General features: G+C 38.1%; 14 protein-coding genes and 7 pseudogenes across 18 annotated transcripts in view; 2 read left to right on the top strand and 19 right to left on the bottom strand.

Annotated features, from left to right (window-relative positions):
- Window positions 1-794: 794 nt before the first annotated feature.
- On the bottom strand, window positions 795-7,599 carry LOC146481081 (uncharacterized). The gene is made up of 3 exons (XM_085108581.1): window positions 7,024-7,599; window positions 6,371-6,511; window positions 795-1,341 (listed from the first exon to the last, which is right to left on the bottom strand). The coding sequence occupies exons 1-3, from the start codon at window positions 7,352-7,354 to the stop codon at window positions 860-862; spliced, it is 954 nt and encodes a 317-aa protein (XP_084964707.1). The 5' UTR covers window positions 7,355-7,599; the 3' UTR covers window positions 795-859.
- Window positions 7,600-20,421: 12,822 nt separating this feature from the next.
- LOC146481082 (beta-1,3-galactosyltransferase 1-like) lies at window positions 20,422-26,414 on the bottom strand. The gene is made up of 2 exons (XM_085108765.1): window positions 26,279-26,414; window positions 20,422-21,645 (listed from the first exon to the last, which is right to left on the bottom strand). Exon 2 carries the CDS (start codon window positions 21,605-21,607, stop codon window positions 20,537-20,539), a length of 1,071 nt encoding a protein of 356 aa, XP_084964891.1. The 5' UTR covers window positions 21,608-21,645; window positions 26,279-26,414; the 3' UTR covers window positions 20,422-20,536.
- A 2,102-nt stretch (window positions 26,415-28,516) lies between these two features.
- Window positions 28,517-31,626, bottom strand: LOC146481083 (uncharacterized; annotated as a pseudogene).
- A 4,064-nt stretch (window positions 31,627-35,690) lies between these two features.
- LOC146481084 (beta-1,3-galactosyltransferase 5-like) lies at window positions 35,691-36,785 on the bottom strand (annotated as a pseudogene).
- Window positions 36,786-45,524: 8,739 nt separating this feature from the next.
- LOC146481085 (uncharacterized) lies at window positions 45,525-53,771 on the bottom strand. The gene is made up of 4 exons (XM_085108766.1): window positions 53,716-53,771; window positions 50,254-50,592; window positions 47,941-48,075; window positions 45,525-46,052 (listed from the first exon to the last, which is right to left on the bottom strand). Exons 2-4 carry the CDS (start codon window positions 50,582-50,584, stop codon window positions 45,577-45,579), a joined length of 942 nt encoding a protein of 313 aa, XP_084964892.1. The 5' UTR covers window positions 50,585-50,592; window positions 53,716-53,771; the 3' UTR covers window positions 45,525-45,576.
- Window positions 53,772-58,626: 4,855 nt separating this feature from the next.
- On the bottom strand, window positions 58,627-65,404 carry LOC146481086 (beta-1,3-galactosyltransferase 1-like). Its single transcript, XM_085108582.1, has 2 exons — window positions 65,274-65,404; window positions 58,627-60,471 (listed from the first exon to the last, which is right to left on the bottom strand). The coding sequence occupies exon 2, from the start codon at window positions 60,431-60,433 to the stop codon at window positions 59,360-59,362; it is 1,074 nt and encodes a 357-aa protein (XP_084964708.1). The 5' UTR covers window positions 60,434-60,471; window positions 65,274-65,404; the 3' UTR covers window positions 58,627-59,359.
- A 3,042-nt stretch (window positions 65,405-68,446) lies between these two features.
- Window positions 68,447-69,189, bottom strand: LOC146481087 (beta-1,3-galactosyltransferase 5-like; annotated as a pseudogene).
- Window positions 69,190-73,017: 3,828 nt separating this feature from the next.
- Window positions 73,018-118,103, bottom strand: LOC146481088 (uncharacterized; annotated as a pseudogene).
- Window positions 92,199-103,212, bottom strand: LOC146481089 (beta-1,3-galactosyltransferase 1-like). Its single transcript, XM_085108583.1, has 2 exons — window positions 103,078-103,212; window positions 92,199-93,868 (listed from the first exon to the last, which is right to left on the bottom strand). The coding sequence occupies exon 2, from the start codon at window positions 93,828-93,830 to the stop codon at window positions 92,757-92,759; it is 1,074 nt and encodes a 357-aa protein (XP_084964709.1). The 5' UTR covers window positions 93,831-93,868; window positions 103,078-103,212; the 3' UTR covers window positions 92,199-92,756.
- Window positions 108,297-112,321, bottom strand: LOC146481090 (uncharacterized). The gene is made up of 3 exons (XM_085108584.1): window positions 112,009-112,321; window positions 111,358-111,498; window positions 108,297-109,126 (listed from the first exon to the last, which is right to left on the bottom strand). The coding sequence occupies exons 1-3, from the start codon at window positions 112,319-112,321 to the stop codon at window positions 108,645-108,647; spliced, it is 936 nt and encodes a 311-aa protein (XP_084964710.1). The 3' UTR covers window positions 108,297-108,644.
- Window positions 118,104-122,106: 4,003 nt separating the features above from the next.
- Window positions 122,107-124,303, top strand: LOC146481091 (uncharacterized; annotated as a pseudogene). The gene is made up of 3 exons (XR_014864487.1): window positions 122,107-122,166; window positions 122,721-123,080; window positions 123,695-124,303. The product of XR_014864487.1 is annotated as an uncharacterized LOC146481091 (transcript).
- A 2,751-nt stretch (window positions 124,304-127,054) lies between these two features.
- Window positions 127,055-130,258, bottom strand: LOC146481092 (uncharacterized; annotated as a pseudogene). The gene is made up of 3 exons (XR_014864488.1): window positions 129,946-130,258; window positions 129,297-129,437; window positions 127,055-127,578 (listed from the first exon to the last, which is right to left on the bottom strand). The product of XR_014864488.1 is annotated as an uncharacterized LOC146481092 (transcript).
- Window positions 130,259-136,121: 5,863 nt separating this feature from the next.
- Window positions 136,122-159,238, bottom strand: LOC146481093 (flagellum-associated coiled-coil domain-containing protein 1-like). 3 transcript variants are annotated; one of them, XM_085108768.1, is made up of 21 exons: window positions 158,751-159,238; window positions 157,296-157,346; window positions 156,437-156,500; window positions 154,758-154,862; window positions 154,153-154,169; window positions 152,473-152,493; window positions 151,824-151,917; window positions 150,245-150,306; window positions 149,935-149,995; window positions 149,245-149,281; window positions 148,254-148,306; window positions 146,353-146,397; window positions 145,128-145,182; window positions 143,863-143,966; window positions 143,126-143,197; window positions 142,659-142,748; window positions 141,693-141,734; window positions 140,610-140,677; window positions 139,118-139,181; window positions 138,202-138,237; window positions 136,122-137,989 (listed from the first exon to the last, which is right to left on the bottom strand). In XM_085108768.1, exons 1-21 carry the CDS (start codon window positions 158,918-158,920, stop codon window positions 137,603-137,605), a joined length of 1,698 nt encoding a protein of 565 aa, XP_084964894.1. In that variant the 5' UTR covers window positions 158,921-159,238; the 3' UTR covers window positions 136,122-137,602. The 3 variants fall into 3 exon arrangements, with proteins under 3 accessions (XP_084964894.1, XP_084964893.1, XP_084964895.1); XM_085108767.1 differs by having other exon boundaries at window positions 156,437-156,503; XM_085108769.1 differs by lacking the exons at window positions 154,153-154,169; window positions 154,758-154,862; window positions 156,437-156,500; window positions 157,296-157,346; window positions 158,751-159,238 and adding an exon at window positions 152,758-152,832.
- A 2,112-nt stretch (window positions 159,239-161,350) lies between these two features.
- LOC146481094 (uncharacterized) lies at window positions 161,351-207,253 on the bottom strand. Its single transcript, XM_085108796.1, has 28 exons — window positions 207,017-207,253; window positions 205,975-206,139; window positions 205,004-205,167; window positions 203,266-203,434; window positions 201,715-201,768; window positions 191,333-191,394; window positions 189,955-190,173; window positions 189,230-189,362; window positions 186,300-186,433; window positions 184,740-184,949; window positions 183,671-183,818; window positions 182,548-182,583; window positions 180,706-180,900; window positions 179,656-179,807; window positions 178,096-178,237; window positions 176,782-176,820; window positions 175,503-175,662; window positions 174,117-174,313; window positions 172,981-173,049; window positions 172,406-172,537; window positions 171,335-171,613; window positions 169,803-170,141; window positions 168,646-168,933; window positions 167,551-167,715; window positions 166,154-166,291; window positions 164,919-165,028; window positions 162,781-163,000; window positions 161,351-161,606 (listed from the first exon to the last, which is right to left on the bottom strand). Exons 1-28 carry the CDS (start codon window positions 207,111-207,113, stop codon window positions 161,431-161,433), a joined length of 4,392 nt encoding a protein of 1,463 aa, XP_084964922.1. The 5' UTR covers window positions 207,114-207,253; the 3' UTR covers window positions 161,351-161,430.
- Window positions 207,254-208,804: 1,551 nt separating this feature from the next.
- LOC146481095 (protein Dr1-like) lies at window positions 208,805-216,551 on the bottom strand. The gene is made up of 7 exons (XM_085108829.1): window positions 216,485-216,551; window positions 214,593-214,679; window positions 213,063-213,157; window positions 212,038-212,106; window positions 211,244-211,279; window positions 210,524-210,595; window positions 208,805-210,156 (listed from the first exon to the last, which is right to left on the bottom strand). Exons 1-7 carry the CDS (start codon window positions 216,525-216,527, stop codon window positions 210,013-210,015), a joined length of 546 nt encoding a protein of 181 aa, XP_084964955.1. The 5' UTR covers window positions 216,528-216,551; the 3' UTR covers window positions 208,805-210,012.
- Window positions 216,552-221,513: 4,962 nt separating this feature from the next.
- Window positions 221,514-229,016, bottom strand: LOC146481096 (pancreatic secretory granule membrane major glycoprotein GP2-like). The gene is made up of 6 exons (XM_085108585.1): window positions 228,775-229,016; window positions 228,632-228,703; window positions 226,678-226,794; window positions 225,511-225,540; window positions 224,539-224,559; window positions 221,514-222,119 (listed from the first exon to the last, which is right to left on the bottom strand). The coding sequence occupies exons 3-6, from the start codon at window positions 226,769-226,771 to the stop codon at window positions 221,713-221,715; spliced, it is 552 nt and encodes a 183-aa protein (XP_084964711.1). The 5' UTR covers window positions 226,772-226,794; window positions 228,632-228,703; window positions 228,775-229,016; the 3' UTR covers window positions 221,514-221,712.
- Window positions 229,017-247,552: 18,536 nt separating this feature from the next.
- On the bottom strand, window positions 247,553-266,561 carry LOC146481097 (inactive tyrosine-protein kinase transmembrane receptor ROR1-like). The gene is made up of 12 exons (XM_085109010.1): window positions 266,260-266,561; window positions 265,756-265,853; window positions 263,611-263,650; window positions 262,620-263,077; window positions 261,503-261,523; window positions 260,520-260,771; window positions 259,370-259,748; window positions 252,256-252,291; window positions 251,119-251,159; window positions 249,967-250,063; window positions 249,153-249,252; window positions 247,553-249,021 (listed from the first exon to the last, which is right to left on the bottom strand). The coding sequence occupies exons 2-12, from the start codon at window positions 265,820-265,822 to the stop codon at window positions 248,980-248,982; spliced, it is 1,533 nt and encodes a 510-aa protein (XP_084965136.1). The 5' UTR covers window positions 265,823-265,853; window positions 266,260-266,561; the 3' UTR covers window positions 247,553-248,979.
- Window positions 266,562-272,713: 6,152 nt separating this feature from the next.
- LOC146481098 (uncharacterized) lies at window positions 272,714-273,420 on the top strand (annotated as a pseudogene).
- A 3,240-nt stretch (window positions 273,421-276,660) lies between these two features.
- On the bottom strand, window positions 276,661-277,161 carry LOC146481099 (uncharacterized). The gene has a single exon (XM_085109011.1). It carries the CDS (start codon window positions 277,159-277,161, stop codon window positions 276,661-276,663), a length of 501 nt encoding a protein of 166 aa, XP_084965137.1.
- Window positions 277,162-281,680: 4,519 nt separating this feature from the next.
- The window catches only part of LOC146481100 (uncharacterized), a 44,000-nt gene continuing 37,322 nt past the window's right edge, over window positions 281,681-288,358 (bottom strand). The window contains exons 20-21 of the mRNA XM_085108835.1: window positions 283,739-283,838; window positions 281,681-283,591 (exon numbers count right to left, since the gene is read on the bottom strand). Coding sequence (XP_084964961.1) covers window positions 283,550-283,591; window positions 283,739-283,838 — 142 coding nt within the window. The 3' untranslated portion in view covers window positions 281,681-283,549. The remainder of the gene's footprint in view (window positions 283,592-283,738; window positions 283,839-288,358) is intronic.
- LOC146481101 (zinc finger protein 862-like) overlaps window positions 285,291-288,358 on the bottom strand; it is a 4,652-nt gene continuing 1,584 nt past the window's right edge. The window contains exon 1 of the mRNA XM_085108807.1: window positions 285,291-288,358. This exon is cut by the window's right edge and continues 1,584 nt beyond it. Coding sequence (XP_084964933.1) covers window positions 285,362-288,328 — 2,967 coding nt within the window. The 5' untranslated portion in view covers window positions 288,329-288,358 and the 3' untranslated portion in view covers window positions 285,291-285,361.

The raw sequence follows: 288,358 nt of genomic DNA on the forward strand, positions 1-288,358 counted from the left end.
TGAGAGCCAGGGGTGGGTACCGGGTAGGAAGAAGCACCACTATATAGAGGGTTACACTGAGGGTAAGGTTGGGGAGGGGGGGTGGTCATATATAATACAGACCTGTTTTTAAAAAATGTTGGAACGTGAAAGGGTAAGGGATTGAAGCTTCCGCTGTGTGTAATTATAATTGAGAAAGATTAAACATGGTCAAGAATGCGGCTACGATCTACTTCCTTTTATGAATGCTTTCCTTACATATTTAACAATTATTCCACGAGCGCGCATTGGATATGAGATGATAGATAGCCAACGAGGCGCATAGCGCCAAGTTGGCTATAATCATCACATATCCAACAAGCGCAAGTGGAATAATTGTTTTATTGAAAACAATCAAGAAATATTGCTAGATCTTACTGATTTCGCTGTGCAAGAACAACCAGAAGGCAATTTTAATAGTCGCCATTTCTCGGCCATGGTATAATGGCTCATATACCATGGCCGCTAAGCCAATCAAATCCTTCGAATTGCATTATACAATGACTCAGTTTTTAATAAATCGGGTTACACCTGAATACGTCAAGCGTTGCCATGCAAAGTACACAGCACCGTCTCTTAGTTTTTACCAACCATGCCATCCAACTGTGTCGATTAATTTAAATATCAGGTTTAACTTTACATGTAATCCACTTTACCATTCATTTTCTTTGTAAGCTTATAATACCTGTTAATATAACAAAACTTGAGTGATGCTCAAACTGAACTACAAAAATTAACGAGAGTGAGGAATGTAATTTAAAGCGGAAAAAAAAAGAGAACAGTTTGGTTGTTTTGTATTGTTAACTATCCATGCAGCTTCGTTGTTCTAGTCTGCTGCTGTTTATATGTACCAAGCATACACATCAACGCAAGTGGTACCAGTGTTGAATGCGTCCCAACAGTTTACCAAGTCCTGCCCATACCAGACCTGCAACTCCTGGCCACGTGACAAAAACAATGGGTTTGAAAGATTGTGAAAGACCAACTGTGGGGATTTGATGCCAATCCCTTCAAGACTGTAAAAGTGCGGCTTCTGGCAAATAGCACGTTCACCGTAATTAGGAAATCCTTCCAAGTCTTCTGTCGGTGGCAAAAGGACTTCTTTGCGGGCGTTTGCTATCATTGTCATCAGCTTGTTAGAATAATCTGAATGCGTGCAGGTCCAATAGGAATCACCATCAATCGGGTTGCAGTGTATCGACCCATTTTTATGAACAAGCTTCATGGTATTGACATGGCCAGTCTTGGTGATGTAGAAAGCACCGTAAGAATCATTTCTGCTTCCAAAGCAAACAGGATCTGCGTTGATTTTCTGCCAGTTGTCTAAAAGTGAAAATACTACATCAACCTCTATTTCCAAAAGCGAATAGGTATACCTTAGTTTTTCATTGTACAGGTATGAGTCGTGTTTTATTTGCTCATTCATTGCTATTTTATACTTTGAAAAAAGCTGAAAAGCAAGCACCACCATAACAAAGTTCTGCTTAAAACGTTTTATTTCAAACAGCAAATCTTATTATCATTCGATGCATTTTTTCTCCGTTTTCATTGGCCGAGAGCTAATCAAGCGGCCTACAAATAATTGCTTATAAATAATGGTTTGCTCATGTGCAATACTCTCTAACAGTGAGGACCTGCTAGGGGAGTCTGAATAATCCATTATCCTGGGTAACTTTTGGAAATAATCCGTACCCCAATTTTGTAAAAAGAAAAATATACCTCTAAAATAAAAATCTAACACAATCTATATATAATAATCCCAAATTAAAAAAATTATGTTACATGAATAGCCTTACAATCAAGTACAAAACGTCTTGGGACAAATGTTACAAAGTCCTGCTAATTTTAGTGTGGCTGACCAATGAAGCATATAATCTAAAAAAAGAGCAAGGCTGATTTCACGGTCAGGGAAGTATATTTTCCAATATTTCGAAAGACCGTTTTAACGAACACCGTAGACCAGTCGACAAACAAACAAACAAACAAACAAACAGTTCCAAACAGTTCCACGGTTTCAGAACATTTTCTTTCTAACGACCATAACGCTTCTGACATGCTACTAATTCCCCTCGAACTCATCAAATCTAATCGTGACAGTGTACGCAAAGCTAGAGAGGCATACCTCATCGACAGAGGTCAAACTATTGAACCCTTAGGTCTTAATAGGAGAGATGAGACATGAACATTTTTCCCGTCTTTCATCTTCCTAAGTTATGTAATTAACTCATTGTTACGTATTTTGTTTTTGTCTACCACGTTGTAACGTTAGCTTATACCTATTTACCAGTTGTATTTTCAAATTTCAAATTGTAACGTTTTTGTTTATGTAACTTTAGCCTTTTTTCAGGTATCTATTGTAACTGTTTAAATTGTAACGTATCTTGCCACAGGGTCAGTCTCAAACATACCCTGAAGAAGAAAGGCCGTGCCTTTCGAAATATTGGAAAATATACTTCCCTGACCGTGAAATCAGCCTTGCTCTTTTTTTAGATTATATGCTTTACAATTTTTTTGCTGATTAGATCCTTCACTACAGGATCCGGTACTTTTATTTTGTCACGGTGGTCCTTGCAAACACAGTTTATCACTGGTTTTTACTGACCAATGAAGCCATGTTTTTCGTTTAAAGCCCATCTTACTAATCCCACCCCTCCCCAGGAGACAATGTTGAAATCCACAAGCCATTTTATTACACAGGCTCACCATTGTAAAAGGGTGGTGTTCTGTGGCGTGCCTAGGGAAACATCGTAAGTGCAAATTTGTCCCAACCCTTTTGTAGTTGATTGTAGGTTCTGTGTGTCAGTTATTCAAAGGGTTGCATTTTCATACCCCTGATGAAACGTAGGGGGTGGTTACTTAGGCGGTGACCTTTCAATGCGTGTGTTCATGGAAGTGTTATGACCTATAATATACAGGCATCGCGGGCTCGGAATTTTGACCAAGAGACCTCACTGGAGATAAGCTTGTGTCTTTCTTTTTATAGCTTTTATGACCTTTTAGTAATAAAATTTTAAGTAAAAAAAGTCGATTCGATAATGACCGATAATAATCCATAATTTTAAAATGCAACACAAATAATCCATAATCTTTAAATTAAGTAGCCAATAATCCGTAATCCTAAAACCCTAACAGGGCCTCAACAATGTTTTGCTGCAAATTATATTCTGCGCATGCGTAATTGTAACCACGCTCTTGTGTGAAAATGGCAGATCGCTTCCCTGAGTTAGGTAGAACACAGGTCACCAAAGCGTATGTGACAAAGGTTACCATGCAAGCGTGATTTAAGAGTTTGTATGGCGTTAAAATTAATCGAAATTTAGACAACAATATTCCCACAAAACCCATAAAAAATATAATAAAGTCTGAAAAAGCTTACCCGGTGTGTTTTGCTGTGTTTTCAATGCTTCTCAGTACTTCCAAACGCTGTTTTGAGCAGTTTATCTCTCAGCAGCTGGTCCACGTGCATTACTGTCCTATGTTAATGGAAAGGTGGGAAACTGCAAATCGAATTTGAATGAAATTTGGTCTGTCATTTAAGAAGAGCACTTCAAAAACCTCGCTAAAATTTGCTTGAAACGTAAGCTCTCGCTTACCTGCCTCACCATATGGCAAGAAGGATGATGTGCAGTCCTTCCTGGGTAGCTCATTTTCGGAGGAGTTCATTTATTGAGACACAGGCCTTCGTTGAAAACAAAGTTCATTTCAAATCGGGTGCCATTTTTGCCGCCGACCGAGCCGTGTCCCTGGAATGTTGTTACAAACTCACGGTCAAGCCTAGGCACGAGTACTAAAATGTGCCCAGCAGGGGAAGTCCACGGGAAACCTTTGGCACGCAACAAACCACACACACACTCCCTGCTGGCTAAGTGCAGTTCTGTACCAGCCAGCCGTGCCTGGCGTGACAGCAAGAAACGTCTCTTCAGAATATGAATTGACTTTTGTATTTGTTGTTTTTTTTTTTATACGGAATTGACTTCGCGATTTTACAACTCGTAATTTACGAGTTGGCTTTTATTGAATAAAAGCTGACTGAAAGAAACTGAAAATTTGTCTTTGTATTCACGTTCTCCAAAAAAACCTTGAATTTGGTCAAGTCGTTGTTTTGCCGAGAACTGCAACATTTGTTACGCACGTGTAAGGTCATTATTTTGCTCATTAAACCTTTGGTATTTCGAGGTTCTCATTACCGGCACGGCGCGTCACTGCTGGCTGGTACAGAACTGCACTTAGCCGGCAGGGAGTGTGTGTGGTTTGCTGCGTTTCCAAGGCTTCCCGTGGATTTCCTTAGTTGGGCACATTTTAGTACTCGTGCCTAGGCTTGACCGTGAGTTTGTAACAACATTCCAGGGACACGGCTCGGTCGGCGGCAAAAATGGCACCCGATTTGAAATGAACTTCGTTTTCAACGAAGGCCTGTGTCTCAATAAATGAACTCCTCCGAAAATGAGCTACCCAGGAAGGACCGCACATCATCCTTCTTGCCATATGGTGAGGCAGGTAAGCGAGAGCTTACGTTTCAAGCAAATTTTACCGAGGTTTTCGAAGTGCTCTCCTTAAAAGCTCTTAAATGACAGGCCAAATTTCATTCAAATTCGCATTGTAGTTTCCCACCTTCCATTAACATAATACAGTGATGCACGTGGACCAGCTGCTGAGAGATAAACCGCTCAAAACAGCGTTTGGAAGTACTGAGAAGCATTTAAAACACAGCAAAACACACCGGGTAAGCTTTTTCAGACTTAAGGACGGTGCCTACTAATACCGAGGTATTTTTGTGCGGTTTATGACTATGCGGGAAAAGCAGATCTTAGCAAGGCCTATTAGAATCCAAAAAGAAAATTGGGGGTAACAACGCATTTTTCAGAGATAATTTAGCAACAATATCTCTAAAAAGTGCCAAAATATAAAGCAATGTATGGGATTTTTTCCTAAATTGAAGCTTAATTTTCTCTGAAAAATGCATGGTTACCCCCAATTTTCTTTTGAGATACCAAAAGCATTTGGTAAATTCTGCTTTCTCCGAATAGTTTTAAACCGTGCAAAAATATTCCTGTGTTAGTAGGCACCACCCATAGGAAACCCGAGTATCTCGCGATGCGCAGAACGTATGCGCAGTAACAATAGTAGGCACCGTCCTTAATTATATTTTTTGTGGGTTTTGTGGGAATATTGTTGCCTAAATTTCGATTCAATTTTAAAGGGGAAATATCATGGGGTTTTTGATATCTTTTGTTAAAATGATGAAAAAGACCTTCAATCACCTGCCAAATAATTCTAGAATAACGAGAGGAAAGAAATCAACTTAATGCATGAAAGAAACAACTTGTGATCTGTTCTAGCGCATTTTGGAAAGAAATATGCGAGAACTTGAAAAACATTAGCCTAATATTTTTCAAGTTTCAATCCAAACCGACCAACCCTGTCTCTGGCCAGAGGCGCTTATCGACAGTTTTATTGCACTGGGGTGATAATTTTTAACAAACTTGACAATTATTTCGTTGTTTCTGCTGACAGTCAAACATTCTTGGGGTTTGAAATGACAGCAAATTTTCGTGATACTTCCCCTTTAACGCCATACAAACTCTTAAATCACGCTTGCATGGTAACCTGCGTCACATACGCTTTGGTGACCTGTGGGTAGAACAGTGAGAATACTAAAAAAGCAGCAAAAGTTGCCTAGCTCACTCGTGTCATCGAAAGACAAGTTGGCAATTCTCCTGAGGAAATTTTACGCTGAAGCCAGAAAAAAAAAACTCGTTGGTCGAATGATAAAACAATGATTAAACTCGGTTATCGAAAAATATCGTGATTTGTTAGCGTCTAGAAGATCAGTTATTTTACTCAGCCTTCGGCTTCGGCAAATAACTGATCTGCTCGCTACTAAAAAACAACGATACTTTGCTCAACCTCGTCCAATAATTGTTAAATATTTTAATCTGCCTACCAAGTGGGCAGAAATACACTGTTTAAGGTTGGCGGACAAATAAGAACCTGACTTTGGAAAAAGTACGGTAAACTATGCCTGGTCAAACTTGAATAAATAGTGGGGCTAGGGCTTGGAATTATTCTCCTAAGATTTCCATTTTTCTCTCCGATATACCATATGTGACTAAAGCTTGACATTTATAGGCAACTGAAGCTGTTTCTGCAAAATGACCTGTTGTCTGTATCGAGCAGATATAGGTAGCTTATCCCGAGTACAAAGCTATGTTAATTTCCCGCAAGCAGTCTTCTTGTGCATCTTTGGTTTGAAGATGATGGGTACCAAAGGCAAGCTCCCAAGGCACTCCTTGAGAAAACGGGTCAAAACATTCGAGATTCAGGGTCGGTAAACTTTTGAAAAATGCCGTACCTTCACATTTAGCCAGGATTACCTGACCGCCATTTCCCTCTGAGTAAATCCAGTGCTCGTTTTTAGCCATTTCGTCTCCTTCACTTGCCATAATTTCACTACATGATTCCGCAGCAAGGTCTTTAATGGAGCCTAACGGTGCTGCACGATAAGAGAAGAAAATGATCAAAATCATTATCTTCAATAACAACAGGATGGACTCAGCAAGTTGAAAAATTTCTTTACGGCGTACTATGGAAGTATAGTTATTGAACTATCCAGCACATAGCAAAAAGATAGGTTTTTTAAACTAGATGCACAGGTACTTTTAAGTAACTTTTAAAAATATACCGTGGTCTACAGCCAAAACGCCATAATCGCAACATTATTTGACCATAGCTCGCGATCTACCCTTGAAAAGCATAATTTTAAGCATAAGATATTTTCAGCTCAGTAAGTGGGAGCTAAACAAATCCTATTGTGATATTCTCGCGACCAAATAGTAGCTTATACTGCATACTCTGGAGCTGATAATCTATAAAACTGTTGCTTGATGGAGACTACAGATTAATTATCAATCATCTCACGCCTACCATAAGAGCACGGTGCCTTTATATACATTTAAGGAATCACCTGCAAACTCATTGAAAGTTACTTGGAATCTAGAAAATTACCTCGGTCAAATGCACGCCTCATGTAGAATCTGTGCCGATCAGGCATGAAGTCTTCTGGTCTGGCTTCTTTTGTTCTGGAGTTCAGCTCGCAGATATTTCTGCCAATGATGACGTTATAGCTCTGGCATCTTATCTCTTGCTCGCATCTGAGATAACACTCAGCTGGAAATCCAGCCTGAACCGTTTTAAACGTGTGGCCTTTAAGGAACATTCCATACACGGAGTATTCTTTTTCATGGCATTGGTCAGCGGCTACATCAGGAACAATCCCGGATATAAGCAACGAAACTGACAACCAAATTCGTGGATTCATCATCATCATCTTCATCATTTATTTGCCTCATTAAAAAAAAAATTATTCAATTTAGAAAGTCAGGGTTATGGCGAAGAGACCTCAAGAAACCACCAGGCTTATAAGAGAGGCCACCTGGACTGTCATTAATAAATAGAAAATATAATGCTGCATAAGTGGTCAATTCATGATTTTACAGATAAAAACTGCAACATTTTTTCCTTAAAGGTGAAAAAACTAGATGAAGAAGTAATTGATATTGGGAGAAAGTTCCAGATTTTGGTACCTTCAGTTGCTTGTAAATGTCAGCCTAAGAAAATATCATGATAATATTGTCAAAACATACAAATATTTTGTTGTATAAAAGCTTCTATCTATTTTCCCAACTTGTAAAGTGTAATAATAATAATAATAATAAAAAAAAACATGTTAAGTGTAATTAGAGATTAAGAGACTTAACCATGTTGTTATGAACTTCTATGGGACTTTTTTGTGCCGTCAAGTTCATTTCTTATTTTTATTGAGAGGCCAAGACAAAGTTGTGAGGGCTGCTGTGATTAATCAATGAAAATGGTGGCTTAACAGTGTTAGACTCTGAAACTTTAGTGAGATCTCTTCGCTTATCATGGCTTAAGAAGTTGTATAGTGGTGAGGCCGCCGGTAGGAAGAGTTATTTTGAACATCTATTAAAACCGTACGGGGGTGTCTTTCTTTTCCATCGTGATTATGATTCTAAAGATTATTTTTTTTCTAACAACTTTTATGCTAAGTTGATTCGTTTTTGGGAAGATTTTAGGAATGCTTTTTCTGAAAAGGATAGTAGAGGTTCAATTATTTGCAACAATAAAGACGTTAGCATAGATGGGAAATCGGTTTTTTACAAAATACATATTTTTTTAAATGTGATTTCAATAAGGTAACTTGGTTTATCTCAGAGTAATTTAGAGTCCCTAGATACTACTACAAAAGTTACGAGTTTAAAATGCAAATTTTCTCCAGTGGGATAGTCTAAGGTCAGCTACTGCAGAGTTCTTAAGGTATAAGGAAGATGATGTCAGCAATCTTCAGAAGTTGGGATTCTATCACAACAGAGTGTAAAGTATAAATGAGTCAAATGAGTCAATGAGTCAATGAGTCAGGTCTAAAAAAAAAATTCTGTCGAAACAATAAAATTATGCGTAAAGTTTACTTATTTTGTCTAGTTGTTTTATTGCTGTCTGCACAAGGCAGCTAGTTTCCTTTTAAATCTCGACCCGGGCTGTTTGCTTGCAGTTCCCAGGCCCTGCCGCGTAGCACCCGATCAAGCAGAAGCGAAAAATATGGCGGCCAAAATATAAATGTTGTGACTGCTAAAGAAGAAAGTCTTTAATTCCCTTTGAACACAGCGCTTAAAGTTAATTGAGTTAAACCTCAGTGTGAAGTTTCCCAGTGCTCAAAGACTCAAATCTGTGAATAGTCGTTCTTTGACATTCGGTGTATCGATGATCATGATTAGGCCGGGTTTGAAGTAGAAAATCGATCGCGAGTGCCAAGGAAAGTTCTTTTAAATATGTATCGGTAAATAAACTGACTAGTTTGTCACGATGGTATAAATTGGAAAGGGGAAACCCTAACCGTAAGTCACTTGTTTTCACCCTTTCCACTTGTCCCCCTCGCCACTGCTTTGCCGTATCCAGTTTTACTAGTTTTATATACTTTTGCCCTTCATTGACCGAGATTTCTCATTATCAGGAAGAAAAATGACTTGGTATTCATTATCCATTTGTTTTTTTATGAAAAACCGCTGATCCGACCAGTTGACTCATTGACTCATTGACTCATGACTCATTGACTCATTTGACTCATAAAACAACCGTTCTCATCACAACAATACTTTCTTTGATGCAAGTGAAGCTAGAAGCAAACATTACTATCTATTACTTGCTTATTCAATTAAAAGCTACCTTGCCAAATGGTGCAAAGAGGTTACAGGATAAATTTTCCTTTCTCGAAAGGACTTATCTGAGATTTATCTTCTCCCAACTAATGTCTGTATGGAAACGTATCTGCGAGATTTTGAAAATAAGGTACCCAATTATATAATTTGCACGAATATTCTGCTAAAGAAACTAGGAAAAGTGGATTCCGATGTCTGCTCCTTTTGCAACTTTTTAACAGATTTAGAAAACCTGTTATTTGTTTGCCCTTTATCAAAAGTGTTCTGGAATGATTTCATGCTTTTTTGGTACGACGTTATGAAAGAAGATATTACTTTATCTTTGAAAGATGTAATTGTGGGCGTTAGTGGAAAATATTGAAATAATATTGTATTGTTGAACTACTGTATTTTACTAGGAAAATCAGTAATTTATTACTGCAGGAGAAATAATACTGTTTTTCCTCAAGCCGAGCCAGACGTCTTTGGAACCGCCTAATGCGTCTTCATTTGAAAGCGAACATGTCTTTCTATCGTATTCGTCCAAAGTGGAGTTTAGAAAATCCTTTTAAACTGGAGAATGTTAAAAACGCATCTTTTTCTGCGGGATATGAGTAATAAGAGAATTAGGAAAGCGTTAATGACTTTGAGAATTTTCAAATAAAAACGAAAGGCGAGTATTTGTCAGAAAAAGGTAGGCATTTGCTAGTGTCATCGTAGACGATATGTGAATCTCCGTAGGATGGCAATATCCTGGATATTACAGACAATAAAAGTTTTTGGAAACGATTTTGTGATTAAAATATTCTATGCTCTGTTTTGTATGGATAAGGTAATACTATTACTTAATGCCGGATCACTTTCTCTGACGTTCATATTAAAAAAACACTCGCAGCTGCTTAAATTGCGTTCGTGCACTCTGCCATGGTCTCTCATGTATAAATAATTTACATGTTTGGCAAATCTACCAGAAGAAGCCGGCTTATTAAGTTGTACGTGTTTTGAAACCTTGGTAAAACACAATAACAAATCCCTTCTACTGTTTTTTATTTTTTTTATTCTCAGCAACTGTTGAAAACATCCCTTTTTTTCAGGCTAATCCGCTTTTGGTCAGTCTGTTAGCTTGAACGTTTATCATCTAATGTTCAATTAAAGGTCCATACAACGAACGAAGTGGATAGCGACCAAACGTCTTGTGATTTCTTTTGTGAATTATTTTGAACTCATAGTTTAACGAAAGACGATACAAGTCTTCCATCGCTTTTTGATAATAAACATCATAACAGTTGAACACACATCTTTGCTGATTCTACGAAAAAAGAAACAAGGTGTCTTCTCTAGAGCTTGGATAAAATTCTGTCACATTGTTTATTGACTACCAAACGCCCAACGCACGTATGTAAATAGTACACATTTTTGACTTCTTAACAAAGGGAACTTAACAACGAGGACGGCGACGACAACGACAGCGATGCAACACAATAGGATTTATTAGGAAAAACTCGCACTCCGGACAGTTTTAAACGAGTTAACATAATCACGAAGTAACCCAAGTAAAATGAAGGTATATTTGTTTAGTGTCGTTCCCTTTGTCGTTGCTGTCGTCGCCACCAAAGTTCCTTGCATGTAATGCCCAAAATTTCGAAATTTGAAGGAGAACGTGGGATCAAGGTGATTAATTTTTTTTCTCACTTTCTGGACTTGAATTACTTTGTCGTTGAATGTTCCTGTTTAATTCCTTCATATTTTGCAAGTTAAACGGTTTAAGAAAAAGTAGATCACATAAGGTTAATACTTATTTTAAAGAGACGTTTTCGTTGGCGTTACCGTCGTGCTTTCGTTTCTTGGACATCATTAAAAGTAACAAACATTTCGTAACAAATCTGATCATGATGCTACAAGAATATATAGATTACTTCATGGAAAGTGCGTGCATGAAGGTGTGCTTTCTTGTTGCTGAGTTTGCATTAGGTTACTGATTTACTGTGTTTATGGAAATGTTTAAGTGTCCTCCATGAAAGATTGCTCCACTAAATACACTTGCTCCATGCGTGTGAATAGTAATTGTTGGTTTATATATTGCAGTTTCATTCATGTGGGCCTCCTCCTGATTGTTTTCAAGTTGACTTCTAATGTTTTAATACTTTTTATTGTTATCCGTCCTTCGATCATCACCTTCCCACAATATTTGTTGTAAATATCAAAAATCCCACGACAGATAGGAAATTTCAGATCTCATTTTATTTCACCTGAATGTCCGCTTTAGTAAACTATTTTCAAAAATCACAATTAAAAGTTCCACCGCTCTTTCGTTTTCCTAACAATTAGGAAAGTTGGATTTACGGCCTTACGCCCGATTCAGCCGCCCGGAAAAATCGGAAAATCTTGCATCTTTAGTAGGCTCGCACATAGCAACGAGACCTACTACCGTCTTTCTGTCTCGGCTGCAAGTAAATCTTTCTATTATCTCTCGTTAAGTGTAAAAATAAAGTCGTGAGTCCTAATTGTAATGTGCTAATTTACTAGTTGAAAATAGCGACCTTCGAGGATCAGATTTCGAATTGAAATTAGGGCCGATTTTAGACTCCTATTTCTGTCCTAGCATATGTTTTCAGGAGCAAAACTATAGGTGAAGTCTAACCTTAATCCTACCTTTTCACTCCCTCAAAGCGCCTCTTTTGGCCTGCTAAAAGCGAAGAATCCAGAACTAAAAATTTGCAAGGTATTTTGGCTAATTCAATGGCTCGCTGTCAAGATTACCATCACGCGAATCACATAACTAAAACAACCCACTCATCTAAAGTTAATGTTTTCTTTTGTTCTCAACGACAAATCTCCAAGGCAGGTATTTAATATTTCAGTTCCTTTACAATACCACGTCATTATTTCAAATTTTGAAAGTAACAAGATGCCTATTCTGACATTTACGCGTCAGACGGCTGTGCCTGATTTATTTCCATTGTACGCTTCGCAGATTTTTAAACCTATCCTTCCTTCGCTATTGAAATGTGCATCTTTCAATTATTAACTCGTTTTACATGTAGCAAATTCAGTTTTCTCCTAGAGGGGATATCCTCGTTATTTCTCTCTTGAACAGAAAAGGCTTTTTTAGTGACGTGGCCATATTGGGTTAACGTTTTAGTTGAAAGAAAATTAACCCTAGCTTTTGAAGCAGTAAATCGAAAGGATAAGTTCTAAGAAGTACTCGACGGTTTAAATGATGGAAAATGGACTACCACCGTCCAGGATGGTGATAATAGGGAGTTTAAGAAACGAGGGCGGAGAGAACACCACAAAACAATAGGCTCAATGAGCAAAAACAATCGCTTTGCACGTGCGTTTTACATTTTGGTACATTTCTTTGCCGTCCTCTGCAAAACAACAACGTGAAATGACCAAATTTTAGGTTTTCTCGAGAACGGGAGAGTATGACGCAAAATCTTCTTTATTTTTCGTTACTTTGACGTCGTTCATACTGATTTAGTTCCTGGAGAGTTCGCCAGCATTTTCCAAGTTAAACAAATTTAAATGATTGTGAGAAAACTACAAAAACGAGAAGTTATATTTTTAAATGACGTTCTCGTTACCGTTGCCGTCCTCGTTTCTTAAACTTCCTAGTATCGTCCACGTAGCGCTGCCAGATCTTAGGTTTGCAGGGCGCGGATTCTATTGCTTTCTCTTCCAAGAACTCCATGTAGAGATTAGCAATAACTGCGGAAACCGGGCTCCCCATTGCTACGTCTTCTCGTTGTTCGTAAATCGATCCATTATTCTGAAAGTATGTAGATCTCAATACGAAGTCTAGAGGTCCGCAATTTGAGCACGAGTTAACGTCGTGCGGTCAGCTTCCGTAGCCGGCTTGTACGGCATCCCCGATAGGAACGTGGCTAAACAGCAATCTTCTCACTGCTGATGACAGATGCGAAGTGAGCTGAGTTGGTCGCCGTGAAATCCGAGTTACCTGTTTGGGGAGACAAACTGCTAGCCAAGAAAGCAGACAAATCATATGTAAAGGAAGCGCTACGTGGACGATACTATCACCATCCTGGCCCGAGACAGAGTTGACAGCTTTCTACAACACCTTAACAGTCAGCAACCGACCATCCGTTTCACCATGGAAACAGGGCATGACGGCAAGATTGCCTTTCACGACGCGTCAGTTTCAAGAGAACCAGACGGCTGCCTAACCACCAGCGTCTATAGGAAGCCAACTCACACTGATCAATACTTAGCGTAAGATCCACACCACCCTCAATCAGTAAAACGCGGTATTGTGAAGAGTCTGTACGACCGGGCGAAACTTCTCGTGACCAAACCATCAGTCATCTTCTGAGGAGAAGAAGCATCTGTCATCTGTACAGGTCGCTAACGGATATCCTTCTTCCTTTGTGCAGAAGATCACCAAGGCAAGAACAGCCCCAAGGAAAGAGCCCGCGGCAGAGTTCAAATCCACCGCCGTTTTACCCTACGTACAGGGTTTATCGGAGCCTCTTCGCCGCTGCCTTTTTAAAACAAGGCATTCGCATCACATTTGGTGCGACCTAAGGCCACCGTCGATCCGGCTAATCAAGATGGCCTGGTTTACAAGATTCCCTGTGAATGCGGTAAAGTCTACATCGGGGAAACAGGGAGATCTATGTACGAGAGAATCAAAGAGCACGACAGGGATATATGACTCGCCCGTACCCAGACTTCCGCCGTCTCTGAGCACGCCCACGAGACCGGCCATTATCCGCTTTGAAACGAGGGAAACTTTATTGATGGAGACTCTCACTGGTACACCCGTAGGGTCAAGGAAGCTATCCACATACGACTTCACCCTAATAACGTCAACAGCCTGATGAAGGCTAGCAGTAAGCAGTCGAAACGTCGCGATATACATCTCAAAGTGACTAAATCGTGTGACAGACAATAATACACTTATGTGATAACATTTTAGGTGGCATTTTGTGTTTAAAATCTTGTAGTTGTTTTGGTTCATTAACAGAATATCTACCATTTGGTCTGAACTGGAGATATTTGCTTTAAGAAAATAAGGAAAAAAATATTTCGGCGATGTTTTATAGAATCGATGTGCCAAAGTATAAGGTTCTGAGTAGCCCTTACAATCGCACACTAATCAGGCCACTGTTTAAGGTTCATCAGATTGTTATTCAGTTACGTAGTTTGGTAATAGACAGCATTTGACGATGTGGGTAACTGAAACTTTTTGCTTTAAGACACTGTAGCAACAAATGCCTTGGGCGATGCTCTATGGATTGAACCGATGTTATGAATTGTAATCAGGTAAAAGCTAGATCTACAGAGAAAGTGAAATTGAAATTAATTTGTGTCATTATTTTTAGACACTGGAAAAAAAAAAGTATTTTTCTGTAACCCTTCTCCTCAATGCCCCGTTATATGATTTAAAAATAACTCCTGGTTAAGGCAGATATAACCCAGTGAGTCTACCTTGGGAAAAAAATCTTTAGGTCCCTGCCAGTTAACAAATATCGCATATATATGTTCCACAACAACGCAAGCCCCAATATGTTAACTGTGAAGATAAAAGTTCCATTCAAATATTATCCATTTTGTAATATTCAATTTTGCACGAAGAACGTTATTGAAACTTGAAACGCAAAACTGTCACAATTTGCATTGCTCAGTGTTACACTGGCTGGTTTTAGTTTTTAATTTTGAGATGCCACAGAGTCTGATTTTGCCAAGCAACTCTTGTGTTGAACTGAACCCATCAAAACTGTTTCAACAATGGTAACCAAACTAGCAAGCCGGCGTGAACTGAACCGAATAACAAACTAACGCCGACCAACCCTGGGGTACAGTACAGTCTCCCCAGGTTGCCTTCGTCGTTATAAACCAAGATCGCGGGAGTTCGATCGAAGCGTACGAGTCTCGAAAATCCCATGGAAAAATAGGGGACTGTTAACAGTCTAGGCTCTTCCTGGAGGTTCACGAACCCAACTGTGAACGAAAAGTACCCCTTCAACATGCATATAAAGAAAAAACTATCAAATTTCTCACAGTAATGTCAAAGATTAAACCTATTGTTTCGCGGCGTTATGGTTGCCGTCATCGTCATCATTGCTTAGTTCCCTAAAAAAAAAAAGCGCCACACCAATACCGAGTGAATAGCAGTCATTGTGTTGGCGCGCCCTATAATAAGTTATATAAACACATGGTTACCTTTTATTTGTTTGAAAGAAAAGAGTAATTTTGTTTTATTTTGAGACTCATTTTATTTTAAGAAACTCGACAATGTGTTATAACAATTTACGACAGCTCCGAATAATGCAAAATACACCAAAGTATTAATATTACTACAATTTCAGTACGGATGGCTTTGTTATAATTCATAATCCTTACGAGGCATGAGAAGTCTAGAAATTTAATGATATAAAAAATCTGTTGCAACTCTTGTAAATGTTATGTGTCTAAGTCTTTTACATGTATGTATCTGCCTTATCCTTAAGATGGACAACTTTATTGTATATGTTTTTACCACAAAACCAATAGAACCAAGGGTGATCTCCCCTGAAAAGCTCTTACAAGCTTGCTGAGATCATCCTGCTACTAAATAAGTACCTGTAGATTCAATTGATGGAAGTAAGAAAAGTGGCAAAAGTAAATAAAGTGAAGTGAAGTGAAAATGGCAGTTATCACAAATCACGACAGCTGTTGTTAAAATTCTTGATAGTTATTAAAATTCACTACATTATTACAATTCGCGGCCGTATACATTGGTTTAAAAAGATCAACGTCTTCTCAGTGTTCACAGTAGCAAGCAAAGCCTCCCTAAAAGATGCCGCTCAGCATGCTCAGGATTTTGACACAACTTCTTTCACCAGTGAGAAGTGGAACGCGGAGAAAGTTTATGATCAGCGTTTTGCTCCTAAGCGGAGTTACCTTTATGATCATATTTACAGTATTACTGAACAAGGACCGGTTTCTGAGACGTATTAATTAAGCAGGCTGCCCAGGATACGCAAAACGACGAAACCTCGCAGAAGGGATTGCTCAGCAAGAACGGCCAACTACTTGCTTTAAAAATGCTGGCTGTACTGACTCCGTCGCTGACTAAAGAAGAAACTTTTTCACATAAGCAAATTTGAATTTTATTCCAAAAATTTTCTTTTTTGATTTTATCTGGTCTTTGCTGTGGCGAAACACAGGATCACTTAGAACCTTAACCATCTGTTTTTTTTTTCCCGGCCAGATAATAGTAAGCCGCTGCTTTTCTGGTCTTTGCTGTGGCGAAACACAGGATCACTTAGAACCTTAACCATCTGTTTTTTTTTTCCCGGCCAGATAATAGTAAGCCGCTGCTTTCTTTATGATGGCTATATGAGTAGCTGTATGTCCTTGCTCCATGCACATTCAACGCATGCGTGTTTGGCCATGTCGTGTAGTAGAATGACGTGTCGTTAGTTTTGGAAATGAGTCATCGACATTGTTCAGCGGGTAAGCATTAACCGCGAAATAACCTTAATTGAAAGATTCTAAACATTCAGGGTCTTTTAGAGTTATACATTTCAGAGAGGACTTGTTCCATTTTTTGGTTTATTATTATTATTATTATTATTATTATTATTATTATTATTATCATTATTATTGTTATTATTATGTGCAGTTAAAAAACGTATGGATGCTAAAATAGAACCACATAGGGCGCGAGGCGTAACCTATGCGATCTTAAGGAACTGTAAAAGAAAACTGTTGAGTTAAGAAAAAATAGCGATAAAATGTAAAAATCTCATAAAATATAAAAGTTCTCTAATACCAAAACTATATTGAGCTCTACGCTATTCGCTAAGGGAAAGTCAATGGACGGTAGCTATGAAAGTTCTCACTATTTTGACAGTACTCGAGATGGTAGCCCTCTGCACCCTTCTCAATACGTCATAACCCCTGCTGCCAAAGAACTTCCTCATCGTCTACATCCCTTGACCATCCCCCAAGCACGTCAATGATGATGTTACATTGTTCAACGTCATAGCCAGGATACCACTTCTTCAGCTCGAAGCGCAGTGGCCCGTACTTGACCGTCTTCTTTTCGGACTTCTTTTCCCGATGCTCCATTCACGGACAGGACATCTCCACAGCCCACACCTTCTTATTCTTGTGGTCCACAAATCGAGCGTCCACTCTGTTAGCCTTGACGATGGTATGTTCAGCATAAACTGGAACATCCCAAAACACTAATGCCTCAGATGACTCATAGACTGGTTTCGGCACTGCACACGAGTACCAGGAAGGGACTGAATCAATTAACCTCAGGTCCCTCGCCATCTTGAAAAAGAGAACTTTCAATGCTGCGCTGTGTCTTTCTAGGTACTTAGACTGGGCCAGAGCAGAGCAACCTGCTAGCACATTCGCAAGCGTCTCAGGAGATTTTCCACACAGTCTACACGTGACGTCGCCCTGTTCTGCACCTGTTTTGTGGACTGTGTACACCTTAGTGGACGTAAGCTGCTCGTACAACTCCACTTCCCCAGCGATGGTATGGGAAGGAACACGCAACCACTCTGATTTAGCTCGCTATACTGCCACCTAGCCCGCAAAAACCGTCCATGCCACTTCTCCTCTTTGATCTTCTCCTTCAGCGTCTCCATATCTGCGTTTTTGAGATGTTCTTTCACCTTTGGCCCCTGAATCTCCGTCTCAGGATCGCTCACAGACCAGCACGACGGTTGATGGTACTCCAAAGACAGGCTCATGCGCAGTTCCTCGGCAAACTTATGCGCTTCCTTCATCAGTGAAGTGTGTCCCTTCTCTACCGCCCTCCCTTCGAACTGTTGCACTGCCCTCATAGAGGGATCCATGTTCTGACAGAGCTTTATTGCTGCCTTGATCTTGGTCAACTTGTATTCGCGCTCAACCGAGCGCAAGCCACGCCCTCCTTTCTCTCTTGCCAAATACATTATCGCCGTCGAGCTTAAGGGATGCTTCCCACCGTTTTCACAGATGATCTTTCTGGCCTCTCTGTCGATAACTTGCAGTTTATTATTATTATTATTATTATTATTATTATTATTATTATTATTATTATTATTATTATTATTATTATTATTATTATTATTATTATTATTACTGAATCTGGCGGCGGAAAAAGGATCATCGGCGTGGCTTACAGTCCTCCCTCTGAAAGATCTGGGTTTTAACCTCAATAAAAGGCAGTTCCGCGATGCTGTTAAATTACGCTATGACTGGCCAATAGATGACATCCTTTCCGCATGTGCCTGTTGGGAAGTTTTTACAGTTGAGCACTCCATGATCTATAAACTAGGAGGTTTCGTCATTCAGCGTCACAATGAGCTCAGAGATCTGGATGCTGAACTCCTGAGTACAGTCTGCAGTGACGTTGAGACTGAGCCAGTTCTCCTAGACATCTCTGGAGAACAGTTAAGAAGAGGATCCAACAAAGCACAAGATGCGAGATTGGATATCCATGCACGTGGGTTCTGGGAGCAACGACGATCGGCAATTTTTTGATGTAAGGGTTTGCCACCCCAATGCAGAATCGTATAAGGACCTGGAGCCGCAACAGATCTATCGTACGCATGAGAATGAGAAAAAGCGTCTGTACTCAAGGAAGCATCAGCATGGAACATTTACACCTTTGGTCTTCACTACAACCGGCGGAATGGGCAATGAATGCTTGGGATACCATAGTCGATTAGCGGAGCTGATTACTATCAAGAAAGGGGAGCAATATGCCAAAACAATGTCATGGATCAGAAGCCGAATTTCATTCGCACTGTTAAGATCTGCACTCGTTCTAGGATGGTGCACTCTAAGTTCTAGGACATTACGAAGAATTCAACGTGACATCAAGAACGCGGACATTGACATTGAAATTGCAGAAGGGGCTATTTGAGAGATGCGTATTTTGTTTATTTTATTTTTCTTTTCTTTTTATCAAGTGGAACTGATTTTAAAATGCCGAATTTCATTTTTTTTAAAACTTCATGACATTTGTTTTTTTCTTTTTCTTTACAAAAACATTAGTGCTTGAAAATATTATCTTTTTTAAATCGAAATGAAATGTGAATAGGTTTTTAATAGTTTTTTTTTATATTTTTAACTTGTAAATAGCAATTTGTGTGGAATATTTTAATAAAGAATTATTATTATTATTATTATTATTATTATTATTATTATTATTATTATTATTATTATTATTATTATTATTATTATTATTACTGAAGAGCCAATTATTTTAACTTCCATCTTATAAATTGTTTATGGTCGCGGCCTACTCACGGCCTGCACGCAGTTCTTAAATACTGTGACACGAAACACCGCTATGTTCATGTTTGTAATTTTGTTTAAATACAAGAAAGATCCTCGCAGTTAGTACGCAACTGAAGCAGCTTAAGCGATTAGAATGTCAATGTGCGGCATATGCGCAGTGAAATTGTGCATATGCCACACATCCGCGCTCGGATTTCCTTTTCCCGAGTATGCCTGTGTCACTCACCGAACAATACATCATCCTCGTGGATATTAGATTGTTGTAAGTTGACAATCAAAATAAAGTCCCGTAAAGAGATTAAAATGTTGATGATTTTAAGCCTAGCGTGAAAAACGCGAAACTTCAGGGTGACCAATTTAAATTTTCAAATCAGTTGATAAAACCATTTTTCTGCCTACCCTGCTAATGGCCATGGTTCCACTGATTGTATATTAGTAAATCTATAAAAAAGATAACTTATTGACAACACAATACATTACTAACTATGCTTTATTTTTTCCACATGGCACTTACAGTAAAACCTAACATCCTACGTTCAAATGTGACGGGCTCATTTTTAAGAATGTACAACTGAACAATGAGAGCTTTCAAGATAAACAAACGAAGTAAGAAACGAAGAATAATGTCGATTTCTTCGACTAATACCAGGCGTGGTTACCCTTGAACATAACCTGGGTGTTATATTCACTAACCAGGTCTCTTGTTCATAAAGGGAGGAAAACGTAAGGGGAACGGTGTTTGGTGATCTCACATAATGCGTCCGAGTTTTTCTTCAGGTTCGCGTCTTAATATTTGCATGAATTTTCTTTCGTAGTTTGTCATATATTCCCTTCATTGTGTTTTCTTTACTTTATTCAGCTCCTTCAGCAGTAAAGCTTGAAGGAATGGTTGTTGGTGTTTTTCCCCAACTCCCCCCCCCCCCCCCCCTACAAAAATAATAATCTCGAGACGATTATACCTGTACAAGAAATAAGAAGGCTACAGACGGGTTAACCCGTCAATCTTTGAAGGTGAAACGAGAAATCCACATTTCGATTCATTTACTATTTATCTAATGCTTAGTGTCATTGCTAGTTTTTGTGAGTTCGTACTCAAGTCTTTCTTTAATCGCGAGGTTGTGAAGTTTCTCTAAGCATTGTACCGAGGCTCTATGTTGAGAAAAAGTATTTGGATGAAGTTTGCATTCCCCTGAGGAACGAAATGAGTAGTGGCGAAAGCATTTCACACCACCCATTTTTTCCACCAGCAGGCCAATATAAACATCTTCCAGTTTGAAAGGCTTCTTGCCGATATCAAACATTTCCACCAACTTGTGGACCATGTCTGATGATAACACATATGCTGGACCAGTGCAGAAGCCCGGATATGAAATTCTGTTGTACTCTTCCACTGATACTCCATACTTTCCTCTTCGAAAAGGTCGGCCGTACCGGCACCTTCCCGTGTAAAGTTTTGTTTTAGGTGTATCAGGCTTTCGTAGATATTCCATCAGCAAATAAGGATTAATAAATACATCATCATCCGCCTTGAGTAGGTACTGAAAATCGCAGTATTTTGATGCCCATTCCAGACCCATCTGCGTCTTTAAGGTTAGATTATTATAATGCTCTTTTTGAGCTCCTCGTATTAGATCTCTGTGCATCATTCCCTCAGCTTCCAAGTATTCATTCTGTACGCTGTCATGTGGGGTCTGACCGAGAAGAAACACTGTCTTCCATCTCGTCTTCATGGATGGATCTGGTGCCCATGTTTTGCGAATGACTGATCTTCTATCAAATGAAGAAGGTCTGGTAAACACCATAATCAATAGAAATACCTTTTGTGTGCATCGTTCTCGTGATATTAAATATGTCTTATGTGAAAGCGTTTGTTCTTTGTTTGTTGACGGAGTCAGGGCTTCCACTTTTAAAGCCACGGAATTATTGTTTTTGTTGAGCAATCCCTTCTGTAAGACTTTCTGGTCTTGAAGATGCTTGACAGCTGTCAGATAAGGGTCCTTGCTCACCAATACTTTCAAAATGATGGTAAACAAAATTCCGCTTAACAGCAAAAGACTGATGAACTTTCTCCGCTTTATAATCCTCATTGGTGTGATAAATTGTGTCAGACTCCTTAAGGACATCTTTGAGGGAGGTTTTGATAGATTGACTTTCAGAAGAGCTGGAAAGAAAGTCACGAAAGGATAAGTTAATTTCATTGTATTAAATTCCTGTTGCCGCAGATATGAAAGTATACTATTTTAAAGAACTAACATACTTCTCAGAGTAATCACCTCCGTAAATACCGACACCTAGAAAGTAAAGATGAACTTTAATGCTTCAGGATTTAATAATTATAATAATTACTATAATAATAGTAATAATAATAATAATAATAATAATAATAATAATAATAATTACATTTATATAGCGCAAACCTCTATATGGATCTAGTATATACTCAGCTCCGACTATTGCATTTCTAGCTCTAAAATTGGCTCGAAAACTCCGACCATGAGCCATTAGTCGGAGTTTTACCTAATATGGAAAATAGTGCGCCAAGTTTAAAAATTTTCTGCACGAAGTTTTTAACTTCAGCTCTCCATAATGACCGATACTGGCAGGTTTCAGGAGCTGTCTCCCACTAAACTTCAAGAGATACTAGACAATGCTGTTCCAGAAAAAACGAAGAAAGCAACAAAGTTTGGTATGAACATATTTAATGGTACGTATCTGGAAGTTTTACTCTTACTCTTTACTACTTGGGCCGGCCGACAGTCAAAATCCAGCCCAACTGCAGAGAACGGCATGGTTTTATCTCACTCTTTTCTTGGGACGACGAGGAAGAGAAAATCAGCGGTAGTTGAACCCTGGAATGCTCTCCCTAAGAACAACGCCACAAGGTGTCGAGTATTTTGAGTTAAACAGACGACAACCTGGTTCACTGCTCAGCACAAAAAAATCATCAAGGCGGCCTTGGAGACTCTGAGGACGAATCCGACGCGAAGATTTTTGCCGTTGCTGTTTCTCAGAGGTGCCCGGTGAAAACAATCAAAAACTACCTAGATCACCTGAACCCGAGTCCCGACGCTCTTTTCCAAAAATCAAGAGACGGCCAATGTCAGAAATTCAGTCAAACAGATGACAAAATCTGGTATTGCAACTCGCCGTATGGCTCGAGCACGCTGGACAACATGTTGAAAATATGAGCAGGCGAGCTGGCATAGAGCCCCATCTAACCAACCACTGCCTCAGGGCGACAGCAGTTACAGTTCTGTCTGACCACAACTGTGAAACCAGACACAGAAAATCTGTTACGGGACACAGATCAGACCAGTACAATGATCGCCCATCCATAGAACAGCAGAAGCTAAGATGTCACACGTTCTCAGTGATTTTCTCTCAGCCGGAGCCTCTGAAGTTTCCCCATGCACCAGTATTTCTGCAGACGAGAAAGAAAACGAATGCCATGGCCAGCAAGAACGGCAGCCTCAAAGTGAAGGGACAGTTTTAGTCCAAAATCAGTTTGTAAATGCCGAGGTTCGGCAGAGCGAGCGAAGAAGCTTTCCGCAGCCGGGTTTTTTTCAACTGCAATGTCAAGTTCACAACTATTACGGAGGCGGAGAATCAGAAAAATCTTCCGGAACTTTGAACACTATTTAACCACTTGAAAGCTTCCGAAGCCGTCTTTTTTCCTTGCATTTGAACGGTTGAATATTTCAAGGTTGATTTTCGTTAACAGTTGACCACAGTTTGTCGTTTGTGTAGCTGTCAAATTTCATTCAGCTCATCCAGTGATGTAATAATCAGGTGATCGCGGCGCGCATGTGACCGGAAGTTGTATGCTCTTTTGACCACTTTGTAAAATTGTTGAAATAAAAATCGGCGGCAAAAACCCGATTTGAGAATATACTAAAATAATTATTCCATTCGACCTTGTTGGATATGAAGTGATCATAACCAACTCGCGCTACGCGCTCGCTGGTTATTTATCACTTCATATACAACGCGGTCTCATGGCATAATTGCTATATATATTCAGTTGCGCTTCACAATATTGTTAAAATACAATTATGTTTAGAGCAACTGAGAACACAAGAAACTATTAAAAACTACAAGCACATACAATCAAAGGCAGCGATTACTTAGTCAATAAACTAGTTAAAAGACAAGACATGGATAAAAATCTAAACGAGGGCCTCAACACGACTATTTAACTATTTCAAAGTTACTCTACTCCCTACTAGTGGTATAGCAAGCTGTGTACTGGTACGAGACAAATTTTAAAAAAAAAGCAAGCTTTGCTCAGTATTGTGGAAAGCGTGTGTCAAAATATACAGGCTAATAAATCTTTATACTAACGATCGTAAAAGGGTAACCAACCTACCATTCGTGGACATTTCTAACGTTTGTAACGCCCAGAACACTGAAATCACAACACGCTAGAAAAAAAAATCCAGAACAGAGTAGCTCTTATCCGATATTCCCTTTGATGTTTACACAAAAGAGGGAAGCCCAAACAAGCAAACAAGTACGTATTGCAAGTAGACTTTCTCAAAGTCCGTTTTCGTTGAGTCCATGCAATCATGACAAAAACACGTCCCCTCGCGCGTGCTCTCATTCTGCGCCTTAAGAAGTCGGCAAGTCGTATATTTCAACTAACGATGAACGGCCGTACGTATACAGAAGTATTGTAGTAGATTAGAGAGCCATACTATTCTCCTTCGGAAAATTACCCGTCAGTCTTACTTACTTTGCTACAAACTGAACTAAAAGTCCGTTTGAAATCAGCCTGGTTTACAAACAAACTTTGAGCAAATTGCACCGATACGGAATTTAAATATTTCAGGATTTGATTCATTATACAAAAAAGTAATGGAGAATGTGACAGCACATAATATCAATAAAATTTTGAGTGGTGCGAATCTTTTTATTTATTTATTGTTAATATTCGAGATTTCGCTGGTTTCGGAGGAAATTCAAAAAATGTGGCTACGTCGATTGATGTTTTTTGAAATTTGATCGGCGTTCGTGCAAAAGTACTGCTAGATCCTAAAGATTTAAAATCTTAAACCTAAAAATCAATGACTGAACTGTCTTTTGTTTAAATATCAGAGGATTTGAGCCACTACCAGTCAGCGTTTTTCCTCGCTGAGTTTGGAATATTTTAGACTTTTGCGTGATTTAGAAGAAGTGCGGTCTACTTCATCCGTGTTCAGTTCGCTCACAAACGAGCAGAGATGAAAATAATTGCTCTGTTTTGACTTAGGAAGAATCCGAGTGTATTCAATTATCCTTAAGAAAGATTCACTGCTATGTAAACGTCTGTGGAGCGAGAAGCTGAAAAGCGTAAAATTTCGAGTTCTCGCGAGGTGAAATCCGAGCTTCCGGTAGGGTAACCGTTTTTCGTGGTTTTCTGCCGTTATATGGAATATTTCAAAACAACTAACTTTATATCCTTCAGTTACTTACGTAGGCCTTCAAACTGACAAAGTATGAGCGAAATTGATTTTTTGACCGCGACTACGATTTCTTTGATTTTTACTGACAATCACTCTTAACCAGTTCGAGTTTCAATTTTGGCAGTGAGAGTTGAGTAAGTACAAAAAGGTAATGTAAAATGTGACAAGACAATATACTATACATAATAATATTTTGAGTGACGTAGTTTATTCAAAATGCTTGGATTTCACTAAGACAGCCCCATTTAGTTTTAAAATACAAATTTAATAAGTTGGCAACCATGGTTACGGACGTAATCCCTTATGACCGTCCCTTGTGTAATTTCATAACAAAAGAATAATATATCTCATTTGCCTGTCAGTGATGGTACAGGGTTATCGTGTTTGTTATAAAGCCACAGTTTGCACTGAGAATTTAAGCTGGAAAATCTGTTATTTGACCTAAAACACCTCAAGAAATATATGATCCAGTAAATCCACTTTGCACTCCATTTCTTGGTTTCTTTTTTAATAAATGTAACAACGTAATCAAAACGCAAATAGATTTACATTCAAGTCGTCAAACATTATTACAATTTGCGTCAAAAGGTATTACACATGACTTTGTTGTGTACTAAAAGTTTATTCAAAAATCCAACAAGAAAAAAGAAGGAAAGGACCCAGGTATCGAGAGCTTATCTAGGCGGGCTAGACTTACAACAAGGTTGTCCTCGCTGCTGTGGCGTCACTGCGAGGCATCAACAGCAGACTTAGAAGTCAAAGACAAACGTGGCTTCGTTTGTCTTGTGTTTATGCTTAGTATTATGTCACGTTTCCCCCTAGCGAGGATGTCATCAGAAGAATCATTCTTTTTGGGTGTTTTTTAGTACCTATGGTCATGCTTTGTCATTACCGTTTGTGGTGACCGATTTCAGACCAAACAAATGTGCTTGCTAGTCCGGCACTGGAAAACTGATCGTTGAAGAGTTTGTGATCTTCATATCTCTACTAACCAGTGGCTGGCGAAAGCGCCTTTTAATCCATGGCGCCATATATTTAGAATTTTCAACAATTCAATTTTCTTTGGGGCTCCTAATGGAGAACGCAGTTTAGTTTAGACCTACGCTAATCTCAAACCGCGCCATAACTCTTTTCTAACTGAAGTACAATAATTGGCTTTGATTGATTCTGAAACATTCAGATGCACAAGTTTAGGACATCCAGGAATAACATCAAGCGAATTTGTGCTAAAAGCACCCCCTCTACCCACATTCATAAAAAAAAAAAACAGATATGAAAAGTACGTATATTGCAGCCAAAAGGAAGACAGCCAGGGCTCTGCAGTGTAACGTTTTAGGTTGAGTGAGGACTTACCACTTGTGTGCTTTGAGGTAAATGGCCGACTCTGTTGAATGAATGAAACGATTTATCAAGCCCGATAGTGGCTATACAAAACCACACATAAGACAGTCCGTTCCTACGTGGTTTGCCGTGTTCAACTGCTGTCTATCTGTTTTCTTTTTAGAATATTCAAATGAGGGGCCTCAAGACATCCTGTCATTCTCCCTTACCACGGTAATTTAAAATTTTTATGTAGGCCCGGTAACGCAAACTAATTGAAACTTCTGGAAAAAGAAGCTTAAAATTGGTAAAAAGGCCAACTATGAAAGTCTTGTCTTTTGATAAAATAGCGAATGTATAATTCTGTTAAGTCTCGAAATTTTATAAATCTTTTTAATGGTTTTCCCGTGTCCATGCAAACTTCCCGCAAAAATTTGTGAATTTTACAGCACTTTATCTGCGCTATTTCAAAAGACAAGACTAGCTATCAAACTTGGTCTGTTTACTAATTTTAAGCTGCTCTTTTCCGCAGTGTCAATTGTTTGGAGATATCTGGCCTACATAATTTTGTTTTAAAATTACCGTTTACGTATCGTGTATAAATTTACATGTGCCTGTGACATCGGGGAAACATCCCGACACCACTCGGTACGCGTGCGCGAGCATTTGTAAAGGGATAGGACCTCTCATGTCTTCCAGTATTTGACCCAATCTAAGGAATGTCGAAGACATTGTTCCGAGACTTGCTTTTCAGTGCTGGATACGACACCCAATCGCTATCAGTTGTTAGAATAAATCTACTAGTGTTCTATTACGAATGCCGTTTTCTGATTGGCTACTCTACCCGCTATCTATTCTGTGATAGATAGTGAGTAGCGGTAGTCAACAAAATTCAGCCCGCTTCCACGCGTTTTCTGGCGAAAGTGTCAGTGAAGAGGGTTTGGATCATTTACTTGTTAAGTTTTGAACGACTAGTAGATTTTATTAAAACAATTAGATTATTCGCTCTCGATTTCTGCGCGTGATAGCTGATTCGGGCTGCGCCCTCATCAGCTATCACGCGATAGAAATCTCGAGCTCATAATATGATTGTTAATTATTATTATTATTAAAAGAAGCTGCTCATATCCGCCTTTAAAATACTAGTCTAAATAAGCAGTTAAAACACGCTTAACTGACACTAATGTTTTAGTTTGATTTTTAATTTTATTTTTAAAAAAACAGGGAAACAGGAACCATGGTTACCATGCGTGTATGCCTTCCTACACAACAGTATGGATCCACATGAAACTGTTCTTTATGGCCCTTCAACATCAAACCAGGTATGCTATTATTCTGTGTCAGCATATATTTTACAGTGCAGCTGATAGCGGAGGTGGACAAAGGTAGTCAGCTGTTTCGTTTGAGTCTTCATACAATCAAGTAACCACATTCTGAGCCGAGTAGGAAACCATGCTAAGTCAGTGACAATCTGTCTTTGTTGGCACTCACAAGAAGGTACTTGATCAAACGTCCCAAAGAGAGGATAGATCTAGATTTTCCTGTAAAATCGACTTCTCACCCCACCACGTAATTTACATTGACAGATGCATTCTTGAGGTTATATTGACGGCCAGTTTGTATCTTTGTTCCAAAAAATATTTTGGGAGTTAGCATCATCTGTGCGAAGACTCTTCAAAAACAAAGAAAAGGAATATTTCTACGCCTTCTGATAATGGTATATTAGTTTCATTTTAACTTGGAATAAACATTTACTCAGAGAAATTCTAAACTTTGTAAAGACCAGTGTACCGACAAAGTTCAAAGGTTTAATTCAAACATCTGAGAGCTTCTGCGGACAAAACAGAGGGCATAATATTACGTCCGTTTAGATAGATAGATAGATAGATAGATAGATAGATAGATAGATAGATAGATAGATAGATAGATAGATAGATAGATAGATAGATAGATAGATAGTTTAATAATCAATACATGGCAGCCCGAAGGCTGAATTGCGTATTTACAATTAATAAAATCGATAAAAAGTACGTATAAAACTAGGTACAATAAATAAAGATATTAAAAATATGATAAAAAGGGAAACTAAGAATCTATATATATACATTATCAATACAGGATCTAATAACAAAACTATTTCTAAAACGATCTGTCTTGCATTTGGGTACGGTAAAACGCCTGTTGCACCTTAGAGTGTAACGTGACGGTCCACTAAATGGTATTAACCAGTTCAGACGGTGTTCTGGGTCCTTAATAATGGTGTCAACAGCATTAGTGCATAGCCCCGTGATGAAATCTGCAATGGGGACAATGTTCACTAGTTTCGATGGCCTCCCGGTAGGGTAGTCCTGAGCATATTATAGACATGGCCCGCTTTTCGACACGCACCAACTCGTCTTTTAGGTACTTTGGCAGGGCGTAAAAAAAGACAGGCGCTGTGTACGTAAGAACAGAGCGTATACAAGCAGTGTAAAAGGTGGACATGTCCTGCCGAGGAACTCTTGATCTCTTTAACTGCACTAAGAAATACAAACGCTTTGACGCTTTCTTTATGACGTCACTAACATGTTCGTTCCACGTAAGGTTGCTCGATATGGTCAAACCCAGTAGTTTAGCACTAGTCACCCTCTCTAGTTCTTTACCATCTACTACGATAGACGCAAACTGGGGCTCATCTTTTGCAAAAGATATCCTGAGCTCCTTACACTTGTCGCTATTGAGTTTGACTCTGTTCTGCGTAGACCACTCGGCAACCTTGTCCGCAATCTCCTGGGCATGACTTCGGTTGCCCTTGGCAACGACTTCTGATGCGGTCGTATCGTCGACATATTTCCATACATTAGCTAAATTATCAACATCTAAATCATTTATGAGTACAAGGAATAGCCACGGGCCTAGTTTTGTTCCCTGAGGAACCCCAGAGGGCACTGAACCCCACTCGGAGTAACAGCCCTCAGATAGTTTGATCCTTTGGGAACGATTAGAAAGGAAATCTATGATCCAATTGATAATTCTTGTGGGAAGATTTAACCTACACAATTTCTCTACAAGTATTCTATGATCTATAAAGTCAAACGCTTTTTTATAATCAAAGAGAATAGTTCTAACTGTAGCGCCGTTGCCATCAGTTTCCTTGGACCAGTTGTGAAGCATGTGTATCAGTGCCTGAGTAGTTGAGGAATTGGGAACAGCTCCATATTGGCTTGGGTCGAGCACATCTAGAACTGCAGGTTTTACGTAATCGTGAACCACGCACTCTTCTGCGACCTTCGACAGACATGGAGTAAGGGAGATAGGTCTGAGCTGTTTCTTCAGGTCTTCAACCGGCTTCACCTTAGGTAGAGGAGATACGTCCGCGAATTTCCAGATCTTCGGAAGAGACTGCTCTTTTAAGGAGAGATTGATGATTCTGCTGATTGGGAAGGACAAAAGTTCAGCATACTCCTTGAGCATCCAGTTTGGTATCTTGTCTGGACCACACGCCTTAGAGGGGTTTAACGCAGCTAATAACTTAAAAATACGCATTTCCGAAACCTCCGGAAGCTCAGGCGAGTCCTCGTCAATGCGAAGTTTGGTCAGCGGTTGGGGCAAGCGATATTCTTCAAGAGGTTCAAGAAAGGCCTCGTTGATTGCGTTTGCAAGATCCTGGTCACTAAGATTTTCAATTCCTTCAATATGGATTTGACTAGAAACGTTCCCCGGGTTTGAGTTGAAACCGCACAAACGTTTGACTTCCTTCCACCAAACCTTAGGATTCTCCTCCTTCATACTCTCAACGTTAGACTTGTAAAACGAGGCCTTGCACGATTTCCTTTCACGATTAACAGCATTTCTGTAGAACTTGTACAGCATTGATTCCGTGCCGCCATCGTGAAAGGCTTTTTGTCGTTTGAGAATGAGTGATTTAAGGTGATCGTTCATCCACGGGGCATCAGATATGCTGACGCGAACTCTTCCTGATGGGCATCAGAAGGTCGAGCCCTGTGTGTAGCGCTTTATTGAATATGTCAAGCATATCCTGGCAACAACTTGCAGAGGAGAATAGCATTGTCCAATCAATTGCACACAGGTATCTACCAAGCTCAGCTCTCCTACTTTCCCGCTTGTCACGCTTGAACACAAATCTAGATTGTTGACGACAGTTGTCTCTTACTTTGGCTTCCACAGTAATGGTATTATGGTCAGACAAGCCAAAGGGTGGGAAGCCCTGAGGGGCATCGTAAAAGCGGTGCAGGTTGGTGAGGACACGGTCTAAGATTGCGTCCCTTCTGGTTGGAATTTTCACTATTTGTTTGAGCCGGAAGTGCCTTTCAATTGGCTTCGTGTCAAGACGATTAAAGTCTCCTGCCACAACAAGAGCGCAATCAGGGAAGCGTGACTCGACAAGTTGCAGCGACTGGAATAAGTGTTCTTGCATGAACTCGTTCTCAGCGGCGGACCAATGTGGATGATAGACGACAGCTACTATCAGGGAAGAGAATCCTCGCGGCAGGCGTTTGGGGCGTAGCTGAACCCATAATACCTCGTGATCGGAGCAGCACGAAAGATCGTCTAGTCGTTTGTATCGAATTACTGCGTTGATGTAGAGACAAACACCACCATGATGATCGGACGAACGGTCCCTACGTAGGACTGAGTAGCCCGGAATATCGATGACTGAAGAAGCGATTGAAGACTGGAGCCATGTTTCAGTGATAAAAGCGAGGCTGACATTGTTGCGCAACACGAATTCACACACTTCACTCATCTTGGGTACAATTGACATGACATTTGTAACCATCATTTTAGGAACATAAAATGAATTACTGTGAGTGAGTTCTTCACGAGATCCCGTGTCCCGCGCGCAGTCCAGCACAGAGTTAGTTGTTTGACGGTTGTCCCATGTATTTCTTTCGGAATCCCGCGGGTTGTTTGGATCATATGGAATGCCAGCAGAGGTGTTAAATTGAATATTTAATGAGTCCCTTGAAGTGTTATGCAAAAGAGCTTCGCCTTCGAAATTTCCAGTTGACCCAGTAGATATGTTGAAGATAGACAAATTGGATGGATTAAGACGGCACGAGGAGGTATCAGGCTGCTGGTCTTGACTAAATCTGTGACTGATTCCAATTCGTTTGCATTGACCTCCACGGCAACCTCTACGCGTTGGTTTCACTCTTGAGATGCCATGATCAGTCAGGCGTCGCCACAGGTCCAAGGAACATCGCGTTGAAATACTCGATGAAATAGATTTCAGAAATGATCTAGAGTAGACCAGAGCCATAAGGATGTATTTAACTGTCTATTCCCCAATATGGCAGGCGAAAACGAAAGATCTTGAGGCAATGAATTGGATATCTTATCAGAAGCAATTGCAAGTGCTGCCAGCTAGGCGCTCATGCAAATTATTCCACAAAAAGAGCTTGTCATCTTAATGTTTGCGAGGTTGAAAAGTTTCCCCATGCATTTTGCTGAGGTTAAATATTGAGCAAAAACGTTCGGGAAAAGTTTGCAATAGGGAGCTTAAGCAACCACGACGACGACCGGGAGGACGACGACCGGAAGTAGGGTGAGCGTTACTGCGCAGGTGCGGCCTAATAAGGTCGTCGTCCTGATCACGTCGACGACTTTAGAAGTAGTAGTTTCACGTCGTCACAGCTCACTAAAAGGTACGAATTTACTATCATTTGTCACAGTTTGTAACTGATTGGAGTTTTAATTCTCTTGTGCGTTTGCTTCAAGCTCCTTTGTTCGGGTTGATGAAGAGAACCAATTTATTTGAATCATTGCTTTTCCTTCACACAGATGACAAGTGACTCGAGCCAGGGGGAGAAAGCTGCATAAGTTTATTTTCAAGTTATTTGATGGAAGAGTACTGATTTTCACTTTTCTTGAATAAAGATATCTAACACTTAAATGTTTGATTGCAAATTGAAAATTGTCGGAAGTAACTTACAGATTAACCTTTCAAGCGGCGAGTGATTTTATCAGATTGTTTGTTTATGCTATTTGCGGGCTAGTGCATTCTTGCCTTACCTTCGTGAAAAATGTGCTTTAATAAATTGAATTGAATTGAATTGAACAGTACGAGATTTTAGCATCGCGCTTACGGCAAAAAAACATAAGCCAGGCTGAAATTTTCTGTTTGATGAAAAACAATGAAGCTTTTTTTGGTTTAAGTTTATCTCCACCCAGTAGGCGACAGCTTTCGAGCAAACACGAAAAAGAGAGAAGTGATTAAGGTGGGGCTCTACCTGAATTTGAGTGAAATTTGAAGAGTTTTAAGAATGGATAGAAGAAAGAAAATGATTTTTGGAACACTAACAGACAGTCGATAACCACGCAAGAGCCCCCCAGGTTGCTAGTGAACTAACTTGGTATCCGTCTATTAATTATTAACTACAAATTCTAATTTTAAAACTTCACTAAATCTGCAACATTCCTTATTTCTTTTAATTTTACCAATCCTTCAAGAAAAATTATTTCCTTCCAAATATACCTAAAAATCACCCAAAAATTCATAAAACACCCCAAATCATTAATTTGTGCTATGAATGGAGGGTTTTTGTATTGCTTGAAATGCAAACAAGATATTTTCATTTGACCGATTTTAAGCGGCGTGAAAATGGCTTTTAGGTGAACCCCCACCTTAAGACGAACATTTTCAAGAAAATCCTTGATGTAATCGACATCAACCTAAAAGATGTCAAGAAATCTACGCGTTCAAGACTTCTGTCAGAGTTGTGAACGAGAAAAGTGATTTTATGACGTTATAGGACGAAAACAAGCTTCGCACCAAAACGAGGCCGTGCCTCGTGCACGTCTAAGAAAATGTGTCCCACATGGGAGGGAAAGACGCTGTCGCGTCCTATATATAATGTTTTCAGCATCATCAGGTTTTCGGAGCTCCCTCGGCGGGTGGACCGGTGAGGGTGGGACTCTGCAGAGACTCTGCGCCCAGTAACTCTACCCCAATGAGGGGGTAGGGGGGAGCAGAGACGGGGGAGCATTTTGCTCAAATTATTTTTAATTTTTTTCATTGTTATATTAACATGTTAAAAGGCGCGTTTTAACTTGTATCTACTTCAGATGGATATATTTGCCACTGTAAATTCGATTTAAACGTTAAGAAAGGTATGTTCTTGTCCCCCTTTAAGGTGGGGCTCTACCTGAATTTGAGTGAAATTTGAAGAGTTTTAAGAATGGATAGAAGAAAGAAAATGATTTTTGGAACACTAACAGACAGTCGATAACCACGCAAGAGCCCCCCAGGTTGCTAGTGAACTAACTTGGTATCCGTCTATTAATTATTAACTACAAATTCTAATTTTAAAACTTCACTAAATCTGCAACATTCCTTATTTCTTTTAATTTTACCAATCCTTCAAGAAAAATTATTTCCTTCCAAATATACCTAAAAATCACCCAAAAATTCATAAAACACCCCAAATCATTAATTTGTGCTATGAATGGAGGGTTTTTGTATTGCTTGAAATGCAAACAAGATATTTTCATTTGACCGATTTTAAGCGGCGTGAAAATGGCTTTTAGGTGAACCCCCACCTTAAGACGAACATTTTCAAGAAAATCCTTGATGTAATCGACATCAACCTAAAAGATGTCAAGAAATCTACGCGTTCAAGACTTCTGTCAGAGTTGTGAACGAGAAAAGTGATTTTATGACGTTATAGGACGAAAACAAGCTTCGCACCAAAACGAGGCCGTGCCTCGTGCACGTCTAAGAAAATGTGTCCCACATGGGAGGGAAAGACGCTGTCGCGTCCTATATATAATGTTTTCAGCATCATCAGGTTTTCGGAGCTCCCTCGGCGGGTGGACCGGTGAGGGTGGGACTCTGCAGAGACTCTGCGCCCAGTAACTCTACCCCAATGAGGGGGTAGGGGGGAGCAGAGACGGGGGAGCATTTTGCTCAAATTATTTTTAATTTTTTTCATTGTTATATTAACATGTTAAAAGGCGCGTTTTAACTTGTATCTACTTCAGATGGATATATTTGCCACTGTAAATTCGATTTAAACGTTAAGAAAGGTATGTTCTTGTCCCCCTTTAAGGTGGGGCTCTACCTGAATTTGAGTGAAATTTGAAGAGTTTTAAGAATGGATAGAAGAAAGAAAATGATTTTTGGAACACTAACAGACAGTCGATAACCACGCAAGAGCCCCCCAGGTTGCTAGTGGACTAACTTGGTATCCGTCTATTAATTATTAACTACAAATTCTAATTTTAAAACTTCACTAAATCTGCAACATTCCTTATTTCTTTTAATTTTACCAATCCTTCAAGAAAAATTATTTCCTTCCAAATATACCTAAAAATCACCCAAAAATTCATAAAACACCCCAAATCATTAATTTGTGCTATGAATGGAGGGTTTTTGTATTGCTTGAAATGCAAACAAGATATTTTCATTTGACCGATTTTAAGCGGCGTGAAAATGGCTTTTAGGTGAACCCCCACCTTAAGAGAAACACAATTTTATGCATTTTAGAACAAACAGCGGCTTGACGTTTCCCGTTTGGCGTTAGCCGTAAACGCCAAGCTAAATGTCTCTAGTACCTAGGGTTAAGGCTGTCGAGTTTTGCAAATTGGTTTACGAACTATTCATTGTACAACTAAAACGTCTTTTAAAACTCGATTTCAAGGGGGAAAGCGTGAGACCGCTCATTGCTAGAACTACTCGATGTCTGTTGTTGTCATTTAACTTGCCAAATAAAGCTAAACTTACATTAAATAAAATAGACAAAAATAAATAAACCTGTATCATTCTGAAAATCAGACAAACATGGCACAAAATCAGTGACATCCCAGAAGTTTCAAATGTCAAATAATCTCCGTACAACACATTTTTTTTTTTTGGTGTTTAAATGCAATTAAGGCGCTACACGTTTAGCAAAGAACTCGCAGATGAAATTTCAGCATGTACAAATGAAGATATGCCTGAAATTGAGTAACTTGTGTTCGATCTTCATATTTAGCGGTAAATTTGACAGCAAAATTTCATATGCTTTTACAGCCAAATATATGAATAAGGTTTTAAAAAAAGTGGATTAATTTATTTCTAGCAAACCTCACATGACTTTCTGCTAGACTCAATCAAAACATTTTTTTATTTACTTTGGTAGGAATCCAAACTTTGTGTGGAGTAATGAACACGATATTGTAATGTGCCGGGAGGTTCTTATTGTTGAACCTTACCGATTTAAGATCAGAAGCCTAAGTCTCTAAACGATGTCATTTCTTGTAAAGAAGCGAAACTGAACGAAGGTTTCAAACGTCGTCGTCCTTGAAAACTTCACTGCTTAAGTTTCTTTTTCCCGCCTAAAACGACGTTCTCGTTCCAGTCCCTCTGCGTTTACTTGCCGTCGTCGTCCTCCCGGTCGTCGTGGTTGCTTAAGTTCCCTATTGTCTGTTGTGACGAAACGATCCGTGATCCTTGGCCTTTACATCACCCATTTTTTTCAATCACCATACCAATGCAAACATCTTCCATTTTGAAAGGCTCCTTCTTGACATCAAACATTTCCACTAACTTGTGGACTAGGTCTAATGATAGCAGATGTGCTCCGAGGCAGTAGTCTGGATACCTTGTGCTGATGTATTCTTCCCGGGATACTTCATACTTCCCTTTGCGACAAGGAATCCCGTCATGCTGACACTTTCCCGTGTAAAGTTTTATTTTAGGTGTGATAGGCTTTCGTAGATTAAGGCCCTGTTCAGACTAAGTGCCCGTACCAGGGCACTGTGCCGGAGTACTGAAAAGGACAATGTTCAGACTCCTTGGTGCCCAAGGAGCAATCTTGTTCTCCTTCGTCAATTTCGCGCCCGCCACTTTGTTTGCTGTATCGTAAAGAGGCATGCGGAAAAAACGTGCGAACTGACAAAATCCTGTTCACACCAGTGTCCGTGACCAGGAACGGTGCCCGAGTACCAGCCTTGGAGGCAGTGTCCGTGCCCGGGCACGATGCCCAGATTCTTACTCTGGCACCGACAAAAAGCTCTGTTCAGACTAGCGCCCGTGCCCAAGAACCGGGAACGGGCACCTAGCCTGAACGGGGCCTAAGTCCGTCAACAAATACGGATTAACAAACACATCATCATCAGCCTTGAGTAGGTACTGAAAATCGCAGTATTTTGACCCCCATTCCAGTTCCATCTGCGTCTTCAAGGTAAGTTTATAATAATGCTCTTATTGAGCTCCTCGTATTAGATCTCGGTGAATCATTCCCTCAGCTTCCAAGTGTTCATCATTCTGGACGCTGTTACCTGAGACTTGACCGAGAAGAAACACTGTCCTCCATCTTGTCTTCATTGATGGATCAGTTCTCCATGTTTTGCGAATAACTGAACTTCTATCAAATGAAGCAGGGTGCGTTGGTATCATAATTAAAAGAGATACCTTTTGGGTGCATCGTTCTCGAGATGTTAATTATGTCTTATGTGGAAGGGCTTGTTCTTTGCTTGATGACACTGTCAAAGCTTTCATTTTTAAAGCCAGGGAATTGTTGTTTTTGTTGAGTATTCCCTTCTGTGAGGCTTTCATGGTCTTGCAGATCCTTGACAGTGAGGGTTGTCCAATACACCCAATCTGACTCGATTCGTCTGGGATTATGGCGATTCGACTCGAATCGATTGATTCGTTTGCCCTTGTAGTCGATCCGTCTAACCGGAAGTCGATTGGCTAGACACTTAGTAAAAACACAGTAGGCTTGCCTTGAGGGAGGGTATAAAATGTCGACGATTCGACTCGAATCGATCGATTCATTTGCCCTTGTAGTCGATCCGTCTTACCGGAAGTCGATTGGCTAGACACTTGGTAAAAACACGGTAAGCCAGCCTTGAGGAAGGGTAGAAAATGTCGACGATTCGACTCGAATCGACTCGGATCGATCGATTCGTTTGCCTTACAGTCGACCCGTCTTACCGGAAGTCGATTGGCTAGACACTTAGCGAAAACACGGTAAGCCAGCCTTGAGGGAGGGTAGAAAATGTCGACGATTCGACTCGATTCGACTCGAATCGATCGATTCGTTTGCCCTACAGTCAACCCGTCTAACCGGAAGTCGATTTGCTAGACACTTAACGAAAACACGGTAAGCCAGCCTTGAGGGAGGGTAGAAAATGTCGACGATTCGACTCGATTCGACTCGAATCGATCGATTCGTTTTCCCTACAGTCAACCCGTCTAACCGGAAGTCGATTGGCTAGACACTTAGTAAAAACACGGCTAGCCAGCCTTGAGGGAGGGTAGAAAATGTCGACGATTCGACTCGATTCAACTCGAATCGATCGATTCGTTTGCCTTACAGTCGACCCGTCTAACCAGAAGTCGATTTGCTAGACACTTAGTTAAAATACGGCAAGCCAGCCTTGAGGGAGGGTAGAAAATGTCTACGATTCGACTCGAATCGATCGATTCGTTTGCCCTTGTAGTCGACCCGTCTAACCGGAAGTCGATTTGCTAGACAATTAGTTAAAACACGGTAAGCCGGCCTTGAGGGAGGGTAGAAAATGTCTACGATTCGACTCGAATCGATCGATTCGTTTACCCTTGTAGTCGATCCGTCTAACCGGAAGTCGATTGGCTAGACACTTAGTAAAAACACGGCAAGCCAGCCTTGGGGGAGGGTAGAAAATGTCGACGATTCGACTCGATTCGACTCAAATCGATCGATTCGTTTGCCTTACAGTCGACCCGTCTAACCGGAAGTCGATTTGCTAGACGCTTAGTTAAGACACGGCAAGCCAGCCTTGAGGGAGGGTAGAAAATGTCTACGATCCGACTCGAATCGATCGATTCGTTTGCCCTTGTAGTCGACCCGTCTAACTGGAAGTCGATTTGCTAGACACTTTGTTAAAACACGGTAAGCCGGCCTTGAGGGAGGGTAGAAAATGTCTACGATTCGACTCGAATCAATCGATTCGTTTACCCTTGTAGTCGACCCGCCTAACTGGAAGTCGATTGGCTAGACACTTAGTAAAAACACGGCAAGCCAGCCTTGGGGGAGGGTAGAAAATGTCGACGATTCGACTCGATGCGACTCGAATCGATCGATTCGTTTGCCCTTGTAGTCGATCCGTCTAACCGGAAGTCGATTGGCTATACACTAAGTAAAAACACGGCAAGCCAGCCTTGGGGGGAGGGTAGAAAATGTCGACGATTCGACTCGATTCGACTCGAATCGATCGATTCGTTTGCCCTTGTAGTCGATCCGTCTTCCCGGAAGTCGATTGGCTAAACACTTGGTAAAAACACGGCAAGCCAGCCTTGAGGGAGGGTAGAAAATGTCGACGATTCAACTCGATTTGACTCGAATCGATCGATTCGTTTGCCCTTGTAGTCGATCCGTCTTACCGGAAGTCGATTGGCTAGATACTTAGTAAAAACACGGCAAGCCAGCCTTGAGGGAGGGTAGAAAATGTCGACGATTCGACTTGAATCGATCGATTTGTTTGCTCTACAATCGACCCGTCTAACCGGAAGTCGATTGGGTCAACCTATGCGTCATGCTGTAAAAAAACGATACAAGAAGCAGAGACCGATACAACGTAGAAATACTGTTTAAAGGTTACTATATTTCGGCTGGCCAAACCGAGCCTTCTTCAGGTACAATGGAAATTTACATTGGGGCATACGCTTATATAGCTGACAACTGAATATTTGCGCAATAGCGGAACTACGTTAGACTAAATTGATTGACAGTATAAAATATGAAGCAAATGAAATAATAAACCGCGCGCGGTGAGTAAATCTGTCACGCGTGTAAGGTACGTTTACGCGTCAGATTTGCAGATTGTTTTGAGGATATTCTCTCTTTACTTGAAGTAAAGGCCCGGATCTGTTTGAAACAGGCTTGAAAAATTGTAGTTTACTGAGACAACCTCTGTTTAAAGAAAAATTCTCTGGCTACGCTTGGAGAAGGGTGGGTTTTCAGGCCTGGAAGCTTACGTATGCGCGCGCGTGCAAATTTATTTACGCGCGGCCTTTCATACATCGACTCTAATTTTATTTACCATGTTTACGCCCGTAAAGCCAGTCATGAAATTCACGCCCGTACGCACTTTAAATTTACGCGACAGTGGAAATCGACCTTTAAGCGCAGCAAGCGGAAAGGCTATGGCTACTTGCCGTTAGGAAACGGTGTAGGAATTAGATTATGAGCACTTCTGGCGAAAAATCTTAATTCAAAATCACTGCTCAAACTTTCGCGCAGGCGTTCTTTCAACCGGAAGGCGGATTGTTGCTGGAAATAGGGTAATATGGTAATAAGAGTGAGTAGAGTCTAATTTGTTCTGTGATTGTTATTCACGAGTATGATGACAGACAGAATTGGATGACAGAAAGTCCTATTCCCAAATAATCACAACTAGAACAAAATTTGAAAAAACAGTAACTGCTGGTTAACTGTTTTGATGAATAAAAATGATCAGTTGGATACAAATAAAAAAGGCTCTCCGATTCACCAACAAAGATCTCGTCGCCATCCAAATTCTTTCGCTTCCCACTGACAGTGACCTCTTTTTCTCCACACACATACCTCTTAGCAACTGATGTCAACGCAGATAATTTAAAAAAACTTCTTCTCACAAAATTAAGATCAGAAGAAAACCGAAATAACCGCTTGTGGTCTTTCAAAAAGCCAGTCATAGTTCACATGCACGCGTCCTTTGCTGAAAATCGCAGCCTCGTCCCCAGGCCCTCAGGAACTCAAGGAAGGTTTTATGTAAATTTCGTTGCACGGTCTAACAGGTTTTAAGAACGAGGAATATTCATGTATATTTCCTTTCTCAAGGGAGGTTCATCTATATTCGCTCTCTCCGGGATGTTCATATATATATTTCCTTTTTCGCGCAAACGCTTTAAGAACGAGGAAGGTTGATGTATATTACCTTTCTCGTGCCCACGCTCTTTCTCGCGCAAACGCTTTAAGAACGAGGAAGGTTGATGTATATTTCCTTTCTCGTGTCCACGCTCTTTCTCGCGCAAACGCTTTAAGAACGAGGAAGGTTGATGTATATTTCCTTTCTCGTGTACATGCTCTTTCCTGCGCAAACGCTTTAAGAACGAGCATATACACGCTTTTCTACCTGCCTTCTTTGTTACCTTCCCGGTAAGACGGGTCGACTACAAGGGCAAACGAATCGATCAATTCGAGCGATTCGAGTCGAATCGAGTCGAATCGTCGACATTTCCTGCCCTCCCTCATAGCCCGCAAGCGAATCGACTTCCGGTAAGACGGGTCGACTGCAAGGGCAAACGAATCGATCGATTCGAGTCGAATCGTCAACATTTTCTGCCCTCCTTCATAGCCCGCAAGCGAATCGACTTCCAGCAAGACGGGTCGACTGCAAGGGCAAACGAATCGAGTCGAATCGTCAACATTTTCTGCCCTCCTTCATAGCCCGCAAGCGAATCGACTTCCGGCAAGACGGGTCGACCGCAAGGGCAAACGAATCGATTGATAGCGGCCTTACGAAGCATTTATTCACGACCTGACTTCCGGTGAGTCGAATCGTCTTTGTCGACTACAAGGGCAAACGAATTGATCAATTCGAGTGAATCGAGTCGAATCGTCGACATTTTCTGCCCTCCCTCATAGCCCGCAAGCGAATCGACTTCCGGTAAGACGGGTCGACTGCAAGGTCAAACGAATCGATCGATTCCCGCAAGCGAATCGACTTCCGGCAAGACGGGTCGACTGCAAGGGCAAACGAATCGATCGATAGCGGCCTTGGGAAGCATTGATTCACGACCTGACTTCTGGTGAGTCGAATTGTCTTCGCTTACTGACGATTCGACTAAGATTGGGTGTATTGGACATGAGTGTTGACAGTTGTCAGATACGGGTCCTTGCTCACCAATACTTTCAAAAATGATGGTAAACAAAACCCCGCTTAGAAGCAAAAGATTGATAATGAACTTTCTCCGCTTTACAGTCCTCGTTGGTGTGCGGATAAGTTCTGTCAGACTCCTTAAGGACAGTCTTTGAGGGAGGCTTTGATAGGTTGTCTTTCAGAAGAGCTGGAAAGAGAGTCACGAAAGAATAACTTGGTTTTCATTGTATTTCATTCCTGTTGGCAGATATTAAAGTATACTTATTTAAAATAATTAACCAACATATCGTTTACTTCTCAGAGTAATCACCTCCCGAAAATTAAATAGCGACAGTAATGATAGCATTTAATTGTTCAGGATGTGAAAAGAGCTCGAACTGAGTATTAACTGCTTGCATTTCTACTTGTGGTTGAAATAGCAAGTTGTCAGCTGTTAAGAGACGACAAAAAAGCAAAAACAAAACCAACCAAACTTTGTTCAGTATTGTGGAAAGTGCTTTTTCAAAATATGCCGGCTAATAAAATCTTGATATGAACGTATTTTAAAGGATCGTAAAAAGGACACTATAATTCAGAAGTAAACGGGAACTAAAGCTGTGATTACGAATATGTGAAAGTCGTTGTCATTGGTTCCGTCAAAGGCTGTTCTCGTCAAGGCTGGGTTGCGAACGATCACCCCGAAATTATTTGCGAGAGTTGCCTTTAAAATGGCCAGTTCCGTCAAATCGTAATAAGGCTCTTAACCTGGCTCGCATTGAATCTTAAATTTGTTTAAGGTAAAAAGTATTTATCCAAAATTAGCTCAAGATATAGCACTGGTGTACCTGTGTTGTAATGAAGTTAAGGTTAATGTTGCGTCACAAATAAAAGAGGTGTTGGAATAAGAGTATGGCAGCGCTTGTCACTGCAAAGGCATTTTTCTAGGAAAGGCCCTCTTTTTTTAACTTTCATGATACATCAAAAAACGCGGTGTCTTCAACGATTCTTTTATTTTATTCCTTAACGAGACTTCGATGATTACTCAGAAAACCAGTGTTAACTTTTAAAAAAAACATTCATGATGAGATCATGATTAGAGAGCTCTCCTCTCTCGACGAAACAAAGTCAAATAAATTTCGTTAATTGATTTCATTAACTGTTAAGAATTTAACCGCGGTCCAAAACAATAATTGTGAAACAGTTGAATCAGCGTCTGCTCTTATGCTGGAAATATGCCAGAGAAATGAAAAGGCGACCTTTCTAATAGGAGTGAAGGAAAGACAAGTCATCAAAGCAGTGAATAATAGAAAGTTATCGTAAGAATTTTTTCAAACTTCTCTGTGATTGGTTATTACTAACTCTTATTTAAAAAAAAAAGCAGTAAAAAGTATAGGTCACGGTGCCCGCGAAAGAGGTACGATCCACTCAAGAAACCTTAACCAGTTCTTGCCATGTCCCGTGGCAACAAAAATAAAGCATAACTTAGAAAAACTTTTAAGATGGAAGGTATGACATATAAGGAACAATTATGATAAATTTTATTACAGGAAAGCTCAATATGAAGCAGAATTGACCCAAAACGTTACGTGCGTGCGTGTTCTCAGTTCCATTATTTTATGCCTGTGGGTGGTGAGCAAGCTCGTATTTCTCGCTACAACTAATTTTCTGTCGTAAATTTTTCTAAATAGAACACGATAATGGCTAAGTTTTTGATAACGACTTAAAAAAGATAGGTTACGGTGTCGTTTAGGAGAAATTAAAATATCTATTTAGAAAATTATTATAGGAAACTATTATATTTTATTTGATAGTATTTCCTCGTTATGTTTAAAGATTTGTTTTTTTAAGAAGTTACCAGAAATGTGAGCTTGCCCACCACTCGTGGGTATAAAACAGTGATACTGAAAACACGGACACAAGAAACGTTTTGGGTCAAATTCATCTCTAATTGCTTCTTGTGCTTCATTCATTCTATGTATACTGTATACTGGTTTTGTTTCCCAAGTTCTACTCTAACTAAGTAATTTCTGTTACCACCAAACATGGCAGAATGGACTTCTATTTGAAGGAGAATATTGCAAGCAATTATGGGGTAACTTGAATGACATAGCTCTTTCACGGAAACGGTGGCCCATCTTTTTTATTACATTGTTTGAAAAAAATACTGATGTATTTTGTAGTAAAAAAAATCACAGAAATTTTGAGACAAATTTCACGACCACTTTTATTTCGCCGGAACCACCATCAAGTGTCCCAAACCCCTAAATTTTTCTTCTAAATTTCACCCTATATTCAAGGAGTATTGGAACTACTCCGCCTATCGAATCCGACACGACACTTGGATCACACTAAGTGAGACCAAAGGACACGGCCGTCAATCCGGCTAAACACTGTAGCCGATCGAGATCGTACAGCGGAATGCTTCTGGAGATGCCCAAGCTGCAGCTGTTAACCTGGTGGAGGACTGGTCAAACGATCAAAATATGTAGCTAAATGGCAATAACTGCAAAGTCGTGGTTATCGACTTGAAGCACAAAAAGCACGTGTTCGGTCCTCTAAAAGTAGATGGTAAAGAACTAAGAACTGTGGAAAGTGCAAGGTTTTAGTTCTCACTCTCTCTAGTGACCTTAAGTTTAATTAACACATTACTGAGTCAATTGAGAAAGTAAATAAGTGCTTATACTTCCTCGTCCCTTTAAGGAGGGCTGGTGTGCCATTTGAGGATGTTATTAACTTTTATTGTGTAACTATAAGACCAGTTTTTTAATACAGTGTGCAAGTTTTCTACTATTCATTACCAAAATACCTTAACGAGGATATCAAGAGGGTAAAAAAGAGAGCTATGTCCATAATCTTTCCTAGCCTGCCATACCGTGACTGCCTAGCTAGATTTGGTCTGTCCACTCTGCATGATAGGCGTCAAGAACTATGTAGCAAGCTTTTTAATAGTATCTTTAGCCTGCTAAATAGTTTACAGAGCATGTTACCTCCTAAGCATGAAGCCAAATACAACCCGAGCAGGAAGTGCATTTATAACCAATCACACATGTGCACAGATCGTTTTAAGCGCACATTTATTTTTGCGATGTGCATCCGTGCTAACAATGCCCTGGAAAAAGGATAAATTACTTGTACATAATGGTTTTCTTATTTTTAGCAACATAAGATATATTATATATTTCATATTATTATCAATACCCTTAGATTTCATTACTATTATTGTGTATATCACCTTGATAATTTGTAAATTTGAGCGTAGTTTGTAATAATTTCAGCCAATTGCACGTTTGCGCAATTCAGCCACTTAGCTGCAATGTAAATTGAACTGATAAACCTATCTATCTAAACAAGATGGCGTGGTCTACAGGTTTACCTGCCAATGCGCAAAGTCTGCATTGAGGAAATAGGGAGTTCTATGCAGGAGGGGATCAACGAGCACAACAGGGATATACGACTCACCCGTACCCAGAACTCCGCCGTTTCTGAACACGCTCAAAGGAGACCGGCCATTATCCGATTTGGAACGAGGTTAAGTTTCTTGATCGAGACCCTGCTCGGCAATAACCACAACTATCAATATTATCATCATCATCATCATCATCATCATCATCATCATCATCATCATCATCATCATCTTTATTTATGCAGGAAACCATATCACTGCATGAAATAATCTTCCCTGGAGCCGTGTGAAAAAAAGTACACTGTTTAGACACAGATAAAATACCTTGGGGCCAGTTGCTTTAAAATGACTATGTTCGTAATTATAACTGACGAGAAAATATTGTGATTTTTTGTTTGGATCCTTCACCTGACATCAACGTCTAAATGCTATGAACCTTGCCTCAAGGTGACCAGTAAAGTTAAGATCCTAACTTTTAATTTTCACACACAAAAAATAGAAAAAAATAGAAAGCAATGGAACCTGAGAGCCAGGGGTGGGGGTACCGGGTGGGGAGAATAAACACTATACAGCGGGTTACACTGAGGGTAAGGGGAGGGAGGGGGGGCTCATATATAGTACAGACTTGTTTTTTAAAAAAGTTGGAATGTGAAAGGGTAATGGATTTAACTTCCCAGCGAACCTTCCGCTGTGTTTAGTTGAGTTTCTCTCCCAAAAAGAAAGATTAAACATGGTCAAACCTGCGGCTACGATCTATTTCCTTTTTATTGAATGCTTTCCTAATATACATCGGGTTACACCTGAATACGTAAAGCGTTGCGATGCAAAGTACACAGCACTGTCTCTTAGTTTTCACCAACCATGCCATCCAACTGTGTCGATTAATTTAAATATCAGGTCCAACTTTACATATAATCCATCTTAACAATTATTTTCTTTGCAAGCTTGTAATACCTGTTAATATAACAAAATAGAAAATCTAACTCGAGTGATGCGCAAACTAAACTACAAAAATTAACGAGAGTGAGAAATGCCATTTAAAGCCAAAAAAAGAACAGCTTGGAAGTTTTGTATAGTTAAATATCCATGCAGCTTCGTTGTACTAGTCTGTTGTTGTTTATATGTACCAAGCATACACATCAACGCAAGTGGTACCAGTGTTGTCATTTTCTGCACACTTTACCAAGTCCTGCCCATACCAGATCTGCAACTCTTGGCCACGTGACAAAAACAAGGGGTTTGAAAGATTGCGAAAGACCAGCTGTGGGGATTTGATGCCAATCCCTCCAAGACTGTAAAAGTGCGGCTTCTGGCAACTAGCATCACTATTACTCAATCCTTCCAAGTCTTTCGTCGGTGGCAAAAGGACTTCTTTGCTGGTGTTTGTAATTATTGTCATCAGCTTATTGGAATAACCTGACCACGTGCAGGTCCAATAGGAATCGCCATCTTTCGGGTTGCAGTGTATCGACCCATTTTTATGAACAAGCTTCATGGTATTGACATGGCCAGTCTTGGTGATGTAGAAAGCACCGTAAGTATCATTTCTGCCTCCAAAGCAAACAGGATCTGCGTTGACTTTCTGCCAGTTGTCTAAAAGTGAAAATACTACATCAACCTCTATTACCACAAGCGGACAGATATACCTTAGTTTTGCATTGTACAGGTATGAGTCGCGTTTTATTTGCTCATTCATTGCTATTTTATGCTTAAAAAAAAACTGAAAAGCAAGCACCACCATAACAGAGTTCTGCTAAAAACGTTTTATTTCAAACAGCAAATGTTATTATCATTCGATGTATTTTTTTTCATTTTCATTGGCCGAGAGCTAATCACGCGGCCTACGAATAACTGCTTACAAATAATGGCTTGCTCATGCGCAATACTGTCCAACAGTGAGGCCCTGTTAGGGGGGTCTGAATAATCTATAATCCTGGGTAACTTTTGGAAATAATCCGTTCCCCAATTTTGTAAAATAAAAAAATACCTCTAAAATAAAAATCTAACACAATCTATATTATAATTCCAAATTGCAAACTTATGTCACATGAATAGACTTACAATCAAGGACAAAACGTCTTGAGACAAATGTTACAAAGTCCTGCTAATTAAGTGTGGCTGACCAATGAAGCCATGTTTTTCGTTTAAAGCCCATTTTACTAACCCCACCCTTCCCCACGAGACAATGTTGAGATCCAATAGACATTTTATTACACAGGTTCACCATTGTAAGTGGGTGGGGTCGGGAAAGGGACACTTAGCGTTTCCGCTTACCGTGTTCTGTGGCGTGCCTAGGGAAACATCGTAAATGCAAATTTGTCCCAACCCTTTTGTAGTTGATTGTAGGTACTGTGTGTCAGTTATTCAAAGGGTTGCATTTTCGTACCCCTGATGAAACGTAGGGGGCTATGACCTTTCAACGCGTGTGTTCATGAAAGTGTTATGACCTATAATATACAGGCATCGCGGGCTCGGAATTTTGACCAAGAGACCTCACTGGAGATAAGCATGTGTCTTTCTTTTTATAGCTTTTATGACCTTTTAATACAATTTTATGTAAAAATAGTCGATGCGATAATGACCGATAATAATCCATAATTTTGAAATGCAACACAAATATTCCATTATCTTTCAATTTAGTGGCCAATAATCCGTAATCCTAAAACCCTAACAGGGCATCAACAATGTTTTGCTGCAAAAAATATTCTGCGCATCCGTAATTGAAACCACGCTCTTGTGTGAAAATGGCAGATCTCTTCCCTGAGTTATGTCAAACAGTGAGAATTAATAAAAAGCAGCAAAAGTTGCCCTCACTCGTGTCATCAAAAGACAAGTTGGCAACTGTTCTGAGGAAATTTTACGCTGAAGCCAGAAAAAAAAATCGTTGATTGTATGATAAAACAATGATTAAACTCCGTTATCGCAAAGTATCGTGGTTTACCAGTGTCTAGCAGATCAGTTATTTAACTCAGCCTTCGGCTTCGGTAAATAACTGATCTGCTCGCAACTGACAAATCACGATGCTTTGCTCAACAATCTCGTCCAATAATTGTTAAATATTTAGATCTGCCGACCAAATGGGCAGAAATACACTGTTTAAGGTTGGCGAACAAATAGGAACCTGTCTTCGGAAAAAGTACAGTAAACTATGACTGGTCAAACTTGAATAAATAGTGGGGCTAGGGCTTGGAATTATTCTCCTAAGATTTCCATTTTTCTCCCTCATATACCATATGTGACGACAGCTTGACATTTATAGGCAACTGAAGCTGTTTCTGCAAAATGACCTGTTGTGTGTATCGAGCAGATATAGGTAGCTTATCCCGAGTACAAAGCCATGTTAATTTCCTGCCAGCAGTCTCCTTGTGCATCTTTGGTTAGAAGATGATGGGTACCAAAGGCAAGCTCCAAGGCACTCCTTGAGAAAACGGGTCAAAACAATCGAGATTCAGGGTCGGTAAACGTTTGAAAAATGCCGTACCTTCACATTTAGCCAGGATTACCTGACCGCCATCTGAGTAAATCCAGTGCTCGTGTTTAGCCATTTCGTCTCCTTCACTTGCCATAATTTCACTACATGATTCGGCAGCAAGGTCTTTAATGGAGCCTAACGGTGCTGCACGATAAGAGAAGAAAACGATCAAAATCATTATCTTCAATAACAACAGGTTGGACTTAGCAAGTTGAAAAATTTCTTTACGGCGTACTGTGGAATTATAGTTATTGAACTATCCAGCACATATCAAAAAGATAGGTTTTTTAAACTAGATGTATAGGTACTTTTAAGTGCTTTTTAAAAATATACCGTGGTCTACAGCCAAAACGCCATAATTGCAACATTATTTGGCCATAGCTCGCGATCTACCCTTGAAAAACATAATTTTAAGGTGACTCGACCCAGTTATTTTTTGGTGGTACCACCCTACTTTGAAGCTCTCTGGTATCCCCACCTTTACTTTTATCATAAGTGTAACACATAGAATGGATAACATATAGATCAATCTACAATATAGCAAAAAAAAATTTGGCGATCGGAGTAAATGTCACGTGGTTATAGTGCCATGCCCCTTTGAGGTCTGAGTCGAAATTCTGCTGTTGCCGGCTTTTTTTTTTCGTAAAAATCTCTCGGCGACACAAAGTGCGCATTAGTGCCTTACGCTGAACAGAGTTTCAACAAAATCCCAAAGACCCAATTCGAGAAATTTAGCGCTTTCCAAATTTAGGTCATAATTCTGTAAAAATGATAAGCAAACTTTAAACGATTATATCTAATAAACTATGAGATTTATTCCTTTATTTTGGGGATCTTTATAACAGGTGGGCCCTTGCAAGTCAGCAGAAAGCTTTAGGGTCTTGTAAATGCGCCCGAATTCGAGCAAAGCAAACATATAGAAATTATAGTTTTATCTATTTGTTGACGCTTGTCAACGTTTCAGAGTCCTCCTCACAAAAAAAGCATTTTCTTAAAAATTCGTATTTTTTTTTTCCTTCAAAAATTTTCAGCGCTACAATTGATTAACTAACTACCCAGATTCTGAATTTCATGGTCATTGAAAAACTGTGACATTATCTTCTATAAGCCCAAACTTGAGTAAACATTGAAGATTTTCAGCGTTTTGGCTGAGATTGTGCTTTGAGAGTTTTCTATTCTTTCGAGTCTGTCATGATACAGCATTCTTGTTCAGCACGCGTGTAATGACCACGCTTGCCTGACTTCCGAATGCACTCATTGGACATTGAATGCGTGCTGAAAAAGAATGCTGTATCATGACAGACTCGAAACAATGGAAAACTCCCAAAGCACAAACTCAGCCAAAACGCTAAAAATCTTCAATGTTTACTCAAGTTCGGGTTTATAGAAGATAATGTCACAGTTTTTCAATGACCATGGAATTCAGAATCCGGGTAGTTAGTCAATCAATTGTGGCCCTGAAAAAATTTGTAGGAAAAAAAAACTACGAATTTTTAAGAAAATGCTTTTTTTGTGAGAAGGACTCTGAAACGTTGACAAGCGTCAACATATAGCTAAAACTATAATTTCTATATGTTTGCATCGGTTGAAATCGCGCACATTTACAAGGCCCTAAACCTTTTTCCTGATTTGCAAGGACCCACCTGTTATGAAGATCCCCAAAATAAAGGAATAAATCCCATTGTTTATTAGATATAATCGTGTAAAGTTTGCTTACCATTTTTACATAAATTATGACCTAAATTTGGAAAGCGCTAAATTTCTCGAATTGGGTTTTTGGGGTTTTGTTGAAACTTTGTTCAGCGCAAGGCACTAATGCACACTATGTGTAGCCGAGAGATTTTCACGATAAAAGGCCGGCAACAGCAGAATTTCCACTCAGACCTCAAAGGGGCGTGGCACTATAACCACGTGACATTTACTCCGATCGCCAAAATCTTTTTGCTATATTGTAGATTGATCTATGTGTTATCCATTCTGTGTGTTAACCTTACGATAAAAGCAAAGGTGGGGATACCAGAGAGCTTCAAAGTAGGGTGGTACCGCCAAAAAATAACTGGGTCGAGTCACCTTAAACATAAGATATTTTCAGCTCAGTAAATTGGAGCTAAACAAATCCTATTGTGATATTCTCGCGACAGAATAGTGGCTTATACTGCATACCGACTCTGGAGCTGATAATCTATAAAACTGTTGCTTGATGGAGACTACAGATTAATTATTAATCATCTCACGCCTTCCATAAGAGCACGGTGCCTTCATATACTTTCAAGGAATCACCTGCAAACCCATTGATAAGTTACTTGGAATCTAGAAAATTACCTCGGTCAAATGCACGCCTCATGTAGAATCTGTGCCTATCAGGCATGAAGTCTTCTGGTCTGGCTTCTTTTGTTCTGGAGTTCAGCTCGCAGATATTTCTACCAATGATGACGTTATAGCTCTGGCATCTTATCTCTTGCTCGCATCTGAGATAACACTCAGCCGGAATTCCAGCCTGAACCGTTTTAAACGTGTGGTCTTTAAGGAACATTCCATACACGGAGTATTCTTTTTCATGGCATTGGTCAGCGGCTACATCAGGAACAATCCCGGACATAAGCAACGAAAATGACAACCAAATTCGTGGATTTATCATCATCATCTTCATCATTTATTTGCCTTATTAATAAAAAGAAATTTATTCAATTTAGAAAGTGAGGGTTATGGTGAGGAGACCTCAAGAAACCGCCAGGCTTATCAGAGAGACCACCTGGACTGTCAGTAATAAATAGAAAATACAATGCTGCGTAAATGGTCAATTTCTGATTTTACAGATAAAAACTGCAACATTTTTTCATTAAAGGTGAAAAAAACTAGATGAAGAAGTTATTAATATTGGGAGAGAGTTCTAGATTTTGGTACCTTCAGTTGTCTGTAAATGTCAGCCCAAGAAAATATCATGCGAATACCATCAAAACATACAAATATTTCGTTGTATAAAAACTTCTATCTATTTTCCTAACTTGTAAAGTGTAATTAGAGATTAAGAGACTTAACCATGTTGTTATGAACTTCTATGAGACTTTTTTGTGCAGTCAAGTTCATTTCCGATTTTTATTCAGAGGCCAAGACAGAGTTGTGAGGACTGCTGTGATTAATCAATGAAAATGGTGGCTTAAGAGTGTTAGACTTTGAAACTTTAGTGAGATCTCTTCGATTATCATGGCTTAAGAGGTTGTATAGTGGTAAGGCCGCCGGTAGGGAGTGTTATTTGGAACATCTGTTAAAACCGTACGGGGGTGTCTTTCTTTTCCATCGTGATTATGATTCTAAAGATTATTATTTTTCTAACAGCTTTTATGCTGAGTTGACTCGTTTTTGGGAAGATTTTAGGAATGCTTTTTCTGAAAAGGATAGTAGGGTTCAATTATTTGGCACAATAAAGACGTTAGGATAGATGGACGATCTTTTTTTTACAAAATATATTTCTTTAAAATGTGATTTCAATTAGGTAACTTGGTTTATCTCAGAGTAATTTAGAGTCCCTAGATACTATTACAAAAGTTACGAGTTTAAAATGTAATTTTCTCCAGTGGGATAGTCTAAGGTCAGCTATTTCAGATTTCTTAAGGTATAAGGAAGATGATGTCAGCAATCTTCAGAAGTTGGGATTCTATCACAATAACACTTTCCTTGATGCATGTGAAGCTAGAAGCAAACATTACTATCTATTACTTGCTTACTTAATTAAAAGCTACCTTACCAAATAGTGCAAAGAGGTCACAGGATAAATTTTCCTTTCTCGAGAGGAATTATTTGAGATTTATCTTCTGCCAATTAATGTCTGTATGGAAACGTATCTGCGAGATTTTCAAGATAAGGTACTCAATTATATAATTTGCACGAATATTCTGCTAAAAAAAACTTGGAAAAGTGGATTCCGATGTCTGCTCCTTTTGCAACTTTTCAACAGAAGATTTAGAATACCTGTTATTTGTTTGCCCTTTATCAAAAGTGTTCTGGGATGATTTCAGGCTTTTTTGGTACGACGTTAGGAAAGAAGATATTACTTTATCTTTGAAAGATGTAATTGTGGGCGCTAGTGGAAATATTGAAATAATATTGATTGTTGAACTACTGTATTTTACTAGGAATTAAATGAGTGTTGAAGCCGAGCCAGACCTCTTTGGAACCGTCTTATGCGTCTTCATTTGAAAGCGAACATGTCTTTCTATCGTATTCGTCCAAAGTGGAGTTTAGAAAATATTTTTAAACTGGAGAATGTTGAAAACGCATCTTTTTCTGCGCGATATATGTAATTAGAAAATTAGAAAAACGTTTATGACTTTGAGAATTTTCAAATAAAAACGAAAGGCGAGTATTTGTCAGAAAAAGGTAGGCATTTATTATAATTTCATCGTAGACGATATGTGAATCGCCGTATGATGGCAATATCCTGGATATTATAGAAAACAATAGTGTTTGGAAACGATGTTGTGATTAAAGCATTTTATGCTCTATTTTGTATGGATAAGGTAATACTCCTACTTAATGCTGGATCACTTACTCTGACGTTCATATTAAAATAACATTCGCAGCTGCTTAAATTGTGTTCGTGCACTCAGCGATGGTCTATCACGTATAAATAATTTACATTTTTGGCAAATCTATCAGAATAAGCCGGCTTATCAAGTTGTACGTGTTTTGAAACCTTGGTAAAACACAATAAAAAATCCCTTCTACTGTTTTTTTTTTTTTTTATTATAATTCTCAGCAACTGTTGAGAGCATCCCTTTTTTCATGTTCATTCGCTTTTGGTCAGTCTGTTAGCTTGAACGTTTATCATCTAATGTTCAATTAAAGGTCCATACAACGAACGAAGTGGATAGCGACCAAACGTCTTGTGATTTCTTTTGTGAATTATGTTGAACTCATAGTTTAAGGAAAGAGAGTACAAGTCTTCCATCGCTTTTCGATAATAAACATCATAACAGTTGAACACACATCTTTCCTGAATCTACGAAAAAAGAAACAAGGTGTCTTCTCTAGAGTTTGGATAAAATTCTGTCACATTGTTTATTGACTACCAAACGCCCAACGCGCGTATGTAAATAGTACATATTTCTGACTTCTTAACAAAGGGAACTTAGGCAACGAGGCAACGACAGCGATGCAACACAATAGGATTTATTAGGAAAAACTGGCACTCCGGACAGTTTTAAACGAGTAAACAAAATCACAAAGTAACGCAAGTAAAATGAAGTTATATATTTTTTTTAGTGTCGTTCCCGTTGTCGTTGCCGTCGTCGCTACCTAAGTTCCTTGGCATGCCCAAAATTTCGAAATTTGAAGGAGAACGTGGGATCAAGACGATGAAATTTTGTTTCTCTTTCTGGACCTGAATGCCGTTGCTACTAATCATGTTCCTGTATAATTCGTTCAAGTTGTAAAAGTCGAACGGATTGGAATATTCGCAAAATAGATTACACAACATAATGAATATTCATTTCTAATGTTTTCGTTGGCGTTACGGTCGTGCTTTCGTTTCTTCCCTCTTTGCTCGACATCACGAAAAGTAACAGAAGTTTCGTAACAATTCTGATCCTACAAGAATAAAACCTCTCTTTCCAAATACGTTATGAATCCTATAACAGTTGTCATGTAAACGGGATGAAAACACTGTTTTCAAACAGGTTATGAATCTTTTAACAGTCCTTATACCTTCAAAATGAGAACATTCTCACTAAATAGACGATGACCCCTTTTATAGTTGTAAAGCTACAGAAATGAAAACATTCTTACCAAATACGTTAGAAGGCCCTTAACGTTTCAGGTTGTTGAAGGGTCTTGAGTTGTAGTGACAGAGAAATTATCATTAAATGCTGGAGATATTAAACACAACGGAACATATACAGTGAACAGAAAGTTATGCCTGCACCTGCACCGTGTTTTGACGTATAAAATGTTTTAAACATGGTATATTTGCAGTTCATCGGCGTCAAAGCCAACAGAGGCACTCTTATAGTTCCCCCAAGTCCGACTGTAAAGAGTTCTTCAATGTGTTTATTAATTAAAACTCGCTCACTTGTTTAGTAAAGTGACAAATAAGAAAAATTCCACGAAAGACTTTTAAAAGAAATTGAAGAGACTGACTTTTATGTAAGACGTGGCATGCATTTGTTCTCTTATTTTACCTCTCAGCTTATATTATCCCACGTCATAAATGACGGATCAGATAATTAACTCTGCAGTGTATGTTTAAATGCTACTGGACGTTACCCTATCAAGCAGTTATTTGTACTGAGCGGCACAATAGTTGTAACTTGATTTACGTTTTACAGATTCAGCTATGTGGCTTGTTCTGTTTGTGTCAATTTGACTTCCTTTGTTTTAATTTCACCAGCCCACATGCCTGCAATGATAAATGAACTGTCTTTCCTTAATTTTCTTAAATGAGTGTTGAAGCCGAGCCAGACCTCTTTGGAACCGTCTAATGCGTCTTCATTTGAAAGCAAACATGTTTTTCTATCGTATTCGTCCAAAGGGGATTTTAGATAGGAAGACGTTAATGACTTTGAGAATTTTAGGCATTTGCTATAGTTTCACTGAGACGATATGTCAATCTCCGTTGGATGGCATTATCCTGGATATTATAGAAAACAAAAGTGTTTGGAAATGATGTTGTGATTAAAACATTCTATGCTCTATTTTGTATGGATAAGGTGATACTATTACTTAATGCCGGATCACTTTCTCTGACGTTCATATTAAAATAACATTCGCAGCTGCTTAAATTGCGTTTGTGCACTCTGCGATGGTCTCTCATGTATAAATAATTTACAGTTTTGGCAAATCTACCAGAAGAAGCCGGCTTATTAAGTTGTACGTGTTTTGAAACCTTGGTAAAACACAATAAAAAATCCCTTCTACTGTTTTTTTATTTTTTTATTCTCAGCAACTGTTGAGAACATCCCTTTTTTTTTCAGGCTAATCCGCTTTTGGTCAATCTGTTAGCTTGAACGTTTATCATGTAATGTTCAGTTAAAGGTCCATACAACGAACGAAGTGGATAGCGACCAAACGTCTTGTGATTTCTTTTGTGAATTATTTTGAACTCATAGTTTAACGAAAGACAGTACAAGTCTTCCATCGCTTTACGATAATAAACATCATAACAGTTGAACACACATCTTTGCTGACTCTACAAAAAAAGAAACAAGGTTTTTTCTCTAGAGTTTGGATAAAATTCTCTCACATTGTTTATTGACTACCAAACGCCCAACGCACGTATGTAAATAGTACATATTTCTGACTTCCTAACAAAGGGAACTTAAGCAACGAGGACGGCGACGGCAACGACAGCGATGCAACACAATAGGATTTATTAGGAAAAACTAGCACTCCGGACAGTTTTAAACGAGTAATGATAATCACGAAATAACCCAAGTAAAATGAAGTCAGTTATATTTGTTTAGTGTCGTTACCTTTGTCGTTGCCGTCGTCGCCACCAAAGTTCCTTGCATGAAATGCCCAAAATTTCGAAATTTTTAGGAGAACGTGGGATCAAGGTGATTAATTTTTTTTCTCACTTTCTAGACTTGAATTACTTTGCTGCTGAATGTTCCTGTTTAATTCCTTCATATTTTGCAAGTTAAACGGTTTAAGAAAAAGTAGATCACATAAGGTGAATACTTATTTGAAAGAGACGTTTTCGTTGGCGTTACCGTCGTGCTTTCGTTTCTTCGACATCATTAAAAGTAACAAACATTTCGTAACAATTCTGATCATGATGCTACAAGAATATATAGATTACTTCATGGAAAGTGCGCGCATGAAAGTGTGCTTTCTTGTTGCTGAGTTTGCATTAGGTTAATGATTTACTGTGTTTATGGAAATGTTTAAGTGTCCTCCATGAAAGATTGCTCCGCTAAATACACTTGCTCCATGCGTGTAATAGTAACTGTTGGTTTATATATTGCAGTTACATTCATGTGGGCCTCCTCCTGATTGTTTTCAAGTTGACTTCTAATTTTTTAATACTTTTTATTGTTATCCGTCCTTCGATCATCACCTTCCCACAATATTTGAAGTGTTAAGAGCTACTGACTGTAATATCAAAAATCCCACGACAGATAGGAAATTTCAGATTTCATATTATTTCAGCTAAATGTCCCCTTTGGTGAACTATTTTCAAAAATCACAATTAAAAGTTCCACCGCTCTTTCGTTTTTCTAACAATTAGAAAAGTTGAATTTACGGCCGTACGCCCGATTCAGCACCCCGGAAAAATGGGAAAATCGTGCACCTTTCGTAGGCTCACACACAGCAACGAGAACTACTACCGTCTTTCTGTCTCTGCTGCAAGTAAATCTTTCTATTGTCTCTCGTTAAGTGTAAAAATGAAGTCGCAAGTCTGATTTTTAATGTGGTAATTCACTAGTTGAAAATAGCGACCTTCGAGGATCAGATTTCGAATTGAAATAGGGCCGATTTTAGAGGCCTATATCTGTCCTAGCATTTGTTTTCTGGAGCAAAACTTTAGGTGAAGTCTTACCTTAATCCTACCTTTTCACTCCCTCACAGCGGCTTTTTTGACCCACTAAAAGCTAAGCATCGAGAACTAAAAATTTGCAGGGTATTTTGACTAGTTCAATGGCTCGCTGTCACGATTACCACCCCGCAAATCACATAACTAAAACAATCCACTCATCAAAAGTTAACGTTTTTTTTTGTTCTCAACGACAAATCTCCAAGGCAGGTATTTAATATTTTAGGTCCTTTACAATACCACGTCATTATTTCAAATTTTGAAAGTAACAAGATGCCTATTCTAGCATTTACGCGTCAGATGCTGTGCCTTATTTATTTCCATTGTACGCTTCGCATATTTTAAAAGCTATCCTCCTTTGTGCATCTTTCGATTATTATCTCGTTTTACATGTATCAAATTCAGTTTTCTCCTAGAGGGGATATCCTCGTTATTTCTCTGTTGAACCGAAAAGGCTTTTTTAAAATAGGGGACTGTTAACAGTCTAGGGTCTTCCTGTAGGTCCACGAACCCAACTGTGAACGAAAAAGTACCCCTTTAACAAACATATAAAGAAAAAACTATCAATTTCTCCTTGTAATATCAAATATTAAACCTATTGTTTCGCGGCGTTGTGGTTGCCGTCATCGTCATCGTCATCGTTGCCTAGTTTCCTAAAAAAAAGTGCCACACCAATACTGAGTGAATAGCAGCCATTGTGTTGGCGAGCCCTATAATAAGTCATATAAACACATGGTTACCTTTCATTTGTTTTAAAGAAAAGAATAATTTTGTTTTATTTTGAGACTCATTTTATTTTAAGAAACTCGACAATATTACAATCTACGACTGCTCCGAATATTACAAAATACACTAAAGTGTTAGTATTACTACAATTTCAAGACGAATGGCTTTGTTATAATTCATGACAGTTATCACAAATCACGACAGTTGTTGTTAAAACTTCTGGACAGTTATTAAAATTCACTACATTATTACAATTCGCGGCCGTATACAATGGTTTAAAAAAATCAACGTATTCTCAGTGGTGAACAGAAGTTCTCCTGACGGTCACAATTTAAACAGTTGCGAAATCTCGTTCGAATCTCGTTCAACCCTGAATTTTTTCAGGCTTTCCTTTCCCAACTGCTTAAGTTGCGTACTAACTGCGAGGATCTTTCTTCTATTTGATCTTTCCTCCGCAGTTCAAATATATGTTTCATATATTTACATTCAATTTTTTTTAAAATGGGATTGGACGAGATACTGGTGGTAACTAGGACACGGACCTCCATGCAATACCTGCTGTTGCCTTGAGTAACTATGCCTGAAGATTTTTACCGCGGACTGCTTGGCCTGTCTGTTATATAACAGACCAAGGCAGGATGTCTTCAGGGCCATCACTTGAATATTCCAAAATTAAAACAGTTAGACAACCTGTGTACCGTTATCTCTAACTAAATGTGACCCTCTTTGGGAAAACGTCGCGCTTGATAAATCGTGTTCTCATCTCCCACTGTCCAGACGGAGTCGGTCGCCAGTTCAAATCACACCGAAGTAAGTCTTCAAATTGACTAAAACATTTTACTGCAGATCTAGACCCCTCACTTGTATTTCTTTTCTTTCGGGAGTAATATGGGGTGAAATGTTCGGTCACATATTGATATTACATTACGCAATGAAATAAATGTGATGGAATATTTTAAGCCTGGTGAATAAATGAAAATGATGTATTATTCAGTATATGACACAACCATACTCGGAAAAAGGAAATCCGAGTGCTCCTATCAGGAGTTAGCCTCCCACGCAGTCGTTTTTAGGGGACTCGTATTACCTCCTCCCCAGGAGGTAATACGAGTCACTGCGTGGAAGTCGAACCGTAAGACCTTACGATTGGAATGTCAATGTGTGGCATACGTGCAGTGAGATTACGCATATGCCACACATCCGCACTCGGATTTCCTTTTCCCGAGTATGCCTGTGTCATTCACTGAACAATACATCATTCTCTTTAATATGATTTTAGATTGTTGTAAGTTGACAAACGAAATTAAATACCGTAAAGAGATTAAAATGTTGATGATTTTAAGCTAGATTGTTGTAAGTTGACAAATAAAACTAAGTCCATTAAAGAGATTAAAATGTTGATGATTTTAAACCTAGCGTGAGAAACGCCAAACTTCAGGGTGACCAATTTAAATTTTCAAATCAGTTGATTAAACCATTTTTTCGCTTACCCTGCTAATGGCCAAGGTTCCACGGATAATATATTGGTAAATCTTTAGAAAAGATAACTTATTGACAACACAATACATTACTCACTATCCTTTATTTTTTCCACATGTCACTTACAGTAATATCTAACATCCTACGTTCAAATGTGATCGCTCAATTTTTAAGAATGTACAACTGTGCAATGAGAGATTTCAAGATAAACAAACGAAGTAAGAAACGAAGAATAATGTCGATTTCTTCGACTAATACCAGGCGTGGTTACCCTTGAACATAACCTGGGTTTTATATTGACTAACCAGGCCTCTTGTTTATAAAGGGAGGAAAACGTAAGGGGAACGGTGTTTGGTGATCGCACATAATGCGTCCGAATTTTTCGTCAGGTTCGCGTCTTAGTATTTGCATGAATTTTCTTTCGTAGTTTGTGACATATTCCCTTCATTGTGTTTGCTGTACTTGATTCAGCTCCTTCAGCAGTAAAGCTTGGAGGAATAATTGTGGTTTTTCCCCAACTCCCCCCCCCCCCCAAAAAAAAATGAATAAATAGATAAAATAAAATAAAATAAAATAAAAAAAAGCTTGAGGGGATTATACCTGTACAAGAAATGAGAAGGCTACAGACGGGTTAACCCGTCAATCTTCTAAGGTGAAACAACAAATCCACATTTCGATTCATTTACTATTTATCTAATGCTTAGTGTCATTGCTAGTTTTTGCAAGTTCGTACTCAAGTCTTTCTTTAATCGCGAGGTTGTGAAGTTTCTCCAAGCATTCTACCGAGGCTCTATGCTGAGAAAAAGTATTTGGGTAAAGTGTGCATTGCCCTGAGTAACGAAATGAGTAGTGACGCACAGGTTTCACGCCACCCATTTTTTCTACCAGCAGGCCAATGTAAACATCTTCCAGTTTGAAAGGCTTCTTGCTGATATCAAACATTTCCACTAACTTGTGGACCATGTCTGATGATAACACATACGCTGGACCATTGCAGAAGCCCGGATATGTAGTTCTGTTGTACTCTTCCACAGATACTCCATACTTTCCTCTTCGAAAAGGTCGGCCGTACCGGCACGCTCCCGTGTAAAGTTTTGTTTTAGGTGTATCAGGCTTTCGTAGATATTCCATCAGCAAATAAGGATTAATAAATACATCATCATCCGCCTTGAGTAGGTACTGAAAATCGCAGTATTTTGATGCCCATTCCAGACCCATCTGCGTCTTTAAGGTAAGATTATTATAATGCTCTTTTTGAGCTCCTCGTATTAGATCTCTGTGCATCATTCCCTCAGCTTCCAAGTATTCATTCTGTACGCTGTCATGTGGGGTCTGACCGAGAAGAAACACTGTCTTCCATCTCGTCTTCATGGATGGATCTGGTGCCCATGTTTTGCGAATGACTAATCTTCTATCAAATGAAGCAGGCCTGGTAAACACCATAATCAATAGAAATACCTTTTTTGTGCATCGTTCTCGTGATATTAAATATGTCTTATGTGGAAGAGCTTGTTTTTTGTTTGTTGACGGAGTCAGGGCTTCCACTTTTAAATCCAGGGAATTATTGTTTTTGTTGAGCAATCCCTTCTCTGAGGCTTTCTGGTTTTTCAGATCCTTGACAGCTCTCAGATACGGGTCCTTGCTCACCAATGCTTTCAAAATGATGGTAAACAAAACCCCGCTTAGCAGCAAAAGACTGATAATAAACTTTCTCCGCTTTACAGCCCTTATTGGTGTGATAAATTGTGCCAGACTCCTTAAGGACATCTTTGAGGGAGGCTTTGATAGGTTCACTTTCAGAAGAGCTGAAAAGAGAGTAACGAAAGAATAAGTTGATTTCATTGTATTAAATTCCTGTTTCCGGCAGATATTAAAGTATATTATTTTAAAGAACTAACATACTTCTCAGAGTAATCACCTCCGAAAATACCGACACCTAGAAAGTAAAGATGACATTTAATGCTTCAGGATTTAATAATTATAATAATTACTATAATAATAAAAATAATAATAATAATAATAATAATAATAATAATAATAATAATTACAAACCTCTATATCGATATATTCGGTAGCGCTTCACAATATTGTTAAAATAAAATTATGTTTAGAGCAACTAAGAACGCAAGAAACTATTAACACGACAAGCCCATTCAATCAAAGGCAGCGATTATCTAGTCAATAAACATTTTAAAAGACAACACATGACTAAAAATCTATTTAAAGGCTAAATTAAACGAGGGCCTCAAACACGACCATTTAACTATTTCAAAGTTACTCCACTCCCTACTAGTGGTATAGCGAGCTGTGTACTGGTACGAGACAAATTAAAAAAAAGCAAGCTTTGCTCAGTATTGTGGAAAGCGTGTGTCAAAATATACAGGCTAAGAAATCTTTATACTAACGATCGTAAAAGGGTAACCAACGTGCCAGTCGTGAACATTTCTAACGTTTGTAACACCCAGAACACTGAAATCACAACATGCTAAAAAAAAAATCCCAAACAGAGTAGCTCTTATCCGATATTTCATTTGATATTTACACAAAAGAGCGAAGCCCAAACAAGCAAACAAGTACGTATTGCAAGTAGACTTTCTCAAAGTCCGTTTTCGTTGAGTCCATGTAGTCAGGAGAAAAACACGTCCCCTCGCGCGTGCTCTCACAGTTCTTCACCTTAAGAAGTCGACTTGTGGGAAGTCGTATATTTCAACTAACGATGTACGGCCGTCATCGCCCACAATGCCGCGACATATCCGGGACTTTTGTTACGCTCGCTGGCGCTAAATTTGAAATCTCATCACACAAAGCGCACAAAACAATAAAGAAAGTTGGCAGAAAATACGAAGTAGCGCTTCTAAATTCTTCTTTTATGAGCGTTCTGTTCCGTTTACCAGTTACTATTCATATGGCTTTTGTAGAAGAGATGTTAATAAAGCAAATGTGACCTTCGATATATTTGTAGCTGCTTTAGAAGTATTATTATTTCGTGCTTCAAAAGTAGCTATTTCGGCATTCCGTTTGTATGGGACTAACACTTTTGGACGAAATTTTTGAAGAAATAAGGGGTAAGCACGAAACTATTCATATGGTTATTTTTGTTTGACATGTGAAGATTCCACAGCTGAGTTTTCTCAGGAATCCGACGGTTAGAAGTATTATTTTTTCCTGTTTTTCCGAGACCTACCCCCACAATTCTGAACTTGCTTGCGAGTTCAACCTTTTCGGTACTCCCACAGGAGTCGAGCTATCGTTTTAAACTTACCGCGAAAGTTCTAATAAATTCATAGCTCCGCCTCCACAAACAATAGTGGGCAAGTCATTGTAATTAAGCATTGAAATGGCGTGTGCCTCGCATGAAAGTCACTGAAATAGAACTTTAATTACGTAATAACCGGTCACCTGCGCTGCATGCTACTAAATTTCATGACATTTCCTTGATTACTGCAATCACTATGACCCTTCAGTAGTCATATTGACCACGTGCTGACTAGCTTGAGAGTACAACTCTCTTTAATAAATACGATCGCCTTTACAATGCAAAAAAAAAAAAAAACTTTCAAAGGCTTTGTTCAAACAAAAGCATTATTTAAATAAGAATACACTGACGCGGGGTACTTTAAATGTTTACCGCTTCAATAGAGTCTATACAGAAGTATTGTAGTAGATTAGAGAGCCATACTATTCTCCTTCGGAAAATTACCCGTCAGTCTTACTTAGGGCCGGGTCGCACTAGAGCCAATTTCGTTTACTTAAGTGATACTCTTTCAACACGTACTGCAAAATAAGTGCGACCTCACGTTTCCAAAACTCTCCAATTTTTCGCGGATTGCAAAAATTTCGCCAATCTTCAAAGACGCCGAAGTGCTGCCTCGGAGGCGACCAAATTTTGGCAAAGTGGCCAATTTTGTTTGTATAGCAATTAAGCTGCCATTCACTGTAGCGAAACGAGTGCTAGCAGCACTCCTGACCCAGTAGAGCGGAGCAAGAAAGGCAAAAAAGGAAAGTACGACACCTGGTCCCAAGCTAAGCAACGACTGCTTGTTCAGTTGTGGGCCGAAAACCACGAGTGGCAAGAGAACAGAGAGTCACGAACGGCGTGGATTAAAATCTGCGACGATTTAAACGCTCGCATGAAATTAAGTGTATGAAGAAAATCAAGTATTTAATAGAACGTTACAAAGAAGCAAAGGAATGGAACAGTAAGCAGACTGGAGGGTTGAAGAAGAAAAGCATGTTTTACGACGAAATTGATGCAGTCCTGGGTTGCCGAGACATTGTCACGTTAACCAATGTGTCCATTCTCTTGCACGAAAATGTTTTGTTTTTCCTAATGTAACAGGAGAAGAAGGGTCACTTTCCCCAGCGGGTTATGACTGATGTTGCTGTCAATCAAAGACGTTTTGGAACTGCAAATTTCCGTAGTGGGGTCCGTAGTGCGACCAAGACTAAAAATTGGAAGTTCAAAAATGTCTGCCAAAAAATTTGACCGCCAAAAATTAGAAGATACAAAAATTCGCTTAGTGCGACCCGGCCCTTACTTTGCTACAAACTGAACTAAAAGTCCGTTTGAAATCAGCCTGGTTTACAAACAAACTTTGAGCAAATTGCACCCATACGGAATTTAAATATTTCAGGATTTGATTCATTGTACAAAAAAGTAATGGAGAAAGTGAAAGCACATAATATCAATAATAATTATATAATTTCGAGTGATGCGAATCTTTTTATTTATTTATTTATTGTTAATATTCGAGATTTCGCCGGCTCTACTTATTTTTAAGAGTGAATGTCAAAATTCAATAAACATCAATTGATGTTTATTGAAATTTGATCGGCGTTCGTGGCAAAGTGCTGCTAGATCCTTAAGATTTAAAACCTTAAACCTAAAAATCAATGACTGAACTGTCTTTTGTTTAAATATTAGAGGATTTGAGCCACTACCGGTAAGCTTTTTTCCTCGCTGAGTTGGGATTATTTTAGTCTTTTGCGTGATTTAGAAAAGTTAGATATATTTCATCCGTGCTCAGTTCGCTCATAAACGAGCAGAGATGAAAATAATTGCTCTGTTTTGACCGAGGAAGAAGCCGAGTGTATTCAACTATCCTTGGAAAGATTCACAGCTATGTAAATGTCTGTGTAGCGAGAAGCTGAAAAGTGTAAAATTTCGAGTTCTCGCGAGGTGAAATCCGAGCTTCCGGTAGGGTGACCGTTTTTCGTGGTTTTCTGCCGTTATATGGAATATTTCGAACTCTATATCCTTCAGTTACTTACCTAGGCCTTCAAACTGACAAAGTATGAGCAAAATTTATTTTTTGACCGTGACTACGATTTCTTTGATTTTTACTGACAATCACTCTTAAACAGTTCAAGTTTCAATTTTGGCAGTGAGAGTCGAGCGAGAACAAAAAGGTAATGTGAAATGTGACAGGACAATTTATTATACATAAGTAATAATAATATTTTGAGTGACGTATTTTATTAAAATTGCTTGGATTTCACTAAGACAACTCCATTTAATTTAATAAGTTCGCAACCATGGTTACGGAGATAATCCCTTGTGACTGTCCCTTGTGTACGTTGATAACAAAAGAATAATATATCTCAGTTGCCTCTCAGTAATGGTACAAGATTATCCTATTAGTTATTAAGGCACAGTTTGCACTGAGAATTTACACTGAAAAATCTGTTTTTTGACCTAAAACACCTCAAGAAATATATGATCCAGTAAATCCACTTTGCACTGCATTTCTTGGTTCACGGCTTTTTTAATAAATGTAACAACGCAATCAAAACGCAAATAGATTTACATTCAAGTCGTCGAACATTATTAGAATTTTCTTCAAAAGGTATTACATATGATTTTCTTGTGTACTAAAAGTTTATTCAAAAATCTAACAAGAAAAAAGAAACAAAAGAGACAGGTATCGAGAGCTTATCTAGGCGGGCCAGACTTACCACAAGGTTTTCCTCGCTCCTGTGGCGTCACTGCGAGGCATCATTAGCAGACTTAGAAGTCAAAGACAACCGTGGCTTCTTTTGTCTTGTGTTTATGCTTAGTATTATGTCACGTTTCCCCCTAGCGAGGATGTCATCAGAAGAATCATTCTTTTCCGGTGTTCATAGTACCTATGGTCATGCTATGTCATTATCGTTTGTGGTTAACGATTTCAGACCAAACAAATGTGCTTAGTAGTCCGGCACTGGAAAACTGATCGTTGAAGAGCTTGTGATCTTCATATCTCTACTAACCAGTGGCTGGCGAAAGCGCCTTTTAATCCATGGCGCCATATATTTAGAATTTTCAACAATTCAATTTTCTTTGGGGCTCCTAATGGAGAACGCAGTTTAGTTTAGGCGCACGCTAATCTCAAACCGCGCCATAACTCTTTTCTAACTGAAGTACAATAATTGGCTTTGATTGATTCTGAAACATTCAGATGCACAAGTTTAGGACATCCAGGAATAACATTAAGCGAATCTATGTTAAAAACATCCCCTCTACCCACATTCATAAAAAAAAACAGATATGAAAAGTACTTATATCGCAGCCAAAAGGAAGACAGCCAGGGCTCTGCAATCTAACGTTTTAGGTTAAGTGAGGACTTACCACTTGTATGCTTTAAGGTAAATGGCCGACTCTGTTGAATGAATGAAACGATTTATCAAGCCCGATAGTGGCTATACAAAACCACACATAAGACAGTTCGTTCCTACGTGGTTTGCCGTCTTCAACTGCTGTCTATCTGTTTTCTTTTTAGAATATTCAAATGAGGGGCCTCAAGACATCCTGTCATTCTCCCTTACCACGGTAATTTAAAATTTTTATGTAGGCCCGGTAACGTAAACTAATTGAAACTTCTGGAAATAGCACCTTAAAATTGGTAAAAAGGCCAACTATGAAAGTCTTGTCTGTTAATAAAATAGCGAATATATAATTCTTTGTAATGGTTTGCCCGTGTTCATACAAACGTCCCGCAAATAAATGTGAATTTACAGCACTATTTCTTCGCTATTTCAAAAGACAAGACTATCAAACTTGGCCGGTTTACTAATTTTAAGCTGCATTTTTCAGCAGTGTCAATTGTTTGAGGTTATCTGGCCTACATAATTTGTTTTTTTTTTAAATTACCATTCACGTGTCGTCTATAAATTTACATGTGCAGGTTTTAATACCTGTAACATCGGGGAAACATCCCGACACTTCTCGGTACGCGTGCGCGAGCATTTGAAAAGAGATAGGACCTCTCATGTCTTCCAGTATTTGACCCAATCTAAGGAATGTCGTAGACATTGTTCCGAGACTTGCTTTTCAGTGCTGGATACGACACCCAATCGCTATCAGTTGTTAGTATAAAGCTACTAGCGTTCTATTACGAATGCCGTTCTCTGATTGGCTTGAACGCTACTCGCTATCTATTCTGTGATGGATAGTGAGTAGCGGTTGTCAACAAAATTCAGCCCGCTTTTTCGCGTTTTCGAGGCGTCTGTGAGGAGAGTTTGGATGATTTACTTCTTAAATTTTGGACAACTTGTAGATTTTTACTAAAGCAATTAGATTATTCGCTCTCGATTTCTATGCGTGATAGCTGATTCGAGCTGCGCTCTCATCTATTACGCGATAGAAATCTTGAGCTCATAATATAATTGTTAATTATTATTAAAAGAAGCTGCTCATATCCGCCTGGAAAATCCTAGTCTAAATAAGCAGTTAAAACACGCCGAACTGACACTAATGTTTTAGTTTGATTTTGATTTTGATTTCATTTCTTTTTGTATTTTTTTCCTTAGTTTTATTCTTGGTTTTACTTATTCGGTGTTTGTTTATGCTGCAGGCGCGCGTGCTGACCTAGATATCAAAATGTAACGATCAAATTTGCTCTTACTTACAATCTACAATCTCCACCATCAGTTTTATAAATTCTGCTTCCACCCATTTTTGTAACTGCACAGGGGTAGTGGCCAACACAAAAGCCTTGCTCCTTTGGCCACTACGCACCGAGTCTTCCCTAGAAGGTAAAACCTCTTAAATATAATGCTCTGCGTGTTTATTTTCTTACCATAAAATTATATTGTATTTCGAATAAGTGTGAATAAAAATTGAATTTAATTTAATTTAATTACTGACGACATTGTAGCATTTACGTATTTCAAACTTGTAACTTAAACATTACTTTAAATTTAAATTCACATTGTAAGGAACACATCGATGGTCGATCAAAACATGTCTTGCAAACTCAGAAACGTTGTCAATTTTCTCCGTGATAAAGGCTCTATTGTCCATTATATAGCACTGCCAGGCATAGAAAAAAAAACAACAGTTACTGCATAGAATTCATCCTCGAAGACCCAGTGGCAGTTAGTCGGGTGAAAGGGATTTTCATAGGCGAATATACAACTTTCGCCCACAAAAATCCTTTCCACTCGACTAACTGCCCCTGGGTCTCCGACGAACAAAACTGATTGCAGGGCTGACACTACGACAAAGGGCTTATTTGTTTGGGCCTGGTTTATTTAACATAAAGTGACGTCTGGCACGTGCATTACTACTACAAGAGATCCAGCAACGAAACGTATTCAGAAACAGTTTATTTTCCGTCGTGTGGTCCCCTGCATCCAAACGTAAAACACGCCTATATGAAACAGTACTAGGTAAAGGCACTAAAACAGGGACCATGGTTACCATGCGTGTATGCTTTCCTACACAACAGTATGGATCCACATGAAACTGTTCTCTATGGCCCTTCAACATCAAACCAGGTATGCTATTATTCTGTTTGAAATACATGGACCTTTACTATTGTGGAGAATGCTGCAAACAGCCTTTCCTGCCTTACCTAGTCTTACCTGTATCTGGGGGCATGCACCTTGTGAAGGTCATAAAGCCCCCTCCACCTTTCCCTTAAAAAATTGTGTCTACACCCCTGTGAGTAAAATATAAAATGAGACCAAGCGGTAATTTTAATTCAAATATCTTTTTTAGATTGAGATATGGTGGAAGGAGTTGCATGAGAGAATGGAAAAATATTTTAAAGTTCATATGAGTTGGCTGAAAGACCAACGCCATTACAAACAACGCGTATCATTGTTAAACATTAAAGATCAAACATTGTAACCTTAGCTTGCAACTAGTTGCCTTTTAAAAACCTGATTACAGAGCATATATTTTACAGTGCTGCTGATAGCGTAAGTAGACACAGGTGGTCCAAATTTATCAAACTGTTCCGGTTGAGTCTTTATAGAATCAAGTAACTACATTCTGAGCCGAGTAGGGAACCATGCTAAGTCAGTGACAATCTCTCTTTGTTGGCACTTTCAAGAAGGTACTTGATCAAACGTCCCAAGGAGAGGATAGATCTAGGTTTTCCTGTAAAATCGACTTCTCACCCCATCACGTAGTTTACATTGACGGATGCGTTCTTGAGATTATATTGACGGCCAGTTTGTATCTTTGTTCCAAAAAATATTATGGGAGTTAGCATCATCTGTACTAAAACTCTTCAAGGACATGTTAATCAATCTTGAAAGAGAATATTTCTTCCCCTTCTGAAAATGGTATATTACTTTCATTTTAACTTGGAATAAACCTTTACTAAGAGAAATTCTAAAATTTGTAGAGACCAGTGTACCGACGAAGTTCAAAGGTTTAATTCAAACATCTGAGAGCTTCGGCGGACAAAACAGAGAGCATAAGTGTTACGTCCGTTTGTTTGTCATCTTAATGTTTGGTATTATTTCCTCCAGTTTTCATCGCATCCCCATGCATTTTGCTGAGGTTAAATGTTAAGCAAAAGCGTTCGGGAAAAGTTTCCAACGTCTGTTGTGACGAAACGATCCGCGATCCTTGGCCTTTACATCACCCATTTTTTCAATCCCCATACCAATGAAAACATCTTCCATTTTGAAAGGCTCCTTCTTGACATCAAACATTTCCACTAACTTGTGGACTAGGTCTGGTGATAACAGATATGCTCCGAGACAGTAATCTGGATAACTTGTTTTGGATACTTCATACTTCCCTTTGCGACGAGGAATCCCGTCATGCTGACACTTTCCCGTGTAAAGTTTTGTTTTAGGTGTGACAGACTTTTGTAGATTAAGTCCGTCAACAAATACAGATTAACAAACACATCATCAGCAGCCTTGAGTAAGTACTGAAAATCGCAGTATTTTGATGCCCATTCCAGTCCCATCTGCGTCTTCAAGGTAAGATTATAATAATGCTCCCTTTGAGCTCCTCGTATTAGATCTCTGTGCATCATTCTCTCAGCTTCCAAGTGCTCATCATTCTGGACGCTGTTACCTGTGACTTGACCGAGAAGAAATACTGTCTTCCATCTTGTGTCATCTTGTCTTCATTGATGGATCAGTTCCCCATGTTTTGCGAATAACTGATCTTCTATCAAATGAAGCTTTGGTACCATAATCAAAATAAATACCTTTTGGGTGCATCGTTCTCGAGATGTTAAATATGTCTTATGTAGAAGGGCCTGTTCTTTTCTTGGTGACGCTGTCAAAGCTTTCATTTTTTAAAGCCAGAGAATTGTTGTTTTTGTTGAATAATCCCTTCTGTAAGACTTTCTGGTCTTGCAAATCCTTGACAGCTGTCATATACGGGTCCTTACTCACCAATACTTTAAAAAATGATGGTAAAAAAAACCCCGCTTAGCAGCAACAGACTGATAATGAACTTTCTCCGCTTTACAGTCCTCATTGGTGTGTGGATAAGTTGTGCCAGACTCCTTAAGGACATCTTTGAGGAAGGCTTTAATAGGTTGTCTTTCAAAAGAGCTGGAAGAAGAGTGACGAAAAAATAAGTTGGTTTCAGTTTAATTACTGTTGGCAGATATTAAAGTATACTTATTTAAAATAACCGACATACTGTTTACTTCTCAGAGTAATCACCTCCAGAAAATTAAATAGCGACAGTCGTAAAGTAATGATAGCATTCTGGTTCAGGATGTGAAAAGAGTTCGAACTGAGTATTAACTGCTTGCATTTCTACTTGTGGTTGAAATAGCAAGTTGTCAGCTGTTAAGAGACGACAAAAAAAGCAAAATCAAAACCAACCAAACTTAATTCAGTATTGTGCAAAGCGTTTTTCAAAGCATGCGGGCTAATAAAATCTTGATATTAAGGTATTTTAAACGATCGTAAATGGCCACCATAATTCAGAAGTAAACGGGAACTAAAGCTGTGATAACGAATATGTGAAAGTCGTTGTCATTGGTTCCGTCAAAGGCTGTTCTCGACAAGGCTGGGTTGCGAACGATTACCCAGAAATTTTTTGCAAGAGGTGCCTTTAAAATGGCCAGTTCCGTCAAATCGTAATAAGGCTCTTAACCTGGCTCGCATTAAATGTAAAATTTGTTTAAGGAAAAAAGTATTTATCCAAAATTAGCTCAAGATATAGCTCAAGATATAGTACTGGTGTACCTGTGTTGTAAGTTAAGGTAAATGTCGAGTCGCAAATAAAAGAGGTGTTGGAATTAGAGTATGGCAGCGCTAGTGCTTGTCTTTGTGTTTGCATTTTTCTAGGAAAGGCGCTTTCTTAGCTATAGGAAGAACTTTCATGATACATCAAAAAAAACGAGGCGTCTTTAATAATTCTTACATTTTATTCCTTACCAAAACTACAATGATTACTCAGAAGTCCAGTGTTAATTTTAAAACGTTCATGATGAGATCATGATTAGAGAGCTCTCTTCTCTCGACGAAACGAAGTCAAATAAATTTAATCAATTTATTTCATGCACGGTTAAGAATTTAACCGCCGTCCACAACAATAATTGTGAAACAGTTGAATCAACGTATGCTCTTATGCTGGAAATATGCTAGAGAAATGAAAAGGCGACCTTTCTAATAGGGGTAAAGGAAGGACAAGTCATCAAAACAGTGAATAATTGAAAGTTATCGTTAGAAGTTTTTCAAACTTCTCTGTGATTGTTTATTAGTAAGTCTTATTTCATAAAAAGCAGTACAAAGTATAGGTCACGGTGCCCGGGAAAGAGGTACGATCCACTCAAGAAACCTTAACCAGTTCTTGCCATGTCCGGTGGCAACAAAAATAAAGCACAACTTAGAAAAACTTTTAAGATGGAAGGTATGACATATAAGGAGCAATTATGAAAATTTTTTTATTACAGGAAAGCTCAATATGAAGCAGAATTGACCCAAAACGTTACATGCGTGCGTGTTCAGTCAGTTCCATTATTTTATGCATGTGGGTGGTGAGCAAGCTTGTATTTCTCGCTACAACTAATTTTCTGTCGTCAATTTTCTAAATTGAACACAATAATGGCTAAGTTAGAATAACGACTTAAAAAAGATGGTTTACGGTGTCGTTTAGGAAAAATTAAAATATCTATTTAGAAAATTATTGTAGGAAAATATTATATTTTATTTGATAGTATTGTCCTCGTTATGTTTAAAGATTTTTTTTAAGAATCTGCCAGAAATGTGAGCTTACCCACCACACGTGGGCATAAAATAGTGATACTGATAACACGCGCGTAAGAAACGTTTGGGTCAACACTACTTCATGCTGTGCTTCCTCAAGAAATTCATCTTAAATTGCAGCTTGTGCGTCATACATTCTATGTATATTGTTTTTCCAAGTTCTACTTTAACTGTGTAATTTCTGTTGCCACCAAACATGGCAGAATGGACTTATATTTGAAAGAGAATATTGCAAGCAATTATGGGGTAACTTAAGTGATCATAGCTCTTTCACGGGCACGGTGACCCATTTTTTTTTTATTACATTTAAAAAACAAACAAACATGTATTTTGTTGTAAAAACAATAACAGATAGTTTGAGACAAATTTTACAATCAATTTTATTTCGTGGCAACCACCTTTAACGTGCCCCAAACCCCTAAAGTTTTCTTCTAAATATCACCCTATATCCAGGGAGTATCGGAGCCTCGCCAGTTGCTTTAAAATGACTCTGTTTGTAACTGACGATAAAATATTGTGATTTTGGCGAGAAAGAGGTTATTGTTAATCATCGTGGTAGATACAATAACAATAAGTGTATTATCGTTTGTCTCACGATGTAGTCACTTTTGAGATGTAAATCGCGACGTTTCGACTTCTTACTGCTAGCCTTCATCAGCGATGAGGTCGACTGGTCACGCGGCACCATTTATATCGCGATGGTCAGCTGTGGTTGGTGCTTGAGGGAGCAACTTCTCGCCGGAACAGTGAGGATCGAAATGCACCAACCACAGCCAACCATCTTGATATAAATGGTTCAGTCGAAACGTCGCGACTTACATCTCAAAAGTGACTACATCGTGAGACAAAAGATATACACTTATTTTTATTGTGATTTTGTTTGGATCCTTCATCTGACATCAACGTCTAAATGCTATGAACCTTGCCTCGAGATGACCAGTAAAGTTGAGATCCTAACTTTGAATTTTCATACACAAAAATAGAAAAAAACATAGAAAGCAATGAAACTGAGAGCCAGGGGTGGGTACCGGGTGGGAAGAAGCACCACTTTATAGAGGGTTACACTGAGGGTAAGGTTGGGGAGGGGGGGTGGTCATATATAATACAGACCTGTTTTTAAAAAATGTTGGAACGTGAAAGGGTAAGGGATTGAACCTTCCGCTGTGTGTAATTATAATTGTGTTTCTCACCCAAAAAGAAAGATTAAACATGGTCAAGAATGCGGCTACGATCTACTTCCTTTTATGAATGCTTTCCTTACATATTTAACAATTATTCCACGAGCGCGCATTGGATATGAGATGATAGATAGCCAACGAGGCGCATAGCGCCAAGTTGGCTATAATCATCACATATCCAACAAGCGCAAGTGGAATAATTGTTTCATTGAAAACAATCAAGAAATATTGCTAGATCTTACTGATTTCGCTCTGCAAGAACAACCAGAAGGCAATTTTAATAGTCGCCATTTCTCGGCCATGGTATAATGGCTCATATACCATGGCCGCTAAGCCAATCAAATCCTTCAAATTGCATTATACAATGACTCAGTTTTTAATAAATCGGGTTACACCTGAATACGTCAAGCGTTGCCATGCAAAGTACACAGCACCGTCTCTTAGTTTTTACCAACCATGCCATCCAACTGTGTCGATTAATTTAAATATCAGGTTTAACTTTACATGTAATCCACTTTACCATTCATTTTCTTTGTAAGCTTATAATACCTGTTAATTTAACAAAATAGAAAATCTAACTTGAGTGATGCTCAAACTGAACTACAAAAATTAACGAGAGTGAGGAACGTAATTTAAAGCGAAAAAAAAAAGAAAACAGTTTGGTTGTTTTGTATTGTTAACTATCCATGCAGCTTCGTTGTTCTAGTCTGCTGCTGTTTATATGTACCAAGCATACACATCAACGCAAGTGGTACCAGTGTTGAATGCGTCCCAACAAGTCCTGCCCATACCAGACCTCCAACTCCTGGCCACGTGACAAAAACAATGGGTTTGAAAGATTGTGAAAGACCAATTGTGGGGATTTGATGCCAATCCCTTCAAAACTGTAAAAGTGCGGCTTCTGGCAAATAGCACGTTCACCGTAATTAGGAAATCCTTCCAAGTCTTGTGTCGGTGGCAAAAGGACTTCTTTGCGGGCGTTTGCTATCATTGTCATCAGCTTGTTAGAATAATCTGAATGCGTGCAGGTCCAATAGGAATCACCATCAATCGGGTTGCAGTGTATCGACCAATCTCGTCCCCAGAGCCCGCGCACGTTTTAGGCCAGCGGTGGCCACACGTCCACGAGCTCTGGGCTAATCAGAAACCGGAAGCAAGGATCCTGCTTCCGGTTTAAAGGGGGATACTGCTGACCGAATTGAAGACAGCCTCTGGTGAAGAGCATCGAAGGCCAAAAAAACGAGTGAAAAAGGTGACAACCTCCATCCCTCCCGTTTGCCAGTGATTGTCATTCATGTGAGATTTCCTTGAAAACAAAACAACCGAAACAAAGGCTGCGTAAAATCTGGGTTTGGTTTAAGGATTTTCGATGATTTGCCTCTCTCAACCACGACAAATGACAAATTCATTTTGCACATTTTAAGGTCGTAAAAACCCAAACATTTTCCATAGACAGGGGCAAAAAAAAAAACAACACATATATAGGCTATGGCAATTAGAAACCATTTGTTGTACTATACTCATTTGGAATTAAATTAAGGGGGGGGGGGGGGGTCTACCTGAAAGCCGTTTTCACGCCGCTTAAAATCGGTTCAACGGAAATATCTCGTTCGCGTTTCAAGCCGATACAAAAACCCTATGCTCATTACACAAATCAATGTTTTGGGGTGTTTTGTAAATTTGTGGGTGATTTTTAGGTATATTTGGGAGGTGATAGTTTTTCTCAAAAGAGTAGTAAAATTAAGAGAAATAAGAAATATTGAAGATTTAGTGAAGTTTTAAAATTAGAATTTGTAGTTATAGACGGATATCAAGTAAGTCCACTAGGAACCCGGGGTGCTCTTGCGTGGGTATCAACTGTCTGTTAGTGTTCCAAAAATCATTTTCTTTCTTCTATCCATTCTCAAAACCTCTTCAAATTTCACTCAAATTCGGGTGTACCCACGCCTTAAGCTTGTTTTCGCCTGTAAATGTAGTTTTTAAAACTTTAAAATGGGGGTGAATATACGCAGTCTACGCAGTATCAGATAGCCAAGTTTTTTCATGACACCGTGGTAAAGTTTATAGCCAAACGAAAATAGAGCCTGTTCGGAGGTTATATAAGCCTTAACCCGAACTAACTAAAACAGGGTAAAGATTTTCAAACAACATTCGAGAAACTTCAGCAAGATACCGTTCCTAACCTGATTGCCGTCGACGACAAATATCAGCAATTGTTTACAAATGTAAGCTTATTTTTTTCCGCCGTGAAATTTACAAAAGATAGGTTTCACAAGATCAGTTTTTGCTTACCCAGATACCATGATCCCAGAATAAATACAATAAAATGGCAGAAGTACATTTAATAACAGGACACAACTCTGTAAACGTTAAACCGAAATAACCAGCAACTTGAAAATCTAAGCTTACCAGAAAGATCGCAATTTTTTTTTCAATTCACACACTCAGTGTATTAAAGCTTAAGATACTCATGCACCCGGAAAAAAAATATATTTTACCTGCACTCGATGTGGTTTATCAGTCCTATAAGCTGCAAACTTACAAAGCTCAAAAATGAACTGTTGTGTAAAGAGTGACAACGATCGCTATTCCGGCAAGCATTAATATTTTTGTCTTTCTGTCCGTCCGCTTTCTGAACCACTTTTTGCGCCAAGCATTCTTGAACACTCAGCTTTTAACGCAGTGGTGACAAAGGCCGTTGGTTTTCCCTGTATGTTTCTGCTGGGCTACTGAAAGAATGTCTGTTCCTGTTCAACCAAGTAATCTTCAATAAATTCTGCTCCAGTCAGATCAACTCGCAGACTCCGCGGTGCGAATGGATTACAAGTTTGCTTCTTTCAGTTCCTTCAACAGCACGAGAAAGGCTGTTAAACTCTTATCCGCTTTAAACAATGTTAAGAACGATTTTAAACGGTCATCATTGACTATGAACCACATTTCAGAGTCGATAATTAGAGGAGTTTTTCCGAAAATTGTCAGGTCCATCGCTAACTCGACCGTCGCAAGTGTCAACTGTCATTCAGCTTTGTCAAACGCTGCAACATATCGCAGAGGTTTTCGCGCCTTTTCCGTCTAGTCATGTGATTTGACTTGCTATCTTTTTCGTGCTTACTCACGGCAAAAAAAAATGGCGTGTGAAAATTTAGTTGCATTTCGATTCTATGGCGGTTTTTGCTTCGATATCTTTGACAGTCTATTTCATTTCTTGTTTTGAAACCTCCGATTCAAAGACACTTCCGGTAAAATGTATTAGCCAATCAGATTTCGATTTGCTGGATTTTGACATTGATTAGCCCAGAGGTCTTGCTTCCTTGGTGCTGACCAAAAGGAACGCAGCCTCTGGGAACGAGATTGTGTATCGACCCATTTTTATGAACAAGCTTCATGGTATTGACATGGCCAGTCTTGGTGACGTAGAAAGCACCGTAAGAATCATTTTTGCCTCCAAAGCAAACAGGATCTGCGTTGATTTTCTGCCAGTTGTCTAAAAGTGAAAATACTACATCAACCTCTATTTCCAAAAGCGAATAGGTATACCTTAGTTTTCCATTGTACAGGTATGAGTCGTGTTTTATTTGCTCATTCATTGCTATTTTATACTTTGAAAAAAGCTGAAAAGCAAGCATCACCATAACAAAGTTCTGCTTAAAACTTTTTATTTCAAACAGCAAATCTTATTATCATTCGATGCATTGTTTCTCCGTTTTCATTGGCCGAGAGCTCATCAAGCGGCCTACAAATAATTGCTTATAAATAATGGTTTGCTCATGTGCAATACTCTCTAACAGTGAGGACCTGCTAGGGGGGTCTGAATAATCCATTATCCTGGGTAACTTTTGGAAATAATCCGTACCCCAATTTTGTAAAAAGAAAAATATACCTCTAAAATAAAAATCTAACACAATCTATATATAATAATCCCAAATTAAAAAAAATTATGTTACATGAATAGCCTTACAATCAAGTACAAAACGTCTTGGGACAAATGTTACAAAGTCCTGCTAATTTTTAGTGTGGCTGACCAATGAAGCCATGTTTTTCGTTTAAAGCCCATCTTACTTATCCCACCCCTCCCCAGGAGACAATGTTGAAATACACAAGCCATTTTATTACACAGGCTCACCATTGTAAAAGGGTGGTGTTCTGTGGCGTGCCTAGGGAAACATCGTAAGTGCAAATTTATCCCAACCCTTTTGTAGTTGATTGTAGGTACTGTGTGTCAGGAATTCAAAAGATTGCATTTCCATACCCCTGATGAAACGTAGGGGGTGGTTACTTAGGCGGTGACCTTTCAACGCGTGTGTTCATGAAAGTGTTATGACCTATAATATACAGGCATCGCGGGCTCGGAATTTTGACCAAGAGACCTCACTGGAGATAAGCATGTGTCTTTCTTTTTATAGCTTTTATAACCTTTTAAGGACGGTGCCTACTAATACCGAAGTATTTTTGTGCGGCTTATGACTATGCGGGAAAAGCAGATCTTAGCAAGGCCTCTTGGAATCCAAAAAGAAAATTGGGGGTAACCACGCATTTTTTAGAGATAATTAAGCCATAATTTCTTTAAAAAGCGCCAAAATATAAAGGAATGTATGGGATTTTTTTCCTAAATTGAAGCTTAGTTATCTCTGAAAAATGCATGGTTACCCCCAATTTTCTTTTGAGATACCAAAAGCACTTGCTAAGTTCTACTTTCTCCGTATAGTTTTAAACCGCGCAAAATTATCCCTGTATTAGTGAGCACCACCCATAGGAAACCCGAGTATCTCGAGATGCGCAGAACGTATGCGCAGTAACAATAGTAGGCACCGTCCTTAATACAATTTTATGTAAAAATAGTCGATTCGATAATGACCGATAATAATCCATAATTTTGAAATGCAACACAAATAATCCATAATCTTTAAATTAGGTAGCCAATAATCCGTAATCCTAAAACCCTAACAGGGCCTCAACAATGTTTTGCTGCAAATTATATTCTGCGCATGCGTAATTGTAACCACGCTCTTGTGTGAAAATGGCAGATCGCTTCCCTGAGTTATGTAGAACACAGGTCACCAAAGCGTATGTGACAAAGGTTACCATGCAAGCGTGATTTAAGAGTTTGTATGGCGTTAAAATTAAATCGAAATTTAGACAACAATATTCCCACAAAACCCACAAACAATATAATAAAGTTTGAAAAAGCTTACCCGTTTTTTGAAGTGCTCTCCTTAAAAGCTCTTAAATGACAGGCCAAATTTCATTCAAATTCGACTTGTAGTTTCCCACCTTTCCATTAACATAATACAGTGATGCACGTGGACCAGCTGCTGAGAGATAAACCGCTCAAAACAGCGTTTGGAAGTACTGAGAAGCATTTAAAACACAGCAAAACACACCGGGTAAGCTTTTTCAGACTTATGAACGGTGCCTACTAATACCGAAGTATTTTTGTGCGGCTTATGACTATGCGGGAAAAGCAGATCTAAGCAAGGCCTATTGGAATCTAAAAAGAAAATTGGGGGTAACAACGCATTTTTCAGAGATAATTAAGCAACAATATCTCTAAAAAGTGCCAAAATATAAAGCGATGTATGGGATTTTTTCCTAAATTGAAGCTTAATTTTCTCTGAAAAATGCATGGTTACCCCCAATTTTCTTTTGAGATACCAAAAGCATTTGGTAAGTTCTGCTTCCTCCGAATAGTTTTAAACCGTGCAAAAATATTCCTGTATTAGTAGGCACCACCCATAGGAAACCCGAGTATCTCGCGATACGCAGAACGTATGCGCAGTAACAATAGTAGGCACCGTCCTTAATTATATTTTTTGTGGGTTTTGTGGCAATATTGTTGCCTAAATTTCGATTCAATTTTAAAGGGGAAATATCATGGGGTTTTTGATATCTTTTGTTAAAATGATGAAAAAAGACCTTCAATCACCTGCCAAATAATTCTAGAATAACGAGAGGAAAGGAATCAACTTAATTCATGAAAGAAACAACTTGTGATCTGTTCTAGCGCATTTTGGAAAGAAAAATGCGAGAACTTGAAAAACATTAGCCTAATATTTTTCAAGTTTCAATCCAAACCGGCCAACCCTGTCTCTGGCCAGAGGCGCTAATTGACAGTTTTATTGCACTGGGGTGATAATTTTTAACAAACTTGACAATTATTTCGTTGTTTCTGCTGACAGTCAAACATTTTTGGGGTTTGAAATGACAGCAAATTTTCGTGATACTTCCCCTTTAACGCCATACAAACTCTTATATCACGCTTGCATAGTAACCTGCGTCACATACGCTTTGGTGACCTGTGGGTAGAACAGTGAGAATACTAAAAAAGCAGGAAAAGTTGCCTAGCTCACTCGTGTCATCGAAAGACAAGTTGGCAATTCTCCTGAGGAAATTTTACGCTGAAGCCAGAAAAAAAACTCGTTGGTCGAATGATAAAACAATGATTAAACTCGGTTATCGAAAAATATCGTGATTTGTTAGTGTCTAGAAGATCACTTATTTTACTCAGCCTTCGGCTTCGGCAAATAACTGATCTTCTCGCTACTAACAAACAACGATACTTTGCTCAACCTCGTCCAATAATTGTTAAATATTTTAATCTGGCTACCAAGTGGGCAGAAATACACTGTTTAAGGTTGGCGGACAAATAAGAACCTGACTTTGGAAAAAGTACGGTAAACTATGCCTGGTCAAACTTGAATAAATAGTGGGGCTAGGGCTTGGAATTATTCTCCTAAGATTTCCATTTTTCTCTCCGATATACCATATGTGACTAAAGCTTGACATTTATAGGCAACTGAAGCTGTTTCTGCAAAATGACCTGTTGTCTGTATCGAGCAGATATAGGTAGCTTATCCCGAGTACAAAGCTATGTTAATTTCCCGCAAGCAGTCTTCTTGTGCATCTTTGGTTTGAAGATGATGGGTACCAAAGGCAAGCTCCCAAGGCACTCCTTGAGAAAACGGGTCAACACATTCGAGATTCAGGGTCGGTAAACTTTTGAAAAATGCCGTACCTTCACATTTAGCCAGGATTACCTGACCGCCATTTCCATCTGAGTAAATCCAGTGCTCGTTTTTAGCCATTTCGTCGCCTTCACTTGCCATAATTTCACTACATGATTCCACAGCAAGGTCTTTAATGGAGCCTAACGGTGCTGCACGATAAGAGAAGAAAACGATCAAAATCATTATCTTCAATAACAACAGGATGGACTCAGCAAGTTGAAAAATTTCTTTACGGCGTACTGTGGAAGTATAGTTATTGAACTATCCAGCACATAGCAAAAAGATAGGTTTTTTAAACTAGATGCATAGGTACTTTTAAGTACCTTTTAAAAAATATACCGTGGTCTACAGCCAAAACGCCATAATTGCAACATTATTTGACCATAGCTCGCGATCTACCCTTGAAAAGCATAATTTTAAGCATAAGATATTTTCAGCTCAGTATGTCGGAGCTAAAGAAATCCTATTGTGATATTCTCGCGACTAAATAGTAGCTTATACTGCATACTCTGGAGCTGATAATCTATAAAACTGTTGCTTGATGGAGACTACAGATTAATTATTAATCATCCCACGCCTTCCATAAGAGCACGGTGCCTTTATATACATTTAAGGAATCACCTGCAAACTCATTGAAAGATACTTGGAATCTAGAAAATTACCTCGGTCAAATGCACGCCTCATGTAGAATCTGTGCCGATCAGGCATGAAGTCTTCTGGTCTGGCTTCTTTTGTTCTGGAGTTCAGCTCGCAGATATTTCTGCCAATGATGACGTTATAGCTCTGGCATCTAATCTCTTGCTCGCATCTGAGATAACACTCAGCTGGAAATCCAGCCTGAACCGTTTTAAACGTGTGGCCTTTAAAGAACATTCCATACACGGAATATTCTTTTTCATGGCATTGGTCAGCGGCTACATCAGGAACAATCCCGGACATAAGCAACGAAACTGACAACCAAATTCGTGGATTCACCATCATCATCTTCATCATTTATTTGCCTTATTGAAAAAAAAAATTATTCAATTTAGAAAGTCAGGGTTATGGCGAAGAGACTTCAAGAAACCACCAGGCTTATAAGAGAGGCCACCTGGACTGTCATTAATAAATAGAAAATATAATGCTGCGTAAGTGTCAATTCCTGATTTTACAGATAAAAACTGCAACATTTTTTCCTTAAGGGTGAATAAAAAACTAGATGAGGAAGTAATTGATATTGGGAGAGAGTTCCAGATTTTGGTACCTTCAGTTGCCTGTAAATGTCAGCCTAAGAAAATATCACACGAATACCGTCAAAACATACAAATATTTCGTTGTATAAAAGCTTCTATCTATTTTCCTAACTTGTAAAGTGTAATTAGAGATTAAGAGACTTAACTTTGAGAAGATTTTAGGAATGCTTTTTCTGAAAAGGATAGTAGAGGTTCAATTATTTGGAACAATAAAGACGTTAGGATAGATGGAGAATCGGTTTTTTACAAAATATATTTTTTTAAGATGTGATTTCAATTAGGTAACTTGGTTTATCTCAGAGTAATTTAGAGTCCCTAAATACTATTACAAAAGTTACGAGTTTAAAATGTAATTTTCTCCAGTGGGATAGTCTAAGGTCGGCTATTTCAGATTTCTTAAGGTATAAGGAAGATGATGTCAGCAATTTTCAGAAGTTGGGATTCTATCACAACAATACTTTCTTTGATTCAGGTGAAGCTAGAAGCAAACATTACTATCTATTACTTGCTTATTCAATTAAAAGCTACCTTATCAAATAGTCCAAAGAGGTTACAGGATAAATTTTCCTTTCTCGAGAGGAATTATCTGAGATTTATCTTCTGCCAATTAATGTCAGTATGGAAACGTATCTGCGAGATTTTCAAGATAAGGTACCCAATTATATAATTTGCACGAATATTCTGCTAAAGAAACTAGGAAAAGTGGATTCCGATGTCTGCTCCTTTTGCAACTTTTCAACAGAAGATTTAGAACATCTGTTATTTGTTTGCCCGTTATCAAAAGTGTTCTGGAATGATTTCAGGCTTTTTTGGTACGACGTTATGAAAGAAGATATTACTTTATCTTTGAAAGATGTAATTGTGGGCGTTAGTGGAAATATTGAAATAATATTGTAATGTTGAACTAGTGTATTTTACTAGGAAAATCACTAATTTATTACTGCAGGAGAAATAATACTGTTTTTCCTCAATTTCTTAAATGAGTGTTGAAGTCGAGCCAGACCTCTTGGGAACCGTCTTATGCGTCTTCATTTGAAAGCGAACATGTTTTACTATCGTATTCGTCCAAAAGGGGAGTTTAGAAAATCCTTTTAAACTGGAGAAGGTTGAAAACGCATCTTTTTCTGCGAGATATGTGTAATTAGGGAAAACGTTAATAACTTTGAGAATTTTCAAATAAAAACGGAAGGCGAGTATTTGTCAGAAAAAGGTAGGCATTTATTATAATTTCATCGTAGACGATATGTGAATCTCCGTAGGATGGCAATATCCTGGATATTATAGAAAATAACAGTTTTTGGAAACGATGTTGTGATTAAAACATTCTATGCTCTATTTTGTTTCGATAAGGTAATACTATTACTTAATGCTGGATCACTTTCGCTGACCTTCATATTAAAATAACATTCGCCGCTGCTTAAGTTGCGTTCGTGCACTCTACGATGGTCTCTCATGTATAAATAATTTACATTTTAGGCAAATCTACCAGAAGAAGCTAGTTTGTTAAGTTGTACGTATTTTGAAACCTTAATAAAACACAATATCAACCCCCTTCTACTGTTTTTATTATAATTATTATTATTATTATTATTATTATTATTAGTATTATTATTATTATTATTATTATTATTATTATTATTATTATTATTATTATTATTATTATTATTATTATTATTATTATTATTATTATTATTATTATTATTAGCAAATGTTGAGAACATCCCTTTTTTCATGCTCGTTCGCTTTTGGTCAGTCTGTTAGCTTGAACGTTTATCATCTAATGTTCAATTAAAGGTCCATACAACGAACAAAGTGGATAGCGACCAAACGTCTTGTGGTTTCTTTTGTGACTTATTTTGAACTGATAGTTTAACCAAAGACAGTACAAGTCTTCCATCGCTTTTCGATAATAAACATCATAACAGTTGAACACATATCTTTGCTGATTCTACGAAAAAAGAAACAAGGTGTCTTCTCAAGAGCTTGGATAAAATTCTGTCACATTGTTTATTGACTACCAACCGCCCAACGCACGTATGTAAATAGTACATATTTCTGACTTCCTAACAAAGGGAACTTAACAACGAGGACGGCGACGGCAAAGTCAGCGATGCAACACAATAGGATTTATTAGGAAAAACTAGCACTCCGGACAGTTTTAAACGAGTAAACATAATCACGAAGTAACCCAAGTAAAATGAAGTTATATTTTTTTTAGTGTCGTTCCCTTTGTCGTTGCCGTCGTCGCCACCTAAGTTCCTTGGAATGCCAAAAATTTCGAAATTTGAAGGAGAACGTGGGATCAAGACGATGAATTTTTCTTTCACTTTCTGGACTTGAATGCCTTTACCGCTGAATGTTCCTGTTTAATAGGCCATTTTTATGATGGCGTCACTTGACTACAACTACCAGAATTCATTTTGTTTTTCCTTTTCAAATTCAAATTTTGTAATCCCAGTGGAGAGCAAAGAACAATACTCTAATTAGCATGAGAAAACAAAAAACTGAAGGATTCTAATAGTTGTAGACAAATGACGCCATAGCGAAAATGTCCTATTCCTTCATATTTTGCAAGTTAAACGGTTTGGGAAAAAATAGATCATATAAAGTGAATACGTATTTTTAAGAGACGTTTTCGTTGGCGTTACCGTCGTGCTTTCGTTTCTTCCCTCTTTGCTCTACATCACGAAAAGTGACAGAAGGTTTCGTAGCAATTCTGATCCTACAAGAATAAATTAAACCTCTCTTTCCAAATACGTTATGAATTCTATAACAGTTGTCACTAAACGGAATGAAAACACTGTTTTCAAACAGATTATGAATCCTTTAACAGTCCTTATACCTTCAAAATGAGAACATTCTCACTAAATAGACGATGACCCCTTTTATAGTTGTAAAGCTACAGAAAAGAAAACATTCTTACCAAATACGTTAGAAGGCCCTTAACGTGTGAGGTTGTTGTAGAGTCGAGTTGTAGTGACAGAGAAATTATCATTAAATGCTGGAGATATTAAACACGACGGAACATATACAGTGAACAGAATGTTATGCCTGCACCTGCACCGTGTTTTGACGTATAAAATGTTTTAAACATGTTATATTTGCAGTTCATCGGCGTCTAAGCCAACAGAGGCACTCTTATAGTTCCCCCAAGTCCGACTGTAAAGAGTTCTTCAATGTGTTTATTAATTAAAACTCGCTCACTTGTTTAGTAAAGTGACAAATAAGAAAAATTTCACGAAAGACGTTTAAAAGAAATTGAAGAGACCGACTTTTATGTAAGACGTGGCATGCATTTGTTCTCTTATTTTACGTCTCAGCTTATATTATCCCACGTCATAAATGACGGATCAGATAATTAACTCTGCAGTGTATGTTTAAGTGCTACTGGACGTTACCCTATCAAGCAGTTATTTGTACTGAGCGGCACAATAGTTGTAACTTGATTTACGTTTTACAGATTCAGCTATGTGGCTTGTTCTGTTCGTGTCAATTTGACTTCCTTTGTTTTAATTTCACCAGCCCACATGCCTGCAATGATAAATGAACTGTCTTTCCTTAATTTTCTTAAATGAGTGTTGAAGCCGAGCCAGACCTCTTTTGAACCGTCTAAGGCGTCTTCATTTGAAAGCAAACATGTTTTCCTATCGTATTCGTCCAAAGGGGATTTTAGAAAGGAAGACGTTAATGACTTTGAGAATTTTAGGCATTTGCTATAGTTTCATCGTAGACGATATGTCAATCTCCGTAGGATGGCAATATCCTGGATATTATAGAAAACAAAAGTGTTTGGAAACGATGTTGTGATTAAAACATTCGATGCTCTATTTTGTATTGATAAGTTAATACTATTACTTAATGCCGGATCACTTTCTCTGACGTTCATATTAAAATAACATTCGCAGCTGCTTAAATTGCGTTCGTGCACTCTGCGATGGTCTGTTATGTATAAATAATTTACATTTTTGGCAAATCTACCAGAAGAAGCCGGCTTATTAAGTTGTACGTGTTTTGAAACCTTGGTAAAACACAATAAAAAAATCCCTTCTACTGTTTTTTTATTTTTTTATTCTCAGCAACTGTTGAGAACATCCCTTTTTTTTTCAGGCTAATCCGCTTTTGGTCAATCTGTTAGGTTGAACGTTTATCAGCTAATGTTCAGTTAAAGGTTCAGTTCATACAACGAACGAAGTGGATAGCGATCAAACGTCTTGTGATTTCTTTTATGAATTATGTTGAACTCATAGTTTAACGAAAGAGAGTACAAGTCTTCCATCGCTTTACGATAATAAACATCATAACAGTTGAACACACATCTTTGCTGACTCTACGAAAAAAGAAACAAGGTTTTTTCTCTAGAGTTTGGATAAATTCTGTCACATTGTTTATTGACTACCAAACGCCCAACGCACGTATGTAAATAGTACATATTTCTGACTTCTTAACAAAGGGAACTTAAGCAACGAGGACGGCGACGGCAACCGGCGTCAGCGATGCAACACAATAGGATTAATAAGGAAAAACTAGCACTCCGGACAGTTTTAAACGAGTTATGATAATCACGAAGTAACCCAAGTAAAATGAAGTTATATTTGTTTAGTGTCGTTCCCTTTGTCGTTGCCGTCGTCGCCACTAAAGTTCCTTGCATGAAATGCCCAAAATTTCGAAATTTGAAGGAGAACGTGGGATCAAGGTGATTAATTTTTTTTCTCACTTTCTGGACTTGAATTACTTTGCTGTTGAATGTTCCTGTTTAATTCCTTCATATTTTGCAAGTTAAACGGTTTAAGAAAAAGTAGATCACATAAGGTGTATACAGTCGAACCTGTATATAACGGCCACCCTCGGGACTTGAGGAACTGGCCGCTTAATACAGGTGGCCGCTTAATACAGAATCACTAAAAATACTCACTGGGTGTTGTCTAATGTCAATTTTAATGGTGTCTATCATACAAAAACATTTCATGCAAGGAAACAATAGGACAATCAACACTCTTTCAAGCGATCAATACTTTAAACAAAGTTCAGTGCCAACTCGTAACTTAATGGTATAATATACGTAACATTGTGTAAAAGCACTGTGCAATAAATTGTCCTCTACTCTTGTACGGTGTACAGTACTGTATTTCTAACTCACTTACTTACGTGACTCGCAGTTCACAACAAAATATCTCATTCCGTCATTTCATAGTTGTTACGATCGAAGTGGAGTTATAACGGTAATGTTGGTAATTAAAAGTAACACAATATATAACAAAATTCTTCAAGTTAAAATAGGAATATTAATAGGGTAAGAATTACAGCGACTTAAACAAGTGGGACACGTGCGTTTGGCACCTCGGAATTTGAAACTTTTGTTTGTAGAGCAAGTCGTTGACTGCCGGCACTCCCAGCGACAATTCCTGTTATCCATGGTACTGTGTATATGGCTTTCCATTCAAGGGTGGCCGCTTAATACAGGTAAAAATAACAAAGAAAGACAAACATGGGACTGCTACAGGGTGGCCGCGGCCGCTTAATAGAGGTGGCCGCCTAATACAGGTACCAAATACAGCGTTTGTATGCGCGAAAAATCGGGACTTTAAAAAGTGGCCGCTTAATAGAGGGTGGCCGCTTAATACAGGGCCGTTATATACAGGTTTGACTGTACTTATTTTAAAGAGACGTTTTCGTTGGCGTTACCGTCGTGCTTTCGTTTCTTCGACATCATTAAAAGTAACAAACATTTCGTAACAATTCTGATCATGATGCTACAAGAATATATAGATTACTTCATGGAAAGTGCGCGCATGAAGGTGTGCTTTCTTGTTGCTGAGTTTGCATTAGGTTACTGATTTACTGTGTTTATGGAAATGTTTAAGTGTCCTCCATGAAAGATTGCTCCGCTAAATACACTTGCTCCATGCGTGTTAATAGTAACTGTTGGTTTATATATTGCAGTTTCATTCATGTGGGCCTCCTCCTGATTGTTTTCAAGTTGACTTCTAATGTTTTAATACTTTTTATTGTTATCCGTCCTTCGATCATCACCTTCCCACAATATTTGAAGTGTTAAGAGCTACTGACTGTAAATATCAAAAATCCCACGACAGATAGGAAATTTCCGATTTTATTTTATTTCACCTGAATGTCCGCTTTAGTAAACTATTTTCAAAAATCACAATTAAAAGTTCCACCGCTCTTTCGTTTTCCTAACAATTAGAAAAGTTGAATTTACGGCCTTACGCCCGATTCAGCCGCCCGGAAAAATGGGAAAATCGTGCATCTTTAGTAGGCTCGCACACAGCAACGAGAACTAGTCCTGTCTTTCTGTCTCGGCTGCAAGTAGATCTTTCTATTATCTCTCGTTAAGTGTAAAAATAAAGTCGTAAGTCATAATTGTAATGTGCTAATTCACTAGTTGAAAATAGCGACCTTCGAAGATCAGATTTCGAATTGAAATTAGGGCCGATTTTCGACCCCTATTTCTGTCCTAGCATATGTTTTCAGGAGCAAAACTATAGGTGAAGTCTAACCTTAATCCTACTTTTTCACTCCCTCAAAGCGCCTTTTTTGGCCTGCTAAAAACGAAGGATCCAGAACTAAAAATTTGCAAGGTATTTTGACTAATTCAATGGCTCGCTGTCAAGATTACCATCACGCGAATCACATAACTAAAACAATCCACTCATCTAAAGTTAACGTTTTCTTTTGTTCTCAACGACAAATCTCCGAAGCAGGTATTTAATATTTCAGTTCCTTTACAATACCACGTCATTATTTCAAATTTTGAAAGTAACAAGATGCCTATTCTGACTTTTACGCGTCAGATGCTGTGCTTGATTTATTCAATAAATCAGGCACAGCATCTGACAATGGAAGTTCCATTGTACGCGTCGCAGATTTTTAAATCTATCCTTCTTTCGCTATTGAAATGTGCATCTTTCAATTATTAACTTGTTTTACATGTAGCAAATTCAGTTTTCTCCTAGAGGGGATATCCTCGTTATTTCTCTCTTGAACAGAAAAGGCTTTTTTAGTGACGTGGCCATATTGGGTTAACGTTTTAGTTGGAAGAAAATTAACCCTTTTGAAGCAGTAAATCGAAAGGATAAGTTCTAAGAAGTACTCGACAGTTTAAATGATGGAAAATGGACTACCACCGTCCAGGATGGTGATAGTAGGGAGTTTAAGAAACAAGGACGGCAACGATAACGAGAGCGCCACAAAGCAATAGCCTCAATGAGCAAAAAGAAATCGCTTTGCACGTGCGTTTTACATTTTGGTACATTTCTTCGCCGTCTTCCGCAAAACAACAACGTGAAATGACTAAATTTTAGGTTTTCTCGACAACGGGAGCGTATGACGGAAAATCTTCTTTAGTTTTCGTTACTTTGACGTCGTTCATACTAATTTAGTTCCTGGAGAGTTCCCCAGCATTTTCCAAGTTAAACAAATTTAAATGATTGTGAAAGAATTTCAAAAACGAGAAGTTATATTTTTAAATGACGTTCTCGTTACCGTTGCCGTCTTCGTTTCTTAAACTTCCTAGTATCGTCCACGTAGCGCTGCCAGATCTTAGGTTTGCAGGGCGCGGATTCTATTGCTTTCTCTTCCAAGATCTCCATGTAGAGATTAGCAATAACTGCGGAAACCGGGCTCCCCATTGCTACGTCTTCTCGTTGTTCGTAAATCGATCCATTATACGAAGTCTAGAGGTCCGCAATTTGAGCAGGAGTTAACGTCGTGCGGTCAGCTTCCGTAGCCGGCTTGTACGGCATCCCCGATAGAAACGTGGCTAAACAGCAATCTTCTCACTGCTGATGACGGATGCGAAGTGAGCTGAGTTGGTCGCCGTGAAATCCGAGTTACCTGTTTGGGGAGACAAACTGCTAGCCAAGAAAGCAGACAAATCATATGTAAAGGAAGCGCTACGTGGACGATACTATCACCATCCTGGCCCGAGACAGAGTTGACAGCTTTCTACAAAACCTCAACAGTCAGCAACCGACCATCCGTTTCACCATAGAAACCGAGAATGACAGCAAGATCGCCTTTCACGACGCGTCAGCTTCAAGAGAACCAGAAGGCCGCCTTACCACCAGCGTCAATAGGAAGCCAACTCACACTGATCAATACTTAGCGTAAGATTCACACCACCCTCAATCAGTAAAACGCGGTATTGTGAATAGTCTGTACGACCGGGCAAAATTCTCGTGACCAAACCATCAGTCATCTTCTGAGGAGAAGAAGCTTCTGTAATCTGTATTGGTCGCTAACGGATATCCTTCTTCCTTTGTGCAGAAGATCACCAAGGAAAGAGCTCGCGGCAGAGTTCAAATCCACCGCCGTTTTACCCTACGTACAGGGTTTATCGGAGCCTCTTTACCGCTGCTTTTTTAAAACAAGGCTTTCGCATCACATTTGGTGCGACCTAAGGACACCGTCGATCCGGCTAATCAAGATGGCCTGGTTTACAAGATTCCCTGTGAATGCGGTAAAGTCTACATCGGGGAAACAGGGAGATCTATGTACGAGAGAATCAAAGAGCACGACAGGGATAAATGACTCGCCCGTACCCAGACTTCCGACGTCTCTGAACACGCCCACGAGACCGGCCATTATCCGCTTTGGAACGAGGGAAACTTTATTGATGGAGACTCAAACTGGTACACCCGTAGGGTCAAGGAAGCTATCCACATACGACTTCACCCTAATAACGTCAACAGGGGCAGCGGAATTGAAATTCCCGAAGCGTGGATGCCTACGATCAAGAAACTCAACAGGCGGAGAGGTACAACAACGGACTGCTGGGTGAGCAACTTCTCGCCGGAACAGTGAGGATCGAAATGCACCAATCACAGCCGACCATCGTGATATAAACGGTGCCACGTAACCAATCGACCTCATCGCCTGATGAAGGCTAGCAGTAAGCAGTCGAAACGTCGCGATATACATCTCAAAATGACTAAATCGTGTGACAAACAATAATACACTTATGTGATAACATTTTAGGTGACATTTTGTGTTTAAAATCTTGTGGTTGTTTTGGTTCATTAACAGAATATCTACCATTTGGTCTGAACTGGAGATATTTGCTTTAAGAAAATAGGGAAAAAATATTTCGGCGATGTTTTATAGAATCGATGTGCCAAAGTATAAGGTTCTGAGTAGCCCTTACAATCGCACACTAATCAGGCCGCCGTTTAAGGTTCATCAGATTGTTATTCAGTTACGTAGTTTGGTAATAGACAGCATTTGACGATGTGGGTAACTGAAACTTTTTGCTTAGGACACTGTAGGAACAAATGCCTTGGGCGATGCTCTATAGATTGAACCGATGTTATGAATTGTAATCAGGTAAAAACTACATCTACAGAGAAAGTGAAATTGAAATTAATTTGTGTCATTATTTTTAGACACTGGAAAAAAAGAGTATTTTTCTGTAATCCTTCTCCTCACTGCCCCGTTATATGATTTAAAAATAAACTTAAGGCAGATATAACCCAGATTGCCGTCATCGTCATCATTGCTTAGTTCCCTAAAAAAAAAAGCGCCACACCAATACCGAGTAAATAGCAGCCATTGTGTTGGCGAGCCCTATAATAAGTTATATAAAAACATGGTAACCTTTTATTTTTTTGAAAGAAAAGGACAATTTTGTTTTATTTTGAGACTCATTTTATGTTAAGAAACTCGACAATGTGTTATAACAATTTACGACAGCTCCGAATATTGCAAAATACACCAAAGTATTAATATTACTACAATTTCAATACGGATGGCTTTGTTATAATTCATAATCCCTACGAGGCACGAGAAGTCTAGAAATTTAATGATATAAAAAATCTGTTGCAACTCTTGTAAATGTTATGTAATTAGGTCTTTTACATGTATGTATCTGCCTTATCCTTAAGATGGACAACTTTATTGTATATGTTTTTACTACAAAACCAATAGAACCAAGGGTGATCTCCCCTGAAAAGCTCTTACAAGCTTGCTGAGATCATCCTGCTACTAAATAAGTACTTGTAGATTCAATTGATGGAAGTAAGAACAGTGGCAAAAGTAAATAAAGTGAAGTGGAGTGAAAATGGCAGTTATCACAAATCACGACAGCTGTTGTTAAAATTCTTGATAGTTATTAAAATTCACTACATTATTACAATTCGCGGCCGTATATATTGGTTTAAAAAAATCAACGTCTTCTCGGTGGTCACAGTAGCAAGCAAAGCCTCTCTAAAAGAAGCCGCTCAGCACGCTCAGGATTCTGACACAACTTCTTTCACCAGTGAGAAGTTGAACGCGGAGAAAGTTTATGATCAGTGTTTTGCTCCGAAGCGGAGTAACCTTTATGATCATATTTACAGTATTACTGAACAAGGACCGGTTTCTGAAACGTATTAAGCAGGCTGCCCAGGATACGCAAAACGACCAAACCTCGCAGAAGGGATTGCTCAGCAAGAACGGCCAAGAACTTGCTTTAAAAATGCCGGCTGTACTGACTCCGTCGCTACCAAAGAAGAGACTTTTCTACATAAGACAAATTTAAATTTTTTTAAAAAAGTTTTTACTTTTTGTTTTTATCTGGTCTTTGCTGTGGCGAAACGAGGATCACTTAGAACCTAAACCATCTGTTTTTTTTCCCGGCCAGATAATAGTAAGCCGCTGCTTTCTTTGTGATAGCTATATGAGTAGCTGTATGTTCTTGCTCCATGTACATTCAGCGCATGCGTGTTTGGCCATGTCGTATAGAAGAATGACGTGTCGTTAGTTTTTGAAATGAGTCATCGACATTGTTCAGCGGCTAAGCATTAACCGCGAAATAACCTCAATTGAAAGATTCTAAACATTTGGTAGCCTGCGAATACAGCCGCCTCTCATTCGCTCCCGCTACTGCGTGTGAAACGCGAAGAGAGACTCTCTTCGCGTTTCGCACGTAGTAGCGGGAGCAAATGAGAGGCGGCTGTATTCGCAGGCTAAACATTTGGGGTTTTTAGACTTATACATTTCAGAGAGGACTTGTTCCATTTTTTTGGTTTATTATTATTATAATTATTATTATTATTATTATTATTATTATTAATATTATTATTATTATTGTTATTACTGGAGAGCCAATTATTTTAATTTCCATCTTATATATTGTTTATGGTCGCGGCCTACTCGCGGCCTGCTCGCAGCTTTTAAATACTGTGACACGAAACACAGCTATGTTCATGTTTATAATTTTGTTTAAATACAAGAAAGATCCTCGCAGTTAGTACGCAACTAAAGCAGCTTAAGCGATTACAATGTCAATGTGTGGCATATGCGCAGTGAAATTGTGCATATGCCACATATCCGCACTCGGATTTCCTTTTTCCGAGTATGCCTGTGTCACTCACCGAACAATACATCATTCTCTTGGATATTAGATTGTTGTAAGTTGAAAAATAAAATTAAGTCCAGTAAAGAGATTAAAATGTTGATGATTTTTAGCCTAGCGTGAGAAACGCCAAACTTCAGGCTGACCAATTCAAATTTTCAAATCAGTTGATAAAACCATTTTTTCGCTTACCCTGCTAATGGCCATGGTTCCACTGATTGTATATTAGTAAATCTACAGAAAATATAACTTATTGACAACACAATACATTACTAACTATCCTTTATTTTTTCCACATGGCACTTACAGTAATATCTAACATCCTATGTTCAAATGTGACGGGCTCATTTTTAAGAATGTACAACTAAACAATGAGAGAGAATAATATAAACAAATGAAGCAAGAAACGAAGAATAATGTCGATTTCTTCGACTAATACCAGGCGTGGTTACCCTTGAACATAACCAGGGTGTTATATTGACTAACCAGGCCTCTTGTTCATAAAGGGAGGAAAACGTAAGGGGAACGGTGTTTGGTGATCGCACATAATGCGTCCGAATTTTTCGTCAGGTTCGCTTCTTAGTATTTGCATGAATTTTCTTTCGTAGTTTGTGACATATTTCCTTCATTGTGTTTGCTGTACTTGATTCAGCTCCTTCAGCAGTAAAGCTTGAAGGAATGGTTGTGGTTTTTCCCCGAATTCCCCCCCCCCCCCCCCCAAAAAAAAAGTGAATAAATAGATAAAATAAAATAAAAAAAAAAAGCTTGAGGGGATTATACCTGTACAAGAAATGAGAAGGCTACAGACAGGTTAACCCGTCAATCTTCTAAGGTGAAACAACAAATCCACATTTCGATTCATTTACTATTTATCTAATGCTTAGTGTCATTGCTAGTTTTTGTAAGTTCGTACTCAAGTCTTTCTTTAATCGCGAGGTTGTAAAGTTTCTCCAAGCATTCTACCGAGGCTCTATGCTGAGAAAAAGTATTTGGGTAAAGTGTGCATTGCCCTGAGTAACGAAATGAGTAGTGACGCACAGGTTTCACACCACCCATTTTTTCTACCAGCAGGCCAATGTAAACATCTTCCAGTTTGAAAGGCTTCTTGCTGATATCAAACATTTCCACTAACTTGTGGACCATGTCTGATGATAACACATACGCTGGACCATTGCAGAAGCCCGGATACGTAGTTCTGTTGTACTCTTCCACAGATACTCCATACTTTCCTCTTCGAAAAGGTCGGCCGTACCGGCACGCTCCCGTGTAAAGTTTTGTTTTAGGTGTATCAGGCTTTCGTAGATATTCCATCAGCAAATAAGGATTAATAAATACATCATCATCCGCCTTGAGTAGGTACTGAAAATCGCAGTATTTTGATGCCCATTCCAGACCCATCTGCGTCTTTAAGGTAAGATTATGATAATGCTCTTTTTGAGCTCCTCGTATTAGATCTCTGTGCATCATTCCCTCAGCTTCCAAGTATTCATTTTGTACGCTGTCATGTGGAGTCTGACCGAGAAGAAACACTGTCTTCCATCTCGTCTTCATGGATGGATCTGGTGCCCATGTTTTGCGAATGACTGATCTTCTATCAAATGAAGCAGGCCTGGTAAACACCATAATCAATAGAAATACCTTTTGTGTGCATCGTTCTCGTGATATTAAATATGTCTTATGTGGAAGCGCTTGTTCTTTGTTTGTTGACGGAGTCAGGGCTTCCACTTTTAAAGCCAGGGAATTATTGTTTTTGTTGAGCAATCCGTTCTGTGAGACTTTCTGGTCTTGCAGATGCTTGACAGCTGTCAGATACGGGTCCTTGCTCACCAATGCTTTCAAAATGATGGTAAACAAAATCCCGCTTAGCAGCAAAAGACTGATAATAAACTTTCTCCGCTTTACAGTCCTCGTTGGTGTGATAAATTGTGTCAGACTCCTTAAGGACATCTTTGAGGGAGGCTTTGATAGGTTCACTTTCAGAAGAGCTGAAAAGAGAGTAACGAAAGAATAAGTTGATTTCATTGTATTTAATTCCTGTTTCCGGCAGATATTAAAGTATATTATTTTAAAGAACTAACATACTTCTCAGAGTAATCACCTCCGAAAATACCAACACCTAGAAAGTAAGGATGAAATTTAATGCTTCAGGATTAACAATTATAATAATTATAATAACAATAATAATAATAATAATAATAATAATAATTACAAACCTCTATATCGATATATTCGGTAGCGCTTCACAATATTGTTAAAATAGAATTATGTTTAGAGCAACTAAGAACGCAAGAAACTATTAAAAACTACAAGCCCATTCAATCAAAGGCTGCGATTACCTTGTCAATAAACTAGTTAAAAAACAACACATGACTAAAAATCTATTTAAAGGCTAAATTAAACGAGGTCCTCAACACGACCATTTAACGATTTCAAAGTTACTCCATTCCCTACTAGTGGTATAGCAAGCTGTGTACTCGTACGAGACAAATTAATAAAAAGCAATCTTTGCTCAGTATTGTGGAAAGCGTGTGTCAAAATATACAGGCTAATAAATCTTTATACAAATGTAACGATCGTAAAAGGGAAACTAACGTACCAGTCGTAAACATTTGGGACGTTTGTAGCGCCCAGAACACTGAAATTACAACATGCTAAAATAAAAATCCAGAACAGAGTAGCTCTTATCCGATATTCCCTTTGATGTTTACAGAAAAGAGGGAATCCCAAACAAGCAAACAAGTACGTATTGCAAGTAGACTTTCTCAAAGTCCGTTTTCGTTGAGTCCATGCAGTCATAAGAAAAACACCAGTCCCTTCGCGCGTGCTCTCACAGCTCTTCACCTTAAGAAGTCGACTTGTGGCAAGTCGTATATTTCAACTAACGATGTACGGCCGTACGTATACAGAAGTATTGTAGTAGATTAGAGAGCCATACTATTCTCCATTGGAAAATTACCCGTCAGTCTTACTTACTCTGCCACAAACTGAACTAAAAATACGTTTGAAATCAGCCTGGTTTACAAACAAACTCTGAGCACTGATTGCACCGATACGGAATTTAAATATATATATTTTTTTAAATAACCATTTATTTGCAAAAACACATTACTTACATTACTTACATTACGGGCTAAATACATCACTAGACAATACAGTATTCTACGAACAATACAGTGCTCACTGGTTACTTACACTTGTCTACTAACAATACAAGACTCTAATTACAATTCAACACATATCAGACAGTAAAATGGCTTTCGCTCCTTACAATTACGGCTACTTACAATATATACTAACTTACGACTAAATTTAAACTACCTAATTACATCCAATCGTTACTTCACATTATGTACAGCAACATAGCTTACCGCCTACTTACTAATCTTCGTTATTAACTTATTGGATTTTAATTGATCATTTGGGACTGGAGGGCGTTCTTCAATGGGCTCCATTTCTTTTTAAAAGAATTTAGGGTATTATTATCTAAAGCGATTTGCTTTTCAATTTTCATGGAGTTCACGAGCAATTGTTTATATAGTTGCACCTTGGGTATGGTGTTTCTCAGTTTACAGTTGTATATATAATGTCTGGCAATAAGAAGTGAGTGATGTAAAAGTAGATGTGAGACATCGTTAATTAAGCCTAGACAGAGAGTGGGAGAGAGAGAAATGTCTTTCAAATCTTGAAGGTGTTCGGATATCCATTCAAATAAACTTTTCCAGAATGCCTGAGTATGTTTGCAGTGCCAAAACAGGTGAACCAGAGTTTCAGTAGTTTCACCACAAAAGGAACAAGTGTCGACTTGTTTTATACCTATCTTGCAAAGAAAGTCGTTTGTAGTAATTCGTCTATGAAGAAACTTAAACTGGAATACTCTAAGCTTTGTTTCTCTTGTACAGAGGAATGGTAAATAATAAGTTTTTTTCCAGTTAATGATCGAATCTTAAACTATACTCCCTTCAGAAAGCCATTTTTCTTCACTCCGCAAAGGTGTGGAAGCCGTCTATAAAATTCTTTGGAAATATTTGAATGAGACAGAAGAATCGCTATATCATTTGAAAGAGAGTTGTGTAAGACTGGTGAGCATCCGATATTACTTTAAAGTACTCAAGATAATTAGTTTTAATATTATATTTATCTATGAATGCATTATAGCTTAAGAAAGTCTGATCTTTGTTAAGTAGATCTTTAACTTCTTTTACCCCTGCCTTAAACCAGGCTTTGTAAAAGAAAGGTCGGTTCTCTATTCTGATTAGTGAGTTATGCCATAAAAACATAGAGTCAAAATCAAGGTTTTTCTCTCTGTAATTTAAATTGGTCCAGTGTTCGATAATTTCCCTCAAAAAAGGATCCTTTATGTTAAGCTGTAAAACGTCTTGCGGTTTAAGGTTACTTAAAAACACTGCTTTGCCTCCACGCTTCTGGAGGTAGTAATCAACGAAAAGCTTCCATTTCCCCTGATTATCATTATTTAAGTAACCTTGTATCCACTTCATTTTCAGAGATTCGTTAAAACTTTGAACATCCATCATCTTGAGACCCCCTTTATCGTAGTCATTAATCATTTCCACTCTTTTAATTTTATCCCCTTTTTTATCCCAGAGAAAATCATACAACAAAGAATTAATTTCTTTAAGTGCACCTTGATGCGTTGGGAGAGAGGATAGAACATGCACAATTTGCGATACTGCCAGAGATTTAATGATCGTAATTTTACCTAGAAGAGTCAACCTTCTTGCAGACCAGCTATTTAGGATGTTTTTCATTCTCTCGATTTTTTCGGAAAAATTATCGTAAAAAGCGTTTTTCTCTACAGTCGAAAACCAGACTCCCAAGGCGTAAACCTTTCTCTCAGCCCATGTTATAGGTTTGTTAGAGAGTAATGCTGCATTCGAATTTTTCGATGATCCGATCCAGAGGGCCTCCGTTTTATCGTAGTTAACTTTCAAGCCGGATATCAAAGCAAATGCGTCAAGTAAGTATAGAGTTCTAGAAAAGGAGGATTGTGAGCCATCTAAAATCACTGTCGTATCATCTGCGTATTGCGAGAGTTTGCACTCAGTGCCCCGGATCGTGATTCCACGAATTTCATTATCCTTCCTTACTGTGCTACCCAATATTTCTGCACATAAAATATACAAATAAGGGGAAAGAGGGCAGCCCTGTCTCACACCGCGACTTAACGTAAAGAAATCGGAGGACCATCCGTTGTTTTGGATACAACTGCTAATATCAGTGTAAAATAATTTTACCCATGCAATCAAGGATGTTCCAAAGTTATAGTATTTTAGAGTTTTCTCAATAAAGCTCCATTCTACACTATCGAAGGCCTTCTCGAAGTCGACAAATAATAGAAGGCCAGGGATTTGTTCTGTATCTGTAATTTATTATACTATCGAGAAGTCTGATGTTCTCTCCAATAAATCTGTTTTTTAAAAAGCCGGTCTGATCGTTGTTGATTTTCTTTGGTAGGACTTTACGTACTCGATTAGCAATGGATTTGGCTGCTATTTTGCAATCACAATTAAGAAGTGTAATTGGTCTCCAGTTCTTTAAGAAATGAGCAGGTTTGTTCTTTTTTTGGTATGAGGGTGATTAATCCTCTCCTTTGAGTAATTGATAGAAGGCCGTTTGCATATGCACAATTTAGTGCGTTTAGAAGATAATGATGTATGTCTTTCCAGAAAACCTTGTAAAATTCGGCTGGGAGGCCGTCACTTCCAGGGCTTTTGTTTGCTTCCATTGATTTCAGGCTTTCTAAGCATTCAGCTTCGGTCAATAGACCTTCGCATTCTTTTTGTTCGTGCGCCTCTAGCAACAGGGTATTTCCTTCTGGGAAAAAGATGTCCTCAAGCTCTGCAATTAACTTGTGGATTGCAGGAAGAATACAGTGATTGGTAGAAGGATTTTGCCTCTTTTAATATCTCAGTGTCCGTCTTAATGGTACTATTGTCATCTAGCTGAAGGTTTTTAATGGTTTTTTTTTTATTAAAATGTCTTTTTTCCAAATTCAGAAAATATTTTGTGTTTTTTTCTCCTTCATTATACCAGCGAGACTTGGATCTTATAATTGTTCCACGGGTTTTATATTTAGATATTTCTTCTTTCTGGAGAATCTTAATAGCTAATTCGTTAGAAATGTTAGTTTTGTCTGTTTCCGAGAGATTGTTTTCTTCCAGTTTCTTTTGAAGGGATAATATATCGGTTTCTAAGCTTGACTCCTGTGTTTTCATTTTGGTTTTCTTTTTCTTTGCGTAGTGAAGGGCGCTTGATCGAATTTGCATTTTCATAGTGTCCGAAAGGAGAACGGCGTCAACCTCTGTGTCATTTTTGTAATCATTCGCCACATCATTGATTGTTTCCTTGATTAAGTCAATATACTCGCTATCTAACAAGAAGGAGGTATTCAGTTTCCAGAAACCTGGTCCCCTAGGATTTTTCTTATTTGCGAGATGTAGTGTTATTAGAGAATGGTCAGTTTTATAGCCAGGTAGAATGTCCGCTTTTGTAATTTGTACTTAAACTGGAACTGGTCAAAAAGAAGTCTAGACGACAGTGCACATCGGGTTTCCTCCTTCTCCAGGTGAATCGTTTGACATCTGGATTAAGGGCACGCCAGATATCTACTAAATCTAACAGGCTAGCAATGTACCGAGCTTTTCTTAACGAATTTTTATGAGTGGTCGGGTTTCCCCGAGATTTGTCTTTTTCAACTTCCAGGACCAAGTTATAAGGCACCTCCAAGGACTATCTCTTCGCAGTCGAAAGAGAGAAGCTGATTGAGCACACTTTGGCGCATAAACATTTACTAAGGTCAAGGTCTTATCCTCTGTTTTGATGTCTATTATGACAAATCTTCCCTCTGGATCAGAGAATTGTTTCAGAATTTTATGTAATAATAATAATAATAATAATAATAATAATAATAATAACAATAATAATAATAATAATAATAATAATAATAATAATTATAATTTATTATTTATATAGCGCGCGAATCATAAACAGATGCTCTCGCGCGCTTTACAATAACGATATCCTAAATAAATACAATTTAAAATTACAATGGCAAGGTCAATGGCTAAAATACAATTCTCAATAAAGGTCAAAGGCTTGTCGAAATAAATGAGTTTTCAACCTATCCTTAAAAGATTGAACACTTTGAGCGCAGCGAACTGCGTTTGGTAAATTGTTCCAGAGCGCTGGTGCGGCTACGGTAAAGCTACGATCACCCAGCGTACGCAGAGTCTTGATTCTGGGCGGTTGAAGGAGGACTTCGCCGGACGACCTAAGACTATATCTAGATACTGTCTTTAGGGTGATAAGTTCGCTAAGATACGCTGGAGCAAAATTCAAAATTATTATTAAAAAGTATACAAGTTCCGGCACTAGCACTTGAATAGCTGCTAAAAACAGCTGAGAAGCCCCATTCTGAAGTCCACAAGACCTCTTTCTCTTTAGTACAATGAACTTCTTGAAGAAAATAGATTGCGTAGTTTTTTAACTTAAGCCAGCGAAAGGTCTCACGCCTTTTCATGGTATTCGACAGCCCTCGCACATTTAAGGAACAGATCACTAAATCCTCGGCGTAGGTGTTGATTGTAATGAGGTGTGGATGAAGACTATTGGTAAGATTTTCAAAGCGGTAAAGATATGCGTGACCGCTAACACCTTGCATAACGAAGCATTATTTTTGGACGTAACAAGAAAAATGCATTTGGAGAAGCCAAAATAAAATACGTACGTAAACAGAACACGAAAATACACACAACAAACTACATAAAATTCATCCTGGGTTGTGAAGTACACAAAATGCAGTAAATAGGACCGGAAAGACAGACTTACATTAACGTACACGTAAACCAACAAAAAGGCGTTCGCTATTAGACTAAGGTCTTTTGATGATAGAGCCATGTAGCTCGATCACTTCAAAATCAATAGCGCGAGGCCCAATAAAAACTCAACTTTTGCAATGCGCGCCGTTCCTATAAGGCGATCTGGTTTTGGCTGAAAAGCGCGTCACCGCCCGCAAAAACAAATATTACATCTATAATATGGCGTATGTATTATTGGAAAAAGAAAAAGGAATAAATATATATATACGTATATTGTATTAACGGGGAGGAAGTATATCCATTTCTCCAGAAATTATATCAGTTGTACATATTTATGTATATATATTTCCGAAATGATCATAATTACCTCTAAATATCTAGTGTTTTTCCTACTGGCCAAAGCTTACCTCGAATATACAATTTGTCTGGTTGTGCCTTACTAAAGGTAGCAGGGATTCTATTTTCTCTGGCCTTTCTGAATGTGTCCATTTGATTCTTCCTTCTTTGTACGATTTCATGTGGGAGGTCTTGATACATCTTATAAGCTGTCCCCCGGAGTCGTCTTCCTAAAGACAGGATTTTCTCGCAGTCTTTAAATCTTAGGAATCGCGCGAGAATTGGTCTTGACTCATCGGTTTTTTTCCTTCCCAGTCGATGAACTCTTTGTATTTCTACTGTATGGGCGTCTCGGAATCCCAGGTCAGTCTCAAGGAAAGTGCGAAGCCTTTGCTCTGTGTCTTCGTCGTCGTTGTCGTCTTCGCTGATATTTTCAAATTTTATATTTTCGCGTCTTTAGTACGCCTCCACGTAAAGGTTCTTAGTCTCTACATCTTTAATGTTGTTGTCGAGATGGTTGATTTGTCGTTCAAGCTCGTTTAGCTTCTCTTCGAGGTTTTCGCGTTGCCTTTTAAGATCGTCCAGCGATGTTTTGTACTTTTCTTGACTGAAGCTCAGGCTTTCTTTCAAGTCGCTAATGTCGGCTGTAGCTGATTGTTGAAAGCTCTCCAGTGATTGCGTTCTCGCTTCCAGTTTTACGAGGGTATCCTGAATTTTGTTCACCGATTTCTCGATTGAATCGAGTTTTCCAAGTTTTTGGAGTATCACTTGGAGCTTTTGTTGTACATCTTCTACCATACTTGCGGCCGCCATGAATTCGTCGTCACCTTCGTTGACTTGCTGAGTATCAATTGAAGAATTCGGCGAACCTCTAGGCTATTTTGCGTCCGGAGATTCCTCTGCAGATGAGTTAGAGGATCTATTTCTTCGTTTAGTTAAGATGTTTTGGAAGAAATCCCCCATTAAATTTTACATAAAAGGAAAATCTTGGCGGACGGCTCGGCCATGCTGCTTACTCCTCCGCCGCGCGCATTTAAATATTTAAGGATTTGAATCATTATACAAAAAAGTAAATGGTGAATGTGACAGCACATAATATCATAATATCATAATATTTTGAGTGGTGCGAATCTTTTTATTTATTTATTGTTAATATTCGAGATTTCACCGGTTCTACTTATTTTTAAGAGTGAATGTCAGTAAAAATCGGAGAAAATTCAAAAAATGTGGCTACGTCAATTGATGTTTATTCAAATTTGATTGGTGTTCGTGCCAAAGTGCTGCTAGATCCTAAAGATTTAAAACGTTAAGCCTAAAAATCAATGACTGAACTGTCTTTTGTTAAAATATCAGAGGATTTGAGCCACTACCGGTCAGCGTTTTTCCTCGCTGAGTTTGGAATATTTTAGACTTTTGCGTGATTTAGAAGAAGTGCGGTCTACTTCATCCGTGCTCAGTTTGCTCACAAACGAGCAGAGATGAAAATAATTGCTCTGTTTTGACTTACGAAGAATCCGACTGTATTAAATTATCCTTAGGAAAGATTCACTGCTATGTAAACCTCTGTGTAGCGAGAAGCTGAAAAGCCTAAAATTTCGAGTTCTCGCGAGGTGAAATCCGAGCTTCCGGTAGGGTGACCGTTTTTCGTGGTTTTCTGCCGTCATATGGAATATTTAAAAAAATAACTTTATATCCTTCAGTTTCTTACCTAGGCCTTCAAACTGACAAAGCATGAGCGAAATTGATTTTTTGACCGTGACTACGATTTCTTTGATTTTTACTGACAATCACTCTTAAACAGTTCAAGTTTCAATTTTGGCAGTGAGCGTCGAGTAAGTACAAAAAGGTAATGTGAAACGTGACAGGACAATATATTATACATAAGTAATAATAATATTTCGAGTGACGTATTTTATTGAAATTGCTTGGATTTCACTAAGACAACTCCATTTAATTTAATAAGTTCGCAACCATGGCTACGGAGATAATCCCTTATGACTGCCCCTTGTGTACGTTGATAACAAAAGAATAATATATCTCAGTTGCCTCTCAGTAATGGTACAAGATTATTCTATTTGTTATAAAGCCATAGTTTGCACTGAGAATTTAAGCTGAAAAATATGTTACTTGACCTAAAACACCTCAAGAAATATATGATCCAGTAAATTCACTTTGCACTGCATTTCTTGGTTTCTTTTTTAATAAATGTAACAACGTAATCAAAACGCAAATAGATTTACATTCAAGTCGTCAAACAATGTTAGAATTTGCGTCAAAAGGTATTACATATGATTTTGTGGTGTACTAAAAGTTTATTCAAAAATCCAACAAGAAAAAAGAAGCAAAAGAGACAGGTATCGAGAGCTTATCTAGGCAGGCCAGACTTACAACAAGGTTGTCCTCGCTCCTGTGGCGTCACTGCGAGGCATCAACAGCAGACTTAGACGTCAAAGACAAACGTGGCCTCGTTTGTCTTGTGTTTATGCTTAGTATCATGTCACGTTCCCCCTAGCGAGGATGTCATCAGAAGAATCATTCTTTTCTGGTGTTTTTTAGTACCTATGGTCATGCTATGTCATTATCGTTTGTGGTTAGCGATTTCGGACCAAACAAACGTGCTTGCTAGTCCGGCACTGGAAAACTGACTGTTGAAGAGTTTGTGATCTTCATATCTCTACTAACTAGTGGCTGGCGAAAGCGCCTTTTAATCCATGGCGCCATATATTTAGAATTTTCATCAATTCAATTTTCTTTGGGGCTCCTAATGGAGAACGCAGTTTAGTTTAGGCGCGCGCTAATCTCAAACCGCGCCATAACTCTTTTCTAACTGAAGTACAAATATTGACTTTGATTGATTCTGAAACATTCAGATGCACAAGTTTAGGACATCCAGGAACAACATTAAGCGAATCCTCTATCCCACACTGACAAAAAAAACAGATATGAAAAGTACTTATATCGCACTCAAAAGGAATACAGCCAGGGCTCTGCAGTCAAACGTTTTAGGTTAAGTGAGGACTTACCATTGTGTGCGTTGAGGTAAATGGCCGACTCTGTTGAATGAATTAAATGTAACAATTTATCAAGCCCGATAGTGGCTATAGAAAACCACACATAAGAGAATCCGTTCCTGCGTGGTTTGCCGTCTTCAACTGCTGTCTAACTTTTTTCTTTTTAGAATATTCAAATTAGGGGCCTCAAGACATCCTGTCATTCTCCCTTACCACGGTAATTTAAAATTTAATGTAGGCCCGGTCACCAAGCCAAATGAAACTTCTGGAAATAGCACCTTAAAATTGGTAAAAAGGCCAACTATGAAAGTCTTGTCTGTTAATAAAATAGCGAATATATAATTCTTTATAATGGTTTGCCCGTGTTCATACAAACGTCCAGCAAATAATTGTGAATTTACAGCACTATTTCTTCGCTATTTCAAAAGACAAGACTATCAAACTTGGCCGGTTTACTAATTTTAAGCTGCATTTTTCAGCAGTGTCAATTGTTTGGGGTTATCTGGCCTACATAATTTGTTTTTTAAATTACCATTCACGCGTCGTGTATAAATTTACATGTGCAGGTTGTAATGCCGTTTACATCGGGGAAACATCCCGACACTTCTCGGTACTCGTGCGCGAGCGTTTGAAAAGGGATAGGACCACTCATGTCTTCCAGTATATTGACCCAATCTGAGGAATGTCGTAGAAATTGTTCCGAGACTTGCTTTTCAGTGCTGGATACGACACCCAATCGCTATCAGTTGTTAGTATAAATCTACTAGCGTTCTACTACGAATGCCGTTCTCTGATTGGCTACGCTACCCGCTATCTATTCTGTGAAGGATAGTGAGTGGCGGTTGTCATCAAAATTTAGCCCGCTTCTTCGCGTTTTCGAAGCGTCTGTGAGGAGGGTTTGGATAATTTAGTTGTTAAATTTTGAACAACTTGTAGATTTTTACTAAAAAAAATTAGATTATTCGCTCTCGATTTCTATGCGTGATAGCTGATTCGGGCGCTATCACGCGATAGAAATCTCGAGCTCATAATGTAATTGTTAATTATTATTATTATTATTATTATTATTATTATTATTATTATTATTATTATTATATTATTATTATTATTATTATTATTATTATTATTATTATTATTATTATTATTATTATTATTATTATTATTATTAAAAGAAGCTGCTCATATCCGCCTTTAAAGCCCTAGTCTAAATAAGTAGTTAAAACACGCTGAACTGACACTAATGTTTTAGTTTGATTTTGATTATTTTTCATTTCTTTTTGTATTTTTTTTCGTTAGTTTTATTCTTGGTTTTACTTATTCGGTGTTTGTTTATGCTGCAGGCGCGCGTGCTTACCTAGTATTCGAAGTGTAACGATCAAATTTATTCCTACTTACAATCTACAATCTCTACAATCAATTTTATAAATTCTACTTATTCCCATTTTTGTAACTACACAGAAGTAGTGGCCAACACGAAAGCCTTGCTCCTTTGGCCACTATGCACTTCTTTCCTAGAAGGTAAAACCACTTAAATATAATGCTCTGCGTGTTTATTTTCTTACCATAAAAATATATTGTATTTCGAATAAGTGTGAATAAAAATTGAATTGAATTTAATTTAATTACTAACGACATTGTAGCATTTACGTATTTCAAACTTGTAACTTCAACATTATTTTAAATTTAAATTCACATTGTAAAGAACACATCGATGGTCGATCGAAACATGTCTTGCAAACTCAAAAATGTTGTCAATTTTCTCCGTGATAAAGGTCTATTGTCCATTATATAACATTGCCAAGCAAAGAAGAAAACAGCAGTTACCGCATGGAATTCATCCTCGGAGACCCAGGGGCAGTTAGTCGGGTGGTAGGGACGAAAATCCCTTCCACCCGACTAACTACCCCTGGGTCTCCGACGAACAAAACTGATTGCAGGGCTGACACTACGACAAAGGGCTTATTTGTTTGGGCCTGGTTTATTTACACATAAAGTGACGTCTGGCACGTGCACGCTACTACAAGAGATCCAGCAACGAAACGTATTGAGAAACAGTTTATTTTCAGTCGTGTGGTCCCCTGCATTCAAACGTAAAACACGCCTATATGAAACAGTAGGCAAAGGCACTGAAACAGGTACCATGGTTACCATGCGTGTATGCTTTCCTACACAACAGTATGGATCCACATGAAACTGTTCTTTATGGCCCTTCAACATCAAACCAGGTATGCTATTATTCTGTTTCAAATACATGGATCTTTACTATTGTGTAGAATGCTGCAAACAGCCTTTCCTGCCTTACCTAGTCTTACCTGTATCTGGGGGCATGCACCTTGTGAAGGTCATTAACCCCTCCACCTCTCTCTTAAAAAATCGTGTCTACACCCCTGTGAGTAAAATATAAAATGAGATTCAAATATCTTTTTTAGATCGAGAAATGGTGGAAGGAGTTGCATGAGAGAATGGAAAAATATTTTAAAGTTTATTTGAGTTGGCTGAAAGACCAACGCCATTACAAACAACACGTATCATTGTTAAACATTAAACATCAAACACTGTAAGCTTAGCTTGCACCTAGTTGCCTTTTAAAAACCTGATTACAGGGCATATATTTTACAGTGCTGCTGAGCTGATAGCAGAAGTAGACACAGGTAGTCCAAATTTATCAAGCTGTTCCGGTTGAGTCTTCATAGAATCAAGAAACCACATTCTGAGCCGAGTAGGGAACCATGCTAAGTCAGTGACAATCTCTCTTATAATGCGCAACTGGTTCATACCCAGGTTCATCTCGGTTCGTTGTGCAACAGAACAGAATTTAGAACAGCGTCAATTTCTGTTCTACTGCTTCAATTTCTGTCCCGCTGTGCTTTCGATGTTTAAATTCCGTTCTGTTGATTCAATTTCGGTTCTGATTTCCTAAATTCTATTCTGTTTGATCAATTTCTATTCTACTGTCTTCAGAAAAAAAATTGATAAAACGTAATGAAATTGGAAGGTTCTCCATAACAGAATTTGCAACAGAATTTTAACGGAGATGACCCCTCATAAATAAGCACCAGGAACAAAGTGATGTCTCGCGCTCGGATTTCTAGATCACACCATCTCGCGCTCGGATTTCTGAAGCACCACGTTTGAAAAACTAGTTAAAGTCTCGGCCTCGGATTTTAAAGGAGAGTCTCGGCGAGCCTCGAATTTTTCCACTATACCCCCTCTGGAAATATGTCCCTTAGGTCACCCCCCTCCCCACTGAAAACTTACTCAAATTGACTCACCCCCCCCCCCTGGAAAATCAAATCCCTTCCGTGGGGGGGGGGGATATGGATATTTTTTGGAACTACACATTCTGTTTACGGTTATCCAGCCCTTAAAGTAAAATTGCTTATTTTTTTATCTGGTCATATAGGGCAAAGAAATCATTCCACCAGTATTAAAAGTCTTGTATTAGGTGAGGGACTGGGAACATCCACCCCAAACACAAATTTGAAGATAGGAGGCAGCCACAAACAGCTGCATAACATTTGAATCCTCAAAACCAAAAAGGAAATGGTCACGCCTCCCCCAAGGACATACCCCAAGTTTGCCTTCCTTGTTTGATTCCTCCTTTACCCAAATACCTCAAATGTTTGTGAGGCTAACTCAAGTCTAAGTGGAAATGTGTTGCCAAGGCTGTCAAACCCTGACCCTGTTTATGAAAAAAATATTTGCACTTCTCTTACCCTGTTTATGACATGAATTAATTTTTCGAAAAAGAAAAAATTATAAATTTTTTACATTGGTAATCCGCTTTAACAATTTGTTTATAGTCAGAGAAAAATAGTTGCATTCCTTCCCCCCCCCCCCCCCACCACCCACCCTTCATGGGGAACAAACGCGTGAAGAGCCCTAAGAGCGTCTCCGCCATTCACGGCATCATCGTCACTATTACATTTCAAAGACCATTCCAAACTGTTATAAATTAAAGCCACTTTTTAGTTAAACCCATGTCTGATAATTTAAATGTAAAGTATAACTCTCGAACTGTGAGGCGGCTTGAACTCGCGTTGTTTTCCTTTGAAAGAAAATAAACATATGTTTATCTTTGAGTTCTGTTCGCTTATGAATCTCGGTATGTATATAATAAATAAGTTATTTCACGGTTAGTTCGCTTGTACGATTTGTATTCACTCGTTGTGTAAAACAAACTCACTCGCTGCGCTTGTGAATAAAAATCGTGCGCGCTCACCAACCGTAATATAATCTATAAATCTATATCCAGGGAGTAGCCTCTCCGCCTGCCATGTCCGACACGACCCTTGGGTCACACTAATAAAGTGAGACTAGGGCCACCGTCAATCCGGCTGAACAAGATGGCGTGGTCTACAGGATTACCTGCCAATGCGCAAAGTCTACATCGGGGAAATAGGGAGATCTATGCGGGAGGGGATCAAAGAGCACAGCAGGGATATACGACTCACCCGTACCAAGAACTCCGCCGTTTCTGAACACGCTCAAATGAGACCTGTCACTATCCGATTTGGAAAGAGCTAAGGTTTCTTAATCGAGACCCTGCTCGGCAATCCACACAACCATCAACATCATCATCATCCTCATCATCATCATCATCTTTATTTACACAGGAAACCGTATCATTGCATGAAATAATCTTCCCTGGAGCCGTGTGAAAAAAAGTACACTGTTTAGACGCAGATGAAATACTTTGGCGCCAGCTGCTTCAAAATTACTGTTTGTAACTGACGATAAAATATTAGCTAATATTGTGATTTTGTTTGGATCCTTCATCTGATATCAACGTCTAAGTGCTATGAACCTTGTCTTGAGATGACCAGTAAAGTTAAGGTCCTAACCTTTAATTATCACACGCAAAAAAAAAAAAAAAATCGAAAGCAATGAACCTGAGAGCCAGAGGTGAGTACCGGGTGGGGAGAAGCACCACTATATAGGGGGTTACAAACTGAAGGTAAGTGAGGGGGTGGGTCATATATAGTACAGACCTGTTTTTGAAAAAGTTGGAATGTCAAAGGGTAAGGGATTGAACCTCCCAGCGGAGCTTCCTCTGTGTGTAATTGAGTTTCTCTCCCAAAAGAAAGATTAAGCATGGTCAAGCCTGCGGCTACGATCTACTTCCTTTTTACTGAGTGCCTTCCTTACATATATCAGGTTACACCTGAATACGTCAAGCGTTGCCATGCAAACTACACAGCACTGTCTCTTAGTTTTCACCAACCTTTATTGAGTGCCTTCCTTACATATATCAGGTTACACCTGAATACGTCAAGCGTTGCCATGCAAACTACACAGCACTGTTTCTTAGTTTTCACCAACCTTGCCATCCAGCTGTGTCAATTAATTTAAATATCAGGTTCAACTTGACATGTAATCCATTTTAATATTTATTTTCTTTGCAAGCTTGTAATACCTGTTAATATAACAAAATAGAAAATCTAACTTGAGTGATGCTCAAAGTGATCTACAAAAAATAACGAGAGTGAGAAATGCCATTTAAAGCCAAAAAAAGAACAGTTTGGTTGTTTTGTATCGTTAAATATTCATGAAGCTTCGTTGTACTGGTCTGTTGTTGTTTAGATGTACCAAGCATACACATCGACGCAAGTGGTACCAGTGTTGTCATTTTCTGCACAGCCTACCAAGTCCTGCCCATACCAGATCTGCAACTCTTGGCCACGTGACAAAAACAAGGGGTTTGAAAGATTGCGAAAGACCAACTGTGGGGATTTAATGCCAATCCCTCCAAGACTGTAAAAGTGCGGCTTCTGGCAACCAGCAGGTGCACCATTATAACGAAATCCTTCCAAGTCTTCCGTCGGTGGCAAAAGGACTTCTTTGCGGGCGTTTGTAATCATTGTCATCAGCTTACTGGAATAACCTGAATGCGTGCAGGTCCAATAGGAATCGCCATCAATCGGGTTGCAGTGTATCGACCCATTTTTATGAACAAGCTTCATGGTATTGACATGGCCAGTCTTGGTGATGTAGAAAGCACCGTAAGTATCATTTCTGCCTCCAAAGCAAACAGGATCTTCGTTGATCTTCTGCCAGTTGTCTAAAAGTGAAAATACTACATCAACCTCTATTATCCCAAGCGGACAGGTATACCTTAGTTTTGCATTCTACAGGTATGAGTCGTGTTTTATTTGCTCATTCATTGCTATTTTATACTTTGAAAAAAGCTGAAAAGCAAGCACCACCATAACAAAGTTCTGCTAAAAACGTTTTATTTCAAACAGCAAATCTTATTATCATTCGATACATTTTTTCTTCATTTTCATTGGCCGAGAGCTAATCACGCGGCCTACGAATAACTGCTTACAAATAATGCTCTGCTCATGCGCAATACTGTCCAACAATGAGGCCCTGTTAGGGGGGTCTGAATAATCCATAATCCTGGGTAACTTTTGGAAATAATCCGTACCCCAATTTTGTAAAATAAAAATCTAACACAATCTATATATACTTTAAATCCCAAATTGCAAACTTATGTCACATGAATAGCCATACAATCAAGGATAAAACGTCTTGGGACAAATGTTACAAAGTCCTACTAATTTTAGTGTGGCTGACCAATGAAGACATGTTTTTTGTTTAAAGCCCATCTTACTAACTCCACCTCTCCCCTCAATATAATGTTGAAATCTTCAAGACATTTTATTACACAGGCTCACCATTGTGATGAGGTGGGGTCGGGAAAGGGACGCTGTGGCGTGCCTAGGGAAACATCGTAATTGCAAATTTATCCCAACCCTTTTGTAGTTGATTGTAGGTACTGTGTGTCAGGTATTCACAGGGTTGCATTTTCATACCCCTGATGAAACGTAGGGGTGGTTACTTAGGCGGTGACCTTTCAATGCATGTGTTCATGAAAGTGTTATGACCTATAATATACAGGCATCGCGGGCTCGGATTTTTGACCAAGAGACCTCACTGGAGATAAGCATGTGTCTTTCTTTTTATAGCTTTTATGACCTTTTAAGGACGGTGCCTACTATTGTTACTGCGCATACGTTCTGCGCATCTCGAGATACTCGGGTTTCCTATGGGTGGTGCCTGCTAATACAGGAATATTTTTGCGCGGTTTAAAACTATGTGGAGAAAGCAGAACTTAGCAAACGCTTTTGGTATCTCGAAAGAAAATTGGGGGTAACCATGTATTTTTCAGAGATAATTAAGCTTCAATTTAGGAAAAAATCCCATACATTGCTTCATATTTTGGCGCTTTTTAGAGATATTATTGCTTAATTATCTCTGAAAAATGCGTGGTTACCCCCACTTTTCGTTTTGGATTCCAATAGGCCTTCCTAAGATCTGCTTTTCCCGCATAGTCGCAAACCGCGCAAAAATACTTCGATATTAGTAGGCACCGTCCTTAATACAATTTTATGTAAAAATAGTCGCTTCGATAATGACCGATAATATTCCATTATCATTAAATTTAGTGGCCAATAATCCGTAATCTTAACACCCTAACAGGGCTTCAACAATGTTTTGCTGCAAATTATATTCTGCGCATGTGTAATTGAAACCACGCTCTTGTGTGAAAATGGCAGATCGCTTCCCTGAGTTAGGTAGAGCAGTGAGAATACTCAAAAAGCAGAAAAAGTTGCCCCCACTCGTCTCATCGAAAGACAAGTTGGCAATTGTCCAGAGGAAATTTTATGCTGAGGCCAGAAAAAAAAATCGTTGATCGAATGATAAAACAATGATTAAACTTTGTTATCGAAAAATATCGTGGTTTGTCACTGTCTAGAAGATCAGTTACTTTACTCAGCCTTTGGCTTCGGCAAATAACTGATCGGCTTACAACTGACAAACCACGATACTTTGCTCAACCTCGTCCAATAATTGTCAAATATTTTAATCTGCCTACCAAGTGGGCAGAAGTACACTGTTTAAAGTTGGCGGACAAATTGGAACCTGTCTTCGGAAAAAAGTACAGTAAACTATGCCTGGTCAAACTTGAATAAATAGTGGGGCTAGGGCTTGGAATTATTCTCCTAAGATTTCCATCGTTCTCCCCGATATACCATATGTGACTAAAGCTTGACATTTACAGGCAACTGAAGCTGTCTCTGCAAAATGACCTGTCGTGTGTATCGACCAAATATAGGTAGCCTATCCCGAGTACAAAGCCATGTTAATTTCCTGCAAGCAGTCTTCTTGTGCATCTTCAGTTTGAAGATGATGGGTACCAAAGGCAAGCTCCCAAGGCACCCCTTGAGAAAACGGGTTAAAACATTCGAGATTCAGTGTCGGAAAACTTTTGAAAAAATGCTGTACCTTCACATTTAGCCAGGATTACCTGACTGCCATTTCCATCTGAGTAAATCCAGTGCTCGTTTTTAGCCATTTCGTCTCCTTCACTTGCCATAATTTCACTACATGATTCGGCAGCAAGGTCTTTAATAGAGCCTAACGGTGCTGAACGATAAGAGAAGAAAACGATCAAAAATCATTATCTTCAATAACAACAGTGATGGACTCAGGAAGTTGAAATGTATCTTTATCGTACTGCGGAATTATAGTAATTTAACTATCCAGCATATAGAAAAAAAAGGGTTTTTAAGAGAGAGATGTATAGGTACTTAAATATACCGTGGTCTACTGCCAAAACGTCATAATCGAAACACTCACTGACTATAGCTCGCGATCTACCCTTGAAAAGCATAATTTTAAGCATCAGATATTTTCAGCTCAGTAAATTAGAGCTAACAAATCCGATTATGATATTCTTAGAACCTAATGGGGGATTATACTACATACGCTGGAGAAGATAGTCTCGATAGTCTATGAAACTGTTGCTTGATGGAGACTACAGATTAATTATCAATCATCTCACGCTAACCATAAGGGCACGGTGCCCTTATATACCTTTTAATAGGAAATCACTTGCAAACTCATTGACAAGTTACTTGGAATCTAGAAAATTACCTCGGTCAAATGCACGCCTCATGTAGAATCTGTGCCTATCAGGCATGAAGTCTTCTGGTCTGGCTTCTTTTGTTCTGGAATTCAGCTCGCAGATATTTCTGCCAATGATGACGTTATAGCTCTGGCATCTAATCTCTCGCTCGCATCTGAGATAACACTCAGTCGGAAATCCAGCCTGAACCGTTTTAAACGTGTGGCCTTTAAGGAACATTCCATACACGGAGTATTCTTTTTCATGGCATTGGTCAGCGGCTCCATCAGGAACAATCCCAGACATAAGAAACGAAAATGACAACCAAATTCGTGGATTCATGTCAGCCTAATATGAGAAAAAATCATGCCAATACCGTTAAAAAATACAAATATTTCGTTGTATAAAAGCTTTTATTTTCCTAAATTGAAAGGTGTAATTAGAGATTAAGTGACTTAACAATATTGTCATGAACTTCTATGGGACTTTTTTTCTTTTCTTTGCTTTTTCGCATGATTAATAAAAAGGTCATACCACTGGCTCATCATGAATCGTAACTTTTCACTCCCCTCCCCTTGAAGCTGGTGTTTTTCGCGTGCCCACTGCCTCCAACCGTTCCATTAAACGAGCTAACATGCCTAAAAGATAAATGAACTGTGTTTCCTCAATTTTCTTAAATGAGCGTTGAAGCCGAGCCAGACCTCCTGGGAACCGTCTAATGCGTCTTCATTTGGAAGCAAACATGTTTTTCTATCGTATTCGTCCAAAGGGGATTTTTTTTTTTTTTTTTTTTGGAAAAGCCTTCTAAACTGAAGAAGGTTGAAAACGCATCTTTTTCTGCGAGATATGTGTAATTAGAGAATTAGGAAAACGTTTATGACTTTTCAAATAAAAACGAAAGGCGAGTATTTGTCAGAAAAAGGTAGGCATTTGCTAGAGTTTCATCGTAGACGATATGTGAATCTCCGTAGGATGGCATTATCCTGGAAATTATAGAAAATAAAAGTTTTTGGAAACGATGTTGTGATTAAAACATTCTCTGTTCTATTTTGTATGGATAAGGTAATAACAATACTTAAAGCTGGATCACTTTCTCTGACGTTCATATTAAAATAATATTCGAAGCTGCTTAAGTTCCTTTCGTGCACTCTGCGAAAGTCTCTCTTGATAAATAATTTAAAGTTTTGGCAAATCTATCAGGATAATCCAGTTTATTAAGTTGTACGTGTTTTGAAACCTTGGTAAAACACAATATCAAGTCCTTCCTACTGTTTTTCATTCTCAGCAACTGTTTAGGACATCCTTTTTTCATGCTAATTCGCTTTTGGTCAGTCTGTTAGCTTCAAAGTTTATAATCTAACGTTCAATTAAAGGTCCATACAACGAACGAAGTGGATTGCGACCAAATGTCTTGTGGTTTAACGAAAACCAGTGCAAGTCTTCAATTGCTTTTCAATAATAAACATCATAACAGATGAACACACATCTTTGCTTACTCTACGAAAAAAGAAACAAGGTGTCTTCTCTAGGCTTGGATAAAATGCTGTCATATTTTTTATTTTAATTACCAAACGCCCAACGCACGTATGTAAATAGTACATTTTTTTTACTTTCTTACGAAGGGAACTTAAGCAATGAGGGCGGCGACGGTAACGACCAAGCTGCAATACAATAGGATTTATTAGGAAAACTAGCACTCTGGACCGTTTTAAACGAGTAAAAATAATCACGAAGTAACCCAAGTAAAATTAATTATTATTATTATTATTATTATCTTTTTTTTTGTGTGTGTGTCGTTCCAGTTGTCGTTGACGTCGTCGCTATATAGTTCATTGGCATGTCCAAAATTTCGAACTTTGAAGGAGAACGTTAGATCAAGACGATGAATTTATCTTTCACTTTCTGGACTTAAAAACCGTTGCTACTAATTATGTTCCTGTATCAGTTAATTCGTTCCTGTATTTCTTAATTCGCTCAAGTTGTACAAGTTGAACGAATTGAAATATTCGCAAAATAGATAACACAACAAAGTGAATATTTTCTAATGGACTTTTTCGTTGTCGTTACCGACGAGCTTTCGTTTGTTCACTATTTGTTTGACATCACCAAAAGTAACAAATGTTTCGTAACAACTCTGATGCTACAAGAATAAAACCTCTCTTTCCAAAAATGTTATGAACCTTTAACAGCTATCATGTAAAAGGGATCAAAACACTGTTGTCAAACAGATTTTGAATCCTTTAACAGTTCTTATACCTTAAAAATGAGAACATTCTCACTAAATAGATGATGACCCCTTTTATAGTTGTAAGGCTACAGAAAAGAAAACATTCTTACCAAATACGGTAGAAGGCCCTTAACGTTTGAGTTTGTTGTAGATGCTGGAAGAATTATACAGTGAGCAAACTGTAATGCTTACACCTGCACCGTGTTTTGTCTTACAAAATGTTACTTTTAAACATGTTATATTTTCAGTTCATCGGTGTCAAAGCCAACAGTGGCACTCTTATAGTTTCTCCAAGTCCGACTGTAATCAGGTCAATGCTTTTATTTATTAAAATTAGTTTACCAATAAGAAAATTCCACGAAAGACGTTCAAAAGAAATTATATAGACTGACTTTTATGTAAGACGTGGCATGCATTTATTCTGTGAGGTTTTTGTAGAGTCTTGAGTAGTGAAGAGAAATTACCATTAAATACAGGAAGATATACAGTGACCAAAATGTAATGCCTGCACCTACAACGTGTTTTGTATGTTATTTTTAGTTTATCGGCGTCAAAGCAAACAGTGGCACTCTTATAGTTTCTCCAAATCCGACTGTAAACAGTACAATGCTTTTACTGATTAAAATTAGTTCATTAAATATTTGTTACTTAAAGTGATAAAGAAGAAAATTCCACGAAAGACTTTTAAAAGATATTGTAGAGACTGACTTTTATGTAAGACGTGGCAAGCATTCCTTCTCTTATTTTACGTCTTAGCAATATTATCCCACGTCATAACTGACGGATCAGATAATTGACTCTCAGTAAACCCTAGGAATGTCGTACAAAACTTTAGCCCTAGCAACTCAATGTTTGTAGCGGCACAACAGTTGCGGCACATAGCTCTGTTTTTATTTTGTTTGTTTTTTATAGTAACTGTTGGTTTACATGTTACAGTTTCATTCATGTGGGCCTTCTCCTGATCGTCTCAATTCGACTTCTTATGTTTTCATAATTTTTATTATTATCCAGCCTTCGATGGTCACCTTCCCATAATATTTGAAGTGTTACATTTTCCTTATAAAAAAAACAAGAGGTGGGTTGCCGCCCATCCTTTTTTGTGAACCAACTTTGAGGTGTTTACGAAATAGAATGAAACGCTCTTTGGAGTGTTTGATATAGCCTCTCAAATTGCCTTCGATGTTAGGAGGAGGCATCCTAATCGGTTGAAATATTTGCGGTTGCGTGAGCGTCCTCTGTAGCCAAAGGATAAAGTAATTCGGCTGGTTCTGATCCTTGACCAATCGTGTACCATTTTGGCGAAATTATGAATTGTTTTGTACCGCGCACATGCTGGTACTTAGTTTAAACTGTAAACAAAAATATGGCCCACAGTTTATGAATTGTTGGAAGATTTTTTGTTTTAAGAACTTATGAAGCTCCTGTTACGCATAGGTTTATTTTTCCTTGTCTTAACGAGTAGAAATGCGCCCTGGCACAAGCGTACGCCACTCACCAAACTCTTCTTAAAATGATAAGGTCAAAGAATTACCAAGAAAGGAAAACAGCTTTACGTTAAGTGAAAAATGATCGTGAATGTTCCTGTATAATTCCTTCATATTTTCCAAGTTAAACGGCTTGGAAAAAAATAGATCACATGACGTGAATACTTATTTTTAACGGACCTTTTTGATGGCGTTACCGTCGTGCTTTCGTTTCTCCCTATTTGTTCGAGATCATTAAAAGTAACAAACGTTTCTTAACAATTCTTATCCTACAAGAATAAAACCTTTCTTTCCAAATACGTTATGAATCCTTTAACAGTTGTCATGTGAAAGAGATGAAAACACTGTTGTCAAAAAGATTATCAATCCTTCAACAGTTCTTATACCTTAAAAATGAGAACATTTTCACTAAATAGATGATGACCCCTTTGTAGTTGTAAGGCTACAGAAAAGAAAACATTCTTACCAAATACGGTAGAAGGCCCTTAACGTTTGAGTTTGTTGTAGATGCTGGAAGATATACAGTGAGCAAAATGTTATGCTTACACCTGCACCGTGTTTTGTCTTACAAAATGTTTTAAACATGTTATATTTTCAGTTCATCGGCGTCAAAGCCAACAGTGGCACTCTTATAGTTTCTCCAAGTCCGACTGTAAACAGGTCAATGCTTTTATTTATTAAAATTAGTTCACTAATAAGAAAATTCCACGAAAGACGTTCAAAAGGAATTATATAGACTGACTTTTATGTAAGACGTGGCATGCATTTATTCTGTGAGGTTTTTGTAGAGTCTTGAGTAGTGAAGAGAAATTACCATTAAATACAGGAAGATATACAGTGACCAAAATGTAATGCCTGCACCTACAACCTGTTTTGTATGTTGTTTTTAGTTTATCGGCGTCAAAGCCAACAGTGACACTCTTATAGTTTCTCCAAATCCGACTGTAAACAGTACAATGCTTTTACTGATTAAAATTAGTTCATTAAATATTTGTTACTTAAAGTGATAAAGAAGAAAATTCCACGAAAGACTTTTAAAAGATATTGTAGAGACTGACTTTTATGTAAGACGTGGCAAGCATTCCTTCTCTTATTTTACGTCTAAGCAATATTATCCCACGTCATAACTGACGGATCCAGATAATTGACTCTGAGTAAACTCTAGGAATGTTGTACCGAACTTTAGCCCTAGCAACTCAATGTTTTTAGCGGCACAACAGTTACGGCACATAGCTCTGTTTTTTGTTTTGTTTGTTTCGATTTTTTTTAACTTTATCAATAAGCATGTTAATAGTAACTGCTGGTTTATATCTTGCAGTCTCATTCATGTGGGCCTTCTCCTGATCGTCTCAATTCGGCTTTTTATGTTTTCATAATTTTTAATATTATCCAGCCTTTGATGGTCACCTTCCCATAATATTTGAAGGGTTATGTTTTCCTTAAAAAAACCAAGAGGTGGGTTGCGGCCCAGCCTTTTTTGTGAACCAACTTTGAAGTGTTTACAAAGTCGGATGAAACGCTCTTTGGAGTGTTTGATATAGCCTCTCAAATTGCCTTCGATGTTAGGAGGAGGCATCCTAATCGGTTGAAATATTTGCGGTTGCGTGAGCGTCCTCTGTAGCCAAAGGATAAAGTAATTCGGCTGGTTCTGATCCTTGACCGATCGTGTACCATTTCGGCGAAATTTTGAATTGTTTTGTACCGCGCACATGCTGGTACTTAGTTTAAACTGTATATAAAAATATGGCCCACAGTTTATGAATTGTTGGAAGATTTTTTGCTTCAAGAACTCATGAAGCTCCTGTTACGCATAAGTTTATTTTTCCTTGTCTTAACGAGAAGAAATGCGCCCTGGCACAAGCGTACGCCACTCACCAAACTCTTCTTAAAATGATAAGGTCAAAGAATTACCAAGAAAGGAAAACAGCTTTACGTTGGGCGAAAAATGATCGTCGATGTTCTTCAATATAATTCCTTCATATTTTGCAAGTTAAACGGTTTGCAAAAAAATTGATCACAAGACGGGAATACTTATTTCTAACGGACCTTTTTGATGGCGTTACCGTCGTGCTATCGTTTCTCCCTATTTGTTCGAGATCATTAAAAGTAACAAACGTTTCCTAACAATTCTAATGCTGCAAGAATAAAACCTTTCTTTCCAAATACGTTATGAATCCTTTAACAGTTGTTTTGTAAAAAGGGGTGAAAAGACTGTTGTCAAACAGATTATGAATCCTTTAACAGTCTTTATATCTTAAAAATGAGAACATTCTCACTAAAAAGATGATGAACACTTTGTAGTTCTAAGGCTACAGAAAAGAAAACATTCTTACCAAATACCGTAGAAGGCCCTTAACGTGTGAGGTTTTTGTAGAGTCTTGAGTAGTGAAGAGAAATTACCATCAAATACAGGAAGATATACAGTGACCAAAATGTTATGCCTGCACCTGCACCGTGTTTTGTATGTTGTTTTTAGTTTATCGGCGTCAAAGCCAACAGTGGCACTCTTATAGTTTCTCCAAATCCGACTGTAAACAGTACAATGCTTTTACTGATTAAAATTAGTTCATTAAATATTTGTTACTTAAAGTGATAAAGAAGAAAATTCCACGAGAGACTTTTAAAAGAAATTGTAGAGACTGACTTTTATATAAAACGTGGCAAGCATTCCTTCTCTTATTTTATGTCTTAGCAATATTATCCCACGTCATAACTGACGGATCAGATAATTGACTCTGAGTAAACCCTAGGAATGTTGTACCGAACTTTAGCCCTAGCAACTCAATGTTTGTAGCGGCACAACAGTTACGGCACATAGCTCTGTTTTTGTTTTGTTTGTTTTTTATTTTATCAATAAGCATGTTAACAGTAACTATTGGTTTTTTATCTTACAGTTTCATTCATGTGGGCCTTCTCCTGATCGTCTCAATTCGTTTTCTTATGTTTTCATAATATTTATTACTATGCAGCCTTCGAGGGTCACCTTCCCATAATTTTTGAAGTGTTACATTTTCCTTAAAAAAACCAAGAGGTGGGTCGCGGCCCAGCCTTTTTTGTGAACCAACTTTGAGGTGTTTACAAAATCGGATAAAACGCTCTTTGGAGTGTTTGATATAGCCTCTCAAATTGCCTTCGATGTCAGGAGGAGGCATCCCAATCGGTTGAAATTTTTTCGGTTGCGTGAGCGGCCTCTGTAGCCAAAGGGTAAAGTAATTCGGCTGGTTCTGATCCTTGATCAGTCGTGTACCATTTCGGCGAAATTTTGAATTGTTTTGTGCCGCACACATGCTGGTACTTAGTTTAAACTGTAAACAAAAATATGGCCCACAGTTTAGGAATTGTTGGAAGATTTTTTGCTTCAAGAACTCATGAAGCTCATTTTATGCATAGGTTTATTTTCCCTAGTCTTAACGAGTAGAAATGCGCCCTGGCACAAGCGTACGCCACTCACCAAACTCTTCTTAAAATGATAAGGTCAAAGAATTACCAAGAAAGGGAAACAGCTTTACGTTGGGCGAAAAATGATCGTAGATATTCCTCAGTATAATTCCTTCATATTTTGCAAGTTTAACGGTTTGCAAAAAAAATTGATCACATGACAGGAATACTTATTTCTAACGGATCTTTTTGATGGCGTTACCGTCGTGCTATCGTTTCTCCCTATTTGTTCGAGATCATTAAAAGTAACAAACGTTTCTTAATAATTCTAATGCTTCAAGAATACGAAACCTTTCTTTCCAAATACGTTATGAATCCTTTAACAGTTGTCATGTAAAAGGGATGAAAACACTGTTGTCAAAAAGATTATCAATCCTTCAACAGTCCTTATACCTTAAAAGTGAGAACATTTTCACTAAATAGATGATGACCCCTTTGTAGTTGTAAGGCTACAGAAAAGAAAACATTCTTACCAAATACGGTAGAAGGCCCTTAACGTTTGAGTTTGTTGTAGATGCTGGAAGATATACAGTGAGCAAAATGTTATGCTTACACCTGCACCGTGTTTTGTCTTACAAAATGTTTTAAACATGTAATATTTTCAGTTCATCGGTGTCAAAGCCAACAGTGGCACTCTTATAGTTTCTCCAAGTCCGACTGTAATCAGGTCAATGCTTTTATTTATTAAAATTAGTTCACTAATAAGAAAATTCCACAAAAGACGTTTAAAAGAAATTGGTATAGACTGACTTTTATGTAAGACGTGGCATGCATTTATTCTGTGAGGTTTTTGTAGAGTCTTGAGTAGTGAAGAGAAATTACCATCAAATACAGGAAGATATACAGTGACCAAAATGTTATGCCTGCACCTGCAACGTGTTTTGTATGTTGTTTTTAGTTTATCGGCGTCAAAGCCAACAGTGGCACTCTTATAGTTTCTCCAAATCCGACTGTAAACAGTACAATGCTTTTACTGATTAAAATTAGTTTATTAAATATTTGTTACTTAAAGTGATAAAGAAGAAAATTCCACGAAAGACTTTTAAAAGATATTGTAGAGACTGACTTTTATGTAAGACGTGGCAAGCATTCCTTCTCTTATTTTACGTCTAAGCAATATTATCCCACGTCATAACTGACGGATCAGATAATTGACTCTTACCAAACCCTAGGAATGTCGTACAAAACTTTAGCCCTAGCAACTCAATGTTTGTAGCGGCACAACAGTTACGGCACATAGCTCTGTTTTCGTTTTTTAACTTTATCAATAAGCATGTTAATAGTAACTGTTGGTTTACATGTTACAGTTTCATTCATGTGGGCCTTCTCCTGATCGTCTCAATTCGACTTCTTATGTTTTCATAATTTTTATTATTATCCAGCCTTCGATGGTCACCTTCCCATAATATTTGAAGTGTTACATTTTCCTTAAAAAAACCAAGAGGTGGGTTGCGGCCCAGCCTTTTTTGTGTACCAACTTTGAGGTGTTTACGAAATAGGATGAAACGCTCTTTGGAGTGTTTGATATAGCCTCTCAAATTGCCTTCGATGTTAGGAGGAGGCATCCTAATCGGTTGAAATATTTGCGGTTGCGTGAGCGGCCTCTGTAGCCAAAGGATAAAGTAATTCGGCTGGTTCTGATCCTTGACCAATCGTGTACCATTTTGCCGAAATTATGAATTGTTTTGTACCGCGCACATGCTGGTACTTAGTTTAAACTGTAACCAATAGTATGGCACACATTTTGTGAATTGTTGGAAGATTATTTGCTTCAAGAGCTCATGAAGCTTCTGTTTCACATAGGTTTATATTGCCCGGCCTTAACGAGTAGAAATGCGCCCTGGCACAAGCGTACGCAACACACCTCGTCCCCCCCCCCCCCCCCCCCTCCTTAGTCAAAAAAAAATATATTTTCTACTATTAAAACTCAACTGTGTTCAGGCACCAAACTCATCTTAAAGTGGTAAGGTCAGAGAATTACCAAGAAAGGAAAACAGCCTTACGTTGGTTGAAAAATGATAGTAGATGTTCCTGTATAATTCCTTCATATTTTGCAAGTTAAACGATTTGGAAAAAATTGATCACATGACGTGAATACTTATTTCTAACGGACGTTTCCGTTTGCCTTTACGTCGTGCTTTCGTTTCTTCTCTAGTTTTTGAGATCATTAAAAGTGTTAAATGTTTGAGTTAATTGTGACAAAAAAATATTTCTTTGAAAAGGAGATGGGAGTTGTGGCCTTAATGTACATAATGCAGGAGCCCACTTAGTCGATTATGTTGAAGGCTGAGGGCCACTTTGGGCTTGGTCCACATTTGGATTTGAAGACATGAATGGAACCCTTATGGACTTTTGCCATGGCACTGGAAACGTTTGTAGACAGGTTAGTAGCAGTGACACTCATAAATAGAATTTTCCTTGCCTAGAATGATAATGTGTATTTTATGGCTTGATAAAATCTTTGATTTTAGTTTTATTTTTCTTCGTTTTTTGGAATAGTAATGTATGATAATGTGAATGAGTTTATTGAAAACAGAGGAAATTACAATTACACCAAGGATAAAATTGGATTACGACATGCAGATATTTTTCGAACTAATTGAAGATTTTATGAAAGAGGTATAAGCACTTCCTTGATAAAAAATGTTTCTTATTTTTAGCAGGGTAGAACGTTTTGAATTTATATTTTGATAGAAAAAATAATTTTCATTATTTTCGGCACTCTCTTTCTGCAAGGTGATAGACGTTACAAAGTGTATTATATGAAACAAGGTTTCGGATATTTTTTTTTAAATAAATCATTTTGTTGGTGAGCAGATAAGTTGAGAAATCACTGTGGCTTTTATAATTTCACAATTTTATTTGGTCAAAATTGAACAAACCAGGTTTATTTATTTGCTATTATCTTTATCATTTTTACACATTTTTTTAGCTGATATCGATGTTACATGTACAGAGCTGTCTGCAGAATGTGCAGCTTTAATGACACCTGAATCAACCAAGGATTTTGTCACTCGAATGCTCACTACAAAGGGAACGTATAAGTTATGTTCTTTTCTCCAACTTTGATACACGTTTTTAGCCTAATTCATCTGTGGGGAACTGTATAAAACAACTGCATAAAACGGTTAATGGTCAATTTAATGACACAATGGCTACAAAATTGGCCGAGATTAATGAAATTGAAGAAGACTGGAATACATGTAGGCTGCATTTCAGTGTTACTTAAAATCGTAATGCTAGAGAGACATAGTTTTGTTTGTCATAAGGATGTGATTTAGTTGATTAGAAGCAATTCTTCTCGTTTCATAACATGTAAGTGGCAAAAATACAGCTGTAAGCAAAACGGACAAAACTGCTGTGACACCACTCCTTTAACCTGCCCACTGTCATAAGCTGTATTACCTGTTGTTGAGGCAGGCCATTTTCTTCCAACATCTGAGTTCTTGGTACACTAAACATCTAAGTGTTTACAGAGTTCATGTAAAGTACTGTCTGTGTTAATTCATGATTAAAAACCGTACTACCCAGTAAAGAGGTCACAGCAAAAACAATGTGATTTGATGTAAATTATTTTATTGCTGTCCTTCAGTCTGAAGAATCTAAAAGAGGCAAACAAATGCCAGATTGCAGGTGGGACAAAGAAACTGACAGGGTTACCTCGCAGTGTGGCTGATGATGTAGCACAACAGTGTGGGGAAAACATATGCAAAGTGTTTAGGATTGTCATGAAAGGACATGTGTATTTTTTCAAGGAGTACACAAGAATGGTGAAACGCAATGCTTGTGTGGTGTTGCTTTCCAATGGAAAAATAGGGGAAATTAGTTATTTTATATGGGACAAGTAATCAGGAGATGCCTTTTTTGTTTATGAAGAACTAGAACCTGATCTAGAGAGACCATTCTTTTGTGAAAATGCTGGATTTCAGGTGCTGCGAATGAAATCAGAAAGGTAATTATGGGCAACAATCAATTCTTATTAAAAACTGGATCTTTGTATAATGCAATTCCAGGGATTTGATTAGCTAATAGCGGACATGATATATGAGCCATTATACAGGCTGTACCATGCCCAAGAAATAGCGACCATTAAATTGTCTTCTGATTGTTCTTGCAAAGCAAAATTAGTTAGATCTACCAACATTTCTCGATTGCTTTTAATAAAACAATTATTCCACTCACGCTTGTTGGATATGAGATGATTATAGCCAACTCGGCGCTACGCGCCTCGTTTGCTATCTATCATCTTGCATCCAACGCGCGCTCGTGGAATAATTGTGAATTATTATTATTTCACTTTCCTAAGATGGGGAGAAATTAATTTGTCGAAAACCAGGACCTTTTCTTTCTGGTGGTCATGAGTGCCTTCATGATCAAAAACAAGAAAAAACGACTTTTTACTGGATTAACTTGTTAAAATTTTAAATTGTAATTAATCAGCGAGTGCTTTAAAAATGCAGCATACATCTTGAAATCAAATCTGTAGTCCTGCCACTAATAATTATGGTATAGATCTCAAAGGCTCCTTTAATCCTAATCTACTGTTATTTTTAACTTTATTTTCAGAGGTGAACATCGACTGGCGAAAGTTGAGGAAATCAGTGAAAAAGTCTTCTATCTTGAGGGAAATGCTGAAAATCCATGCATTGTACGCTTGCCGAATTTCAATGGAGTCTGTGGATGATTAGCTTCATTCTGGATGGACATTAACTTAAAAATGTAGTTTAGAATTTGCGATTTTGTCTTCACGACACTGGACAGAACTTTTTTTTTAACATTTCGTTTATTACATGTACATTGCATTGCATTTTTCATCAGATCAAGAGCTTTTTTGATTATAAAGTTTAATTTTAAAAGATGAACTGCGGATTCCATAATGAGCATAAAAAGCAATAAAATTAAGGTTCCAATCTCTTATTCTGTCACTAGAACTTGAACATAATAACTGCTGTTAGGTTCTAGTAAATTTAGGGACGGTGCCTAGTTTTGTTACTGCGCATACGTTCTGCGCATCACGAGATCCCCGGGTTTCCTAGGCATGATGCCTACCAATTCAGGGATATTTTTGTACGGTTTAAAACTATGCGGATAAAGCAGAACTTAACGAGTGCTCTTGGATTCCAAAAAGAAAATTTACCATCCATTTTCCAGAGATAATAAAGCTTCAATATGCAGTCATAAACTGCGTAAAACTACGTCAGTATTAGTAGGCAACGTCCTTAAACAAGTGGATAATAATCTTTACTAAACCAAACCATTTAAGTTAAAATAAAAACAGTGGTTTCAAGAATCGCCTACAGTGTATGCTTTGACTGCGTGTTATTCTATTCATCCTCACTGATTGTACTTTTGTATTCAATTGTAGCAGTTAATTTGTTGTGGCTCACGACTGGACATGAAAAGCAACTCATTTTATTTTAAGTTAAATAATCCATTCACGTTAACAATTTACTTTGTTCTCATATATTCCACAGAATTCCCATTCATTGACGCCTCTTATAACAGTTCCCATACATTCTCGTAAATTCCCATAGAAATTCTGTGTCAGTTTAGGAATTGTTAGGAATTCTTAGGAATTCCCGATTAATCCCAATAACATTGTTTGAGATTCCCAATTGTTCGCAGAAATTCATAGCCCTTAGTTTTATACTGACATTTTGAGACAAATTTCACGACCACTTATATTTTGCAGGAACCACCCTCCGAGTGTCCCAAACTCCTAAATTTTTCTTCTAAATTTCACCCTATATCCAAGGAGTATTGGAACTACTCCACCTGGGTCACTTGGGTCACACTAAGTGAGACCAAAGGACACGGCCGTCAATCCGGCTAAACACTGTAGCCGAGATCGTACAGCGGAATGCTTCTGGAGATGACCAAGCTGCTGTTAACTTGGTGGAAGACTGATCAAACGAACAAAATATACAGCTAAATGGCAATAAGTGCAAAGTCGTGGTTATCAATTTGAAGCAGAAAACGCAAGTGTTCGGCCCTCTTAAAGTGGGCGGAAAAGAACTAAGAACTGTGGAAAGTGCTAAGGTTTTAGGTCTCACTCTCTCTAGTGATCTTAAGTCGGAATAAACACATTACTGAGTAAATTGAGAAAGTAAATAAGCGCCTATACGTCCTCGTCCTTTTAAGAAGGGCTGGTGTACCATCTGAGGATGTAATTAACTTTTATTGTGTAACTATAAGACCAGTTTTTGAATACATAGAGCAAGTTTTCCACCATTCATTACCAAGAGTACCTTAGCGAGGATATCGAGAGGGTACAAAAGAGAGCTATGTCCATAATCTGTCCTGGCCTGCTATACCGTGACTGCCTAGCAAGATTTGGTCTGTCCACTCTGCATGAAAGGCGTCAAGAACTATATATGTAGCAAGTTTTTTAATAGTATCTCTAGCCCGTTAAATAGTTTACACAGCATTTTATCCCCTAAGCATGAAGCCAAATACAACACGAGCAGGAAGTGCATTTATAACCTATCACACATTTTCTTTCTATGTTAATGTTGTGTAAATAGTGTGAAATAAATGAACCATGAGCACATGTGCACAGATCATTACAAGCGCACATTCATTCCTGCGATGTGCATCCGTGCTTACAATGCCCTGGAAAAGGAATGAATAACTTGTACATAATGGTTTTCTTATTTTGAACAACGTTAGATATAATATGTATTTCATATTATTATCAATACCCTTAGATTTCATTACTATTATTATGTAAATCCCCTTGATAATTTGTAAATTTTAGCGTACGTTTGAAATAATATCAGCAAATTGTACATTTGCTCAATTCAGCCACTTAGCTGCAATGTAAATTAATCTGATAACCCTATCTATCTAAACAAGATGGCGTGGTCTACAGGATTACCTGCCAATGCGAAAAGTCTGCACCGGGGAAATAGGGAGCTCTATGCAGGAGGGGATCAAAGAGCACGACAGTGATATACAACTCACCCGTACTCAGAACTCCACCGTTTCTGAACATGCTCAAATGAGACCGGCCACTATCCGATTTGGAACAAGCTTATCTTGATCGAGACCCTGCTCGGCAATCACCACAACCATCGACATCATTATCATCATAATCATATTTATTTACACAGGAAACCGTATCATTGCACGAAATAATCTTCCCTGGAGCGGTGTGAAAAAAAGTACACTGTTTAGACACAGATAAAATACTTTGGCGCCAGTTGCTTTAAAACTACTGTTCGTGACTGACAATAAAACATTATGATTTTGTTTGGATCCTTTACCTGACATCAACGTCTACATGCTATGAACCTTGCCTCGAGGTGACCAGTAAAGTTAAGATCCTAACTTTTAATTTTCACACACAAGAAATAGAAAAAAATAGAAAGCAATGAACCTGAGAGGCAGGGATGGATGCCGGGTAGGGAGAAGCACCACTATATAGCGGGTTACACTGAGGGTAAGGGTGGGGGAGATCATATACTGAGTACAGACCTGTTTTTTAAAAAAGTTGGAATGTGAAAGGGTAATGGATTGAACCTCTCAGCGGAGCTTCTGCTGTGTGTAATTGAGTTTCTCTCCCAAAAAGAAAGACTAAACATGGTCAAGCCTGCGGCTACGATCTACTTCCTTTTTATTGAATGCTTTCCTTGTATACATCGGCCTACACCTGAATACGTAAAGCGTTGCCATGTAAAGTACATAGCACTGTCTCTTAGTTTTCACCAACCTTGCTATCCAACTGTGTCGATTAATTTAAATATCAGGTCCAACTAATTACATGTAATCCATTTTAACATTTATTTTCTTTGCAAGCTTGTAATAACTGTACGCATGTTAATATAACAAAATAGAAAATCTAACTCAAGTGATGCTCAAAGTGAACTACAAAAGTTAACGAGAGTGAGTAAAGCCAAAAAAGAACAGTTTGGTAGTTTTGTATTGTTAAATATCCATGCTGCTTCGTTGTACTGGTCTGCTGTTGTTTAGATGTACCAAGCATACACATCAACGCAAGTGGTACCAGTGTTGTCCTCTTCCCAACACTTTACCAAGTCCTGCCCATACCAGATCTGCAACTCCTGGCCACGTGACAAAAACAAGGGGTTTGAAAGATTGCGAAAGACCAACTGTGGGGATATTGATGCCAATCCCTCCGAGACTGTAAAAGTGCGGCTTCTGGCAACTAGCAGGTGCACCATCATAACGATGTCCTTCCAAGTCTTCTGTCGGTGGAAAAAGGACTTCTTTGCGGGCGTTTGTAATCATTGTCATCAGCTTATTGGAATAACCTGAAGACGTGCAGGTCCAATAGGAATCGCCATCAATCGGGTTGCAGTGTATCGACCCATTTTTATGAACAAGCTTCATGGTATTGACATGGCCAGTCTTGGTGATGTAGAAAGCACCGTAAGAATCATTTCTGCTTCCAAAGCAAACAGGATCTGCGTTGATTTTCTGCCAGTTGTCTAAAAGTGAAAAAACTACATCAACCTCTATTATCACAAGCGGACAGGTATACCTTAGTTTTGCATTGTACAGGTATGAGTCGTGTTTTATTTGCTCATTCATTGCTATTTTATACTTTAAAAAAAACTGAAAAGCAAACATCACCAAAACAAAGTTCTGCTAAAAACGTTTTATTTCAATCAGCAAATCTTATTATCATTCGATGCATTTTTTCTTCATTTTCGTTGGCCGAGAGCTAATCGCGCGGCCTACGAATAACTGCTTACAAATAATGGTCTGCTCATGCGCAATACTCTCTAACAGTGAGGACCTACTAGGGGGGTCTGAATAATCCATAATCCTGGGTAACTTTTGGAAATAATCCGTACCCCAATTTTATAAAAAGGAAAAAATTTCCTCTAAAATAAAAATCTAACACAATCTATATACATTAATCCCAAATTGCAATCTTATGTCACATGAATAGACGTACAATCAAGGATAAAACGTCTTGGGACAAATGTTACAAAGTCCTGCTAATTTTAGTGTGGCTGACCAATGAAGCCATGTTTTTCGTTTAAAGCCCATCGTACTGACTCCACCCCTCCCCTCAATATAATGTTGAAATCTTCAAGACATTTTATTACACAGGCTTACCATTGTGAAGGGGTGGGGTCGGGAAAGGGACACTTAGCGTTTGCGCTTACCGTGTTCTGTGGCATGCCTAGGGAAACATCGTAAATGCAAATTTGTCCCAACCATTAATTTTTGTACCTGATTGTAGAGACTGTGTGTCAGGTATTCAAAGGGTTGCGTTCCCATACACCCGATGAAACTTAGATTATAATCCATGATTTTGAAATGCAACACAAATATTCCATTATCGTTAAATTTAGTGGCCAATAATCCGTAATCCTAAAACCCTAACAGGGCCTCAACAATGTTTTGCTGCAAATTATATTCTGCGCATGCGTAATTGAAGGCACGCTCTTGTGTGAAAATGGCAGATCGCTTCCCTGAGTTAGGTAGAACAGTGAGAATACTCAAAAAGCAGAAAAAGTTGCCCTCACTCGTGTCATCGAAAGACAAGTTGGCAATTGTCCAGAGGAAATTTTACGTTGAGGCCAGAAAAAAAAATCGTTGATCGAATGATAAAACAATGATTAAAATTTGTTATCGAAAAATATCGTGGTTTGTCATTGTCTAGAAGATCAGTTACTTTACTCAGCTTTTGGCTTCGGCAAATAACTGATCGGCTTACAACTGACAAACCACGATACTTTGCTCAACCTCGTCCAATAATTGTTAAATATTTTAATCAGCCTACCAAGTGGGCAGAAATACATTGTTTATTTAAGTTGGAGGACAGATAGGAACCTATCTACGGAAAAAGTATAGTAAACTATGCCTGGTCAAACTTGAATAAATAGTAGGGCTAGGGCTTGGAATTATTCTCCTAAGACTTCCATCGTTCTCCCCGATATACCATATGTGACAAAAGCTTGACATTTACAGGCAACTGAAGCTGTTTCTGCAAAATGACCTGTCGTGTGTATCGAACAGATATAGATAGCTTATCCCGAGTACAAAGCCATGTAAAATTCCTGCAAGCAGTCTTCTTCTGCATTTTTGGTTTGAAGATAATGGGCAGCAAAAACAAGGTCCCAAGGCACCCCTTGAGACAACGCGTTAAAAAATCCGCGATTCAGTGTCGGTTAACTTTTCAAAAATACCGTACCTTCACATTTAGCCAAGATTGCCTGCTTGCCATTTCCATCTGAGTAAATCCAGTACTCGTTTTTTGCCATTTCGTCTCCTTCACTCGCCATAATTTCACTACATGATTCCGCAGCAAGGTCTTTGATGGAGCCTAACGGTGCTGAACGATAAGAGAAGAAAACGATCAAAAATCATTATCTTCAATAACAACAGTGATGGACTCAGGAAGTTGAAATGTATCTTTATCGTACTGTGGAATTATAGTAATTGAACTATCCAGCATATAGAAAAAAAAGGGTTTTTAAGATAGATGTATAGGTACTTAAATATACCGTGGTCTACTGCCAAAACGCCATAATCGAAACACTCACTGACTATAGCTCGCGATCTACCCTTGAAAAGCATAATTTTAAGCATCAGATATTTTCAGCTCAGTAAATTAGAGCTAACAGATCCGATTGTGATATTCTTCGAACCTAATGGGGGATTATACTACATACGCTGGAGGTGATAGTCTCGATAGTCTATGAAACTGTTGCTTGATGGAGACTACAGATTAATTATCAATCATCTCACGCTAACCATAAGGGCACGGTGCCCTTATATACCTTTTAATAGGAAATCACTTGCAAACTCATTGACAAGTTACTTGGAATCTAGAAAATTACCTCGGTCAAATGCACGTCTCATGTAGAATCTGTGCCTATCAGGCATGAAGTCTTCTGGTCTGGCTTCTTTTGTTCTGGAGTTCAGCTCGCAGATATTTCTGCCAATGATGACGTTATAGCTCTGGCATCTAATCTCTTGCTCGCATCTGAGATAACACTCAGTCGGAAATCCAGCCTGAACCGTTTTAAACGTGTGGCCTCAAAGGAACATTCCATACACGGAGTATTCTTTTGAATGGCATTGGTCAGCGGCTCCATCAGGAACAATCCCAGACATAAACAACGAAAATGACAACCAAATTCGTGGATTCATGTCAGCCTAATATGAGAAAAAATCATGCCAATACCGTTAAAAAATACAAATATTTCGTTGTATAAAAGCTTTTATTTCCCTAAATTGTAATGTGTAATTAGAGATTAAGTGACTTAACCATATTGTCATGAATTTCTATGGGACTTTTTTTCTTTTCTTTGCTTTTTCGCATGATTAATAAAAAGGTCATACCACTGGCTCATCATGAATCGTAACTTTTCACTCCCCTCCCCTTGAAGCTGATGTTTTTCGCGTGCCCGCTGCCCCCAACCGTTCCATTAAACGAGCTAACATGCCTAAAAGATAAATAAACTGTGTTTCCTCAATTTTCTTAAATGAGAGTTGAAGCCGAGCCAGACCTCTTTGGAACCGTCTAATGCGTCTTCATTTGGAGGCAAACATGTTTTTCTATCGTATCCGTCCAAGGGGGATTTTTTTTTTTTTTTTTTTTTTTTGGAAAAGCCTTCTAAACTGAAGAAGGTTGAAAACGCATCTTTTTCTGCGAGATATGTGTAATTAGAGAATTAGGAAAACGTTTATGACTTTAAGAATTTTCAAATAAAAACGAAAGGCGAGTATTTGACAGAAAAGGTAGGCATTTGCTAGAGTTTCATCGTAGACGATATGTGAATCTCCGTAGGATGGCATTATCCTGGAAATTATAGAAAATAAAAGTTTTTGGAAACGATGTTGTGATTAAAACATTCTCTGCTCTATTTTTTATGGATAATGTAATACCAATACTTAAAGCTGGACCACTTTCTCTGACGTTCATATTAAAATAATATTCGAAGCTGCGTAAGTTCCGTTCGTGCACTCTGCGAAGGTCTTTCTTGATAAATAATTTAAAGTTTTGGCAAATCTATCAGGATAATCCAGTTTATTAAGTTGTACGTGTTTTGAAACCTTGGTAAAACACAATATCAAGTCCTTTCTACTGTTTTTCATTCTCAGCAACTGTTTAGGACATCCTTTTTTCATGCTGATTCGCTTTTGGTCAGTCTGTTAGCTTCAAAGTTTATAATCTAACGTTCAATTAAAGGTCCATACAACGAACGAAGTGGATTGCGACCAAATGTCTTGTGGTTTAACGAAAACCAGTGCAAGTCTTCAATCGCTTTTCAATAATAAACATCATAACAGATGAACACACATCTTTGCTTACTCTACGAAAAAAGAAACAAGGTGTCTTCTCTAGGCTTGGATAAAATGCTGTCATATTGTTTATTTTAATTACCAAACGCCTAACGCACGTATGTAAATAGTACATTTTTTTTTACTTTCTTACGAAGGGAACTTAAGCAATGAGGGCGGCGACGGTAACGACCAAGCTGCAATACAATAGGATTTATTAGGAAAACTAGCACTCTGGACCGTTTTAAACGAGTAAAAATAATCACGAAGTAACCCAAGTAAAATTCATTATTATTATTATTATTATTATTATTATTATTATTATTATTATTATTATTATTATTATTATTATTATTATTATTATTATTATCTTTTTTTTTTTTGGTCTCGTTCCAGTTGTCGTTGACGTCGTCGCTATATATAGTTCCTTGGAATGCCCAAAATTTCGAAATTTGAAGAGAACGTTGGATCAAGACGATGAATTTATCTTTCACTTTCTGCACTTGAATACCGTTGCTACTAATTATGTTCCTGTATTCGTTAATTCGTTCCTGTATTCCTTAATTCGGTCAAGTTGTACAAGTTGAACGAATTGAAATATTCGCAAAATAGGTAACACAACAAAGTGAATATTTTCTGATGGACTTTTTCGTTGTCGTTACCGACGAGCTTTCGTTTGTTCACTATTTGTTCGACATCGCCAAAAGTAACAAATGTTTCGTAACAACTCTGATGCTACGAGAATAAAACCTCTCTTTCCAAAAATGTTATGAATCCTTTAACAGCTATCATGTAAAAGGGATCAAAACACTGTTGTCAAACAGATTTTGAATCCTTTAACAGTTCTTATACCTTAAAAATGAGAACATCCTCACTAAATAGATGATGAGCCCTTTGTAGTTGTAAGGCTACAGAAAAGAAAACATTCTTACCAAATACGGTAGAAGGCCCTTAACGTTTGAGTTTGATGTAGATGCTGGAAGAATTATACAGTGAGCAAAATGTTATGCTTACACCTGCACCGTGTTTTGTCTTACAAAAAGTTACTTTTAAACATGTTATATTTTCAGTTCATCGGTGTCAAAGCCAACAGTGGCACTCTTATAGTTTCTCCAAGTCCGACTGTAATCAGGTAAATGCTTTTATTTATTAAAATTAGTTTACTAATAAGAAAATTCCACGAAAGACGTTCAAAAGAAATTATATAAACTGACTTTTATGTAAGACGTGGCATGCATTTATTCTGTGAGGTTTTTGTAGAGTCTTGAGTAGTGAAGAGAAATTACCATTAAATACAGGAAGATATGCAGTGATCAAAATGTTATGCCTGCACCTGCACCGTGTTTTGTATGTTGTTTTTTGTTCATCGGCGTCAAAGCCAACAGTGACACTCTTATAGTTTCTCCAAATCCGACTGTAAACAGTACAATGCTTTTACTGGTTAAAATTAGTTCATTAAATATTTGTTACTTAAAGTGATAAAGAAGAAAATTCCACGAAAGACTTTTAAAAGAAATTGTAGAGACTAACTTTTATGTAAGACGTGGCAAGCATTCCTTCTCTTATTTTACGTCTTAGCAATATTATTAAAAACTGAATCATTAATTGTATAATGCAATTCGACGGATTTGATTGGCTTAGCGGCCATGGTATATGAGCAATTATACCATGGCCGAGAAATAGCGACCATTAAATTGTCTGCTGGTTATTCTAGCACAGCGAAATCAGTAAGATCTAGCAATATTTCTTGATTGTTTTTAATAAAACAATTATTCCATTTGCGCTTGTTGGATATGAGATGATTATAGCCAACTCGGCGCTACGCGCCTCGTTAGCTATCTATCATCTCATATCCAACGCGCGCTCGTGGAATAATTGTTAATTATCCCACGTCATAACTGACGGATCAGATAATTGACTCTGAGTAAACCCTAGGAATGTCGTACAAAACTTTAGCCCTAGCAACTCAATGTTTGTAGCGGCACAACAGTTGCGGCACATAGCTCTGTTTTTATTTTGTTTGTTTTTTATTTAATCAATAAGCATGTTAATAGTAACTGTTGGTTTATATGTTACAGTCTCATTCATGTGGGCCTTCTCCTGATCGTCTCAATTCGACTTCTTATGTTTTCATAATTTTTATTATTATCCAGCCTTCGATGGTCACCTTCCCATAATATTTGAAGTGTTACATTTTCCTTAAAAAAACCAAGAGGTGGGTTGCGGCCCAGCCTTTTTTGTGAACCAGTTTTGAGGTTTTTACCAAATGGGATGAAACGTTCTTTGGAGTGTTTGACATAGCCTCTCAAATTGCGGTCGATGTTATGAGGAGGCATCCCAATCGGTTGAAATATTTGCGGTTGCGTGAGCGGCCTCTGTAGCCAAAGCCTAAAGTAAATCGGCTGGTTCTGATCCTTGACCAATCGTGTACCATTTTGGCGACATTTTGAATTGTTTTGTACCGCACACATGCTGGTACTTAGTTTAAACTGTAAACAAAAATATGGCCCACAGTTTAGGAATTGTTGGAAGATTTTTTGCTTCAAGAACTCATAAAGCTCCTTTTACGCATAGGTTTATTTTTCCTTGTCTTAACGAGTAGAAATGCGCCCTGGCACAAGCGTACGCCACTCACCAAACTCTTCTTAAAATGATAAGGTTAAAGATTTACCAAGAAAGGAAAACAGCTTTACGTTAGGTGAAAAATGATCGTAGCTGTTCCTGTATAATTCCTTCATATTTTGCAAGTTAAACAGTTTGGAAAAAAATAGACCACATAACGTGAATACTTATTTCTAATGGACCTTTTTGATGGCGTTACCGTCGTGCGTTCGTTTCTCCTTATTTGTTCGAGATCATTAAAAGTAGCAAACGTTTCATAACAATTCTAATGCTACAAGAATAAAACCTTTCTTTCCAAATACGTTATGAATCCTTTAACAGTTGTCATGTAAAAGGGATGAAAGCACTGTTGTCAAACAGATTATGAATCCTTTAACAGTCCTTATACCTTAAAAATGAAAACATTTTCACTAAATAGATGATGAACCCTTTGTAGTTGTAAGGCTACAAAAAAGAAAACATTCTTACCAAATACGGTAGAAGGCCCAGTTAACGTGTGAGGTTTTTGTGGAGTCTTGAGTAGTGAAGAGAAATTACCTTTAAATGCTGGAAGATATACAGTGACCAAAATGTCATGCCTGCACCTGCACCGTGTTTTGTATGTTGTTTTTAGTTCATCGGCGTCAAAGCCAACAGTGACACTCTTATAGTTTCTCCAAATCCGACTGTAAACAGTACAATGCTTTTACTGATTAGAATTAGTTCATTAAATATTTGTTACTTAAAGTGATAAAGAAGAAAATTCCACGAAAGACTTTTAAATGAAATGGTAGAGACTGACTTTTATGTAAGACGTGGCATGCATTCCTTCTCTTATTTTACGTCTTAGCAATATTATCCCACGTAATAACGGACGGATCAGATAATTGACTCTGAGTAAACCCTAGGAATGTCGTACCGAACTTTAGCCCTAGCAACTCAATGTTTGTAGCGGCACAAAAGTTACGGCACATAGCTCTGTTTTTGTTTTGTTTGTTTTTTATTTTAACTTTATCAATAAGAATGTTAATAGTAACTGTTGGTTTATATCTTACAGTTTCATTCACGTGGGCCTTCTCCTGATCGTCTCAATTCGACTTCTTATGTTTTCATAATTTTTATTATTATCCAGCCTTCGATGGTCACCTTCCCATAATATTTGAAGTGTTACATTTTCCTTAGAAAAACCAAGAGGTGAGTTGCGGCCCAGCCTTTTTTGTGAACCAACTTTGAGGTGTTTACGAAATCGGATGAAACGCTCTTTGGAGTGTTTGATATAGCCTTTCAAATTGCGTTCGATGTTATGAGGAGACATCCCAGGAAGGAAAAAATTTAGCGACTTTATGCTAAGTTTTGTTTAGGAAAGAAAACGTGTCTGAAGCATTTTTAAAATATACTGCGTACGCGTGACATAGCATATCATCAAAGTCGGCAAGGAACACTCTTTTTAGGATGACATTTTGTGGTCACACGCTTAAAGAACAACATATAGTCATACTTGTATTGTCGCTCTCGTACACCTCGTTGTTGCGGACACTTGGCGTAACCGTAGATGAATCATTCGATAGAATTTGTCACAAATTGCAAAACGAAAACGCTGATGAAATTGCGCAATGACTGGGAAAGTGTAAGATGTGAAGGCCATGTTGAAGGCAGAATTAAAAACAAAAATTAATACTTTACATGTGCCTATGCTCTTGCGAACTGTCTATGAGCGTTTGTTTGTACGCCTGGCTCAAGTTCAAGAACTCGAATGCAAAACAATAATCTCAAACATATTTTCCTACTTTCAATTGCAGGGAAGCATTGAGAAACCTTTAGACTCTGGTTCACGTCTATCAAGTGACCGTGGGATGATAAAAATTCTCGCATTGAAAATCGCGATAGCGCCAAAGTTCACTTATTGCAAAACGATTAAAAAACAGAAAAGGTCAGAATCATATGTTGGTCTTTCCATGTTTCACTCACTCCACGTTCGCAATCACATGAAGCAGTCAAGAAATGTCTACTGTCCGGTTTTGTTGCATTGCCCCTTCGTGCACAAGACCTCAGCCATGTCAGTATGGCAAGGTTAGTAAAATACATTCTTAATTCAAGAGAAAACAAAGGAAATCACAGTACCGTGAAGGAGGGTTTGGAAATGTGGTCTTTATTAACATAAAACTGAGTTGGTGAACTATTGCTTTGAATTTCTCCAAGAATTATAAGTAGTTTCAGAAGATATGTAAAAATCTCGAAAGATATTTTTATCGCCTCGAAGTTGCCTAAAAAATATTGGCGGCGTTTCGTTTTTCAAGCCACTTCTCGATGTTTGGAAAACGGATGAAACAATCTTCCTCGTACTTGATTTGTTACTTCCGAATAGGTCACTACGTTCTGGTGCCCGGGGGGGGGCTCTCATATGAAAGGGGCGGGGATGCTCGTCGGATTTTTTGAATTAAACCCCTAAAGGAGACCAATCTGGGCGTGGCTCAAGCTCTTTCTGACCCCCAAAAGAGACCATTTTCAAACAAAGACAAACAAAAAATACAGTCACTTTCTGCAAGAAACGAGACCTTCACGACTAAATTTAATGTCGTTTTGCCCATGACATCCTAAGTGAGACCAAAATTTACACCCCTAGAATCCCCGCCCCTGTCATATAAGAGTCCTCCCCCCCCTCCGGTTCTGGTGATCCACCCGACAACGCTTTGTGTCGCATGAGGAGACACAAAAACAATTAAAAATCATCGAGAGATAATGATGACCTCTTGAATCATCATGCAATGCTTCTTCAAATGTATATGTACAGATTAAATTTCTATGTACATTTTGACACAATTTGATACTCCATGATACACTATTCAACATTTGTTCAACACTAATTAATTGATTACATTACATACATTACATACTAGGCTCAATTTCCGCCGCTCCCTCGGATCGAGCGGCTGGTAATCGAGCCTAATTACATACTTAATAATCCTGGGCCGGGTTGTTCGAAAGCTGATTAAGGCTAAACCGCGATTAAAAGTTAATCCAGGTTTTCATCTCGCTCATTAAAAATGATTTTAAAGGCTCATTTTAAGCTTATGGTAAAGAAAAGTCTAAGGCAAAACTTAGGGACAAAAATCTTTTGGACGAATTCTTATGGATTAGTAAACATACTCGAATCAAAGTTCACGTTAACCCAGGATTAGCTTAATTGGGCTTTGAACAACTGGGCCCTGGATTAACGTTGAGCCGTGTGTCATTACATCAATAACACAACATTGCTTTACATTTACACATGGAGGCGTGAAGTCACGACCGTGGAAAAGACGTTCGTATTTTTTTCAAAATTAAATAAAGGTGAGTTGTTGCAATTCTCGGTTAGCAAACACCCACAGAAATGGCTGTTTTTATACCAGAGGACGCATTATCCATCTGAACGAACTTGGGAAAACATTTGTAGTTCGTCTGGTTGTACGTCTCTAGTATAAAGACGGGCACAAGACGCATTATGCGCCTGGACGAACTAAAGACGAACAAAGGTAGATAGTTCCTCCAGAAGTATAATGCGTCCTCTAGTATAAACCCGGCAAATAAATATAATAAATAAACCGGCACTTCGTCGACAGCTTTCAAATTTCAACTTAAAAATTCCCTTTGAGCTCGAAGATTTTCTATTCCTTGATTTGAAATGTTCACAGGTGTAGGCACCAGGCTCTCTCGAGCTCCAGAGCGCGCGCTAGTGTTTAGAGCCCTGGGACTATACACGTTGCCGTGATGAGAAGTGTGTGGTCTTGGCTTGTCAGATTCCGACTTGGCCCCAGGAGTTATTGGTTTTATCGTTGGTGCTTCGTCATCGCTGACGGTAGCTGTTAATTTTTCAGCCGTGGAAACCTCGTTCCTTGTTGATGGAGCACTCAGTGGTCGCCTTTTGCGCACGCTCAGTTCTGAATTCAGAACATCCGTGTTTTGGTTTCGGAGGGCTGTTAGACTGACGTCACACCTCGTTCGGGCAAGAATAACGGCCTGACGAAGAAAGGAAAGACAGTCAATTAAAAGTAGATCAACAAATTCACATCAAGAATCAAGCCTACTGTAATCGAATTAAAGAATTTGAGTGCTATTCTCAGATGACATCAAAAACGTAGCTAGTTTGGTCAAATTCTACCAGTTAATTAAGAAGAAAGAGAGACATTAATTACACTTTATTCGATTAAAGTTAATGGCGGTATCTTTACCTGTAAAGTGCTTTTGGCTGTGCGAACGGAACTTTCCTATTGTAAGAAAAACAAGGAAAAAAAGAACACTTTCTTTTTAGATATAGTAAGGGTAAAGTACTTTTCCAATGTTACCTATCAAACAGCAAGGTGGCTCATTGATACTTAATGTAAGAATGATGTCATTCCCCCCTCCTACACAGGTGACAATGATGACACGAAAATGTTTTCTTAGGAACGTCAGTTCCGCTGTCACTTATTACATTTCTCTAAAATTAACTACCGCATGCCGCTAAACTCATGAACTTATTTGGAAGTAATTTTGAATTTTTCCTTTCAGAGGGTACAGTATCCCTTGACTCATAAATAAAATAACCGTTTGTCTCACGATGTAGTCACTCAAGTTCTATATGGCGACATTTCCACTGTGCCCGCCAATCACAGCTGACCTTCGTGACAATGCAATTTCGGTTTTACGGCAATGCCTTAAGGTTGGTTCTCATATAATCGCTACGATCGTTAGGATGGTTATGATCGCTGCAAAATGCGACTAGCGATCCAAGCGATCATATGAGAATCGCTCTGTTCGGCGATCATAGCGATCTTAATGATCGTAGCGATCACAGCGATCATATGAGAATCGCTCTGTTCGGCGATCATAGCGATCTTAATGATCGTAGCGATCATATGAGAATCGCTCTGTTAGGTGATCATAGCGATCTTAATGATCGTAGCGATCACGATCGCTGACTTAGAAAAATTCGATCGATCGTAGCGATTATATGAGAACCAGCCTTAAGAGCGCTATTCAGCCTTCCTGTTACTTATGAAGCGAGAGGATGATCATTCAACTTCGATAAATGTTATATTCCCCTCTCGGCAAATCAGTAACTGCGTCAGATGGCAGCAATCATCAGACTTTATAAAGAAATCGTACCTGCTCTAGATCTTGTTCTGTTTTCAGTTGGAACAGTTGTTCACATTTCTTGATATAGTGACGCCTGAAAAGAGGATATTAACAGTCAAACATAACTTCTGCGAAAACTATGAAAAAGTTCCAGCAGCAGTGAGGCGACACAAAAATACATCCTCGGAGAGGCGTGGGCAGATAACCGGATTAGGATGAGGAATTTTGCGGGAGAAATTGAGCAAAATATTATCAAATGGGAGTTAAGGAATCTTCGCTCCATCCCGAGTCATCATGCTCCTGAGTCTCGGAGGATGTATGAAAAAGTACCAATTATGGAGTTCATCCGGTAAACCTTGGTGGATACAATGTGACTGGTATACAGTGATACGAATTAAAATGTGTTTTTTGGCAGAAAAATAACCGAAAGCGCATTACCATTAATTACATTAAAAGTCATGCTCATACCGACTGTTAAAAATACAAGTTTGAAATTACATAAAAATGCGCGCAGCCCGCCAGAGAGTGCAGCAAAGCGGTTTCATTTGATGCTCTATGTTTCAATAATTTGGAATCTGAGATCAGATTTGAATCCAGTTTTGAAAGCATTTAGCCTGCGACACACTAGATGATTCTATTCTCCGATCGCGGCGAATTTGATCGACAGCGAAAATCGCTCGCCACCGATTAATGCTGACACACTTGGCGATTTTTTCGCCGATCGCGGCGATGTGGCACTTCAACCTAGTTCCCAGGCTCCATCGAAGAGCGTTTTGAAAACTCGTGTGATAAATTCGCCCAACCTGGGACCAGTTGTTCAAACGCTGGATAACTTTATCCTGTGGATAAGTCACTATCCGACAGTTTCAATCTGTGTAAAAATTTCAGTATTTCCTCTTGTACAAGCGAATATGCACACCCTAACCACAGTTAAGTTTGGGAGTGTACGAAAACCTTGGACAACGTTTAACGTGAAGTATATTTTAGACCCTGAATAGTGCCTTATCCAGCGGATTAAGTTATCCGGCCTTTGAACAACTGGGGCCTGATTGGTTGACTTTACTGGCGATTCGCAGCGATGAGCGAAGAAAATCGCGGGAACGGGCACTCTGGGCGAGTACCGGCGAATTTAATCGCCAATATCTGAAATGCCAAATATCGACGATTTTATACGCCGATCACGGCGATCGGCGATAATCGTAATCGCTGCAGCTAGCGGGCACCCCTGGCGATTTTCGCGGATCGCGGCGATCGGCGTATAAAATCGCGTAGTGTCACCGACTTTACGGAGACAGAAACTAGTAGCTACTAGCCACAGACTATAAAAAGTACACAGTTACGTAAGTCGTGTACACTAAAAGCCAGCCTGGTTAGATCCTCCTAAAAGACAAAACAACACTAGCCAAATGATGGCATAGAAAGCAATTGTACGGAACAGGCTCCAAAGAGCAAACTAATTAAAGTAAAGCATTTTGAGTTCTTTTCAAACAACGGTTTGTGAGTATGACTTAGCTTGTCTTACCTCAAGTCAGTATTGTCTGACATCAGACCCTGCATTCTCATAGAATATCTATTGTCCACTTCCTCCACCTGAAAAAATTAAATAATGAGGGACAAAATTTATTTCTAGCGTTTTTAACGTCCATGGCCAACTTGATACACGTAAAGGAAAGGTAAACTAGCCAATAACTTTCGCTTTTTTTGAAACGAACACGAATAGAAAGCTTTTACGCTAAACCATCTGGCCATAATAAAAGATCACTTATGATGTAAAAATGTCAGGGCCAAAAATTTAGCACCAAAACACGAGCTTTCTGTACTATTTTGGTGCCTTTCTTAAGCGAATACGAAAGAATTTCTGTCACGTGAGCATAATGGTCGTTTAATCGTGACAAACGGTTCTGATAAATCACTGAAGTTCTTATTTGATTCTTATCCACAGTCTTTGCTAAGGAAGCCGGGGTTTTGCAAAGAATATTTTTATGTCATCACGGATTAACAACGACTATGGGTACAGACTTCCATAATTTTATAAGAATATTCTGTAGAGTGATGAGCAAACTGGGAACATCAATTTATGTGAGAGAAATCCATCGTAACTCACTCGAGAAAGGCACCGAAATAGTGCCGTGAGAGCTCGTCTTTGGAGCTACATTTCACCTCCAATAGGTATCAATTTCGTATCTTCTTAGAATAAGGGAGCAAATTTTTTTCTTATCTTATTATTATATGATGGGTGGAGACAGTTTGTGCCGAAGCAAACGATTTGCTGTTTTCCGTTTGGCTGACGTTTTTCACAGGTCATTAGCAAAATACTTCAAAAGCAGTGAATGAAACTCTTGCGGTGTTGTTATGCGCCTCCAAATGGAAAGTCAAATCAGGTTTGGATGTTTTGTTAAATGCAGTGGGCGTTAGCACTTCAACAGCATCACACCATTTGTAAGGTGATTTTCTTACTCTTTTTTCCAAAACCAATTTCATCTAGAGACCACTGTTTTACAGATGTGAAAGACCTTGTAACATACTTGCTCTTAAAAAAAAGGGTCTGACGCCATGAATGGAAAACGGAACATACAACTAAAACAACACAACACTTGACACAAACCTTTTCGGCAAAGTGTTCTTCAAATGCTGCTAATTTTACTTTCTGCAGAAATAAAAACAGTGAAATGAAGACATGAGTTCTTTGGCCATCTGCCACAGACTCCCTTATCATGTAAAGATATCGCGACCAGATTCAGCGAGGTTTCAGTCAGGTCACCCTTAGGCCGCTATTTAGAATTTTCCTTACATTAAATACAGCATTCCAGCAAAATTTCTCAAAAACCTACATGAAGAGTTTAGGTTAATTAATTAATCGAAACAAGACGTTCTACTGGTATTTTTTTTCAACAAGAATAGTGCGAGCACACGAATTTGAGGATCAACCGTTCCAATTGTTTGTATACACTTTTTAGAAACTGGCTTATTTACATTCAATCAAATTTTCTATACATACTTTCGAAAACACTGCAAAATTTGTGGAGACCCTTATTATCCCCTTGAACTCATCCATGGATAAGGAATCACGTGTATTCCGCCGGGCAACACGAAAGGTGTAAACTTGACCCTCAGGTTCAAATTTCCCACCCCACCCAGGTAAAGTTCAAATCCCCAACCCTCTAGAGGGCCTTCCGTGTCAAATACCCTTCTTCCCCGGCTCGGAAGATGGGAAAGATAGGGGAATGCCCGGGGAAGGGGGGAGGGGGGGGGGGGGGTTGAAGGTTCAAATTGATCGTCGCATAAGGGAATACATATAAATGGTGTGTATTGATTGTCGTTGTCGCCGTGATCTTTTATCTGTCGTTTCAGTGCCAAACAAGTCACCACGTTGCCTACGCAAGAACGTTGGCTTGCCAGATGTTTGGCGGTAAATGTACTCCGAAACCTACGGCATTTTCGTATAAGACATGAAAAATGTCATCATTTTTTGGTGCGACGAGTAAAGGAGGGCGATAACTGAATTAGGAAAGGCATCCCTCTCATCCTCCTTGTTTTCAGTTAAAGATATCAAAAATGTAGAAAGAAATACCTTGTCTTCCAGTTCCATCTGTGTCTTTCTAAGAATTTCTGATTTGGTTTTAAGTTTTTCTTCAAGTTCCTGTTTTTTCTGTTTTAACATCTGTGTACACACAAAAAAAGTCACAAATTAAAATCAAAGAAAAGAGTATTGATTTGTGGCAACTATACCCCGCAACCTTTGGTCCGTTCATCAAACCCAAGTGTAAGCTTACAAGAATCGTGCGTCGATAGCAAAAGAGCAAAAGGTATAGTTCACCACTAAATTACATGAGGATATATGAGTCAGTACGTAGCAGCCTAAATGCAGCAAAGAAAAGGAACTGTAATGTGGTATGAGCCGTCGTTAAGCCTGCCTGCTTTTTGGGTGGATCATATACACAAGCTTATGAGAGATTCCCGTTAGCGGATGCTTATCAGCCCTGGGGGAGGGGGGGGGAGGAGGCAAATCTTCGTAAGAGAACATTTCCTGCTAGATACCTGCATCTCCAAAAGCGCTGACTTGAGTTGCTCAGAATCTTGCACACACTCAGCAAACTTCTCCATTAAGTTCTAAATTAAAGAAAAACGGTTAAAGTGTTAAGAAAATTAGCATTACTGTATATAAGAGACATGTTGGTGTATACATGATCAAGGTGGGGGGGGGGGGTGTATTAATTATTTCTTCGGTATCAAACTTTCAAACAAACTATTAAGTTTAGTTGATAGTTTTGACTCTAGTGTAAAAATTGCTATTGTTTAAGTTCAGTCGTTGTTATTCGTTTGTTCCTCGGTAACCTAATTCTCTGTTTTCAAACAAAAGATACTTATGAGCCAAGCCGTACTTTGAGAAACCTTAACATATTAACTGGCTGTCCATTATTGTGTGTGGAAAACAATTCACTTTCACCTTGGTTTTGTTTCACTACAACCTTTAATAATATTGGTTTAACAAAAACGTATGCCGCAATCGCGAGTTGCTTATCCAGGTTTTTCCGCATGTGGCGCTTTACAAGTACTAGTATTATTTGCTCCAATGTTTGAATTGATTCATACCGATTGGCCAGAGCAATTGCTTACGACAGAGAAAAGAAAACAACCCTGAACAGAAAATAGTCTTACTTGACTATTAATTACAGTAGCCATTTTTATCATTCAAGCTTTGGCAATGTGATAAACAACAAGGAATACGAGTCTTTATAACCTCAGTACAAAATAAACTAGCGTCAAATACTTACATCGACCTCCTTCTTGTGGTCTTCAACTAAAACTTGAATTTGTCTTTGAAACTCTTTGTTTAATCCATCTATCTCTTTGCTTTTCTCATGAAGCATTTCTCTTCCTATTACAGTAATGAAAACTCTCGTTAGTTCTATAAGCAGTACAATGCAGTTTACATCAGTCAAAAGGCTTGCTCCTCAGTTTGACACACAGGTTTACCATCCGCTGTTTGTAAAGTGGAATGCCTGTGTGACGACGGTTGTCTAATTCAATAAAGCATACCTCAGTGACCGACTATCACGTAAACACGCAATCTCATTGGCTATACAGGTGCCGTCTGCACCTGGAGCTGGTCAATCTTTGAAAATGGCTTCAACTTCGCGTTTTCGTGAAGTTTCTGAAGACGACATAGGAAATGTTTTACAAAGTGCTATTCCAGAGAAAACCAAGAGAGCCAAAAGGTATGGAATGAAGATTTTTAAAGGTCAGCGCACAATAAAACACCGTGTTATATTTTAAACAATGAAAACATTGTGTAGCTTTGTTTTGATGATGAATGAACTTTGCAAATTCGACACTTCGTCACAACGCACGATTTAGCATGCATGATTGATTGATTGATTGATTGATCGATCGATCGATCGATCGATCGATCGATCGATCGATCGATCGATTGATTGATTGATTGATTGATTGATTGATTGATTGATTGATTGATTGATTGATTGATTGATTGATTGATTGATTGAGGTAGTATGCTAAATCAACTAGACGGCTTGCTGTCGGTTGGTGACAGTAAGCTCGGGGATCAGCCGATAGAAACCTCGAGCTTGCCGCCTAATAATAGCCACCCTAACGGCGACGTTTAAGACCTTTTCAAAGGATTAAAGTGAAATAACACACGGTGTTACATTTTGATGTTCCATCGTATTTTGTTGATCTGAGGCTCGCGAGAACGGCTTTTCTAAATTTATTAGATGTTTGATCCTCAAAAGACAAGAAAAAGAACCAAAACCAAAGAAATGTCATTTCGCTTCTGCGTGCTCAGAAAAGAAGAAAAAGATTATTTGTGCAAAATTCAATACAATTTGTCTCCAGGCTGCCTTATGAACTGCTTAAAGAGACCTGAGGAATGGGGATCGTTGACCACTAAAAACCTTTTGAGTGAGGTATTACCCAAGCAATGGGTTTGTTGCCTGCGAGCTTCTTGACAGAAAAGTAATCTGAATGTAAGAAAGCTGAACACAGCTGAACACATTGCCTCGACTGTCATTATACTCACGCTGTTTGGAGAGTTCATCCTCTTTACGTCTTTCATGTTCGTCTCTCAGCTCCTTCTGCAAAAAAAAAATAATAATAATAAATAAGGCCACCCTTACGGTTACAGTGCAGTAGATCAATGCGTTTTGACATCTACTCTACGTCCCAGCAATGCTTGGCAGCAATTTTTTTCCCCGCAGATTAATGATATACACACATTTCGTTTCCAAGGCAACGGATAATGGCGGTAAATTTGAATTTAACGTCAGCATACTAAAATTTGCTATCGCTAAAAAACGGGAAAAGATTTTGCGAAATTTATCATCAATAAGAGGACAAACGCATAGAAAAACTGAGGTCAATTTGTTTTATACAATGACAAACGCAAACGAAAGAGGTTAAATCGCGAGTTAATCGAGTAGAATGTAAGTTAGAAAGAGACTAAACGCAGGAAATCAAAACATCAGTTTCCTCGCTACACTGAATTGAGTGAATTTCAGGCTCATAAACTAAACGTATAAAACAAGAACTCAGTAACCTTTTTTCCAGTGACAATTTTCTCAAAAAAGTCCTCTGAAACGCTGTTTATTTCGGCTCCAGTAGTTCAAGACTAATTCAGTCACAACATTAATTCGCGCTCACCACCGATTTGACGAGCCGAACCTCAACAAAGATCCTAAACGTTCCGCTCCAGAGCTTCGCTTTAGTTTCTCTTGTCTTACCTCAAGTATTAAAACAATTCTCTCATTCAAGAATTCTAGTATTGAGTCTGATGTCCTCGCCAAAACACGAACACGACCCTAAAAAAGTTTTGCTGATAGCGTCATCTCTGACTTTTCATCGTCTGTAGTCTAATTGATGATAAAAATTAGTCAATGAGAGCGCGAGAATTTTGGCAGTTATTGTAAAAAATGGTATTGAGCAGCGACCTATATGCCGTATGCATCTACATGAATGCTGCATAAAAATGTGCTTTTGGCATCATTGAGGGTTCAATTAGCACTAACCAGTGTCACAGAAATCAAGGTACTGGTACTACACTGGCATGGGTAAATGCCCCAACCATCCTTCGGTGTGTTTATGTTTCGGTATTCGTACACTGAGCTGTTTATGCAAATATTAGGACATTAGGGCTAAAGCAAATCTGTGCGACACACAAGAGTATCCCAGTAATCATATGAGAAGCAACTCAAGTGCCTCGCTCATTGAGAAAAAAAATGAGGGAAAGGGACAACTCATAGTCTTACCACTCTTCTCTGCCATTTGAAATCCATTTCAGTCGCCACCGTCTCCTACAGAATAACAAGTGACACCAATAAGGCCTTTGCATTGTCAACTTCTGAAAGTACACGTAACCGCATCGTTCCACAACAGTGTTAATTTGATAGATGAATTTTTTTTCAGTCAGGAAACAGGAAAAGTACTTGGAAAAAGAAAAACCGAGTTCTTACAACAGTAGTCGACTCAAAACACTGTTCACAAAACATAGCATTTATTTCACAGTGCCATAGCGATTTCCCGACACTGCTTCATACTGTAGTCAAGAGGTTAAACATCTCACTGAAAGATGACATCAACCACTTACTGATCTTCGTGGAATAAAGGTGCACATACAGTATACAAGACACCTCCAACCGACCGGGCCACGGTTCCGAGACGATTTAACAAATCCTCGATTTAATAGCGTTTTCTTACTCTTAAAATAACTAATCCAAGGACAAAAAAAGGCGATCCTGAATTAAAGCGAAGTTCACCCTGGACTAACCATCGGCCCTCGTTAAATTCACACTAAACCGATCAAACAAGTTATTCGTGTGCACGCGTGCGAGAAAAATGCAGATCGATGCAGAGCGCGAGAAAACAGTTGACTGCAAGGATGGACCTAACCCGATTTACAAATCGATATCCGGCGTACATTACAAACCGCGCGAGGAATGAATTTGGCACATCCATAAGAGAGAATTCGCTAGTGCTTCTAAATAAGATCACTTTCTTTCTCTTTTTTTTCGTCTTTTATAGGATCGCTTTAACGCGGCTTTATTGCATTTCTCACAAGTTTATAGGTAGTTTATTTCACTCAAGAACTCTTACATGGAAATATGTCAGGATTCTGCCCCCGATGACTTTTAACCTGAATAACATTTTAAGCCATGAAACTTCAGGACATTTTCAGAAATTTACCTAGGAAAAGTTTGATGTGGAGTGTTAGTGTTCATTGACTTTGGTGTTACCATGGCAACAATTTTTGACGTGCAGTTTTTTTCAGAAAATGAAAAATACCTTTTAATGAAGAAAAATTACTTTTGTTACTTTAACTATTGTGTTTGTAGTTCATATTAGTGTTCCTTTATTGGTTTTGATTACTTTTCGCTTAATTTCGGCGATTTCCTGAAGTTTTGGGGAAATCCAGAAATCCAAGATGGCCGCTATTTGGTAATCATGACGTAATGTCACGTCTAATGACTTCCCGTTGCGGACCTCAAAAGAAACATCTTTGGACGTACCATCTATCCTTCAAGCGTCGTTGTCATAGCTTCTATTCTTACGACGTCACGAACGTTAAGCCCGGTCTCATCAAACTGAAAAAATTCCCGGATGTGTACCCGCGACAGATTTGGCGCCAAAATAAATGATAGCACTCTGTCTGCACTGACTTGTTTTTTGTCATGAACTTCAATCATTTCTAATTTTCGTGAACACTTGCTACATGTGAAACGACCGCAGTGCTCTAAGGTTTATTTTGATCAACAAAATAACCCAGTATGACTGAACTTTTATCGCACAAAAGTAAGAAGAACATTTAGGGGCCAATCAGGCGAGAATATTTCAAGAAAAACTAAAAAGTAGGATAAGTATCAGTTTGAATTCAACTCATATTACCCTTGAAACGATGCAGGGTTCCCGTAAATTTACACTTTGGGCATTTTACAATGCAACAACTAAGTTAAAATAGGCACTGGTAACGCTTGTTGACAAAACAAATAGAGACCTTTGATAGGTTAATCTTTTAATCCTGGGTTAGCGTTGGGCCGTTGACCAGCTTTTGCACGATCAGGTCCTGTAGTACTGTTTTAACAATACCTAATTAACCTTAAACGTATTACCGTTTCATACTTCGTATTAACTTTATTTAGAATCTACTCCTTGCCTTGTAAGCTTCAAATGCTCCTTGAAGGCACTCCATTTCACCTTGGAGACCAGCTGATAGCAAAAGACAGAATAAGAACATAACAAAAGTTAACTTATAAGCTCACTTTCATTGCAATAATCCGGCTACTAACGTATCCATGAAAAAGTACGGAAGAGTGGCCCAGTTACAGTCAAACCTCGATTATCCGGACTTGTGGGGACTGGGCTGAATAGTCCGGATAATCGAGAGTCCCAATAAACGAAAATATGAATATCAATGAGCAAACAAAAACTGAATAACTTATTTAATTATGCAAGAATCGTAGAACATTCACAACTCATTTACAAGTTATTTAAGTTAACGAAAAACGTTTCACGTCGGCCTAAAATGCTGAAGTAACTCAGATTGTTTTAATCTGCTTGAGCATGTGCGCGTCGCGAATTCCATCATTCTTCGAAGCTGCCGGCATAAGTTGAATAGCGTCAACATTGTTTTGTCTTTCATTTTAACATTACAAATTTTGTCCCTGTCTCAGTTCAGATCCACTCGATGTTTGAGAAGACTTAAAAGAGTTGGGGATATAGTCTTCTTGGAGGGGGTGGGGGTGCAGTCAAAGGCCTACAGTGATTGGCACAAACCGTTGTCGTGTCCCTGCCAATTCTGGCGAAGCTAATCAAATCAAATCAAATCAAATAAAGGTTGCACAAAAAAAGTACTTTTTTCCAGCCAAACCAATGAGCCAGCCAATGAGATGGCTTGATCGTAATAATGTAAAGTTTATGGGGTTCTACTACACGTATAATTTAAACAGACTGGAAATACTAGCTGCAGGTGTTTTATTTACTGAGCCTAATCACAAGTTTGTAAAAATTTGAAATAATTCTTTAAGATTACTTCTTGTTCTGATCACAGAATGAATTTTCCATCAAGTAAACTAAAACGTATATGGAAGATATAAGAGAGAAAAAGATGTTTGAGCTTGAAAACTGTAGGGGTCTCACATCCGTACCTTTCTCCACTTCAGCACTTCGTCTTTCTTCATGAAGCTGTTAAGGATAAGAAATTTGAAACAAATTAACTGGCTGACATGTTTAAAGTATGGACACACATGGAAATAATATTATAATAATCAATAACTGATAGTAAACTGCCACTGAAAGACGTTCTGTAACAAATAGAGCAGTTGAGAGATTACCTGCTCCTAAAGCAAATTCTAGCTTATAAAAATTAATTATCAGGTAGTTTTTCACTGTTAGTGACATAAGTGACACTTCATAATATCAAATATACACTGTATTTGCAGAACTTTCATGAACAATATGCAACATTGCCAAATATCTGTTGTCATAATATATTATAGACATGGCTTTCAATTAGTGCCACTAAGGTTGCGTTCGATTGACTGTATTCCGGAACAAGAATAAGCAGAATATATGAAGCTGTTAGATTTCTCTTTTAAAGTAAATTTGGGAAGACATTTCTGCAAAATTTCGCTGACACGTGATAGTTTAAGAGCGATTTTGTACTTCAGTAACTCCAAAAACTTCTCATGAGGGATTTCTTGACATCATTCTATGTATTCCTATTCCGGAATTGGGTCAATCGAACGCACCCTGATATATCAGTTTCCGACACCATTTAAGTTTACTTCATAACAGGTCATCCGTAAGTGAAGCTTAATAGCAGGACTTGTTTTTACCTGTTGATTAAATGAGTTTTTTAACTTCTCCATCTCTTCATCATGGTCATCCTCGACTGATCTACAATGAAAAAAGAAAACAGCACTTCCATTCAATAATGATACTTATATTTAAAGCCTACAGAAAACAAATGAGCCACTCAGATGGCTCAAATGTATGTGTACCTCTAAGGTACGTATCCAACTACCTATGAAACATTAGTCAGTTTTAATTAATACAGTGCACAATGCCTCGATTTCAAAAGCAACTGAAAACATCAATGATAATTTGCAAAAACAATTATATTAAGACAAAATAAATTAGCCCCACTTTATATGCTCTCTGTGTTCCTCGTGTATCTGTTCAATATGGGCCTGGTGGTCCTCTTCAACCTGTAAAAATTCATGTATTTGAAATTATCACTTCTTAAGACGATGATGTTATAAACTCAAGTCACTGTACTTAGCGTTAGTTTCAAGAGGGGTAGTCCCATACCAGCTTAAACAACATAATTTAATAAAAAAAAAAAAGACATGCCTTTGGCTCCGCACCGCACGGGTTTCGCCAAAACGCCGACCCCTGGCTCAGCTGACCCCCTAATGACCTCTAACCGACCCCCTCAAAAAATATCAGGGAAAAACAAGAAAAAAGTGAAATTAAAGTTATAAATTTTTAAAACCTACAGGAGATGAAGATGGTGGAAGCGAGGCAAAACAACGCAAATGACGCAAATTTAACGTTTCCAGACGTCCGCAGCCACCAGTTGATGTTGTTTACAAAATTTCGCCCGTTCCCACGGTAAAATTAAGCAGAACTAGATTCCAGGTCCCGCTCTGGCTCGCTATTCCCGCGTTGACGTGCTAGTTTGCCTCGCTGGCGATGTCGGGTGACTCAGTAGCTTATTTTTAAGTCTCCGTAAATTTGCTTCCGTTCTAATCTTAGATAGGTCATCTTTAGCTTGTTTAATTATTGTTTTGTCGTATTTGCTCTGCAGACGACCTCAGATTTGGAACATTTCGAGCCGAAGACAAGGTAAGTTCTCGGTGCATTTAAAGGCTGGTTTCCATATGATCGCGGATCGCAGATCGCAATAAGGTCTGCGATCGTGATCGCAGACGATCGCAGAAGATAGAACCATGTCCTATCTAAAGGCTGGTTTCCATATGATCGCGGATCGCAGACCTTATTGCGATCTGCGATCTGCGATCCGCGATCATATGGAAGCCAGCCTTAACTTTCGTTCAGCTTCATGGTCCTGCGAACCAAGATGTTTCGTCGGATAGTTTGACCTTGTTGTTTTTTTTGTCTGACTGCCACAATTCGCCTCGTTGTAATGAATTAAAGAAACGAAAACAATTCGCTCCTGTCAGAGAATTTGAAGCCTGATACCCGTGGAACTGGGATTTTTTTTGCGAGCAGACGTTCGATTCTATGTTTAATAAAATATTTAATTCTTAAATCTTCTGTCTAGCAGCGATTTTGGCTACTTGAATGGTTGTCAACTCAAGGATGCAGCCCTTTCAAAGTATTTTGGTCACAACGAGAGCTGGATGTATCAGAACGTTAGTTTATGGTGAGAAACAGTACAGCCCTTCCTTACGACTTGTGGTGCATTCGGTCTTTGCACAATAACTTTAATTTAACATTTTCTGTTTTTCCCTGTGATTTTTGGAGGGGTTCAGTTAGGGTTGAGTAGGGGGGTCAGCTGACCCAGGGGTCAGCATTTTGTTGAAACTCGTACAGAACACATAATTGTAGTGGGAACTAGGCATAATCTCAATTCTGCAAAAGACATTAACGAAAACATTACAACAAAAGACAAACTTCAACAAGTCATACAACTTCCAGAGACACAACTTTTAAATTTCAGATAAGGTCTTCATATCCCAACCCTCACCCTGTAAAATACCTTTTTGAGGTACATCCTGTGGTTCAGTCTCTCTTCTTCAAGAATCAATGTCAAGTCATCAATCTGCTGACGAAGTTGTTGAATTACAATGTCCCTGTTTTATTTCAAAAAATAAACGAAACAATGATAAGCATGAGGGGCTTTTCAATAACTAGCTTTTCCCTCAACTGTTGCCGGCATTTACAGGCAATTGGCAAAGAGCAGTCGTCACCTGCAGGCACTCTAGTGTTTTCTGAATTACAGTTCTTAATTATTGCTCAGCCATATTAAGCACCTCAATACTTAACAGTGGCAGCCCATGCAAAATTTATACATTAATACCTGATTACTTGCCGTCAGTCTGAGAGCACACTGAGTCCTACCGAAAGGGTGGCCCTTTCAATGTGGGACAAATTTTAAACCATTTTATTAGTCTCTGAAAGTCTGAAGGTGGATATCGATTTTATAGAGACCGTTTCAGAAAATTAGTATGGATTTTGGAGGCCTCGGGTCTAACTGGTCAAAACTGCACGGGCAGCATATGATCCCAGCAAAAGAGTATCCCTTAGGAACACTGCATGAGGTACATGCAAAGTAACACTCTAGAATTTAAACTGTGATACAATAATGTTAGACATCAAAACTGCTGCATCACTTAAACTTGACTTACTTTTCATCTGGGGGTTGTGATCTGCAAATGAATCAATAAAAAATATAGCCCTTAGCAAAAGTTTGGGAATAATGATTATATAATCACAACGGTTTATTTAAGCTTAATATATTCAATTAAATAAGTTAATAAAAAATTTAATGGAAGACAGTTTAATTTTAATTATTTTGAAAAAAAGGTCACAGTTAAAGCAGTGTTGACATATTAATATTTTTAAGTACTAACTTTTAACCACAAAATGACAGTCATTAATTATAACTTTTATATTATTTTAATTTCACCAACCTGCAATGGTGTGATGGTTGTTGATAATTCTGTTCAAAAATGTTGTCAGTGATGTCTTTATTGCACTTCATCTTTAAATACCTAATATGTGGGTGTTAACCAACAGTCAACCTTTTATGGACTCAAACAACACTTTATGCTTTAAACGCTGAGCAGAATTAAGTTTTGTAACGAGATCTGTCAAGCTAAGCCGAATCTGAAGTCTTAAACATAATTTGTCAGAGTGGTTCAACATTTATGTCCTTTAAAAGAATAGTTCAATAAATTTTCCCATGGAAAAAAAGCAATGATATCTCTGAAAACAATCAAGGTCTCAGGCACTTTTTCCCACAGCATTTAATTACTTATTTATATTTTCTGCACATGAATATGTACCGTAAATGCTTGAATAAGTACATGGGGTACTTATTTTAATTAATTTTCTGGGTCGAGAAGGGGGCACTTATATTCAGTTCTTTCAAATTTTGGCCTCAGACTAATATTGTCTTTATTTCAAGTAAACACAAACTGTAGCAAAACGTCAGAAAACTGAAATGAATCTGTGAGGAGAAACACAAATCTGTGTGTTAGACTTTAATGGTCTAAGATTTGTACTGTTTGGTTTATTCATTAAAGATGTCTGTACAGCACTACTGCATACCGTATATTCTTTGCCTTTTTTTTCTTGGGGAGCCCTGGGTGGGGGATGCTTACTTGAAGAGGGCACTTAGTTAATATTTTTAGCCTCAAGGGGGGGGGGGGGGGGGTTATTTGAATGGGGCATTAATTCAAGCATTTGCGGTATATATCTATAGAAAAAATTAATGCTTCAACATAACATTTAGCATGAATTTTATGAAAAGTTCGATCACTCAGCCAGGTCTGCAGTGAGTTGCAGCCTAGTAAATTTACAAGACAGTAAAATTATTTTGCCCAACTTTTTAAAAATCGGTGAAAAAAAACTGATAAAAAACTCAGACTGGGATTTTATCCCCTCAGATTAAAAGCAAGATTACATGTACATGTTTTCTGCAATAATTGTGTAAGTTTATTTGCAACAAATATTCCTCAAAAATGGGTCATTTTACATTTTCTACAATAATTTTATAACAGTCGTGCAATTATTGCTAAAATTATTAGACAGTACAAGTTTATTTGCAACAAATTATTTCTCAAAAATTACATGTTTATTGTAGTCATTTTACATTTTCTAACATAATCTTAATATTACAGTGCAATAATTGCACTGTAATAAAATTAGTCATGAATAAATTAATTAGTTATTGACTACTACAACCTTTTATACTAATATCGTAAATTAACCCTAGTTAGATAAAAGCATTTACTGAAATTACACACATTGATAAAAATAAACTCAATTATGATGCACATTGACCACCTGTTACTGATACTCACTTTTTTCTTGCCTTTGTCTATATACATACAAAAGAAACAGTCAAAAAGAAATGAAATTAGTGAGTTTCAAGGGCCATTTCAAAATTAATGTAACATTAAACTTTTTAGGTGATCAGAGGAAGCCCTGCAGGTTCTTAAACAAAAGGAAAGTGACCATAAATATTGAGAAATCTGGATTTTGAGACCATGCATACACTATGGAAACTAAGAAGTTGTTGCTGGAAGATAACTCAAGGTAATATTGGAAAATAGTAATTCATTTGGTAAGTTTATAAATTAATGCTTTTGCCGTTGTTGTTGTTGTTTTTCCTATATTTACATAAAGAAAAATATATATAAGCTACATGTAAAAAATGGCAAGTTAATGTAATAATAATATTGTGAGTCTTAATATACTTAGAATTCTAAATATAGTGGATTCTTGGTTTGTGTAAATTGCCTCTCATCTCTGACACTTAATAGTACAAATGGGGATGGGACTCAAATTAATTTTCAATAAATTTGCTGTGCCCCCTCAGTACTCGCAGGGAACTGAAGTCACTAAATATTAAACCACTTTTAGGCCACACTAATATTAGGTACTTGAATGAAATTTAACAGCTGACCTTTGTGGTACCTTCCTTGAAAAAGTCATCTGTTATTGTCACATTAATCTTCTCTTTGCTTCTTGACAAGACGTAACCAGGAGCTAATGTTATAGTCATACCATCCTACCATGGTGATAAGCAACAGCAAATTAGTCAACACTTTATTAATCAAGTTTAATTACATTGACTGTCTGGTACAAAAATGCAAGCACACTTCCATGTATACTTCATGTATATATATATATATATATATCGTAGAGATTGACACATAAACTTGGCCATCATAAAAAACCTGTATGAACTACTTCTGTCTTATATGCACAACTGTACTTCATTATACTTCAATTATAAACATTGGTATGTACAGTTAAGTATGTGATGTGTCATATTGAATATGATGACAGCAGTCTACATGGAGACACATGTTACATAAAGTGCAGGCAAAACAATTTACAAAGGCTAAAGCATTTAAATTATAAACTCAGGGGGATTGAGGCTGAAGATGATGATGATGATGCCGACGACAATGATGATGATGATGATGATGATGATGATATCATTTATTACTCAAGATATTGTGCATGATCAAATGTGCATCACAATAAAACTATAACTACCAATACTAACTAAACATATATGAAATCAATATAACAAATAAATACATGAATCAGTATCTTAGAAAATAAATAAATAACAATAATAATAATAATAATAATAATAATAATAATAATAATAATAATAATAACAATAATAATAATAATAATATTACAATGAATCTGTTATTTATTTCATCACACCAAGACGCCGAAGTAAGCTCCCAAACTGGCTATACATTAGAGGCTTGCATGCAATTTTGGAAGCAAGCATTAACTTCTGTTCACAGATTGGGTAAATGATCTTTCGGTATATTTAGAGTTTCCAGAAACAGAATGAAGCCATTAACTGCAGCTCCCAATAACAATTTCTGCAAAAGCTGCTTTTGTTGTATAAATCACAACTACAAACTAATAGTCTTGGCATATGATTAATTTTTCCTACATCTTGATTGCTCTTATATGTGCTACTGGTTCCCTGATGCCTGCTGGCACTATTAAAGTGAACACGAAGAGAGGTTGTGGAACAAAACACTGAACTTGCATAATACAGAACTACATGTATACCTGCCAACTTTTTCTGTCAAATGCGTGAAATTTTTGTCTTGTTATAACCGGGATTTCCGAAAACGTCCGAGCCACTTGCGAAAATTTCCGATGATTTTCCGAAGACTTGTGAATGTTGCCGAAAATGTCCGAAGATATTCCGACCACCTTCGAACACGTTAATACGTTTCAAACAGATTGTAGACATTTGAAAGCTTTTGCGATTGTTATAAAGAGCAAAGAAATATAATATACATAACAAATCTGAAATGAAATGGAATTGTTTTTAGAACAGCTCGTCCGGATTTGTGAGTCAGGCGTGAGAAATTGTCCTCGGTGCATGAGATTGGTGTCTTTAGTCTGCAGACGTGAGACTCACGCATAATGTGTGAGAGAGGGCAGGTATACTACATGTATATATCAGATTGCACTGAGATCAGCAAATATTGAACCAAGTAACTCTGAGGTTAAAATTCAGTGTCACTAGTTTTAAACTTCATGTAATTGAGTTACTGCAGACTTAATGTTTCAGGGGAATTCGAAAGCAATGATATTTACATCATTAGGTTCCTCAAGTGAGCTTCTGTGCATTGCACTGTACACCTGTCTCCACCTGGAACATCTGCTATGGTACAAAAGAACTAATTAATATTTACATTTTACCTATAATAACACACTATTGACTTTAATTCAGTTATTAATTTTAATAGCCAAATTAATACAGAGTATTATGCCATTTATGTAGATGAATCGATCAATTATACCATACACCAAAAAATACATCCAATTATAAGCCCCCCTCTAGTTTTGTTAGTGTTGTAAGTTTTAATTTTGTTCCAAATATTGACGTTTTAAAGCTTAATTAAATACCAATAAATGAAAAATGTATTTCAATCAACACTGCTATAACTCGTTTTGAAACATTTTCTTCTTTTTTTACCCCAGGTATAAACCCCCCAGATATAAGTCCATCTACAACCCCTTACGAGTTGCATTAAAGCCTGCAGCACTTTATTTTCTAGCAAATCCGCCCCACTTAGGGACTGCCATAATTTTATATGAAAATGACAGGGCTGCTGATCACCATACCTTTCAGGGGTTAAAAATTTATTCATGGGGGGGGAGGGGGGAGACCCATTGTAGGGTATTTAAAGTAAAACATTTAACTAGTCTATTGATAAATTTAAAGTTATTCTGGTAATATGAAAGATAACCTGATAAACATTGACCCAAATTTCATTACAACTTGCCTACACAAAGTGTTTGCTCTGTCATCCAATCATGTAAATAAATATAATTATAATTTGCATAACCTGATGGGAAATAGTTACCAATGTAGAACACTGTCGTGTGCATCAACCTTATAAAAGCCAATACACCTCCATATATCAGAATTACATGTATATAAATTAATTACCTTGCTCTTGGAGAATCACTAAAGCTGACATTTAATCTGCTGGGAGTTGATCTAAAAAGCAGTACATATTTAAAATTCAATTGGTTACTTAACTTCCTACAAGACTTAATTGGTACAATTGACTTAATGTATCACTTTGTAATGGATTGGGAAAAAAGAAGCAGTCAAAGCAAACAGAAAAGTCTATAGGAATAACATTCCAAATTGGATATAATTGGCCATTTACATGGGGAAACCAATTTTGTAGTTATTAATGCTGGTATTTCAAATTGTTGTTCTTGGCACCTTAGTTACTCTTCTTAACATCTACATTTTAATTAAGTCGGTAAAGTCATGAGAAATCACACCAAAACTTAAATAAAACATTAATAATTGATTAATGTTCCCTCAGTCCTGGATTCTTTAGAGGCCCTTGCATCTTTCCCAGGGGGTAAGCTTGATCCTTCCCTTTTTTTTTTTTTTAAGTGGGCTATACAGGGAGGCCTACAAAAGATATGCGAAAGGGTTAACAGACGATATTAGGTTGAAAAACATTCATAATTTTCTAAACTAAAAGGCTGACAGCAATTAACCCTGAATATTATTTAGCAAGACTAGCAAAAACTGACCAGAAATTCCTGGCAGAAATTATAATGCGAAAGTTGTGCTTTGTCAATTGTGCTGGAAATAACAAGGCTTTGGGTTTTCTTAGAGATATAAGAAAGAAACAAAACTTCATGTTCAAGAAAACTGGGACAAAAATGGGTCACCAGAGGAATTTGGTCTCATTCTTATGCTCACTTTCTTTGTCCCTCATCCCTTGGCTTGATTTCCACCGCTCCCTTTCCTGAAGACTACTGGTAATCGCAGAGCCTACCCCACCCCCTCCCTTCTGACACTCCTAGAATCTCTCACAGTTTCTCTTATACAGCCAAACTGTCTTCCCATCAAAATACATGTAACGTCATCCCAGGAGTAATTTCAGTGACCTCACACTTTTCAGATATGTGACTGTAAATTATTAATCTATTGTAAAAATAACTAACAGTGGTGGAAATACTCCTGTTTCCCTGTTTTTTTCTCTGCAATGTAAATAGAATATATACAGGAGTGATGCTGTGCCTTAACTGAGAAAGTAAACTTTACTGTCAGAAAAGCGAATCATGCTGTTTTACCAGTTCAGGTATTCACAAACCCTTCATACCTCCATATCGTATATGCATCAAAAGGAAGGTCTACTTGGTTTTTCGATTTTTATACTATCAGTGTTTACGTATGAATGTATATCAGTAAAAGATCTGTGTCATAGGGTGGAAATAGTTCAAAAGAATTTTTCAGAATTTCAAATCTGCGGCGAAGGTAAACAGTAAAAGTTTGTTGTAACGCAATTAGCAACTACAGTAAACAGCGCTTAATTTCGTCAGCAGCTAAGCTCTACGATGAAACTAAAATCCCCAAACTAAGCTAGGCACTCACTTGGGCCTTCTGTTATCGGTAGAAGTGTGGTTGCGTCTCCCTCCCGGCGTAGCAGTCTGCGCGCGTCTCTGAAGCTCCTCGCTTCCAACCTGGCCAATAACCCAAGCCGGTCTCTTGTATGGCGGCCGCGTTCCACTAATACGAATAGTTTCCAAAGGAGCATCGCTCATGTTGGCGGTGCAGGGCGGTCAGTAGGTTTTATCCATGAGTGAGGTCCTTTAGTAGCTCTAAGTTGTCAATCGTATGAAACTACAAGTACATACGTGCAAAGCTAAAAATCAAACAGTGGTTGCCATTAATGCCGTTCAGTCACGCGAGTAAACTATTCGGAGGCAACAGCGACAAAGCCCTTTCATTGGCCATGTGTGTTCTCAGCTTTCATTTGCTGGGCACGAACTATCTTCTTCACAAAAATACAATCTAATAGCTCTTTCCTATGACAAATTGCGATCGAATGCCTGCATGTATACTGAAATCGAAGTCCTTTGCAAAACAAAGTCAAATTTTAACTTGTCCAGCGGACTGGCGTTATAACCATGACAACAATAAAGCTTTCACACAATCTCGTACCCAGAGTCTTCAGGCTTTTTGGTCAGCGGGGCAACGCCGGGAAGACTCTGGGGACATCAAATTTTATTACCGCAGGATTTCTGCGGTAAAACGATGGAAACCGTTACGGAACAGCCAATCAAAAAAATTGAATTTTTTCGATGTCCCCAGATTCTTCCCGGCGTTGCACCGCTGACCAAAAAGCCTGAAGCAGGGTACGAGATCAATCTCGTACCCAGAGTCTTCAGGCTTTTTGGTCAGCGGGTGGTCGCCAGTAGAGACTCTGGGACAATAGAATATCTTCAATTTCGGTTTAAAACGGAAGTCAAATGCCTCAAAATGGCAGCCTGGGCCTGAAAGTTTTATCGGGCCTTGAAAGTGTTCGAGAAAGCAAAGTTGATTCTAACACGCGATCAAAGGAACTGGATTTTTTCCCCGTAACTGACCGGATCAAAGCAACTGGATTTTTTCCTGTAAGAGCGAGCGAAAGGTGGACTTATTCAAAATTGCTACAACAGACAAGTAACATATTTCTTTTTTACTGTTTATACTTACAAATAAAAAGAAACCATCACTTCTACTCCCACTGAACTGAGCAGCTCGGACTGTGTGTTGAATTTATGTTCAAATTACCTTCCCCCTTCCCTTTACAGTTACGTCTCATTAATTGCTTTTAAATCACCTCTTAATATTCACTGTTATAAAGCTTTTTTTGTCTCAAAAATTTTTAATTTTAATAGACTGAATTGTGTGCCCGCTTTTCTTAAAGTGAATACAGCTGTTTCGACAAAGGTTGCCCAAAAAAGCGTAAAAGCGTACGCGAGAATGCCGAAAGGTACTCTGGGAGACACCCAAAAAATTTCAGTAAAAGCTCAGAATCCATAATCCCCCGACCGTACAGCGAAGACTTGAGATGGCGGGCAATAAGGATTCTGAGCTTTTATTGAAATTTATTGGGTATTTCCCAGATATCTTTCGGCATTGTCGCGTACGCTTTTACGCTTTTTTTGGACAACCTTTGTCGAAACAGCTGTATAAGAATGTCATATCTGTTCAAATGCAAGCTAGTACAATTTCAACATCAGCATATTTAATACATCTATCATGCATTCTATAGCAGCCTTGAAGTTTTTCTTTCTGAATAGACATTCCTTTTGTCTAGCTTTTGGCAAAACAGATAGAGAGCTCAAGTGCTCACATCTTGCATGCTTTTAGTGCTGTAGAGTTGCTCCCAGGTATACTATACATCCTAGAAATAAAATGAAGTAGTATAAAAGTGTTTGAAATGCATTCCAATGCATGTTTAGTTTATTCAATTTAAATCCCAATGTGGCTAGTATAATAAATTATTATTATTATTATTATTATTATTATTATTATTGTCATTATTATTATTATCATTATCATCATTATTATTATTATTATTATAGTTCTTTTTTGTACTTTTAACTTGTAAATATCGATTTTGCTCGGAATATTTCAGTAAAGTTTAATTATTATTATTATTATTATTATTATTATTATTATTATTATTATAATTATTATTATTATTATTATTATTATTATTATTATTATTATTATTATTATACCAAAATTTTTTCCAGCACAGAGATTGGATAATTGTGACAACAGGCTATCAAAATAAGGACAATGAGTTGTGTTGAGGTTTGTTAACTACTCTGCCGCCTAACCACGGAGTATTTATATGAGAACTGTATGGTGAGTGGTAATCACCTCTCATCAGTTAATTGGTTATATCATGTGATTCTTGAGAGACTTTTGATATCCTGATATTTCATTTGCTTAGTCAGTCAATTTCTTTTCTGGCATATATAATTTCATTAGTCTGTTCTTGAACAAATAACTCACCAAAATTTTAAGCCGTCGACAATTTATCAACTTTTGTTGTTAACGATCTTTATCGACTTCATTTCACTGACCCGCTGAACCCGTATAATAAATATCACATCAAGATGTCAATCTTCTTTAGCGGCTTTTACAGGGTTTACAGTGACTTCAATTCCCTTCCAAGAATTGCTTCTACAGTACACTGTAGTTGACCTCATAAGCAATGGTATCATTGCGGACATAAAAAAGGAAAAAGCAAAACAGGTAGAGTACAGAATGTAGTTTAATAATAGAGGTAGTATAGTGCTAATATAACAGATTGAATGTGTAATAACATAGCAGTCCAGGCCTGATACGAAATACTGCCTCGTGACATCGAAGGGGTTGATTTTTGCGCCACCGGAGAATCAGTGGTCTCATTACGTTCACCTTCCGGCTGAGATTTTGTAGTAAAGTATTCTGTAAGACAAAGGAAATGAAAAAAGTTATATTGAAGCTTTGGCGATGGTAACATGGGAATACATACCCTTTTGAAAGCAAAAGCAGTAATTGGTTATTTGTACGATAGGGGTGGGGGCACTGTGGGGGGTGGTGAAGGAAGGGTCTGGGACTGAGATGTGCTGCTCGCACTACTTGCAAGGCTGTAGTCTACTCATGCTGTGATCTGCGAAGTTTCAAAGAAAAATACTCATTTCCTTTATTCCCCCACAGGGGCTTGGCCTCTGTAGGCATCCTTGTAGCTCGAGCGTAATTATAAAACCACTTGCAGTTGAAATATACATTCACAAATCACTCGTAAAAAACACATTTGCGATTCACGATCACCCGCAACAAAAAACCATAGGAAAAATTCTGCAATCGGAGGCTTGGATAGTTCTAGACTAGTATCAAATTGCTTCTATCCTTATTTATATTTTTGTTGTACGAAACTCCCGCAAACATGTAGGATCAGATGGGATTCACTCAGGAAGTGCTCCCATCGTGGCACTGTAGCTTAGGTGGAAGAGCTGTGGATTACTAAAGCCGGCGACACACTTGGCGATTTGTCAGATATTGGCGCTATAATTCGTCGGCATTCGCCAAGTGTGCCCGTTCCCGCGATTTTCTACGCTCGTCGCTGCGAATCGTCAGTAAAGTGAACCAATCAGGTAGGGCGATTTTGACACATGACTTTTCAAAACGCCCCTCAATGGAGCCCGGGAACAAAGTTAAAGTGCCACATCGCCGCGATCGGTAAAAAAAAATCGCCAAGGGTGTCCCTATTAATCGGTGGAAAAAATCGGCGCTTATTGTGGACGCTTATTCGAGGGTGGGTGCTTATTATTTTCCTAATATTTTCAGCGAGTGAGGACATTTTTAAAGAATAACAAGTTCATTTCACTTCGACAAGACAAAATAAAGTGTAAAAGCTAACACGAACAAGCCATAAACAGTATAAAAGTTCATTGACTACCGGGGGCTATTTTGGAACACAGCTGACGCTGACGCCCCTCTTACTTCACGCTGGGCTATTAGAGATGATTATTTTTGTTGGGAGTGGGTGAGGGTGGACGCTTATTAAGTTTTTGCACTTTCATGGTGGTCGGTTATTCGAAGGTGGGGGGTTATTATCACAACTACTGTTCAAACTCACCGTGTTTTGGTAATACCACTAGGCTCCTTGTGACTGCAGTACTTGCTGGTCCCGTTGTGACAGTAAAGGTATAGTCTCCGGTGTCTGAAGCCTTTAGATTTTTTATGATCAAAACAGTCAACCAGTCCTCGTCTTTACTCAGCGTCGTGTGCAGTAAAACACGCCCATAACGAGAGGGGCTTAGCAGCTCCTTTCCTTTTCGCCATTCCATGTTTTCAAGCTGAAGGAATCCAGAGAGTTTCAATTACAATAGACCTTATTTGCTCCTTATCATAACTGCCCACGACAAACCAGGTGATGTTTTCAGGAGAATCGATCATATCTCTTTTTGGAAGTAAAGAATGCATGCCAGCGTGAATATGACATTTTAAAAGAGACTTTCCCCTATAGTACCCGCACATGATCTGTAATTGGGCACCAAAACAACGAAGCGAATAAGGTCTATTGCGCTGCAAAAATGTTTCTAGCATTTGTATAGCCACCGGATCACGCGAATTTCACAAATTTACTTTGACTGATGTCTACACACGTTACCAGACTTGCCGCCCTTATCAGCTCATTACACATAATTTTACCTATATTTCTTGAGTGTTGTGAAATGCCTTTCGTGTTTCAAACAATGACAGATATGCCGTGGCTGCTACACCAATCTAAACTCAGGAATTGTATTATCCAGTGATCCAGTGTTTTAAAAATAGTTTTAACCCTTGATTAAAATGTTTAAGTGTTTTTTAAGATTTTCCTATTTTTGACGTCATAAGCACGTAGATTTATTCATTTTCTTCAATTATAGCAGTTCTATTACTTTCAAAAACAGGCTTAAAATATACCATCACATTTACTCCATTGCATGTATGCCAATCATTGACATTGAAAACCCAGCAGTATGCAGGATGTTTTTCCCATGAAGTCAACCTAGTTCAATGCCCTTAGCTCCCACGAGTCTCCTATAGCTTAGTGGTAGAGCATATGTCCGAACTCTTAATCGGAAGATCTACAGGTTCGACTCCTGATAGGAGCACTCGGATTTCCTTTTTCCGAATATACCAGTGTCACTTTGAATAATACATCATTCTCACAACCCATGATATTTGGCCAGTCACATGATCAGAACAGAAAAAGGCGTAAACTCAAAACGACATACACGTGTGAAAATTGAAATCAGTGCCGATGGTCAAAGATCGCTGAGGTGCAAAACGTGACATGTTGCTTTTTCGAAATTTGAATTGTAATAGAGGTTATGACGTCATAACACGTATATTTATCCATTTGCTTTAGTAGCCGTTCTATTACTTACAAAAAACAGTAAATTCTTACGGTTATAATGAAGGCAAGAAGAGAAAAATGGAAACTCCACCCCTTTTCTCCCAGCTTAAGAGATTTTTCTTTCTGCCGCGCGTTTGCGAACTGGCACTAGTTCTATGCGTGTAATGAAGAGTTTTAAAATTCATCTTCTTCACCATCATACATTTCACAAATAATATAATAATATAATAATAATAATAATAACAATCTTTATACAGGGAGCCCACATCACGAAAGTGATATTCAGTGGGGCCCTGTAGATTGAGAAATGATTTAACACTTACAATTATTTTAAAAATTACAATTATTTAAAAGTAGAAAATACAAAGTCGGCGGTAAGAAATAAAAATAAGAAATAATAATTAAAAACTAGCTAAAAACGCGCTCTTTGATACGTTGCTTAAAAATTAAAAACGATTTTATGTCTTTGAAAGACTGTTCTAAAAGGTTCCATTCCTTAATACCCTGGTAAAGGAGTGTCTTCTTTCCGTAGTTAGTTCGTACTCGTGGAAGACGGAAATCATTCTTTCTCCGGGTATTATAGATATTATAAATAACACACTACAAAACACTTCAAAACCGAGCATCACAAAATACCGTCCCTAAAGTTCCCTAGCAACAGTTCTTATTCTGTAGTTAAAGATTGCCACGGCTCGTTTTCAGGCCTAAACGCGCTTATCGAGAAAACCCTGCTTCTTGTCCGAGGCTTGGGCCCAAATGCGATTCCAGATCATCTCAACGGGTGACGCCACATCTCATTGCGCGCGGCTTAGGACTGGGGACTAGGGTTCACAAAATACACAAACGCTTAACTGATAAAGTTCATCACTGACCTCTGGCTTTGGAGTACCACCTTTGACCGTTACATTTATGTTGATTTCATCAAAACCTTCGTATGCTCTCATGTAGACGGCGTGTGGCTCTACCACCAACCTTGGAGAAACTGAACGAAAACAAAAGAAAATAGACGAAAAATTACAACTGGTGCTTAGATTATAATTGTCCTTCTTGTCCAGTACTGGTGCTAACATTTTGGTTTTGGTCAGAAACAAAATCTCTTGCGCTTTGTACCTATCTATGAAAAGACTCTTCCTTAGAGGGGAATAGGACAAAATACAACTTTGCGAGTGTACGCATTGGCTTTGTTGTCTATAGCATGAAGTATTTCTAACTCCCAGTACAGATTTGGGTCAAACCTTTGAACTATGACCAATCCGCGGGATGAAGATATTGTCATGATTGGTGGGTGTGAATGCCGATTACTTCTTGTTAATTGGGATTTGGTTAATAACCGTGATTTGGAACTGTGATATTTCTCCGTCTCTTATCAACACACCAAGCAGATGGCCGAGGGGATCGTTGGTAATGAGGACGTCAAACAAGGAAGAATGTAATTCTGAAAATTCAACGAAGCGGCGTAATTTTGTATCAAACAATGTCTTTTCTTAGAAAGGTGAAATACCCACTTTATTATTCGTGAAATGTAAAAGGAGGATTTCTAGCGATATGCGATGAAGACCCCCTCCCCTCCCCCTAGACCTTTACCGCCTTAATAAACCCGGCAAGAAATTTAATGAGGTTTTTGAGCTCTACCACCACGACTATAGGTAAAGGAAAGAGCAAAAACTCGGTTTGTATGAAAGTGGAAGTTACTTGCGATCTTAAGGACGGTGCCTACGTTCTGCTCATCTCGGGAATGGTCCGAAAAACTTGGGTTTTTTTAATGACGGTGTCTATTAATACGAAGGTATTTTTGCGCGGCTTATTACTATGCGGGAAAAGCACGGTTCATCAAGGGGTATGAGAATATGAACAGAAAATTGGTGGTAACTAGGGTTTTTTCATGGCTTCAATTTTGTCCCATGCATTGTTTCCATTTTAAGATTTTATAATTAATAATGCTCAAATATCTCTGAAATATGCGTAGTTACCTTCAGTTTTCTTTTGGATTCAAATCTTCTTCACCCTCCCCCTAAACTGCGCAAAAATATCTCTAGATGAGGAGGCACCATCCTAGTTAACTTCGAATTCCATAACATTTTTAAACTGTCATGAAGATGATACTTACTCACAACTTTAACTTCCACTATTTCTTCAAACTGACAGTACTTTCCTACTGCTACAATGCGGTACGCTCCAGCTGTGTCAAACGAGATTCGCGCCAACTTTAGCTTCTTTCGAAATGACGAGGCTCCATATTTCTCGCCTTGAAAAACCAGTAAAAGAAATGTAGCTACTTTGACTTTGAGCTTTAAACTACAACAATAATTGCCGACACCCTAACGAGTCCTATTAGTCAGTTATTTTGGATGGTTTTGCTGATAACTGAAGCAAATGAAAAAGATTGATATGTCAGTAATTATAACCCTATGAAATGAGAAATTCACTCTGATCTTAAATTAATGGCACTTCTTATTCAAAACTTTGCAGATGCATAATATACGATCGATACACTATTTTTGCGTTATTTTGAGCCATGCTTTTACTGGCGAAAACGTTTCGATGCATTCACACAGTTCTGGCTTTGACATATAGACAAACAGGACAATGATAGTGTGAGAAATTTTGAACTTGTTTTATGATGTGAACTCGTAGTGCAGTGCCTAAAAAGAAGTGAGTACCAGGGCTCACTTGTTCGAAGAACGATTAACCTAGCCCAAGGTTAGGGTGAACTTCGATTCCAGTTTAATTACTAATCAATAAATTCAGTTTAGCTTAGAGTTAGCTTTAGAAACATTTCCAACGAGTGAAGCGTGACCCTCGTTTAACTTTTAAGCCTGGATTAGCGTCAGTGGGTTTTCGAGCAACCGGGTCCTCGACTGAACACATTCTACGTGAAAGAGAATATGTGTGAACTGTGGATGGATTATTAGTACATGTAAAACCATGGGAGTCATTCGTCGGAACGCAACCTTTGCAGCTGGGAAAAAGAAAGCCGCAAACATCCAGGCTTGAATGGGATTCGAATCCACCAACCTTCGATTGCTGGCGTAATGCTCTACAATTTCTCAAATGTCCCGATAAGCAATCGAGCCTAAAAATTATTTTAAGCTCCCTGGAAAGGTAGTCAGCGGTGAATCAATCTTTATTGGGTTTGAAAGCTTAGTTTTAGTTTCAAATTATTTACAATTTCATGTAACACCTTGAGCAGGTGTTCACTGAAAATTACCATTTATCGATAAAAAGCGGATTTGAATACAAATGTACATACCGAGCCTGGAAAGTAAAGGAACTTTCGAGAGACTGGCCCCTGGTCGGTTTGTGAGTTATGGTGTTTCGTGATTCCGGTTCAATAAATCCTTATTTTTTTCCAGAGAAAAAGACTTTCAGCGATGTCTAAGTCCAGCATGGTAACCAAACAAATCCAGTGTGTTGTATTAAACAACTGATGAATCGAACTGTTCATTTTGATTAATTGGACCTTGATTAATAATACAGTACAATAACCTCAATATAGTACTCTACCAGGAAATGCAAATCCCTCAGTATTTCTTTCAATCTGTGTCCCATTGTGATACCAGTCAACTCTAATCAGTGTTTTTTCATTCTTAATTTTCACTTCTAACAAGTCGCTGACGTCCTTGGTAGCCAAATGAGGGGACTGGGTCACCCACGTGATCACTGGTACATCTGAAACGGTTTTTACAAGACGTCAATGTATGGGTATTTACACGGAACGGTATTGGAACCATGAGTGATATTGGATCTAAATTCATAAATAAGGAACGGTGTAGAAGGGGAACATAGGTGCATGTCCTTTAGTAAGCGTTCCAGGAAATACTTTCTTCCCACTAGTCACAATAGACCATATTCTTATTTTTTTTGGTATATTGTACTGGATCTAGCTTGCAATGGAGGATCTTGTGGGGATTTATATTTTGGAAAAAAGTATTTGTATGTGAAAAGATTCTCTCCGCGTGTGCAAGCTGGTTTAAGTTCAATGTCGAAACCAATACAGTCTATTCAAATCGTAGACTGTGTAGGGAAATTGTGAGAAACGTTTTGTCATAAACGAAGGGGTCAATTTGAAAATCTATTCACGACACCCCTGTCCTAACTGCGGTTGAGTACCTTCAGCTGGCGCGGGGAGAGTTAACGTAAGAATACAGCTATTTCAATTGGCGTTGACGGATGTGAAGGAAATTTGGTTTGACGGGGTCAAAGAAAAATCTTCGAAGTTGGCGGGATTTGAACCCACGACCTCTGGAGTAGATCACCAGCGCTCTAACCTGAAACTGAGCTCTAACCTTCATTACCACGACCAGCTCTCAGCTGACCTCGTAGCTCAGTGTGCTACTTATATGTTCGTGTCTTCTCGATATTATTAATTTAATTGTGAATCTTTCAGTCCTTCTCCAAGAGAATAATGGCAAGTCATTTGTATGATAAGTTGACACATCCAACAGTAGTGTATTTTCTTTGTTTTGGACTGAAACAAGCACTCCTTTAATACTACGTCTGGGTGGTTGATTCTTTGCCAAGTTCGTTTCATGCTTGAAAAGCACGCACAAAAATAACGCGGAAAATTATGGGGTGCTATCTAAAGTAAAATCATATTACCTTCAGTGACTATAATCCGGGACGTGCCTCTGGCCAAACCGAATGGATTTCTGACATCCACTTCATATCGCTCTCCTGTCTGTTGCAGGGTGGGCTGTGGCAGTCTCAGGATGGCAGAGTTTTGGGTAATCAGCGTTCGTGGTTTCCAGCTCCAGTCATTCACAATATACCAGTTGACGCTCCAAGCGTTTGGGTCCCGAATGTTGTCGTCGTGCAAGGTTACATTTACTTCTGCGGGTGCTTTTACGCATGCACCGAACGATTCAGGAAGTGAAATGCGAGGTTCTTCTAAAATGGGTTGTTGGAATACAAATATATTCAAATTCAGTATCTTTTCTTGCCGGTAAAAAAAAAAATGTGCAATACAAGGCAAAGAGATCAACACGATAATTAGAAATAGTAGTAGAATTCGACCTCTCTCCCATTACAGGGATTCTATTTATTTTTGCTCTTAAAGTTAAAACTTTGGAATTCATTCTGAACTGAACTGAACTGAACTGAACTTTATTTAACGTGGAAACATGCGCTTAGTTATATGGTTTAGTCAGAAACTACACCAGCTATTTTACAGGTATGCCACGATAAAAATGAATAAATGAATGAATAAATAGATAAAATAAATGATATTCTCATTTATGCCCATCATCGTTGTGATCAAAGAACTCAAGGATTCCAAGTAGATTGTTTTGTTTTGATTATGGTTTTTTTTTTGTTTGTTTGTTTGTTTGTTTTTGGTTTTTTTTTTTTTTCGTATGTTTGCAAATGCAAACATTCTTTATCTCCAGAGCTTCCAATAAAATGTTTTGTTCTTTAGATTCACCGAGCTTGTGGACGAATTCTGACAGAAGGGGGCAAAGGCAATTGTTTGTAATGTTGATGATCATCAAGCTGGACAAGAGAGATTGCAATACATCAGATCATCTGTCAGTTGTACATGTGCGGCAAAAATATTCCCTGAGGGTCAGGGCATTTGCATTTCTCTCTTCTAGTTTTATCATCTTCCAAGAATTTCAGTTAGTATACGATACCTCCAAAGATGATTATAGCATCGATTTGATAGGCAGGTCAAGAGGTTATGACGAAAACTATCTAGATGTTGCACGTTTACAGCAATTCAAATTGTCTGCCAAAACTCGTTAATCTGTCCCATCACCCACCTTCATGTCGCAGCTCTATAATCTTCTCGCTCCAGGCACCAGTTTTCACATCTTTGACTGTCACTCTGTAAGTTCCCAAATCCTCGGTAGTCATTTTCTCGATCTCTAGCACGTGTGATGCCGAGAAATAATCCCCAAAGTAGGCCTTTTCGTAGGCGCGATATCGCCCTCGAGCTCGAAAAAAATTAACGTGGTCATTGTCCCCTTCCGTCTCCAGAGTAAATAACAGCGATGTTTCTCGATCAGGATCGTTCACTTTGTATTTAAACAACGTGGTCCAACTGTTTTTAGTATGACGTTTTAGCTTGTACCAGGCAATCTCATAGGTGTGAAATTTCGCTGGATGAATGAAAGGATTCAAAAAAGAAGAGTAAAGTTTTGCCTTCAATCAAATGTTTCCAGCCAACAAAGTTGAGCGAAAACATTTAGCAATATAGGCCTAGGATATCATTGCACTTGGTGGTCATAACGTGGGTGTTTTACAAAAACGCGCCCGGATCACCAGTCTTTCAAAGTCTTTATATACTATTTGTGCCGCTGGTGTATATATAAGGTTTGGCACGTACTTTAATGCATAAAGAATTCAGAATTAACAACACCTGAAATAAAAACCTCGCCACCATTTTATGTACTTAAAGACCTCTCAAAGGATGCCTTGACAATTATTTTACCCTCATCAGAAAGGATAATGTCGGCAAAGAAAAATTAGGGGGCTAGCCAGATTTTGGGCAATGACTTAGGTATGAAATACGTGTTCATCACTTACGACTGAGTTTTGTGAATATTTTTGTCTAGATGAAACATTTCTGTTGTGATATTTCCAAACATTGATGACCTCACAAAAATTGTCTTAGTCTAGCCTAGTATAGTGCCTCTCGATTCTTGACTCAGCTTCTATGCGATTGAACAGGTAGGAAGCCAAGCACATTCCTTCAAGGAGCTCTCGTCAAATGTTTCAAATGAAACCTCTCTGTCTGTCGGTCTGTCTGTCTGTCTGTCTATCTCAGTCTCTGTTTCTGTCCAAACAAAAGTAGAGGGCAGTTGTCAATTGACTCTGTCCTGTTACTGTCCCTGCTACACCCTTCCTCTTTCCTTGCACCTGTCTTGCATGCGTTGATTTTTATATCATTTTTTTTTTAATTGGTTACCTTCTGTGGCGATACAATAAATAACTAAATAATATATAATTAAAGTGTTCTTCCAAAATGCAAATTTCTAATCATGCAAACAATCAATATAGACAATATAGAAGAAACTGATCAACTTAGCCCTCTCACTTCCACAACTACATTTTGAGTCTGTGGATCAAATCCTACGGTGTATCCATTAAGATGAAAGCTCCTAGGTAATTTTAATTTTAATTACAAACAAAGAAGTTTCGGAAATTTATCTCGATCGTATACTCTCAATGGATGCCCATTAAAAACTTTATTTCTTTCTCTTGAGTAAGCCATGAATGGCTTGCTCAAGAAGATGGAATCATCTTTTTTGACAAAATAGCTTTTCGTTAAGCATTAAACATTGTGACTTACTTGCTCCCTTGATGAAATACGGAAAGTTCCATTCCCGATGATTTTTTTCAGGCTTTTTATTAGGATCGTTCATCTTGTAAACGTTGCCAGGTAGATCATGCGAAGAATAACATCGCTCTTCCCACAAAACAAAGTGATCAAATCCTTTTTGCAGAACCAGTCTGCCACAACTTGCCAACTGCTCGAAGAATTTTTTTCCTCTTGGTACACGCCCCAAATAGGAAAGGCTCCACCCGCGGTCATCAATATAGTTCCTCGGATTTGCTACAGTGAAGTATGCTGTGTTTGTAGAGAAAATATAGCATGATTATTCTTAGCGGTCCATAAAATGTGGATGGCAGTGTACATGTACATTTCTTTGAACTTTGGAGTCCAACCTCTTTGAAGGCTGGCTGCACTGTAAGTTTCTAGGCCGGTAACTTCTACTTGTTCGCTTGTTCGTGTCAATAAAGTTTGAACAAGTTTTCCTTCATGACTCGTCCTTGACAATTTATATTTGTTGTGTGACTAAGCCTTCTTGTGAAAGCATAATAATCTTGTATAAGGCAAGATTTTGTTGACAAATTTGGACAAGGATGGACACATTTTATGGAATGAATTATTCTTGCTGGTGCAAACGACTTGCTCGCCTAATAAGTCTTGTTACTTGTTGAATGGTGACTGAAACAGTCTTTTGCACACCAGCTTGTACAATTATCTGTACTTCTAACATAACGTACAAAATTACTGAATGCTGATTGATCAAGACAGAGGGCATTGGTATTCTTTTTACCGAGCGCAGAATTGCTCGCGTCCATTTAGACGAGCGGCAAAAATACTAGCTCCTGATTGGCATTTGGTTGATTAGGCCTGTTCCAAACGTCTGCTACTGCCGTGCCGCACTTAAATCAATTTGACACGGCAGTAGCACGACAGTGGTTTCAAACGTCGAATTTAATTCAGTCGCGCCAAATTCTAAAACATAGGCAAAATATATTAAAATAATTTATGAATTTAGTTCGGCACGGCAATAGCACGCCGTTTGGAACAGGCCTAATCAACCTAAATAGAAATGTCCTTTTATACACTTACGAATTCCCGTAACAATAACTCCTATAGATGCCACTGAACCGCTTGCATAAACTACTGCAGGCTTTCCCCATACCGGCATTCCACCATCAATAGACTGATCTACTCGTTGTTGAACTATGATTTGAGGGGTCTCTATAAGAATGGGAAGCAAATCAATCAATTAATCAAATAAGAGGGCAATACAGGCGGGAGAGGAACTGAATTAATTGATAAATTTAGTTAGGAAGGCAGCCATGCAGTCTGCCAGTCAGAGTCAGTCAATCAGTCAATCAGTCAGTCAAGTAAGTCAGTCAGTACATTAAAAATCGAACCGTAATCTATCAGTTGATGTAACGTTCAGAGAAATCAGATGAACGTTCCATGATAGAGATAGAATTTGCGGTCACCAGAAATACAATAACATAAACATAGACCTTCCTTCCGCAAACGATTCTGTTTTGACTTCTTTCTGGACCACATTTAAGGTTTAACGTTTGGTTTTCTGCTACTATGGAATAAGGTATGTTTTTGTTTAAAACAAATCATTTACTTTAAGTTTTACACTTTCGGGCACAGTGCTAGATTAATGATCTTACCAAAGAGAGTGTGCCACATCGGCTCAGCATAATATGACATAGAAGATTGCCATTCTGGAGTGTCTATTCCTGATAACAAGTACAACAATGTAGCATATTGATAAGAAGAACGTATCTCATAATAGCATTCTGGCTACAAACATTACAATACAATACGGCAATACACCGTTATTACCTTATTTTGAAAGCCCGTGGTTTCAACTTAATCCTTTAAGTTCCAATTATTTTTTTAATCATAACTAAACAAAATTCTCGAATCTGATTGGCTATCAGCAGCCATGATTTGAACATTAGTAGGGCAGAGTACGCATCATGCCTGGTGTAATTGGACAGTACGCGTCATTTGCGCGCGCTGTAATTAAATCGATCTCGAAAACTTTTAAGTTTTTTAACTTTTAAGTTAAAACTCAACTATTAATCCATCAAAAAGTTAAACTGTTGGCCATTTTTCTCAAATTTTGTTAGAATTATTATTTGGTAACAGGACCTCGTCTCACTCACCCAATTCTGTCTGTAATCATACTCGTGATTAAAAATCAGACTCCCGTTGCGTGGTCGTCAGATTTTGTCAATCACTCGTATGATTCCAGACACAATTGGACCCCACTCAGTCTTATTTCCATTATTAATTAGTCCGACGATGAAGCGGAATAATGCTGAAATAATGATAATAATAATAATAATAATAATAATAATAATATTAATAATAATAATAATAATAATAATATTAATAATAATAATAATAAAAATAATAATAATAATAATAATATTAATAATAACAATAATAATAATAATAATAATAATAATAATAATAATAATAAGCCTGCGCGAGCAGACGTTTTTCCGGCTTTTGTTTTACCTAGTGAAGGCGTCTGTTCGCAGGCTAGGTCTTTTATTACAAGATTTATCTCAAGCAGGAGTTTTCCTTCAGTAATTGACAAGCTACGCTCCCACTTTAAAAAACAATATGGTGAGCTCCTTCTCAATTCTGAAACGTGTTGGTTTGTAACGTAAGCAACATAAACACCCTCAGCTGTGATTTCTAGTCTTGGTAAGTTTTCGAACTTCAAATAGAAGGAGTTGACGATCTTGAAAGAAAATGTTCTGTACTAATTTATCGTCATATTTAAATATACCAATTTTAGCAGTAATCACGTGATGTCGATATAACTCCGTGCCATCTGGTAAGATTCCTCTGCAGGTAAATTCTTTTGCAGATTTTGTTTTCAAGATTCGCAACTCGTGCAGAACAAGTTCCCAGTGCCCAGACGCATTGAACTCCTGGCTGTAGGATCGTTGAGTCCAGGCAATTTTGTTAAAATCCACCAGATGTCTAAGAGATGCAAAGAAACGGGATGTTTTGAAACCAAAAAAACATAAACCGATAGGTAAAGCGCTGTAGCAGAGTTTTGCGTGTTTGAAATGGGCGTAATCTTTGGTTGAGGTGTACTTACCCTTTCAAAAACAAAACAAGGGAAGAGCAAAAGCAAATAATATACGCCAAGAAAGTGTCTTGAGTTTGAGTGCCTTATAAATGACTGTTCAAACATGATGTACACGATTTGGGGGCATTATATATATATATATATTTTTTAAACAGGACGGAAGAAGTTAAATAAGAACAAATACAGTGGAAACTCGATTTAACGAATCTATATATCGAAGTTATCGTTATAACAAACGATATTTTATTTTAATTAATTATTTTTTTATCAGCTTTATTGGGCACATCAAAATAAACACAAAGAACAAGAAACAAAATGAGTGGTCCAAAGGGTATTGTGCAGAACGGGATAACGAGACCCATGCAACCCCTTTAATATTATGAAAACGTAAAAGAAACATTAAGAAATCGGTGTTCAACTGTAACACCGACAGGAAAATGCCTTAAGATTCAGTGCCTTGAATTGGACTAGTCAGACGTAACGTCTATACCGTTACTTAACTGCCGCTTTTAAGCCTCCCACCACCCGGTTATAAGCCCGTCTACCTGTAAACCCCAAAATACATCTTATTATAAGCCCCCCACCCCGGATATAAGTCCCCCTCTAGTTTTGTTTGTGTTATTAGTTTTAATTTTGTTCCAAATATTGACGTCTTAAAGCTTAATTAAAAAACCTATAAATTAAAAACGCATTTCGATCAACACTGATATAGCTCGTTTCAAAACGATTCTTTTTATTCCGGCTATAAACATTCCAACCCCCCCCCCCCCCCCCCCCGATATAAGCTCCTCCGTTTATAAGCCTATCTAAAACCCCTTACGAAAGTTGTATAAGCCCAGTGCTTATGAGCGACAGTTTACGGTATTACATCCACAATTGGCAGCTTATGGTATAGGATTTAACCTACAGATGCTACTGAAAGGAACACGAATACTAAGAATTTCACTCACTAACACATGCAGACATCACGTCCCATGAACAGAGACACGTCATACCAAAATATTTCAAGACAAATATCTAAATCTAACAAGTCCCAGTTTGATCCAATAAGGATTCGGTCATTGAACGTGTTCTTACTGCAAATAATGGTAGTTTCCAAAGGGATCGTCGGTAACTGTAGGCTTTCCGCAATTGACCAGTCTCATGTTGTAGTAAACATTATAGTGTGGGCGGCCTTTTGGTTGCTTTAATAATCCAGGCCATGTTCTGATAACCTCAACGCGTTCTTTGTCTATTTCTGTGGTGAAAAATGAAAACACAAAGCTGAGCTTCACTTTTTCACCGGATTACATAGGAGAGTTAGAATACAACTGTTTATAATTAAGCAATTTCAGAAAAAATAAGAATAAAGAATGGACAAAAATTATGTGAGGCCTGAAGCGTGTATTGTACTCTTGATTTAAGTTGCGCATGGAATCATTAAGACTGGGTAGATATAGCTTTATGGCTAAGGGCTAAAGTTACGTTGGTTTGTACACGTTCGGTTTAAATAAATCTCATGTATGCAGTGGTCTCGCTTCACTGCTCAGCGGTATACCAGTACTTCACGCATGCGCACGTCAATATAATCTGGCCAGTGGAAGCCTTCGACAGCTCCTTCGGTCTTAGGCGTTATCAGCACGGTAAAAGCGTCACACACCTCTACGAACGGTAAGCCCGCTTTAAGCGCCAGCCCCACACTATCCAGGTGGAAGCTGTTGGCTGGGACTGTACAGCAGTGCTGGTAATGCATGTGAAGATGTAGATCACCTGGGCCCAGTTATTCAAAGCCCGATTAAGCTAATCATGGATTAACTTAAACTTGAAATTAAGCTTTTAAAATTACTAATCAGAAAAGATCCTTGTCATTTTTGTCCGTAGTTTCGACTTAGACGTTTCGTTACAATTAACTTAAAATTAGCTTTCAAAAAAATTTTTAGTGAGCGACATGGCAACCTCGGTTAACTTTTAATCGTGGGTTACCATTAATCCGCTTTCGAACACTGACTGGCCCCTGAAGTAACAGGGATACACACATGACGACAAAAGCGTGTCAAAAGAAACCATCTTAACGCAACGGTCACATTACATAGCTCTCTGATATGGTCAGGTAAAAGCCGCCCGTAAGACGACTTTAGTTAGTAGAGTTGTCTGGCCATGCTTATAAGACCTAAAAGGCCGAAACAGCTATCCATGGCTGTCCAAGTGAAATAGCTGTGCGCATACGTAAGGTATACTGGTCATAGAGCGGAGCTGAGAGTTTGACCATTGCACTTAAACTGCCTCTTTCCATGTTCAGTCTAGATAGCGCTTAATCTAAGAGCAAGCAAAAAATCCACATGATAAAGTAACTCATTACAATCAAGTCTTTTCCTACCGAGAAGTTTCTTTTCAAGTTGAACTTGTGATGATTCCCCTGCATTTGGAAAGTAAATAATGTGACCTCAATTAATCAGAATGTTAATTCGGATTCATAATAACATAACATCAAATAACATGTTTTGTTTTAAATCTTGTAAGCGGTCTGGAATCCTAAATCCTTGAAACTGACTTTTTAATGACGCGCGATCCAACGGTCCTGATTTACGGACCGCTCTTAAACACGCGAAACTGTGATGTTCCATTTTAAAAATGGTACTTGACGTTCTTTGACTGTTCAGCAGTGTAAAAATAGGGCTTAAAATAAAGTTCCTCAAATAGTAAGTATTCATGGAATGGAAGTTAATATTCTCGACAGCATTTCCAAACAAAAGCGCCTTGAAAAGTTGTAGCTTTTTGAAAACTTTCCAACTGGCTTACTTAGCAGTTTCGATTGAAATTCTTTTACGAAAAAATAAAACAAAAAAATAGTTAACATGTCAGTTTTACGACATGAATTTAAACATGTCAGCCGTCCTCAAGCCTTTTGCACAGTTTTTCCTTATTCGAAGCAAATGACAGAAAAACGCTAGCAATGCGAATCTGAAAAGCAGTTAACGTTGGTTGTTACGCTATCTCAAGGAAAATGGCAGTGCACAACACTAATTAATCTCGTGCCTCGTATAGTATGTGTGCTTTTCTTTGCGACCACGTCTGAGTCGTTCGAAACATTTAACTTCCGATTGGGATACAATACCATTCAACATTCATAGTCACAATTTCGTGAACACAGTCTTTTTCCTTCGCACATAAAAAACAAATAACTGAGAAATAGAGAAACAGCGAAATTAACGTTCCTTTGTTGACGTCATAGCCCTACTATCCCCCAGTCTCCGGTGCTGCTTGGTATTGCATTTCAATCAGAAGTAAATTTTCACTTTTTTATACATCTCAAACCCGCAAATAGGGATTTTTTTATTTTATTTTATACAAGAACATGAAGATTTGATCAAGCAAATAAAAAGCTGGTCTTGGGTTACAGTTATAACGAGTAAAAAGCTGGTTTAAATTTATAACATGGTCTGTTATATTCAGGTTTCTTTGATTATAACTTGTAGGATTCTAAATAAATGCTAAAAATACGCGATCTATCCCCTTCAACATTTGAAAGTCAATTTAAATCAAATTATACTTGCTTCAAAGAAACGCACATTAAACTTGCCTTTAATATTGTAACGGTCTAAAACATAGGATCGGCAAAACTCAATTCTTAAATATAACCAGCGTAAAACAAAGACAATTTAAATTTATTTCCAGTTTCTCATGGACTTACCGGCATCACATCCGTAAATTTCCACTCTCATACAGATCCATCTATACCATGTGACAGGAATGAATCTTACGTAACGAGCACGGATTCGAGGGTTGAGGTAGTGACGGACGGTATCTCTGTTATTATTGTTCGCCACAAAGTACTGAAAGGACACAAAGTTGCAGTTTGAGTTGTTATTAACTTCTTAGAACTTTCTTCTGAAAGCATGCTGCAAATTTATCCGATATTTAAAACACGTTTAAACGTTAAAGTACTAAGTGCAGATAACGTTACTATCATAATTTATCAAAACCTGGATAATTAGATAATCTAATTCCGGAGTTTTGATTGGTTTAGTGGCTATAAGATATCAGCCATTAATTGACTTCTGGTCTCTCTTAAAAAAATGAAACCAACCAGGAACCAAAATATTTCTTAGTTGTTTTTGATCAGACATTTATTCCACTCGCTCTTGTTGGGTTGGTTGGGTATCTTTTAACGACTTTTAACTTAACGACTAGTCCCGAGGAAAACAGTTAGTTTTAGCCGAGGGAAACATCGAGATTCGAGGGAAAACAAACCTAACTGTTTCCCGAGGAAGCAGTCATTAAAGGTTTTGTTATATAGAAACAAAAAAAATTGCGAAGACAATTATTTAGAAAAACACATCAAAGGCTTTAAATGAATGGAACAGCGAACATACAAATCTGAAGTTAATATAAAACATTTTTCAACACCAACTTTCCCCGGAAAACGCCCTTGAATTAATTTATTTCTTTCCGAAAGTATTATTATGCCAAGGCTACTTACGGTAAAAGTTATTGTTAAGGATTCGGTAACGCTTCTTCGGCGGCTCCATTTTGCAAACAAGAATCCGGATAAATAACAAACTGGGATATTCCCGCTGTCTCTTTTTGCAGGTGGGCAAAAACATTACACCACCTTCTGTCACCGCGTAATCACGTGCAACCTACTCAAGCTACTCTTTTCCACCTCGGGAAAATATGAGTTTTGTATTGCAGCCCGCGTGGACACCATTTGATTTTGGCTTCCACCATGCATGTGATCAAAAAACAACCAACCAAAGCGCACGCTAAGTCCAACGAAACTCCAGCTATATAATAAATCTCAAATCCAACACGCACTCGTGGAATAATAGTTAAATTGCATCCTGTATGATGGGTAAAGTTATGCAGGAACTTGGCGGTGCCGTCAATAACCAAAGGAGGATAAAACAGAGAAAGAGAAAGAAATGCGGACAATAACAGCCACCAGTAAAGGGTTTACAAGCCGCACAAGAGCACTGATGGTCCAGTCCAACCTGTGCAGCATTCACATGTAGCATTCAAATCAATATGGTATAGTTACTTAACCCTCACTTACACCGAAGGGAATTAAAAATTTGATACATATTGATTGAAGTCTAGGCACCCCAAATATGAAACAGTTCTCCAACCTTGTGTTGGCTGTTCTTTATATGGTTTGAGATAAAGCTATGTATAACGAGTAATAAACTGCTTGCATTTCATCTTGCAGGAAAAAAATGGCTGCAGTCGTAATGAAATAGAAACTGGTACTTACTCGTTCACGTTCTTCTGTACTGATTACATCCCAAGAAAACTCATCCAGACTGTATTGTATCACATAACCTGTAACCCAACGAGGTTTACTGTGACCAGAATGCCCTTGAGTCGCAAATCCATCAATGAACCTCTCTGTTAACAAGTCGATTTCTAAAGAAAGGAAACAGCGTTCACACAGGGTGTCAAGAAGACGATGGTAAAAACGGAAAGATAAATGGAAATAAGGGACGCCTCGGGGTTCATTTTAGCAGAACGTCTGTTTGGAAGGCCTTGCACTATGTAAAAACGTGACAAAAATTGCACAAACTTCGCACGTGTCGACGGGCCTTTAACCTCCCCTAAACATTTTGATTTAATTTTGATGAAAACACCTCGGAATTCCCCTGTTGAGATGGCACCTAAAACCGCTTTCGCGTAATCAAGTAAAAACAATTCCTCTTGTTTGTGGAAGGATCAAAAATATCCGGCTCTACGATAATGCACTATTGAACAATTATTCCACGAGAGCGCGTTGGGTATGAGATGATAGATAGCCAACGAGGCGCGTAGCGCCGAGTTGGCTATAATCATCTCATAGCAACAAGCGTGAGTGGAATAATTGTTTTATTAAAAACAATCACGAAATATTGCTAGATTTTGCGGATTTCCGCTTTGCGAGTAACAATTAGAAGACAATTTAATGGTCTCTTTTTCTCGGGCATGGTATAATAGCTCATACACCATGGCCGCTAAGCCAATCAAATCGCTCGAATTGCATTACACAATGATCCAGTTTTTAATAATAAGGGTAAGCTAGGATTTCGAAGGACCAAGTTGCTGGGAAGTTCGGAGGATGAGGATATGATGTTCTCTACAAAATGAGAACAAATGATTTAGAATTAAGAACAAATTATTAATCTTTCAAGGCTACCCCTTTTAAATGTACTACAGTGAGCTGGAAATAAAAAAAACGACATTTGTATATCAGTATTTTCCTTTAATTATCTTGCTGGGAACTCCAGAATTTTCCAAACCATTTCACTGATGTAGTATGACCAGTTTTATTTACCTAAGTACTCGTTAGGTATGTGGTATTTCTTCCCTCGTCGTTCGTAATTTTCCACGTCCTTCACGCACCAGCCTCCGTTATGGTTGAGGCGTGCATTCCGGGCTCTCGTATTGAGGCCAGCCCTACTGAATGTAGAGCCTGTTATTTGAGAGTCTCTGATTTTCTTGGATTCCATTCCAAGCGCTGCGTTACAACCTGTACATGGCAAGAGAATCAGTTGTGATTTTTACCAGATACTGAAAAGGAACAGTAACCAACGCGCTCAGTACATGGGTTTACCTTTTAAAGGAAAATTTTAATGTCTAGTTTATTTTCACATGTTTGAACAATTGTTTGTACATATTTTGGCGCCTTGTTTTTGTTATGAATTTTTCTCACTTTTGGAAACCGCCTTAGAACTTTTGGATTTTGGCGCTATATAAATTGTCATTGTAATCGTAATTGTGATTGTAATTGCAATTGTGGTGGGTATTCATCTGCAGTATTTGTAGCTGGTCAAAAAGTTATGCCTGCTAATGATCCACAGATTCCGAACCTTATTAATGAAACAAAAAAATGGCGCTGGGGTAAACACTTTCTTCGCGCCTTCTCTTTTGTCCACTGTAGCAAGCGAGTTCCTGTGTAATTGCACAATTATAAGCGGTAAAATAATTGAACTTCTAATTATTTAATATATATAATGATTCGGTTTAATAAATTGTGATTTTTTGTTGCTCACTTTTTTTTTCAGTGACTACTAAATGGAGTAAGTTAACTCACCGTGCGAGGGTAACCCAGAGACTGTTGTTAGTAACAACGTTTGGAAACCCTAAACAGTGCTATACCAATAACTTGAGAAGTCAATTAAACCGTTCCGAGTTTAAAAAATTTCCCTTCTCATAACTGGGATTCTTAAGCTTATTTATCAAGGTACCCGGCTGAAAACTACTATGACGAAATTCGCGTCTTTCTAATCTGAGCCATTTTAAAACATAAACAAGTTGTCTGTACATGAAGAAGAATGCTGTTTACTTTTTTCAAATATCTCTTTTTGTTCCAGAGATATTCAAGTTTTTAAAATATGCAAATTAGCCAAGTGATGACGTCATAAACTCAACCGAATTTTGGTCAAATATTATGAAAAGAGATATCTCAGCCAATTTGTATCAGAAATGCTTGATTCTTTGCAGTGACATTGTTCTAGGTGCGCCCCATAATATCAGCTTATCAGTTTTGTTACCATGGCAACATACTGGGCTCCAGTCCTCCCTGATACTTAAGGCTTCGCTGGATACCTTTGGCATTCTATTTTGATATTTGCCAATGGTGCCTCATGTGCATGATCCAGCAAGCGTATAAATATGTTACGTCGAGTTTGTGGCCTTGTTAAATGTTTTTCAAGCTGAAAATCACTAAATATTGAAATCAGGTTAGAGAGGACTGGAAAAGAGTGAGTTGCCACGGGAACCAAATTTTTATAGCCGTAGGTGTATTGCCTTTAGAACTATTAGCCTGCCAGGCTTCAATGGTCTCTGCTGTAAACTGACTGAGATAGCTCTATTTATATACTTGATGTTATATTGAGTTGAGAATATGACGTCATCAGTCCGCTCATTTACATATTTTACACATTTTTCAAACGTGAATATCTCCGGAACCAATGCAGATATTTAGAAACGGTAAACGGCGTTTTAAATCTTTTCTAGAATTCTATGTGATAAACCTTAAAATTCAAGAGGTAAAAATTTGATCATAGTAGCACTTTAAACTGCGTATATAAAATAGAGTTGTCCTGCCTATTTTACCCCTGTTTGAGGCTAGGAGCTTCGGGTATCAAGGGAAATTAGTGGTTATTAGATGTACCTGGCTTCCTCTTTCCCTGATATGGTTCGGGCTTTCCTGCAAATAATAAGATTCGCAAAATGTATATAAATAGGTTCGTAAACAGACGAAAGCTGACGCTATGTAGGCAACGATCCTAAGAAAAATAAAACAAAATAATAAAAAGTAAGTCACTACAGCGACGGAAACAAAAACATGTCTTGAAAATATATGTTCACGTTACTTGGACTATTTCAACTTGTCAGACAATGGTTGCGGTCACAATTATGCTTTTATTATGGTGAGCTAGTGATTTCAGCTCGATTTGTCACCACGACATTGTAGCTGTTTACAACATGTTTGAATTGATGCACATTTATTGTATTGTCAGAAAGCGTACCGCGATAATGCCTTAAAATTGCAGATGGCTTACATGGGCGGCAAGGCATGTTATGACAGTATAATATTAGGAAGACTCTAACGTCACGAAACACAGCCTTTTTATGAAAATATGTCGTTTTGAGAATTGATGGCAAAAACCTTAAGAGAGCAGGTGTCAATAAAAAAGCGAAAGAAGCCAGGTCGCGTACTTAAAACTGGCCTGGCGAATCACGCTCACGCGCGTAAAAGACGAAGCAGTGATATTCTTGTGAAGAGTGCGAAGTAAACTTAGTCAACAAAGTGCCCAACAAACATCTGGGTAGGGACAGCATACCCAGTGGGCATCCTTGAAATACATTCTGCAGGAAAGATGGATGATGATGATGATGATGATGATGATGATGATGATGATGATGATGATGATGATGATGATGATGATCATGATCATGATGATGATGATGATGATGATGATGATGATGATCATGATCATGATGATTGTTATTACCCAAAAAGAATCCAAACCGACCTTCCACCGCACAGATGTTTTAATAACTGAGTTACAGGTAGACTCGAAGCATGCGAGGCCATTTATTAGGTTTATATGTGACCCGCGCCCTAAATACTAAATCAGCGATGTTAATAATGTTAATGATGACCACATTATAACTATAATGATAACCTGGTGATGATGATGATGATGATGATGATGATGATGATGATGATGATGATGATGATGGTGGTGTTAATGGAAAATAAACAGGATAGTTTCCTTATTAATACGCACCTGGTAGATTACCAAATATGTCCAAAGCTAAACAGTCGGTGGGACCCTGACGCGATTCGTATATGTGGAAGTGCCTAGCGTAGATAGTGGGCATAATGTCCAGGATACCCGCACATTGATGTTTTTCTTCAAATTCAATTCTAATTCCCTGAAAGCAAAGGAATAATCATTAATTCCGGTCAACCTTCTCGTATCTTCCGGTTTTTCTCTCTTCCCACTTCTTTGTAACGTTTGGCGACAGTTTTGTGTCTTGCAAACAATTATCTTGATATGCACTTTATCAACATCCGCGTACACTAAAAATTAACCCTCCCCATTCAAAATTATAGAGCAACTGTATGCTGAATATTCCTATCATTAATTGGTACAGCCTAAATTTTTCATTCTTTTTACAAGTATGCAAACTTTCAAAAAGAAAATTTTAAAAAAACACATGCTTGCTTGTCTTAATTTTGATTCATAAGGATCTAATAGTCAGTAATGAACAATCCACAGCCACAGCATCGTGTGGAGAGAAAAATTGGACAGTTTGGGTTTTTGGTGTGCTAGCCCGCTCAGTTAAACGAAACCAAACCATATAACAGACCACAATGCATCTTGTAATACACTTGGGACCAGATTCCATATAACTATGCTTTTATACCTATGTAAATCCTTTAAGAGGGCTATACACCCCTTATCTATGTCAAATTAGTATAAATCTACTAGTGCTCTATCACGAATGTCGTTCTCTGATTAGCTACGCTACTCGCTATAGATAGTGAGTAGCAGTTTTCAAAAAAATGGCGGCCGCTTCGTCGCGTTTTTGAATTGTCTGCGATGAGGAAATAGATAATTTACTTGTTTAGTTTTGAACGACTAGTAGATTTATATTCACTCTCGATTTCTATGTGTGATAGAAATATTCCCGAGATCATAATCTAATTGTTAAATAGTACCATAATATTATATTTGAAAACCAGTCTCGCTCCCAGAGAGGGAGGCAGGCCTCCCAATTTACAAGCTATGGGAACGGGGTTGATTTCAAAACAATACCGTGTGAATAAATACAAATGTTTGTTTTTAATACCTGGTTAGGCTTGTCGCTCAACTGGTTGTATGTCCCAGAAAGGCTCCAAACTTCATTGTCAGTGCTATATCGTAGCTCTAAAGGCCGTCTTTTCCTATTCGGATGGCATTTCCCATCATGCCTAGGTTGCCCAAGAAACACAATTCGCGAGATTGCGTACAGCTCCCTCATGTCAATTCGAAAAAACGGGGACACATCGTTGCTAGAAGCCTGGGAAACAGATACAGGATATCACTCACGAGAAAGCTTGATTTAGGAAGATTTAGCTTTTCTGATAATTTGGGACGCTGACGCTTGTTGTAGCCATTATAGCCTTTTGCAGCTATTTCCAGTATAAAACCTGGCGTCCAATGTGCTTAACCGCAGTTGTATAAAATTGAAAAAGCTAAAACTGAGCCGGAGAGACAAAACAGAAAACTAAAATATGTCAAGCTCCTTTGATCCGATAAAACATCTAATCAGTAAAGTCAATAGTGCTTTTAAAAGGACGGTAGACTTCCTAATACAGGCCTATTTTTGCGCGGTTAATGACTATGCGAGAAAAGCAGATCAAGCAAAGGCTACTGAAATTCAAAATTATGCAGTTTTCAAAGATAACTTAGCTTCAATTTGGAAAATAGCTTATCCCATACGTTGCTATATATGTTTTTTGAAGCATTTTAGAGTCATTGTTAGTTACTTTTAAGTAACTAACAACAACGTATGGGATAAGCTATTTTCCAAATTGAAGCTAAGTTATCTTTGAAAACTACGTGGTTGCCCCAGTTTATATTTTAGATTCCAACAATTTTCGTAAGGACCTGTTTTTCCAGCGTTTTTATAAACCGCAAAAAAATTAAATACCTTTGAATTAGTGGGCACCAAGAAACCGGACCATCCCGAGATGCGCAGAAGGTATGCGCAGTATCAAAAGGGGCATCGTCCTTAAATCGATGTTAAAAATCACAGTTAAAGGGACTATGTCAGCTGGGGCACATGCGCAGTAGAGTCCAATTGAGACTAATTTGCATAAAAAAGCGTCGCGGGATTTTTGTTTTTCCGCTTTTGCAAAACCTTTCAAAAACATCGCAACACACAGCTTCTATAAATACAAAAGAGCGTTTGTAAATGAAAAATTCAGCTAACTTTCCGAAGATGAACACGATTTATTCAAACAGATGTAAACAGCGTCCTGAACTTGACTCTGCAATGGTATTTGAAAAGGTTGGGCCAATGGTTTCAAAGTGCTTCTCATCAAGGCGAGGATACGCCTGGGGTGACATAGCCCTTTACCATGAACGTCATCACTGTCACTGTACTATTTTTTTCTATTCACATCTGTAAAATTGTGAAAGTATATTGGTTAAGGTTGAGTTGTGCACGCACTTAATTTTCGCGGGCCGGAAGCTTTTCTTCGGACCTCCTCGCCTTACCACATCCGGTCTTATACAAGTCTGCTTGAGACTTTATTTTCCGTAGTACTTCAAACAGAAAGCAACACGGAGGTATAATAATCGCTCTTTTCAACATGTCCGTTTAAACCCGTGTTTTTTCATACTTTAAGTGTTGTTATTCACTTACAGGAATGCAAAATAACATCTGCCCAGGTTCAATGTAGCGCAGTCTCAGAGGGGATGGACTGCCTCTTATGGTTTTTAACCACAACAACTTGACTCTGCCTTGAGTGGTCCATAATCCCAAGGACTGAATGTCGTCTGTAAATCAACCACAACTTTATTAGTTTTTCAGTCTTCTAGCATGCTAACAAGGCCTAAAAATTTAGGACACCAATAAAATACAAGCATGAACACATTGGTCACACAACTTGCATTTTGCTCTGACGCTAATGCTTGAAACGTCAACTTTCGAATCTCCGTACGGTGGTCAAATTATTTTATCAACTCTGTTGATAAAACCAGATATTCGTTTCCACTCCCCTGCCAAGGCAACACCAAAGTTTTTTTAAGGAACTAACCCTCTTATCAATCAGTAATAGGCAATGAATATTGATTGATGTCAGTCAGTTGACTACCAGGCTCAGTCAAGTTATAGTTATTAGTAGATAAGGTCTCTCTTGATTAACCTGCCAACAGCTCAAGATTGGTGAGACGTTAGTGGAAGAAGAGGAACTTAACGAATATTTCACGAGAGCGCGTTGGATTTTAGATTATAGCTAGCCAACGAGACTATAATCATCTCCTATCCAACAAGAGCGAGTGGAACAATTGTTTTATTACAAACAATCAAGAAATATTGCTTAATCTTGCTGTTGTCGTTTTGCAAGAACAACCAGAAGACAATTTGATAGTGGCTATTTCTAGGGCATGATGTAATGGCTCATATACTACGGCCGCTCACTGCGGGAGCCAATCAAATCTCTGGAATTTCATTATACATGCGATGATCCAGTTTTTAATGGCAGTTTTTAACTCGTGAAAGCGCGCATGCGCAATGAACGAGTTATAGCGATGGTGGACTTTTTGACTTGGTTGGTTGGTTGGTTAGTTCTGTCGTTAACTTTCGGGCATGCGCAGTGAATGAAATTTAAATTCAATTAGTGGGAAAAACACGCAAAAATTTCCTGTTCACAGCGCATCAGGATATTCTCATTCAATCTGTAGAGAATAATTTGACAATCGTTTTAGTGTAAGAATGGAGATTTTTCGTCGAATCTGAGCAAAGTTCTAGGTTTTGTCGTTTTTTCCACAAACTGCGGCGTCTTTTAAGAATTTAAAATAATTTAATTGAAAAATTCAATTAGTGGAAAAAACACGCGAAAATTTTCTTTTCACGGCGCATCAGGATATTCTTACTCAGCCTGTAGAGAATAATTTGACAATTATTTTAGTGTAAGAATGGAGATTTCTCGTTGAACCTGAGCAAAGTTATAGGTTTTTCGTTTTTTTCCACAAAGTGCGGTGGCTTTTAAGAATTTAAAAATAATTGAATTTAACAATAATTGGAATTTAAGAATTTAAAAATAATTGAATTTAACAATAATTGGATTTAAAAGTAATTAAATTTAAAAATTCAATTACTGAAGTGTCGGCAAGATCTTTGAATAAACAAGACGATTTTTTATAGAGTATTTACGTGACTTGTGTTAATGTATGTTTAGCACTGGTGGCCTTATTTGTTGTAGGCCTCACCGATTTTTTAACCTATCCTCCCTTCACGATTGAACTAACTGAATAGTTTTACTCAGAAATATTGCGTGATATTGCGTTGCGCTACTTGAAAGTTTGCCGCCAAAAATTATTTCCCGCCAGAAAATGTCTGGCTGAAAGAAGCACTCTCAACTGATAAATTCACTGCTAATCATAACTTTTTGCATACATGAAAACTCGACATCTTTCATCATATTTTTGCTTCTCATACAAAAGTATTATATCAGGTAGATTAGTTTGCTGAAAAACATTAGTTTGGCTGTCAGTTTTTACGCGAAAGCGGAAAGTGCCATGTCACCCATCAGTGACGTTGTAAACAAAATTATGCAAATTTCTGGTGAAATGAACAATTTTAGATTTCTTCAGTTTTCATAGAGGTTTCAGAGGAAAAAAATGTTTCATTTTCGCAGTTTACATCTGGTAATTTATGGGAAAGCAAAAGGACGCGGTCGATGAATTTTCATCAACTGTTTAATACATACCGTGCAGAATTTAGTAAAATGCATGTGTACAGGATCAAAACCTTTTTGGTACGCGCATTGAATAATGAAGCAAAATACAGACAACTAGCTTTCATTGAAATAATTCTTATTTAGCAAGAGTTAGTCATATTTCAAATTATTTTTACTTGAAGATTGCGTGGACTGAACTCCAACGGAAAAATTTCACGCATTTATGCCGCGCATGAAATGTAATGCGGGACTTTGTTCAACAGATTTCCCTTCGTGAGATCAGCTCGAGCAAAGTAGCCTGCGTAGCTGGCGGTTTTTATGGGTGGGCTCACCGGAAAGCCGGGCACGAGGGCCGAAAAGATTTTTTAGTGCAAGAATGGTTATTTCTCGTTACATAATCGGGCAAAGATATAATTTCTTTTAGCTTTCAAGGAAGTGTCCATAGCCGTCTTAATTTCAATTACTGATGTGTCATCTGCATTCACGAGTTGGCTCACAGGAGCCTTTGATTATACTAGAGGACGCATTAGCCGTCTGGACGGACTTAGGCAGGTATTCCCAGTTCGTCTGGCTATTCGTTTGTAGTATAAAGACGGGCACAAGACGCATTCTGCGTCTGGACGAACTATTTTTCGTTGTGCGTCGTTCCGAGACGAACAACGGAAGATAGTTCGTCCACACGCATAATGCGTCTTGTGCCCGTCTTTATACGAGAGATAAATAAATAAAACATGATATATTGATAAAAAAAACACACAATTTCAATCAATTCAAGTCACTTAACTCAGTTTGTGTCTTTGAAATAATTTTTATAAAGCAACGGAGTGTGCTTTTCTACACCCGAATGTCGGTTTCCGCAGTGATTCCAACGCTAACTGAATTAGCGACTCACCTGAACAACCAAATACATATAACTTGATACAGGTGTCTTGGTAAGGAAATGTTACTGTGTTAAGGCGAAGATATCTTGCTGCTGCAGGTCTACTTTTGTACTTTATCCTCCTCGACGGTGATGTCTTGTCAGGCTAAAACAGGTAAAATACAAGAGAAAGAGAAAAAGTAGTAATAAAGATACTTTAAGATGATTAAAACCGGCTTAAAAGTGCCAGAAAATAATAAGACTGTGATTCAAACTTAAGACTGACTCTATATAACAAAGATATTTGGGAGAAAATGCTTTAACAAGGGAAACAAACAGGAAATGCCCAATCGAGGTGCTTATCATGGCTGCAAAAGTTAATACGTACTTAGCATGTTTCTGTATCGAATCAGGAATGTACGTACAAACTGTAATAAAATGAAATGTACGAGATTTCCTATAGTCAAAAGTCACATTGTAAATGTAAAATAAAAGATAATTGCAAAAGCATTGCACCCTAAAAACCGTTTTTAAAACTCGTCCTTACTAGGAATGCTTATGCGAAGTTATTACTTCAAGCTGTTTGACTTGATCCTCGTCGCGCCTATGCGGCAGATAATTATAAGCCTTATAAGGTTCACTTCAAGAAGTTTGCAAGGAGTGTTTTACGGTGATAATAGACTGTACTCAGCTCTCACTCTCGTTGATTACTTTCTTGTTAATAGTGCTTAGATGTAATATATAAAAATATAGCTTACGTATAATTGTGTCCATCTATTTCTATCCAAACTGTATTGAGCGTTAACCCAATTCTCATGCATTCTTCCGGCTCCATTCGGCCCATTGAAATAGTCCAGTTCGACTCTTGAAATGAAGCGTGGATACATGAGATCAAACACAAGATAGCCCCTTTGTCTGGGTACACACCATTTTATATCCGAGCCAGTCCCATCTGGTCCATAGTTTTTAGTGTGACTCTGCATTTCAAATAAAACCATTTCAGATTGGTTATTCGGGTGGTGCGGTGGGAGCAAGGGGAAGGGGATGGGGTGGAGTGTGTGTTTTGAGGGATGTGATGTACCCTGTGGGGGGGGGGGGTGTTCCTTCCATAGTCGGGAATAATGATTTATATCAAGCTACGTTATTTTACCGTTATCCATTATGGAAAATTTTCAAAACTTCAGTGCATATTAAACTATCAACAAGACTGGAAACCCCTACACTTGACGTTAGTGCAAACTGGCGCAGTGTTATCTAGGCTTGATTGTATGCTAAATTAACATTTTTCACGACGTGTTAAAATTTGAAACTGTTTAATGAACAATTTTTCTGAAAACACTAATTCCAATTTTTTAGAGCATGTTTCCGTGACATACATGTGCAGTTTGTTCAGAGAAAAGTAGCAGTCTTCAAATGACAAATATTAATTTAAAAAAAGTCAGTACTAAAAACTGCTTACCTAAAATACTCAGACACTGATCAATTGTGAGTAGTGTAGCTGATCTAACAACAAGTAGTCACCTTTTTTAGGCCGTTGCTCCCAAATTTTCCGTGAAGTTTGACAGACGTGATTATACACTGCACAGTTACATGGAGACTCGAAAGCCTCAATGTTGGCTTTATAGAACTACCAAAAACATTTCCAGTCCTAAAACCTATTTCGCGTTCACTAACAGAAATTCGACTTTTTAAAGCTTAATACTTTCAAAGTTTGCCTTATTAAGAACCACCTTTGCCTACTTTGAATTAAAGAAAATCACACCAGTCAATTGGTCAACTTGTTTTATTTAGATATAGGTATAAATGCGGACTGAAACTATTGCAAGGTACTCCCTTTGTCCTCTATACAGCCGCTATTTCTCGCGATGTTCTGGTCCCTACCAATTGGATAGGAAAGATAAACAAATTGCAAACACTTTTACGAAATCAAACTAAGAAGAATCGACGCTTCAGATGGCACATCCCCATACATGTGCTAACTAAGTTGGTAATATAAATGAAAAATTGTAAAGAGGTAGCTGTTAGCGGGTGTGGCATGTAGTTAAGGTTCAGTGTTCTTTCTCTTCCCTAAGATCTCTTCCCATGATAACCTCCATATCATGATTGAAAATCCTTTGTTCAAAATGGCTAACTTACGACAGAGTCTAAGGTCGCCATCCAGTATTTTACGTCAATTGGCTGGACATAATGACAATTAGCTGTGGAAACAAGAAGCCAAGAATCAACAGAGTAGAAAAACATTCACATTTACTATATACTTGTTTTGATTTGCAAAAAGTAGCGTTTTGACATGAAATATCATAATACAATTATAATGTATTATACCATAGTGAAAAATAAGGTCATTAAGCTCGTTACTTGGTTATATTTTTTCCTAAAGCTAAAATTAGGTATGTTTTTAAAGGTTATGTTTTTGCTATGATGACCTACTCAGGCAAAAAATGGCCATAACCCGCTTATTAATGTTCCGGCATTTGTTTAATACTGTTATTGTGGTATCCGCTGGTAAAGAGCGGGAGTGATGATCGATCAAATTATAGCTCAAGGGAATGCTGAAAATCGTATTGAGGAATCTTTTTTCAGAAAGAGGGCGAGCGTGAGAATGTGTTATCTAGTTAACACTACTAGAGCTCTTCTCCGAACGGAGAAAATTGCTATGAATATGAATGTATATGAAACATATATTTGGACTGCAGGTGACAGATTAAATAGACGAAAGACCATTGCAGTTATTTTTGCAACTTAAACATTTGCAGAAAGAAATTCTGGAAAAAAATTAGGCTTGAACGGCAATCGAACGCATCACCTCTTCGACGGCTGAGCTATCAAGCCAACGGCGAGCTGGTCATATTGTGAGTTCGTAAATAAATATACCCGTGAAGAATGAATAAATAAATATGAATATATAAACATAATATTTGAACTGAGGGTAACAGATTAAATAGAAGAAATACCCTCGCAGTTGTTTGAGCATATTATACAGTTACGAAAAGAAAGCCTGAAAAAAAGTAAGACGCCCTTTAAAGTGTTTATGAGGAATCTTTCCGTCAATGAAAACATTAGCTTTGAACAGCTGATTACCTGTTGACTGAGTTCGATAATGTTGATTGCACAAAACCTTGACGTTTTAGTAGTTAGTTATCAATCGATTTTATTAGCTGTTAACGATACCGTGACTCAAGAGTAACAGCAATCTGACAGATACCGAAAATTCTATCGTGGTTGCATGTTCGCGTGCATGTGAAATATAAGAATAAGCTTCTTTTTTTTTCAGTTGTTGAGTGGTGAGATAGATGGCGAGCCAGAACTGAGTTGCGGTGAATCACCTAAGTGGACGTTAAGTCTGAATAAACAGGGATTTATAGTGTTCTTTTCTCCCATTTTTATTTCGTAGGGAATACCGTTATTGGAGGTGGGAATTTCCCATAGAATCTTTTTCTGTTTGACGGTTGTTTTGTGACGAAGGCATTTACAACTCTTCGGTTGCTCGCAGGACGTTTTCGTGTTCTTGCGCTAGTAATCAAAACGTGATTATTTTAGGTTCGAGCAGACGCTTAAACGTTTTCACTGCATGGAAGAATTTTGTTCAAACCATGTACTGTAATACAAGCATAATTACTTGAAGAGCTGGGCCAAACGACCTCGAAGCGCCTAAAGAAATATGCGAAAAAGCGCTCCAACCACTCATCCCAAGTGGATTTCAACAAAATTAAAGACAAATCCGCATGCAAGACAAGCAAAGCTGTTACACACAGACAATACAGTCAATAAAGCTTGCACACTTACAACAAATTGCTTAACAACAGCTGAACAAAAGCATGTATTAGTCCTTTCTTTGTTCAACTTCAAAACGGTTCTCCGCGCTAAACTAACCAAGCCAACCGAAGCTTTGACTCGTGACTATCTGACGTCACACAAGAAGGGATGAGTCGGTCCCCTCCCTCCTGACATACGCGAAGATAATGATTCTGATTGGGCCGTTTTTGTTGAAGACAGTGAGAACAATAGACAACCAAGGTATTCCTTCGCAGACAGTACAGGGTTTAAGCCAGGTTTAATTAATTTATTCATTACAATTACGATGAAGAAGAATACGACGAAGAAACCAATGAATCTTGACGCGGTCTGCCCCAGGGCATCCCGCGTAAAAATTCAGGCTTGAACGAGATTCAAACCTATGAACGCTGCAAAGGCGATGCAGTGCTCTACTAACTGAGCTATCAAGCTAACAGGGAGCTGGTAATATTGTGCTAACAAACAAACTAGCCATCTCCCAGTTGGCTTGATAGCTCAGTTGGTAGAGCAGCAAATGGACTGATAGCGGCAGTCATTGGCTGCCGCTATCAGTTTTCAGGCGAAATAATGTGAAACGGACACGTCTGTTGCCCGTTCGTCCAGACCATCATCATTAACATCATCCTCTGCACGAAACATGTTCACTTTTAGTTGACCAACTTTGTTGTTATGACACGTGACATATACCAAGCCCAATTTGTCACATTTCTTTTGATTGAAATTTACAACAGTTTAAGAAAATGAACTACCTTCTGTCAATGATTTTTGGCCAAGGGTCTAATGAACTAATCGGGCTTTCTGAAAGCTGAGACGTTTATAGTTTGGAGAGGTATTTATTATTACCAAACGGGATAGCGAGTTATTACAATTACGATAGCTCGTGTTTTTACCAGTTGCGACAAAGTGTTAGTACAATTAATGCGACATGTATGTTATTGAAACACGGCAAGCGTTATTACAATGCTGCATATAACGCAATTCACGACAGCTGTTATTACAATTCACGACAGTTTTTATTACAATTTACGCAGTTTACACACTTGTCGCAATAGATGAAAGAGGTGCACCAGAAGCAGAAAATTAAAACTGTTGATTCCGTCCCTACTTTGTAAAACAAATTAGGGACGCTGCCTCTCTTTACTGGGCGCGGAGCCGTTAATGCTATTTTGAGGCCTGATGACACATTTATATTTAAATGGTAAAGAAATGTCAAATCAGCTTTAAAAATACTGTTTTTACTGTTTCCTCTGGAAGAATCTTCTTAAGGCGATATAACTGCAATAACTGCAAGCGCTATAGATTTAATCAGACAGTCTACATTAACGAAAATGGGGCAACGAAACTTGGTGGATCGCAGTTGTGAAAAATTCGGGGAAATTTTTGAAACATCATCGTTCAACCATCTGCGCTTCTTGAGAAGAATCGTGTTATCTCCAACTGAACTTACAGACGTAAGTTAAACTTTCGCTTTGCATATAGAACTTGGAAAGTGACTGGACTTCTAGAAATTTTTGTGATCACTGTTCCGTTACAATGAAGGGAGCCGAAGAATTCTCTTCGTCCACGTCTATTGTTAATATCGTTTTCAACGCTTTCTTATGTTATACCGCCATCATGTTGAACGGTATCACAATCCACGCCGTAAGAAAAACTTCATCGTTACCAAAGCCTTTGAAAACATTGCTCCTGAGTCTGGCTGTTTCTGATCTTGGTGTTGGATTACTGGTTCATCCTTTATACATTACAATTCTTGCCATGTGGTTGGAACAAAACGATGAAATTAATACAGCAGTTGCCTTCAAGATTTTCATGACTTTTTTATCGTATGCTTCGTGTTTTGGTATGCTGGCGCTAGCTGTTGACAGATTCTTGGCCATTCATCTTCATCTCAGATATCAGGAGTTTGTGACTCACAAGCGCGTTGTTGCTGTGGTGATCTCAATAATGGCCTTCAGCTTATTTCTTTCGTCTGTTCTTTGGTGGATCCCGCAAGATAAGCATATAATTTATAGTTCTGTTGAAATTATCTGTTACGTAATTCTCGCCATACTTTACTGCAAGATCTATTCAACTGTTCGACGCCACAGAAATCAAATTCAATCCCTACAAGTGCAGCAAGACGAAGGACAGAATCACGAAATGATGGCGAATTTTGCGAGGCTTGTAAAATTAGCGCTCGGTACATTTTACGTTTATCTGGTGTTTTTGCTTTGTTATCTTCCATTGACTTGCGTTAAGATTGTTATGATCATCTCTGGATTTAACACAACTACATGGCATATTTTTCATTACTCTTGGACGATGGTGTTTCTAAATTCATCGCTAAACCCTTTGATTTACTGCTGGAGGATGAGACATATTCGACATGCTGTCATCAACATAATACAAAATATCTTTCCTTGTTAGAGTTGGAACCTGTGCTAACGGTTTCTTTAATTCCTAAACTAAAAACAAAACTTGATCACATGATCTCTGGACTTTGGTCTACCAAAAGTTATCGATAACAGACCCAAGGGATCTTTTAATATATAGATAATCTGGGCACAACAGATGGTAAACATCCCTACCTAGAGATGAACGAAATTTCTTCGAGTATTGTACCTGTGACACAACTGTTTTCTAAAGTCAAGTCAAGTAATAAATTATCCAATTCTATGTCGCGAACTCTGCGTACTTTTAGAAAAAATATTGTTGTTGTTTTGTTTTTTGTTTTTGCATCTTTCTGTAAATATTTGGCAGCGAACAGCAATCTTAAGAGATGCTCAGGAAGAGTCTGTTCCATAAGTACAACAACACAATGCATTGGACGAGGCCGCTTATCCTTAGCAGATGACATGAGGATGTTTTACCGTTCCCCTCATTTTAAGAATTTTAAGAAGCTTGGTACGCAATACCTTCTTCAATTGTATGGTGTAAAAAAATTTTAAAGAGTTCAATTTTGATCTTCTATTCATCTATGTAGAATGACTAGGACACGCGCCCTCTGGATGAAAGTGCTTTTTACACAATTGTCACAATAAATGAAAAAAGCACGCACAAAAACAGAACTTAAAGGCCAGTATTTTAAACTTTTTATAATACTATTCGTGGCTTATCTTTTTAAAACTCTTATTCATGTAACTTGTCAGTTAACTTCTTTTGCTGGATATTAGCATTTTATTTCTTGGGTTATTATTGTTTTTTCCTTCTTCGCATATATCAGCATATTTAATTACCCTTTTTCGGTTGCACGACCAATCGGTTTGACAGTGATGTCATTTAAGTCTTGCTATTGGCTTGATTAAAATGTATTAAATAAGAAAAGTCACTTCGCTATCAGTTAAAAACGTGTATAATATCTTTGCCTGTGGTGTTTGCTTGGTATAGAGTTTACCTGTTTGTTCTCGTTAAAATCAACTTCAAAGTTGTGCCAAATTTATACCTTCACTTTCCGGCGCTGGAGAAACCAAAAATCCGATCCCTTGAAACTCGAAAAAACTTAAAATATCGGATAAAGCTGATTCAGGTTTTAGTGTAAGGACATAAAGGTCTTTGCCATGTCCGATATATCAGCATATTTAATTGCTACTCGATCTATAAATCCAAATAGTTATGAGATAACCTACCTACAGCTGCGTTGGTTTGTTTGAAAAACACCCTCTCACTTTTAAAAAATGCCGCAGTAATTTGACCCATTTTCTGTTGTTTGATCAATCAATTTGACAGCCGGTGATATTAAAGTCTTCCCCTTAGCCTGAGCCTGATTCCAACTTAATAAACACAAAAGTCACTTTAAAATTAAACTTTAGAATAACTTTTAGTGTGGTGTTTGTTTCGTATATAGCCGGTCCTTCTTGAATTCACCTTGAAAGTTGTGCCAAATTTAAATCTTAACAAGAAGCCGTCACGCGCATTCGCTCGAGAATCCAAAACCCCTTGAAACTCCAAAAACTTAAAAGATTCGATCAAGTAGATTTAGGTTTTGTACAAGTACGTGTCTTGCAACCCGCCAGAAATGAGCGAAATCTATTTTTTTGAACGAGTCCGGACCGGTATTACTGGTATTACGGATTGTTGTCTCTTCCTAACTCTAATTGCGTCTGTAGTTTGCGGAAAAAATATATGGCTTGCTCTTTACTGGGTGAGCTTTAGTACTCTTTTAATTCATGTCTTTATTCTTTTATCCATTTATAAACTGGGAAATGTTTATATCAAGAAGGCCCGGTGGCACATCTTTATTAAAGATAAAGAAATAGCAAATCACCTCTAAAATGTATCAGTTGCTGCTGAAGACTTCCGTAACATCTGCTTGAGGCAAAGAGACAAGGCGTTTAATGAAGTCAAACAAATGCGGCTCTTAGTTGCGTTGGCCTTCTTTCTTCTTGAAATAGAAAAAGCTTTCTATAAAATTACACGTTTTGTGCGCCCGTGGCAATACTGGACTTTTCCCGAATAGAAGAAATTTTGTCGATTAGATGCAAACGTTACGGGCCTAAACTCTGGGCACTTGTGCCAGAATCAAGAGTGTAGTGCGAAACATTTTTTTTTTTTCTCGTGTAAACCCGGATTGAAACTTGAATATTGATCGGCTTAAAATTAACTGCCGGGTCAACTACACTAAAAATCTCACTTGCATGATGAATACAGCAATTCAGAAAAGGGTGATTCTACCATACTAAGAACAATTTTAGTTTAGTTAAGTCAGTTGGTTTACATGGGTCTAGGCGTTTAATTAGCATTTGGCAGGTTATGCAAGCTGGACTCACTTCAGCTAAGAAATTATATTGCGGGCGCCTGAATAGCCTTTGGATGACTCCAAACTCAACTACCCCTTGAAATCCGGATGCTGTTGATTTTGCTGCCTTAATTTTAAATCCAAAAGCTTGATCATACGCTTTTAGATATGAATTTATGGCTTTACTCACGATCTCAAGCCATTTGCTTTGGCAAGTAATTGATAACAGACCCAAGGGAACTTTCCTAAACTAGTCTGTTTCACAAGTCTAACACATCACAAGGCTTTGGATAAATGCAAGCTCGCTTATACTGAACAGCTGCCATAAGTGTATTTTTCCACTTCTCTGGCATATATAACGAACTTTAGGGGTCTTTTTTACTTGTAGAATTTCTATTTTAGAAGCTCTGCACACTAATAATATTTTCAAGTATGTGGTATAAATAATATAAAGCGCTCAATTTTAATCTTCTATTTATTTTGCGCCAAACCCTGTTACGGGTAACTTTCACAGGTAACCCCAACGTGGAAAAAACCTTTTTACGCATTTGTCGTAGTAAATGAAAAAAAAAGAAAGGCAAGCAGAAAACGGAAAATTAAAACTCTACTTCCAGCCGCTTTTTTGTGACAAAATAACAAAATGTTCCTGTCTCTCTACTGAGCGAGCTGTAATGCTATTGGCTGACTTTTGAAGATTGTGTCTCCTCTCAAACAAGATAAAATAAAACAGTGGCTGGTTTAACAAACTAATATTGATGATGTTAAAAATATGATTCGTGGCTCTTCTTTCTTGTAACTCTTATTCATGTAACTTTTTGTAGATTTCTTTCGTTATTAGCATTTTATTCTCTTTGTTTATTATTGTTCGGATATATTAGCATATTTAATTGCTACTCTGTAAATCCAAATGGCAATAAAATAACCTATCTACTTGCACCTGCATTGTTTTACTTGAAAAACACCGTCTCACTTTAAAAACAAAATTACCTTTGAAAGTTGACCCCTTTTCGGTTGCTTGACCAATCGGTTTGACAGTGCTGTCATTAATTAACAGTGTTGCTATTGGATTGATCTAAAATTTCATTAAATTAACATAAAAATCACCTTTCTAAATTAAAAGGAAGAGTAACTTTTACTATTGTGATTGCTGGAGTTTGCTTGTCAAGTTCTTGCTCAATTTAACTTAGAAGTTGTGCGAAATTTAAACCTTGACAGAAACCGTCACGCTGGAAAGACCAAAATTCCCTTTAAACTCGAACAAAATAAAAAAAATCCGATCAATCGGATTGAGATTTTTGCGAAAGAACATGTCTTACAACGTACAAGAAATGAGCAAAAAGTATTTTTCAAACGACCGGCCTCTTTTAACTCTAATTGGTCCTAAGTGCGTCCAACTTTAGTCTTGTTTTGAACAAAATATCGCTCCCTCCTTACTGGGCGAGCTTTAATGCTATTTTGTGGCCTGACGTCTCATCTTTATTAGAAAGTTCCTCTCCGACGAAAGCTTTCACTATAAGCTTGTTGCTCATAGGGCGCGCGCGTGACGCGCGAGGGGAACGAGGCAGAGGGGATAGGAAGCTTTCTTTCCCCTCTCCCTCGCTCCCCTCGCGCATTGCGATTCTCGCACCCTATTCTGCTTCTCCTTTCATCTTTTTAGCGCCTACCAGACAGGTTAAATGTCGCTCAACAGTATCTCCCCTCGCTCAGGTGTGTGCAACGATGCTAATCCCGCGATGGTCTGCCATGCCATCCTAGAGAGGGGAGAGGGAGAGTAGAAACACTCGAAATAGCTTTCTACTACAAATTCAGTAGCGGCTTTGTGCCGATGTGGTTGACCTGTAGTTCTTGTGCTACTGAAACTCTCTTCCTCGTACTAACAGAATGGTAATACGTTGTACGTACCCGAATGTGCAAAGAAATTCAGATCGCTCCCCATTTTTTGTTAACTCATAAGTGAAAATTTCGTCATCAAATGCAAACTTTTGCGTCATACGAAAGACGCAAATGAAATCTTGTTCTTCATCCAAGGAACCCCACCTCCTTCAAAAATGAAGATTCTTGTGAGGGGTCGTTAAAAGTAAACAAATAAATAAATAAATTGGCTAACGATATGCAAATTACAAATAGATAAACAAGTAAATAAATAAATATAAACAGATAAGTAAAACAAAAAAGCGGATGCGAAAACTAGTGCTTTTTTGAAAGAGTCCAAGTTCGACTGGGTGACAATATCTTCGGGTAACGACTTACATTCTCTTATTCATTGTGCATGGGAAAAACGAGTTCTTGAGTATCATTAAAAGGAATGGTAGAGAAATGTGTTTTGAGCTGATCAAATGGCACAAGGCTTCTGGAAGAATCAATTTTTTAAGACGTTGTTTCTCACTAAACTTTCGGGTTGAAAAGTTGTCTAGAACAATTCAAAAACACCAGAGAAAGCCCTCGGCTATAAAATTGGGCTGTTCACGGAAACGCTAAACGATGAAATCATTATTCGTGACGAAGAGAAAGCAATTTTAATTATTAGAAATGACAATTCTCGGGTGTCTCTCTAAGTTACTGCAACTTATCTCCTATTAATAGTTTGTTAACCAAACACTTTTATTATTCACTATCCAGATTCCAGAGTCCACACCATTCAAGTATTTTAGCGAAGACCATTTCCGGTCTATGGACTATGAACTACCACGTACGGGTTATTTCAGGTCCTCAAAACTCCAACACCTCGGCCCCAAAAAGCTATTTTACGTACACAATGTTTATAACGAGCAGTTCGATTTTTAATAGTTTTGAAAGCTAAGATGTTGAAAACTTTAAATAAAGAAAACACTGGACTAGTTGTTTATTTATTTAAATTTATTATTATTTATTTATTTATTTATAATTTATTTATTTATAATTTATTTATTCATTTTACTTTTTTTTGTAATTTTTTTTGCACTAAAATTTCAAAAGCACTGAAAAAACATTCTCACGGGCATAGTTTTTGTTGCTAAAAACTGAAAGATAAACTTTGAAACTTGCCAACAGATTAAAAACACAGTGCGCTAGTTTGCACGAAAACTTACCGGCAATCTATAGAAAAGCGGGATTTCGGTCCCGAATAGTCTTCAGCGGATGTTTACTAGCGGCAAGACGTCAGGTAGGAACAGTAAGGAATAGTAGTGAAACCGTTTGAGAGAACGGCAATAACATCTAGGCCTTTTTAAAACTCCTCACTTGATGACTGGAGGAAACTGAAACAAGGAAACTCACGGTGGTTTAGAGCCAACCTAAGCCGAATGACTACGGATACTCTCTGCCTGTCTTGCTGCGATAATATTGCGCAAAATTCGATCCTCGATGTGGCCTGCATAACAGGCGTATTTAGCCGAGCGCGAAGCGCCAGTCGATATCAACATTATGCATAATCTAGTCATCGCTAATTTATTACAAGCAAGATTTTCGGGTGTTTGTTGGTCACGTGACCAGCCGATGATAGGTTCTTTTCCCGCCCCTCCCAAATTTACAAGGGGAAAAAGCTGGGAACGAGGTTGGGCTGTACGGGAAGTTTCGCACAATTCATGCACATTTTAGACGTTTTCATGGTTATAGTAAATTATTTACATGTATGTTCCAGTTTATAGGTAAATTGTTCTGTTGCACTGGGCTGCTACATTATAATTTTTTAAAGTTGTGAAATTTGCATGCAGAAAGTTTAAATATAACCACTGGTGTTATTAAGAAAAAAAAATTAAGTGTATAAAATTTAAGTCCACTGTCCAAATTTGACTCCCTCCTATTGTATATTTATGGTGAGGCCATCGAGGATCATTTGCGGTCCAATTTGGGGATCATTTCCCTTCCGACCTTCCGAGAATAATTTGCAGTCCAATTTGGGGATCATTTCCCTTCCGAGAATAATTTGCCGTCCAATTTGGGGATCATTTCCCTTCCGAGAATCGTTTGCGGTCCAATTTGTGAATCATTTCCTCTCCAGGGATCATTTTCGGACCTATACAGTACTTACCAATGCTAACACGACTTTGTGGCTTTATCAGCTGTTTGTTTCCCATTGCCCAATCTACAAAACAAAAACAGATAGAAACCAGACGTGACATTTGAAATAATCCGTCCTGCTAACATCAAGCTGTTCCGGGCGTTCAGTTTGAAGAAGGGATGGCGGGAGGGGGGAAGGGGGGCAGAGGGCACGCGCGTAAACACTATTATGAGAATCAAATGAAGAGAGAATCCCCCAAAAACAAAAAATAATAATAAAGTCGAACCTCCCTTTGCGGCCACCTCTCGTAAGCGACCACCTCTCCAAAGCCACCAGTTTTCTAAAATACTCCAAAAAAAGTTGCCACGTCAAATCACAATAGTTGGAACCTCTCGTGAGCGACCGCGACCACTTTTAGAGCAGAAAGTTTGGGATTCTGTTTTGTTTTCAACCTCTTGTAAGCGATCACTTGACAGATAATAATGTGTGGTGGAAACATTATCGCATTCTGAACACAACGCAAACAGCATACAAGTAACAAAAGTCGAAATCATATAATGAGACTTATCCCGTTCGCCATAATGGGTAACATTATCAGGGGCAACCCATTAACGGTTTGGGTCTTGAAATTCGAAGTTAAAATATTTTCATGGCTACTAAAATCGTTGTATGGGATTGAATGAGAGTTGGCGCATGGGGAAAGTCTGCAGTTACGATATGCTACCCTATGCTAATGAAGAAAAAGTTAGGCCCCCTATGAGCCAACCTCTCGTATGCGACCACCTCCCGTAAGCGACCACCCAGTCTTGACGTTTTGGGTGGTTGCTTATGGGAGGTTCGACTGTATTAATAAAATTGCTAGGGCAGCAATGTTATTAAAGCGGTCATTGCTCGGTGTCATCGCAAAAAATATATATCCTGAGAATGATACATTATTCAATCACTGACACAGGCATACTTTTTAATTGGAGAAAAGAAAATGCGACTACTCCTATCAGGAGTCGAACCTATGACCTTCCGATTCAACTAGTTCGGATGCCCTACTAATGAGCTACAAGAGACTCGTGGGAGCTAGGTCATAATAGATCCTTTAAAAAATATATCGCATTGCAATAATAGTACCAAAATTATGTTTTTATATATTGAATACTCATTGATATTAAACTAACTGAAAGAAGCATAGCTCTTTTGGATGTCTTTTTCCGTGTTTTCTTGTTTATTGTTTCTATTTAACAATTAGATTATGAGCTCGAGATTTCTATCGCGGGATAGTTGATGAGGGCGCAGCCTGAATCAGCTATCACGCATAGAAATCGAGAGCGAATAATCTAATTGTTTTATTATAAATATACTAGTCGTTCAAAACTAAACAAGTAAATTATCTATATCCTCATCGCAGGCACTTCGAAAACGCGGCGAAGCGGCCGCTATTTTGCTAAAAATCGCAGCTCACTATCTATCACAGAATAGATAGCGGGTAGCGTAGCCAATCAGAAATTGGCATTTGTGATAGAACACTAGTAGATTTATACTAGTTGGCAGCGTATACAATACGCGATTTTGCTACAAGCTTCTACTTACGTGATTCGCATCCATACAACTCCAGGGTGAGGCACTGATGTGATTTCCATGCGCGAATCTTCAGTCGAAAAATACGAGCGTGAAGGAAAGGGTCAAAAGACTGGTAACGAGCCCTGGCTTTGTAGTAATTCTTTCGGACCGATCTGTCCTCTCTTTGGACTCGAAAATGCTGCGATAAGGATTGAATATACACACTGTAACACTGATGTATTATAGGCCCGGTTGTTCAAAGAGTGGATAACTTTATCCAGTAGATAAGTCACTATCCAGCGGATAAAATGTATTAGCTGGAGTCAGCGATTTCAGCACACTGGATAACGTTATCCAGTGGATAAAATGCAATACATTTTATCCTCTGGATAGTGATTTATCCACCGCATAAAGTTATCTACTCATTGAACAACCGGGACCAGGCCCCAGTTGTTCAAAGGCCGGATAACTTTATCCGCTGGATAAGGCACTCTTCAGCGTCTAAGATATACTTCACGTTAAATGTTATGCACGGTTTTCGTACATTCCCCAACTAAGTAGTGGTTAGAGTGTGCATATTTGCTTGTGCACGAGGAAATACTGAAATCTTTGCACAGAACGAAACTGTCGGATAGTGACTTATCCACTGGATAAAGTTATCCGGCCTTTGAACAACTGGGGCCAGAACGATACAAAATAGGATATGAAAAAAGTGCAAGAATGCTAGAACTATGAAGCCCCGATCCGCATCCAATTATTATATCAGTCTGTAGAGTATGGCAGAACTCGATAAAAATAAAAGCATTTTATTGGCGTACACCGCGTGTAGCATGATCTTCGAAGTTACCCACGTGACTGACGCGTGCATTCTTTTTATTTTTTTATTTATTTATTTATTTATTTATTTATTTTTAATTTTTTTATTTTTTTAGTTTATACAGTATTGAACATTAGATACAGTAAATAAGTCAGAGAAGAAAGGTAACTTCCGGTATTAGTATAAGACTGTTGTCAGCAAGTTCCTGTTCGAAGTTATTTTTTAATTTTGGCACGCATCATGGAAATTTTGGCCTGCATACAAAACGAGCTTTACAAATTTTTAGCCTGATTTTCGAGACAAACAATTAAAGCAAGTGACACACTTCGGACACCAACCCACGGCCTGGCCAGTACCTTACGCAAGCGCACAGCCGTATCACCCGGGCAGTGGCGGCCACGGACCGGCAGCTGAAGGTGGATCAGCCTTCCCAGCGCATGCCGTGGGAGAACTGCCGTGCGGTTCCCAGCCAACAGCTACCACATGTGTGCTGTGGAGCTGTTGCTTAAAGGGGTGTTTTGCACCTGTATCGGCAGTAAAGGGTGCCTGATACACGGCCTTTTGGTCTTTCGGTGCCCGACTGCTATGCCATACTGATGAGGCCCAACAAGGCCAGGTGATATGTCTGTGTGCATACGCATGACGTACTGGCCAGGCCTTGGGTTGGTGTCCGAGAGTTTCACTTTCTTTAATTGATTGTCTGATTAGAGAGTTTGAAATTGAATTTCATCATTTTGAAGGGCAAATTATACAATTCTTTAGAATAGCCCATTCTGAAAAGGATACTAGCCAATCGCATGGAAGAATTCGATGGACACGCCTATAACAAGTAGTTCACATTGGTACATTGAGTTGCAGAACGACCAGTGTTGGTCGCCACTTCTGACCAAATGGAAAATCATCGATTGATTGGAAATTCCTAACGTAGCTTAACGTTAATTTTGTACTTACTCTAGGAAGGCCATTTTCATCTTTGACAACTGTCCACAGTCGACCATCAGGGCTGAATTCAACACTGTAATGAGTGACTAGATGAGTCCACTCTTCATCAGATGGCCCGTTAACGCCCCATTTCCAGCCTTCAACAACTGCACCAGAAATCAGCTTCATTGATCCTGTGAAAAGAAGACTCTTGGTCGAGATTTGTCAATTTGACAAAAGAGCGAACTGAGCTGCAACGAACTCGACCATCTTCTCACTCAAGTCCCTCAACATTCCCGCACACGTTTCCAGGTCGCTAGCTAAGGTCCCATATAAACCCTTTCACAACGTACTGTACTGAAACTTTGTTTTGCTGGTACTGAGAATAACAGCACTGACAATCGAGTCGCCGATGGTGCAAACTCGTGCAAAACGACCTCGCCCACAAATGAAATATCGCTCCTAACAATATCGCTCATAATGTTAAATAACTCGTCTATAGCTAGTTGTCCTACAACAAAGTCGCCTTTGTACAAAACATAGACCACAAAACCAACATCAGTAGATGGTTACAAAGAACGATACAACAGACTTAAATAGTCCTTATAACTGATATGGTGTGGGCATGGTATTTTCCTTTTGTTGTGCGCGATTTAGCAATTGAACCAATCAACTAATCAGCATGATAACGGAGCAATAAAGGCCAACCGTAATTCGAACTCATTCCAATGCAGAGGTCACATAGCACCCCAATCTTCTTCACGAATCTACAGCCCACGCATTCTATGTCGATGAAAGTGAATATATGAAAATTCATACATTTGAACTGCGGAAGAAATAGTCGATAAGTGAATGATCATCCCAGTTACTTAAGCAACTTAAGCAGTTGGCTGGATAGCTAAGTTGGTAGATAATATCAGATTATGGTTTATGGAAAGAGTGCGCAAATTCACAATTATAACTGAACCCGAAGCTTGTTTAATAACAGCTATAATTCTTACCCAGGTCGACTTGCACCCATTCTCCAAAAACATGACCCGGGTTAGTACACCATGGAGAATTGTTCCAACCTAATCGGTGTGGGTTTCCGTAATGTGGTTGCTCAGACGAAACCTGGATGTTCCTATAGTAGAAATCCTCACTTCTGATCAAAGGTTTCATGCAATCTGAAAAGAAAATTCCACAGGCAGATTCGGGAAGGATCAGAGGAGGTCGCGCGATTTATCACCCCCGGTAAATAACGTCGTAATCGTAAAGTACTTTTCATTAGTATATACCACACAAGTGAATAGTGCTTTTCGCACGTTCTGATTGGTTAACTCGAAGGTGATTAGCGAAGCACTACAATCACTGTGGCCAATCGCAAAGGACCATCAGACAAGCCGGATGCCTTGGCTGAAATTTAAGTTGCAGAAAGTTTTAGGAAACAAAATGAATGCTTAACAACAACAACAAAACAAAAACATTATGCAATTCAATGTCGCTTTTCAAGAACTTGAACAAATATCAGTCTGATAATCAGTCGTCGTTGATAAGGCAAGGTGATATCAATGCATTCCAAATGAAGAAATTTGACAAACAACTGAGAACTATCTTAATGCGACAGGAGGCTAGTTTCAATTCTATTTGAAGTAAACTCCTGCTTTGTGTTTATTGGGTTTCAAACCTGCAATCAGGCTATTTTCGTTTCTTTTGGTAAACCATCCCAGCTGAAAACGCGAAACCAATAGGCCATTTCCGAGTTGCTTTGAATCTCAGTTTGAACCTAAATTTAATCGTAGGAAGTTTTAGAGGAACCTTATTCCCCGAATTTACTAGCTGCTGTTGGCTATACGAAAATGTTAGCTGAAATTATTTCGCATTTTTAACGAATCAGTTTTAGAGTGTTGAGAAATTTTGAGCTGACATTTTGCCGAAGAAAACTTTAGATTATCTTTAAACCTAAATCCAAATTTCTGAGCTGGAGACAAGGATCTTCCCAACAGATAGCAACCTAAATCAACCGTTGAGTGACCCTGTTAAACATTAAAAATTTTAACTTACAAGGCGTGTCCTTCTTGTGCATAGGCAACAAAATGGCATTAATGGACAGAAACGGATGACAGAGCACAAGTAATGCTACACACAAATACGGCTCCATGAAGGTAAAACAACAGAACAAACACGGAAACAGTTGCTGTGACGACAGTAAGAATCGCGTCACAAACAATACCACGCAAGAGCGCGAGCTTAGAAATTCGACAACAGAAAAGTTGCATTTCTCATCATTTTCATTGTTCAGTTGTATTATTATCCTACTGGATGTGTAGATGTATAGCATGCACCACTCTTTATTTTCACCAGTTGTGTTGCATTTCGCAGGGCTGATCACTAAACCAAGAACATCATAAATTGAAAGAGAAAGTGACAGTTTCAGCGCGCGCGGTAGTAGACTCCAAACCTTTCTTTTCCTTGTTCACGAAGCGCGCAAGCCGCATCCCTTCCTTCCCTTTTTACATTGAATTGCGATTCCAGCCTCCCAGGACTAATCACGTTTATTAAGCGAGACAAGCTGCCTGTCTAAGGCTTGGGACCGAAGTCGATAGTCCTCGACGGTTTCTTCATAGAACAAGGCGGGATCGAGGCTGTACACCTTGTAATAGTCCGAACGTAAGCGAAAACAGAAGCCTATTTGTTAGCCAGAGAACAAACAGCGTTCTGGGTTAAAGCACTAGCCGGGGGAACTTACACAACAACGATGGCCACGGCAACGACAACGACGCAAAACAATAGGTTTAATGAGCAAAAACAATCGCTCTGCACGTGCGTTTTAAATTTTGGTACCTATCTTTGCCGTCCTCTGCAAAACAACGTGATTACCAAATTCAAGGTTTTGTGGAGAACGTGAGCACACGACGGCCAATTTAGTTTCTGGTTAGTTCGCCGCTGAGTGAGTTGAAATGATCGCCAAGTAGCACAAATAATTTGAAGTTATATTTATAAGTGACTTTTCGTTGTCGTTGCGTAAGTTCCCTACTGACCTCGTTCCCAGGGTCTCTCTCTGTCACTGGTTGTCATTTAATATCTTTATAAAACGAGCCTATTTAACGATCTCTATCTGTCGACCATTTCCTATGTCCACAAAATTCGAGGTTTTCCTGACCAAACCAAATCATTCTTGATTTGAAAATTACCACTAGCCCTCGTTGCTCTAGCGGCTGTTACGTACTCATTATAAGGTGTCCAACCTTGTTTTCGAATACAACCCTTCCTGATCAGCTGTACGGGTGAACTGGGGACAAGGCTGCCTCGAATGTGAGATCTGAGAAAAAGAAAGCGACAACTTGTATCATGCGCGCGCATGCTAGCACGGTAGCAAACTCATTTTTACTATTTTTAGGAGCATCGCTGTATATTTTTGCGGATTGCGCTAAGTTTGCCTGGTTAAAACACAAGCAGTAAGTAAAAATATGCCGCGATAGTACAGATCAAAACACCTGATAAGAGATGTATCATTCAACTTAAAAACCTTTTACAATGAAGAACAAAGAAAACTACCGGGAAAGAGTGAAAGCGGATGACCGTCAAACCGGTCTTTTACTGTACAAAAATTAACTACACGAATATCGCGGCATATTCGCACTCGCTCCGCGTGTTATCAGAACGTTACAAAGTGCAGATGGATAACCCCATGTGCACAAAGAATGCAAGTGCGACATGATAATCGTAAAAGCTTGTTATTTTGTATAGTACAAAACAAACACAAAATTCTCTTGAGGAGGAAGGTGTGGAGAGGAGGGGGCTTGATTACTAAAGGGATTTTACATTATCATTTCAAGTCAAAAAACGGACTTCAATCCACAGAATGTTTAATGTAATAATTTTAACTCTAGCTATCTTCTCACATCTTCCGCGCACCATTCAAACTACTTCAGCTCATCTTCTTTCCCGTGAGCTGTTAAAACTTTGCAGCAACCTACTCCAGGATTGCAAAAGCTGTGATTCGATTGTTTACATAAGTAATCTCCCTTCTTAAAAACCGCCCTGAATAACTTCTTTATCTTTTTATAATTGTCACTTGGTTCTCATTAACCTTCTTCTCTTTCCTAATTACTCTGTCCTGTTATTCCCCCGGCCACACCCTTACATTTGTTTTGTACTCGTTTTGCATCTGTTGTTGTTGTTTTGCTTTTTTTTTTTTTTTTTTTTTGCTTTGTTTTTGTTTTTTGGTTAGTTTCTGTGGCGATTCAAAACAAAACAAAACGAAAACAACAACAAACAAAGGAAAAATTAGCTCTTGAAAAAAGAAAAAAGGACAAACTGAGCAAGCGCTTATCTGTTCATTGCTAGAACCAAAACGAACCAAATGGACGTAATCAACGTCTACTCTTTCCCCCCGAAATACTGCAAAGATAACGATCGTTTACAAGGGTCCTTTTTTCCTGAAAACTTACAACTTGAGCTTAGCAAAAGATCAAGAAATATCAACAACCCAAGCCCGACATCTCCTCCTCGCAGTTTTTTAATGCCTATGAATAACTTTAGGCCTATCGATTTATCGTACTGGAAATGAGAATGTACACAATGATCATTGCGTTTAAGGAGAGAGTTGTGATACTCCTGGTCCGGTTTCCAAGTATGCGATTTGAACAGACTATAACTCTTAACGCATCTTTCAATACACACATTTTGGCTGTAAATGTGGGAAGAAATTATGTTCAAATTCTTTTTATGGAGCATCAAGAAGGGCCTCATACTATCATCAAAAGCAGCTCCAAGACATTTGAAATTTACCAAGAGTACTCAGGCTCTTTGGCCACCTGATTTCTGCGGTAAAATAATGCAAATGAAAGGCAGAGCCAATCACAAAAACTACAGTTTTTTCGATTTCCCCGAGTCTCTCTCCTGGCAACCAACTGCTGACCAAAGAACCTGAGGACTCTGGGTAAGAGATTGGGAAGAAATTTACCCGTCTTAGGTTATACTAAGAAGTAAAATAATCTTCATTAACAGAAGTAACGGCAGTGGGGGAGGGAGGGGTGGGGGACTGTATTGTTCTATCATGGCAACTGTGATGCAGGCGGCAGTACAGATGATGAGTTCGGCTGCTGCATCTGTGGTTGTTGTTGTTGCTGTTGTTGTTGCTGTTGTTGGAAGGCTGCCGCTTGTGCTTGCTGAAGTTGTTGGAATTGTTCTTGTTCAGCCTATAACCGAAAACAAAAGCAAAAGCTAATTTTAATTCCGTGTTTTGCCATTAAAAAATAATGTTTATACAACTCATACAAAATAAGTGTAACTGTTGTATTCCTAACTTTGGTCGGTTTTCAATTACAAAAACGTGCAGCTTGCCTGAAGTATAACCAAGTGACTGTTGTCGAGCAGAAAAGAAACAATAAAGAAATATTGCTATATTTTGCTGATTTTGCTTGGAAAAGCAATTAGAAGACAATTTAATGGTCTCTATTTCTCTGGCATGGTGTAATGGCTCATATACCATGGCTGCTAAGCCAATCAAATCGCTCGAATTGCATTATACAGTGACCCAGTTTTTAATAATACAATATATCTCACCTGAGCTTGTTGTAGTCTTGCCTGTTGAAACAGTTCTTGCTGTTGTCTCAGCAACTCTTCCTCTGGAATTCCCTGGGGGAAGAAAAACATTTGAAAACATTAACACAGCAGGGAGTACAATGCTACTAAATACACCACCTACATACAGACATCTTGTCATTCAAAGTTCAGTTGTTCCCCAGAAATGGCAACACTAAATAAAATGCTGTGATTTCTTAGTCTAGTTAGAGTATCTGTTAACTCTAACCCAAAACAAAGGTGTTTCTCTTGTTTGATAGCGTTTTAATATACAACCACAACATAGGTTCACCTCCATCACTGAGCTGTAAGTCAGAACTGAATTACTGTATAACAAAAAAAACTGACACTTCTCCTCACTTAAGTTTAACTCAGCTTTCAATAAACAGACCCTCAGCTGCCCCCCAAGAAACCAAAACTCATGCACTGTTTACATTTCTAATGTACAGCAGGCAGAGCTGTTTCAGCTTTAAGATGAATTACCAACCAGCAGACCTGATGATCGGCATGACATTTTGTTTTGTTCTCGTGTAGAACTCTCCTACATGTGTTTCATTTGTAAATGAATGATGTAGGCCAGTGATGAAAAGTTAATTAACCGGCATGTATATGTACAACTTGTCACCTTTCGTACCATAATCTGTACCCTTGACTACAATTTCACTGATACTGATATTCTTTAAATAAATACATTAAACATACCAGATTTTCTAACCGTGTGCTTGCCCTTCGTTTGTTCTACAAAACAAAGAAACAAAAATTCAGAGCAACATTTATGAACGAAAACCAAGTTGGGAGGCTGAAGGGGGGAAGAGGAAGGGGGCAAACATTTTACATCCCATACCATTTACTCTCACTCTGGGGTTTCTACTTCCTCATTGGTGGCTCCCACCTCTGCGTACTTTTCACAAAATTCTTTCTTACTTCTCTTGCCTCCTCTCTAGTACCATTTTATCCTGTTTCCGTCCCCTCTCTCATAGTTTCCATCTCCTTCAATGCCAAGGCTGAGTTGTTCAATTCATGCTTAACTGTAATCCAAGTTATCTACCACAGTTTACCCAGGATTAGTGCTAAACAGGCTTCAAACAACTTGGCCCTGGTTCCTAAAGTACATGTACGTGTATACATACATGTAATTCTAGACTGCTCATCTGTTTGCTCAAACACTGTCTACACATACTGTACATGTCACGATTGAGCCTTAATGTAAGTCCACAGTGTTTTAAACAGTCATGCAACAAATTTTTAGAACAATAACTACAGACTGAGACAAATCTCTAGGGAAAATGTAGCATAGCATGGCACAGTTTTCAATGAAGCCTACATGTATTTACATCCAGTCAAAATAAATGTGTGGGAGAAAACATGCAAGTTGATAAAATAAATTATGATAAAACAAATAAACTTTTCAACCCTGCTTTTACAACATACTCTCATGACTGACAACTTCCATTGATTCCATAATGCTAGCCAGAGTACGCATAATGTGAACTTACAGCAGCCTGAGTTTTACACTCTTGAAGGACTGATCTGACCTCTTCAATGTAAGTAGTGAAACCAAGTCCCTAATAAGGAAAAGAAAAGAAAAGGAAAATGCCAAAGTAGCTTATAAATAAATTCATTTGACATGCATGTTGGACAAAAGTTGCTTGCATCTAATATATATGCAGCGAAATCTCAGTCCCCAATAAATGTACTGTATTTTGGCATACAAACTTTTTTTTTTATTTTATTGACAACACAACTTGTTATCATTATTTTTACATGTACTAAGTCAATGCTAGAAATTCAAATAAAAGTAGGAAAGCCCACATCAGGGAACATACAGACCTGACATCAAAGTCCTTTATTTCGTTCTATTCTACTTTTTTTGATCTTTGAACAGCAAAACCTTCAATACTTGAACAATAATTTTCAGAGCAACACATAACTAACCCTGAACATTTCCTAAAAAACGAAGCTTCTCAAGCTACAGGTACCTATGATTTTCTCAATAACTTTGTAAAGAAATTAATGACCTTTTTGAACTTTTCATGTACAGAAATTCAAACAGTTTTCACTGTTTTATATAATTTGCAGCTGTAAGTTACAAAACAAAATAATGAAGGGCTTGGGGCAATATTAACTGACCTATAGCCCTTTTAGATCACCTTTTGTTTTGTTTGTTCTTGTTGTTGTTGTTTGTTGTTTTGTTTTTTGCTAGATTTGCTTTTTGCATGTGGCCCTCAACTCATAAAAAAATTGGGAAATGATTCCCCATGATCTTTTCACTTTTTGCAGCTCATTTGGAGTAGAACCCATGATTGTCGGCAAGAATTTCATTTTTATCACAAAAGGAAGTGCAGAGCAGCAGATAAAACATTGAGGAAACATTTCCCCTTCAATGAAATTAAAAGCCACCTGCAAAAAATTCAGTGAATCTAAGCTAAAACAGTAAAAAGTGATCTACAAAGCACTTAAGGTCAGTTACACTGTACCATTTTGTGTAGCTGCATGAGTAATACGATTTATTGCATCCTACCTGCAAAGCTTGAAACACATGTTCAGGGAGAATTGTCTTTTTTAGTTGACGATTGCATATGTCATTTGCCTCTGATGACACCAAGTGAATAAACTCTGCAATGAACAACCAGTATCTATTACTACAACATCCATTACAATTCACATTAATTGTGAAACACTAAAGAAATGAATGTTTCAATTGGTAAAAATAATATCTTTATAAATCTTGCCCTGATTTTGAAAAGAGCTTTTCTTTTGATTCACTCACCCAAAGGCCATGACTTTGTGTATTGGCAAAATTAAGTCAACAAACATGGACATTTACGTACACATGTAATTTACTATTGAAACTGTGTCCAAGTGTTATCCAATTTTCAAACCCTCTACAACAAAGTCACACAATCTATTTACAACTTGCATGTAAATAAGGGCTGTCATCAGGGGCATTTGGAACACTTTTTAACACCTCCTGGTATTTGTTGGTGCTGTTCCTTAATTTGTATAAGTCAGTCCCTTCAATCTAAAAAATTCTAAAAGTCACCAAATTATCAATCCCAAATCTCAAAACACAGTACATGCATTACTTTTCTCGAGCCCAAAAGCATCACCTCACACCAGCAAGGGAGTTTAATTTCCAACAAGTAATTCCATTTACGTCAAGCAATTGGCTTCAGTGCAAAATAAACACGTAAGTAATGATTTGTCCTTGGCATTCAGATTTCTCTGAATTCACTCAGATTGGGTTCTTGTTTCAGAAACATGGTTCCATGTTACTTTGAGATCTGGGGGCTTGAATTTGCCCAACATTCATAATAATAGCTTATGACTTTAACCTAAAAACTGAGTGTCACTCACATTTGAAATGATTTTTTTAAACCAAACAAAAAAAGTTCTACTGTAACATGACAACAATTCTCTTAGCCAAAGTAGCACTGGTAAAACACCTGTTATCACATTAGAACTTTTGATTAGCTTTAAATAGATATGAAAAGAGAAATTTTGGATGCCAAGGCCAAATCATCACTTACTGTACATTGGTTTTGCACTCTTCAGTTGTAATTATAATTACTAAATTCATCCTTTTTTGAGGCACATAGAAACAAATTAGGCCAATGATTCCAATCAATGACACCCAGATACTAGAGGGAACAGAGACTGTCTTCACTCAAAAGTTTTGAATCTAATTAATGATTTGAATTTCTTTAACACTGTACATTTGCATGAAGTTTGGTTTTCCAAGTATTTTTTAACATCTTCTGTTGTTCCCAGGTCAGTGCTGGATTGAACTCAATGTCATACTTGTTCAACAGCACTGACTCATGTATGCACATGCCGTAAATAAGTTGGTAACAAAAAATAATTAATTCAACATCATTTGACAAGAAACAAACTTGACATGATGAATATTACAGTATGAAAAAAATGTTGAATCTAAAAGTTGATATCAACAGCCACCCTATTAAACACTTAAAATAAGTTACAATCAACAATATTGAATGATTAAATGACTTTCTGTCTTAATTCCCAACATTAATTAATATGCCCTGACCTGTACAGCAGTTCAGAATAAGTTCTCGTGCATCATTAGACACTCGAACATTTGGAATCATCTCCTTGATCATCTTGTTGACAGCAGCTGTAATAAAAAATTGCAGTTCATGCGACAAACTTTCACCCTAGAGACAAATATTGTCAGGCTTACAAATTATTATTATTATTATTATTAATATTATTATTATTATTATTATTATTTATTTTTTTATTTTTTTGTATTTTAATAGTTTTTATTCCATTTTATTTAGTTACAGATTCACAAATGAAAACATTATACTAGTACAGAACACACACACATACACATCTACAAAGGACAGTAATTAGGGAACCATGGCGCATTATTGTTATGGCTATTATTGCTATTTTGTTTCTTTTTATGAGCTACAAATATCAATCATGGTGTTTGCTGATGTACTCGCCCCATTTTTTAAATGAATAGCTAAGTTACCTGGTGATTTATCTGTGATTTAGCGATTTTAGTTTCAAGCTGATTAAACTACTTTAACCTTTGCAATAAATACTCTAAAGCTAGGTCTGGTTTGGACAATTCTCATATGTGCCATTTTGCTATTAACAAAATATGATTTACAAATAAATAATCTTTACAGTCTACAAATACCAAGCATTATGCTTTTATATTTATTTGCTAAAGCACACAACAACATCTTATTTGGTACTGCCAATTCTTAAATTGCAGATCAAGATGAATCATAACATGCAGTCCCAATATCACACAAAAAGCAAAATGTTTTTGAATACATGTACTTCTCAGCAGCTGCTGAGAAAAAGCTTAAGTTCTGGTTGGGATATTCTTGTACGCGTAAACACTGGAATCCACCAGTGATACAGCGTGAGAGTGCTCAAACTTCAGTCAAGTTAAACTGTGGTGTGATAACCTTGAGTTATCTTCAGTTGTAAAATTAATATGTACACACATGTAAGCTACTTTGTTTCATTGATAGAAAAATCAAAATCATTTAGTCTGGAACTTGAGAATTTCTCAAGAGCGAAAACATGGTGGGATGTTGCATTTCTTTACCCCCAACACCATGTCTGGTAACCTGACAAGATTAAAACTCTTAAAGTCCTTTCTTAATAATAGAGTATTTTTTCCTTTCAGTAAACCAAAGAAAAAGATTATGAATGAGCCTGCAACATCTTTTGTTAGATATTAATGATTTTGTCAAATAAGAGGACATTGAAGCACTAGTTGTTAATGTAACAAGTTGTCACGTGTACATGTATAAAAGAACACACATATTTAATTTGGAAAAAAGTATGCCATCTTATGCTATCGCTTTTGGTTATTCCACATGAAAGTAGACTTCTTATGGCCGAAGGTCCAATGTTTAAGAATTTGACCACAATATTTTGTCACATTCAATATGTGCATGACAAGTTAACTTTCCTTGTAATTGAATGGGAAAACAAAGTGGATAATAACCTATTAAAACTCCGCCACTTCCCTTACTTACTGAGGTGTAAATCAACCAGGAAAAACCGAGCTGAAACCAGGGTTTTTTAAAGCTCTCACACAAGGTTTTACCTTGGTCAAACTGCGATTCAACAGAGGCAAAACCATGTGAAATGCACAAATACATGTACATCACATACATATAAGCTTAATTTAAATTAATCTGAAGGGGAACTACTTTGTAAAGGCCCCTTATATCTTGGGAAGTTTACAAACATTGATCAATCATTCAATTGCAAGTTGAGATACAAAAGGCTCCCTAGAAAGATGGAAGATGAAACTAAATTTCAGCGAAAAAAAAATACTTTTTACCACAATATAACATAGAATTTAGACGTTATACATTCTTAAAACTAAGAAAAACTGCGCTGTGCTGATTGATCGTCGTAAAAAGTGAAAATTTCTGCACAAACCTCTTGGTAATGTAACATCGTCATCGGCCGCCGCTTCCGCCATCTTGGATTACTTGTTCGGAATACTGCGTACCTCACCGTGGGCTCATATTATTTTCTTTTTTTTACCTTTTGGAAAGTAAATTGAAATATATTCCGCCATTATCTTTTTCAAAATTCCAAGTGTAACCTGAAATATTAATATATTGGTCAACGATAATAAGGCAAGACAGGTTTCACAATTAACGGTGATTGTCGGTGGCAGGGGCTCCTGTCGGTGGTTGAATCCCGCATCTTTTCACTTTAAAAAGATACGCATTGAATCAGAGGGGCATTGCCAATAAGGAGAATACCAGGAGCACCCAAAGGTTCATCTCCGTCAGTATCTGAAGGAAGAAAATCTAAAGTTTTTTTCGGTAAAATGTTAGTACAAATTTCGTAACCGCACTTTATTATAATTATCTCTCAGCTGCTACGCACGGTGTGATTGGTCAATTTGGGCCGTATTTCACTCAGTGTAGGGCCCGCTAAATTTGAAAGTTACCTTTCCCGCGCGCTCAATTAACCTCAGAGATATAATAAATATCCAGTATATTACTAACTTTGTTATCTCGGTACGTATCCTCGACTGTTTTTTTTTTTTTTTTGTTTTTTTTTTTTTTTGCTTCGTGCTTGGGCCATAAATCAACGGGAAAAAACTCGTTCCCTAACTTACGGTACGGACCTCGAACTCGGTTAGTAAGAGGTATGTCGTTAAAAATGCGAAAAAAGGTCAGCTAGCAGCTTTCTGAAGCCAACACCAGCTAGACCTTTCTGCAACTTAAAAAGCATCCGAACAGATCAATCCATATAGCTTAGTACACAAATACGCCATTGTGTAAGTTAAACCAGTTTGATCCAAGGAATGCCTTAGCAGAAAATTTTTAAAGTTGCAGAAAGCAGAGAAAGTTTTAAGGAACAGAGATCATATTTTTCAGCCGAATTGAAGGGTTTTTGATGGCTGTACGAAAATGCTAACTCAGCTTGAGTGCCATACTATTAGTTGACGCAAGTATGCCTTTAAAGGCAACTAAACAGTCTGGAAACGAAGGAGACAACATTTTAAGTGTGGGTGCCCCTGAAACCTTTGCTTTTCTTCACAACAAAATCTAAATTTCTGAGACGATAGGAGTCTTTCCGAACAGATTCAGCAGTAAAAGTCCGTTCGGTGCACCTGAATGTATAAGCACGACTGACAGGTTGTGGATTGAAGGTCATTTTTTACAAGTAACGTTTAACTGAAAAAAAAGGGAAGCAGGCCAAATTGTCACGAATCTATAACTAGCAGAATGTGCACCCATTCAGAGCAAACAGCACAAAACAGTTTAAACGTACTTAGGTATACGTTTAGATTGGCACGAAATAAACAAATTGCCATTTAAAGTTCTCGTGGATACAAAATCGCGGAAATTTCAATATATAAAATTTTGAACAGATACTTAACAACGAATTCATTCCTTACTAAAATAGATCTCAACTTCACCATTTTGCACTTTCTGTCAACAGGTGAACGAATCCCGCGAACATTTATTTATTACGTGCTCCTATACAACGAGTTTATGGCTGGACTTTATTTGTTCAACGGTGTAAAAAAAATAGTTATAGATTTAGAGCAACTTTCTAATACTGATATTCTTTTGGCAATCTGGCAGAGAAAGGAAGATTTTCTATTACTAAATTATCTTTTAATTTTAGCTAAGCAATATATTTATGAATGTCGCAAAAAATGTCCCCATCCTTCCTTCGGAATATTCACCAATAAGATCAACTACGTTTTGTTCTTTGCCGTCCTCTACACAACAACAAGAAAAGACCACAAGGTTTTATGGAGAACGTGAACATATAATGATTAATTTTTCTTTCTCTTTCTGAACTTTAAAGCCGCCCCTACGACGTTAGCTCCTGGATAATTCGGCCACATTACACAAACTAAATAAGTATAAATCATTGCGAATTTATTCAGAAAACGCGAATGTAATTTTTAAGTCCGGGTCTCGTTTTCTTCGTCGTCGTCGCCTCTGCTTAAGATTCCTGGAGGAACAATGGTCCACTGTTGGTTTTTGAGATCCTCCTATTTTGTCTTCTTGAATCTTTTGGGTTCCTGGAAGTAAATTCCTTGGTAATAAAAATTGTTCGGTTGCCTTTCATGTGAGGTTTTAATTCGGACGACCGTGGAACACCGTAGTTTAAAGTTTACTCGTTGGGATGTGGGTGGACTGCAGAAACTGCGTCCTCTCTGGAAACACAACTATTTTTTAATACACAAGGTTAATTGTGCTCTAGATTTCATTTAGGAACACAATACGTATCACTATGGGCTTTTACTGAGGCTCTGTATACACGGATGCATTTTCATTTGAAAAGGCAGTTCTTTTTCTTTTTCTTTTTTTCTTTGTTGTGTCTTGTCCTACCAAGGTTCCAGAGGTTTTCTTTCTTAGTTGAAGTACATTGATTAATTAATTAATTAATTAATTAATTAATTAATTGATTTAAACCAACATTACGTTTTGTGGAGAAGTTTAAGGGAGAAAGTCTTTCTTTATAGTATTGCAGCCGTAGGTATTGGAGCATGAATAAATTTCTTCGTAATATATTACTTCAGCTTTTAATTAATCAAGTAATTAATTGGTTATCTGATGCTTATTTTACGATCATGAGTCGCAAGGAAAACCCGAAAAACGGAGGAACAACTGAACAAACCAGAACACAAACGGAAGAACAAGCACATGAACAACCGGATAAGCAAACGGATAGCCGAGTGACCGAGTTAACGATGAAACGGTCCACCGAGCGCTCACTGCCAAGAACGAATGAAACGACGGAAAACCGAGTGAACGAACGAGTGGAAAACTAAACGAACACACGAATGACCGAGTGAACCGCTCTGTTGTTTGCACTTACTTTGCAGCCGTAAACATTTAAGGAAAAATATCGATTTCCCTTATGTTATGCGCAAAATAAAATCTATAGAAAAGAGGGTTTTTCAAATTGTTTGAGTGCGGACATCGAAACAAAAATAATGACTCTAACATTCTCAGCCACTTCTTCGGACGGTCTGTGAATCAGGCTCATGTTGAGGAAAAAAGTGCGTTTTTTAACCAAAAATGAGCGAAGAAGCGTATGTGTGGATGGTGCCTAAAACTATAAAGAGGATTTAAAAATCCCTTGAGCGAAGACCGGAGCCGTTTATATTCGGGATTTTAGTGTATGGATCAGAATGTTTTCCTTCCTTCATTGTATAACGCTAACAAAGCCCCCCATCCCCTCTCTTCCCACTGTTTGGATCCTTAAAAATAAAGGTTCTTGTTTTAATTATATCTTAACAAAATAAAATAAGTCAATCACAAAAATGACGCATTTTACGACGGAAATATCCTTGCAACCCTTAACTTCGCGTGGTTTACAGCAGTGACGCCAAACGATGAAGCCGCATCATCAAGAAGTCTGCGTCAGGGCGACTTAAAGATTGGAACTTCCTTACTTTCGTGGATAAAAAGTCGAATCTCCAAGCATAGTTAATTAGAAAAACAGACACAGCGGCTCTGTAGGTTGTACAGACGCCGAGGAGATAGGTGAGGAAAACGTGAATGAAGCATTCCGGCAGATAGAGTCAAGCATGGTGGAGGCTTTAAACGAGAAAATGGACTTCATTCTTGTCAAACCAAACGGACTAGAATAAATAGACGCGAAACTGGATGGTGTTGTCAAAAACGTCAAATCTTTGGAAGTAAAATCCTTAATCGTCGAGCTGCAGAAAACTAAGATACACAGGCTATGCAAGAAAGCAAAATCAATAACACAGAACACAGCAGACTTGCAGAAAAGTTGATTCGACAATTGAATGAAAAACGTTTTAGCAAACAGATTTAGATGAGAATATTTATTTAATGGGAAAAAATGCTGAATGAAAAGAAAATTCATCGACAAATAAAAGAAGGCCTGTAGGGGGGTAAATGAGACAAAAAAGATCCTGGCACCTCAAGGACCCCCAAGTTTGACATGGCTTGAAGGGTAGCAAAGGAGACTCGATCTGGCGAACAAGGTTTGCAAGGCCCCAAAGGCGAAAGGTCTGAAAAGAAGATGTATTATTTAGTGAGTGACACAGGCAAACTCGGAAAAAGAAATCCGAGTGCTCTGATCAGGAGTCTAACCTTAGACCCTCTGATTACTAGTTCGGATGGTCTACCGCTGAGCTACAAGAGACTCGTGGGAACTAATTAAGGCCATTAAACTGGGTTCATGGGATAAACATCCTACATACTGCTAGGATTGGAATGTCAATATGTGGCATATGCGCAATGGAATAAATATGATGGAATATTTTAAGCCTGTGAATAAATGAGGATGCTGTATTATTCAGTGAGTGACCATGAAAACTCGGAAAAAGGAAATTCGAGTGTAAGGATTGCAAGGTCCACATGGCTCGCAAAAAAGATGACGCTTCTTACATTGGAAATATCGTTCTTGATATGAAATATCATTGCAGATCCTCTCCCTCGTGAAAATGATGCTGTTGTTAATGCTGGATATTTCAACAAAGAAGTGAATGATTCCAACACAAAACTGTTCATTGTTCAATTTATTTCAACTGAGCTCCAAAAATAAGAAAGATGTCTTTTGATATCTGACGAAGGATGTGGATGAGTATAGCAGTAAAATAAACATTGAAGTTGACAAGATGGGTAATTAAGCACAAAACCCTTACACCATCAACAAAAAAGCATACCTTATAAAACCCGCCAGACCATAGAACAATTACAGATCAAGAAGAGACCTCAGTCGACATCAGTTCAAACATCCTGAAAGAGAACACACATTTGTAGTGGAATTTTTTCCACCAGAAGTCCAAAAACTCTTTTTAGTCACAGTGAATTCAACGGTTTTGAACATCAATCAATAATCGACGAAAGAATTTTCCACAGATTAAGGGCAAGCTAGAATACAGAAGAAGCGTTGTTCACATGCATAAGTGGCGTGTCAAACCTCCTGAGTACATCCATATCGATCGTCATCGTTTTGATTGAAAGAAAAGGTACACACACAAGCATAATTTCCCACTTTTATTGAGTGTACACGTTATTCTACTTGTGTTCCCAATACATCAAGATTACAGTGGCAATCGACCTTAGAACCATCCGTTTGTTTCCTTAAACCCTGAGAAAAAGATGTTGTACAGCGGCTACTTAAAACTACAGTCCGTCAGAAGGAGTTCAATCAGAGCCGCAGTAGCGAAGATGGCATGCGTGCTCTAGTGGCGTCTTATTGATGTAATAAACGTAGAAATGGCCACAGTTGCGCACTTGAACGTTGATGGACCAAATGCAGCAGTTGCCGAAGTAGGTGAAGCATGCCTTCCTGGTGACGTTACCTTCGTTCACTGTGGGATGAGTACCGTTTAACCAGCCAGGGGCGTGTGTACCACAGCTATGTTGCTGAACACATGACGTAGCCATTTTTGTCCCCGCGGCTCCTTGGAAACGAAACCAGGCCGGTCCAAGTTTATCGTCGCAACCGACCTCATTTCCCTCAGTGGTTTCCGACGTGTACGTGTTTTTCCTGTCCCCGCTTGAAAGGGTCTGATAATTTTGGCATTCTAGGAAGAGAAAACATAATAACGCTTGAGACATAAAAATGAAATTAAAAATGATGAAATGCAATAATCGTCAACGCGTTTTACTGCGTCGTATATGTTCCTTCTGTTTCTCTTCGTCAGTGGCTTCGATTCTGAGAACGTACGAAAAACAGCTAGAAACAGTAAAATAATAAATAAATAAATAAATAAATAAATAAATAAATAAATAAACAAATAATAAATTAATTAATTAATTAATTAATCAATTAATTAATTAAAGAACAGAACCAAATGAACAGTCCCATGATTATTTTAAAAAAAACAGTTTAATGGTAATAAAATGAACTTCAAATGGAAAAAGATAAACCCTTTAGTAAGAAAATAGTACGTAGACTTGATTACCTGGCGGAACTAGCTTTTTGCACTCTGCGAAATGAAAAAAATAATTCATGTTATCCATGCCGCTTGTCATTTCAGTTATGCACATTTAGCGCATAGTTGCTGGTTTTCAATAAAAAAAATATAATACTTAAAGTTAGCACATGCTTTACGGTACAGGTAAGTTGCCATGTACTTGTCTTTGCTATACAAAAACAAACTTATGGCTTTAAAATAGTTTTTCAATTCGGTCCTGAACAACATTTCTTTACTGCAAGCCTCGCTTAAGACATTGTTTGAAACATCTATGCCCAACTTTTCTTCGTACATAATTTCAGGGGTCTAGAGAGGTTTTCAGTTGAGTGTCCAGACCAATTTCGCGTTTACTATGGGTTTGCTTTTCTATTCACCGACTGGTTAGCATAACTGGCATCACTTTCTCAGCCAACGAGAAGCAAAACTATAACGAGTTATCTATTTTCCCTCGCTTGAGAGAACAATATAGTTGCTTCGAATTATGATTGGTTCATGGCGCTTTTATGTCTGTTTTGAACATCCACAATAGTTTCTTTGGGTTTGGTTTTAAAACACTTTAGTGAACGCGAAATTGGTCTTGACCGTCAACTGAAAACCTCTCTAGACCCCTGAAATTATGTACGAAGAAAAGTTGGGCATAGATGTTTCAAACAATGTCTTAAGCGAGGCTTGCAGTAAAGAAATGTTGTTCAGGACCGAATTGAAAAAGCTTTTAGATGTTATAATATTCAAGCTGAACTAAGTTAGAAGACCGGGAGGGAGGGGGCAGGGGGCGTTTCTCTAAAGTCCCGGTAACTTACCGGGCCGGTAAGAGTCTTTGGTGATAACTGCTTCTTAACAAAAGTCAATTTTTGTTTGCTATGAATACTAAAATTCAAAATCTTATACTTCTATGAAAACATTGGTCAAGTACAATGTCTGTCATCACTGTTTAGTCTGCGGGAAAACGTTTAAAAACATACTTATGTAGCCCGGTAAGTTACCGGGCTACATACACCGAGAAACGGACCCCAGGGCCCAGTTGTTCAAAGCCCGATTAAGCTAATCCTGGGTTAACGTGAACTTTGATTCGAGTATATTTACTAATCCATAAGGATTCGTCCAAAAGATTTTTGTCCCTAAGTCTTGCCTTTGACTTCTCTTTACCATTAGCTTAAAATGAGCCTTTAAAATCATTTTTAGTGACCGAGATGAAAACCTTGGCTAACTTTTAATCGCGGGTTAGCGTATATCGGCTTTCGAACAACCCGGCCCAGGTTGTAAACATTACGTGAAAAGCAGGCCATTGAAAAAAGAAATAGCCGTAGTTTAAGTTCTTATTTGTTTTGTTTTTTTAAATTATAGTTACCGATATATATATTTTTTTTATTTAACCCTATCTAGATCCGGCTATTTTCGTCTTCTGTGGCCGTCCATAACTAGAATATTATCTAAAGCTATGACAATAACACTTGGAGGATAAAAAGTCCAAAGTCCAAATATTTTTATTTTGTTATTAAGTAACGGCCACCTTGGATCGACTATCTTTCTGGATTTTCCTAAGACTTCAGGACTCCATCTAAACTGACCGCAAAGTAATCGACCCTAATAGAAGAACACTTAAATGGAATAAAACTTAAAAGTTGTTGTAAGGTAAAGAGAGGCCAATAGGCCATTTCCATGATGGCGTCATTTTACAACAACTGTCAGAATTCATTTCGTTTTCCTTTTTCAATTTTTTTTTTTTTTTTGTAATCCCAGTGGGCAGCAAAGAACAATAGCCCTAATTAGCATGAGAAAAAAAAAAGGATTCTAGTTGTTGTAGTAAAATACGCCATTGTGAAAATGTCCTATTTCCCATAAAAAAAACTACTTGTCAATGATTGGTTTCCATGGTAGTGTTAAATTTACACCCTCCCCTTCTCCCCACTCCCCCTCCTAGATAGGGATAATCATCACGGTTTTATTCCTCACTTTAGCGGTCGCGTGCATCTTTTCCATCATTTTTTACGAATTCTTGAGATCAACATGGCCCTTATTAGTTCTGAATGAAGTATAAAAGTAATCTTACCTTCAAGCTCTTTCTTGAGCTCTGTTGACAGAAATATGCAATGCGTCAGTTCACTTATTTTCGGTATCGCTTTAAAAAGAAAACTTAGGGTGCATTCTTTTGGGGCTATTCTAGCTATTCTTATTCCGGTTTAGATATAACAGAATACACGGAATTTCAATTTCGAAAAGAACGCTCCTAAAATCAGGAAACGGGATACCCATGGCCGAGGTGACCTGAGAACGGCCGCGTAGGATTTCCCGCCAAGCCATTTTCCAAAGAACGCATATTTCTGTGTATTCCGAGTAAATCGTTTCCTTCCATTCTATTCATTCTGCTATCGGGGGCAGAATGAACAGAATGATATTCCGTTCATTCCGAAAATGGAATAGCTGAACCAAAAGAACACAAATACCGTCTATTCCGAGTATTCCTATTACGGGATGGTCCCAAAAGAACGCGCTCCAAGAAAACGAAATGGGTCAGTTATTAAAAGACAGTTTAGACGGCGTTTAACCAAACCGCGCTTTAAGCCATTTTCAATTTTGCCAATAATCGTATCTAAGCATTGGCTGCTGCTGACAGTAGCAGGAGGGTCTGCATCTCAGTCTGGAAAACTATTTATACTTAAAATAAAACACTTATAAACAGATTTGGAGGCCCACGGATTGTCTTAAGCCGCGGCCTAAGTTAGACTTTGTTTAAATAAGTTCTTCTTCTACTTCTTCTTCTTCTTCTTCTTCTTCTTCTTCTTCTTCTTCTTCTTCTTCTTCTTCTTCTTCTTCTTCTTCTTCTTCTTCTTCTTCTTTTTCTTCTTCTTCTTCTTATTCTTCTACTACTTATTATTATTATTATTATTATTATTATTATTATTATTATTATTATTATTATTATACTTTTTCTTTTTCTTCTTCTTCTTTTTTTGCTTACTTCTGAGAATAACATGTGCAGTATTTATTCATTGAATTTATAAGAAAAAAAAGAAGCACTTACGTTCAACTTGTTGTTCCACAATTTTGAGCCCTGAAGAAGAACAACAACAATAAAAAGCATCAGCGGTTTGTTTGAACGGGTCATGTCATTTAATCTAAAAGACCCATTACAGACAATTAGTTTACTGATGGTAGAAATTTGTATTTTATGGTCATACTTTTTTGTATTTAGTCCTTCGCTTCTGTTTCGTAAAAAAATGATTAAAACAAAATCTCGTTTGTTTTCCCTTAACGAAAATCCTTTTCTCCGTCTTCTTTGACCAGGGAGAACGAGATTCCCGCCATGACAACATCGGATTAATAAAAAAATCACAAAGTTTCTTGGCGCCTGCTCACATATTTAAAAATCTACTCACGACCAGGATCATGGCAGACAGAATTCCCCAACCCTCTTATTTAGAATGGGTTAAGTTTGGGTAGTTTTGTATTCTTTCGTGAGTTACTTATGAGTATCGAATTAAGACACAGTTAATGCAAGGACTTCACATTGCCAACAGAGACGCTGTATATATTTTCAACGTACACTGATATGGGACAAGGAGGGTTCAGGTATGGCGACTAAACTTGAAGATTTTCCTTTGTGGTCCGGAAGTGAGACAATGACGGTATATGACGTGAATTTTACACTGTTTGTTCTGAACAGCCCCATTATAGAGCGGCCATCTTTGACTTCTTTGCTTCTTGAAATAAATTCAGAAAATAGAAAAAATTTGTTCAACTAACTAATGTCCCATACACACCAAGGATAAAACACGTTTATAAGCTGTTTAGTTAAACACTGTTTAGTTAAAATTCTTTCCTTCATAAAGGCTGCTTTCGGATTTTTGTAGACTACAGATTAAGCACAAATGAAAGCATAAGTTAAAGTTTTCTTGAATCCTGTGTTAAAGCCAATGATTCAGCTTTCTGTTACCAGTTTTCATTTTGTTAAACCAGGTTTAAATTAAACATGTTTTGTTGGTGTGAACGGGGCTTAAGATTACTATTAAATTGCTTAAAGTTTCTAAATATGTAAAATTTACGACGATTAAATATGTTTTGTTAAAAGACAAGAAAACACATTTTTTAACAAAATATCTCTCAACATGTTATTGCAGAGGAGACATCAAGTCACTTCATCAATGGCACGTCAAACAAAATCGTTTCCAGTTAATGTGCCTTAACTTACTTTTTTTACATTTGCCTGTTCCTCCTCCCGCGTGTGAGGGCATGAGCAAGGCCATGAGCAGAATAGTCACAATGACAACTAGCAAAAACTTCATGATAAATTACACAGGTAACAGTTCTAGAGAAAGGAAAAGAGACATTAATATTAATATTGAATACATCACATATGTCAGCCTGCAATGTATTGTTTTAATATTTGATGCTATCAGCCCTTTAAGCTAGCAAATGTCGATAGCGAGGCAAATTTTGATTACGAGTGTAACTACCATGCCTGTTTACAGGTACGACTTTTAATGCACTTTCAATTTTGCTGCTGTATGCTGATAAAGATTGTGACATGTAATGCACAGACGCTTTTTGGTGATTTCAGCAAAATTTTCTGCCAAATGGAAGCAACACTCTGGTTTAAATGTATTCACCAGGAAGCATCTATGCATAAAGCCACGGAAAGGATAAAGAAATACTAGCCTATTTCTTAGAAATCAATACACCTGATCATGGGCTGTTATATTATTGATATCAAACAGGAGTCAATAATTATTGAAGTTTGGGAATTCAAAAACTACAAGACAACAAGCCCATATCACAGCGGCACGTAAAAATAAATGATAAAATAAATAATAAATCAATAAATAAATAAATAATAATAATAATAATAAAAAGAGCCAGCCTCCCTCCCCTCGCAGAGAAAATTACAAATTTGCTTGTACTCCCTATTAGCAATAGCATCTTAACACTGGAAATACACAAAGATTAGTTCAGCACGTGGTGCGTTTCTTGTGAAACCTCGACAAGCTGTCTCCACATGAAAGTAAAAATCAAGACAAAACACCAATCCACTCAGGCAGTGAACATTAAAAATAGTTAACTAGACAATTATTGGAAGCAATAGATAGAATGATACTCACTGCACTAGATTTCTTAGACTTATCTTAAGCGTTCCAATCTTATTGCAAAAATTAAACTCTGTAGAAAATTCTCTGGAAACAACTAAATAATTTGAAAGCTATTTGACGCCGGTAGGACAATCTTCGCATAGGATCCGCGCTATCCTCGCCTGTTACGACCACTCAAAGCGTGCCATAGGGAACAATTTTGTCACCTTTGCTTTTCTTCATTAATAAGGCCTACCATCAGTGCCGATAGTATGTCGCTTAGAGTATTTTGTGGATGACTCTAAAGTTTTCATTTCTTCAATTTTCCGATAAAAGACATTCAGCTGCGACTAGACAAAGATCTCCGTATAGCAGAATGGCGGTACACTAACAAGCTCCTAATCCGAACTAAACTTCTCCTTGCATCTGTGCAAGAGCATCGCCCCCTATTTTGAAACTCCCCATTGCGAAATAGCCCATCTTTGATGAGTTTCCCTTGAATGTTTTTCATTCTACGCTACATTGGGTGCCAAGGCGGATGTAAGGAAAAACGACTGCACTGCGCCTCCAATCGATTCCGGTGAGATTACCTTTTATTTCTTCCCTTTCCTGAGTTCCAAACTAAATTAAAATTATCTTGAGGCGAAGTGGCACTGCCTAACCCTCTTTTAGCAAACAAGCTTTGAAAGCATTTCAAATCATTTAAAATTGGATCTTCTCTATTTATTTTCACCACCACGGCAAGGCAAGGAGAAGGAGGGAGGATGTGATCCAGTCCTAACACTAACAAATTTGTAGCCTCGAATTCCATATCTAGTTGGCAATTGAAAGTGTTGGGTTAGAGAATAGGGGAAAACCGAAATATCCCGAGAACAGGTTCTCAGAGCAAGAACCGGAGAACCTGAACAACAAGCTCAACTAACAAATGACACCGAGGCCGAAAATAACTGGTGGTCTGAAATATTACCAAGCCAAATTATGTTTTCAAGGTAAGTGCCTACACAGTGTTCGAGATGTATCTAACGTATTGTGCATTGATAGTTTTCGACGTGCAAAATAAAAATGTCGTTTCGTTCTTACCCCGAATATCGTACTCCTGCTGAAAAGTAATAAGACCGCCGCTGCTCGCCTTGGTATGAAAACAGTTCTAACCTGCAAAATATAAATTACAGTCAATTACCTTTAGCTAACCCTCAATACAAAACGCATCCCGCAAATGTTACCTTAAAGGTGTCAAGTTGATTCTCCACACTCTGTTGAGACAGAAGGCACTTCTTACTGTGAGAACAACGATATATCAAGAAAGGAGGGTGGAAGAATTGTTGATAGGTAGCTTTTCTCTTACTGGCTGATGATGATTTCACAAATCGATGATTGGTTGGCGACAAAGTAAACACAGCACAATTGGACATTCGGAAAATTGGAAAGCAAAGTTTCTAAGGCAACAACTCGGCGCCTGTTAGCATGTCTCATATTCAGCCCCTTTGAAGAAAAGTAACTTCCTCATCCACGCATCGTTCTTAGATAGAAGCTTTCTTAAAACTGTGTAACATTGAAAGTTGAATTAGCCTTTAAGAAATCAAGAAAAGAACGGTAAATTTTCAAATCCATCTTATTACGGCCACCGGGTGGTTCTATAAACGGTAGAAATGTTTTTAATAACCTTAAGTACTAATAATGACAAGATATGTTTTGATATCCATAGCAACGCTGTCGGTACCCTTAATTTAATTTAATTTAACTAATTGTGCAATCATTTCCCCTAAACATTTAAAAAATTTTCGTCAATCTCTTCTTGGTGCCAACAACATGCGGCATCTTCAACCTCACTTTGAAAAAAAAAAACATGTATTCATCCTCTATTATGATCAGTTTGAAAATATCACACCCAACATTTTCAGAAAGGCAGTGAAATATTTTCATTGTCAAAGAGGTGGTCATATTTCCTATTTGAATGAATGAATGGAAACTTTATTAAAGTAGAACAACACCCATACTAATTAGGGGACACAGCTTGAAACTAACTAATAATAGTGATGGTGGTAATACTAGTAATACTGTATAAGCGTGCGTAAATGTAAGTTACAAAAAGAAAATCTAAAATGTGAAATCTAGTCTTTAAAATCTACGAAAAAAATCTAAACTTGTAGTGGAAGAAAAAAACATTTCGTGGAGCAGAGGGTAGAGTAGTTAGAATCTTCTTAGGCAATTTTCTTCTTCGGTTTCGAAATCGCTTTTATGTCTATTTCTCGTGATATTTTGCCAGTGCGAATATCTGGTGGTAAAGTACTTTGTTGTGATATGTAAATAAAAAGTACGCTGTTTGAGTATGTTTATGACGGTGTTTGCCGAGCAGTAGCACGTTCTTCTGCTTCAGTTAACTTTGTTAATTAATACTGTGACTAAAAAAACTAAAATGGCGCGCACAGCTCGCAAGCTAAGCCTTTGCTACGGTATTTTAATAGATCGGTCTGTTTTTAGATATGCTTGGGAATACTTTTTCACACGAGAATTTAACCATGGGCGCGAGTAATTAAAATGATACACACACGGAGAAAACGGCCTCAGGATGGATTATTTAACAAAAGGCAACGAACGCATGCTGCGAAATGTCTCATGTAAATGCATCTCCCAGAGGTTTTGTTTGTCTGTTTGTTTTTTTTGATGAAACCCAGCCAACAGATACTAATGTTACATTATTGAACCAAGCCAAGAAAGCGTGGATACGTCTAACAAGATGAAAACCTGCAAAACTTTTTTTTTGTAAGATACAGTTATGTTGCTACAAATTCTTGATTATAAAGGGAGTTGCGACATACTCGTTTTCTCAGTCTCCTTGGTAAAGAAATGATTTTTATTCTACTTCCCCCCATTTTTGTAACTGCACAGAGGAAGTGGCCAACTCGAAAGCCTTGCTCCTTTGGCCACTACGCACCGAGTCTTCCCTAGAAGGTAAAACCACTTAAATATAGTGCTCTGCATGTTTATTTTCTTACCATAAAAAAATTGTATTTCGAATAACTGTGAATAAAAATTGAATTGAATTCAATTGAAGTTATCCTCTTAATGCAAATAACTCTTTGCGGCAAACAGAAATTGTTTGGCGCAAAGACAACAATTTACGAATTTGAGTATTACCGGCTTGTGACTTCAGTTTGTAAGCAGAAAAGTAAATTTTTGCTATAGATATTCTTTTACTGAATCTTTTTTCCTGCGAATTATGACATTTAAGACAGCACCGTAGTTTTGTCTATAACGTTAACCCATTCATGAAAATGCAATTTTCTTCTTCGGTTTTGAAATCCCTTTCATTTCTATTTCTCATAATATTTTGCCGGTGCGCACATCTGGTGGATAAAGTTCTTCGCTCTGTTTTGTAAATAAAGAGTACCTGGAATCACGGTTTGCTTATGCTTGACTGTTCTGGCCAAACGGTAGCACGTTCTTCGCTTCCAATTCGCCATTGCTACCGACCGTACAGCTTCGGTCTATACTAAGCCTTTGTTACGGCAATTTAACAAATCGTTTTATTTTTAGATACGCGTTAGAAAACTAATTCCCTCTAAAACTTAAGTTCCGGTTCACATGATGACTCCGTCAAGTTTGAGACTGGTTAGTAAGGCTCCCGTGGGAGAATGAATTTGTGGCAAATTCAATTTATAAACAAATATGTCTGTAAAAACGCCGTTACTCCAATATATAGGAGTTATGGCAATTTTCCTTTTTAGTAAAAACAAGACGCTGTGGGAGCGTATACTTGGGCGTCGTTGCATTAAGCGTATTTGAGCATGCACGATAGTTCAGTTTTTGAAGACCGGTGAACGGTAAAAGACTTGTAAACGAGATGTAGTTCACCCGAAAATGTCATGCATAGGATGAATAAACAAAATAATACATTAATAAACAGGTCAGGTTTTGTAATCACGAGCTGCTTCTAAGATAATGATGAATTTTTAACAACAAAGGAGTATTTGTGCGAATACCTTTCTACGCAAATACTCTTATTTTCAGGGCTTTCTGTGACAAACTTTTCAGCTTTTTCACTGGTATTCTAGTGGGTGCACGATCGCGTCGAACACACACCCGTGAAATCCAACACGATTATTATTTTTGCTAAATAACTTCGGTTGACGAGATCTCAAATCAATTACGCTTATTTTAATTTTCATGGAACTCCACTTTCCTTTGGTAGACTAGGTACAGTTACCTGCATAGTTTTCTCTGACACATAGACTGCGAGTAGTCCCTTTCTTCTCTAAGTTCTGTCACGCGCGCGCGGAAGGAAGGAAGAAGAAAGAGATTGCGGAGGGTCTTTGATCGTCGAATTTGCCGCCGTTGACATCTCTTTGATTGATAGCTTCGCCAACTTTGTGTTTTAGTGGGGAAAATTAAGTCGTGTTTACCTGCGAAAATGAACACGGCTGAGCGTAATTTCATGCTTGTCTATCCCAGTAAAAGCGTCTTTCTCTGCCTTTCATCAAGTTTCTTTTACTGTCAACTGTTGTAAGGATGCAATTAATATAGAGATGGTACAATGAATCTGGAGAAAACTCCAACGAAAAGTGTTCCGCAAAAGAAAGGTAGAAAGCGGAATGCAGAAGCGTCACAGTTTTGCAGAATTTGCCATCGCTCTTTCGTTACCAGTTACGTTAATTTTCAGTCCTCTAAAGCTGGATATATATCAACAGAGAACATTTTTCACATTTCTAAGAAGAAAGGGCTTAATAAGTCCTTAGTGTCGTACCTGGTAGACGACCCAGGCTTTCATTTGGACTCCGGAGAGCACCAGTCGACTCGTGTTTGTTCTCCGTGGGTGTGTGTGGTGTGTGTAGTTTGTTGCGAGCCAAAGGTTTCACGTGGATTCCCTCTGTCGGGCACATTTTAGTACCAGTGCCTAGGTTTGACCGTGAGTCTGTTATGACATTCCAGGGAGACAGCCCGATTTGAAATCAATTTGCTTTCAACGAAGGCCTGTGTCTCAGTAAATAAACTTCTCCGAGAAATAGTTGCTCCGGAAGGACCGCATATCATCCTTCTTGACATATGGTGAGGAAGGTAAGAGTGTGCTAAGTTTCAAGTAAATTTTAGCGAGGTTTTCGAAGTGCTCTCCTCAAATGACGGGTCAAATTACATTCAAATTCGACTTCGGGTTTCCACCTATACCACTCAAAACGGCGTTTGGAAGCTTCGAGAAGCCTTTAAAGCACAGCAAAACACACCGGGCCAGCTTTTTTCAGACTTTACCGTAATTTTTGTGGGTTTTTGAGAGAATGTTGTTGTCTAATTTTCGATCGACTTGTAGCGCCGTACAAACTCTTATAATACGCTTTGGCAACCTGTGGTGACCGTGGTCAGAGATAATAAATTTCTGCCCGATCCCAGAGCAAACCTGATTGTAGGATTTTAATGATACCGTCTGCTTACGAACAGAGAAAAAATAGCTTTCTTCAAAATTCCCGTTTGTTTTCTCAGTAAAAGCCAGTTGGCCATACAACTTCTAGCCGATAAATACGAGTTGCCGCACAGGGTTTACTTGAGTGTGGCATGTCACAATGGCTTACATGGATGGGCGGACGTACGGACGGTTGGGCAGTTCACGCATTCACGGGTTACCAAATTGTCGTAGCTATGGGGCTCCGCTGGCGCAAAAGCTCCGCTATTAATACTTGCCGTTTGTGGAAGAGGGTTAATATTTGGATGGATGTTAATTTGCCCGTGTTTTAAATAAGCCATAGGACGTGTGAATGTTTTTTCCTTTAAGAAAACTGTTAATTATTTTCGTCACTGCGGATACTACACAATAGAAATACAATAAAAATACAGTAAAAATACAGGCTTTGACGGGTGAAAGAAACAGAACTTGTGTCCTTATTGCAATCTGACCCCCTACTACTACAAGAAAAAGCTACAATCTTAAGTAAACCAATCAGGCTTGTATGTCCTGTTTTTTGAGCAACCTCGTTAGCGGTTCTGTGAGACCTTTGATGTACGGAAGGGTCGCGAAGTGGCGGGTCAACACATTTGCAAAACATTCCGACAAGTTCTTCAGGTGTAGGGACTGGTGGTGGGAAACACCTCTTCTTTGTAATTTGGGTAATGAGGTTTGTAGGGTAGCCATTGGATTCCAAAGCGGTGTAAACATGTTTAATTTCTTGATCTCTCCTTGTTTCAGAATTGGGTAAATTCGTGGCTCGATGAACAAAGCAGCAGTGCTAATTTTGTGATTCTTGTTCTATTATTGGTATTTTACGTAGTCCTTGGAATCCGTGGGGCTTAAAGCCACCCGCTGTCTAACATAATGTAGTTCTTGCGGAGAATTTTAAAAGCGTCTGCCACAAAATGTACAACTCTGACAGTAACGTCCGCATCCAACTTTTGTTGGCCATGATCATATCCCCGCAGTACTATACGTTGTCAACGTTTCTACGTCATAGCGTTGAAATATGATCGTTTTGGCCGGGCAGAAACATCGCTTCTAACATGAAAATATCAGCTGAGGTTAAATTTTCTATAGGCCAAAAATAAATAAATAACTAGATATCTGTGACTCGCAAAACCTCGCGAAGCTGGGGCTGGGTGGAAAGCTCTCTTTACTCGTATTGTAGCATCAAATGAGGAGATTAAAAGGTTTCTGCACATAGCAACTATTTTGATGAGCATAGTCTTTTCGAGGTTCCACAGGCTAGTTTAATTTGCGGTTGAAAATCTATTTCTGACTAGACGAAATTTGCAACGTGCGTGAAGCGCTGTCGTGTTCGATGAATTTATTTCACACGGAAAATTATTTTACGGCGGTCACAAAACGTGTAATTTCTTCAATGCAATCTTTCACAAAAAAGATTTCTGGAAGAAAGGGAAAAGCTTCTGGAGAGATAGTTCTGTATCCAGTGAATATTGATGAACATTGCAGTTGAGATTTGATCCGGCACGCAAACTTTCCCGATGTTGGTAAATTTTGCTCCAGACGACGCCAGACAGTCTGACGTCATTCATACTTTGTTTTTCAATGTTGCTAGGCAACAGTGCGGACACCTTCAACGAAATATATAAACATATATATATCTAATACTTTTCCACTCATTCTGTATATATCTTTACCAGCTTTACGTTGTAATTTTACATTTGGCTATTTTTCTGATGAGTGCCGTACAGGTTGTGATAATTTTTATTGCCTTGATGCTAGTTATCTTGTTCAATTAGTATATTCATAGTTACTTGTCGGCAATTTAAGAATTTTATTCGCAATAAGTCTTCTTCGTTTCTAAAGTTGGATAATTCAACCTTTATTCCGGGTAAAAAAAGTTTGTTGGGTGGCCACGGTGAGGCTCGTCGCACTGTAATTTTATAGTAACAAAAACCAAATTTGTTGTGTTATTAATTATTTTTAGACCTTTTTGGTAACAAATCTGTTTATGACAAAAGCTAGAAAATCAGCCCTTATTAGCAATAACGTGTGACAACGCTAAACAGCCATCTGTTATTATCTCTGACATGCACATAACTCATAATTATTCAACACACGTGAAGAACTTTTTCCCTATTCATGGTAAAAACGGCTATTTTTGTCCATGAGTCAACGACCATTGCGAAGCTATTGCTATAAAGGTAAGTTGCATAAAGGAATACAATCGAAAAAATGTTGATAACGCGAATAAGCACTCAGTTATCGGTCGGTTTGCTTGCAGTTAACTAACCATAGTGTAAAATTATCAGGGCACCCAAGAAAGGATAACATTATTTAAACAGCGACACCTTTAACACCTTTAGTCGTCTTTTAAATGCATATTTGTATAAGCTAATACAGTGCGATCTGCTCGGATGTTTAGCTTAAAATTTTATTTGTCGCAGGAAGTTTTAAGAACGAACGGAATTTTATTTTCAGAATTTACGAGCTGCTGTTGACTAAATACAAAAATGCTGGCTGACTTTATTTTGCAGTTTTAACGACATATTTGCCCTTTGAAAAGGTCTTCGGAATCGGAATTGGAAGAATTGTGTTCTTTTGGGAAATGATATTCCGTGTATTCAGGGGATTCTTGGAATTACCAAGGCAATTGATGCAAGATTTGACTTGCAAAGAACACGACGAGTGCGATATTTTGCCAGTAGGATCGGGCGGTTTTTTATGACGGGACTTCCATTTCGTGGTAATGTTCAAATTACCCAGAATACCTTTCGGGTACAAAAGAGGAAATCACAGGCTTTCAAAAGTGGCTCTAATCAAATGGCTGATGCACGACTCGCTGTAAGCGTGAGAGGCGAAATTGGAGACAAATGCTTAGTCGAGAGATAAGGTTGGCTGTCATTATGGAATTTTGTTTTAAAAATGTGTGAATTTCAAAATGTGCAAATTTCAAAGTGTGGTAGAAATGATCGATCAAATTACAACTGAATGAAAGTGCTGGAAATCATTGTGAGCCACTTTAAAAGATTGACAAAGAGGATGTTTCCTAGATAATATATTCACACAATGGCCGCTAGAGCTTTTGTAGGGACAATAGAAAATTGTAAATAAGTAAATTGTAGTAGCTTGGCATATCTGAAGTGGTCCCTTATCAAGCTCATAAAGAATTCTTTTATTAATGCGTCGTTCATTTCTTAATAATTCTGGAAGATTTCGTACCACGATTAACTCGTGTTAAAAAAAAAGAAGTTGTGAATATGTTGTACAAGTGTTCTCTTGGGGATGGAGAAAATCGCCCATAAATATTCTTGTATACCAAGAATTACAAGATAATAAATCAAGCAACTCAGCGGAGAATTAGTTCTTTACTGATAAAAGAAACAGTGGGTGGTTTTAAAAGTTAAAAGTTCGCTCATGACATCTATCATAAATATCATTTACAGTATAACTTTGCAATAAAAATGTCATGATATATTATAATAATGTTTAACAATTTTTATAGAAAAATGTCTTTAAATCCACTGTTCGTAATGACATACAAGTTGTCGTTGTGTACAGGATTAAAATTATTTTCCTACATTTATGCTATTTATCTACTAATGCAATGTACAGGCTGTAAAGCAGTTTTCACATATAAATAAAAGTTCTAAAAAATCTAACGGGGATCAAAATTTGTATAAATGGACATTCTCATCTCTTTAAGAGTTGGCAACACTCTTACCACTTTAATCTAAATTTTAATGATGCATGGACATTATGTGCGTATTATCGCAATCAGTGCAAGGCAAACATTGTCCTACTGCAAATGAAAACGCTTCTTGTGACATGCGCATGGTCTACTCTTGGTCCAGTTCCCCAAGATGGCGTTGCGATCTTCCTTTAAATTTTTCAAAGGACACGCGTTTTCTGACTCCAGACGTACCTCTGTCGATTTCCATAATTAAGTGACACTATTGAAAAAAATGTGTAGTATATCCACTAATTGAAGAACTGAGAACATAATTCAACCGTGACGTCTCATCCTCGATCCTGCAATCTTTTGGTCAGCGGCTTAACATAAGTGTTAAAATTTTTCGCAAAACTTGCCTAAATATGTTAAAATTAACTAGATATTAACTAAATGTTGGTTTAAAAAGAACCGTTGTTAACTTATTTTTAAAAATATCAACTGAAGTACAGTTCCCTATTTCACTGGGTAAAGAGCTCCATACTTTAGGAGCACAGAAAGAGACCGCTCTGTCTACATAACTGTTCAAATTAAAGAAAGGAGGAACTAGTAAATAGTTTTGAAGAAGAAGATCTAACGTTGCGTGCAGGGGTGTAAATTGCCGGCAAATAAATGACGTGACCTTTGAACTCATTGAATGAAATGTGTTTGTTTCTTAAACTTTCCATTGAACAGCATACGTACGCAGGCACAGGGGACTTTGTTGTTCTTCGCTTTTCGTATCCTGTCTGCGAGCGGTGGCCATTTTGAATAATTTACGAGCGGTCGATTAACGCGAAGTTGCAAGGGATGAAACTAGAATGAGAGCGCGCGACAAATCGCACCACAACGTAGCCAAATCTCTTCGAGATGTCACAATAATGAGTATATATGAACGTAAGATGTTGAACCAAACGTTTGTGAGCTAACATTCTATCTATGGCAAATTGTAATGATTCGTTATCGCGATTAGTAATAATACGAGCTATTGTAATAAGCCATTTCCGAGTTGTTGTGAACCTCAAATGAAAATTAGTTTTGTTTGCATATGAATAAAAACTAAAATAATAAAAACTTTGCTCTTAGCCTCGCTTTCATATTGAGGTTCAGAAACAACTCGGAAATGGCCTGCTGTAATAACACGGTGTCGTTTTTTGTAGTAACTTACATATCGCAAATTGAAATAATACGTTGTCGCCATTATAATTAGTAATAATACGAGCTATCGTAATTGTGATATCAAGTTGCGCAAGTAGAAATTCCGGAATATCATTGATGACAACAAATAAATCAACTGACCAATCAAATGTCAAGAAACCAACAATACAACCCATTAACCAGTTTACTGAACAAATAACAAATGAAAAGTATTTTGAATTCCTTAAGCCGGCGACACACCTGGCGATTTTATACGCCGATCGCGGCGAATTTGATCGCAAGCGCTTTTCGCCACCGATTGATGCGGACACACCTGGCGATTTTTTTCGCCGATCGCGGCGATGTGGCAGTTTTGAAAACTCATGTGATAAAATCGCCCAACCTGGTGGGTTGGCTTTGCTGGCAACTTACAGCAATTATAGTAGAAAATCGCGGGAATGGGCACACTTGGCGAATGCCGGCAAATTTAATCGCCGATATCTGACATGCCAGATATCGGCGATTTTAGACGCTGATCGCGACGATCGGCGTATAAAATCGCCTAGTGTGTCGCTGGCTTTAGTTCTCTCAAGCTAGAGAAAAACCTTTCGAAAGGCAATATCTGAATATCGTTTTGCATCATTGTTTCTATACAGTTAGCGCACGTTAAACGAAAGATGAGAAAAGGAAAGAAAGCTGTTTAAATACATGGTCTAAGATTTTCCTGTTTTAACCTGTAAACACGGTCTTGATCCAGGGAATTTTTAATATTCACTCAAGTTCATGGCAAAATCCTAGAACCAACGCGTAGTGTCATGACAGCCTCGGGCAAGGGATTTTTTATTTATTTATTTTTGTTTGTTTGTTTGTTTTTTCCTTTTCCTTTTTCTTGGTTTATTTATGCTTGATGTTTTAATACCTCTTTTTTATGTACAGAAAAAATTGAGTGCATCAACTTTTATTATTCAACACATTGTAACAATGCCCAAATATGGTTGTGATGATCTGATTATTCGTCGTCCGTCGGAAAAAAGATATCCTGTGATATACTTTATTATCCTGCTCAATCTTGTGGGATATTCCTCGATTTTAGCCGACTCGGCCAAAGGCTATATATCAGACAATATTCCGTGTAATTTCTAAGGATAATTGAACGTAGGCATAGGTGGTCATACTATTTTTATCGTTGACAGTCAAAAATCTAATCTTTGCTTTGTACAAAAGCACAGCTGATTCCTCGTTGGATTTTACGAATTAAAAACAAAATTAACGGTTCTTAACGGGCTTCGTTGATGAAGAAAGTCATATTCATGAGCGCGACTGTTGGTGACTGTCCGTCGCCTGTCTTTGCTTTCTTTAGAGCACAACCTTTGAACCTTTTTTATTTTTTCTAAATACAGTTTGTTTTTAAAGTTATGATTTTATTTGTCAAAAGAAAAACGTTGATAAAGGTGGGGATTAACTATTGAGTGGTAAGCAAAGAAACAGTAAAAAAATACGGCCTTTCGGCTGCTAAAAGAAAATCATGCAAATTCCCGTTAAGCCCGGGCTTAATCACTTAAAGGCTGGCAAATCATGAAAATTCCTGCTAAGCCCGGACTTAATCGCTTAAAGGCTGGCGAATCATGCAAATTCCTGTTGAGCCCGGGCTTAATCGCTTAAAGGTTGGCAACCCCACTGCAAAGAACTAGTTCCTTGTTGCGTTGCATTGAAGCTACAGATTTAACAAAGTCAGTCGAAGTGAACAATGCAGACAGCCCAAGGAAATTTGACGAATCCGATGTTTGGCCGACTGAAATTTCTGAAATATCATCATTGATTGTTCAACGATCTGCGCTCCTGAAGCGAATCGTGTTTTGTCGAAACCGACAGAAGTAAGTTAAACTTTCACTTCGCATATAAATCTTTGAAAGTCACTGCACTTCTGGAAATTTTTATAATCACTGTTCAGTTAGAACGCTCAATACAATGAACGAAGCCGAAAAATTCTCTTCCACGTACATTGTTAATGTCGTTTTCAACGCTTTTTTATGTTATACCGCCATCATGTTGAACAGTATCACAATCCACGCTATAAGAAAAACTTCATCGTTACCAAAGCCGTTAAAAACATTGCTCCTGAGTCTGGCTGTTTCTGATCTTACTGTTGGATTACTGGCTCACCCTTCTTACATTGCAACTCTTGCCATGAATTTGGAAAAAAACATTGAAAATAGTACAACTTTCAGTTACACGTCTTTCACAATTTTTAGAGCCACCGGTAACTTATTATCCTGGTCTTCGTTCTTTTTTGTGTTGGCTCTGACTGTTGACAGATTCTTGGCCATTCATCTTCATCTCAGATATCGGGAACTTGTGACTTACAAGCGTGTTGTTGCTGTGGTGATCTCAATATTGGTGTTAAGCTCATTTATCTCGTCTTTTCCTCGGTGGATCCAGCATGAGAGGCGAAAAATTTATTGCGTTATTCAGATTGTCTGTCTCGCAATAAACACAATATTTTACTGCAAAATCTATTCAACTATTCGACGCCACAGAAATCAAATTCAATCCCAACAAGTGCAACAAGACAAAGAACAGAATCTGGAAATGATGGCGAATTTTGCGAGGCTTGTAAAATTAGCGGTTGGTACATTTTACGTTTATCTGGTGTTTTTGCTTTGTTATTTACCAGCAATGTGCCTTAATATTGCTGGAATTGTCCATGGACCTAACACCACTCTCCGCCATGTCTTTTTTTACACCCTCACGATGATACTACTAAATTCATCGCTCAATCCTTTGATTTACTGCTGGAAGATGAGACACATTCGCCACTCTGTCATCAATATAATGCAAAATATCTTTCCTTGTTACAGTTAAGAGATGAACCCCAATTCATTTCTTTGTGTGTTGAATTTGTTCATTTTATTTTATTATATTTTGTTCAAAGTAATTTTTTTATGACAAAAAGTGGATAACTGTTCGAAGGATCGAAGCCTGTCAAAAAAGGTAAAGAACTTTATCCACTAAAAGCATGTTGCGGTCAGATGGTTTTGATTTTCGAGGAAAGGTACAGATGTGTTGATATAAGTGAAAAATTTGCAATAAACTCATCCCACATATATAAAAATTTTTTCGTCAAACCTTATTCGGTGTACAATTAAAATTAAAACTAACGATAGTTATACTTAAAAAAAACAAATTTAGCCTTAAATGAACGGCTAAATTTTTCCCATATGACATTCTGAAACCCCCAATTTCGCCGTGAATTTGCGGCTAAATTTGCTCCATGTTATATACATGGCTCTCCGATTTCGCCGTTAATTAAGAGCTAATTTTTTTTCCATATAATATACTGAAACCCCAATTTCGCCGTGAACAGTAAGGGCCAAATTGGTTCCATCTAATAGACATGGACCCCGATTTAACGTAACGGCTCAATTTTTTCAGCAATTTATAAATATTGTAAATTTAATTTAATGCGACAACCATGAAAGGAAGATTAGAGATGTTGTGAACTTAAACAGATCTGTCACACAATGTGCTAGCAAGACACACTCTCTCCTTGTTACGTCCAAAGGTCAAATTCACCCCATGTGCCAGGCATGTTTTGCTATCTGTGAGCCAATTACATTGCAGCTCTCCTGCTGTGTTTGTTTTCACATATATCTGATCTTTGTAGGCGTTGATCATAAAATTACCAGCCACCCACCCACCCCCTTGATTTTCTTAGCATGATTCAAAAGCCATGTTGCCTAACTCTTACATAGTATTGCTAATGTTAATCGTAAGCCTAATTATATTGTGCTGTCTTCTCTGTGAACTTCTAGTCCTGCGAACTGTAGTTTACATTTTGCCTTTAATCTGTATTGTGTTTATCCCCAATACAGGGCGGGACTTTGTTACAAGGGTTATAGTGACCTTGTGCTTGGACTTTTGCAGCATGTCTGCCTATTGAGACATTATTATAATTGTTACAGTAAGTATTCAGCCCAGTGCTGTTTTGGGCTCATGGAGCATGTCTGCCCATTGAGATTTAGCTGCAAATGTTACAGTTAGTATACAGTCCAGTGTTTTTTTGGGCTCATGGATCATATCTGCTTATTGACATTTAGTTACAAGTTTTACAGTTAGTATTCAGCCTAGTGCTGTTTTCTGCTCATGGAGCATGTCTATTCATTGAGATTGAGTCGCAAATGTTATCGGTGTTTTGTCTTCAGGCAGTATGCCTGTCCATTGTAACTTTAGTATTCTGTAGTTCTTTTCTGATTCTTACTAATCGCCCTTTGCTTATAGACTCACATGGCCAGCTATCTTGGTAAAGTGGGACCCTAGGATAGCCCTGTTACCATGGTAACAATGGGTGCAAACTCCGTTGATGATCGCACCCTTTGGGAGAGGATTAGAACCCCTCAGTTTCCTGGAGATTATGACCCCATGAAAAGGAGGGAGAGGATTAAGTCCTCTGAGTAGCCTGGGGATTAGGACCCCATGACCTGAGAGGATTAGGTCATCTCGTTGCTAAGCACCTGACCTTTGTGATCTTATGCGATTTCTATCAGCAACTCGAGTACTTCATCCCCTACCGGCTAAACGGCTAAACATTTCCACATAATATCATGGGTGACAAATTACTCCTTAATTCTGGCGCGAAATTTCAGCGTTAATTTATAATTTCACATGGGAGTCAAAAAATTGCTACGGCAACGTTGCCTATATCTCAGTATCAAGATGGCGTCCAGGTTTAAAGATGTTACGCATGAAGAAGTTACTGCATTAAAAGACGCTGCAGAAAACCTAAATACGCGAAAGAGCACAATTTACTTGGTGAGGGTTTTTGAGAACTGGTGCGATGAAAATAACCTTGAGAAAACCCTGAGACGGTTCTTCCTGAGCAGTTGGATAAAGTACTCGAGCGGTTTGTTGCCTGCGTGTGTAAACTAAACGGAACCAACCACGAACTTGGGTCCTTTAAAGTGATACAAGCAGCACTTGACTGCCACTTGAAAGAGAGAGGTTATTCTTTTTCAATTATTAAAGACAGAGAATTTTTCAATTCCCGAAAAGTTCTTTAGGGAAAGGCGCGTAAGCTAAGAAATGAATGTAAAGGAAAATTGCCAAATAAGTCAAGAAGCCTTACAAGAGAGGAAGACGAAGTTTGTGGGAAAGCGGACAGCTTCAGAAAATTCATCTCCAAGGTCACTCCTTAATACAATGTGGAGCACCTGTCACAGCATCTTGGTCTGCGAGGCTGCCAAGAACATAATACAATGAATGTGGAGGATCTCGTGCTGAATAAAGACAACAACAGCAACGGGTCTGTAACCTTCGCAGAGGGCCCGACAAAAACACGACAAGGAAGTTTGCGAGTTCAGCCGAGGTCTGTAATACCCAAAATGTTCGAAAATGGTGAATCACGATGCCCTGTCACTCTTTTTAAGAGTTACCTGTCCTGGAGGCCTGAAGATTTAAAATTATCTGGACCTTTCTACTTAGCGTGCATAGACAACCCCACCAAAACAGACGTATGGTACAAGAAAAGCCGAATGGGAAAACGTACATACAATCAGCAAATTATGAAAAGCATGAAAGAAAACTCACTTTTACAAGAAATGTGTCCTGAAAAAAGATTATCCAACCATTCAGTCTGGAAAACGGTGGTCAGGAAGCTAAAAGCCAAGGGAGTCCCAAAATCGAACAAAATAATAATAAATGGCCATCGACAAGAACGTGAAAACGTTGAAGCATACGACTCCGAGAACGAAGACGAGCAGCGAAAACTATCTAACATGATTGATGCAAAGAAATCCACTTTAACCAGACAACCAGTCGAGTTCCCCTTTAGCCACGTCTACAATTTCCATAACTACAATGTGGTAATCAACCAAGGACAGGCTAACGCTTCATCTTCACTGCCATCGAGCCGTGATGTTGTCCGAAACCATGTGCCTTGCCAGCTTAAATGTTAATCGGTTCTTGAAAAAAAGTGAGTGCTCTGTCCAGGACACTTAAACTTTCAATTCATAATGTCTCAGTAAAACAGGCCCCCACTCTTAAATCACTGGGTGTGCTCATCTAATGTGGAAAAGCCACATTGACATACTATCTAAAAAGATCGCCTCTGGAATAGACCCCATTAAACGAATTCGACCTTTTGTTCCGCCGGCCATATTACGTTATATATACGATGCCTTAATCCAGTCCCATTTTAATTATTGCAGTATGGTCTGGAGAGATTGCGGTAAAAACGTTGTTAGATACCGGTAGCCTACAAAAGCTTCAGAATCGTGCCGCTCGCGTTTAACTTTATTCGTGTTATGAGTATGATGCTGGGTGTCTAATACAGCAACTTGGCTGGAAAGATCTATGTACTCAGCATCAATTTCAGAAAGCCTTAACGGTATGAAAGTCTTTGAATGGTCTTGCTCCTAATCATTTATGCTCTAAGTTTGCCAAACGCAACGAAACTGGCTACTCCTTAAAGGAATCTGCAGACAAATTGGTTGTTCTTTTGCCCCCAACAAATGACTTCAAAAAAAGCTTTAACTACAGCGGTGCAGCTCTCAGAAACAGCCTACCCTATGATCTCGGCCAAGCTGAATCACTTAATCAGTTTAAGGAACTACTTAATCTCAAGTTTATGTAACAGTTGAGACACGACATTCTTGGAAAACAGGTCAAATTTTTTTTAGGATTTACAATTGTTGCTTAGGATTAGGATTTTTAAATACTTATACATTTTGATGTTGATAAAGTGTCTTGTAGGTTTATTTGTATCGACCTAAATGATGAATTTTTAACCGTGTATACATACATAATAACATACATACATACATACATACATACATACATACATACATACATACATACATACATACATACATACATACATACATACATACATACATACATACATACATACATACATACATACATACATACATACATACTTTTGAACCTGCCATGGAACGAATATCTCGAGGTAGTGTGTTCCAGTACTTTGATGCAGCATAACGCCACGACTTAAGTCCGTATCTGATAGTGTTCACTTCAGGTATAAAAAGATTAAAATTTCCGCGAAGGTTGTACTCTGTTCTCTTCTCAATTGTAAGATTATTAAAGCTGCATGGGGCCTTTCCTTGAATAATTATTCACAGTCAGTAGCATCTCTTGAGTGCGACAATTTACTAAGGTTGACAGTGATCCGATGCGCCCTAACAGCTGTTGTTACGACGAGATCTTATCCCTGTACACAAATCTCAAGGCCCTCGCATTTGTTCTTTCAAGTTAATAAATAACGATGAGAAATGTGCATACTAATGTATTCATTAAACCTAAATTAAACCCTCTCCTCCGCTAGGAGGGATATTTTTGACATCTATTATTGTCATTGTATTCAACCAAGACAGGTCCATCAAAATCGGTTATTTGTGCGTATACTTGTGGGCCTTACTAGAGTCGAGAAAGGAGGCATTTGTCGTATGCTTAAGCTTGAGTGTAAATTCAATTGGCGGCTATATTGATTAAACGTTTCAAGACTGTAATATGCAGTTTTCAGAAAGAAAACAAACCTTTTGGAAGCAATAAATCGAAAGAATAAGTTCTTTGAAGTACTCGACAGTTTAAACGGTGGAAATTGGAGAGATAACTGCGAAGAAATTACGCTTTTAGTAACCGATTACTGGGATAGATTGTGAAACGAACCCGACAGGTGATAAGCTTAAATAAATAATTCGCGTCCCGGCCACGACGGGGATCAAACTTCTTTTTCTACCCAATATATGGTAACACACTGGCAGCTCAAGCTCACTATCCGATAACGTGATCGTGAAATCAATGCATAGACTTCGTACGTTTTTATTTTGGTAACAAAAGAGCCCTGTTGAAAGGCTTGAATAGAGTGAGATTATGGTTCAAGTTAGCAGAGATTTTGGGCGAAATGAAAGGAGAAGCTATGATGGAGAAACGTCTTAAGGTGTTTCGAGCTCTTTCACATGTTTATTATTATTATTATTATTATTATTATTATTATTATTATTATTATTATTATTATTATTATTATTATTATTATTATTATTACCGTACAAAATAATAATAATAATAATGACGGATGAGCTAATTAAATAGTTTGAGTCACAAAGATACCGTTAGCGAAACACGAAACATGTCGGTATCTTTGTGACTCAAACTATTCAATTAACTCATCTGCGACGAGAAAATACGTTTCCACTCGCACTTAGTGCTAAAAATACACCAACTTATCCCGCGTAAACGCCCATAGGCGTCTTGTTATGCGAAAGGTCCTGGGGTAGACCGCGTCAAGGTTTCGGTGGCGCATCTTCTTCGTCGCCGTCCTTTTTTTTTTCTTTATCGTAGTCACAAATTGTAATGAATAAATTAATTAAGCCTGGATTAAACTCTGCTCTCTCATGGAGGGGATATTTTTATCCTCTATTGTTGTTATTGTCTACAACAAAAACGGCCCAATCAGAATCTCTTATCTGCGCGTATGCCAGGAGGGAGGGGACCGAGTCTTCTTACAAGTGTGACGTCGCATAGCCACGATCCGGGACCAAGAAAGAAAGAAAGAACAGCTTCTTTTAATTTGTTGCCATACTGTTTTCACTCGTTAAGACCCTTATATGCCGTTTACAGAAAGAAAGAAACCTATTTGAAGCGGTAAATCGAAAGAATAACTTCTAAGAAGTAATCGACACTTTAAGCGGTGGAAATTGGAGAGTTCACGGCAAACAAATTAAGCTTTGATGGACAGATTGTTGTACGTCAATGTGAAGTAAGCTTTAAAATCACCACTGGCGTGCGGCGCTGCAGACATTAGAGACTTTAAGCATCGAAGACGGGAACGGCAACGGCGACGTGAGATTGTGAGGGAAAACCCAAATGACATATTGCGCATGTCTGGCGGGAAATATCTAGACGTTCTGCTCCAGGGCCCGACTTGAGAAAGCTTCGTTTGGCGTTGCTCGAAAACGTGACTGGCAGTTCACATATTTTACCTCTATTTTTGCCCTGAAAATGATATTTTTAATATCGTTTGACACTTAAGGATACCGTAGGAAATGTACGCGATGAGTTGTTACCTTATTTTTTCCGAAACTATGAATAACTTTATCAGTCAGCTGTTGCAAAACAGAAAGCTAGTGACGATGCTTGCAAAGTTAGAAATGATTTGCGAGACTGACATTATGTATCAATGTTTCTCTTTAACGTCAGTGTAACATTACTTTTTCTTATTCAAAAAGAGACATACTAGGGCTTTTAATTTACATTTGAGCGGGAGAAAAATAACCAGTCTATGTTGCTCAAAAATAGCGTCCAAATCACAAACCACTCTCATATCGTAGTTTTCAGCTCAAATTCTTATATGTAAAGATAACGAAATTCTCACGACAGAACATTTCAAGTAAATTAATGTTAATCTAGTTGCTATTTCTAGTTATATCGGTGATTTTTATTACGACTTAAAAAAAGTCAAATGGTCTGAATTGTTTACCTCAGAAAACTGCAAAGTAAATGCGAAAACAGTCCGAAACCTAAACTAACTAGCGCTGACGATAAGGTTTGTAATCGATGCTCGTACCAATCACGAGAATTTCCGGTATTTGTCAGATTGCTGTTATCTCACGCTATCATTAACAGCCAATAAAATCGATTGATAACTAAGCACTAAAAAGTCATAATTTTGTGCAATCAACGATCTAGCAGGTAATCAGCCATTCAAAGTTAATGTTTACATCGACCATCCCGCGTAAACGCTCTAAAAGGTGTCATGTTTATTACTGGTTTACAATTTAATAAAGCAAGAATTCAGTGTATTCTATATCAAGGGAACCTTAACAGGAACTATTCTCTAAATATGATGTTGCCTAGATTAATTAGTAAATAAAATGAAAAGTTGACATTTTTCACACAAATTAGACATATTGTTTTTATACACCATCTTCAACATCAGCTTCCTCTCGTCACCTTGGGAATGAAGCCTTCAGTGCTTCGTGGAAGTGATCATCGAGAATACGAGGAGGAGGAGGAGGAGGAGGAGGAGGAGGAGGAGGAGGAGGAGAAGGGGAATAGGAGAGGGAGAAGAGGAAGAAGTTGTTTAAATCGGCCTATAGCCATTGTCTAAACTGAAAACATTACACAAATCTACAACGCTTATGACTATAAAAGTTATGTCTGTATAAGTGACTACGATAAAAATCCAAACAAACCAGTTTTATATGGCTGGCTCCACAAGCGGGCAGGACGATCAAATCCTAAGCTATGATTGGCTACCGCTTTCAAGCTGGAGCTATCTTGCCCGATGGGGATAACCCGTCGCCCGTTCACTTGGCAAAGCAAGTTTAGTCCAGCAACAATGCAAGCTTTTCAGGTTGTTATATTTGCCTCGTTCAATCGGTGAGTTGATCTGTATACTTATTTTTCTTAGTTTATTAAATGTCATGTCACGCTTACAGATTAATTTTGTAAAGCTTTCTAGCTTTGTATCAGCTCTCCCCCTCGCATTGGTATTTTTAAATTCCAGCGTTGGGTAAGTTGAGTCTGGGAGTAGAGAATTGTTGCATTAATCTACCAATATCGTGGATGCCACGCTACTAGCCATTCTCTGGTGGACAGTGAGCAACGACAGCGTGCTCGACTATAAAGCAGCTCAAACTTCAACATAACAACGTAATCAAGTAAAACTTGTAATTTCAGGACAACAGTAAGCAGGATTCATAGATTATTTGCTCTCTGTTCCGTTGTATGACATTTTATTCGATCTGTGCACTCATCACGTCATAGAATCTCGAGCTCATAATCTAACAGTTTAATAGAAACTCGAGTAAAAGCGAACAAAGCCGGAAATCCCTCTGGGACTAACTCAATAGTTTTCTTCGTGCCGTGCGACTAAGAGTTCCTTTCCGCTATGGCTAACGGATTTTTTCACTTTAAAAGTCATTATTATGCTTCATTGTACTTTCCACTGACATAAAGTTATTTGCAGCCTTCAAACTTTGAAAACGTTTTCATTTATCTCTATTTGGATTCCTACCCAATTTAGCGTTAGAGGGTGTGTCCTGAAAGAACACGTGGCACGTTAATTAAAGAGGTAACCACTTCAATTTAATAGCTGAGCTGATAGGAATTGCAGTGTTTCTCGTGGTTTTGATCCTCCGTTTCTGCTACAAGATTAAAACTTCATGGTTCTTCATTTTCAGAAAACCGCCTCTTTAGACTATCCTGGCAAAAAATGAAAAAAATATGGTCTTTTTTTATTAGAAAATACTAGATCTGATGGAATAGTTGGTATTGGTACTTTTGGTTCATGAATAAGAGACTAAACAGTAGTTACAAAAAAATTTATTAAGTACCTTTCTGCAACGTAATTGCTGCTCTAGTGAGGTCACAAGGTCGCTGAATGAAGGGCGTTGGACGGGATCTGCATGCCAACATGATGTCATCATCTCACACCTTTCAAAATAAAATAAACATAAAATAACAAAGAATATGGTTCCCACAAAGAACAAACACATCATAAATCCAGTTCTTCGAAAGCTGAGAATAGTGTACTTAATAATATCTCCTTTTTATCGCTTACTATCTTAAAGTTGGTTACTCAAGAGTAGTAGCCTCGGATGTGCGTCAACCATCTTATTTCCTTGTAGCCAACGATTTAAATATGTATGTATGTATGTATAAAATTCTTATGTAGTTTTGCTTGTGATGTTTTTACCCAGAAAAAATGAAAACAAAAGTAAGAACGTAGATAATATATTACAATGGAAGGTATTTCATAAAAGACCAATGTGGTAAAAACGTTTGAATGAAAAACGAGTATTATATATGAAAACAACTTATCCACAGAGTAATCTAACAATAGTAATCTCAATCGAGGTAAACAGTAACATTTTCACCACGATTGAAGAGAATATGTTATAGTATACACCAATAAAGGGACCACCCATTAGATTGAAAAAACATACGAAAATACAAAAAAAAGCAATCAAATATGACTAAAATACTTTTGAAATAAAAAAGGTTTTTGACGCTTTTAGAGTGAAAATTCATGCATCTTATCAGTGACCACTCTGATAACAGAGGATGCTATAACATTATGAAACGAAACTTTCCATTGATTGAACTGACTGTTACAGGGATTTTACGAGGTAACTGGAAGAAATTTACAATTCATCTGGGCATCCATCTGGTTGCTTCAATCTTTGTCCTGACTTCAGAAAGTCCACGACCTCCATCCCAGTGAGACCTGGATACGGCATTACACCTGGGAATAAAAGGAAAAACTCAATTTTTGTTGTTCGAGAAAATAGAAAGATAAGCAGTACCAAGTGTTTTTGAAGACGAGACTGCATATAGATACCTCCGGATGAAGCGATGGCAAAATCTTTTGCGTTAGATAAATCATCCGTGCTTTGTTCTATTAATATTAACCAACTGATTAATCAATGTACCAAGTAGTTAATTGTACCACTCTATTAATTGCTCGATATCATTTATCAATGAAATGGAACCTATTCGAGAAATAGTCACTTTTCTTATGGCTGTTACTAATAGGTAATTTCCATTTGCATGAAGATTGATGATTCCACGGAAACTGTGTGCACTTTAACCCTAAACTTTATATCTCATTGTTTACTTTTTGTCCGTTGGAGCAAATTGACGATTTGAAAAAGTTATAAAATTATTTCTCCGCGAAAATCCAGTATTGTCTACTGCAAAGATTTTTGGTGTAAAATAAAAGAGAAAAACGCGATAATCCCGATGTATTTGGGATATTTAATTTCAACTTCAATGCACGACAAAATTCAACTTCTTGTAGCGCCTATTTTCTTTTGTCGTATGTTTCCGATAGCTCAGATTCTTTCTATGAGGCTTTTAGTAACAGCCTTTAAGATAAGAGCACTGATTCGGCTTTGACGAAATAAGAAAACCTGAGATCTGTCGTCGAATTTCAGAGTTATTGTACAATTTTATAGCCTCGACATGGTAAATAATATTTTCTTAAAGTTGAAACACTTCTTTTTTTGTTTATTTGGGGTGCCTAAAATCAAAGAAATCGGTTAAATATTTCCTGTCAAAAAACATAATTAAAAAATGGCACCAACGCGCCAATAAATAGGCGTGGGCCACCTCAATCATATGCTCGGTCTTGCATTTATTGTCTTTGCTATCCATTTGATGTGTATCAAATTTACAAATTCTATTACTATACAAAAAACAGCCAAATGTAATGTCAAAAAGTACTAATTAGCTAGGTTATATTAAAGTGTAACTTACATAATGCAATAATATTGCTATAATATTACATTGATAAGTTACCTCCAGACTCAATCTCCCATAATACCACACCGAATGACCAACTGCAAGGAAAATAATCAGGTACGTGAATGCTTATTTACTTTTATTTACTTTTTTAGTTGCTGTGATATTGGTTCTGTAAGTTGTTATAGTCGTGTTATTTATTTATTTATTTATTTTTTTTTTTTTCTTTTTTTTTTATTGCTTTACAATACACAATATTTACAATACTAAACACTGCTTACACTACTTACAATAAATACAATACTTACAATACTTTTTGCTTACATTGTTAACAATACTTACTCTATTAACAATACTATTATTATTATTATTATTATTATTATTATTATTATTATTATTATTATTATTATTTAATTCCAGCACTTACACTTACAAATCTTACACTTACTACACTTAAAGCAACATCTTGCTACTACTTAAACTATGTCTAAAACTACTTACACTGCCACTACTGCTACAGCTACGTCTACGTCTTAAAAACATTTTTTAATTAATTAAAAAAAACAAAGATTATAGTCGTGTTAAGGTGTAACTACTGATCACGAAGAATACGTTTGTCAATTTTTGAGAGAAACATTGTTGAAGATGAATTTTAAATCAACCAAAAGAATCCAGCTAAAAATGCTATTAGCTTTAGTTTTCAGTAATTGAGGCATTTTTAGCAGGTGAATAACATTTCTTGAATTTTATTATTTTTATTTTATTTTATTTATTTGTTATTGCTATTATTATTATTATTATTATTATTATTATTATTATTATTATTATTATTATTATCATTATTATTATTATATTATCTTTTTTTAATCGAAATGAATTGTGAATAGGTTTTTAAAGCTCTTTTTTATATACTTTTAACTTGTAAATAGCAATTTGTGTGGAATATTTTAATAACGAATTATTATTATTATTATTATTATTATTATTATTATTATTATTATTATTATTATTATTATTATTACTATTATTAATTTTTTTTTTTATTATTATTTTTTTGTTTTTTGCTGTTTAGAATTTACTTGTTTACACGTGTTACGTTTTTGTTAGATTGTATTTTTACTTTTTCCGAAAATCCACTCTGTCTAATTACTAAGAAACTCGTTCGCTCACAAGAGTTCACAATTATAAACGTACATATCAGTCTTGGTATTGTATGTGTAATCCAGCAAAGTTCATTCACTATCACTGTACAAATGCTCAATTTTGAAATGTTTTAGCGATTTATTTGAAATCAAGTTTACCGAATGGTATTTTTATTCCTGTCCATTTGATTTGTCATATACCATAGTTTAAGAACTTGCTTAGTGGCTTTTCTCATTCAACTTTATCATCGTCATACTGAGCAACATCAAATGTCCTAAAATATCAATCCTAACAAACTCCAACCGAAAACAACAGTCATGGCGCGCGAGTGTGTCTCTTTGCCGTCCGCGTAGTTGAAGCATGGCGGCGACGCCCAATAACTCTCGGTAATTCACAAATTAACATCATAGTTACAAATGTCCTTTAACTAAATGCGAGCTCAAAAAATCAAGCGTGGCGAGAGAGGTCCCATTGAAGAAGAAACTTCGCCTCGGGCTTCGAAGAAACTAAACATGGCCTCCGAATCTGCTGGAAACCTCGAAGGAGACATAAACGCAGTTATTCAATCACTGGCCGACAGCAAGGAGGAGCCTAGTCTGTTAGAAATCAAAAGCTTACTATTAGCAATCAATCGATCAATCAACTGCTCTGTTTCATCACCTCTGACTGACGACAAAGTATTAAGAAGGGAACTGGAAGAATTAACGGACTGTATTAATTTCAACAACCGCGAACTGAAAGAGCTCAAGGAATCGTTACAAAAGACGAACAACGAAAACAAGGCGTTGAAAACGTCCCTGGATTTTAATAAGGAACAGCTAAAAGCAACGAAAGAAAAACTTCGTTATCAAACGAAAGATATTGTGCAACCATGGGATAACTTCGATAATCTCGAACAATACACGCGTAAAAACTCCATTGAAATACAAGGAATTCCGGAAGACGCCTATTCTAGTACAGAGGACGTTGAAGTAGCCGAAGCTCTTAACATTACGGTCGAGCCGGAGGACATCGAGATTTGCCACAAATTAAAACAAGGAAAATGTATCATCGCGAAATTTGTTAGCCACAAAACGAAGTCATGCCCTTACGAGAAACGTACACAGTTGAAGAACGTTAAAATTAAAGATCTCTAGATCTTTCCTAAGTATATCCAAGCACAACTCAACGTGGCATTTTTATCAATGAGAACCTGACAACTTATAGACGACGATTATTAGAAGAAGCCAACAGGCGCAGAAGGGATGGTACGTTGCATAATGTTTGGACAATAGATGGTAGGATGTTTGTTAAAACTTCCCCCGATGGCAGAACTATTAGAATCTTCTTGGAGGTAGACTAAGATAATTTATAATCAGTACAAAACATACATCCATAGTATAATGCGTCCGCTCTTTCCCTGCCACTAGTTTATTGTTAAGTGTAATGGCTTACTCAATTGTAGGTAAATTGACTGAATGTGTTTTATTTATTCTCGTTCCATTTATTGTTTATTTACATATGGGACATAATTAACAATTATTCCATGAGCGCACGTTGGATATGAGATGGTAAATAGCCAACGAGGCGCGAAGCGCCGAGTTGGCTATAACTAATCTCATATCCAACAAGCGCGAATGGAATAATTGTTTTATTAAATTCTCCGCGTTTGGACATTGCTGTTGAAGTTTACTGAATGTTTATATTTTAAGAAAAAATTTCTTTCAAATTTAAACGACAGGATGTTGAGGTAACCTCCGACCAAAGCGCGCGAAACCTAATGATCACATGACACGCGCAGCGCTTTACAAACAGAGCTGAATGAAAAATCGGAAGCGAAGAAAATCAGACACAGCCGGACATCTAAAATTCAAGAAACGTTTAACCTGAGGCTAGCATTCAAGTGCTTTTCAAGTTCCAGCTCGTCGGGAAGCGTAATAGTTGTGCACAATTGAGCAAATGTTCTGCTGTATGATGCCGAGCGAAGGAAGAGATCAGGGCAAGGACGGCTTTTTTCCTGCTGAACTGAATTCCTCGGGGACGATTTAAAACACTTCAGGCAAGTCCAAGTGTACGAGGTACAACCTCACTGAGACAAGTATTCAGTGCAAGTTTTTAAACTTCAAGCTTATTAGAGAAGCGTAAGAGCTGTGCACATTAGTGCAAATGTTTTGCTAAGTGGTGCCGAGCGACGGCAACGAACATTATTGCCGCCGATCGTACGGATTTCATAGATGAACCATCTGAAGTCCTCGTAAATTCGTAAAAACATAAAGGCAGGCATGAAGCTCTTCCTGAGAAATTTCTTCGATTGGGTTTAACCTCTTACCGCCAGGATTTGCAAGCCATCCTGAAATTTTTGAAGGTAACCGGTTGTTTATATTGTTGTTGTTATGTGATCTAAAAAATCGAAAAATCTTGCAATTTTGAAGATTTTAAAGGAAACTTCAGAGATACGTACCATTAAATAGTGTCATACCGAACTTTGTGGCTTTTATTGTTGTTATATTGAGATGGCATTGTTTGATATTTCTTTCTTTTCCTTTTTTTTTTCTAAATTTTTCCGAAGAAACTTTTGCTTCCCGCCCAAAAAAAAAATTAGCTTAGCGACACCTGGAGCTTTCGTTTTCCATATAAGTTCAAACTACGGTATATGAGCTGATAACCGAGATTTAGTGAACCAATCAAAACGCTAGAAATGCAATATCCGAGGCTGAGAATTTAATAACTGTATATATTCCATCAAACGTTTCTCATTCCCTGATAGTAGGCTTTGTTTTTTGTCTGATTTTTTATTTACCGGTAGTCTCTTTACATATGTCAGCTTAGAATTTATTTATCAACTCCATTAAATTTTATTCGTTAAAATCCTTCTCCAACCTCACAACGTCTAGATTTCCATAAAACGTACTTAAATGATCGCTGATATATTCAAATTGATCTCGTTGAATGTGCGGGGCATATATAACTTCCAAAAAAGAAGAACAATGTTTTTATGGTGTCGATGAAAAAAGTCTCACCTTGTCTCTTTGCAAGGGACATATTCTAAAAAAGAGATAGAAGTTCAGTGGAGAAATTAATGGGGTGGAAAAATTTTGTTTTCTCACGTGAGCTCAAATTCAGCAGGTGTTGCAATACTTATTTAAAAATGGTTTTGATTTCACACTGCAATCCGTAATTTCAGATCCCTTAGGGCGTTACCTAATTGTAAAGGCTAATATTCAAGACAAGCAGTATGTCTTGGTGAATATATATGCTCCTAATAAGGACAAAGACTTGTTAGAACTTTTTAGAAGCATTCAAAAGCTGATCTGCGATAACGATTTTGACTATTAAGAAAATATCATTATTGGTGGTGATTTGAACTGCCCTATTGATCCTCTGCTAGACAAAAAAGGCGGCGTTCTCTCTCCTCGGAGGGCTGTGGTGGAGAGAATTTTATGCATGCAAAGCGAATTAGATTTATGGAGAATTAGAAACCCCAGCATGAGGAGTTACACTTGGAGTCAAAAATCCTCCCTGCGTATTCTGCCGCTTAGACTATTGTCTCCTTTCCAATAATTTACAGGATTTTGTACAGTCAACTAACATTTCCCCAGCAATTAGGACTGACCACACCGCAATTGACCTGAGTATTGGTGATATTGAGAAAGGTGCTAGAGGCCCTGGGTTCTGGTAATTTAATTGCTCTCTACTCGATGATGAAAACTATCTTCAGGAAGTAAAAAATAATTTCCACGCATGGATCTTGGAGGGCGGAAAGGAATAATACGATAAACGTGCGATCTGGGATTGGATTAAGTACAATATTCGGTCCCATTTCGGTCCTTATTCAACAATCTATCGCAACAAAACAAAGAAAAGGAAACTCAGTTAGAAAACGATTATAGCGAGGCAGCAACGAAATTTGAAGACGATCCTAGTGAAGATAATAAATCTTGGCTATATGAGGTGAAAGAGAAACTTGAACAAAGTTATGACGAAAAAATCAAAGGCGTCATCATTCGTGCAAGAGCTCGATGGCACGAATACGGTGAGCATAGCTCGACGTATTTCCTAAATGCAGAAAAAAGAAATCAGGTGAAAAAGCACATAAGAAAACTTCAAATTAATAGTTCCTTAATAACTAACCCCTCCGTTATTCCTTCGGAAGCAAAACACTTCTATATGAACTTATACCAATCAACATAAGAAATTGCGGACAGAGAAATTTTGATAGAGAAATTCTTAAATAGTCTGGATATTCCAAAATTATCAGAAGAAGAAAAGCAATCATGCGAAGGGAAAATATCGCCGGAAGAATGCGAAATAATTTTAGAAAGCTTCAAGAAGAACAAATCACCTGGAAGTGATGGGATTCCCATCGAATTTTACAAACGATGTTGGGATATCATAAAGAAACCTTTCATTGAATGTCTCAACGAAATTTTTGTAAGGAGTGAAATGTCAAATACACAGAAAAAAGCTGTAATAACGCTTATTGAGAAGAAAGGTAAAGATTGCTGTTTCATTGAGAATTGGAGACCTATCTCATTGCTAATGTTGATGCTAAGATAATGTCGAAAGTTATCGCTGCCAGAATAAAGGATGTTTTGCCAAATGTAATATCCAGCAACCAAACTGGGTTTGTCAAAGACCGATACATAGGCGAAACTGTTAGGTCTATCTTTGATATAATGAAACTCACAGATGCTGAAAACATTCCTGGCCTTTTAATATTTATTGATTTTCAAAAATCCTTCGATACATTAGAATGGGACTTTCTTCTTAAATGTCTTGAAGCCTTTAACTTTGGACACGATTTTATACATTGGGTGAGGCTATTCTATAAAAACATTCAAAGTTGTGTTATAAATAATGGTACTGCCTCAGATTATTTTACCCTTAAACGCGGTGTCAGGCAGGGTGATCCGCTTTCCCCTTTTCTTTTTGTCTTAGCTGTTGAAACCCTCGCAATTGCTATTCGAAACAATGTTAAAATTAAAGGTATAAAAATAGGGAATGAAGTGACAAAAGTACTCCAATTTGCAGACGACACAACAGCAGTTCTCTCAGATGTCAATTCGGCCCTTGTTCTTTTTCAATCTATGAAACACTTTGAGATTCTATCAGGCCTGACAGTTAGCAATTCAAAAACAGAGGGATTATGGATTAGCGCGTTAAAGAACAATAAAAGCAAACCCCTTGGCATCAAATGGCCAAACGAACCAATAAAGGCCTTGGGAGCCTTCTTCACCTACGACAAAACACTACTCTATGAAAAAAATTTGAGGGAGAAACTTGCAAGCATTAAAAAACTTATAAATATCTGGTCATCTAGAGGACTCTCTCTTTATGGAAAAGTTGTTATTATTTAAAGCCTTCTCTTATCAAAGTTAATGTATATTTCTTCATTGTTATCCACTCCTTACTATGCTATAAAAGAAGCAAATCACCTGTTGTCCAAGTTTTTATGAAAGGGTGTTGATAAAGCGACGAGACTGTCGACAATAAACAGTTACAAAGAAGGAGGCTTAAAGATAGTAGATTTAGATTCACAGATCAAAGCTCTTAGACTAAGTTGGATGAAGAGAATTTTTACTCCAGGTAGTGGCACATGGAAATCTTATCTTCAGTATATTTTAAACAAAAATGGAGGCTTCCTACTTTTTAGCTGTGATTACAACATGGATCTCTTGGAAATCAACTCTCGGTTTTACAGAGAACTACTACAGTGGTGGGCCGTATTTGGTGAAAATTTAGCAGAAGAAAAAGATCGGCAATTTATCATTTGGAATAATAAGAAAATATTAATCGACAACAAACCAGTTTACTATGGACAATATTTCAGATCTGGCATTATCTCTGTAAATGATCTTCACTTCGATGTAGACAACTGAACTTCTTTCAATAGGATCGCTAAAGAAATAGATGGAAGTAATTTCTTAACGTGGACCGGACTGTGCAATTCAGTGCCACCCAATTTGAGACAGCAGCACTCCAGCTCTACTGTAGACTGTTGCTCTACTGTGAAGCCATCCTTCAAACACTCTAAGTGCGTATTCGATGTAACCAAGACCAAGTCAAAACACTATTACGCCCTCCTAATTGGTGCCAAGGCTCGCCTTCCTCGCAGAAGAACAACTTGGAAAAATTTATCTACCTCCTCATACTGTCACTAGTGAACCTTACTTGAAAACATTCCAGTACAAAGTGCTAAATTCAATCCTGTACGCCAACGATAAATTGCATAAAATCGGTTATACCGAAAACTGTTATTGCTCTTTCTGTAATCATGAAAACGAAACGTTGTACCATCTTGTTTCACTGTCCTCATTCAAGTAAGTTTTGGGAAGCCTTTGAATTATATTTTCTCTAGGTAACAAATCAACAAATAAGTCTCAATCCACAAGATGTTGTTCTTGGAGTCATCTCCTCAAAATGCGCCCTGCTAAATTATTTGATAATCATTGGCAAATTGTTCCTGTGGGATTGCAGAAGGAATGGAGTTCTTCCCAACATAACCAACTTTCTAGCAAAAGTAGATATCAAATTACAAACAGAAAAATACATTAGTATCAAGAACAACACGCTCCAAAAATTCTATGATAAATGGAACTTTATTTATAGTAGCTAGAGTAAGTTAAACATAATTTGCTGACTACCGGATACTATATATTATATTACATCATGTTAAAATTGCAGTAAGCACAGAGATTGTAATTGAATTTTTATAGACATTGCAACAAGATCTCCATTTTTCAATTAATATCTAAGTTAGAAGTGTTCTACTGAAGGTATTGTTGTATAGTAAAGCTGTAAGTCAATAAGTTTTTCCGTTTTTTAATTAATATCTAAGTTAGAAGTGTTGTATTAAAGGTATTGTTGTATAGTAAGGCTGTAAGTCAATAAGTTTTCTATTAGTTATTGAGTTAGTGGCGTTATATTGCAGGTATTGTGGTATAATTGTAAGTCTCCAAGTACTGTTGTATTATATGTGCTCTATGTCAATGAATATATTCATCAATTTAAAAAAAAAAGTAGATAAATATATAAATTTCACATTGATCGATAACCAGTTGAAAAAGTGAAGCATGGTCCCTCAAAGTCTGTATAACCTAGTAAAACCTATGCATCATGTAATATTCAACGCCGGATCGTGAAATAATTATAAAATAATTATTTCGATAACCTGCATCGCCTTTACCAGCCTTGTGGAGTTTCAAACTTAACGTGAGTACATCTACAGTAGATGCAACAAACGGAAGAGGTCATAATCGCTAACTTACCCGATTGCAGGGTTCTCACAACAAGGACATTTCCAGATGGGCCATGACCCACTTCATTAAATCCATTTACTGTGATCTCGTATTTTGTCATTGGATCAAGTCTGCTCAACACGGCCTTTGTGATGTTGCTTGTAACGTTTACTTCATTGAATGACAGAGACTCACGACGTCTGTATTTTATCCGGTAACCTAACAGCTGTTCCTTAAAAGGAGATGGAGGGATTTCTTCCCAGAAAATGTGAATTGAAGATGAATTGATGGGATGGCCTTTTAACCAAGTGGGTGCTGCGTCGGGAACTGTTGAGACAAGAGTGCGATTACACGAACTGGTGGCAATTAAGCTAAAACCTAAATATTCACTAATCAGCCAGTAATTTGCGGTGTTATTCGACATCTTATAATGTAACTTGGTTGTACCTAAAGGGTACGATTGCTCAATGAAATGTGTCTTTCACGTTGACAAAAAATACTGAAGTCATTAAGAAGATGGTAACCTCTGAACAGATTACACTCTTTAATTATATAGCCCTTTCCAGTGCCACGTACATAGGGCAGAACAGTGACTATCTTTCAACATGCCATCTTTCGATACGCTAGATAAACAGCTGACGGACCGTTTTAACTAACAACTCGGAAAATGTTTCAATTATTGGCAAAAGAAACTACAACTACTGACCTAAAATGGCTGATAAATGTAGTTAACCTGTTAACTTAGCAACGCTCTCAGGAAAATGCAATCTATTTTAGATCGGCTCTGTTCCGTAACTACGGGTAGAATTCAGCCGTTTTGTTGATAAGGCGTTAAATTTCGAAACCGTAAATTTATTGATCTCCAATTGGCTTCTTGATATTCCCACACGTCAGTCTAAAGTAATTTCACTGCCTAAAGTCGAGTTTAACCGTAAATAAATCAGTTGTGCTTACATTTTAAAGATGGCACGTCGGCAGATATTTCCTGTGCTCGTGACATTGAAAATGGCTGTTAAAAAATTACTTTTGTTACTAGTAAATGGCATAAGATAAAGAGGGACCCTTAAAATCTCAAAAGCATGTAAAAAATGAGCTTACCTCTTGCAGGGCATCGAGATACGTTACAATATTCCCATCGTACTTTAGGGTCAGTCGTATAGCACCAAGGTCCACCCGGAGCGCTACTATCAGGATTACGACACATGTTTGACTCATTTTGGCCACCAACAACGTCTTCTGGTATCCGCCCGTGGCGATGAGGACATTGCGAGGACCAAGCCTGACAAGTACGGCCGGTTCGTGTAGTGTTTACATTACCACGATACCCAAGACCGATACCATGGTAACAATCTGTGGATTGTGATACAAAAGGGTTTAGGTTACTGCATCTTCACAACGGAGTGGTTTTTATAAAATGTGTACCTTGGCAACGTCGCTAGCGTTTTTTGCCGGATGACTACAAATGTTAGTTTCCAATGATGTTATTAGCTATTAGTTCTCATTTAACATAATCCTTCCAAATATACAAATCAATTTGATACACTCTTACTTGAAAATACAACGGAAATTATGAAAGGAAAAGCGCGCTGCAAGAGTGGTTGCCAAATATAAAAACTTCAGTTAAAGGGGCAGTGTCACCTATTTTTAATGTCACTATTAACAGCCAAGATATATTTGTATGAATGTAAACGTTAAAATAATGGTTCAGTTTGTTAACATTAACCCTAATAGTGAACAGAAACTAGTTATTATTCATCTTTGGCTGCGAAAGGCTAGTATGGAAATGGACTGCAACTTGAAAAAATTGGCCAGTTTTTTTCAAGTTTCTTCAGAGTATTTTCGAAAAATGGCTAAACATCGATTGTGGTTTATTCTTACTCGGAGAAATCATTTCATATTTTCCTCCCATTGCTCTAAGAATAATTTCGTGTTAGAAAAGACTGATGTTCTTAGAATAATGCATGAGCAGTTTTGACCAACATACAGCAAGATCTCCGTGACAGTGCCTCTTTTATAAGGATTAAACGATTTAGGGTATTATTGGTATGCTAAGGTAAAAAAAAAGATTCTGATGGACAAACCTGTACTTTGGGTATCATCACCTGCAGAAGAAATATAGACATTGAATCGGTTAACTTTCTTTATTTTGTCGGACTGTAGTAGGCAGTATAATGGCTTTTGATTGCTTGAATCGCTCTTGAAATGACAGCTTCGAGGTTCGTGTTCCCCTTTTCAATTGCTGATTTAAACAGATTGCCTCGCAACTCAGCAATTAGGGGGAATCAGATATCTTCAGTCGCAGAGCTTCTAACACCAATCTCAAATTTCAATGAATTAAAACTTCTGGACTCTAGGTTCCATTTCATTGGTATAAAATGTAGGGCATAAGTTAAGGGTCAGTGTTTTGAGGCTAGGTTATTCTATTTTGCCGTGTGTCTGTACCCTGATAACGCACAGATGAAGTCAAAACGTGGTGAGAACAAAGAAGAACGCTACGAGCCGCAGGCGAGTAGCGTGACGTTCTTACCACGTTTTGACGTTCTCTGTGCGTCAGAGGACACACCCATTGCAAAATGGAATCTATTTGTTTTGTACAATAGCCAAGACATTTGAACACATTTCGTGAGCGAGCATCACGTTGACTGAGCTGAGTCAAAAACTTTCCAGCAAACTTTTAGACTCACACGCAACTGTTATCCTCTAAATTAGAGTATAATCCGAAAAAATTTCACTAGCAATAGCACTAACTTTATTCCAGAAGAAATTTCTAACCCCAAAATATTACAGCATGTCAGTCGCTTCACTGCGATTTGTGATCTATTACTCGCCATTACCGGATTTCTATAGGCCACATATTTGGACAAATATTTCCTTTCCTTTCACATCACAACAAAGTTATATCTTTTTTTACTTTGTTGAAGTCATTGCAACGGTCTTTTTCAATTTCCATTGGACAGTTCTACGTTCCTGCGAAAATGTGACTATGTTTGTCCGCTACTCGCCAAAACAGTTTGCTAAACTTTGTTGACCAGTCACTCTAGCCAGACTGAAGACTCTGATCTCGTGCGTCGGCTACTCCACTCGATGACATCATTCGTGCGTCTATACTCTAATCACAAACTCCGCTACACTAACTCCACGAGTTTTACGCTGTTCATCGTATAAATAAGTGTACATATTTATGTAACCATTACTCACCTGGTAAAAGATGGTGTTGATAACACTCCGGGGCCTCCCCTCCAACAGCAGAGGAAAATGTAGTACAGTTTATCAAGTCTTGATCGAATGAGGGATCTCGAATCTTTTCTAGCATATCGAATTCTTTCTTGCACCTCACATATCGCGCAAATTTACACGTCTTTCGACAAATCTGCTGGGGATGGGGTTTCTTCAGAGAAGTATCGCACAAAGGAAAAAGATAATGGCAATACAGTTCTTTAAGGATTGTTAGGCATCCCTCCGATAAACCTTTGTCGTACAAAGGTAGATAAAGTTCAAACAATGAAATCAAACGATCACTTTTTGACAAACTATTGGAATCCCCATAGATATATTGATTACTGATGATATTTTCACACATCCCGCTTTTTTTACTGTTGAAGATGCAGTGCGCCATCTTTACGGTGAGGTTGACTAGGGGCTCTGCCAGAACACAGCTGTAAGCAATAAAGGCTAACCGTTAAAAAATATCAGACATTGAGAAGTACAGGTTACTGAAAAGATTTGATTTGTAGCTAATTAACGTCATTATCGAGTTTTTCTTCCGAGGCCAAATAAAAGCTGTATCAGCATTATTGAACTTTGTTCACGTTCATCAAAGGTCTGTTAGTCATAGCAGGCATTTATTTATTTTTACCATGACAAATACTCAAAACCTAATTAATTATTATAATGTTACGTAATCAATCAACATAAATTGATTGCAACTTCTTGTTGTGTCCCTCTCTTTGAATTTTTTAGCCATTTTCAAAACACGACGCAAACCAGAATGACGAAAGGCGCATGGTTTCTACATGGGTTTCCTTGCCTTTCCTATTGTTGTTGTTTTGACAAAATGTATAATACAATAAGCAACTGAACTCAACCTTGCTGATATTTTACGATGGTATCTTCGCGGCCGCGAACGCCGTTATTCCCCACAACTGAGTACAATGTATGATAGAACCTATACTTTGCACAATGCACCCACCTCGAATTTGTCTCATCTTTGGATAATGTCTTCTGTGATGCTATAACGAAAAAAAAGAGAATGTTCCGAGGGAAATTTCGAGTGAGCCAAGGAGAGCAAAGCCAAAAGAAAACGCTCAGCTTTACCACTGGTAATACGACTGACTTTCATGACCGCTCACTTTTTTTAATGGAAAATATACGTAATTACAGTTGTATATTTTCACTGGGATCCTCGAAAAACAATTCCAAGGCTATGATAAGATATGAGAGAATCAGCCTGAGGTGATTGGGAGCGGGTAGCTCCAGGAATGAGTGGAGGGGGAATGAGGAGCGGTTCATCACTGCAGGAGGAGGGAGGGGTGAAGCAATACGACGGTCGTCGCTTTAGAAAGACTGAGCGAGGTGTGGTGTATGATGAGTGTTTTTATGTCAAAAAAGAGGTATATCGTTACGTAATACGGCCCCCTATACCGCATACAACACGGTGGGTGTGATAAATGAGGAATAAAGGAGAATGGTGGGCGAGTCCCCCAGGGAAAATAGTTAACCACTTTATTTTCTTCGCTTCAGACTGGTTTTAATTGATCACGTGACGTGATACTGTTCATCCGGAACGAGACACTCAGATGTCATAGTTTACCACTAAATAGTTTGCGTGGTTTAGGTAACCGCTTGTCACACCAATGCCAGTTTAGTTAGGGTCTTCCTATCTGCTGCTCAACAACGAGAAGGAGGGAGAGTTCGGCACTCTAGGATGTTACGCTTACGCAAAAATGTTCAACAAATATAGGGGTGGCGCGGTGCGAGGCAATAGACGGTTTTATAATAACTGCAGAAATTCTCACGTGCTCATTGGCTAATTTTCATTGTCAATAAGCGGACAGACACATGAATCTAGAATTTAAACGATGTTGACGCAACGAACGAGAACGGGGAATTTGAAAACGTCTGTCACTTTCAACCAATAGAAAGTCTCCCTTTTTGTCATTAACCAATAAGAGTGCGAGACAAGTTTTTTGATTTTGGTTGTGTCATAACGCAATAACATGACGTTTCGGCATCATCCTGTCGCCATTATCAAATCCAAATTATTAAAGTTGTAACGGACAAATTAACATCTTGAAAACATGAAGGAAGTTGGAATGTTTAATTTATGAAATGCTATTGATCAAGGAAAGGAGACCAACTTTAAATACGCAAGCGGAGTCCCTGCAAAACTGTTTTCTAAGCTGACATTGTTGTCAACGAAAGAGTTCAAACATCTGACCATACTTCATTTTAGCGCCGAATCAAAGATTTTGGCGCGCGTGTAACGGAAACACCGTTATTTTTAAGTACTGACAGATTTGAAAGATTGACAGATTTTTTTGCACAGCATCAGCGGTTTGAGCATGAGTGCGTATGCAAATTGTCTGCCAAAAATTGTTCAGATACATTTTGCCCTTTTCCTTAGCCAGAGGCAAGTACAAAAATTTGTCTTCTAGAACGGAAAGGACCTTACATCGTATCTTATCCTGTATATTGTTCGTTCGTCTCCTTTTCATTTCAGCCGTTTTGCTTTCAAGGTCAAATTGGTGAGCTGTAATTACGAAATGGCAGTCTTGGTGACTTTTAATTTTAAACCAGAAGAAAAATAAGAACAATAAAACAATAGTGTTTCTATCTCAGGACTATTGGTCTTATAGTTGCCCTTTTGGAATTTGTTGCTCTTAAAATAGGAAATAAGTTCTCGAAGCTGCTCTCCTCGGGCTAATATTTGTTTTAAGGAATTTCTACGACAACTATCAGTAGACTGTCTAGCAACAGAAAACCTCTATTTTTTTTAAAAAATTCGCTCATCAGAAATTTTCTTTTGTTTAAATAGTATAAACAGTTTATTGATCTTGGTTAAAAATGAATAAAGAACAATCTCCAAATACACATTCTATTGGCGTTTGGTGAAATCGTCCTTCGCGTGAATACGAAGGTTATTAACATCTTAAATTAAATCTTAAATCTTAAATTCCGACACGTTCACAGGGTACGTTTTTCGTGACCTTTTAGTCTTATATGTTCTCTGTATACAACTTTGGGAAAGTTGTTGCTTTTATTTGAAGAATGACTTTCCCCATAGCTCATTTATTAGATAACCACAATATTGTACGGCAGAATTATTCATACTCACCACAATGTGAATGAAGGTCAAAAATACACAAGACAGCAAAGACACGAAGCGCATGAGCCATTTTCATCAAGACCTGATCACGGCACAAGACATCCAGTCTACCAAAATAAACAGCAAGGTTAATCCCAGTTAAATTAGTTATGCTTCGTGAATCAAACATTGTAATCTATTTTAATTTTCATATATCTAAGTTTGCTAGACTCGTCGCTCCTGTATTTGGCTTGATTTTCACCGCTTGTCTCAAGCCCCCGGATCTTCGATAGCGACTGCTTTAGCCGGTTTCTTTTACTTCTAAATCAATTTAACAGATATTCATTAGGGGTAAAGTTGACTTGGTAAAACCAAGCACCAGTTGCAAAGTAAGGAACAAAATTTCATGAGGAAGTAGTGAATATTGATTACGAATATTCAGGACTCTGACTCTGATGCAAAGCAAATACAACCTCACACAATGCCCATGCGGAATCAAACCCCATCAATATGACTAAAAGCATGCAAAGTTACCTTGTTAGTTGGAAAAAACAAAGAAGCCGAAGATTCTGTATGCCTTTCACGGAATCTGACGTCCACTAACCAAAAACGCCTGAGAAAGTAGATCTCATCGGCTGAAAAACTTTGCCTTGGGGTACACAGGATGTGGATGCCAATCGAACGTGCATTTACTATGACGCAGCGTGACGACCTATATCAACTTTAATGGGGCAACCCGGTAACCTTTCGCTGAAAGTATTGTTTTAGTTAAGGAATGGAAAGTAACATCCTGCCCCACCTTTCTCATACCGTCTTCAATACCGTCTTCAATAAATTATTCTCCCGTTATGATTCAGAGAGAGGCTATGTCAGGATATTAAGACAAAGGCTCCACTTCTTGTAAAGCGGTAAAAGGTCAGGCCAGTTTCCTTTTGTCATTTGGTATTTATCTAATAAATAATATTAGATTCAATTTCATTTCGTGACGAGTTATACTGCACTGAAATTCTTCAGTTCCCGTGACATAACTCATACCAGTGTCGCGTGCTGAACGTGCATAAATTGCTCGTACGATATTCCTTTTAGTTTGAAAGATTTAACTGCAGAATAAGTTTTCTTCTTGGACCGGTAAACGTAAACATCCCCTCGGTAGTAATATCAACAATCTTTAAGAAAAGCTATCCAAATTGCTTGCAGCGATAGTTAATGCAGTTATTCTTAATTCGCCTAAAAAAGGCAGAAGGTCGCGATTGGATCTATCGAATGCGTTATGGGCTTGAAAAACTACTGCTCATACTAAAAAATACTAGTTCTCACGTAATCTGTTCGTAGCAATTCAATATGTATTCAGTAGAGCAGTCGAGAAGTCTTTCCTAACTCTTAACAGTTTTACCAAAGAAAAGGCTTTTAAAAGGAATATTGGAAAATGAAGAATGTAGGAACATGAAGAGCCTTTCTATATATCTGGAAGCGAACGAAGACTACCTTTTGGTTCAGGGGTAAACAGGTCTGGCCTTAGCTCCCACGAGTTCCCCTGTAACTTAGTGATAGAGCAACCGAAGAAGGTCACTCTTAGGTTCGACCCTGATAGGGGCACTCGGATTTCCTTTTTCCGAGTATGCCTGTGTCACTCACTGAATAATACACCATTCTCAATATGTCCGTGTCCTTTAGTTTTAAAGTAGTAGCGATAGCAAATGAAAATTTATCTTGGGTTCTACTACGTTTTACTTAGTCGTTCAAAACCACTCGGATTAAAAATATATATCGCAGTGAGATAGGCACGCAATTGGAACACTGCGACTGCGTTACTATTTTTATTTCTAAATTAAATTAACAGATACTCAAAATGGGAAAAGTTGACCAGTTACAAAGTAAAGAAGAAATCTTCTTGAGGAAGTAGTGTACATTGATTGTGAATATTAACAAGATGCCCCTGATGGAATTTTCGCGGGATGCTTAATGTGGCTACATTTATTTCCGTGGTATGCTTCGCAGATTTTTAAAACTCTCCTGGCTAATGGAATAGTTTGAGTCACAAAGGTAGCGTGATGTTATTTCCGTATTCCCTTGTGTTAGGCTACTTATCGTTATATCGGAAAATTGCATTACGATAACGTAATCACCACACACATGGCCCGATTCACGTTTTTTATTCTGTACATGTAATTTCAAAAAAAAAGTGTAGGATTACAAATTGTTCTCGTTACATCAAAAAAAAAAAAAAAAAAAAACAGCAAGAAAAAAAGGCAAAAAGCTTTCCTAAATGACAAAGTGATGTGGTGTCTTTTTGCTTGTCAATGACCTTTCCTCCTCGCATTGTGGTTTTACAACTGTCAACAAAGCATAATTCCTGCGCCAGGAACTCTCCAATTCCCACAGTTTCAACTGTCAAGTGTTTCTTAGAACTTATTCTTTCGATTTAAAGGGGTTAATTTTTTTTTTTTTTTTTTTTTTTTTTTGAAAACGGCATAGTAGAGTCTAAACCATGTAAACAATAGTGGACAAAAACATCCCTCCTAGGAGAAAGCAGAATTTAATCCAGGTTTAATGTATAAATCAAATGGTGATTTGACGTCACACAGGTAGGGATGAGGTGGTCCCCTCCTTCGTGATATACGCGGCGATAACAGATTTTGATTGGGTCGTTTTTGTTGAAGACAATCAGAACAATAGATCCATTCTAGGAGAGAGCAGAGTTTAATGCAGTAGTCTTACTTTCGTCGTTTAAAATGCAAAATAAATATAGAATTACATGCATTGCATCCTCAGTCCATTCATCAAGAATTAAACCACCATAATCATGTTCTAACTAAAAATGACTGCTGCCTGCCCGCAACAGAAAGTACATCGGTCACTGATAAGTGATGTTAAATAATTGCAGGCTTGCGTTTGTCATTTTAGCCATCAAGCGCTTAGCTTGTGGCAGGCTCAGTTATTAAATTGTGCGCGTCAGTTTGTCAGCCTTTCATCTGTAGGCCGAATTGAGCCTTCTCTTGCCGGACGCTGACAAAGCTGACGCTGATTTTGTTTCTTTAATTTCGATGTTGAACAGTATCACGATCCACGCCATAAGAAAGACTTCATCGTTACCAAAGCCTTTGAAAACATTGCTCCTGAGTCTGGCTGTTTCTGATCTTACCGTTAGATTACTGGTTCACCCCTTATACATTGCACATTTTGCCATCGATTTGGTTAAAACCACTGAAAATAATACAATTCAAAATAACATTGGAATCGCATTTGCCTTCATCGGCATTTTTTTATCTTATGCTTCGTTCTTTTTTGTGCTGGCGCTGACTGCTGACAGATTCTTGGCCGTTCATCTTCATCTCAGATATCAGGAGTTTGTGACTCACAAGCGTGTTGTTGCTGTGGTGATCTCAATAATGGCGTTCAGCTTACTTCTTTCGTCTTTTCCTTGGTGGATCCCGCATGATAAGCTTATAATTTATAGCTCTATTGAAAATTTCTGTCTTGTCCTCATCACAATCCTTTACTGCAAGATTTCTTCAACTGTTCGACGCCACAGAAACCAAATTCAATCCTTACAAGTGCAGCGAGACGAAGGACGGAATCGGGAAATGGTGGCAAATGTTACAAGGCTTGTAAAATTAGCGCTGGGTACATTTTACGTTTATCTGGTGTTGTTGGTTTGCTTTTTACCACGTATGTGCCTTACGATTGCTTTGATTATCTCTAGACCTAACACAACTACTATGCATATTTTTTATTACTCTTGGACGATGGTGCTACTAAATTCATCGCTAAACCCTTTGATTTACTGCTGGAAGATGAGACATTCGACGCGCTGTCATCAATTTAACGCAAAAATCTTTCCTTTTTTTATACGATAGTAACGGTAACAACCACGACAACTTTAATGTAAAAATTCAAAGACTTCAAACAAATTTAGCCATTTGGCGATCACGAGACTTATTCGGAAGAGTATTGATTATCAAGGCAATGGGCAAAATTTTTTTGAATGCTGATTTGTTGTAACAGAGGGCAATTTTTCTTAATTTTCCTTTCCCAGGGGGGAAAATTACTTTCTCCTGATTGGTCGCTCGGCGAAAATACGCCCTCCAGATTGGCTGAGCACGCACACCAGTTCTACATTTCGTTGGTTTCTTCATTTTGTGTCCAAAACCAACGAGTTCTTTCAAGTTCTTTGGAGTTCGACTGTTTAAGCCGGGTTGTTTGTACTACAAATACATGGAAATCAAGTGCTGCAGCTAGAAAGAAAATTCCTAAACGTTAATTTTTCGTGTCTCTTACAAGAAACAGCGAAAGATTATTTGTGTCAAAGCTAAGAACTTGGATCGGATTGACATTCGTTCAGCTGAGAAACTGAAATCAGTCATGGCGACCAAGTGCTTTCACCTCGCTACTTCTTCTTACAACGAATGATAACCGAGCAGAACGGTGTCATTTTGATGGAAGGAAGGAGCAGGGAGTCAAATTCAGTGGAGGAAATTACTCAGTAAGTTCCCTCTTTAGATCCACCGTTTGCTATTTTTATCGATTTATTTTCGCGGATTTTCAAGCGGTAGGAAGCTTCACAGCGCAGGTGAACAATTAATTGATACCTGACATTAAGTTTTATCGTTGTTAGTTTACTCCTGCATTAAACTTATACTCTCTCTTAATTAAATGTGTAAAATCTACAACTCAGTCAAAATTGCTTCTACTGAAATCTAAATAAACGTCAAGAAAAGGACAACACGGGGATAACACTCTTGGTTGCTTGGCACAGATCTGTAAGTGTGTTCACAACTGAATGAGAGCCGTGCGGTGCGAACGAAACTGCCCCGGAACAAAATGTTCAAAAATTAGTTTCTCCGCGAATATTTGTCCTATCGAAACGATTAAAGTATACAGCTATTTCAATTAACGTTGTCGGATTAAATTCAAGCTAAAAGACAAGACCGCAATGTTTTTTGGGATTATTTTTTTATGAATAATTTCATCAAAATCAATCCTGCACGTGCAGGTCATTGTACTGCTAATTACAACCTATTGTCTTCTCCAGGCATGACTGATTTTGATGAATTTATTCATAAAAATCCCACGTAAACTTTCGGTCTTGTCTTTTAGCTTCATTCTTTGAACCGACAACGTTAGTTGAAATGACTGTATTTGTAAAGCTTGTAACACGTAAATAAGGAAAAATTATTGATTGTTGCTCAGAAACGCATTAGCCTAGTGAAACGGCTAGCAAGTTGCCTTAATTCGTAGGAGTTGCGTTCAAGTAAACAGAGAAAGAAAAACTCACCGTCATTTGCTCATGTTCTCCACAAAACCTTAAGGTAATTTCGCTGAAAAAGAAGGAGTATTTAAAATTGTCTAAGACTTGGTCCAGTTCAAGACTATGTTATGACCATTACAAAAATGCAATAAAAAATGGGGGTCACCGTGCTAGTTTTTGTGCAACCTGGATGGCTATTATAGTAAATAGATGACCCACGAGGTTTATATTAGGAACGCTAGTAATCAGAAAAGGGAACTATCATTTTTAAAAAAATTAATTTCTTGCATTGAAATATCGAAGCAGTTCAACAAAATTTACTTTAATCTTACACAACAAACTATTTTCATTGAACTGGAGTTAAGATTATGAAAGAAATTAAAGATTTTGCTGCGTGTGCAGGTAAGCAGCACTACCTAAGTACGTGCTTTTTAAAGCATTCACATAAAAAATATCTCAAAGTAGAGTATCAAACTTTTCCTTAAATCGTGATATATAGTGGTCAACCGTATGACATTTAAATTGATGCATTAAAAAATGGGGGTCACCATGCTCGTTTAGAAGAAAAGGACCATTTATTTTCCTGCCAAGTTTAACCTCAAGGAAATCCCGCAATGTTGTGCGCGCGCGCGCTCGTGCGCGCGCTAAATGACGCGAAAAATTATGCGCAGCAAGGATGCGCAATGCAATTCGATGGAATCACCTTAAATTAGGTCATTTCACGCTGTTGTTTTGCGGAGGACGGCAAAGAAATGTATCAAAATTTAAAATGCAGGTGCGGAGCGATTGTTTTTGTTCAAATGTTGTCGCTGCCGTCGTCGTTGCTTTACACGATTCCCAGACATATTTGGCGCTCGGATAAAAATGTTTGAAAAATCATAACTCACTGAATATTCCTACTAAATAATTCTGGCCCTTACAAAAATTTTAAGACTTTAACGCTTTGTTGTGGCCCAAAAAATTTGAGCGTTTAAAAGTTGTGCGTGTTTGTACAGTCCAAGCGCATGGAAGCAGAACGGCGCAAATGCATTGCATGTACACGGCTCCAAAACAAAATGTTTAAAAAAATAATTTCTCTGCGAATATTGGTGGTATCAAAACGTAACATAAAGAACAATTATTGATTATTGCCTGGAAGAAAGCATTTTCGCTTACAAAATGATTTGTCAACGCCCGTCGAATTACACGTCATGATAATATTTTTGGTGTAAGGGCAAGTCACCGGCCCGGGGAAAAATGTTTTGAAAACTCAAAACTGTGTCAATTCTGCTCCTATAGAAATAATGCTAGTCTCTAAATAAACGTTAACAAACTTGTGTGTTTACAAACACATGAGAGCCGTGTGGTGCGAATGAAAAAACACGGCCACGAAACAATATTGCTCAAAAATTAATTTCTATACGAATACCGATGGTATCGAGAATCTAAAAAACGATTAAAGCATCTATCGATAACGCTTTAAACACGTAACATAAATGAAAATTATCGATTGTTGCCTGGAAGAAAGCAATTTCGTTTACAAATGATCTGTAAACGGCCGTCGAATCACTTAAAGGGATACTCTAGACCCCAAAACAACTTTACAAATTCAGAAAGCTTATGACCCAAATAAAAGATATTTACCAAAATTGGAGTTCGATCTCCACTATTTTGCCTAGGAAAACGAAAAGTTTCTCGCCATGGGATTCGAAGCAGCGCTTGGGCCGAAAACCGGAAATGACGCAGAAAGAAGAACTAGCCATGGGAACTAAAATGGCATTTTCATTTGCCAACATTTTCATGGCGGAAATTGAATCAGAGTTACTAGGCCAGAGCAGAATTAAACCGTTGTCATGGAAACGTTTCATTGATGACATATTCTCTCTATGGGACACCAATAAACAAGAGATAGAATTATTTATAGAACAAGCCAACAACTTCCATCCCACGATCAAATTCACGGCTGAATTTCAGACAAGGAAATCACATTCTCCAAAGAATCTATCCTTGATATCAAAACACATTACAAGCCGACTGAAACCTTTCAATATACCCATTTTACCTCTTGTCACCCACCAGGTGTTAAAAGAGGTTTCATCAAAGGTGAAGCTATCAGACTTCTCCGAACTAACTCCTCAGAAACAGCTTTCAAGGAGTCTCTCTCTAAATTCAAAACACGTCTCACAGCACGTGGATACCCTAAACATCTGATAGAGAGCACACTATCTGAAATCACCTTCGCCGGAAGGCAGTCGGCACTACAACAAAAGCTTAAGGCTCGTGAGAAAATCCTACCGTTCGTAACTACATACCACCCAGCAGTTACCGAACTTAAAAAGATACTGATGCACGAATGGAGTTTTATTCAAAATCAGCCTTTGCTGAAAACTATATATAAAACGCCTCCTATCATATCCTACAAAAGAGGGAAATCGCTTAACGACATACTAGTCAAAGCGAAACTCTGAAGGCTCTAAACATGCGTCGCAACCACAAAACCACAAAAGGGGAGTCAGTGCAGGCCTGTCACATCATTTTAACCCGAGATCAAGTTAGCTCCTGAAGAAAAATGTTTGGAAATTCAAAACCGCTGTGTCAATTCTACTCCTAATAAGTAATAATTCTAGTCTCTAAATAAACGTTAAGAAAAGGAGAATACAGAAAAATACTCTTTGGTGTTTGGTAGAATTATTTCAGAGCTTTGAAACTTGTGTGTGTTTACAAACATTTGAGAGCCGTGCGGTGCGAATGAAAAAACACGGCCATGAAAAATTTTTTTCAAAAATTAACTTCTCCTCGAATATTGGTGGTAACGAAAGCGATTAAAGTGTCTACGTAAAGCTATTTTAGAGTTCTGAAAGTTACTATAACTTATCACGAACGGGTGATAAAGGCAAATGAGAGGCTTCTTTAAACTTACTTTTCCGGCCGGCCTGCTCTAACTTGCTGTCCGTCGCTCTCTTTCACGTTGAACTTTGCTTAATCGTCTCCGCTTTTCCGTTTTCTTTTTCTCTCGCTGTTTCTCTTCTTTCCGCGTTTGTTAACATATCCAACGAATACATATAAATTCACTATGTATTTTGTGTTCTTTAGTATTTCTGTTGTAAACGCACCTCGCTATGCAGCTTCCCGCCCAACAAACACCGGCGCATAAGTATTTTCGGGTTGCGTACGTACGGACAGACGGTCGGGCGGACAAAAGTGACGTCATAAACCAAACCAAAATTTTTCACATTGATGGCTTTCCCAAATTTTCTTAGCTATGGGGCTCCGCGGGAGCTCCGCTAAAAAGAACAACTCTGTACCAAAACTACGAAAATGGAGGACTGCGCGTGATTGACATAGAGACTATGATTAAGTCCTTAAGACTAGCATGGATCCCCAGACTTCTCAAAAATTGCAGCCCAAATTGGAAAACTTTGCCTGATCAGCATTTTAGGAAATATGGCAGACTAAATTTCCTGTTAAAATGTAACTATCGGATGGAGGACTTCTAAGACATACCACGTTTTTACAGAGATATTCTAGTATGTATTCAAGAACTTAAATCACTTATCAGTATTCAAAAAAATCATGATACAATCCTATTTAATAATTAGGAAACACTAACAGGAGGGAAACCCTTCTTATTCCAAGAATGGCTAGATAGAGGAATTAAAACGATCATACATCTTTTAGACAACGAGGGATATGTTCTGCCATTCGCTGATTTTAAATCCAAATTCCATCCAAAAGGACTATTTTTCTTCACTTTTATCAAGTTATAAGTGCAACTCCAAACCATTTACTAGAAAGAGCAAGGGAGCTGATAACCTCCTGAGATGACGGTATAATCTGTGACGATACAACGTTCTTTCAGGTAAACAAAAATTGTTGCTTAAATTTGATGAAAGCCAAAGCCAAAGATTTTGTTTGGCTTTTAGTAAATAAAACACATACAAACAGCCACACTGGACAGAAACGTTCGGATAAATCACTCACTTCCGAAAACATCAACTGGAAGCAAATATTCCAATCGGTCCGCCAAATAATAAACTGCGAGAGTTTCATTTTAAGGGGATTCATAGGAAGAGTAAAGAACTTTTTAGATTCATGATCAAGGAAGATGTAGATTGTATGTACTGCAGAGAAACGGATTCTATAGATCATACGTTAAGTACCTGCACTTCACAGTCTTTTATTCATTAGCTGTTGCAATGGTTCAATTCAACTAACCTTCATAACGTTCGATGACTTAAAGAGAGAACTAAATTACACTCTCACTTTATAATAACTCTCTTTATCATATATTTAAAAAAAATCCAGAGTAATTCATTATCTTTCTCTGATTTTATAAATAAAATCATTTATAAGTAAAAAATATAATATCTTCTTTAAGTATATATATAAAACAACTCTCCCACAGTTTCTTCTCTTTTACCTGTATTCTTATATCTTTGTTACATTTTTTAGGGAAATAGATTCTTCCGCTTCTATATTAATTTTATTCCAAAGTTCGTTGCCACTGTGTTAATGTATTTTAAGTAATATCTTGTACACAGTGTTAAGTTTTTCGTGATTAGTGTCAAGATTGTAAGTAGTGAATTGTAAATAGTATACTCATGGTATTATTATTAATGTATTATTGGAAGCAAAACAAAATTAAAAAATATATTTTCTTGAGACAGTGAAGAGATATACCCCAATTCCTTTTTACAAAACCTTTTTTTTTCATTACACAACATTTACAACATCTTTGCAATACACTTCTTACGGTATGGTTACGATACATTACTAACAATGTTCTTTGTTTGTTCAATAGTTTCACTTTTATTTTGTTCAAAATATATGCCGTCTAAATTTATTTTTACTTTCCAAATGTGACAGTCTCCTTCTTTCCCTAGACTTCGTTGCATGTGTTCATTATATGCTTTCCCGAGGATTGTATGAAGATTTTCATTCTGGCAAAAGAGCTGACAACTGTTTCGCGTATTCTACTTTAGTGGTCCGAAGTCATTTAGCTGTTAAAATCGTTGTGCCCCGGTACCAGATGTTCAGACACCGGACATATCTAGAAAATACAAAAATTAATTTCTACGAAGGCAGACGTGCATGTGTGGCGCAGTGGTATGCTGCATGCCCTTCGAGTCGGAGGGCTCGGACTCGAGGCTCCCTTCATCATCATCATCAAATCTCCGTGCGCCAGTAGGCGCATAAGGCCGACACATTCTCTGACCAACACTCTCTGTTCCGTGCCGCCGCCTTGGCTACATTCCAACTCTTCCACCCTGCCTTGTTTCTCTCCCTCTCAACAGTCCTTCTCCAAGTGGTCTTTGGTCTTCTGGAGTCCACCCCAATGCTGTAAAACGGTCGTTTTAACCCTTTCTCCTCAGCGTATGTCCTAACCAGTTCCATCTTTTCCGTCGTACCTCGCAGATTAATTCATTGATCTCTGCCATCTCAACCACTCTCTTGTTCGTCATTCTTTACTGCGATTTGATCTTCATTATCCGTCTAAGGCATTGGCATTGGAAGCTATTCAGTTTTCGTTCGTCAGCCTTTGTGATCTTCCACGTTTCACAGCCATATAGCAGGACCGTTCAAACTTGAATAGGCGTATCTTGGTTTTCCTTCCTATTCCTCTGGCTGCCCACACTTTCCCTAGTCTCAGGAATACACTGAAAGCCTTCTGCAGTCGGTTCATAATATCTTTACTGCCTCCACCTTCCTCATCTACAGTAGCTCCTAGGTATATAAACTCCTCGACGTCTTCCACCTCCCTGCCATTCACCACGATACCCTCTCTCCCTGTTGCTAGAATACTCAGTCTTCAGTGTCTTGCACTTTCTCGCGTTGAATTTAAGGCCTACTCTGGCTGCTTCTTCTGTCAGTCTCCCAGTCTTCTCGTGCAAGTCATTAAACTTGGATGACAGCAGGGCAATGTCATCTGCGAAATCCAGGTCCTCCAATACTGTTGCAAAATTCCACCGTATCCCTCTTCTCTTGTCTGCTGTTCTTGTTCTTGTTCTTGTTCTTGTCCTCATGGTCCAATCCAGGGCCAGTAAGAACAAGAATCCTGACATCACATATCCCTGATTTACTCCAGACTTGATCTTGAACCAGTCTGATGTCTCACTTTCGTCAATAACTGCGCACTCGAAGTCCTCGTATATGTCGCTATTACTCTCACCATCTTGCAAGGTATCCCATAGCGTCTCATGGTGCTCCATAAGCTTTCTGTGAACTGAATCGAAGACTTTCTCGAAGTCCTCAAAGTGTATGTACAGAACTGCCCTCCACTGATTTTTCCTACTCTAAGATGTTTCTTAATATAAAGATCTGCTCAGTTGTGCTTCTCTTCGGCCTGAACCCAGCCTGCTCCTTTCGAACTTCTTGTCTGAACCTATCTTGATCCGCTCTAGCATCATCCTACAAAATATCTTACTAATGACGGGTAGTAAAGTCACTCCTCTCCACTTGTTACAGTCGCGCAAATCACCTTTCTTGAATATATTGACAACAAGTCCCTTCTTCCACACTTCCGGCCACTTCTCAGACTCCCAAAGCCTGTTATAACATCTAGGCAGCTTACTTGCGGTGTATTCCATGTCAGCTCTCGGTAAGTCTGGGCCCACTTCATCTACTCCCGCTGCTTTCCCTCGCTTTGTCATCTTCAAAGCACTCTTAACCTCTTGTACTTCCCATTTTCCTAGATCTATTTCCTCAATCTCTTTCAGTTCTTCTCCCCCATCTTCTTCCGCTGGATTTATTGCGACACCCCTGTTTAGTATTTCACTTAAGTGTTCCACCCATCTCTGCAGCCTTTCTCTCGCTTCTGTCCCAAACACCCCTTCTTTGTCTTTCACGCCTACTTCTTGTCTCCTCCGTTCCCCGGCTATTGTCTTGATTATGTTGTATAGCTCCTTGTTTCTACCATTCTCAGTAGCCTTTTATGCTGCTTCAGCCCTCACCTCCATCCAATTCCTCTCATCCTCCCTAGCACTTAGTTTCACTTCCTTGTTTTTCGCATTTAATTCTTGCCTCCTTCTCTGTTTTAATCGTTCTGATCTTGCACTTTCCATTTTAAGCTTTGCGAGGCTCTCTTGGGGCCGAACAAAAACAACTCTTTTTTTATTTTTCGTTTTCGCCTTTTAAAGTCAACCACTTCAAACGCTCCAAACAATTTTCAAAACTTCAACTTACTTCAAAAATACAAAACTGACGAAATGTGTCAAAAGTTTAGGGACAATTGCCCCAAGCTATCCAAGGAACTCAGTCTTGCTTAAGGGAACGGCTAAAAAATCTAAGCGGCGTAGAATGCGGCATAAATGCGGACTAAATGAGGTAGCTTATTAAGCCTTTGTGGCTTTCGTGTTAAATACGATTTATATTTCGAGCTCTGGGCCAACCAAACACAACGCAACATTGTTTTATACCTTTCAGGTCACACTTCATTCCCGCATGGCGTCCACAAATCCTTGTAGCGTAGTTTTATGCGAGTACTGCTTTACGGTTACTACTGTTCACTTCTGCATTCACGAGTTGGTTCATAGGAGCCTTTGATTGAGTTATATTTTTGCCTTAAGCTAAACTTAGGTATGTTTTTAACAGGCTATACTGTTGCTATGGTGACCTATTAAGTCGAAAATGACTATAACCTGTTAACCAATGTTTAAGCTTTTGTTTTCTATCATTATTGTAGTATCCACTAATAAAGAGTGATGAAAAAGATCGATCAAATTGTAAATCAAGGGAGGTCTTATAGTCATTTTCTTGACATAATAGCTTACCATAGAAACGGTTCATAGCCACCTTAAATTTTTGAAAAATTTACGTGGCTCTGAACCCTTCTGGTAGAAATTTTTTAAACTTTTCAAAAAGTTATATCTAAACATGCTGATTACAGTTCCTTACACATGCTTAAAGAATGGCGCGTTGTGGTTGGTCATTACTATCAAATTATTAATGAGTTTGAGAAAAACAGATGATAAATGTTTGAACAGATGCCCTTTCCTCCTCCTTTTGATTTATTACGCGGGGTGCCCTGAGGGCATACCGCGTTGAGGTTTTGGTCGCATATCTTTTTTTCTTCTTCATCAACAACTTGACAAATTGTTTCTCGTTCTGTCAGCCTAGGATGTTTGCGGTTGACACCCGCGTAACATATGCAGGTAGTGATTTATGTTCGATACAGGCTAATCGGAATCGTGATTTAGCAACTGGTTCATTTCCAACTTAGCAAATGGTTCATTCCCAATAACCTAACATTGAACACAACTAAAACAGAGTTTATGTCGATCAATTCTAGAAAAAAAACATGAGCACAATTTTCGGGACACTTGAGCTTTCAATTGATAATGTCCTCTCGATAAAACAGGCCTCCGCTGTGAAAAAGAAAATCTAACGTGGAAAAGGCACATTGACATACTATCTAATAAGATCGCCTCTGGAATAGGCGCTATTAAACGAATTAGACATTTTTTTCAACCGGCTATATTACATCATGTGTACGATGCCTTGTAGTCCGGTCCGGGGAAATTGCGGTAACGTTTTTTGGTGTTATGAATCTAGTGCTGGGTGTCTAATACAGCAACTTGGCCGGAACGATCTGTGTACTCAGCGTCAAATTCAGAAAGCTTTGATGGTACACATAAGCCTTTAAATGATCTAGATCATGAGTATTTACGCTCTAAGTTTGCCAAACGCAACGAAATTGGCTACTCCTTAAGGGACCCTGCGAACAAAATGGTTGTTTCTTTGAAACGAAAAGGCAAGCTGAATCACTTTATCAATTTAACCAACTACTTAATCGCCACTTTAGGTAAGCTTGAGACATGACATTCTTGAAAAACAGGTCAAGTCTGCTTTAGGATTTAGAATTGTTGTTTAGGATTAGGATTTTTACACATTTTTACATTTTGATGTTGATAGTTTGTCTTGTACATTTATTTGTACCGACCTGATGAATTTTTAACCGTGTATAAATAAATAAAAATTCATTAAACCTGGATTAAACCCTCTCCTCCCCTAGAAGGGATGTTGTTGTCTTTGTCTTTAACAAAGACGGGTCAATCAGAATCTGTTATTTGTGCGTTTATTTAAAGGTCTTACTAGGGCCGAGAAAGAAGGCTTTTGTCGTGTGCTTAAGTCATCAGCTTAATAAAACAATTCGCGTCCTGGTCACGCCGGGGATAAAATTTCTTTTTCTACCGAATACTTGGTAACACACCGGCAACCCAAGCTCACTGTTCGATTACATGAACGTAAAATCGATGCATAGACACCGTACGTTTCTACTTTGGTGACAAAAGAGCCCTGTTGTAAGGCTTGAATAGATCGAGATTACACTTCAATTTAGCAGAGATTTCGGGCGAAAAAGAAGTAGAACTTATCATGGAGAAACGTCTGAGGGTGTTTCGAGCTCGTTGTTTTTGACCGTAGGAAATCTTTTGGCTGTAAATATCATTGCGCTATGGGCCCTGGTTGGTTTGGCGCTATAAAGGAATGATTTAATAGTAAACGTGAGTCAGGCCTGTATGTATGTGGTCCGGTCATTACGTTATCATAGAGCAATTTTGCGGTATGACTTCGAGTAGCGTAACGAAAGGTTAGCGAAACAACATCACGGTATCTTTGTGACTCAAACTATTCAATTAGCTCATCCGCTTAACATACACCGACTCATCCCGCGTAAACGCCCATAGACATCTTCTTACGCGGGATGCCCTGGGACAGACCGCGTCAACGCTTTGGTCACGTATCTTCGTCGTCGTCGTTGTATTTTTTTTCTTCATCGTAGTCACAAATTGTAATGAATAAATTAATTAAGCCTAGATTAAACTCTGCTCTTTCATAGAGGGGATATTTTTATCCTCTATTGCTGTCATTGTCTTCAACAAAAACGGCCCAATCGAATCCCTTATCTGAGCGTATGTCAGGAGGGAGGGGAATGAGTGTTCCTACCAGCGTTATGTCACATAGCCACGATCTGGGGTCTAAAAAGAAAGAAAGAAAGAAAGAAAGAAAGAAAGAAAGAAAGAAAGAAAGAAAGGCTTCTTTTAATTTGTCGGCATACTGTTTTCAAGCGTTCTAACGCTTGAAAACATACGCTTAAAAACATACGCTTGAAAACATACGCTTGAAAGACCCCAATATGTCGTTTACAAAAAGAAAAGAAACCTATTTGAAGCGGTAAATCGAAAGAATAACTTCTACTCGACACTTTAAGCGGTGGAAATTGGAAAGTTCACGACAAATAAATTAAGCTTTCGTAGACAAATTGTTGTACGTCAATGTGAAGAGGAAAGGTCATAAGCTTTAAAATCATCACTGGCCTACGGCGCTGTAGGCTTTGTCGAACTGATGCGCTACTGGGAATCCACCTAACAAAAAATTAATGGTTTTATTGTCAATTTTTACTAATCGTTTTCATTTAGGAAAGCTTTTTGTCTCTTTGTCTTTCTGTTTTCTCAATGAAACGACGGCACTTCGTAATGTTACACTTTCTGACATTACGAAGCCAGAATAAAATTAGCGCTGACGATAAACTAAGGTTTGTAATCGATGCTCGTAACAATCACGAGAATTTCCGGTATCTGTCAGATTGCTGTTATCTCACGCTATCATTAACAGCTAATAAAATCGATTGATAACTAATCACTAAAAAGTCATAATTTTGTGCAATCAACGATCTAGCAGGTAATCAGCCATTCAGAGTTAATGCTTACATCGACCAAAGCATCCCGCATAAACGCTCTAAAAGGTATCATGTTTATTACTGGTTTACAATACAATAAAGCAAAAATTCAGTGTATTCTATATCAAGGGAACCTTAACAGGAACTATTCTCTAAATATAATGTTGCCTAGATTAATTAGTAAATAAAATGAAAAGTTGACATTTTTCACACAAATTAGACATATTGTTTTTATACACCATCTTCAACATCAGCTTCCTCTCGTCACCTTGGGAATGAAGCCTTCAGTGTTTCGTGTAAGTAATCATCGAGAATACGAGAAGGAGGAGGAGGAGAAGGGGAATAGGAGAGGGAGAAGAGGAAGAAGTTGTTTAAACCGGCCTATAACCATCGTCTAAACTGAAAACATTACACAAATCTACAACGCTTATGACTATGAAAGTTATGTCTATACAAGTGACTACCAACATCCAGCTTTAATAATGTTAATCCGATAAAAATCCAAACAAACAAGTATTATATGGCTGGCTTAACAAGCGGGCAGGACGATCAAATCCTACGCTATGATTGGCTACCGCTTACAAGCTGGAGCTATCTTGCCTGATGGGGATAACCCGTTGCCCGTTTACTTGGCATTGCAAGTTTAGTCCAGCAACAATGCAAGCTTTTCAGGTAGTTTTCGGGAAAACGCAGACGAAATATTTTCTATATTTGCCTCGTTCAATCGGTGAGTTGATCTGTAAACTTATTTTTTTCAGTTGATTAAATGTCATGTCACGCTTACAGCTTAATTTTGTAAAGCTTTCTAGCTTTGTATCAGCTTTCCCCCTCGCATTGGTATTTTTTAAATTCCAGCGTTGGGTAAGTTGAGTCCAGAAGTACAAGGTTAAACTTCTTACTTTCTAGAGAATTGTTGCATTAACTGATCTACCAGTGTCGTGGATGCCACGCTACTAGCCATTCGCTGGTGGACAGTGAGCAACGACAGCGTGCTCGACTATAAAGCAGCTCAAATTTCAACATAACAACGTAATTAAGGACGGTGCCTACTATTGTTACTGCCCATATGTTCTGCGCATCGCGAGATACTCGGGTTTCCCATGGGTGGTTCCTACTTATACAGGAATATTTTTGCGCGGTTTAAAACTATACAGAGAAAGCAGAACTTAGCAAATGCTTTTGGTATCTCAAAAGAAAATTGGGGGTAACCAGGCATTTTTCAGAGATAATTAAGCTTCAATTAAGAAAAAATCCCATACATTGCTTTATATTTTGGCGTTTCTTAGATATATTATTGCTTAATTATCTCTGAAAAATGCGTGGTTACCCCCAATTTTCTTTTTGGATTCCAATAGGCCTTGCAATGATCTACTTTTTCCACATAGTCATAAGCCGCATAAAAATACTTCGGTATTAGTAGGCACCGTCCTTAAGTAACACTTGTAATTTCAGGACAATACTAAGCAGGATGCATAGATTCTTCGCTCTCTGTTCCGATGTATGACATTTTATTCGATCTCATAACATGATAGAATCTCGAGCTCATAATCTAACTGTAAAACTCGAGTAAAAGTGACCAAATCCGGAAATCCCTCTGCGGATAACTCAATAGTTTTCTTCGTTCCATGCGACAAAGAGTTCCTTTCCGATATGGCTAAGGGATTTCTTCACGCTAAAACTCATCATCATGCTTTATTGTACTTTCCACTAATATAAAGTTATTTGCAGCCTTTAAACTTTAAAAACGTTTTCATTTACCTCTTTTTGGATTCCTACCCAATTTAGCGTTAATGGGTGTGTCCTGAAAGAGCACGTGAAACGTTAATTAAAGAACTATTCACTTCAATTTAATAGCTGAGTTGATAGGAATTGCAGTTTTTCTCGTGGTTTCGATCCTCCGTTTCTGCTACAAGATCAAAACTTCATGGTTCTTCATTTTCGGAAAACCGCTTCTTTAGACTATCCTGGTAAAAAAAAAGACAAAAATATGGTGTTAGGTTGATTAGAAAATAGCAGATCTTATGCAATCAGCAGCAAATAGTTTGTATTGGTATTTTTGGTTCACGGATAAGAGAGACTAAACAGAAGTTACAAAAAATTTTATTAAGTACCTTTCTGCAACGTAATTGCTGCTCTAGTAACGTCACAAGGTCGCCGAATGAAGGGCGTTGGGCGGGATCTGCATGCCAACATGATGTCATCATCTCATACCTTTCAAAATAAAATAAACATAAAATGAGAAAGAATATGGTTCCCACAAAGAACAAACACATCATAAATCCAGTTCTTCGAAAGTTGAGAACTGTGTACTTAATATCTCCTTTTTGTCGCTTACTATCTTAAAGTTGCTCACTGAACCGTATTGCCCTTGGATGTGCGTCAAGTATCTTATTTCGTTCTAACCAACGTTTTCATATGTATAAAATTCTTATGTAGTTTTGCTTGTGATGTTTTTACCCAGAAAAAAATGAAAAGAAAAGTAAGAAAGTAGATTATATATTATAATGGAAGGTATTTCATAAAGGAATAATGTAGTGAAACTTCTGAATGAAAAACAATTATTACATATGAAAACAACTTATCCACAAAGTAATCTAACAATAATAATCTCAATCGAGGTAAACAGTGACACTATTCACCACGATTGAAGAGAATATTTGTTGTAGTATATACCAATGAAGCAACCACCCATTAGAGTGAAAAAAAAAATCAGAAAATACAAAAAAAAATGTTACTGAAATACTTTTGAAATAAAAAAGTGTGCTTGACGCTCTTATCGTGAGAAATTCGTGCATCTTATCCAAGGCTGCTGCCTAAGAAAGATTTTAGGGAGCCCTTCGGGCTCCTAAAGTTTAAAGTTAGGAGCCCGAGCCACATTGTTAGGAGCCCAGTTTGAAATCCATGTATTGTTTTTCCAAGATCATTACATAGGTTATAGAGGTTCTTGCACACTTTAATAAGAATTCGCCGGGCCTAATAAATAACACGTAAACAAGAATTAACCGAATTATTTACTTTCATTTATTAATTTATTCAATTAACTTCCACATCTGTTGTGTTCAATGTGACCTAGAAGAGCCTTCAAAGAATTTTCTAAAATGTAACAATTAAACTGCTTCTTACCTTTCTTATACACATTCATGAGCCGGAAAAATATTTGAGGGGCTTAATTTGCGTGTAAAAGGAATTTTCACAATTTTCACAATAAAAGAATAACATAACAGTAGGTAATTTCAACTCAGAATTATTTACTTGACTTTCACATTTGTTCAGTAACAGTTGTGTTCCACATGACAACTTAACTAGTCTTCCAAAAACTTTCTAAAGTAGACCAATCCTCTCCTTGCCTTTTTTATACATGAACAGGAAAAACAGAACAGAACATCAAGTGCCTTATGTAAACCTTAGCCTGGATGGATCTCATTAAATGAAGTGCTAAACATTTGAGGAATCATTTAAATTGAATAACATTTTCCTATCTGATTCTGTGCTATAAAAGAATTTTATGTCAATGTAACTACATTGTAAATTCAAAAGATCATTTTTTTAAGTCTTATAAGTTCTCCAAAACAGCTCGGAGTTGTCCAAAACAGCTCCATTTTAGAAGAGCTTAATTAGCCCCTCAAATAGTACTGTATTTTACTCCAGGAAAAACTCCCAATTTTGGGTCCAAAACAGATCCTTTGAATTCACAGTGTAGTTTACAATTAAATCACAGCATTGAGCAATGTTCATCAGTCTTTTGGTTTTGTCCCCTTAAGAGAACTCCAGGTTCTAGCCTCTGGATGTTTGTCCACCCAGTTCTCTCGTCGGGCTCTGACACTGTTTTCTCGCCAATGCTTGACTGCATTGGCAAGGTGCCCAGATTGAGCGAAGGCCTTGACTCTCTCTGATTTGTTCAGGCTGTGGTACTTAACTGAGATACGCAAGTTGTTGTCCAGTGTCCTAGTTGCAAGACTTGAACGCTGAATAGTTTTAGTGCGGTTCATGGAGCTGAAACCTCGCTCACAAGCTGCGGTGGACAAAGGCCAGGTGAACACAATCTCGGCAATCAAAAGGAAGTTAGGAAATTCTTCTTGTTTAGAAAACAACACAGAGTAAATGTCAGGTGTTGTCTTGTGCTTCATTAGACTCACAAGGCTCTTAACTCCCTGCCACTCACTACTGACAGACTCAGCTTTAAAACCAGCTTTTTGCAACTGCTCTTGGTACCTGTTAGCGATTACACAGAGCTGATCACAACCATAAGACGCTAACTCTTCAGGATCTGTAGGCCACGTGTCTGGATCTAAAACTGAAGAAGCCTTTACAACTGGGTCGTTAAAGAGGTAATGGAATCGCTCCCCCATGCTCTGTCCAATTTCATCCAAAACAGACTTTCTGATCTTCTCAAATTGTTCAATATCATTGTCTTCCCTTTTGATCTCAATTTCTCTGAACACACTGCCATCCCCTGCTTCTTTCAAAAACGCCTCAAGTCTTGGACCATTTAACGACTTCATATTAAGACACTGTAATTCAAATTTTCGAACTGCTGCCGCTGCGGTTGTAACTGTAAGAAACTCAGCTTGAAAAACCTTACTTAAATGAGCTGCTTCCTCCGCAATGTCCCACAGAAAACTGGTAAAGAGCAACCCTCTGAATGAGGTTAAGAACTTGACCGAAAATGATGCTCGCCCCTGTCTACCACTTGATCCTACACGCATCTCTCTTGTGTTCTGGCAATGCATCATGAGAGTTTTATATCCCCGAAACAGTACCTGGAGTGCGGTTTGAAGATGTGGCAACCATCTAGCTCCAAACACATTAGTAGGCTTAGAGATCTGGTTATCTAGTGCTTCAGCTAACTCTCTTAATTCCCTGAGGGCCTTGGCGCTGTAGTGATATTCCTGGTATAAACTGCGAAGGACATCACGTACTTTCACAAAATCTGGGTATTTTTCTAGGCACTTGACAACTGCCAATTCAAGCTTGTGTGCTCCGCACCAGAATCCCATAAATTCTCTATTTTCTTGCCTCAATAAACCAACCACTCCGTTCTTCTCACCTGTCATTGCCGCACAGCCATCAGTTCCCAGGCCTGTAATTTTCTCCTTCCAGGTGACTGAATTCATGTTGGTTACTCTTTGGAAACAGGAATCAACCGCATCTAAATAACCTCTTCCAGTTCCAGCCTTAGGTTCTTCGATTCCAAGATATGCAGTGACCGGTCTTCCAACTGACTTTTCCAAGTAGCGCACATACATAATGGCTTCCTCAATGACACCATGATCTGTACTTCCATCAATCATTAGGGAGAAAAAGTTACATTCCTTCAATTTGTCTGCGAGATCCTCCTTCATAACAGAGCTTATGTGCTCAATGAACTCAGTACATGCAGATCGTGTTAAGTAAGTTTCACCCAGCTCCACCCCATTTAACTTTTGAAGCGCACAGAGACTTTCATAGTCATCTAATGGCCGTTCTAATGCTGAAATGTAGAAGGCTGTTTTAAATTTCTTCTCCATTTTTTCGTCTTCTTTTTCGTATAACTGCTTACAGCACTTGTACATTTCAGTTTTTTTCGGATCATTTATGGCTTTGTCCGCAGCAATACATTTTTTATGGTTCTGGCTTGTTTCATGTTTTTTTAATGTTTCGTTTTTGAAGTTGCTTGACCCACTTCTCTTAGCTATTTCACTGTCCTTTGATGCTAAAGAAGGGTGCTTCGAGCAAACACCACAGTACATTGATTTCACTGCTGTTCCAACAGGTTGTGAATTTGGGTAGGGTGTGTTAGTAATGAATGGCTGCATTGTGCCTTTTCTTACAAGGTTTATACGCAACCAAGAATGGGCTTGAAGCCACTTCCACTGAAATGACCTTGTCCGTTTTTGTTCATATTCCTTACGTTTGTCCATAGCATTAGCGTGATTTTCCCTTGTCCTATCCGATTCATCCTTTCCATCTTCTTCTATCTTCCTATTCACCTCAATCTTCCTTTTATCATCCATCGTCGTTGCACTCTTTACCTTTCTTTCACCCTCCATGTTCTTTTCTGCAGCCATTTTTCTTGCATCCATCTTCCCCTGATCATCCTTCATTTTCCTCTCATCCTCCATTTTTCTCTCATCTTCCATATCTGTTTCGTCCTGCATCTTAAATTCATCTGTCATCTTCGTTTCATCCTGCATCTTCAATTCCTTTTCCATCTTCATGTCATCCTGAATCTTTAATTCTTCCTCCACCAGCATTTTTTCCTTCATCTTTATTTTGTCCTCTGTCTTCTTTTCTGTCTTCCCATCATCCCCCATTTTCATTCTTTTATTGTTTATGCCTGCTTCATTTCTCTTTTTCTTTTTACATTCTGTTGGAAACCAAAAGTCTTCCAAACTAAACGACCTTTTCGGGGGGGATGCTTTTTTAGTGGACTGGTCAGCAACTTTGCGGTAGTCTTTAGCAGTTTTGACTGCATGATCGGCATATTCCTTTTTAAAAAGGGGGACAAAGTGGTTAGGAACATAAATAGCATTTGGGCGGCTGTCTAATCCACCATCCCTTGACCACAGAATATGAAAGCAATCATTATTGGAAAACACGTCTGGCCTGTTAATACGTGGTTTCACTAAGCCATGTAAGAGGGGGCGAATAGCTTCTGCACAACTTGGATAGATTGTAAAGACAGGCCTGGAAATCACTGTGGAAAGTGCCATGATGTGCATCAGCGACGACCATTCACCTAGCTGACATCC

Source organism: Pavona decussata, unplaced genomic scaffold (assembly GCF_977016875.1).
Source record: "Pavona decussata unplaced genomic scaffold, jaPavDecu1.1 SCAFFOLD_51, whole genome shotgun sequence".
Classification (NCBI taxonomy): Eukaryota; Metazoa; Cnidaria; class Anthozoa; order Scleractinia; family Agariciidae; genus Pavona; species Pavona decussata.

Bases quoted from the DNA above. Each gene is read 5' to 3' on its own strand.
- LOC146481081 (XM_085108581.1), bottom strand. From the start codon at position 7,354: ATGATGAAGATGATGATGATGAATCCACGAATTTGGTTGTCAGTTTCG. The intron at 6,512-7,023 runs GTAATTTTCTAG...CTTATCGTGCAG, and splicing joins GAGGCGTGCATTTGACCGAG to CACCGTTAGGCTCCATTAAA. The intron at 1,342-6,370 runs GTACGGCATTTT...TTTCACTTTTAG, and splicing joins AATCCTGGCTAAATGTGAAG to ACAACTGGCAGAAAATCAAC.
- LOC146481095 (XM_085108829.1), bottom strand. From the start codon at position 216,527: ATGGCGGAAGCGGCGGCCGATGACGATGTTACATTACCAAGAG. The intron at 214,680-216,484 runs GTTTGTGCAGAA...TTTTTATTACAG, and splicing joins CGATGTTACATTACCAAGAG to CTGCTGTCAACAAGATGATC. The intron at 211,280-212,037 runs GTAAGTTCACAT...TTTGTTTTGTAG, and splicing joins AGTGTAAAACTCAGGCTGCT to AACAAACGAAGGGCAAGCAC.
- LOC146481094 (XM_085108796.1), bottom strand. From the start codon at position 207,113: ATGGAGCCGTATTTGTGTGTAGCATTACTTGTGCTCTGTCATCCGTTT. The intron at 191,395-201,714 runs GTAAGTACTGTA...TTGTTTCCACAG, and splicing joins ACAAAGTCGTGTTAGCATTG to CTAATTGTCATTATGTCCAG. The intron at 168,934-169,802 runs GTGGGTGATGGG...AACCCATTTTAG, and splicing joins TATAGAGCTGCGACATGAAG to AAGAACCTCGCATTTCACTT.
- LOC146481086 (XM_085108582.1), bottom strand. From the start codon at position 60,433: ATGTCCTTAAGGAGTCTGGCACAATTTATCACACCAATAAGGGCTGTA.
- LOC146481090 (XM_085108584.1), bottom strand. From the start codon at position 112,321: ATGAATCCACGAATTTGGTTGTCATTTTCGTTTCTTATGTCTGGGATT. The intron at 111,499-112,008 runs GTAATTTTCTAG...CTTATCGTTCAG, and splicing joins GAGGCGTGCATTTGACCGAG to CACCGTTAGGCTCTATTAAA. The intron at 109,127-111,357 runs GTACAGCATTTT...TTTCACTTTTAG, and splicing joins AATCCTGGCTAAATGTGAAG to ACAACTGGCAGAAGATCAAC.
- LOC146481099 (XM_085109011.1), bottom strand. From the start codon at position 277,161: ATGGAGCACCATGAGACGCTATGGGATACCTTGCAAGATGGTGAGAGT.
- LOC146481085 (XM_085108766.1), bottom strand. From the start codon at position 50,584: ATGATGAAGATGATGATGATAAATCCACGAATTTGGTTGTCATTTTCG. The intron at 48,076-50,253 runs GTAATTTTCTAG...CTTATCGTGCAG, and splicing joins GAGGCGTGCATTTGACCGAG to CACCGTTAGGCTCCATTAAA. The intron at 46,053-47,940 runs GTACGGCATTTT...TTTCACTTTTAG, and splicing joins AATCCTGGCTAAATGTGAAG to ACAACTGGCAGAAAGTCAAC.
- LOC146481097 (XM_085109010.1), bottom strand. From the start codon at position 265,822: ATGAAAATGGCTCATGCGCTTCGTGTCTTTGCTGTCTTGTGTATTTTT. The intron at 261,524-262,619 runs GTGAGTAATGGT...TTTCTTCTGCAG, and splicing joins TCAACACCATCTTTTACCAG to GTGATGATACCCAAAGTACA. The intron at 252,292-259,369 runs GTAAAGGCGATG...TAGTGAATGAAC, and splicing joins TTTGAAACTCCACAAGGCTG to TTTGCTGGATTACACATACA.
- LOC146481082 (XM_085108765.1), bottom strand. From the start codon at position 21,607: ATGTCCTTAAGGAGTCTGACACAATTTATCACACCAATGAGGATTATA.
- LOC146481096 (XM_085108585.1), bottom strand. From the start codon at position 226,771: ATGAAGTTTTTGCTAGTTGTCATTGTGACTATTCTGCTCATGGCCTTG. The intron at 225,541-226,677 runs GTAAGTTAAGGC...GTTCTTCTTCAG, and splicing joins AACAGGCAAATGTAAAAAAA to GGCTCAAAATTGTGGAACAA. The intron at 224,560-225,510 runs GTAAGTGCTTCT...TTCTGTCAACAG, and splicing joins TGTGGAACAACAAGTTGAAC to AGCTCAAGAAAGAGCTTGAA.
- LOC146481093 (XM_085108767.1), bottom strand. From the start codon at position 158,920: ATGAGCGATGCTCCTTTGGAAACTATTCGTATTAGTGGAACGCGGCCG. The intron at 141,735-142,658 runs GTATTTCTTTCT...TTATTTCTGCAG, and splicing joins AGATGGAACTGGAAGACAAG to AAAGTAAAATTAGCAGCATT. The intron at 140,678-141,692 runs GTTTGTGTCAAG...TAATTTTTTCAG, and splicing joins AAGAACACTTTGCCGAAAAG to GTGGAGGAAGTGGACAATAG.
- LOC146481089 (XM_085108583.1), bottom strand. From the start codon at position 93,830: ATGTCCTTAAGGAGTCTGACACAATTTATCACACCAACGAGGACTGTA.